The following is a 288358-nucleotide window of genomic DNA, read 5'->3' as shown; positions in this document are numbered from 1 at the left end:
ATATCAGGTCTGGTGGAGAACGTTCTGTGTGTGAGACAGAATACAGACATATCAGGTCTGGTGAAGAACGTTCTGTGTGTGAGACAGAATACAGACATATCAAGTCTGGTGAAGAACATTCTGTGTATGAGACAGGATACAGACATATCAGGTCTGGTGCAGAACGTTCTGTGTGTGAGACAGGGTACAGTCGTATCAGGTCTGGTGGAGAACGTTCTGTGTGTGAGACAGCATACAGACATATCAGGTCTGGTGAAGAACGTTCTGTGTGTGAGACAGGATATACAATCATATCAGGTCTGGTTGAGAACGTTCTGTGTGTGAGACAGGATACAGACATATCAGGTATGGTGCAGAACGTTCTGTGTGTGAGACAGGATACAGACATATCAGGTCTGGTGAAGAACGTTCTGTGTGTGAGACGGCATACAGTCATATCAGGTCTGGTGGAGAACGTTCTGTGTGTGAGACAGGATACAGACATATCAAGACTGGTGCAGAACATTCTGTGTGTGAGACAGGGTACAATCATATCAGGTCTGGTGGAGAACGTTCTGCGTGTGAGAAAGGATACAGACATATCAAGACTGGTGCAGAACGTTCTGTGTGTGAGACAGGATACAGACATATCAAGACTGGTGGAGAACGTTCTGTGTGTGAGACAGGATACAGACATATCAAGACTGGTGCAGAACGTTCTGTGTGTGAGACAGCATACAGTCATATCAGGTCTGGTGAAGAACGTTCTGTGTGTGAGACAGGATACAGACATATCAAGAATGGTGCAGAACATTCTGTGTGTGAGACAGCATACAGTCATGTCAGGTATGGTACGGAACGTTCTGTGTGTGATACAGGATACAAACATATCAGGTCTGGTGCAGAACGTTCTGTTTCTGAGACAAGATACAGACATATCAGGTCTGGTGGAGAACGTTCTGTGTGTGAGACATTATTCTGGTCTGGTGAATGACCATTCTGTTCACGAAACATTAGTACCCACGACTGATTTAATCAGTAACTGTAGGCATATATAGTTGCAATTAGACAAATAATCCGACGTAGCGTAAATTCCCAGGACAAATTTTTATAACATCCACAAGTTTGAAACACATACATGTACTTTCCCACTTAACTGAAACCGAACCTTTAGACCAGGATTCATGCTTGTGTTTTCTTAATCACTAAAAGGGACGAATAGAAATGAATTAAAACAACTTGGAATTCCCGCTCCCTAACATATTTACAATAACCTATCACAATCACAATAAACGATGGACAACGGAATAGAGCACGATAAAAAAGAAGATATTTTCGGCTAAAGTTATCGCTACCTTTACATATGATTTTTGTAACAGAGCAAAAACACCATATATTATTAGCAAAGGGAAATTTTCAACGTTTCACGATAAATCGATTTCAAGCATGTCACTAACAATATCTGACAAGGTTGTGATCACCACCTGCCCTTACTTACGAACAAGAACTCGTGACAGAATATAATGTAACTCGTCATCTGAAAGAGCCTCCTCATTGAAATCCTAAATAAATGATTTGGCTACATGAATTTGTATCTTCGCCTTCTATTAGGTATATGGTCTGGGTCTGTAGAATGCGTTTCATTTATCTTTTATTCAAAATTAGCAGTCGATTTCTAATGATATTCCCCTTTGACCGATAGTACATCCCAAACTCAACAAGTTTATTCAAAGTGAGGTCTTATGAACATATTATAGACTCGATTAAATGTATTAGTTAGTCTAGTTGCATTCTATTATCTAGCAAATCCACACATGCATATTTGTTTAATTGTAAATTAACGTTATCCTTCACAATTAAATGTTTCGCATGTTTGTACGCATCCCAGAGTCATATGACTGAGGACGCCCCGGAGACAGGTTTCTGGCGGGTGGTCATCACTTCAACTTACACACAAGAGAACACAGGGTGAGTCAGTGCAGACTTAAGCCAGCCATTAATCATCTGTAAACACCCTGGTGTACTACACATGAGACACTTCACTGCATCCGTCCCCCCTGTACTACTAATGTAAGCCCGTAGCACTAGGAGGAGATTGAGTCCGAAGGAAAGCAACACCGTGTTAATTGTGCGACAGTTGCTCGTAATGATCTACTGAACAGAAGCAAGTCATGTTCGTCTATTGTAAGGTTATTATGCTGGAGAAGACACCAGGCAGTCCCTCCTTAGATCTGTTGGGCCACAACAGACAGTCCCTACTTGAATCTTTGGACTACACCAGGCAGTCCCTTCCTAGATCTGTTGGGCTACACCAGGCATGCAGTCCCTCCTTAGATCTGTTCGGCTAAACCCCACAGTACTCCTTAGATCTGTTGAGCAACACCAGACACTCCCTCCCTAGCTCTGTCTGGCCACACAGGGCATGCAGTCCCTCCTTAGATCTGTTGGGCCACACCAGGCAGTCCCTCTTAAGATCTGTTGGGCCACACCAGACAGTCCCTACTTGAACCTTTGGACTACACCAGGCAGTCCCTCCTTAGATCTGTTGGGCTACACCAGGCATACAGTCCCTCCCTAGCTCTGTTGGGCTACACCAGGCATGCAGTCCCTCCCTAGCTCTGTTGGGCTACACCAGGCATGCAGTCCCTCCTTAGATCTGTTGGGCCACACCAGGCATGCAGTCCCTCCTTAGATCTGTTGGGCCACACCAGGCATGCAGTACCTCCTTAGATCTGTTGTGCTACACCAGGCATGCAGTCCCTCCTTAGATATGTTCGGCTACACCAGGCATGCAGTCCATCCTTAGACCTGTTGGGCTACACCAGGCATGCAGTCTCTCTAAAGATCTGTTGGGCCACACCAGGCATGCAGTACCTCCTTAGATCTGTTGGGCTACACCAGGCATGCAGTCCCTCCTTAGATCTGTTGGGCCACAACAGGCATGCAGTCCCTCCTTAGATCTGTTGGGCCACACCAGGCATGCAGTCCCTCTTTAGACCTGTTGGGCTACACTAGGCATGCAGTCCCTCTTTAGACCTGTTGGGCTACACCAGGCATGCATGCCCTCCTTAGATCTGTTGGGCTACACCAGGCATGCAGTCCCTCCCTAGCTCTGTTGGGCTACACCAGGCATGCAGTCCCTCCTTAGATCTGTTGGGCTACACCAGGCATGCAGTCCCTCCTTAGACCTGTTGTGCTACACCAGGCATGCAGTCCCTCTTTAGACCTGTTGGGCTACACCAGGCATGCAGTCCCTCCTTAGATCTGTTTGGCCACACCAGGCATGCAGTCCCTCCTTAGATCTGTTGGGCCACACCAGGCATGCAGTCCCTCCTTAGATCTGTTTGGCTACACCAGGCATGCAGTCCCTCCTTAGATCTGTTTGGCTACACCAGGCATGCAGTCCCTCCTTAGACCTGTTGGGCTACACCAGGCATGCAGTCCCTCCTTAGATCTGTTGGGCCACACCAGGCATGCAGTCCCTCCTTAGATCTGTTGGGCTACACCAGGCATGCAGTCCCTCCTTCGACATGTTGGGCTACACCAGGCATGCAGTCCCTCCTTAGATCTGTTGGGCCACACCAGGCATGCAGTCTCTCCTTAGATCTGTTGGGCCACACCAGGCATGCAGTACCTCCTTAGACCTGTTGTGCTACACCAGGCATGCAGTCCCTCTTTAGACCTGTTGTGCTACACCAGGCATGCAGTCCCTCCTTAGATCTGTTGGGCCACACCAGGCATGCAGTCCCTCCTTAGATCTGTTGGGCTACACCAGGCATGCAGTCCCTCCTTAGATCTGTTTGGCCACACCAGGCATGCAGTCCCTCCTTAGATCTGTTGGGCCACACCAGGCATGCAGTCCCTCCTTAGATCTGTTGGGCTACACCAGGCATGCAGTCCCTCCTTAGATCTGTTGGGCTACACCAGGCATGCAGTCCCTCCTTAGACCTGTTGTGCTACACCAGGCATGCAGTCCCTCTTTAGACCTGTTGGGCTACACCAGGCATGCAGTCCCTCCTTAGATCTGTTTGGCCACACCAGGCATGCAGTCCCTCCTTAGACATGTTGGGCCACACCAGGCATGCAGTCCCTCCTTAGATCTGTTGGGCCACACCAGGCATGCAGTCCCTCCTTAGATCTGTTGGGCCACACCAGGCATGCAGTACCTCCTTAGACCTGTTGTGCTACACCAGGCATGCAGTCCCTCTTTAGACCTGTTGTGCTACACCAGGCATGCAGTCCCTCCTTAGATCTGTTGGGCCACACCAGGCATGCAGTCCCTCCTTAGATCTGTTGGGCCACACCAGGCATGCAGTCCCTCCTTAGATCTGTTTGGCCACACCAGGCATGCAGTCACTCCTTAGATCTGTTGGGCCACATCAGGCATGCAGTCCCTCCTAAGATCTGTTGGGCTACACCAGGCATGCAGTCCCTCCTTAGATCTGTTGTGCTACACCAGGCATGCAGTCCCTCCTAAGATCTGTTGGGATATGTACCGAACCGCTGATCAGGCATCCCTCCTTAGATCATCTGTTGGGCCACACCAGACATGCAGTCCCTCCTTAGATCTGTTGGGCCACACCAGGCATGCAGTCCCTCCTTAGATCTGTTGGGCCACACCAGGCATGCAGTCCCTCCTTAGATCTGTTGGGCCACACCAGGCAAGTAGTCCCTCTTTAGACCTGTTGGGCTACACCAGGCATGCATGCCCTCCTAATATCTGTTCGACTACACCAGGCATGCAGTCCCTCCTTAGATCTGTTGTGCTACACCAGGCATGCAGTCCCTCCTTAGATCTGTTGGGCCACACCAGGCATGCAGTCCCTCCTTAGATCTGTTTGGCCACACCAGGCATGCAGTCCCTCCTTAGATCTGTTGGGCTACACCAGGCATGCAGTCCCTCCTTAGATCTGTTGGGATATATACTGAACCACTGATCAGGCATCCCTCCTTAGATCTGTTGGGCCACACCAGGCATGCAGTCCCTCCTTAGATCTGTTGGGCTACACCAGGCATGCAGTCCCTCCTTAGATCTGTTGGGTTATGTACTGAACCACTGACCTGGAGCTGCTCCTCAAACACACACTTTTCTCTGTGTCATCGTGGCAAGACTTTTAACTGTAATTACGTAACAAGCTAACTTTAATTGAAATTCAATCACCCCGATTTCTTTTGTAATCCAGTAAAACATTGACCACGACCCCCTAGATAAATAACCTGAGGCTAAGCCCCTTGTGCTGCTGTGTTGTACAAACTCCTCAATGTGTATACTCTCATCAGGGCTCGTACACGACTAACCAAGACATAACTGACCACACAATTCTCCAGAAAACCCCATCCCAAGATCTAATGTTTCCATTCACTTAAAGCGTAATCGTTGGAATGGAGTGGGCCTCCCTTGATCTGTTGGGCTACTCCGGGAATCCCCCCTTAGATCTGTTGAGCTGCACCAGGCAGGACCTCCTTAGAAATGTTGTCCTGCACCAGGCATCCCTCCTTAGATCAATTGAGCTGCATCAGGCATCTCTCCTTAGATCTGTTGAGCTGCTTCAGGCATCCCTCCTTAGATCTGTTGAGTTGTATCAGGCATCCCTCCTTAGATCTGTTGAGCTGCACCAGGCAGGGCCTCCTTAGAAATGTTGTCCTGCACCAGGCATCCCTCCTTAGTTCAATTGGGTTAAACCAGGCAGTCCCTCCTTAGATCTGTTGGTCTGCACCAGGCATCCCTCCTTAGATCTATTGGGCTGCATCAGGCATCCCTTCTTAGATCTGTTGAGCTGCACCAGGCATCCCTCCTTAGAAATGTTGTCCTGCACCAGGCATCCCTCCTTAGATCAACTGAGCTGCATCAGGCATCTCTCCTTAGATCTGTTGAGCTGCATCAGGCATCCCTCCTTAGATCTGTTGAGTTGTATCAGGCATCCCTCCTTAGATCTGTTGAGCTGCACCAGGCAGGGCCTCCTTAGAAATGTTGTCCTGCACCAGGCATCCCTCCTTAGTTCAACTGGGTTAAACCAGGCAGTCCCTCCTTAGATCTGTTGGTCTGCACCAGGCATCCCTCCTTAGATCTGTTGAGCTGCACCAGACATCCCTCCTTAGATCTATTGAGCTACATCAGGAATCCCTCCTTCGATTCGTTGAGCTGCACCAGGCAGGGCTCCTTAGAAATGTTTAGCTGTATTAGGCATCCCTCCTTAGATCTGTTGATCTGCACCAGGCATCCCTCCTTAGAAATGTTGTCCAGCACCAGGCATCCCCCCTTAGATCAAATCGACTAAACCAGACAGTCCCTCCTTAGATCTGTTGAGCTGCACCAGGCATCCCTCCTTAGATCTGTTGAGCTGCACCAGGCAGGGCCTCCTTAGAAATGTTGTCCTGCACTAGGCATCCCTCCTTAGTTCAATTGGGTTAAACCAGGCAGTCCCTCCTTAGATCTGTTGGTCTGCACCAGGCATCCCTCCTTAGATCTGTTGAGCTGCACCAGACATCCCTCCTTAGATCTATTGAGCTACATCAGGAATCCCTCCTTCGATTCGTTGAGCTGCACCAGGCAGGGCTCCTTAGAAATGTTTAGCTGCAATAGGCATCCCTCCTTAGATCTGTTGATCTGCACCAGGCATCCCTCCTTAGAAATGTTGTCCAGCACCAGGCATCCCCCCTTAGATCAAATCGACTAAACCAGACAGTCCCTCCTTAGATCTGTTGAGCTGCACCAGGCATCCCTCCTTAGATCTGTTGAGCTGCACCAGGCAGGGCCTCCTTAGAAATGTTGTCCTGCACTAGGCATCCCTCCTTAGTTCAATTGGGTTAAACCAGGCAGTCCCTCCTTAGATCTGTTGGTCTGCACCAGGCATCCCTCCTTAGATCTGTTGAGCTGCACCAGACATCCCTCCTTAGATCTATTGAGCTACATCAGGAATCCCTCCTTCGATTCGTTGAGCTGCACCAGGCAGGGCTCCTTAGAAATGTTTAGCTGCAATAGGCATCCCTCCTTAGATCTGTTGATCTGCACCAGGCATCCCTCCTTAGAAATGTTGTCCAGCACCAGGCATCCCCCCTTAGATCAAATCGACTAAACCAGACAGTCCCTCCTTAGATCTGTTGAGCTGCACCAGGCATCCCTCCTTAGATCTGTTGAGCTGCATCAGGCATCCCTCCTTAGATCTGTTGAGCTGCACCAGGCAGGGCCGCCTTAGAAATATTGGCCTGCACCAGGCATCCCTCCTTAGATCAATTGGGCTAAACCAGGCAGTCCCTCCTTAGATCTGTTGGTCTGCACCAGGCAATCCCTCCTTAGATCTATTGGACTGCTCCGGGATGGGTTTTGAAATAAGGCGGTAGCACCACATAGCTATACATGTGTTCTTGCTCGTCATATTGTCGTATTTGGTTTAATCGAAGACTAATGGTTTTTAATGTTGAACCAGACACGTCTTACACTTTGATGAAATTGTCTGTCAAAAATGATTCATTGCATGCGTCTGGTGGTGTTCCCACAGCACCAGCCCCTCTGACTCCGAATACAATCACTCCCGGGCCACTGGCTGGTTACTGAACCACTGACCTGGCGCTGCTCCTCAAACACACACTTTTCTCTGTGTCATCCTGGCAAGACTATTAACTGTAATTTCGTAACAAGCTAACTTTAATTGAAATTCAATCACCCCGATTTCTTTTGTAATCCAGTAAAACATTGACCACGACCCCCTAGATAATTAACCTGAGGCTAAGCCCCTTGTGCTGCTGTGTTGTACAAACTCCTCAATGTGTATACCCTCATCAGGACTCGTACACGACTAACCAAGACATAACTGACCACACAATTCTCCAGAAGACCCCATTCCAAGATCTAATATTCCCATTCACTTAAAGCGTAATCGATGGAATGGAGTGGGCATTAGAGTCCCGATTTCTCTTTCAGCGATTGCCACAGAAAGGAAATTTCATTGATAAGGATAATTCTGGTATTGTCTGGGCTAACAGAAGGTTTCGCCTTGGTGTCAGCACTCATCTCCTTCAATTTATCAACTTCAGCCCTCTCCAGCACGCGCTTTCTCATCGCAATGCGCGTCCACAGGAGTCGGTTCAGATCTCGCAGAGGCAAGTCCCGTGTCAGTGTTGCAGCCAGTGCCATCATCACGTTACGCAGCGACTGTGTTCACAGAAAGTTTTGTATGATTACCAGCCAAAATAAACCATGGCTGCGGTACCAAGAGTGCATTCAGTGAAGTTTGAAAATATATGGTTTCATCGTATAATGGATAGTGTTGTCGATGCAATAAACCAATCCGAAAACCTTGGTATCACGATCCGAAAAATATGCAAATGAGCCAAGCAGGAACTTTTAATCTCCATACATCGATTCAATGTCTGCTTGTTCAATACACCATTGACTAACGTTCCCAGTAGTTTAGATCGGGGTTCTCCGAGGATGATTATGCACACAAACATTGCTGCTAATCATTTGGCACTATGATAAATAGATCCGTTCACTCAAACACGATATTCATACGCGGTTTCTAAAGTTATTTTTTCTTCCTATTAAAGTATTATATTTATGATATGGAAGCATACTTACCTAATAATCTCTGGTTTAGGAATCTAACTGGGCCCGGTTGGTAAATAGTTTCACTAGTCATTTGTTGGATTGAGTTGGCTTTACCTTTATATTTTAACTGAACAGAAGGACATGCATGTACTATTGCCCTATCCTTTATTTCACTGAAAAGGTAAATGAAATGTGACCTTGAAATTATTAGCGGAAGGTAAACCGAACTGAGTTTGACCTAAACCTTGCACGCCTTGCTGACATCACGTGAGTGTGTTTTGCTGCTGTTATCATGGTGTCCACTAACAAAAGTCCATCCTAACCAACGTCAGAACGTCCAAAACATATATACCTCGCCTGTCTATAACACAAATGCTTAAATCAACAGGGTAGACATAAATTATTTTATGGGCTTCAATGCCATTATTCTGCGCTTTGAGTGACGAATATGTCCTTACACCACTGTCAAACTTTAGCCATCGTCGACAAGTTTATTCATGGCAAACATCAGTTTCAGTTCTTTGCCGAGAAATGGCTGAGCGTGACGATCACCTCTTTAAGTTGAAAACAGATAGTAATAATGTTCAACAAATGTATTGTATTGTCATGAAACATATTTGTACATTTGCACGCAACTCAGTTAAGAGTTTCCATTAATGTCATACTTTATTTGGACGAATATGCAAGGAACAGCTACGATAATATTTCCGTTTTAAATTGATTTCTTATATTACTAAATGCCTCTATTCATAAAGTTTAATTTGTGTGAGCGTTTGGCTAAGCAGATCATCGTGTGACCACGCGAGGCTTCAACGGTAATATTTACACAGGTATCTTTAACTTGATATTATTATAGAGACTTATAATACATAAATCGAATTATTAAACACCCAAGGACAACACGGTTTTCATAGTGCATTCTCTTCTGCATTCTAAAGTGAAACTGCGACTGAAGTAGATACCCTTGCAGCTACACCTGACGTGTGTCTGATCTATATGAAGCGGTCGGTCCATACGCAAACAGACAACCCTCAACGGTACCCCTCTTCCACTTCTTAGCCACTGTAGGTGTGGAAACGTTTCCACAAGCAGTTGTATGTGTTTGTCTTGCCAAGCAAAAGAGAGTTCTGAAAGTCAAGTGTTTGTACAATACGATAAAGATAACACGACTCCTGCACCACTGGCCATTTAGACAGAGTCTCATCTTCTCAAATTGCAGAGTTCAAAGTAATAACCATTGCTTATCCATCGATCGGCGTGCATTAGTACAGTACATACGTGCAAACCCCTCAATATCTGTACCTCTAACATTTCAATATCATTTAATTGGCCATATGGGATGTGGTCGCAAAAAGGAGCACAAACGAAATGTCTGTAAGCGACTGGCAGGAAATATCTCATGCCTAGAGACACTTACATAAGGCCTAATACCATTAGCTTTACAGTTGGATATGCTTGCCTATTGCGTGAGATACTTGAAGAAAGTAGCCTTTGTGACTTCTGTAACAACCAGTTTGAAGAGCGCAGTTAACCTGGCGGAACCGACACTTAAAACGTTTTTCGCTGGTCGCATAGGGCTTCACCTTTGCGTGACTTACAGCGAAACATTGCTGATTGTGCGCAGAAGTTCTAGAATTTTGCATCTGTATCCAGAAATAGATAGGAATAAATGTACTGCTTCGATCTACTCACGGTCGAAAATGGGTTTCAAGAGCTTTGAAGAAGTAATTGGTAAGTTACCGTGGTATGACAAGCCCAACGATCGATTTAATGTCGGGGAGGAAGGTGTCATCCCCTTTCCGAACGTGCCCAACTCGCTGGGGCTTCATTACCTCGCTGTCCCGTCACGCTAATGGCGGTAGCAACAACGGCTTAGCTGAATTTCAATTGCCCACAAACGGACACAAGGTGACGCCCCACCAGCATCTTCCGACTCTCCTTAAATACCTGTCCAGTGATCATAGTAATTGGATTATCTTATTACCCACTAAGCTGGAATGTTGCCCCCTGGTGGTGAATGGAGGCGTGCATGTGGACCGTCAACCTGATATATTGTTTGGAATTGCTCGGATACTTCATGCTTTAGTAGTGTTCCACGCCATTCCCATATGACTGACTTACCGTCAAAATATCATCTGGTTAAGAAATGGACATGGGACAGCGTGTCACTGAGCTTTAGAAGAAGATTCAGTTCCTCGAACGTCACATGGTTATCTCCATCAATTTCCTTTTGGTTTTTGTGGCTTATTTTTTGTTTTCTTGAGAGACACTTGACACAACTTCGTGACTTTGTATTTGTTGAATATTCAATGTACTTCACTAAGATGGTGTTATCTAACATCTGCCTAGGGTCATGTGAAACAAGTCACTAGTGTCATGAAACAGGTTGAATCTTATTAAGAAAGATCAATATAGGAACTGATGAATCGTAAACATATAAACACCCAAGATACGATTACTGTGTTTTAGAGAGGTAAATGTCAAATACAATGTATGTGTCGCGACAACAGAGGGTTGATGGTTGACTAGGTAGAAGGAAATGATTGACGACTCAAATGTCGTTATTTACAAAGTATCAAAAGGATTTGACGAACACGCATTCACATACGAACACACAAAACTGGCATATTATTATAAGAAACTGAATACTCGCAGCAAAGTTACATATGGACACACGAGTTGGGCGTGCCCCTCACCCCGCCCGTCTGTCCAGGCGGCAGGGAGAATCGCCACGGCAGAATATATGTGGTCCGACATCGCACATATGCACAGCGTCTACAACGCTGTCTCCGGAAGCTCGGGGCGGATATTTCTGTCTGGGTTAAATTAAATACGCAATTTGTGCAGCAGAGAAAATTGCTTGCTATTTTCAAACATTTAGTTGTGTTGTGTTGTTCTGAATCGTCTACGTGTTACATGTGAATGCGTTTTTGTGTTCGGCAACACGTACACTTTACACACAATTTAAGTTCTAAACATGTTTCGACATGTTGAAATTCTTAATATGTTTAAACGTTTTTTTAAAATTCTAACCATGTTTAGATTGTGGGGAAGTTGTGTTTAGGTGGTGTTTAGGCCGTGAGACGATAGTTGATTTCATGTGTTCAAACCCTATACCCTACACCAAATGAGTATTCCGTTTTGGATTTAGACACATTCCGAAACATGGTTAGATCTAAACATGTCCTGTATGTGTTTACATTTTTAAACCCATATTTTACAGTGTACACTAGATCATGCGGAGAAATAACGCGAGACCTGAACCTTATATACTGATCAATGTTCAAGTTTTCTGAAGTGGTAAATCTCACTTGTTATGACTAACTAATACTGTGTCTCTTTATGGTATCACAATATCTACATCAACATACAACAGGTTGCAGTGATGAAAGCAGAAGACTGGGTATTGAGTGTCTCGTGACATCATCTGGGAAAACCATCACTTTCATCACAAAGTGATGAGATCTATAACTCAAGTTCAATGCCTGTACACACCAAGTACTTTGCTTGTGTTTGTTTGGTTCTTTGTTTAACGCCACACTCAACAATATTCAAGCTATACGATGACGGTCTGTAAATAATCGAGTCTGGACCAGGCAATCCAGTGACTGACATCATGAGCACGATCTATGCAATTGGGATGCGGTGACATCAACCAAATCAGCTAGTCTGACCACCCGATCCCGTTAGTTGCCTCTAACGACAAGCATAGTCACCTTTTTCGGCAAGCATGGGTTGCTGAAGACCTGTTCTACCCCGGATCTACGCGGGTAAGTACATTTCTTCTGCCAGGACTGATCAAACAGTTATATTACTCACAGCGGTCCTCACAGCCACCCATCTACACTGTAAGACATGTTTAGGAATGTGTTTTAAATCCTAAACGGAAGCACTAAACCAGCATTGTGAGACTATATTAAGACACATATTTATAATAATGAAAACACATACAAGACATGTTAATATGTTTCGGAATGTGACTAAATCCAAAACGGGATACACATTTGGTGATCTCTGTCTAAACACGTTTAGAGTCTTAACACATGAAATGAGCTATCGTGTCACAACCTAAACACCACCTCAACCCAATCTCCATAATCTAAACATGTTTAGAATTTGAACACGTTTAAACATGTTAAGATTTTACAGGTTTAGTGTTTGAACATGTTTACGACAAAATGCATATCATTATATATCGTCCAAATAATCTAAACATGCTTAGAATTTAAAGATGCTGAATTAAATGCATATCATTTGGCTTTATGTAAAATATGTATAATACACGAAAGTATAATTATATATATTTAAATTAGATGTGCAATCTGATTCACAGGCAGTCGCATACTTCATATACCATCAGAATTTACAACCAACGTCGTATAATCAATATAAGAATGTAAAAATAAACCAAGCTACGTTAATGGTAACAAGGAAAATTGACATTTGTCAACAGTCTCCATAGCACAGCTGGTAGGAAGAAGGTTCGTATCGTGTGTTGTGTTCATAAATGTGTTGTTGCTATATGACTAATAAGCATTTCTCTCATAGAAGAGACGGAAGCTGAAAGTATATATCTCATACGATGAAAGTCCCTTAACGTTTTTCAGTTATCCGCACCCTACTTCTGTGTCCCTATTAAACGTTAAAAACACTCACAGAAAGCGCCCAGTTGTACCTACAATGAATTTCAATTGGGATACACGGGTCTTTCCCATCCATATTTAGACCCCACACGCGTTTAGTTGTCAAACACATTCCTACACATGTTTTGACCAAAACATGTCAAATTATAGGACAAGGGACGTGTTCAAGTGTTTTAGGGTCTGAACACATATTTGCAGTGTACATTTCAACCTGGTGCATAAGTCCGAGCATCAGTATATTGTTTTGTTAAATTCCCTGTCAAGTGAGAGATCACGATGGCGTCGGTAGCCCTTCACTGACCCATGCCAACCAAGCACTCCCCAAAAAGAGGTATCAGACGAAGGTTGTTTTAGTACCGTCATCCTATTGTTGACGGTGGACATTTTGGCCGGCTGGAGGTTGTGAGTGTCACCACTGGTCATCTGACCTTTTGTTCCTCACTGGGTCAAGATCCCACTTACCATATATATTAATTACTGCCCAGCGTACTTAGGGATGAGACAGGCCAGGCAGTCGGTCATCAGAATCCTCCTAATCACAATTCTCAGTGCTAAGTGGTTTGGCTATGTGTCTTGAGGCTTGTGTCTGCAACTAGAACAATTTATTCCAGAGTTCTGTCTCCTCTAGCAGCATACAGTAGGGTGTGTCGGTGGCGTGATTGCTGCTTATGTACGTGGAAGTCAGAACTTACCCGATGAATGTTTTTAAAGAAAATTAGGTCTCGCGTCAGAAGGACACCAACTGTTGCACGTTTGTGTTTTAATAGACCACTTTCTCTCTGAATGCACAAGTATTCTGTATTGAAGAATATGTTTGAATGACAAGTATTGCCGCTCACCTCGTCACAATGATCCTGTATTCGGTCCTGTACATAATTGAGTTTGGCCCAGATAATCCGGAGGTTGAAATCATGGGCATCGATCTACGCAGATGGTATACGATGGCAGCATGGGGTGCTGAATCTATACTTTTAATTTATCTACTATTATATGAGCATCAGGGCTGAACATTTTTGCAAAGGTCTTCATGATGTAGTTTGTTTGTTTGTCATTTAACCCCACAATCAGCAATATTCCAGCTATATGACAGCGGTCTGTAAATAATCGTGTCTGGACCAGACAATCCAGTGACTAACACCATGAGCATCGAACCATGCACTTGGGATACGATGGCATGCATCAACCACCCGATCCCGATGACATGCACCAACCAAGTCAGGGTGCCTGACCACCAGATCCCGATGACATGCACCAACCAAGTCAGGGAGCCTGACCACCCGATCCCGATGACATGCACCAACCAAGTCAGGGAGCCTGACCACCCGATCCCGATGACATGCACCAACCAAGTCAGGGAGCCTGACCACCCGATCCCGAGGACATGCACCAACCAAGTCAGGGAGCCTGACCACCCGATCCCGATGACATGCACCAACCAAGTCAGGGAGCCTGACCACCCGATCCCGAGGACATGCACCAACCAAGTCAGGGAGCCTGACCTCCAGATCCCGAGGACATGCACCAACCAAGTCAGGGAGCCTGACCACCCGATCCCGATGACATGCACCAACCAAGTCAGGGAGCCTGACCATGATGTAAAAGGTGAGGGTGATCAAACAGGAATCTCAGCCTTCAGATTATTTTCATAGGGCTGTAGACCAGGTCTCATCGCTGTGTTGCAGCAGCTTTGCCAGATGTAACATTACAGTCACAATCACGCTTCTCTATCAGATGGTGCAGCGACTCGGGGCATCAGATAATGAGTATACCTGACCGAGAGCCTTGAGGAGTGTTAGCGGTAATCACAAGGACAGCAAGCCCCCCGCCACACACCCTACACACATGTTGTAATCTCGAATATTTGGATTCCATTTGATTGTTCAAAGCAGTTAAAATAGGTTGTGTTTTCCATCGATAACAGCAGGCCCACACATGCCCCATGGAGTGATATGTGTGTTTGCAAACTAGATGTGTTTGCAAGGGGAACTATATCCAAATTACTGTTTTGCTGTGATTGAATTTAGCCCACAACAGAACATTTACTGTTGGGATTACAAAACATCAGAAGCTGGAAGTATTATTTTTTATTTGATTGGGTTAAAGTGAAAATCTTTATTTGTATTTAATCAGATTATGGGGAAGCACCAGGGCGGGCTTCTCAATCACATTGTTCGAAAGTGAATGATCTCCCTTGAAGGCCGCCGTCTTGTCTTAAAAACGTTTCCCTTGCAGAAAGACCCCATGAGACCGGGCGATGGATCACGTCACACACACTTTACTGTTCAGATAGTTGATTATCATTGTCACGATGTGCACTTCCACACACTTCTTCTTCCAATAACAAATATTGATGGCCATTATCATTGATATTAAACAGTGTAAAGTAAAGCCTAGGTTTCGATAGTTTTCTCAAAATCCTTATGCTTTTGAAATAAAGTGTAGTTTTAATACCCTCTGTGTGCAAATTGCAGACGTCTATGGTCGACGTCGACACACCATTTCGGATGTGTAGGATACATATAGCAGAAGTAGCACCTGGACCGAGTAGGTATGACAGATGTAGTTGCAGTATCAACTGTTCCGGGTATATATGATAACTGTAAAAGCAGTAGCACCTGGTCCGTGTATGGGATTAATAGCGGATCAGCAGCATTAGAGTATACAGTATATATAAGTGTGTGGGTATAAGATGAGTGTAGATGCATTAACACATGGACCGAGTGTATAGGATAAGTAAAGGTGCAGCAGCACCTGGATCGGGTGCATAGGATAAATATAGGTGCAGCACCTCCTGGACCAGCTGCATAGGATAAGTGTAGATGCAGCAGCACCTACTCCGGGTGTATAGGATAAGTGTAGATGCAGCAGCGCCTACTCCGGGTGTATAGGATAAGTGTAGATGCAGCAGCACCTACTGCGGGTGTATAGGATAAGCATGGGTGTAGCAGCACCTGGACCGAGTGTATAGGATACGTATAGGTGTAATACCTCCTGGACTGGCTGTATAGGATAAGTGTAGATGCAGCACCTACTCCGGGTGTATAGGATAAGTATGGGTGTAGCAGCACCTGGACCGGGTGTATAGGATAAATATAGGTGAAACACGTCCTTGGCCGGGTGTTGAGGATAAGTGTAGATGCATTAACACCTGGACCGAGTGTATAGGATAAGTATGGGTGTAGCAGCACCTGAACCGGGTGTTTAGGATAAGTGTAGGTATAGCAGCACCTGGACCGGGTGTTATGGATAAATATAGGTGCAGCAGTGCCTGGACCGGGGTTTTAGAATAAATATAGGTGCAGCAGCACCTGGATCGGGTGTTATGGATACATATAGGTGCAGCAGCACCTGGACCGGGTGTTTAGGATAAGTGTAGGTGTAGCAGCACCTGGACCGGCTGTATAGGATAAATATAGTTGCAGCACCTCCTGGACCGGGGTTTTAGAATAAATATAGGTGCAGCAGCACCTGGATCGGGTGTTATGGATACATATAGGTGCAGCAGCACCTGGACCGGGTGTTTAGGATAAGTGTAGGTGTAGCAGCACCTGGACCGGCTGTATAGGATAAATATAGTTGCAGCACCTCCTGGACCGGGGTTTTAGAATAAATATAGGTGCATAGGATAAATATAGGTGCAGCACCTCCTGGACCGGGTGCATTGGATAAGTACAGGTTTAGCACCTCCTGGGCTGGGTGTATAGGATAAGTGTAGGTGCAGCAGCACCTCGACCGGGTGCATAGGATAAATATAGGTGCAGCACCTCCTGGACCGGGTGCATAGGATAAGTATGAGTGTAGCAGCACCTGGACCAAGTGTATAGGATAAAGATAGGTGTAGCACCTCCTGGACCGGGTGTATAGGATAGGTGTAGATGCAGCAGCACCTAGACCGGATGTATAGGGTAAGTGTAGGTGCAGCAGCACCTGGACCGGGTGTTAGGATAGGTGTAGGTGTAGGTGCAGCAGCACCTAGTCCGGGTGTTTAGGATAAGTGTAGGTGCAGCAGCACCTGGACCGGGTGTATAGGAAGCACCTGGACCGGGTGTTTAGAATAAATATAGGTGCAGCAGCACCTGGACCGGGTGCATAGGATAAATATAGGTGTAGCACCTCCTGGACCGGGTGTATAGGATAGGTGTAGATGTAGCAGCACCTGGACCGGGTGTTTAGAATAAATATAGGTGCAGCAGCACCTGGACCGGGTGCATAGGATAAATATAGATGCAGCACCTCCTGGACAGGGGGAATAGGATAAGTATAGGTGTAATACCTCCTGGACTGGGTGTATAGGATAAGTGAAGATGCAGCAGCACCTAGTCCGGGTGTATAGGATAAGTATGGGTGTTGCAGCAACTGGACCGGGTGTTTAGGATAGGTGTCGGTGCAGCAGTACCTAGTCCGGGTGTATAGGCTCAGTGTAGTTGTAGCAGCACCTGGACCGGGTGTATAGGATAGGTGTAGTTGTAGCAGCACTTACACCGGGTGTTTAGGATCAGTGTAGTTGTGGCAGCACCTGGACCGGGTGTATAGGATCAGTGTAGTTGTAGCAGCACCTGGACCGGGTGTATAGGATCAGTGTAGTTGTAGCAGCACCTGGACCGGGTGTATAGGATCAGTGTAGTTGTAGCAGCACCTGGACCGGGTGTATAGGATCAGTGTAGTTGTAGCAGCACCTGGACCGGGTGTATAGGATCAGTGTAGTTGTAGCAGCCCCTGGACCGGGTGTATAGGATCAGTGTAGTTGTTGCAGCACCTGGACCGGGTGTATAGGAACAGTGTAGTTGTAGCAGCACCTGGACCGGGTGTATAGGATCAGTGTAGTTGTAGCAGCACCTGGACCGGGTGTATAGGATCAGTGTAGTTGTAGCAGCACCTGAACCGTGTGTATAGGATCAGTGTAGTTGTAGCAGCACCTGGACCGGGTGTATAGGATCAGTGTAGTTGTAGCGCACCTCATGGACGGGGTGTATAGGATCAGTGTAGTTGTAGCGCACCTCCTGGACGGGTTGTATAGGATCAGTGTAGGTGCAGCACCTGGGCCGGGTGTTTAGGATAGGTGTCGGTGCAGCAGTACCTAGTCCGGGTGTATAGGATCAGTGTAGTTGTAGCGCACCTCATGGACGGGGTGTATAGGATCAGTGTAGTTGTAGCGCACCTCCTGGACGGGGTGTATAGGATCAGTGTAGGTGCAGCACCTGGGCCGGGTGTTTAGGATAGGTGTCGGTGCAGCAGTACCTAGTCCGGGTGTATAGGATCAGTGTAGTTGTAGCAGCACCTGGACCGGGTGTATAGGATCAGTGTAGTTGTAGCAGCACCTGGACCGGGTGTATAGGATCAGTGTAGTTGTGGCAGCACCTGGACCGGGTGTATAGGATACGTGTAGGTGTAGCGCACCTCCTGGACCGGGTGTATAGGATACGTGTAGGTGTAGCGCACCTCCTGGACGGGGTGTTTAGGATAAGTGTAGGTGTAGCAGCACCTGGGCCCGGTGTTTAGGATAGGTGTCGGTGCAGCAGTACCTAGTCCGGGTGTATAGGATCAGTGTATATCTTTCATCTGGAGACTACGCGTTCGTTTTTCCTGGCGTGGGAAATTAACCAGCGTCTTGTTAGGATTCGGCCTTTCCTTGTGAACGACTAATATGGTCTGTGGCGAATAAAAGGATTTATGGTGACAATCCATCACATGCTATATGATACACGTCCGTGTTGCTGTACCTAGCCGGTTGTACATTGGCTGTCATGGTAGAATTAATTACACCAATGGTTGTGATTAATGTGCTGGTTAACCACGTCAAATGTCGCCCGTGTTTGCTGCTGGTATTTACACGAATCGGTACATAAGTGGTGTTAAAAAAATCAAAACCTTTCCCTGTAAAACCTCAGTTAACTGTGGTTCCCCCATTCACACAGACCGAAGCCTAACCGACAGTTTCAGTCTCAGGCAATGTCTTCTTGATGGTAGTGTTATTGCTGAATTCTTCGCCGTCCTTTTGTTGGTAGTGTTATTGTTTCAGTTTGAGGAAATGTCTTCTTAATGTTAGTGTCATTGTTCAATTCTTGCCTGTCTTTTTGTTTGTAGTTTTATTCATTCAGTCTGAGGCAATGTCTTCTTGGTGGTAGTGTCATTGTTCAATTCTTACCTGTCTTTTTGTTGGTAGTGTTACTGTTTCAGTTTGACGCAATGTCTTCTTGATGGTAGTGTTATTGTTCAATTCTTCCTCGTCTTTTTGTTGGTTGTTGTATTGTTTCAGTCTGAGGCAATGTCTTCTTGATGGTAGTGTCATTGTTCAATTCTTGCCTGTCCTTTTGTTGGTTGTTGTTTTGTTTCAGTCTGAGGCAATGTCTTCTTGATGGTAGTGTTATTGTTCAATTCTTGCTTGCCTTTTTGTTTGTAGTGTTATTGTTTCAGTTTGAGGCAATGTCTTCTTAATGGTAGTGTCATTGTTCAATTCTTGTTCGTCTTTTTGTTGGTAGTGTTATTGTTTCAGTCTTGGACAATGTCTTCTTGATGGTAGCGTTATTGTTCAATTCTTGTCCGTCTTGTTATTACTTGTTTCATTGTTTCAGTCTGAGGCAATGTCTTCTTGATGGTAGTGTCATTGTTCAATCCTTGCCTGTCCTTTTGATGGTTGTTGTTTTGTTTCAGTCTGAGGCAATGTCTTCTTGATGGTAGTGTTATTGTTCAATTCTTGCTTGCCTTATTGTTGGTAGTGTTATTGTTTCAGTCTTGGACAATGTCTTCTTGATGGTAGCGTTATTGTTCAATTCTTGCCCGCCTTTATATTACTTGTTTCATTGTTTCAGTCTCAGGCAATGTCTTCTTGATTGTAGCGTCATTGTTCAATTCTTGCCAGTCTTTTTGTTAGTTGTTGTATTGTTTCAGTTTGATGCAATGTCTTCTGGATGGTAGTGTTTGTTGTTCAATTCTTGCCTGTCCTGTTGTTGGTTGTTGTTTTGTTTCACTCTCAGGCAACATCTCTTTGATGGTAGTATAATTGTTCAATTCTTGCCCGTCTTTTGTTAGTAGTGTTATTGTTTCAGTCTGAGGCAATATCTTCTTGATGATAGTGTTATTGTTCAATTCTTGCCTGTCCTTTTGTTTGTTGTTGTATTATTTCAGTCTCAGGCAATGTCTTCTTGATAGTAGTGATATTGTTCAATTCTTGCCCTTCCTTTTGTTGGTAGTGTTATTGTTTTAGTTTGAAGCAATGTCTTTTGATGGTAGTGCGATTGTTCAATTCTTGTCCGTCTTTTTGTTGGTAGTGTTATTGTTTCAGTGTCTGAGGCAATGTCTTCTTGATGGTAGTGTCATTGTTCAATTCTTGTCCGTCTTTTTGTTAGTTGTTGTATTGTTTCAGTTTGATGCAATGTCTTCTTGATGGTAGTGTTTGTTGTTCAATTCTTGCCTGTCCTGTTGTTGGTACTTGTTTTGTTTCAGTCTCAGGCAACGTCTCTTTGATGGTAGTTTAATTGTTCACTTCTTGCCCGTCTTTTGTTAGACATGTTATTGTTTCAGTCTGAGGCAATATCTTCTTGATGATAGTGTTATTGTTAAATTCTTGCCTGCCTTTTGTTGGTAGTGTTATTGTTTCAGTTTGAGGCAATGTCTTCTTGATGGTAGTGCGATTGCTCAATTCTTGCCCGTCTTTTTGTTGGTAGTGTTATTGTTTCAGTCTGAGGCAATGTCTTCTTGATGGTAGTGCGATTGTTCAATTCCTGTCCGTCTTTTTGTTGGTAGTGTTATTGTTTCAGTCTCAGGCAATGTCTTTTGATGGTAGTGCGATTGTTCAGTTCTTCCCCGTCTTTTGTTTTGGTTGTGTTTTTGTTTCAGTCTGAGGCAAAGTCTTCTTTGTAGTAGTGTTTTTGTTCAGTTCTTGTCCGTCTTTTTGTTGGTAGTGTTATTGTTTCAGTTTGAGGCAATGTATTTTGATGGTAGTGCGATTGCTCAATTCTTCCCCATCCTTTTGTTGGTAGTTTTATTCATTCAGTCTGAGGCAATGTATTTTGATGGTAGTGTTATTGTTCAATTCTTGCCCGTCTGTTTGTTGGTAGTGTTATTGTTTCAGTTTGAGGCAATGTATTTTGATGGTAGTGCGATTGCTCAATTCTTCCCCATCCTTTTGTTGGTAGTGTTATTGTTTCAGTCTGAGGCAATGTCTTCTCGATGGTAGTGTTATTGTATCAGTCTGAGGCAATGTCTTCTTGATGGTAGTGTTATTGTTTCAGTTTGAGGCAATGTCTTCTTGATGCCTGCCTTTTTGTTGGTAGTGTTATTGTTTCAATCTCAGGCAATGTCTTCTTGATAGTAGTGATATTGTTCAATTCTTGCCTGTCCTTTTGTTGGTAGCGTTATTGTTTCAGTCTGGGGCAATGTCTTCTTGATGGTAGAGCGATTGTTCAGTTCTTGCCTGTCTTTTTGTTGGTAGTGTTATTGTTTCGGTTTGAGGCAATGTCTTCTTGATGGTAGTGTTATTGTTCAATTCTTGTCCGTCTTTTTGTTAGTTTTTGCATTGTTTCAGTTTGAGGTAATGTCTTCTTGATGGCAGTGTTATTGTTCAATTCGTGCATGTCGTTTTGTTGGTAGTGTTATTGTTTTAGTTTGAGGCAATGTCTTATTGATAGTAGTGTCATTCTTCAATTCTTGTCCGTCTTTTTGTTGGTAGTGTTATTGTTTCAGTCTCAGGCAATGTCTTCTTGATAGTAGTGATATTGTTCAATTCTTGCCTGTCCTTTTGTTGGTAGCGTTATTGTTTCAGTCTCAGGCAATGTCTTATTGATAGTAGTGTCATTCTTCAATTCTTGTCCGTCTTTTTGTTGGTAGCGTTAGTGTTTCAGTCTCAGGCAATGTCTTCTTGATAGTAGTGTCATTGTTTAATTCCTGCCCGTCATTTTTCTTGGTAGTGTTCTTGTTTCAGTTTGAGGCAATGTCTTCTGATGGTAGTGTGATTGTTCATATCTTACCCGACTTTTTTTGGTTGTTTTTTTGTTTCAATTTGAGGCAATGGCTTCTTGATGGTAGTGTCAATTTTCAATTCTTGCCGGTCTTTTTTTAATAGTGTTATGGTTTTAGTCTGAGGCAATGTCTTCTTGGTGGTAGCGTCATTGATCAATTCTTCCCCGTCTTTTCGTTGGTAGTTTAATTGTTCCAGTCTCAGGCAATTTCTTCTTGATGGTAGTGTCATTGTTCAATTCTTCCCCGTGTTTTTGTTGGTAGTGTTATTGTTTCAGTTTGAGGCAATGTCTTCTTGATGGTGGTGTTATTGTTCAATTCTTGCCCGTCTTTTTGTTAGTTTTTGCATTGTTTCAGTTTGATGCAATGTCTTCTTGATGGCAGTGTTATTGTTCAATTCGTGCATGTCGTTTTGTTGGTAGTGTTATTGTTTCAGTCTCAGGCAATGTCTTCTTGATGGTAGTGTCATTGATCAATTCTTCCCCGTCTTTTCGTTGGTAGTTTAATTGTTTCAGTCTCAGGCAATTTCTTCTTGATGGTAGTGTCATTGTTCAATTCTTCCCCGTGTTTTGGTTGGTAGTGTTATTGTTCAATTCTTGCCCGTCTTTTTGTTAGTTTTTGCATTGTTTCAGTTTGATGCAATGTCTTCTTGATGGCAGTGTTATTGTTCAATTCGTGCATGTCGTTTTGTTGGTTGTGTTATTGTTTCAGTCTCAGGCAATGTCTTCTTGATAGTAGTGAAATTGTTCAATTCTTGCCCGTCCTTTTGTTGGTAGCGTTATTGTTTCAGTCTCAGGCAATGTCTTATTGATAGTAGTGTCATTCTTCAATTCTTGTCCGTCTTTTTGTTGGTAGCGTTAGTGTTTCAGTCTCAGGCAATGTCTTCTTGATAGTAGTGTCATTGTTCAATTCTTGTCCGTCTTTTTGTTGGTAGTGTTATTGTTCAATTCTTGTCCGTCTTTTTGTTGGTAGTGTTATTGTTTCAGTCTCAGGTAATGTATTCTTGATGGAAGTGTTATTGTTCAATTCTTGCCTGTTCTTTTGATGGTTGTTGTTTTGTTTCAGTCTGAGGCAATGTCTTCTTGATGGCAGTGTTATTGTTCAATTCTTGTCCGTCTTTTTGTTGGTAGTGTTATTGTTTCAGTCTCAGGTAATGTCTTCTTGATAGTAGTGTCATTGTTTAATTCTTGTCCGTGTTTTTGTTGGTAGCGTTATTGTTTCAATTTGAGGCAATGTCTTCTTGATGGTAGTGTGATTGTTCAGTTTTTACCCGTCTTTTTTTGGTTGTTTTTATGTTTCAATTTGAGGCAATGGCTTCTTGATGGTAGTGTTATTGTTCAAGTCTGTGACGATATCTTCTAATTTGTTACTGTTTCAGTTCTTGTCTATGTCTTGATCGTATTGTTAGTGTTCCGGGTTTTGCCGCTGTCTTCTTGTAGGTAATGTGACTTCATGTTAGTCGTGTTATTCTTCGGTTTTCGGCTGGTTGTTCAATATTTGTTTTGTTCCAGTTCATGATAATTTCGCCACTGCACGTCTCGATCGAGTTTGCTTAAAGTGCTTTGCGTAATGTGCGTAATCGTTGCTTGAACCAATGATAATTAATATACGACCAAACGAGATATAGACTGGGAACCAAACGAAACTGTGCATATGATTTTGTTATATGCACAGTTTCCTTTGGTGCTTATATGATGCCAGTTGCATTACACCAGCTTTAACAAATGTCAGAGCGGCTCATTGGGGGCTGTTATAATTTGATTGATCTGATTAATAGCTTCATCTGGGACTGCAGCAGTACGAGTACTGGTGTGTTGCTGGCCCTTCTCGGCGGTCTCCAGGAAACCTTTTCATAAACGTAGCTCAACAACACTTCGTATTAATATTCAATTGAGCGCAAGAATACATCCCCCAACAAGATGACTGTTCTTCATGCCAGTTATGGATGTCATCAATCACTCAAATTAAACCTGACACCCATGTACAAATACACTCATTGCATATCAATAATTGTGTCGTGCTATGTTCTTAGGACATTGGATATTAATAACGAAAAGTCAAACTGTCGTTGTGCATTTGGTGTCGATTGATCACGGATTGATGTTTTTGTACACAGATTTTGGTAAAAGATACTGTAAAGTGTCTCACTCAGACATGATGGATTGGCCGACCGATATCATCTATCACCATCGCAGGTGAAGAAACACAGCTAGAACTACAGCGTAAAAACGTTAATGATTGTCACCACATGATTTCATTTTATTAAGTAAGTCCCACATTCTGCTAAAACTACCGTAATCGCCTTTCCATTCACTCATCAGTGAATTTGATAAGACTTAGAGTTAACGCCTCCTAACAGATACGTGATGGAATAACACTCGCTTTACGTTTCAGAGCATCTAACGGGGTAGGATCACCTCAGATCACCACACGTCCATAACCTTAACTCGTTGTGACCATCTCAGTTGATAACATGCCTACACACTTTAAACGTCTAGACAACCTCAATTGATAACACGTCCATACACTTAACTGGTAGACACCACATCAGTTGATAACTCGTTCATATACTTAACTGGTCGAGACAACCTCAGTTGATAACACGTCCATACACTGAACTGGTCGAGACAACCTCAGTTGATAACACGTCCATATACTTAACTGGTCGACACCACATCAGTTGATAACACCGTGTAAGACCACGTAAGCATACTTGTACATGTACTTGACTTGAACACTTAAGATTTTGACACGTACGAGAAGGGACCACTTCAGCCGATAACACGTACCTGCAATTGACTAGAAGGGGCCATTTCGGCTTATAACACGTACTTGCAATTGACTGATCGGGACTATTTAAACCCATAATACGTACTTGGAATTGACTGGTGGGTACCACTTCGGCTTTTTACACGTACTTGTAATTGATTGGTCGGGACCACTTTAACCTATAACACGTACTTGTAATTGATTGGTCGGGACCACTTCAACCGATAACACGTACTTGTAATTGATTGGTCGGGACCACTTCAACCGATAACACGCACTTGTAATTGGTTGGTCGGGACCACTTCAACCGATAACACGCACTTATAATTGATTGGTCGGGACCACTTCAACCGATAACAAGTACTTGTAATTGATTGGTCGGGACCACTTTAACCGATAAACACGTACTTGTAATTATTTGGTCGGGACCACTTCAACATTTAACACGTACTTGTAATTGATTGGTCGGGACCACCTTAACTTATAACACATACTTGTAATTGATTGGTCAGGAGAACTTCAACCGATAACACATTCTTGTAATTGATTGGTCGGGACCACTTCAAACGATAACACGTACTTGTAATTGATTGGTCGGGACCACCTTAACTGATAACACATACTTGTAATTGATTGGTCAGGAGAACTTCAACCGATAACACGTACTTGTAATTTATTGGTCGGGGCCACTTCAACCGATAACACGTACTTGTAATTGATTGGTCGGGACCACTTCAACCGATAACACGCACTCGTAATTGACTATTAAGGACCGCTACAGCTGACAACACGTCCAAACACTTGACATATGAGCTAAACTTATTTTCAGTTGCCCTTGTAGCAATCAACCCAACATTGCTAAGTCGCCGAATTTGCCGGTATATTCAGTGCGGAGAACAATGGATGGACTTGTATCCGCCATCGATGTCGGGGATGTAGTGCCCGTTCTTGCCAGGGTTTGTTTCCCTATGGGCCCTCAGATTATGACACGTACGATAATGAGTACTGATAACAAGGTCAACGGTTAATTAGCAACATCAAATTATCGTAGTTTTCTCCTTATCAAATTGTTAGATATGAAACAAGTGTATCTAAACAAATACAGTGTTTACACAATGTGTGTTACCATAGGACGTTTTGACAAGGTAGATGATTCCGACTAGCAACATTGCGCGTGATGTATGGTGAAGCTACTTGCAGTGTGTTATTTTCCAGATACGGCTTCTGGTATCCGAATCTTGTTGTTCCTTAAGAGCCCTCCTAACAAAAAGTTTAATGTGTTTTATTTTACGAAAGCAAACGTGACGTCAGATAGATATCTGGATAAGCACTTTTCAATAATAAATCAAGTGAATGTCATCAGTAGGTATACTGTCATTTGAAATCACATTCTAGAATATTGTTAAGATAATTCAATAACACGAATCACCTCCGTGATATCATGACAAGTATATCATTCGATAACATTGACAAGCGGGTATCAATAAATTAATCAACACATTACGTCTGCACGTACAGTTTCTTTCATGTAGGCTTGTCTGTGTCCTGTCTCCTCAAACAAATGTTGTTTTACTGCATGTAATCAAATTCACCGCTGTTGAAGTATACTTGTGTAGCCTACGTGGCGTCTATGCTGAAGTGTGGGTCGTGTTTATTACCTCAAACACTGACCATACTCCGTCTGCAGCTGAGGGGCATGTCATGCTTGCAGCCTGGAAGTAATCAAGTTGGCTGTCTGACAGGCCAGTGTTGTTTGTGTATTGACACATCGACACAGTTGACACTGTCCATGGCATGCGATATACATGCTTAAAACTCAGTAGTTATGTCAGCGTGTAGCTTTCCTCTAGTGATGTGTACGTTGTTATGTGTATGTGAATATACTCAGTAGTTATGTCAGCGTGTAGCTTTTCTCTAGTGATGTGTACGTTATTATGTGTATGTGAATATACTCAGTAGTTATGTCAGCGTGTAGCTTTTCTCTAGTGATGTGTACGTTATTATGTGTATGTGAATATACTCAGTAGTTATGTCAGCGTGTAGCTTTCCTCTAGTGCTGCGTACGTTATTATGTGTATGTGAACATACTCAGTAGTTATGTCAGCGTGTAGCTTTTCTCTAGTGCTGTGTACGTTATTCAGTGTATGTGAATATACTCAGTAGTTATGTCAGCGTGTAGCTTTCCTCTAGTGCTGCGTACGTTATTATGTGTATGTGAATATACTCAGTAGTTATGTCAGCGTGTAGCTTTCCTCTGGTGCTGTGTACGTTATTCAGTGTATGCGAATATACTCAGTAGTTATGTCAGCGTGTAGCTTTCCTCTAGTGATGTGTACGTTATTATGTGTATGTGAATATACTCAGTAGTTATGTCAGCGTGTAGCTTTCCTCTGGTGTTGTGTACGTTATTCAGTGTATGCGAATATACTCAGTAGTTATGTCAGCGTGTAGCTTTCCTCTGGTGATGTGTACGTTATTCAGTGTATGTGAATATACTCAGTAGTTATGTCAGCGTGTAGCTTTCCTCTAGTGATGTGTACGTTATTCAGTGTATGTGAATATACTCAGTAGTTATGTCAGCGTGTTGCTTTCCTCTGGTGCTGTGTACTTTATTCAGTGTATGCGAATATACTCAGTAGTTATGTCAGCGTGTAGCTTTCCTCTGGTGTTGTGTATGTTATTAAGTGTATGTGAATATACTCAGTAGTTATGTCGGCGTGTTGCTTTCCTCTGGTGCTGTGTACGCTATTAAGTGTATGCGAATATACTCAGTAGTTATGTCAGCGTGTTGCTTTCCCCTAGTGATGTGTACGTTATTCAGTGTACAGTAAAGTACGGTTATAACGAACTCAAAGGGACCACTAATTTTAGTTTGTTATCAGCACATGTACAGCATGTATATAACAAATGGTCGGGACCAAACAATACGTTCGTTATGCCCGTCAGTTCTTTACAGGGTTTTTTCCTCCAGTGCTGTGTATGCTGTTCAGTGTATGGGAATATATTCAAAGCGTTGCTAAACATCCGACAACCATAACGAAGTTATGTCCAATATGGTACAATATAAATTATGTCTACCAGAATGGACATCTTGATTACCTTAGTGCTTGTGTCACAATAGCCAGATCCCTGTCACCACTACACCTTCAGTGTACTTAAATAATCCTCTCCTGTTAATATCATTGGCTTCATCACAATGTTATCTTAATCCTATCCCATCGGCGTCGTCATTATATTGTTACCCTTGTACATTCATCCTATCTCATCGGTTCGTCATTATATTGTTAATATCTTTGTACATTAATCAAAATGTCACTGCCTTTGTCATTATGTTGTTATCTCTGTACATGAATCCCACCTTATGTAAATATCATGATTTATATATACTGAGCATTCACCTGATGAAGGAGCAAGAAGTAGCTCTGAAACGTCGTACAAAGAATTTAACAAACTTGCTATTATGTATTCATGTTCTCCCAACTTCTAAATCAATGTCTGAATTATGCTATGTCCAACTAAGTAATGTTCTACACTTACAATATAAATTCATGTTCTTTCAGCTTGATTACTGTAGTTGGTTTTCGTGCCATTTACTTAACAGTATCTATTTGATCTCCGTGTAATTCTCTCACAGGTAGTCCAAGGTGTGATGAAAGGTCGCTGTTATGAATAGTGCCTTCTCCGAGGTCCGCGCGACATCAGCCAATCGATGGTGACATCTACTGCAGTGACTACGTGTGACTGTTAAACCGTCAGTGCAAGTTGAAAAAGTAGATAGAGGGCATGAATCCTTATAGATTTTCCCCCGATCTTGTTTCAAGCATTCTGTAATTGTGATTGAAAACCTCAAATTGCAGTGTCTAACAGAAACCGTATCTTGATTACGCCAAATAAATCTCTTGACACATTGAACTGAATCAAGTGCTTGATTAAATCGAAGACGGGCGTGAATAAAACCGTCCTTTGGTCAATGCATAAGTCACGTCTCATTGCGTCAGTTTAAATCAGTTCATCCCGTTGTAGTTACCCCCGGGAAACGTTCATCGTCTCGCTAAATGTTGCTAACCATAACCTTTGTGTTGCTGGGCTGAAATGTCCGTGAAGGAAATAGACACTATAGAAGATAGCGACGTCGTAATTAACTCAAATATTGATATAAAACTGCCAAGTAGAAGTAAGAGGGTAATAGTAAACGTCAGTAACACAATGGCTACTAGTGGATTAGTAATAATGATAATAGCTTTAGTGGTAGAGGTAGTTGTTGTAAGGAGTTAGTAATTTGGGATGTAGTAGACGTCGTGGTCTTGTCTCTTGTGGATGTATGGACACTCATTGAGTATTTGGATACATTTAAGATGATTATAGGAGTCTAGCGAGATTAGCTTTCTGAGATTGTATTACTGGTGAGAAAAGCGAAATGTATTCGGTTATACGAGGAATGTGGGGTGATTATACTACCGCTTCCCCTTCTTCGGTACACACCATGCCCCGGCGGAGGAGGAGCCTGACACTGATACTGCTGTAATCAACTTGTATCATACATAGATCACTTGGAACACTACTCATCCTGTTTCATTTACTGTCATGATCAAAGAACAAATTACGCTGCGCACTGTATATTTGTACGCCTTCTGTTGGCGTCTTCTGTTATCAATCAGCCATTTTCTTCTTTCTGTTGTTACTATGTCAATCAAGTATTATCCTTTGCTGTTGTTGGTAATCCAAGTCATGTATTTCCTCATTTTGTTAATCCATATTAGATGCATATAATCTGTTCTGTGCTGACTTACTTCACTCTTGCTTGACAACGGAAAAAGGATCTGAACTGAAACGTCGCATCATAACAGTATGAAGAAGTTGTAATCATAAAACATCTTGCCTTTAAAGTAATGTTAAGTGCTGATTCACAGCATATGTTCCCTCCCCTCTCTGACTGGTGAACTTGCTGTCTGGCCACTACCCACACATGTCCCGGTTTCAGTACCTGGGGTGGCGTAGTGACACCAGGTAACCAGTCGTAATACCTGATCCACGTCAAGCGCCAGGAGCACCAGCAGCAGGACACAGAGCACACCCACGCTGATACTCCCCACGGCTGTCACAGACTTCCGGTGGTCAGGGGCAGACATCATCCGGCGCCTGGTGGTCGAGAGGTTGGCTCTATCCACAGCTAGGTGTTGCTTGATTGACCGTAGGCGCTCCTCTGTTATGTTAGACGGCCGACAGTGGCATGTACACAACATGGTGCCTGGAAAATGTCAACACAAAATTTTGGGAAATCGGCATTTGAGTCAGTCAGCTCGATATGGAAAGGAAGCCAGAAGAGACACATGTCAAAGACATTTACCACTTTGGTAAACCGAAGCATGGTACTAACAAACCAATAATCATATTCAGAGTAAATCTAAGATTTGGATTCACGTTCAGCTGATGTTGGCTGAGCTGAGAGACCCAACTCTGCAAATAGAATTGCTGCGCAACCGTGCCTCTATCAGCATTTAAAGTCAAATATGTATTCGTTAATATTCAACTTCCATATAACAGTTGGTATTTTTCATGAATGCAACAGTAAAGCTTACCTGATGGATTGTTTGGGACATCGCTGAACGCCCCGGATGTAGTAGTCGTTGCCACTAGGCCGTGTGTGATAACATCTTGTTGAGAGTAAGCTGAACTGATCAGTTTGGGGTCCCCCTGCGACAAGGGAGGTAATTTAGTGGTTCCCTGTGTCATTTTTTCTGATAGGGAAAGCGTGCCAGTTACGTGTTCAGTTGCGGTATTGGGAGGCGGGAACGACAGCGGTGGGGATCTGCTGCTCGTCATCCATATGTGCGATGTGCTTGAGTAGAGTGTGCTTGCATAGTTGTCACTTGGAAACACAAGGTTGAAGCTCGGGGAAATGTCTGAAGATTCTGATACGTGTGACCTTACATTACTATTATCTACATTAAGTACAGTGATCAATCCTTGGAGGGTGGTTCCGACCACAGAGACAGCAGTGGGAATGTGGTCACTCACTCCAACCGTCGCCATGGCGCTGAAGTCGAAACTAGGCGTGTCCAACATACTACTATGGGCATTGGTCGTTGACGACTGTACCGCAGTGCTGTGCGTCAATGGCGTGACGTTGCTGAAGATGGTGGTAGAGGTGGCAGAGAAGAACACCTGGTCACTAGTGCATGGATTTTCTGGCTTCAATCGAGAATCGGGCCGACCAGCGGATGATGAGGAAATGTTCACTGTTAAAAGTGAGATAGCACAACTTTAGGTGACTTCATCACGTGATTACAATAAAACAAGGATCCACAGCAATCAGTGAAAGAGGTCGTTGTAAGGACCGGTAGTACGGAAACCCGAGTACAGGGGGCACCCAGCTGACACAAGAAGGCACCCACGTTCCCAGCAGAGTTGCCAAATTTAGCGAAAGGTACCCAGCAGAGTGAAATCTCGCTTTGCATTCCAGATTACCTAAACAGTTTTATGCCGCCGTCATGGTCAGTCATGTTTCTTAAAGATTAAACTTTGCTGGCTACGTTTCGCTACACGCCGATCTTGTACGGGAAACGAGGGTATCTTCTTGTGGTGGGTGGGTACCCACCTGTATACGGGACCCAGTAACCTTGGTGATCCCCTGCAGTACCCGTCCACACACCATTTCCTCTAAAATAGTAGACTGAATTGTCTTGGAATGTAGAATAATGTAACTCCTGCTTCTGGAGAGTGAAAAGACACACACACACACACACACACATACACACACACACACACACACACACACACACACACACACACACACACACACACACACACACACACACACACACCACACACACACACACACACACACACACACACACACACACACACACACACACACACACACACACACACACACCTTCCATACAAGTGTTATTATATTACTGGCGCTGGTTACATTTTCACACGGAAATGATATTCTTACCAGGATTTGAAATTAAAGTTCAGTTTCTAATAACAAATGACGTTTACGCAATATCTACAGAAACGCAATTCATAACACAAGCATAATTCTCTGCACAAAGAAAAAATGACCTGAAGACTGAGTTAGTTCAATGCCAATAGATCTTGTCAATAAAGTTAGAAAATGAGATGAAATCATGAACTACCGCCCGTGTTTTACAATGTTCTATGACGACACCCGCAGGGTTCAAGAAGTGGGCATCTACTTACAACTGAAGCATCGTTTGACGTTCACCTCCATGTCCGTGTTGGCTGCGAAGGAAGGAGACTTGTCAGGTTCGTACAGGCTCGGCTTCATGTTAACGAAGCACTCGCGTGTCACGTTGTTAAAGCTGTAGGCTGCACAGATGAGGTCAAAGTGCGCAGTGTGCAATTCATACGTCATACAGTAGCTGCCACATACGGCACTGCTGACCCTCGTCCCGGAGTGACCTTTGCCGGACGCCAGGTCATGACCACTGGTTTTCTCATACCGACATTGATCTGGGACAACAATAGCATCCCGATGAGGAACACACATATATAGAACATTTATACCGACACTGACTTGGGAGAACAATAGCATCTCTTTGAGGAACACACATATATAGAACATTTATACCGACATTGACTTGGGAGAACAATAGCATATCCTTGAGGAACACACATATATAGAACATTTATACCGACATTGACTTGGGAGAACAATAGCATATCCTTGAGGAACACACATATATAGAACATTTATACCGACACTGACTTGGGAGAACAATAGCATCTCTTTGAGGAACACACATATTTAGAACATTTATACCGACATTGACTTGGGAGAACAATAGCATATCCTTGAGGAACACACATATATAGAACATTTATACCGACATTGACTTGGGAGAACAATAGCATCCCGATGAGGAACACACATATAAAGGACATTTATACAGACATTGACTTGGGAGAACAATAGCATCCCGATGAGGAACACACATATAAAGGACCATACCGACATCAACCTGGGACAACAATAGCATCCTGATGAGGAACACAAATATAAAGGACATTTATACAGACATTGACTTGGGAGAACAATAGCATCCCGATGAGGAACACACATATAAAGGACATTTATACAGACATTGACTTGGGAGAACAATAGCATCCCGATGAGGAACACACATATAAAGGACCATACCGACATCAACCTGGGAGAACAATAGCATCCCGATGAGGAACACACATATAAAGGACATTTATACAGACATTGACTTGGGAGAACAATAGCATCCCGATGAGGAACACACATATAAAGGACATTTATACAGACATTGACTTGGGAGAACAATAGCATCCCGATGAGGAACACACATATAAAGGACATTTATACAGACATTGACCTGGGAGAACAATAACATCCCGATGAGGAACACACATATAAAGGACCATACCGACATCAACCTGGGACAACAATAGCATCCCGATGAGGAACACACATATAAAGGACATTTATACAGACATTGACTTGGGAGAACAATAGCATCCCGATGAGGAACACACATATAAAGGACATTTATACAGACATTGACCTGGGAGAACAATAACATCCCGATGAGGAACACACATATAAAGGACCATACCGACATCAACCTGGGAGAACAATAGCATCCCGATGAGGAACACACATATAAAGGACATTTATACAGACATTGACCTGGGAGAACAATAGCATCCCGATGAGGAACACAAATATAAAGGACCATACCGACATCAACCTGGGACAACAATAGCATCCCGATGAGGAACACACATATATAGAACATTTATACAGACATTGACTTGGGAGAACAATAGCATCCCGATGAGGAACACACATATAAAGGACATTTATACAGACATTGACTTGGGAGAACAATAGCATCCCGATGAGGAACACACATATAAAGGACATTTATACAGACATTGACTTGGGAGAACAATAGCATCCCGATGAGGAACACACATATAAAGGACCATACCGACATTAACCTGGGACAACAATAGCATCCTGATGAGGAACACACATATAAAGGACATTTATACAGACATTGACTTGGGAGAACAATAGCATCCCGATGAGGAACACACATATAAAGGACCATACCGACATCAACCTGGGACAACAATAGCATCCTGATGAGGAACACACATATAAAGGACATTTATACAGACATTGACTTGGGAGAACAATAGCATCCCGATGAGGAACACACATATAAAGGACCATACCGACATCAACCTGGGACAACAATAGCATCCTGATGAGGAACACACATATAAAGGACAAAGATGTTTTGCGACATTGACCTGGAACAACAATACCACCCAAATGAGGAACACACAGAATAAGACACTGTGATTCCCTCGTACGTCGCGTAGTGTTTTGGTCAGTACCTAACTTACCAATATGCCCTTCACAGATGAACTGATGAAGCACGTTACACTTTTGCCATGCGAAGGTATCACCATGCACCTCTGCACACAACTTGTCTGCGCTATAAGTCGCATTTTGCCAGGGCGTGAGTTGAGCGAGGCTACAGTCTGTCCACATGGTGGTCGGAGTGGATCCTGATGTTCTATAGGCACCTAACCACAGGGGACCCGTCCTGAAAGAGACAAGGGTGAAACAACACACATACAATAGTTGCTGCATAGAAATGAAAAAGGGTGTAATCGCATGGAGAAAACGTAGATAAGTGAGTCATGGATGAACGTATTTCGAACAGTATTTCAGTTATGTCAAGACGTGTCAGCTTAATGAGGTTTTGTTGTTGTTGTTTGTTTTGTTTGTTTGTTGTTGTTTTTTGTTGTTTTGTTGTTTTTTGTTGTTGTTGTTGTTTGTTTTGTTGTTGTTGTTTGTTTTGTTGTGTGTGTTGTTTTTTTTTGGGGGGGGGGGTTCAAAGCCATGCCAGTCTCAGGCGTTTACCACTCTGGGTATAACCACGGCCCATGATCAAATTGAATCTTGGATTTGAACCAGCGATCACCGACTCCTGGCATAACTACCAGATGTGACCTACATGGCGGTAAGGATAACATGTATTACACATATAGTTGATGTGAATGAATAGCTCCACACTGTTACAGCTAATTAAATCACACAGGTAAAACTAGTCCTTGATAGAATAAGCAAGGATATATGAGATTTAAGACTCTCTGACGATTCCAGTGGGATTGTAATAATTTGTTTATAATCTGTCAAGTAAAATACAACATAATACAGAACACGTCCCATTTTAATTCTGGAAACCCATTTCCAAAGATAAAATAACAAAATTCAAGTTTTTTCATGGGTATATGCTAAGCAAGAAAAAATGAAACAGACATGTTTCAAAAACTCACAAGTTAAACTACGTCGCCCATGGACAAATACTATACTTACAAATAACCTTGATCAGTGAGCTCGTTTATCATGTCCGTCACATCGCTGTATTTATCAGCATTGTTGATGTGGAGTAGACGTTCCCCTCGGTCTGAACACACGGTGAAGGCTTCGTTCCACGACATGGGTTCCGAGAAGAAGGTGAACCAGCCGCGAGCTGAGCTGTGTACTGAGACGCAACATAACCCATATTGTTACTAGATGGTGAGCTGTGTACTGAGACGCAACATAAACCCATATGGTTACTAGATGGTGAGCAGTGTACTTGGACGCAACATAAACCCATATTGATACTAGATGGTGAGCAGTGTACTTGGACGCAACATAAACCCATATTGATACTAGATGGTGAGCAGCGTACTTCGACGCAACATAAACCCATATTGATACTAGATTGTGAGCAGCGAACTTCGACGCAACATAACCCATATTGTTACTAGATGGTGAGCTGTGTACTTGAACAAAACATACACCCATATTGTTACTAGATGGTGAGCTGTGTAGTGAGACGCAACATAAACCCATATTGATACTAGATTGTGATCTGTGTACTGAGACGCAACATAAACCCATATTGATACTAGATGGTGCGCTGTCTCTTGAGACGCAACATAAACCCATATTGATACTAGATGGTGAGCTGTGTACTGAGACACAACATAAACCCATATTGATACTAAATCGTGAGCAGTGTACTTCGACGCAACATAAACCCATATTGATACTAGATTGTGAGCAGCGAACTTCGACGCAACAAAACCCATATTGATACTTAATGATGAGATGTGTACTTGGACAAAACATACACCCATATTGTAACTAGATGGTGAGCTGTGTACTGAGACGCAACATAAACCCATATTGATACTAAATGGTGAGCTGTGTACTTGGACAAAACATACACCCATATTGATACTAGATGGTGAGCTGTGTTCTTGGACAAAACATACACCTATATTGATACAAGATGGTGAGCAGTGTACTGAGACGCAACATAAACCCATATTGATACTAGATGGTGAGCTGTGTTCTTGGACAAAACATAAACACCATATTGATACTAGATGGTGAGCTGTGTACTAAGACGCAACATAAACCCATATTGATACTAGATGGTGAGCTGTGTGCTGAGACACAACATAAAGCCATATTGATACTAAATGGTGAGCTGTGTACTTGAACAAAACATACACCCATATTGATACTAGATGGTGAGCTGTGTACTTGGACAAAACAAACACCCATATTGATACTAGATGGTGAACTGTGTACTGAGACGCAACATAAACCAATATTGATACTAGATAGTGAGCTGTGTACTTGGACAAAACATACACCCATATTGATACAAGATGGTGCGCTGTGTCTTGAGACGCAACATAAACCCATATTGATACTAGATGGTGCGCTGTGTACTGAGACGCAACATAAACCCATATTGTTACAAGATGGTGAGCTGTGTCTTGAGACGCAACATCAACCCATATTGATACAAGATGGTGAGCTGTGTACTGAGACACAACATAAACCCATATTGATACTAGATGGTGCGCTGTGTACTGAGACGCAACATAAACCCATATTGATACAAGATGGTGCGCTGTGTCTTGAGACGCAACATAAACCCATATTGATGCTAGATGGTGCGCTGTGTACTGAGACACAACATAAACCCATATTGTTACTAGATGGTGCGATGCGTCTTGAGACACAACATAAAGCCATATTGATACTAAATGGTGAGCTGTGTACTTGAACAAAACATACACCCATATTGATACTAGATGGTGAGCTGTGTACTTGGACAAAACAAACACCCATATTGATACTAGATGGTGAGCTGTGTACTGAGACGCAACATAAACCCATATTGATACTAGATAGTGAGCTGTGTACTTGGACAAAACATACACCCATATTGATACTAGATGGTGCGCTGTGTCTTGAGACGCAACATAAACCCATATTGATACTAGATGGTGCGCTGTGTACTGAGACGCAACATAAACCCATATTGATACAAGATGGTGAGCTGTGTCTTGAGACGCAACATAAACCCATATTGATGCTAGATGGTGCGCTGTGTACTGAGACACAACATAAACCCATATTGTTACTAGATGGTGCGATGCGTCTTGAGACGCAACATAAACCCATATGGATACAAGATGGTGAGCAGTGTACTGAGACACAACATAAACCCATATTGATACTAGATGGTGCGCTGTGTCTTGAGACGCAACATCAACCCATATTGATACTAGATGGTGAGCTGTGTACTGAGACGCAACATAAACCCATATTGATACTAGATGGTGAGCTGTGTACTGAGACGCAACATAAACCCATATTGATACTAGATGGTGCGCTGTGTCTTGAGACGCAACATAAACCCATATTGATACTAGATGGTGCGCTGTGTCTTGAGACGCAACATAAACCCATGTTGATACAAGATGGTGCGCTGTGTACTTGGACAAAACATACACCCATATTGATACAAGATGGTGCGCTGTGTCTTGAGACGCAACATAAACCCATATTGATGCTAGATGGTGCGCTGTGTACTGAGACACAACATAAACCCATATTGTTACTAGATGGTGCGCTGTGTCTTGAGACGCAACATAAACCCATATTGATACAAGATGGTGAGCAGTGTACTGAGACACAACATAAACCCATATTGATACTAGACGGTGCGCTGTGTCTTGAGACGCAACATAAACCCATATTGATACTAGATGGTGCGCTGTGTACTGAGACGCAACATAAACCCATATTGTTACTAGATGGTGAGCTGTGTCTTGAGACGCAACATAAACCCATATTGATACAAGATGGTGAGCAGTGTACTGAGACACAACATAAACCCATATTGATACTAGATGGTGCGCTGTGTCTTGAGACGCAACATAAACCCATATTGATACTAGATGGTGAGCTGTGTACTTGGACAAAACATACACCCATATTGATACTAGATGGTGCGCTGTGTACTGAGACGCAACATACTCCCATATTGATACTAGATGGTGCGCTGTGTCTTGAGACGCAACATAAACCCATATTGATACTAGATGGTGAGCTGTGTCTTGAGACGCAACATAAACCCATGTTGATACTAGACGGTGAGCTGTGTCTTGAGACGCAACATAAACCCATAACATAAACGTACCATTGATTGATGAATACATCCTTGACACGGGCATGTTAGGTGTAAAATACTTACCACTTGCTAGAGACATCAGGATGTAGAGAGTCCACTGCATCACCTAGCACAAGGAACGGTTCGTTGAAAATATACAAATTGTTTGGAGGTTTTCTTAGATCTGTGTTGCAACGTTAATTCGCGTTTACTAAAACTACACATTACCATCCTGAAAATAATGGAACGTCAATATGTCGGAATTGCAATCGTGGTAGATTCATAAAATCGGCTATATTTAGTGATGGTTTTACGCAACTTTTAACAAACCACCAACAATGTGGCGGCTTCACCAATTGCTGTGATGTTTCTGTCGTTTGTTTGCAATACCACATCGTCAAAACAGAGATTACTACACGAGTGTCTATTAGATACCATTTATCTTACAACGAGTTGCTTCAAAACGTATCTAACGGGGGAAAGGGGGAGTGGTATATCTGACAGGCACGAGTGTAGTCATCTGTTTCTTACACATCCTAAAACCGCATCATTTTAGCATCGAATCCATGCATATTTGGTCTATACCAATGGGCGCAGTGGCGCATTCACACATAACACAACGGTCATGAATGATCCGGCTTATTGCTTACTACTCATACCCAGCGTGACCCTCCACAAACAGGGTCAGCCATACGTGGATCATCAAGGCGGCGACGAAAATGCAAACTGGATAAAATAAGGTCCAAGAACAATGTTATTCTAATATGATTTCTTTGCACATGGGGTACCTGCACTTATGTAAACATTTAGGTTAAATATCCTGTTTTCTTGAATTTCCTGTTTTCGAAAGCAGCATTTTGAGCCATTCTTCTTATGATAGAGTTTATTAGGCTGCGCTGGCGTTTGAACCAGATGAATTTGCTGGATGGTTCACTTGTGTTTGTGGCTATATAGATGGGTTTATCTGTCTGAATACAGCTAGCAGACACGCAGTGGACACATTCGGCACTAAAGTGACAAATTTTGTGTCTGTGACCACTTTCCGTGTTTGAATGAGTTGCAGTGAAAATCTGGACAACAGAATTTTCAACTCCCACGGTTGTTGTTTGACTGGTGTAAATATCTAACAACAAAAAGTCCAGATTGAGTTGTTCAGCACTTTGTGGACTTGCTGGTTTTTTAATAAACTTTACCTCAAACTTTTGTTATTTTTAGTTTATTAATTACAATCACTTGAATCTGGTGCAAGGTTTCTTTTGCCGTTCAGTTTAGAAACGACGCAACACTTATTTGGGGATTGAAGCAAAGTAAAATGATCTGGACATCACTGGAACGTTGACCAGACACAGGTGCTCAAGCTAAAGTAAATATCACCAGCAGAAATGTTCTACTTGGATATCAACTAACATATAATGATCCATGAAATTATTTTTGTTCACATAAAGATACAAGGCATACTCCATCGGTCCATATATTCCAGCAGTAATTAAGCAGTATTATTTCACCTCCTTGCTTGACAACGGTACAAGGATCTATACCGAAACGTCGCCTATACAGTATCAAAGAAGTTGTTATCCATATATTGTGTTTACTTTGCCATCCGTCAGCTTCTAAATAATGCCTATCAAACAATACAATATGAAGTCCATTACTATGATTATCTATAACAAACGTTAATTCGGCAATCATTCTCATATTTTATGTATATCTTAAGTATAGTTCTGTCAAAATTATGTATGTGTGTGTGTTTGTGTGTGTGTCTGACTCATTGTCTGAGTATATATGTGGTAGATAACTACAACACACATCAGAACGCACAATTGTTAACTATATATACAGTTTAACACAGAGAGAATTGTTGCATAAATATGTATATTACTGCTTGAGCCTATACTATAATTGGATATCTAGTCTCCCCTGGCGGGAAAGTTAAACTCTATTTTACAAGCACTTCAGCATTAAATTTAATTCCCGGGGACAGATTAATCGAAAGGAATTATAAGAAACGAGTTGTTTTTAAATAATATTTACAACGCATTTCATTTCTATTTTCCAAGGAATAAGGTTAAGTGTTAATGACGCTCTCAAATGTCGTATGTGTGACTTAGGGTGGAAACATATATCTAATCAATCTGTATTTTGTAATTGTCATCCCGCAATCGGACGAGCACATATTCGGCTTAAACTCCAAATCTGTTGACTGACAAAATAATTCTTTGGTCATTGCAAACAATACAAACAGTGGCTGATAATACTGACAATTATTTGTCAATATATGATCTATATGTAAATCATTAATTATTTCAGTTCAATTTAGCCTTTAAAGTTTCAGTTTTAAGATTGATGGAAGCATGGGGTGGTTTTATGAACAAAATAAAAATATGAATTGCGACTATTCTGTAGTAGTCTGTGAATCTTGCTTATTTACTACACTACAAGAAAATAAACGCAGGCGTATATACAAACTACAAGTGATGATTTCATAGGTAATGCCTTAGATCATAGAAAGGAAATATGGCAATATTCTGTGACATTAGTAACGCTTTCGATCGTGTTTGGCACAAAGGTTTGTTACATAAATTAAGCAAGTGCGGGATAAAAGGGACTCTCTTGAAGATTGTTCTAAGGTAACTTAACTGGTAGAAAGCAACATACAGTTATTAATTGACACAAATCGAATGTTAAACCTGTACTTGCCGGTGATCCTCAAGGTTCAGTGTTTGGGCACTTATTATTTTTAGTTTTAGTATTCATTAATGATATCGTCTGTGACATCCAATGTAATGTAAAATTGTTTGCTGATGATAATTCGCTATATGTCATTATTGATGATCCATTATCAACAAGTATTTCAGTTAATCATGATTTGGAACGTATTTCTCAATGGGCTAAAACTTGAAAAGTAAAATTTAATCCCGATAAAACAGAAGCAATTCAATTTTCAAGAAAACGTAACGTCACTGTCCTGCCTGATCTGTTCATGAATGATGTAAAAATAAGAATGTTAATAGCCACAATCATTTCGGGCTAACTTTACAGAGTCATGGACATTGGCATAGCCATATTGAAAATCTAACTTCCAAGGTTAGCCCATTGGTAAATTTCTTTCGTAGTCTGAAATATCGTTTGAACAGACACAGTCTACATACGCTCTATTGTTCATTCATATTACCCTTGTTTGATTACTGTGACCATATAAGCAATAATTGCACCAAGGGTCACAGCAATAATTGTAGCAATAATTGCACCAAGGGTCACAAGCCATACAAAATTATATAACGAAACCGGTCTATCCTCCTTGGCTGAGAGACGACATTTTCACAAATTATGCATTTTTTTATAAAATGAAAAGTGGGACAGCGCAAAATTATTTATGTGATAAAACCTTGGATCGCCCACATTATGAAACACGTAACATAAACGAACTGAATTATTTTTAAAAAGTCATTTTTACCTTCCACAGTCTCCGCCTGGAATGTACTAGATTCTATTTTGAGAGAAGTCGCTTCATTATCTCAGTTTTTAAAAAAATGTATAAGTGTATTAAATCAGAAGTGCCTGGCATATTTAAAAATATTGGTTCACGCGCAAATCAGATAATCCACTTTAAGTTAAGACTAGGATGTAGTGATCTGAACGGTCACAACTTTGAAAGATATGTTAGCGATAATGCTGAATGTTCATGTGTTTTTTCAACGAAAGTGCTTTACACTACCTATTTACTTGCCCAAATTATACTGAGATTAGATCTGAAAGCTATTGTTATGTTAATGGATATGACCTACGAACCGTCCTGTTTGGTAACGTCAGCCTAGACAAAGAAATCCTGCTGAATACTGACTCTGTACATCATTTCTTCTCTATGAGCAAAAGATGTGTCTAAACATGCACTCTTATATAAATCTCCCTAACAACTGTTAACCCTTGATGTACCACATATGACTTCATACCAGGTCTATGGTACTGTATAATCATACTACTGCTGCTTGTTTGCATTGTGTTGGGGAGAGATATTTATATAGGCTCTGCCTGTTTATCAATCCCCTTTCACTGTACCAAGTGGAAATAAATATTGTTTAAAAAAAACTAAATGATATAGAAATATGAATGTATATGTAACATATTTATTTACAAGATGTTGAAAAAATCTAATTATAAGGGCAAAATAGCGGTGAGAATTATAAGAATGGATCACTGAAAATCAGCAAAAACCTTCTAATGTTTGGAAATATCGCTTTCTCGCCCTATCGCTTTCTCTCATGCCTTACCATAGTCATATGAAAGAATCGGGTGTTCCTTAACTTCTTTTAAATAGTATATACTGTAAATCTTAAATTAATGTTATAGTTAATTATAAATGCAAAGAAATGAGAGTGGACTTAATTAATTAAACTTTGCATTTATGTCTCAGAAATGACTGTGGATAAGACGGCCTAACTGCACACTTAGAATAGCGGAAACACCAACTTGAGTATAGAACGAAACAACTATTGAGAACAGTTCAACCACTAGACATTACATAATGGACATCCGGAAGTGATACCATTGCTGGGGTGAGGACTTCCAGTTTGATGACATCTACTCCGCAAACAGAATAAACATTGATATAACCTAAGTGTTGTTTTTAGGAAAACACTATTATTTTTGAGGAAGTACACTACTCAGCGCTAATAAGCAGTGTTATTTGCTGTTTGTTTTGATAACTGGACCTGGGGGCGGGCGATGCCATAAAACTCCTAAATAGGGCCATAAGTCAATCAATTACTTTTTACGCAACAATCCGTGGATTGTTATAAAATCACCTACGTCTGAACTGTTAAATTATGTTTATGCAGACAGTGAGAAAAATTAAAAATTCCCTCCAAATATATAATTTGAAATGTGACTGGAAAATTCTCAGCTCTCTTTTATGATTAAAACCCACCTCAGCCTCCGCCCACTGAGGTCAGGTTTAACAATTCATTAATTTTGTTTTACGAATATACTTTTTATTGTAAAGAAACACATAACACATGCAAATCGTCGGCTTTCGTCCTAACAAAACCTCAACATCGCCACATTTATGGAACTGCAACATCTGGAGGTACAGGTAAGTTGTGAAACTGGTTGTAAAATTTGGATGATTATTTGATAATCAGAAAGTAAATATAATTAGCAATTGTTGTGCAAACAATGTGTGTATGATAAGAAGGCACTGACCTGTGTCTGCCGCATGACGCACAGATGGTGGACGGAGAGAATAAAGACTCGCCACGTACCACACCTGAACAACTTGTGAGGGAAATGTCAAACTAGTGTAAACAACAAAGTGACGCTAGACCACATGGGGATGTTTTTTAAGATAAACATCAAACAACTAACAAACGTATGCACGCGTAGTCTGCCATACAGCACTTTATATTGCATAGTGGAAAGCATGCAGTTAAAATCAATGAATATCAATCTGGGAGTACCGTGCGAGGCAGCTATCAACTGGCATCACTCGAAAAAAACAACCACCAGTTGGCGAAGGAATATCATCAATCTTTTTAACCTATTATTGTATCGAACTACATTATACATCTAGGCCAGGCTGTAGAGGATGTTCCCAGTGAGTTGAACTAGGTAGGATATGTAGATAGTGGTGTGGAGGATGCGCGTTTGGAGTTTTGGGAGTCTGGACTACTTTTTGAAACGGGTATGGTCTATTTATATTTGCAGTGACATCTGACACTGGGAGGAAGGTGACAGTATTGAACATGGAAAGGTGTATCTATTTCATGGCCTGGCATTCCAGTTGCCCCCCACTTATCCTGTTGCTTCGTTTGTTTCTTTTCTTTACGGATGTTAAACTACGTATCGTATACATGGACATTCTATGCATATCTTCAAAATGAAGACCTCCCCACACATTTCCTTAGCGACTGCGTTTTTTGCCTGATCAGTTTTTCAAATATTCAAATGGCAACTGAACACTCGCGTGTGCTTAATCTGCGCAGACGATCACAACAGTACAGGTGGGAGAGTTTCCCTGTCTAGGGTCTCACACTTCTATTACTTCCAAAGACGATTTCTATGAAAAATCCATCACACATACGCACGCATGCACGCGCACATACACACATTATATAAGTGCAATAATCTTGAACGCCACGTTACGTTAATACCCATATCACGTGCACCTCACCGCACCAGACGAAACATACACGTAGTGGATGAACACTACGTTCACCACGCCACCTCAACCCCCGAACTCTTCCTTTGCACGTGAAACGCGTCCTGTCCCAAGTTTTTGCTTTTGGGCCTTCGTTTACTGAACATACATCCTTGTGTTAATCACAGCATCACAGCATGTTAATCACAGACTTCAAAAAGCCATGCGAGCTATCTAGGAAAGTTCAAGTTATAAAGCCCATGTGTTCCTTGTTCGCTTTATGGTCCGCGAACACGATTCAACTGTGTCGTTGAAAGAACATGTACTAAAATGTATTTCATCTAATCAAGCGAAATACATTCGCCTTGGCAATAACATTCCACCTCAAAGCTGTGTAAGCACACGTCTGGCAAATGTAATCTCAAAGAGTATTTACGGAATTGGTTCGTTAGATGACTAGTTTGTGTTTGGTGTTTGATGGTGACTGACACGTGCTGGCCTCCCAGTCACTGACTGGGAAGATCGAAGTTTGTACACTTAATTAACTAGACTTCTGATCAATACAACCTGATGACGTTCAGTTATAGTTCATTGGACCGACCGTTTGATCAACAAACAGAAAACCCGACATGACTGTTGTCCTTCGTTACCATGGGGATGATTACACAAGCATCCATTTAAGTTATTAAATATAGCGATGAACAAACCGACACCGACGACACCCTCCAGTTGTAGCCCCCTATATAACGGACGGGACACACGTGGGAATACAAATACAGCCTGCCGCCACAAGTTGCACTTTTGTTTATCCAAATCGTACGACATGTTTGGGTATGTAATAACCTTTACAACATGCCCTGGTCAGATGGTTGATAAAACGATTATAGTTCTCAGATTGTTGGGAGTCCAATGCAGGTCCAGTTAAATCGTTCAGATTACACATTCATATTTGAGGAAGTAAATCCAATTATAACTCTTGGTAAAACAATGACGAATATGCGGCTTACTGTGTTAGATATACTTTAATGTACTCCTGGATGTATAGTACAGCAGTCATGTTCAACATTTGATTTCAGCATTGGATACGTATAGCTATGTACGAATACTTAAAATAGCGCGTAAAGCATTGCTTTTATCATATAATGGGCAGGTTTCTCGGCAGGATAAAGCCAACGGATAAAAACGATATCCGTTGGGGTCATATGCGGATAGAGATGCAAATATCAAAGGTCAAGTAGGACTACTTTCACTGTTTATAAACAAACATGGCGTCGCCCTCGTCATTCGGCGATCGAGTCAGAATTAACCATCGGGAATCTGGATAAACTACAGGGACTGTCAACAACGTCTGACCGTGGCCGTGACGTCTCATAGACTAGGGTTGAGTAGCTTCCCTTTGACAAAGGGCAGTTACTCTAGCGGACAGACCGATGGACTGCCGCGAAAGGCAATTAAAAACAACGGTTGTTTTGTGTATATGTTGCTTCGCCACTGTATAAGAAACAGATTTCAGTTGGAACTATATTTGCTACTGTCACTGTCCGACTGACACATCACTTACCCTCTGACGTAATAAATATTAATGCGCGCATTCCAGGAAAACTCGCAATGTTCGGTAATGTTTGTGAGAGAGCGAAAGCGATTTTAAACCACAGAATTAAAGAATGACATTATATGATAAAGAGGTTATTACGCTTGTGTGTTTGGGGATATATATCCTGGTAAATATCCTGTATTAGGAATTAACACTATGTATTTAGCTCGCCAAGGCTCGCTAAATACAATGTTTATTTCTAATGCAGGATATTTACCATCCCAAAACACACTCGCGTGATAACCTCTATATATCTTATCGTAATTGATTGGGATAATAATAAATATGAGAAAAACACAGCTTATATTATAATAAACTATGATTTATATGTTAACCAAGCATCGGTATCCATGGATGAATGGTTTTCTCATTTACTGCATTATTTAAAGGCGAGCGTAATGATGATGAATCATGTTGGCAGTTAGATTATAACTGTGACTTTGCCTTTGATGAAATGAAATTAGCATTGTTATTAAAAACTTCCAAGTCATCTGGTGAAGATAATTTACTACCTGAATTCTTCAAGCGCTCAATGGATGTAGTGTTGCCATACTATTAAACTGTTGTTTAACATATTGTTTGACTCATCTATTTTTCCAGACAGCTGGAATACGGCAGTGAATGTACCCGTGTATAAGTAAGGTGATTCTAAAGAGCCTAACTATAGAGGAATATCTCTTCTCAGCACATTTAGCAAATTGTATGCATCTATATTCAATAACATATTAACATTCTGGGTTGATTCTTATGACACAATTATGGCGTCACAAGCAGGTTTTAGGCAAGGGTATAGCACTGTTGATAACATGTTCATCCTCCGAGCTATTATTCAGCGTTATTTTCAAGAAAGAAAGGTGAGCTTTATGGCATATTCGTTGATTTCAAAAAGGCTTTTGATCTTGTTGACAGAGCTATGGTTTGTACTGAAATGTAAGAGGCATTTCGCCGAAAATACTTAATGCTGTCACATCCATCTACATGTGTGTAAAGGGCCGAGTACGCGAATACAAGATTTTGATTGTCCATTTGGTGAAAGACAAGGGTGTGTGTTTATTAATGAGTCAGCTTTAGAAATCGGATCAAACTTTGAACATGGGATACAGATGCATCTGGATATTATACAACTATTTCTATTATTATTTGCAGATGACGAAGTGCTACTTGCAGATTCTGTATATGGTTTACAAAAACATTTTGGAATGTTTCTATGAAAGTCACCAGAAATCTGTGAACTTAGAAAAAAACGAAAATTGTTGTTTTTAAAAATGGTGGTATACTATCCAAACATAAAAAATGGTATTTGTATGGCACTATTTCATTCTAGAAATATTTGGGTGTTTTTTTCGCAAGATTTTTATCACGGTCTCAACGTGTTGGTAATGCTGCTATACAAGCGAAGAAGATTATTTGTCGTGTATTCAAATCCTTGTATATGATTAAGCCACTGCCAAATGATCTATGTTTTAAAATTGTTGATACCAGGATTAGTCCTATCTTACTTTATGGTTCAGCAATATGGGGACTGGATACTCACAAAGAAATCGAAACAATTTACATCCTTGCTTGTAAACGCTTTTATGCGTAAAAAAATCGTCCTGTAGTTAGCGGTGGACGTTGACGATATCCTATGTATATATTCACATATAAAAGGGTTGTCAAATACGGGTGTTATGAATATGCCTGACACCAGATATGTGTAGAAATATTTCTACTAGTTTTAGATTGTGTGAATGGAAAGACTACCCGGGCTTCAAAAAATAAAGATATTTTATACATGTTTGGTTTCGGATATGTCTGGTAACAAGAACGTGTATATAATGTTTCTAGTTTTATATCTGAGTTTTTATATAGACTGAAATCATCCTACGAGCAAGATTGGCATGCAGCACTTTTTCCTTTTCTAAATTGGTAATCTACGCTTCTTTCAAAATATCCTTTGGCCTTGAATTCTATATTAAAGAAATTTCCATTTCAAAATTCCGTGCTGCATTAGTTCAACTTAGATGTTCTTCACACCAGCTCGGAATTGAAACTGGTAGATATGTTAAAGAAGTAAAATCAGATAGACTATGTCATGTATGCAAACACAGATACATAAAGGATGAATACCATCTTGTACTCCTGTTCTATGGCAATCTCAGGAGTGTTTACTCGTATATATCCCAAAATACTACTTATATCTAACATTACATAAATTTAACTTACTAAAGTCTTTAGACAATCCAGAAACTGTTACAAATCTTGCAATCTCGTATATAAATCAATGCAACTGAGACAATCAATTGGGTGAACAGTGTATAATAATGTATCTTTGTATGTATGCTGTCACTCTCTCAAGCAATGATGTAACTGTAGACTGGGCCTATGGCCTCCACTACTTTATGAATAAAGATTGAGTTGATGTTACCAAGCTTACATTGGTTATTTGTTGAGACTCTAGGGTCTGTGTTTTCCTGCAGTCGAGGTATGTCCGTATCACCGCCCACAAACACTGCATTCAAACCCTCGTAACAACATTTGTCCCTGTACAGTTCTGTGTGTCTGACCAAAGTTACAAAATAATGGCTACACCAACAGGAGGTGTTGTGACTGACAAGCTCCCAGCGTACCTGCTATGACTGGGTGGGTGGAGTGCCTGGATCCTACTGTACGGTGTAGAAGACTTCCTTCTGGTGGCGTAAAAAGTACCCCGCGGTAGGAATGCCCTCATCATCGGTTGCATAGTGCTTGCCAGGAAGTTCTTTCTTTCAGTTTGGGAAGAGGTGGAAATCTGACCGTGTCAAATATGGTGAATGGAGCGGATGTTCAATGAGTTCAAGGCCAGCGTCATGCATTGCAGCCATGGTGACTACAGACTTGTGCACAAGTGAATTGTCAGTGAAACACCACACCTTTAGTCAGTTATCCACGACGTTTAGCCTTGATATTACCATGCAGTTGCCTGAGGAGATAAGCATTATGCTTGCCATTAATGGTGTGACATTTCGTGGGGTAGTCCACCAGTAGCTAGGATTCTTTTGGAATATCAGAAAACCGGAGGCATCACCTCGCTAGCTGAACAGTGTTTGCCTTCTTTTTCGAAGATGACTTTAGATGTTTCTAGATGCGTCTTTGACCATCCATATTATCAGGTTTTGTTGTAACATTTTCAGGTGTCGGGTGTTGGGTAGGGTCATGGTTTTTTTCTTTATTTTTAGATTTGTTATTCATTCCAAATTCAACCTATGGAAAATATGTTAAAATGTTCTCACTGTTAACTAAAACATTATAACTGTAAAGATGAAAAATAAAACAATGAAAATTGCACTATAATGATGCATTTTTATATAATAAAAGATCATTTGTTAGGACCCGCGATGTAAGGAGGTATTACCTGACATTTATAGATAAACAAGGGTATTGAGGGTCGTGCCCAGAGGGGCGTTATGATTGGAAAGGATACGCTGAATGTTTGCTGTATACATTAAACAGAAAAAAAGATAGAATTTCAGTGCACTTTAGAAACACATTGAAACAATTAGGTATTTTGAATAAATGAAGTTTTAAAGAAATCTATTGAAGTAGATTGCACTATAACAAAACCCCTGAACGTCGTGGAGCTTTTGTCCTCAAAAACGTTTTAAAAATAGTGACCATATATAGGCGACAGCCATGCCAACAATTGAGTGTCCTTGATTGTGCTAGTGGCTTTTGGCAAATACCACTCCATCCAGATACGAAACACAAGTCGTTTTATTACAGCCGATGGTGGTTTTTTAATGGAATCGCCTCCGTCTCGCCCCCCAAAAATGTTCCTATGACATTACAGCAAACAATTTCAGGCGCTAAAAGAAATGAATTGGCTTTACATATTGTCTAAGGGCGTACGTTTCGGTAGCTCATGGTGGGGACGGAAGACGAAACTCAGGGGTGAAGTTTAAGACGACAGCAGCCATGTTTATTGTTGCATGTCGAAATGGTACAGGTTGATAATAATGTGACATAACGCAGGGACTAAGTGGCCAATGTTCCCGGGTGTGGAGACCCGCCCTGTCACTTACACAAATCGATCTCTGCCGCGTCTCTCTGATTGACTTACTAACTTAAATTAGGAATTTAACGTGCGCTTTCCGACATGTGCGTACAGTCAAGTCTCGTTAATCCGACATCGTTGGTTGCACATGCTTGTGTCGGATTAACGAGTATGTCGGATTAACGAAATTAAGTGATTTGTGATCGAAAATCGGACATCTTCACGATAGATAATAACCGTGTGTACCTTGTAATAAAATCATTAAAAACGAAATATTTATATCGTAATAAAATCATTAAAAACTAAATATTTATATTGTTATGTTGTTTATTCATTCATTCCTTAATTTATAATTAATGACATTGCAATAATAATAATAATTTTCCCATTTATACGTAACAATAGAGACATTACTCACTGAAAATATCACATCAACCACACACGTTTCCTCGTGTAAATGCAAGTGCTACTGTCTTAACAACTTGCTTCATCTACTTAAAATAGTCTGTCAGTGTTTTCTGTTTCTCACATTTTGAAGGCACATTTCTCAAAGTCCCCTGTTCGCTTGACGTCTAGGGCTTGTGGTTCTTCAGCATCAACATTGTCCAGGTGTAATTTCATTTGCTGTTTCTTATAATAAAGCTTGAAATTCTTTATGATTCGTGCATCTAGTGGCTGAAAGTGCGATGTGGTGTTTGGTGGCAAAAAGTGACCTTTACATTAGTTGTGTCGACAGTAGCATGGGATGGGGCGTTTTCCAACAGCAATACCACGTGGCGTCGCTCCAATCGCATTTGCCGATCCAAGATCAGTAGCCAGGCTTTGAATATTAATGAAGTCATCCATGCTTTCTTCTTTACATACCAGTCGACCATGTTTTATATACCTGTTCGTATTTTAAACTGGCTTCATGCACATTTATCTCGCTTCAATTTGTTAACTACATTTGTATAGCTTTGTACATTTAAGAATTGACCTTCACTTTGTGTGAGTTCATTGGAGTATGAAGCTTCATAGAATGAGGGCCAATTAACGGCGGAGCTTGCGACAACGTTCCTACAATGTTTGGCCCTCACTCTATGAAGGTTCATACTCCAATGAACTCACACAAAGTGAAAGTAAATTTTATAATGTTTTTATCACAATGTCTTACCCCAAAGGATGTAGGCCAAGATCTAAACACAATTTAATTTTTTTGTTTAGTACGCGTGACTTCATGTTTACACTGACAGCCATACAACAACCAGCTACATCGCGGTGTAAAATAGTTCCTCAAAAAGAGAGGTGACATGGGCGTATGGATGCACAACTTGCTCTTCAGAAACATCCTACGCAGCACATGTATTCAAATCATATCCTCATTAGATGAGAAAGGTCTGTAAAGAACTACCTCAGTAAGTCAGTCACAATGACAGCGCGTCATAATACATATGCATCAAGTACAAGACGTCAAAATGGCCGACACGATAAACGCGTGACGGGAGAGATTTCCGAAGTTGTTAATGAACCTGTGGCGGTTAGATGTGTTAGTCATCATTGATCAACTGGCCGATCATTGAAAGGTGAATAAAGATGCGCCAAACAGACACTAAGGTAAATTCATAGATTGCTGGAGACGGTCAATGTCAACCTAATCACGGATCGAGTCGATACTACGATAGTTTAGATGTGCATTTCTTCGTTTGTTCATTAGGATAGGCCGCAGCGAGGATATTCGTGAACAATCATGCAGTCACGCTCTCTGACATTTCTCAACGTATACTGACACGCTGAGACCAAGAGTTAAGGTTCTAAATGATCAGAAAGAACGTTTATGTATGTTTTCGTGGTAGGGAATTCCCAGGGGTTTCCCCAGGAATGTTGAAGTAGTCCGTCAGTGTTTACGTCATTTCAAGAACACGGTCTCGTGAAAAACGTATGAACATCAAATTGTTCGTTCGTTCGTTCGTTCGGGGATTTAACGTGAGCTTTCCGCGTGTAATAAATTACATTTAGCGTATCTCGCACACGGGGAAGCACTTATACTAAATAGGAAAAAAAGCGTAATGAATAAATAAGAAGTGCGACCCCAAAAAATGTAAATGAAGTAAACCTAAAAAAGTTAAACTAGGGGGGTGGGTTTGGCTTGGTGGGGGAGGGGTCTGTAAAAAAGTAATAATAAAGTGGAAAAGTTGGGCTTGGGGGGGTGGGGGAGGGTTTTGCGTGGGAAGGCACGGCGTCGGCTGGCGAGCTGAGGTGGCAAGGAAGTTACTGTTTCTGCCCAGCCAGGAGCCTCCTGGCTAGGTCGAACTTCCGTTCTCATGCTGGTAGCAGGGGTTAGGGTGTACCTTGTGCTGCTCCAGTATGAGATCTGCCTGTTCTGCAAGGTGGACACGGTCGTCTACCTCAACCTCTTGATCCGGGACTGGGTCAGTCTGGACTTGGCTGGAGTTGAGGGACGGGCCTGGTGGTGTGGCGGTCTGGGTTTCCGTGGTCTTGCTGGGTGGTGGTGATGGGAGGGGTGGAGAGTCGGGGGAGAAGATACTTCTCCTCTTCCTCTTCTTCCTTCCGTGGCCAGTCCCTTCCGGCGTGCGAAAGGGCTCCTCCCCTCTGGATTCGAGGGGAGCGAGTTCCAGTGCAGCTGTCGTGGGCGGATGGGTGGTGGGAAGGCTCTCCTGGATCTCCATGGGGGCGACTGGTGGAGCCTTCTTCACTTTGGGCAGCCTGGCCTTCTGTACCGGGCGTGGTGCAGCAGGGGTAGGGGCCGGGGTCTTCTTCACCTTAGGCTTGGTTTTGGCCGGAGCTTTGACCAGAGATGGAGAGGGTAGAGGAGTTGGACTTGTTGGAAGTCCGGAGGGAGTCGTTCCCAACCCTGAAAGCCAGCAAGGATGGCAACTAACTCCCTCGGAAGAGATAGAGCGATATCTCTCATGGTAAGGGCTTGGGTTGCGAGCAAGGAAGGACACGTCTGCGCGGGGCGAGTGTCCAAGCCGAGATGAGTCAAATTGTTACTTACTTACTTTGGAGATTTAACGTGCGCTTTCCGACTGATGCGTATTTCGCACACGGGCCCGGCCAGGCCATTTAATGTGTTTCCGAAAGGGGCGAAAGTGGTCTGTGCAACCCAAGAGGGGGGTTAAGGGGATGCTTATATAGAATTTGGGAATTTTGAGATTTGGAATAGATGCCGATGGGGTAGGGGAGGAGAACTAAGGGAGCTGGGTATGGTGGATGTTTGTGTGTTTATGTAATTTTGATTTGGTAGGTTATTGTGTTTTTAGATGCGTTTTATTAGTTCCGTTTTGATTAAGAATACGCCTAAGGCCTTGAAGTTTTCTAGTTTATTTTGTGGGTTTAGTATTGCTTCTAGAGTGAGAGCCTTGTTTAGATTGAGGGTGGTTTTGTAATGCGGTTCTATGTGTAAGGTAGTGTGTGCAGTGGATGAGTGCGTGTTCTGGGGTTTCTAGTTGTTTACAGTGTGGGCAGTTACCTGTAGTGTGTTTTTTAAATTTTTTAGGTGGTTATTTAGGTTGGTGTGTCCTGTTTGGAGTTTAGTGATTACTCTGTCGATTTGTTTTGATGGATGGAGAATTTTTGGTCTGGTTAGTGGTTTGCTGAGCACTTTTTTGATTTGGCTATTTGAGTTTAGATATAGATTATGCCATTTTTTGTGATTTTTTGCTTGTTAACGCTTTTAATTTCTGATTTTGAGATGGGTAAGTTTAAGCTTATTTCTGGGATTTTGAGGGATAGTTTAGCTGCCTTATCGGCGTTTTCATTACCGTATATTCCTACGTGGGCGGGTATCCACAAGAAGGTTATTTGTTTGCCTGCGTTAGTTAGGTCGTTGGAGCTTTTAAGTATTTGATTTATTAATTTAGGCCGGTTTTTGGTATTTTTGTTTTGGAGGGCTTGCAGTCCACTTAGGTAGTCGGTAAGTATTAGGTTTTTTTTGTGGTTTTTGGATTCTTGATTATGGAGGGCTGAGGCCATGCCCATTAGTTCAGGCGTTTCTTTTAAGTTGCAATGGGGGCATTTACTGGTTTAGTGTTAGTAGTTGTGTACATTACCCGAGAACCGCTCCTGGCTTCTGATTGGTCGAGAGGATCACGTGACCTCTGTGACGTCACATCCGGTCACGTGACCTGCGCATGCGCGCGGGGCATGATGGGACTTGCGTGCGCATCCAAGATGGCGTCCCATCCGTTTCCGGTGGCGCGCGCATCCAAGATGGCGTCGCATCCGTGTCCGGTGGCGCGCGCCTTCAAGATGGCGTCGCCTCCGTGTCCGGTGGCGTGCGCCTTCAAGATGGCGTCGCCTCCGTGTCCGGTGGCGTGCGCCTCCAAGAGGGCGTCGCCTCCGTTTCCGGGGAGGAGATGAATGGGGAAAAACCCGGAGAAGCGCACGTACAAGGTGAACAAGATCGACAGGGTTGTTGTTGTGGTGTGGTTCTAAAAATAGAAATAGAAAAGGCGGTGGGGGTGAAGGGAGGGAGGGAGGGGGGAGGGAGGGAGGGGAGGGAGGAGGAGGAGGAGGGGTGGGTTCACGGTGTGGTGGAGGGTGGATTGGAGCGTCGTCAAAGCAAAGGAGGAAAAGCTGTCTTTCGGGAGAGATGAAAAGGGCCGTTGGAAAACAAACTGGAAACTGGAAACGACAGGAAACGGCAGGAACACTGGAACACTGGAACACTGGAAAAACTGCAAACGATGGGAAACGGGTAAAAACAGTGGGGCAGCATGGCCCATGCGTTAGTCACTTTGTTCAGATGATCTAACTTCTCCATCCTCTACTTCCATCTCATCCTCGGACGGAAGGTGTCGTCGACGCTTTGAAACGTGTTTTCGTGAGGGGCTTCTGTTCCGTTTTCTTTTCTCTACACGAGGTGTGATGCCTACACGGAGTTGTGTGAGGCATTCTTTTAGGTCGAGGACATCGACATGCATGTCTTCGATGAGATGAAGGACATGTGTCACGGGTGCCACGGGGGTCACGGGGGTCACGGGGGTCACGGTTGCCACGGATGCCACGGGTGTCGACGTGGACGGTGTTGCTAACGTTTTCTTTCGACTGGGTTCTGGGCAATCTGCAGCGAAATGGCCCAGGGCTCGACAGTTGTAACAGCGGTCCAGGCGATGGGGAGTCTTCTTTCGACGGGGTTCTGGGCAATCTGCAGCGAAATGACCCAGGGCTTCACAGTTGTAACAGGGGGCCAGGTTCTGCTTCTCCTGCATCTCTAGACTGCTCAGCTTCGGACAGACATAGTGACGGTGACCTTGATCGTGACACTGGAGGCATGTCACTTCAGGGCAGTACAGGTAACTGTGACTGTCGGTCTGGCACTTCATACAACTGTATCGAGCTGACATGATGGGTTTCATAGAATGCAGTGTGTGTGAGTGGCTTCGCTCTTGTTTTGTTTTTATAGGAGAGGCACTGACACCCTGCTTCCTGATTGGTTCCCCAGGCAGCTCCCCCGATTGGTTCGTTCCGGGGCCCGGCCTGCACCTCGGTTTTCCAAAACGGACCGACCCCTGTGTTTCTTTTCCATAGGAAATGGATTTTACCATGGGAGAGAAAGCACAACCCCGGTTCGGCCAATCAGAGCCCCGCCTGGTCCGAGCGCGGTCTCTGATTGGTCGACTACCCAGGCTTCCGATTGGTCCGATTTCGATCCGGTTTTTATCGGGGTGTGCATTTCGATCCTGTTTTGTTTTTTCTTCATCCTACAGACAACATAACACGACTATGAGTTTTTAAAACAAATTTAATCCCCCTGATCACATGAACCAACACAACAAAACAAAAGTCACAGGATGAGGGGGGTCATCCCTGTGATTTTTGTGAACACGAGGGGTGACCACGAGGGGTGACCACGAGGGTAGGAACGTCTGACCACTTTGAAAAAAAACAAAAAAACGTTGTCACTTGGGGTGTACAAGACACTCGACTCTTCTCTTCCGTGCTTCTTGGGACACCAAACGTCTGTATTTTTCGTTCACTTCTCCATCAGGACAAAACACGCACAAGTATTCGCAGGGGACTTTGTCGTGCTTCAGATGTTCTTTCCAGGGTTGGTCTGTGGCTTCCAATTGGCGGAGTGCCACACCGCAGCAATAACAGGTCACACAGTCCCCTCGTCCTGGATAGAAATAGCCAGCCATGGCCATGTCATAAGGGGTCTGGGTCATCTGTTTAGGCCACGTTTGAAAAGACCTCAGACGTTCTTGAAATGAATCATAGTGGGGATGAGAAGGATGACACAAGGTGTAAGAAGGAAAAGGTCTCTCCAGAACGTCACCGAGTCGACACCTGTCGTCCATCAAGAGTGTGTCGTCCATCAAGAGTGGACGTTTTCTCGCTTCTGGTTCTCTCGCCTTTTCACACACCCACTCGGAATCGGTGACGACATCTCGGGAGGATGACATGGCATTCATAGAACGTCTTTGCTCCATGATGACTGTGACTTCACTGAAAGAAGGTCTGAGGGTTCGCCTGCTTTTATGAAACTCTCCACCCTACTCCCTTCAACGGAAGGTCATGACCTTAGCTTCCACCTCCTCCACCTCATGACGTGACGTCATCCTGTGTTTGGGTTGACGGACACACGGCATGAGGCATGACATGATCCATGACATGACATGGCACACGGTGGGTGTGGGGATGATCGATGCGTACTGGAATGACTGACACCAGGCAGCTGATCTTTCAAGCATAGCCTTTCTCTTTTATCTATTTTTATTTTAATTTTACACTTTGGTGTGCACGGACATGACAGACGCACATACAGACAGACAGACAGACGGACAGACGACGTAAACGACATCTCAACTCAACTTCTACCCTCGGTTCGGCACTCTATTGGAGTTGAGGTCAATCAAGACACAAAGAGTCAGTTCAATCAATCACTGTTTAATCATGAAAAAACCAATCACAACCAGATACAATGGAAATACGAAAAGTCAATGGAGGAGGGAGTGCTTTGCATGTCCCTACAACAACAACAACAACAACAACATCAATAACGCGACAACGTTTTCCTCTTCCATCTTCAAGCTCTTCTGTCTTCAATCCCATAAGAGGTGGTCCTCCCTCAACCATGTGAGAGGTCCATCCGTTCAACACGTACAGTCTATGGCCTCCCTGAAACAGACATGACACATCACTTGATCACGGTTGCAGCTTACGTGTTGTAAAGTTCTTCGGGTGAAGAGGAGGATCACCATAAGATGTGATCCTCAGATGCGATAGGCATGTCATCATGTGTCACTATGCTGTCATAGGTCAACATACTACAAGTATAGTCTATGAGCTCCAGACCACAGGCATGGCACATCACTTGCCCGCTGTTGCAACTGATGTACCTTAACATGTTGTTGTGTCGGCGAACACGACATTCGCGTTGTAGGGGAGTGAGTTGAGCTTCTCCATAAGGATCCAGGTCAACATTGTCATCATCATCATCATCGTCGCAAACCATGGGCGTACCTGAGGAGTAGACATGAACCTCTTCCGGTGATGCTGGTGACCATGAAGCCTCAAGCAGGGGGAGCGTGTCCAGATCCATGGATGGGAGAGTGGCCAGCTTGAGCGCTTCATGATCATCGAGGTCACCCGTCGCCATCGTCACAGGGGCATTCGGTGAATAGGTGGGCTCCCGAGGGGTTTGTTCCCACCACTGTTCTAGCACGGTCTGGGCTGAACTGACATCAGGGGTCCTGTCAATCAAAGGACAGAGTCCATTCATCATAGGCATAGGTATAGTCATCATCAACATCGCTATCATCATCATCATCATCATCAACATCAACATCACATCAAGAACGACTGAGACAAAGAAGAGCAGGGTACTTACAGTTGTTCTTGAGGAGAGATCTTCAGAGATAATTTCTTCCGTGATCGTCTTTTTGCAGACGCTGCAGGTGTTGCAGGTTTCAAAAAGGATGTCCCCATTGTTTCGGTGTCTGTTGTCGCTGTTGCAGTGGTTGCTGTGGCTGCTGTGGTGGTGGTGGTGGGGACTGGCGCTGTGGTGGTGATGGTGGTGGTGGTGGGTGTTGCTGCTGCTGTTGGGGTCACCATGGCTGTGGGTTTGCTCGTCTTTTTCTTCTGGATCTTCTTAATCGTCCTCTTCGATGTGCCTTTCTCGGGTTCAGTCAGCTTCCTCATCTTTGAACGTATCTGTTCGCACATCAGGTTGTCGCCCTTCGCACGTAACTTGGCGTACGCGTCGTCGGTCTTCATCTTTAAACACAGCAAGTCGTACACTTCACCCCACAGTTCAGCAGTCATGTCACCGTTCCCATCTCCACTGCTTCCTTGGCCACTCATGTCGCTTCGTGTCTTGTCATTCAACCGTTTCGACATGATGTTGTTCGGATGTTCTGTTCGTTGTTTTTTCTTTCCAAGTCTTCACGGATGTGTGTCAACACTTGATGGTACTCTCTCCAAACACGTGTTTCTTCCAGATAAAACGCCAACAGCCAACACAACGTGAGGAACATCAATCAGAGGGACGATGTTGTTGCTTGGTCCGTTCAGTGAAAAGTGAGGACCGGAGAGCGTCGGTCGTATTAAAAGCCACGGAGGTCCTGCTTTCTGATTGGTCCGTTCCGGTGTCGGACTTTCACCTTGGTTTTCCAAAATGGACCGACCCTTGTGTTTCTTTTCCATAGGGTTAGTCTTGTAGCGTGAGAGAGAAAGCACAACCTCGGTTCGACCAATCAGAGCCCACCCTGGTCCGAGTGCGGCCTCTGATTGGTCGACAACCCAGGCTTCGGATTGGTCAGATTTCGATCCGTTTTTTTCTGTAGGGGTCCATGTCGATTCGGTTTCGATCCGCTGTTATGAAATTGTTTTTAGTGAAAGTCGTCTCTGTACCCAAAGGGGAGCGTATCTACAGGCAGCCCTGTGGTTTCGTCGCTTGTCGTACACGGTACGATAGTCTTTTCGGGAGGGTCGGGTCACAATTGCGTTTTCGTGACGAGGTCCTTTTCGAATGATCTGATGAGGGTAATGCAAACTGATTTTCTCCTCGTCTTTCCCAGGCCGTTGTCCCAGTATCAGTCCTTTCATGGTGTCAAAGTTGAGATGGTGTTGGTTTCGGTAATTCAAAGTGAACCCTCGCACTTTGCAGGTCGTGCGCGTTCCATCGGGTCTGGGGTTCATTAACTCGTAGCCATAGTTTTTGGGACCTCCCGACACAAACGTCTTGATGGTGTTTCCGTCCAGTTCATCCGTAAACTCACCCAACGAATGGCCCAGCTCTGGATTTTCATCGTGGGGTCGATGAATGTAAATGACGGTGTCCGTGTCAAAATACAAGACCCTGCGGCCCACCAGGGCAAGGGTCTCGTACAGCTTGAGACGTGCTTGGGCTACCCAAGCGGCGATGGCGACGTTGAAATGAGAATGAGGGGTTTGGTATTCTTTCCGATGGGTATAGGTCACTTCCACCATGTGTTCGTTGACAACGGTCACATCCTCGATGGTATTGCGGTCATCCCTCCACAAGGCAAAGTACTGTACAGGATCGCTGATATAGACGTTCTGACTGTAGTCTACCCGTTGTCCAAACTTGCCCCAGAGCGAATTCAGTTGCATCTTGGCAATCGTGCGACGTCCTGGATTTTTTTCGATGCGATCCTTGTCCAACCCAATGCCTTCTTTGTCATAGATTTCCTGGATGTAAGCATCGTGATCCGTACATCCCTCGGGGTATCCGCTGGCTTCGAGCTTCTCCTTGAAATGCCGATCGATGTAAGTGTCAAAGAGTCCCACTTGCTGGGTGTCGGGGTCATGCTGTGCAAAAGTGTCAAAATGCCAAACGTCGTAGATCTGAAGCACCCGGTAGTCATACTTCTTCACGGCTTCCTGAAGTTCTACGGTGGCGTACGTCCCGACCCATGACCTCTCTTCGTCCGTGTGCTGGCAGGGGGAGTCTGACCGGGCATCGGCACACGTACGGCACAAAGGACAGAGCAGTTTGCCACCCGATCTGTAAGGCAGTAGCGGGTGGTAGAGGCGTTTCGGGGGTAGGACACGGCATTGGATCAGGCCTTTCAGTTCAAACAACGTGTCCACAGGGGGTTGATGGAGAAGGGTCGGGTGTCCCGTGGGAAACGCTCCGGTCTTACAAATGTAGGGGTAAAGGGAACAAATATCGATGTACTTGATGGTTTCACCATCTTGGGCTTCGTAGCATAATCGCGTCGCATTGGTGCGTCCTCCATAGAAAGCGTCGCGAGGGTTGAGCGGCCCGGGGACGTGGATACAGCGGGGTCCCTGCAAGAAAGCACGCAGAGCGGAGTCCTCCCGTTGCATTTTCGTAAACTCGTGCTCCCACAGGGTGAAGATCCGTTTCACCTCAGGGTGTTGACTCAGCAGACTCAAGCGGTAGCGGGTGTCGGTGTAACGGGCTCCCAACGACGTGCCAAGGACGGGATGTGGTTCTCCACGTTGGGTCTTGTGACAGGTCTGGCACCCATGCCAGAAACAGCCCAGGAACTCGTAGATGGTGCCTGTCGCTGGATCGTAGCCATCCACGCTGTACCGATGGTGGCCCTCTCCACACGTGAACTCTTGTTCACCTCCATTCCTGGCGTGCTGGAGGTGCAGATGGGGGTCCGTTTCCATCAGATAGTGGAGCCAGTGCATACAGGCCTGGGAATAGTTTCTCTTGGGTTGGTAGCCTTGAGGTGGAAGAATGGCGATGGTTTTGGGTTTCAGGTCGTGTTTTCGAAAGGATTTCATGGTGAAGGCAGCAGCTGTCATCACTTCCACAAAGGGATCCATGCCCACCGAGTGGATGGCGTTCTGTCGGAAGTCGGCGCATCCCCGTCTCAAAATGTCCACATCACTCTGACAGTAAGCTAAAAGTTCTCCTTGTAAGTCGAACAAAGCTCCTTCTTGCACTTTTTGAGTATGCCACTGGAGGAAGGCGGTGCGTTCCGCGGGAGACATGCCATCGGGATCGTACGTGACGGCTGGTGGATAGGGACCTCTGTAGGTCTGGTTGACTCCCGTATTGAAAAAGTGCGGAAAGTACCCTTTCTTCATTTCTTTCAGCCCAAAGCTCTTGGGAAAGGCTTTCAGGGGGTAAGGGATGAAATTTAAGCTGTCTTCGAAACACAACCGTCCCAGGGTCATCTGCAAAATGTGTTGGCCATGTCGGATCTTGGTGGGGAGTGTCACCAGGAGGGGGGACAGACCCTTCAGGATTAAGTGTAAATCATACGATCGTGCATTGTGGGCCATCACATAAATGCGATCCTCCTTCGGGACTGTATGGCAAGTGGTGTTCTTGTTCTTTGGCTTCTTTGTTTTCTCCACTTCCATGGCCTCTTCCTCATCCCCCTCTTCCCCCTCCTCCGCCTCCTGCTGGGGTGATGCATGTCGATGACGTTTGGAAGCGTACTTTCTTGAGGGGGTGTCATCCCGTTTTCTTTTTTTCCCCAGACGGTCTGTTGTCCCCTTGCGTGTGCTGCCCTCTTCTTCCTCTGGGTGGGGCTTCTTCCTGGGTTTTTCAGCCAACGTGGTCAACCACACACACACATCATGTCGCGTGGTGGGGCCTCGAAACACGATCTCACGGCTGGGACCATATCCTTCTTCTCTCCATGGACAGTGTTCGCACAAGTCCTTGCTGACTTCACTGATGCACCGTCCACATCCCAGTTGCACCACGCACAAATTTGGAATGTGTTCCCCCGTGTCTTGCATGCATTCAAAATCATAGAAGGCGTATCGTACATTGTCTCGTACGTGATGTTGTTCCTCTTCCCCCTCCTTCTCCGCTTCCTCTTCCCCCTCCCCCTCCTCCCCTTCCCCCTCCTCCTCGTTTTCTTCACGGAGAGGCGTCATGTAACAGCGATGGTCTGGGGTCATGGGTTCTCGGCACACCAAGCAGGGATGGTCTTCGTCGAAGCACTCGTGGTGAACCATGGGGGTCTCCAAGATGCGGACCAGATGAAAACAGGTCGGGCACCTGTGAATCGATTGGCAGGCGCTGGGTTTTCCCTCTGACGGTGACTGGAGATGTCAAGTGTAACACGATGGATTGGGGAACCAACGTTGACATGTCAAGCAAGGGATCCCGTGCTCTTCCAGGGACTTGCAATAGGTACAGTGGAGGCAGCGGTGACAGCGGTATTCCTTGGTGCAGGGATGTTTTTCGGGATGATCGTAACGTTTGTCGCAGCGTTCGCAGTAATGGTTAGAGCCATAAAAAGCGGGCATGGACGTGATGACATCGTAGTGCTGATCATGATGGTATAGATGCAGCACCGTGGCGTGGGGTGGAGCCTCATCACACTTGTACAACAGTCTCTGGTCCACCTCTTGACTGTAGACTTTCAGTTGATAATTCAGGGGGACCAAGGCGCGTCCCACGCGTGCGAGGTCGTCCAGGCCCTGACAGGGGCCTTCAGACAGGCCAAGGCGTCGAAACAAGTCCCGTGCCCGTATGCCTTGAACGTCGACGCGATTCGTTCTCGTCAGTCTCACTCGCTCGGCGGTCCATTCTGGGGTCAAAGGGAGGGGTTTCTGGGCATAATGTTGTGCCACCACCAGGGCCCGTGCCAAACAGGATTGATCTTGGTTGTTGATCCGTACAATGCACTGTTTGCGTGTTAAAAAGGCTTCGAGTCCAATCACGTGTTTCAGTTGATGACCGCCACTGCCCGATCCTAGCCTGTCGGGATCTGAGACGTGTACTAAAGTCACCACCATGGTGGCATCGATGTTCAGGTCTTTGTTGGACTGTTGGACTTTTTCCACGGCATGCAAAATATCGAGCCCATGGAGATCTTCAAAGCGACGAAAGGGAATCCGTATGGAGGTGTTCAAAGCGGGATGATCGATACCTAGACCAATACGATCTCCCTTCTGGCCTGACATCTGTTCATAAAAGTCATCGATGACCCTGTCAAATAAAACTGGCAGTTCCATGGGAACGCGTTCCGGTGGTACGGTGTCCAAGTAGTCTGGGTTGAAAGTCAAACGATAGGTATGGTTAGCGGGTCTTAATCGTCTGGAGCGGGTGATGTCTTGCCTCTCCAAACGATAGGGCGTACTTGGGTTGCTCGTCATGATAGCGATGCGTATCTGATGAACGTCTGTACTCTAAGAGGGACTGAACGTCTGATGGATGGATAACCCTTCCCCAAAACAGGATCGAAATCGGACCAATCCGAAGCCTGGGTTGTCGACCAATCATAAGACAGCACCGACCAATCAGAAGACAGCACCCGAGCCGAGTTGTGCTTTCTCTCCCATGGTAAAATCCATTTCCTATGGAAAAGAAACACAGGGGTCGGGTCGTTTAAGAAAACCGAGGTGGGAACCAGGCCCCGGAACGAACCAATCCGTGCGTTGCGTTTTGGACCAACCAGGAAGCAGCCATTTTCGATCCGGTTCTGCTCCTATAAAACAAGTGTGGATTCGAGTGGGTCAGTGTATTTGACATAAAATGATCAAGAATGGCTGAAACAAAGAAGAGTGGTACGGCGACGCGTGGCGAAGATGGGGTGATGGATAGTACAGATACTCGTGGATGTTGGGGTAAGAGTCATGCCGAGGATGCGGTGTCACTGCTCAGTCAAACGCCATCGCACTATTATCTACGCTTTGAAAGAAGGCTCGCTTCGTTTGAGGCGTGGCCAACGCAAATGTATCAGACTGCTGAAGAGATGGCCCATGCGGGGTTTGTCTACACTCAGATGGCCGATGGTGTGTGCTGTTTCAAATGTGGGTTGCGGCTGAGACAATGGGCACCCCACGACGATCCTTGGGGGGCACATCACAAGTGGTCCCCAGACTGCGATTACCTCAAGCTCACCGGCCTGTTGAAACACCAGAAACAGAGGTACACGAATGACGTAGCGCAGCCGGCTGCCTAGGAGGACGTTTCCCGTGTCCTGCGTTCCTGTTCAAGTTCCCATTCAAGTTCCCGTTCAAGTTCCCGTTTGTCTACTGCTGTTGTTGTTGTGGTTGGTTCAGTCTGTTTCCGCTTCCTGTTTCCAACAAGCTTTTCTTTGTTGGACCCACAAGTGGTGCCACGGTGGGCACCCCGATGACATACCCAGATGGTTACAAGTACCGCTTCGACGATCCTTGTCTTGTCATGAAGCTTGGACATGATCGTTCTTCTTGGACAGCAGCAGCAGAAAAGTTTTTCTTCCCCAAAACGGCCCTTTTCAGGGCCACCCATCTCACCCAAAAGACAACTTTCCTCCTTTGCTTTGCTAAACCCCACCCCTCAAAAAAAAACAAAGAACCCACACCCTCCCCCCTAGACCTCTTGGAGGCACACGTCTAAAAATACAATACATAGATATATATCAATAGATCAATAGAGACACGTAGTACACCACGTCAAACATCACGTGTGCATGAAAACACGTGTCACAGTACGTCTGTCGACTTACACGGATGTCAACACCTCGGTATCCTTCAATAATAATAATAATAATAAAAATAATAATTTGAAAACACACACACACATGACACAACGTTTGCATGGCAACACACAAAGTACATGACGTTCACATCGCGACACGAAGTCCATGACGTGTGCAAACGTCACGCAGGTGTATCGATCTTTCTCTATTCATCTCCATACGACACCCATGGTTGTAGTCACACACACACACACACACACAGGACACCACGTTTTGCTTGACAACACGCTATTCTATGCATCAACGTCAACGTCTGTTTGAAGACATCCACACTCACACATACACACATGACACTCCGATTGGCATGGGAGTGACACAACGTACATCGCGTAGGCATTCCCACGTTCATGTCTACCTATGAAGGTCCACCTTTCCTTTAGCATTCAGACGACCGTCTACCTAAAACAATACCAAGGCTACCCAAGGAAAAAAACGGATCGAAATCGGACCAATCGGAAGCCTGGGTTGCCGACCAATCAGAGGCGGCGCTCGGACCAGGCGGGACCCTGATTGGCCGAACCGGGGTTGTGCTTTCTCTCCCATGTTAAAATCCATTTCCTATGGAAAAGAAACACAGGGGTCGGGTCGTTTTGGAAAACCGAGGTGCGGGCGAGGCCCCGGAACGAACCAATCGGAGCTGCGGCCTGGCGAACCAACCAGGAAGCAGGGTGTCAGTGCCTCCCCTATAAAACAAGAGTGGATTCGAGTGGGTCAGTGTCACTTGTAAAATTTATTCGAAAAATCAAGAATGGCTGAAAACTGGGATCTGGAGCTCGCCTCAGTGGTGCACCCTTTGCCACTGTGCAAAGGGTGTCGCTCGGAGTTGGAGAAGAAAGAAGAAGAAGTACCGCCATTGCCATCGCTACCTCCATGGCAATGCGGTAAATGCCAAGGGTGCTTACCTGTGTACGCCCTTGGCACAAGGGCACGGGATGGTACTTTCGAATGTGTGTACTGTAAGACCATCCTCAAGGACACCTACGTGCGGCGGTTAACGCACACCAGTAGGTGTCCTGTCAGACGGGAAATGAAAATCCACCCGTGCCTTTGCACCATGGGATGCACATGCATGTGAACATCTCCCGAAAGACAGCTTTTCCTCCTTTGCTTTGACGACCCTCCAACCCACCCTCCACCACACCGTGAACCCACCCCGCCTCCTCCTCCTCCTCTCCTCCCCCCCACCCTTCCCTCCCTCCCTCCCTTCACCCCCACCGCCTTTTCTATTTCTATTTTTAGAACCACACCACAACAACAACCCTGTCGTGAACTCTTGTTCACCTCCATTCCTGGCGTGCTGGAGGTGCAGATGGGGGTCCGTTTCCATCAGATAGTGGAGCCAGTGCATACAGGCCTGGGAATAGTTTCTCTTGGGTTGGTAGCCTTGAGGTGGAAGAATGGCGATGGTTTTGGGTTTCAGGTCGTGTTTTCGAAAGGATTTCATGGTGAAGGCAGCAGCTGTCATCACTTCCACAAAGGGATCCATGCCCACCGAGTGGATGGCGTTCTGTCGGAAGTCGGCGCATCCCCGTCTCAAAATGTCCACATCGCTCTGACAGTAAGCTAAAAGTTCTCCTTGTAAGTCGAACAAAGCTCCTTCTTGCACTTATTGAGTATGCCACTGGAGGAAGGCGGTGCGTTCCGCGGGAGACATGCCATCGGGATCGTACGTGACGGCTGGTGGATAGGGACCTCTGTAGGTCTGGTTGACTCCCGTATTGAAAAAGTGCGGAAAGTACCCTTTCTTCATTTCTTTCAGCCCAAAGCTCTTGGGAAAGGCTTTCAGGGGGTAAGGGATGAAATTTAAGCTGTCTTCGAAACACAACCGTCCCAGGGTCATCTGCAAAATGTGTTGGCCATGTCGGATCTTGGTGGGGAGTGTCACCAGGAGGGGGGACAGACCCTTCAGGATTAAGTGTAAATCATACGATCGTGCATTGTGGGCCATCACATAAATGCGATCCTCCTTCGGGACTGTATGGCAAGTGGTGTTCTTGTTCTTTGGCTTCTTTGTTTTCTCCACTTCCATGGCCTCTTCCTCATCCCCCTCTTCCCCCTCCTCCGCCTCCTGCTGGGGTGATGCATGTCGTTGACGTTTGGAAGCGTACTTTCTTGAGGGGGTGTCATCCCGTTTTCTTTTTTTCCCCAGACGGTCTGTTGTCCCCTTGCGTGTGCTGCCCTCTTCTTCCTCTGGGTGGGGCTTCTTCCTGGGTTTTTCAGCCAACGTGGTCAACCACACACACACATCATGTCGCGTGGTGGGGCCTCGAAACACGATCTCACGGCTGGGACCATATCCTTCTTCTCTCCATGGACAGTGTTCGCACAAGTCCTTGCTGACTTCACTGATGCACCGTCCACATCCCAGTTGCACCACGCACAAATTTGAAATGTGTTCCCCCGTGTCTTGCATGCATTCAAAATCATAGAAGGCGTATCGTACATTGTCTCGTACGTGATGTTGTTCCTCTTCCCCCTCCTTCTCCGCTTCCTCTTCCCCCTCCCCCTCCTCCCCCTCCCCCTCCTCCTCGTTTTCTTCACGGAGAGGCGTCATGTAACAGCGATGGTCTGGGGTCATGGGTTCTCGGCACACCAAGCAGGGATGGTCTTCGTCGAAGCACTCGTGGTGAACCATGGGGGTCTCCAAGATGCGGACCAGATGAAAACAGGTCGGGCACCTGTGAATCGATTGGCAGGCGCTGGGTTTTCCCTCTGACGGTGACTGGAGATGTCGAGTGTAACACGATGGATTGGGGAACCAACGTTGACATGTCAAGCAAGGGATCCCGTGCTCTTCCAGGGACTTGCAATAGGTACAGTGGAGGCAGCGGTGACAGCGGTATTCCTTGGTGCAGGGATGTTTTTCGGGATGATCGTAACGTTTGTCGCAGCGTTCGCAGTAATGGTTAGAGCCATAAAAAGCGGGCATGGACGTGATGACATCGTAGTGCTGATCATGATGGTATAGATGCAGCACCGTGGCGTGGGGTGGAGCCTCATCACACTTGTACAACAGTCTCTGGTCCACCTCTTGACTGTAGACTTTCAGTTGATAATTCAGGGGGACCAAGGCGCGTCCCACGCGTGTGAGGTCGTCCAGGCCCTGACAGGGGCCTTCAGACAGGCCAAGGCGTCGAAACAAGTCCCGTGCCCGTATGCCTTGAACGTCGACGCGATTCGTTCTCGTCAGTCTCACTCGCTCGGCGGTCCATTCTGGGGTCAAAGGGAGGGGTTTCTGGGCATAATGTTGTGCCACCACCAGGGCCCGTGCCAAACAGGATTGATCTTGGTTGTTGATCCGTACAATGCACTGTTTGCGTGTTAAAAAGGCTTCGAGTCCAATCACGTGTTTCAGTTGATGACCGCCACTGCCCGATCCTAGCCTGTCGGGATCTGAGACGTGTACTAAAGTCACCACCATGGTGGCATCGATGTTCAGGTCTTTGTTGGACTGTTGGACTTTTTCCACGGCATGCAAAATATCGAGCCCATGGAGATCTTCAAAGCGACGAAAGGGAATCCGTATGGAGGTGTTCAAAGCGGGATGATCGATACCTAGACCAATACGATCTCCCTTCTGGCCTGACATCTGTTCATAAAAGTCATCGATGACCCTGTCAAATAAAACTGGCAGTTCCATGGGAACGCGTTCCGGTGGTACGGTGTCCAAGTAGTCTGGGTTGAAAGTCAAACGATAGGTATGGTTAGCGGGTCTTAATCGTCTGGAGCGGGTGATGTCTTGCCTCTCCAAACGATAGGGCGTACTTGGGTTGCTCGTCATGATAGCGATGCGTATCTGATGAACGTCTGTACTCTAAGAGGGACTGAACGTCTGATGGATGGATAACCCTTCCCCAAAACAGGATCGAAATCGGACCAATCCGAAGCCTGGGTTGTCGACCAATCATAAGACAGCACCGACCAATCAGAAGACAGCACCCGAGCCGAGTTGTGCTTTCTCTCCCATGGTAAAATCCATTTCCTATGGAAAAGAAACACAGGGGTCGGGTCGTTTAAGAAAACCGAGGTGGGAACCAGGCCCCGGAACGAACCAATCCGTGCGTTGCGTTTTGGACCAACCAGGAAGCAGCCATTTTCGATCCGGTTCTGCTCCTATAAAACAAGTGTGGATTCGAGTGGGTCAGTGTATTTGACATAAAATGATCAAGAATGGCTGAAACAAAGAAGAGTGGTACGGCGACGCGTGGCGAAGATGGGGTGATGGATAGTACAGATACTCGTGGATGTTGGGGTAAGAGTCATGCCGAGGATGCGGTGTCACTGCTCAGTCAAACGCCATCGCACTATTATCTACGCTTTGAAAGAAGGCTCGCTTCGTTTGAGGCGTGGCCAACGCAAATGTATCAGACTGCTGAAGAGATGGCCCATGCGGGGTTTGTCTACACTCAGATGGCCGATGGTGTGTGCTGTTTCAAATGTGGGTTGCGGCTGAGACAATGGGCACCCCACGACGATCCTTGGGGGGCACATCACAAGTGGTCCCCAGACTGCGATTACCTCAAGCTCACCGGCCTGTTGAAACACCAGAAACAGAGGTACACGAATGACGTAGCGCAGCCGGCTGCCTAGGAGGACGTTTCCCGTGTCCTGCGTTCCTGTTCAAGTTCCCATTCAAGTTCCCGTTCAAGTTCCCGTTTGTCTACTGCTGTTGTTGTTGTGGTTGGTTCAGTCTGTTTCCGCTTCCTGTTTCCAACAAGCTTTTCTTTGTTGGACCCACAAGTGGTGCCACGGTGGGCACCCCGATGACATACCCAGATGGTTACAAGTACCGCTTCGACGATCCTTGTCTTGTCATGAAGCTTGGACATGATCGTTCTTCTTGGACAGCAGCAGCAGAAAAGTTTTTCTTCCCCAAAACGGCCCTTTTCAGGGCCACCCATCTCACCCAAAAGACAACTTTCCTCCTTTGCTTTGCTAAACCCCACCCCTCAAAAAAAAACAAAGAACCCACACCCTCCCCCCTAGACCTCTTGGAGGCACACGTCTAAAAATACAATACATAGATATATATCAATAGATCAATAGAGACACGTAGTACACCACGTCAAACATCACGTGTGCATGAAAACACGTGTCACAGTACGTCTGTCGACTTACACGGATGTCAACACCTCGGTATCCTTCAATAATAATAATAATAATAATAATTTGAAAACACACACACACATGACACAACGTTTGCATGGCAACACACAAAGTACATGACGTTCACATCGCGACACGAAGTCCATGACGTGTGCAAACGTCACGCAGGTGTATCGATCTTTCTCTATTCATCTCCATACGACACCCATGGTTGTAGTCACACACACACACACAGGACACCACGTTTTGCTTGACAACACGCTATTCTATGCATCAACGTCAACGTCTGTTTGAAGACATCCACACTCACACATACACACATGACACTCCGATTGGCATGGGAGTGACACAACGTACATCGCGTAGGCATTCCCACGTTCATGTCTACCTATGAAGGTCCACCTTTCCTTTAGCATTCAGACGACCGTCTACCTAAAACAATACCAAGGCTACCCAAGGAAAAAAACGGATCGAAATCGGACCAATCGGAAGCCTGGGTTGCCGACCAATCAGAGGCGGCGCTCGGACCAGGCGGGACCCTGATTGGCCGAACCGGGGTTGTGCTTTCTCTCCCATGTTAAAATCCATTTCCTATGGAAAAGAAACACAGGGGTCGGGTCGTTTTGGAAAACCGAGGTGCGGGCGAGGCCCCGGAACGAACCAATCGGAGCTGCGGCCTGGCGAACCAACCAGGAAGCAGGGTGTCAGTGCCTCCCCTATAAAACAAGAGTGGATTCGAGTGGGTCAGTGTCACTTGTAAAATTTATTCGAAAAATCAAGAATGGCTGAAAACTGGGATCTGGAGCTCGCCTCAGTGGTGCACCCTTTGCCACTGTGCAAAGGGTGTCGCTCGGAGTTGGAGAAGAAAGAAGAAGAAGTACCGCCATTGCCATCGCTACCTCCATGGCAATGCGGTAAATGCCAAGGGTGCTTACCTGTGTACGCCCTTGGCACAAGGGCACGGGATGGTACTTTCGAATGTGTGTACTGTAAGACCATCCTCAAGGACACCTACGTGCGGCGGTTAACGCACACCAGTAGGTGTCCTGTCAGACGGGAAATGAAAATCCACCCGTGCCTTTGCACCATGGGATGCACATGCATGTGAACATCAAAAAGGCCCTTTTCAGGGCCACCCATCTCTCCCGAAAGACAGCTTTTCCTCCTTTGCTTTGACGACCCTCCAACCCACCCTCCACCACACCGTGAACCCACCCCGCCTCCTCCTCCTCCTCTCCTCCCCCCCCCCCCCCCCCCCCTTCCCTCCCTCCCTCCCTTCACCCCCACCGCCTTTTCTATTTCTATTTTTAGAACCACACCACAACAACAACCCTGTCGATCTTGTTCACCTTGTACGTGCGCTTCTCCGGGTTTTTCCCCATCCCTCCTCCTCCCCGGAAACGGAGGCGACGCCCTCTTGGAGGCGCACGCCAACGGACACGGAGGCGACGCCATCTTGAAGGCGCACGCCACCGGACACGGAGGCGACGCCATCTTGAAGGCGCGCGCCACCGGACACGGATGCGACGACATCTTGGATGCGCGCGCCACCGGAAACGGATGGGACGCCATCTTGGATGCGCACGCAAGTCCCATCATGCCCCGCGCGCATGCGCAGGTCACGTGACCGGATGTGACGTCACAGAGGTCACGTGATCCTCTCGACCAATCAGAAGCCAGGAGCGGTTCTCGGGTAATGTACACAACTACTAGTGTTTTTTTAATTTGGTGTAGGTGGGAGTTTAACTTAGTGTGGCCTGTTTGTAGTTTATTTATTTCATTTTTATTTTTTTTATGATGTCAGTCAGGTTTTATAGATAGAGGTAAAACATTCATTATATTATTTAGGGTCACTGTCCCACGTGAATGTATATACGTAAGGTCCCCGACATAAGGAGGTGTTAATTGACATTTGTAGATAGTGCTGGAGATTAAGGGTCTGCCCGGAGGGGGCTTATGATAGGAGGGGATACGCCGAATAGTTGCTGAATATACTAAACAGACAAAGGGCATAGAATGTCGGTGCACTTGGAAACAAGTTGAACCAATTAGGTATTTAGATCAATGAAATTTTAAATAAGGTATTTAGATCAATTAAATTTTAACTAAAAGTATTGAAATGTTTTGCACTATTTTAAATGAAAGTATTGAAATGATTTGCACTATAATTATATTAATATATGTAGATGACATCATAATTCTTGTAACGTTTCCAGAACAATTGAAACCCCAAGACAGTATTCCAAAAGATCAAAGAAGCAGGACTCACTCTAAAACCAAGCAAATGTAAATTCGCGACAAAACTAGACACCTAATTAAGACATATCTTCAGCAAAGATGACATCCCTTTGGATCCTTCAAAAATATATTAAGTCCCAGGGATCCTATCCCCTAAAAATGTCCACGACATACGTCATTTCTTAGGTTTGACCTGTATTATCGCAATCATGTGGCAAACTTCTCTGATATCGCCTCCACTCGATACAATTGCAACCTTCTGAAAAAACACGCATTTTTGCGAATGGTCCAACAATTGCCAACAGGCAATCGAAACGACAAGGCAAGCCCTTACAACAACCCCATCTTTGCCATCCGACCACAACAAACCCTCCATCTTCATAACTGTTGCATGTCCAACTGCAATAGGGTACATTTAGGCCAACTTTATTCCCATTGAATAACTTGTAATGATGTTATTAATTCGTGTCTTTTGACAATACAAGTATCTTCCTTGACATTGGTCCAGTTCAAGGATACCTTGTCCAAGGATACAATACAGTGACTTGTATATGTCCTCTTGAAATAGAAGATTTGAAATGATTTTTAATAAATAAGAGTTACAGACATAATGCCTCTCATGGGCATGTCTCTCTGTCACAGATTATGGCTTTGTAAACGAAATACTCTACATTGATGAAGATGGCCATGTTCAGGTGGCCGAGACTTTTTTATTGAGCCTGAGTTATTTTTTTACAGGCCGATGGAGGCAGATTTTTTTATGTTCACAAAATTATGAGCTGGTAAGAGCTCTCTGAGATGAGTGCAGCCGAGTGCCCTCGCGCGTGAGCCACGGTAGTGCTATAGCGCGTGAATTGAGCTGTTGGTAGAGGGCGAGCCGCGCCCATTAAACTGCTTTGTTGCAAGGCCAAATGGACTTTTTTCAGTTTTGAGTCCATTCTGATACTAGGCCGATTTGACTACAATTCAATAAAATGGGCCGTTATCACCAAAACGGCTGGTGCATTTTGATTGGAATCCAACCCCATTACCATGCCTATCCACAGGAACTCGATGATAGCAGAGACCATATAGTCTATGGTCTCTGATGATAGCGTGTATAACATAATATATTCGTATAGAAAAAAACCACACCCTTTTATACAGACTATATAGAGGGGTGTGATTTGTTTTCTCTATATACACGCTATCATCGAGTTCCGTGTGCCTATCCACGTGAATTCGAAAGTGTGTTCCGATTGCTATGCGATAGAATACGATGATATCCGAATGCACCAGGAAGTCATAACGTAAACAAACATGAGAGACACGGATATAGAACAACGAGTCACGACGTTTGCTTTGTATCACGATTTCTGAATGTATCTAATTCTGGTAACTGATGTCTACTGCTAGTATTGGAATACATTAACTCTCGGCATTGTCAGACTCAGACCAGGTCGAAGTTATTCACGAAGCTGCCAAAGGGAAAGGTAACAGCCCTGAGCACAGACGAAGTGACGATGTCGTTATTATGTTTGTACGTGTTATATGGGACTGTGTGATTCGCCAGGCTGTTGTGTGTGCTGTCTGTGTGTATTTTGCAGGTCGTGTATAAACAGTAATTTCTGGGCAAGAACCGAACGAAACACGACAAACATTACTATTTCTACCAAGAGTCTAAAACAAGATGAAGTTCAAGACCGTGAAAGAAGGGGAGCAAGCTGTTGTCTACAATCACCTTGGAGAGGGGGCCCTTGTGATTGGACCACAGAGAGTAAGTCGGCAAAATGCTTTCTTCCTCCTGTCCTTGCTATACAGCCCTGTCATCAAAGTCTGCACGCCACCAAAGTCTATGCATATGTTAACATGGCGGAATTTCTTAAATTAGCCTCCACAGATATTCACAAAACAAAATGAAATAAGTAATTGCTCATTGAAAACAATTTCCAGATTACCGCCCCAAAACACACAAACATGATAACTTCTTTATCATTTACTGTAAACTACGTTTATAACAAACATGCTTATAACAAACTGACGGATATAATGAACTTATATTTTTGTCCCGGCCATTTGTTGTACATATGCTGTACATATGCTTATAACAAACTACTGTTATAACAAACTACCATTATAACAAACTGAAATTTGTGGTCCCTTTGAGTTTGTTATAACCATAGTTTACTACAATGTCATTCTTAAATTCTGTGCGTGTCTGTACAGTACCTATCGGGTATAACCGTCACGTGCCTGGATGACACATTCCACCCTACATCTCACGCCTCCAGTCAGACATTGGATCTGTTGATGGGTCAACAACAACCACTCCTGATGCAATGCTGCTTCCAATTGGCGTAAATCTTGTACAGGAGGATCTCGTGCCTGTATGTGCTACCCCAGAATATCCCAAACATGTTCAAGGGGGTTCAAATCTGGGCTCATTGCTGGCCAGGGTAGAGTCGTTATTGCATTGGCCCTCATGTAATCCACGACTGCATGCGAACGATGAGGCCTGGCATTGTCATCCATGTACTGAGGTCAAGTAGCAAGAGTGTGGTTGTCAAAATGAGGAATGGCGACTGGGCTCAAAAACGTCCCAGATGCTCTGAGCCCCTGTTAAGTTGTCCCTTATGGTGACCAAATCCAACCTGCAATCATGAGAGATACACACCCAAACCATTACCGAGCCCCCACAGTATACAACAGTCGGTTTAATGTTCCTGGGGGAGTAGGCCGTGTTCCGGTGCCTCCAAACTCTCATTCTTCCATCAGTGACGTGGAGCAGAAAGCGACTTTCGTCTGACCAATGGATCTGTCTCCAAATTCTCAGATTCAAGTTATGTCGCACAGTACACCATGCTAAATGAGGAGCTTTGTGGTGATCTCTCAACAAGGGACGCTTTATGACTCGTCTAGCCCTCAGTCCTGCTGCTTTCAGCCGGCTCCTGACAGTTCTGGTGCTGAAACAATGATCGGGCAACCACAGCTGTTTCAGACAAGCACCGGTACTTGTTAAAAAGGGTTCTCGGTGTATTAGACGAAGAAGGTCCCTGTCTTTGTGATGTGTCGTCACAGGAGGTCTTCCGGATCAAGGATGGTCCTGTACATCACAGGTCTGAGCATGTTTCTCAACTAAACTGCTTATGCCAGTGTGATGATATTGCATATTCCGACCAGTGGCATTCCAAGACATTTGTGCATTATGCTTCCGATTATTTGCCATCTTGTGGCGTTTGATAATCGCCTTCGTGCCATGGTCACACAATGTCATGGAAAAGCTGTTTAAGACCGAGCTTAAGAAAGCAATTTTAACGTTTGGATATACTACTTTTAGAGAAACTCGAGGGTAGCATGCTGCACGGGCATACCAGGCATGGCACGTGAGCTTAACTTTTTTCTTTGTGTATATTTGCATCTTTATCTTTGTATGAACCCAAACATTTTTGTCCATTGGCTTTATCTTCCCGAAAAACCTACCCATTATCATTATATGATCATAACTGTTATATCCACTTGAGTACTGATAAAATGCTCAACCAGTGTTACATCATGAAGTTAAGCCTCTGTGCCGGGGATAATCAGTCACTGTTGGTCCTGCAGATTTATCTGTTCCGGAAGCGCCTGCACCTTCTGGACCGCTACACAGCTGATGCCAACCAGTATCTTGTGATGAAAGACAAGGATGGTGTGGTGAAACACAAGCAGGGGTATGTGTCCACGGTATAGGTTTTCAGCATGCATGTTGCAATAACACCACACCTCCCCATCAGATGTCCATCTAGACATAAACTTGTGCCTTTTGCTATTTAGGAATTTTAGAAATTTTTATCATGTTCCATGACCACAGCTCAGGTTCAAATGAGGGTTTGTTTCTGGGGCATAACTCAAAAGCTGTATACATGAAATAGGATGGGGATATAGGAATGGCATCTTCCCGAGGCAAGAGAGTTAACTGACTTTAAAAGTCCAGTTTCCATCCTTGACGAACTAGGCTGGAATTACTGGGCTCGATCGTAGCGCCACCAGTGGCTATTACCGGTAATGTCCCTCAACTCACGTGAGCACCTTGATTAAAATCATGTAAAGATTTGGAAAATATCTGTTGACGAGTTAGCGGTGGACATGCTTTGCAAATCCTGCAATCGACCAAAATCTGCACGACAGTTTATGAACCGGATTTCGATTTCGGTGCGCGATTTTGATTGGACTATGCATAGACTCGTTAGTCCAGCCAAAATGTAACTCCATAATACCAGCCTAGTTTGGCAAGGGTGGAAAGTGGACTTTTATAGTCAGTTAACTCTCTTGCCCCGAGAAGATGTGCTGTTTGATTTCCAGAGATTTCCCGGTTTTCCCAATGTCCCTGACAAAAACATTCCAGTGGATGAAGGGTTCTTTTCCAGAGTGTTACTCGTGAAGCATTTATCAATTAAGTGGTCAAGGGCTGCCTTTTGTATTTTTGGAATTTCTTATCTATATACATGTATTTACTTTAACTCCAGTGAAGGTTCCAGATGATAACAGCTGTTTCCAATGATCTTCTCATAGTAACACTACTCCAGTTAGATGGCTAGGATGTTCCATCTTTTTAATAAAATTATTGATTATTTTTCAAGCTTTTTCATCATGAATATCCTCTTTTTCAGTTGTGGCAGAATTAGCCACAACTTGTTTTTTCTTCTAATCATATTTTCATTTGAAAACCTATCACCATGAAATGTAGTTTAAGGTTTTGTTGAAATTTGACCATTGTCACTGCAGGTGATTTCTCTACTGCCCAATACACAAACTTTATTGACAATGTTGACGTCAAAGGTATTTATTTCTCCCTTGGCGACTACCCAATGAGAAAGTTGGAGGCCCACATGGTCAAGGTTATGGATCAAATAAACTCACAAAAATGTTTTGGTAACAATTTCTCCAAACGAGTTAATTTATGTATCGTTAAGTACATGCCTTCTTGAATATGGTGCCCTTCTTTAAAAAAAGTATGGGTCAAGATTAGCCACAGGTTGATACTATTGTCAGTTTCTGAGTCATGGGTATGTTTACAGGTATGGAGGTTTATGTTTGCATGTGTCTTATCAAATCACATGCAATGTGTTTGCACATCAATAGTCAAGATCATCTCTGAGGTTATTGTGAAATGTTGTGTCTTTCATTGCCAGTTGGGGTGACTATGCTTGTCATAAGAAGCGACTAACGGGATCGGGTGGCCAGGCTGTCTGACTTGGTTGATGCATGTCATGGATCCCAATTGTGTGGATCCATGCTCATGATGTCAATCACTGGATTGTCTGGTCCAGACTCAATTATTTACAGACCGCCATCATATAGCTGGAATATTGTGGAGTGCAGTGTTAAGGCCAGGCTTTTTTTATTTTTAATATTACAGATTTTTCAGCCCAAAGTCCAGGGTTGGAGGAGGGGGGGGAAAGCCAGACAGCAACATACAAAAAGTTGTTGTACTTAGTTCAGTCAACATGTCATCTTTCAAAGTTTCTTGAGTTGATGCATGTGCCGACATTACTTACTCCTGTTCACCTACTAAGGTTAAAAATAACATCCCCAACACAGTTGTTCGTATCCTGAATGTTAATTAGATGTTTTCTAATGTTTGCAAGGGAATGCAGGCAAATGCAGAATTCCTCTGGCATACTTTATGAACATATTCTGTGCCACTTAAAACACAGACAATTGTCAAGGGAGACTATTCATGTTCGGCTTCAAGATCAACAAAGATCGATTATGTTTCTCTTTACTCGTTTACAATGGTAAATTCATTTTTTTTTATTAAAAGGTGATGATAACAAATAAAATAACTGACTATGCAACTATTGGCGGGGGGAAAAATGGAAATCATATATTTTTTACATTTTCTCAAAAATTAGAGTTGGCGGGTCTGTAATCCAAAAAATATAAAACGCCTGGCCTAAACAACAAACCAACAACACCAACATTGCCACTTACTGGTGTTTTCTTTTTGCTTTGATATAGAATAAAGTGAAGGGGCTACATATAAACACCAATGGCTTGAAGTGTACTTTGGGAAAAAGATCTTCAAATGATCAAGTAGAAAATCTTCATCAAATATCTATTAATACTATTAATTTCATGAACCATGTTGTGCATGGTTAGTATAGAGTATGATTTATCATATGTTCAAAATGTTTGTAAAACTGTTGGCCAGTCGATATTTTTGTATTGATCATGTTGATATTGCCAGACCGTGCGAGGTTTTCTTCAACCCTCTGATTCTCGACTCCATCAAGACAGAAAACGCATGGAAGCTGGATGCCAACCACATGGTAGTGGTCTACAAGAGACTGAAGGACAGCAATGTTCAGCGTCGGGTCATACAGGGCCCGGTAGTGTTTGTTCCCCAGGCAGAAGAGTGGTAAGAAGTTCCGTAGCTGGATCCATTGGATTGACGTACCAAATTTGTATTCATCACAAAAGCATTAGCTGAACCACTAACCCAGCAATACTAAAAGACTGTTGTAGTATTCTCCTCTGCTGTTTGCAGGATGCACACAATCAAGTGGCCCGCTAAGACTATAAGACTGTTGTAGTATTCTCCTCTGCTGTTTGCTGGATGAACACAATCAGTTGGCCCGCTAAGACTGTAAGACTGTTGTAGTATTCTCCTCTGCTGTTTGCAGGATGCACACAATCAAGTGGCCCGCTAAGACTATAAGACCGTTGTAGTATTCTCCTCTGCTGTTTGCAGGATGCACACAATCAAGTGGCCCGCTAAGACTGTAAGACTGTTGTAGTATTCTCCTCTGCTGTTTGCAGGATGCACACAATCAAGTGGCCCCGCTAAGACTATAAGACTGTTGTAGTATTCTCCTCTGCTGTTTGCAGGATGCACACAATCAAGTGGCCCGCTAAGACTATAAGACTGTTGTAGTATTCTCCTCTGCTGTTTGCAGGATGAACACAATCAGTTGGCCCGCTAAGACTATAAGACTGTTGTAGTATTCTCCTCTGCTGTTTGCAGGATGCACACAATCATGTGGCCCGCTAAGACTGTAAGACTGTTGTAGTATTCTCCTCTGCTGTTTGCAGGATGCACACAATCAAGTGGCCCGCTAAGACTATAAGACTGTTGTAGTATTCTCCTCTGCTGTTTGCAGGATGCACACAATCATGTGGCCCGCTAAGACTATAAGACCGTTGTAGTATTCTCCTCTGCTGTTTGCAGGATGCACACAATCATGTGGCCCGCTAAGACTATAAGACTGTTGTAGTATTCTCCTCTGCTGTTTGCAGGATGCACACAATCAAGTGGCCCGCTAAGACTGTAAGACTGTTGTAGTATTCTCCTCTGCTGTTTGCAGGATGCACACAATCAAGTGGCCCGCTAAGACTATAAGACTGTTGTAGTATTCTCCTCTGCTGTTTGCAGGATGCACACATTCAGTTGGCCCGCTAAGACTATAAGACTGTTGTAGTATTCTCCTCTGCTGTTTGCAGGATGCACACATTCAGTTGGCCCGCTAAGCCTATAAGACTGTTGTAGTATTCTCCTCTGCTGTTTGCAGGATGCACACAATCAAGTGCCCGCTAAGACTATAAGACTGTTGTAGTATTCTCCTCTGCTGTTTGCAGGATGCACACATTCAGTTGGCCCGCTAAGCCTATAAGACCGTTGTAGTATTCTCCTCTGCTGTTTGCAGGATGCACACAATCAAGTGGCCCGCTAAGACTATAAGACTGTTGTAGTATTCTCCTCTGCTGTTTGCAGGATGCACACAATCATGTGGCCCGCTAAGACTATAAGACTGTTGTAGTATTCTCCTCTGCTGTTTGCAGGATGCACACAATCAAGTGGCCCGCTAAGACTGTAAGACTGTTGTAGTATTCTCCTCTGCTGTTTGCAGGATGCACACAATCAAGTGGCCCGCTAAGACTGTAAGACTGTTGTAGTATTCTCCTCTGCTGTTTGCAGGATGCACACAATCAAGTGTCCGGCTAAGACTATAAGACTGTTGTAGTATTCTCCTCTGCTGTTTCCAGGATGCATACGTTTAGCTGGCATGGCAGTGACCTGGACAACCAGGGCCGGATGATCCCCGCATACAACAAGTTCACCCAGCTTACAGTCATCCCAGATCAGTTCTATTATAATGTGAGTAGGAGTAGATCCCTCCTAGCAAATCTGTTTTTGCTCTAATGTGACAGTGACGTCAGACGCTGTGCCCCCTGATGTGACAGTGATGTCAGACCCTGTGCCCCCTGATGTGACAGTGATGTCAGACCCTTTGCCCTCTGATGTGACAGTGACATGAGACCCTGTGCCCCCTGTTTTGACAGTGACTTGAGACCCTCAGCCCCCTGATGTGATAGTGACGTGAGACCCTGTGCCCCCTGATGTGACAGTGACGTCAGACCCTGTGCCCCCTGATGTGACAGTGACATGAGACCCTGTGCCCCTTGATGTGACAGTGACATGAGACCCTTTGCCCCCTGATGTTACAGTGACTTGAGACCCTGTCCCTCCTGATGTGACAGTGACGTCAGACCCTGTGCCCCCTGATGTGACAGTGACGTCAGACCCTGTGCCCCCTGATGTGACAGTGACGTCAGACCCTGTGCCCCCTGATGTGACAGTGACATGAGACCCTGTGCCCATTAAAATGACAGTGACGTCAGAACCTGTGCCCCCTGATGTGACAGTGACGTCAGACTCTGTGCCCCCTGATGTGACAGTGACGTCAGACCCTGTGCCCCCTGATGTGACAGTGACATGATATCCTGTGCCCCTTGATGTGACAGTGACATGAGACCCTGTGCCCCCTGATGTGACAGTGACATGAGACCCTGTCCCCCCTGATGTTACAGTGACGTGAGACCCTGTCCCTCCTGATGTGACAGTGACGTGAGACCCTGTGCTCCCCAATGGGACAGTGACGTCAGACCCTGTGCCCCCCAATGTGACAGTGATGTCAGACCCTGTGGCCCCCGATGTGACAGTAACGTCAGACACTGTGCCCCCTGATGTGACAGTGATGTCAAGCCCTGTGCCCCATGATGTGACAGTGATGTCAGACCATGTGCCCCCTAATGTGACAGTGACGTCAGACCCTGTGCCCCCTGATGTGACAGTGACGTGAGACTCTCTGCCCCCTGATGTGACATTGACGTCAGGCCCTGTGCCCCCTAATGTGACAGTGACGTGAAACCCTGTGCCCCCCAATGTGACAGTGACGTCAGACCCTGTGCCCCCTGATGTGACAGTGATGTCAGAAACTGTGCCCCCTGATGTGACAGTGACATGAGACCCTGTGCCCCCCAATGTGACAGTGACGTCAGACCCTGTGCCCCCTGATGTGACAGTGACGTGGGACCCTGTGCCCCCTGATGTGACAGTGACGTCAGACCCTGTGCCCCCTGATGTGACAGTGATGTCAGACCCAGTGCCCCCCAATGTGACAGTGACGTCAGACCCTGTGCCCCCCATGATGTGACAGTGATGTCAGACCCTGTGCCCCCTGATGTGACAGTGACATCAGACCCTTTGCCCCCTGATGTGACATTGATGTGTGACCCTGTGCCCCCTGATGTGACAGTGACGTCAGACCCTTCGCCCCCTGATGTTACAGTGATGTCAGACCCTGTGCCCCCCAATGTGACATTGACGTCAGAAACTGTGCCCCCCAATGTGACAGTGATGTCAGACCCTGTGCCCCCTGATGTGACAGTGACGTCAGACCCTGTGCCCCCCAATGTGACAGTGATGTCAGACCCTGTGCCCCCTGATGTGACAGTGATGTCAGACCCTGTGCCCCCAGATGTGACAGTGACGTCAGACCCTGTGCCCCCTGATGTGACAGTGATGTCAGACCCTGTGGCCCCCGATGTGACAGTGCGTCAGACACTGTGCCCCCTGATGTGACAGTGATGTCAAGCCCTTTGCCTCCTGATGTGACAGTGATGACAACATCCGCTACATTAGAGTGTGTGTTGCAGGTTCGAGATGTGCGGACAAATGATGACACCATGATCACAGTAAAGCTGATGTTGTTCTACTCCATCGTAGATGTTGTGAAGATGGTAGGTGACAACACAACTCTAACAGAGTATGGGGAACGCCTCCAAGGCCTCAATTATCACTTGTCATGAGTTTATGTTTTAATATCTAACATTGAACAAATCTTATAATAAATATTTGATTGATGTCATGGGAATTTCTCATTGCAATATTACCATATATTGCTGTGTATAAGACAAGTGTTTCGACCTAGAAATGAGGGGCTTTCAAGGGGGCATCTTATACACAGGGTTGAAGAGTTTTGATGTTTTTTCCCCCAACACAAAGACATTACTGTGAGCACCTGAAATACCAGAAATACCATGGATACAATAAATACATACTGAAGTACACAAACTAATCATGTAATTACACTGTCTGGTTATAAGAGTGTTCATTGTATATCTGGACTTATGTTTGTAATCTATTTTATTAATTTTATTCAAAATTTCATTCAATATTGTTTACATTCATTTCGGTGAAATTGTATGTGAAGTGATCGGAAGATCGCACAACTCATCGTTATTTACAGCAACCATGGTCAGATTACTGCAGCCTTGAAACAAACTTTAGTGGATAGAGAATGGACACATTTATCATAAATGTCATACATTGACTCGCTGAAAGTCATATTTTTTAAGTTGTTTTTATTGCAAATGTAGGGATTGTGTATGCGCTGGTGATGTGCTTCATTCCGATTCACTTTGTAGATGGGGTATTGAAATTAGCATCGGTCGCCTTATACGTGGGGTCGCTTTATAGACGGCGATATACTGTATACATAATGTATGAAGATTATGTCCTTATCCAATATATTTAAGGCTTAATTGTGTATGATATCTGTAGTACTACAAACTTGTTACCTTTCTAAAATAGTATCATGTCTTTCTGTGTGTGATTGTAATGAAAGCTATTGTATTTGTCTGTGTAATTGAAAGGAATGAAGTTGAACTATAGCCTCATGTACTTGCAGCTTGACACCACCCACGACCCCATTGCTGACCTCATCAAGTAAGTTGTCGTGTCAGCCACGTTTCAATGATGACAGACAACTCTGGACGTAACACACTCAAACAGAGTTGGGGTCATTCTATAGAGGATATTTGATGTGTCTACTGAAATGAGCTCTCATTGAGTGCAGTGGAAAAGAAGATACAGCATATTTTACGAGACACATGAAATGTCTTATTTATTATATATATACTTCATTTGTTGTTGATAGTGTTTACAAAAATTACCAAAAACAATTAAAACATATAATCTAAATTCTCCCTACTGTACACATAGACCTTTTTCACACATTGCTTCCTGCAAACAAATAAGATACATGTATAGTGCCAGTTTTCAAAAATGATTAAAACAATTAATAAACTCCGTAAAATGCTTAAATTAATTTGATTTAATTTACGTACTGCTGAGAGTTTATTTCACACCTTCTGATTTAATGAATACACCTTTTCTGTTTGAGGTCTTTTATCTAACTTACAAGCACATTAAAACGTCAAATTTAGACAACATATATGGCGCCAAACAAAACTGGGAGGTGCAATTGCTAAGCAATGTTTTTTAAGCATGGCTGTTAAAATAGGAAGAGTTTCAAACAAATAAAGTAGAGAAGAGCTTTTATCAATTAGATATTTTACTGGATAACTGTTAACACGGAAATGGAAATGTTCCAAAGCCTGGCAATGCTCTTCACGCACTGGCAGGCAACTTCGTTACCGGTAGTACTGGCAAAGTGTTATTTTCACTGCAGTGAAGATATCCCAGTCCTGTCACTGCTGTGAAAATATCACTTTTCTAAACTTTAGATATCTGTCTCTCACACTAAGAATATTACAAAGTTTGCATGTCCCTTTATGTGACGAGTTCTTGTCCAAGTTGAAGTTCTAGTTTCATATATTTCAGTTAGAAAAATATATATTATGTGTACTATGACTTTAAGTATATACTAGCCAGATGAACTGTTCCTCAAAGATGTGGGACTGCTGTGTTTATTGGATCCTTTTCTTCTTTCAGCGCAGTATGTGCAGATGTCATTGCCTTTGTTGGAAAGCTCAGGTACTTGCTCAACTTCTAATGTTACTGCAGTCATGTGTTGATCTCCCTGAGGGGACAGGTCAGAATTGGTCCCCAGCAACCTATAGATGGATTACGAGTAAGAGGTCAGACTCGGTTGATTGCATTTTATCACACTAGGATGGCATGGCTTATTCATCATAATATCAATCACTGAGTTGTCTGGTCCTGATTTGATTATTTACAAACTAATGGCTGGAGTAAGCCTGAGCATGATGTTAAACAACAATCAAAGAAACTAATCGTGTTGCTCTTCTCAAGTTTGTTTCACATGTTATGATTGTCTGTTACTTGTTACTCTGTTACACTTAATGAAAATAGTTCATTTATCTTGACTTGATAGTGTCCTATGTTGTGGAATTGCTTTGAATATGTTATGGTTTTAAGTTTTAACCTCCATACGTAATCCTATTTGTTTGTGTTGCAGCTATGGGGCTTTTCTTGAGAAATCTTGCATATTGAATGACCTTGGAACATACACTCAACTGATCCACCGCTCAGAAAGGGTTGGTTTTAACATTGGCAAGGTGGTGTACAGGGGCTACCATTCCAGCGACCAGTTACAGGTATGTGTACATTATACTAGACAGTAACTACTTAACATGGTCTGCATAAGACTTGAACCAGAGTCACCAGGTCTCAACTAGACTCGAACCTGTCTCACATGGTCTGCATAAGACTTGAACCAGAGTCACCAGGTCTCCACTAGACTCGAACCTGTCTCACATGGTCCCCATAAGACGTGAACCAGAGTCACCAGGTCGCCACTAGGCTCGAACCTGTCTCACATGGTCTGCATAAGACGTGAACCAGAGTCACCAGAGTCACCAGGTCTCCACTAGGCTCGAACCTGTCTCACATGGTCTGCATAAGACTTGAACCAGAGTCACCAGAGTCACCAGGTCTCCACTAGGCTCGAACCTGTCTCACATGGTCCCTAAAGACTTGAACCAGTCTCACATGGTCGGTATGAGACTTGAACCTGTCTCACATAGTCAGCATGAGACTTGAACCAGTCTCACAGGTCTCCACTAGACTTGAACCAGTCTCACATATTCAGCACTTTTCTTGAACCAGTCTCACATTGTCAGCACTAGACTTGAATCTGTCTCACATAGTCAGCACTAGACTTGAACCAGTCTCACATACTCAGAACTAGATTTCAATCAGTATCACATGGTCAGAACTAGACTTGAACCAGTCTCACATACCCAGAACTAGACTTGAATCTGTCTCACATGGTAAGAACTAGACTTAGATCAGTCTCACATGGCCAGCACGAGACTTGAACCAGTTTCACATGGGCAGACTTGAACCAGAAAAAAACATTGCTTCATTTATGTCAACACAATAATGTTTCTTGTGATTACACTGCTTCATCAGTATGTGAACCATGCTTGAACCATTTGGCACAGACTATGTCTTAGCTACATAAAATCCAATTGCAGGCAATGCAGAACAATGCCATAGAGTCCCGAACACAGATGAGGCTAGAGGCCGAGGTGGAAGACCAAGAGCAGAAACTGTCCCACTTCAAGCTGTCCAAGGAGCAGGCCAGACTGAAACACAGTAGGTAACTCCGTCCCACTTCAAGCTGTCCAAGGGGTAGGCCAGACTGAAACACAGTAGGTAACTCTGTCCCACTTCAAGCTGTCCAAGGGGTAGGCCAGACTGAAACACAGTAGGTAACTCTGTCCCACTTCAAGCTGTCAAAGGAGCAAGCCAGACTGAAACACAGTAGGTAACTCTGTCCCACTTCAAGCTGTCCAAGGGGTAGGCCAGACTGAAACACAGTAGGTAACTCCGTCCCTTCTCAAGCTGTTCAAGGGGCAGGCCAGACTGAAACACAGTAGGTAACTCCATCCCACTTCAAGCTGTCCAAGGGGCAGGCCAGACTGAAACACAGTAGGTAACTCCGTCCCACTTCAAGCTGTCAAAGGAGCAGGCTAGACTGAAACACAGTAGGTAACGCTGTCCCACTTCAAGCTGTCCAAGGGGTAGGCCAAACTGAAACACAGTAGGTAACTCTGTCCCACTTCAAGCTGTCCAAGGGGTAGGCCAGACTGAAACACAGTAGGTTACTCCGTCCCACTTCAAGCTGTCAAAGGAGCAGGCCAGACTGAAACACAGTAGGTAACTCCATCCCACTTCAAGCTGTCCAAGGAGTAGGCTAGACTGAAACACAGTAGGTAACTCTGTCCCACTTCAAGCTGTCCAAGGGGTAGGCCAGACTGAAACACAGTAGGTTACTCCGTCCCACTTCAAGCTGTCCAAGGAGTAGGCCAGACTGAAACACAGTAGGTAACTCTGTCCCACTTCAAGCTGTCCAAGGGGCAGACCAGACTGAAACACAGTAGGTAACTCCATCCCACTTCAAGCTGTCAAAGGAGCAGGCCAGACTGAAACACAGTAGGTAACTCCATCCCACTTCAAGCTGTCCAAGGGGTAGGCCAGACTGAAACACAGTAGGTAACTCCGTCCCACTTCAAGCTGTCCAAGGGGCAGACCAGACTGAAACACAGTAGGTAACTCCATCCCACTTCAAGCTGTCCAAGGGGTAGGCCAGACTGAAACACAGTAGGTAACTCTGTCCCACTTCAAGCTGTCCAAGGGGCAGACCAGACTGAAACACAGTAGGTAACTCCGTCCCACTTCAAGCTGTCCAAGGGGCAGACCAGACTGAAACACAGTAGGTAACTCTGTCCCACTTCAAGCTGTCCAAGGAGTAGGCTAGTCTGAAACACAGTAGGTAACTCTGTCCCACTTCAAGCTGTCCAAGGAGTAGGCCAGACTGAAACACAGTAGGTAACTCCGTCCCACTTCAAGCTGTCAAAGGAGTAGGCTAGACTGAAACACAGTAGGTAACTCCATCCCACTTCAAGCTGTCCAAGGAGTAGGCCAGACTGAAACACAGTAAGTAACTCCATCCCACTTCAAGCTGTCCAAGGGGCAGACCAGACTGAAACACAGTAGGTAACTCCGTCCTACTTCAAGCTGTCCAAGGGGTAGGCCAGACTGAAACACAGTAGGTAACTCCGTCCCACTTCAAGTTGTCCAAGGAGTAGGCCAGACTGAAACACAGTATGTAACTCCGTCCCACTTCAAGCTGTCCAAGGGGTAGGCCAGACTGAAACACAGTAGGTAATTCCGTCCCTGCTCAAGCTGTTCAAGGGGCAGGCCAGACTGAAACAAAGTAGGTAACTCCATCCCACTTCAAGCTGTCCAAGGGGTAGGCCAGACTGAAACACAGTAGGTAACTCCATCCCACTTCAAGCTGTCCAAGGGGTAGGCCAGACTGAAACACAGTATGTAACTCTGTACCACTTCAAGCTGTCCAAGGGGCAGACCAGACTGAAACACAGTAGGTAACTCTGTCCCACTTCAAGCTGTCCAAGGGGTAGGCCAGACTGAAACACAGTAGGTAACTCCGTCCCTTCTCAAGCTGTTCAAGGGGCAGGCCAGACTGAAACACAGTAGGTAACTCCATCCCACTTCAAGCTGTCCAAGGGGTAGGCCAGACTGAAACACAGTAGGTAACTCCGTCCCACTTCAAGCTGTCCAAGGGGCAGACCAGACTGAAACACAGTATGTAACTCTGTCCCACTTCAAGCTGTCCAAGGGGTAGGCCAGACTGAAACACAGTAGGTAACTCCGTCCCACTTCAAGCTGTCAAAGGAGCAGGCCAGACTGAAACACAGTAGGTAACTCTGTCCCACTTCAAGCTGTCAAAGGAGCAGGCCAGACTGAAACACAGTAGGTAACTCTGTCCCACTTCAAGCTGTCCAAGGAGTAGGCTAGACTGAAACACAGTAGGTAACTCTGTCCCACTTCAAGCTGTCCAAGGGGTAGGCCAGACTGAAACACAGTAGGTAACTCCGTCCCACTTCAAGCTGTCCAAGGAGTAGGCCAGACTGAAACACAGTAGGTAACTCCGTCCCACTTCAAGCTGTCCAAGGGGTAGGCCAGACTGAAACACAGTAGGTAATTCCGTCCCTGCTCAAGCTGTTCAAGGGGCAGGCCAGACTGAAACAAAGTAGGTAACTCCATCCCACTTCAAGCTGTCCAAGGGGTAGGCCAGACTGAAACACAGTAGGTAACTCCATCCCACTTCAAGCTGTCCAAGGGGTAGGCCAGACTGAAACACAGTATGTAACTCTGTACCACTTCAAGCTGTCCAAGGGGCAGACCAGACTGAAACACAGTAGGTAACTCTGTCCCACTTCAAGCTGTCCAAGGGGTAGGCCAGACTGAAACACAGTAGGTAACTCCGTCCCTTCTCAAGCTGTTCAAGGGGCAGGCCAGACTGAAACACAGTAGGTAACTCCATCCCACTTCAAGCTGTCCAAGGGGTAGGCCAGACTGAAACACAGTAGGTAACTCCGTCCCACTTCAAGCTGTCCAAGGGGCAGACCAGACTGAAACACAGTAGGTAACTCTGTCCCACTTCAAGCTGTCCAAGGGGTAGGCCAGACTGAAACACAGTATGTAACTCTGTCCCACTTCAAGCTGTCCAAGGGGTAGGCCAGACTGAAACACAGTAGGTAACTCCGTCCCACTTCAAGCTGTCAAAGGAGCAGGCTAGACTGAAACACAGTAGGTAACTCTGTCCCACTTCAAGCTGTCCAAGGGGTAGGCCAGACTGAAACACAGTAGGTAACTCCGTCCCACTTCAAGCTGTCCAAGGAGTAGGCCAGACTGAAACACAGTAGGTAACTCCGTCCCAATTCAAGCTGTCCAAGGGGTAGGCCAGACTTAAACACAGTAGGTAACTCCGTCCCACTTCAAGCTGTCCAAGGAGTAGGCCAGACTGAAACACAGTAGGTAACTCCGTCCCACTTCAAGCTGTCCAAGGGGTAGGCCAGACTGAAACACAGTAGGTAATTCCGTCCCTGCTCAAGCTGTTCAAGGGGCAGGCCAGACTGAAACAAAGTAGGTAACTCCATCCCACTTCAAGCTGTCCAAGGGGTAGGCCAGACTGAAACACAGTAGGTAACTCCATCCCACTTCAAGCTGTCCAAGGGGTAGGCCAGACTGAAACACAGTATGTAACTCTGTACCACTTCAAGCTGTCCAAGGGGCAGACCAGACTGAAACACAGTAGGTAACTCTGTCCCACTTCAAGCTGTCCAAGGGGTAGGCCAGACTGAAACACAGTAGGTAACTCCGTCCCTTCTCAAGCTGTTCAAGGGGCAGGCCAGACTGAAACACAGTAGGTAACTCCATCCCACTTCAAGCTGTCCAAGGGGTAGGCCAGACTGAAACACAGTAGGTAACTCCGTCCCACTTCAAGCTGTCCAAGGGGCAGACCAGACTGAAACACAGTAGGTAACTCTGTCCCACTTCAAGCTGTCCAAGGGGTAGGCCAGACTGAAACACAGTATGTAACTCTGTCCCACTTCAAGCTGTCCAAGGGGTAGGCCAGACTGAAACACAGTAGGTAACTCCGTCCCACTTCAAGCTGTCAAAGGAGCAGGCTAGACTGAAACACAGTAGGTAACTCTGTCCCACTTCAAGCTGTCCAAGGGGTAGGCCAGACTGAAACACAGTAGGTAACTCCGTCCCACTTCAAGCTGTCCAAGGAGTAGGCCAGACTGAAACACAGTAGGTAACTCCGTCCCAATTCAAGCTGTCCAAGGGGTAGGCCAGACTGAAACACAGTAGGTAACTCCGTCCCTTCTCAAGCTGTTCAAGGGGCAGGCCAGACTGAAACACAGTAGGTAACTCCATCCTACTTCAAGCTGTCCAAGGGGTAGGCCAGACTGAAACACAGTAGGTAACTCTGTACCACTTCAAGCTGTCCAAGGGGCAGACCAGACTGAAACACAGTAGGTAACTCCGTCCCAATTCAAGCTGTCCAAGGGGTAGGCCAGACTGAAACACAGTAGGTAACTCCGTCCCTTCTCAAGCTGTTCAAGGGGCAGGCCAGACTGAAACACAGTAGGTAACTCCATCCCACTTCAAGCTGTCCAAGGGGTAGGCCAGACTGAAACACAGTAGGTAACTCTGCCCCACTTCAAGCTGTCCAAGGGGTAGGCCAGACTGAAACACAGTAGGTAACTCCATCCCACTTCAAGCTGTCCAAGGGGTAGGCTAGACTGAAACACAGTAGGTAACTCCGTCCCACTTCAAGCTGTCCAAGGGGTAGGCCAGACTGAAACACAGTAGGTAACTCCGTCCCACTTCAAGCTGTCCAAGGAGTAGGCCAGACTGAAACACAGTAGGTAACTCCGTCCCACTTCAAGCTGTCCAAGGGGCAGACCAGACTGAAACACAGTAGGTAACTCCGTCCCACTTCAAGCTGTCAAAGGAGCAGGCCAGACTGAAACACAGTAGGTAACTCCATCCCACTTCAAGCTGTCCAAGGAGTAGGCTAGACTGAAACACAGTAGGTAACTCTGTCCCACTTCAAGCTGTCCAAGGGGTAGGCCAAACTGAAACACAGTAGGTAACTCTGTCCCACTTCAAGCTGTCCAAGGGGTAGGCCAGACTGAAACACAGTAGGTAACTCCGTCCCACTTCAAGCTGTCAAAGGAGCAGGCCAGACTGAAACACAGTAGGTAACTCCATCCCACTTCAAGCTGTCCAAGGAGTAGGCTAGACTGAAACACAGTAGGTAACTCTGTCCCACTTCAAGCTGTCCAAGGGGTAGGCCAGACTGAAACACAGTAGGTTACTCCGTCCCACTTCAAGCTGTCCAAGGAGTAGGCCAGACTGAAACACAGTAGGTAACTCTGTCCCACTTCAAGCTGTCCAGGGGCAGACCAGACTGAAACACAGTAGGTAACTCCATCCCACTTCAAGCTGTCAAAGGAGCAGGCCAGACTGAAACACAGTAGGTAACTCCATCCCACTTCAAGCTGTCCAAGGGGTAGGCCAGACTGAAACACAGTAGGTAACTCCGTCCCACTTCAAGCTGTCCAAGGGGCAGACCAGACTGAAACACAGTAGGTAACTCTGTCCCACTTCAAGCTGTCCAAGGGGTAGGCCAGACTGAAACACAGTAGGTAACTCCGTCCCACTTCAAGCTGTCAAAGGAGCAGGCCAGACTGAAACACAGTAGGTAACTCTGTCCCACTTCAAGCTGTCCAAGGAGTAGGCTAGACTGAAACACAGTAGGTAACTCTGTCCCACTTCAAGCTGTCCAAGGGGTAGGCCAGACTGAAACACAGTAGGTAACTCCGTCCCACTTCAAGCTGTCCAAGGAGTAGGCCAGACTGAAACACAGTAGGTAACTCCGTCCCACTTCAAGCTGTCCAAGGGGTAGGCCAGACTGAAACACAGTAGGTAATTCCGTCCCTGCTCAAGCTGTTCAAGGGGCAGGCCAGACTGAAACAAAGTAGGTAACTCCATCCCACTTCAAGCTGTCCAAGGGGTAGGCCAGACTGAAACACAGTAGGTAACTCCATCCCACTTCAAGCTGTCCAAGGGGTAGGCCAGACTGAAACACAGTATGTAACTCTGTACCACTTCAAGCTGTCCAAGGGGCAGACCAGACTGAAACACAGTAGGTAACTCTGTCCCACTTCAAGCTGTCCAAGGGGTAGGCCAGACTGAAACACAGTAGGTAACTCCGTCCCTTCTCAAGCTGTTCAAGGGGCAGGCCAGACTGAAACACAGTAGGTAACTCCATCCCACTTCAAGCTGTCCAAGGGGTAGGCCAGACTGAAACACAGTAGGTAACTCCGTCCCACTTCAAGCTGTCCAAGGGGCAGACCAGACTGAAACACAGTATGTAACTCTGTCCCACTTCAAGCTGTCCAAGGGGTAGGCCAGACTGAAACACAGTAGGTAACTCCGTCCCACTTCAAGCTGTCAAAGGAGCAGGCTAGACTGAAACACAGTAGGTAACTCTGTCCCACTTCAAGCTGTCCAAGGGGTAGGCCAGACTGAAACACAGTAGGTAACTCCGTCCCACTTCAAGCTGTCCAAGGAGTAGGCCAGACTGAAACACAGTAGGTAACTCCGTCCCAATTCAAGCTGTCCAAGGGGTAGGCCAGACTGAAACACAGTAGGTAACTCCGTCCCTTCTCAAGCTGTTCAAGGGGCAGGCCAGACTGAAACACAGTAGGTAACTCCATCCCACTTCAAGCTGTCCAAGGGGTAGGCCAGACTGAAACACAGTAGGTAACTCTGTACCACTTCAAGCTGTCCAAGGGGCAGACCAGACTGAAACACAGTAGGTAACTCCGTCCCAATTCAAGCTGTCCAAGGGGTAGGCCAGACTGAAACACAGTAGGTAACTCCGTCCCTTCTCAAGCTGTTCAAGGGGCAGGCCAGACTGAAACACAGTAGGTAACTCCATCCCACTTCAAGCTGTCCAAGGGGTAGGCCAGACTGAAACACAGTAGGTAACTCTGCCCCACTTCAAGCTGTCCAAGGGGTAGGCCAGACTGAAACACAGTAGGTAACTCCATCCCACTTCAAGCTGTCCAAGGGGTAGGCTAGACTGAAACACAGTAGGTAACTCCGTCCCACTTCAAGCTGTCCAAGGGGTAGGCCAGACTGAAACACAGTAGGTAACTCCGTCCCACTTCAAGCTGTCCAAGGAGTAGGCCAGACTGAAACACAGTAGGTAACTCCGTCCCACTTCAAGCTGTCCAAGGGGCAGACCAGACTGAAACACAGTAGGTAACTCCGTCCCACTTCAAGCTGTCAAAGGAGCAGGCCAGACTGAAACACAGTAGGTAACTCCATCCCACTTCAAGCTGTCCAAGGAGTAGGCTAGACTGAAACACAGTAGGTAACTCTGTCCCACTTCAAGCTGTCCAAGGAGTAGGCTAGACTGAAACACAGTAGGTAACTCCATCCCACTTCAAGCTGTCCAAGGAGTAGGCCAGACTGAAACACAGTAGGTAACTCTGTCCCACTTCAAGCTGTCCAAGGAGTAGGCTAGACTGAAACACAGTAGGTTACTCCATCCCACTTCAAGCTGTCCAAGGAGTAGGCTAGACTGAAACACAGTAGGTAACTCTGTCCCACTTCAAGCTGTCCAAGGAGTAGGCTAGACTGAGACACAGTAGGTAACTCCGTCCCTTCTCAAGCTGTTCAAGGGGCAGGCCAGACTGAAACACAGTAGGTAACTCCATCCCACTTCAAGCTGTCCAAGGGGTAGGCCAGACTGAAACACAGTAGGTAACTCCATCCCACTTCAAGCTGTCAAAGGAGCAGGCCAGACTGAAACACAGTAGGTAACTCCATCCCACTTCAAGCTGTCCAAGGAGTAGGCCAGACTGAAACACAGTAGGTAACTCCATCCCACTTCAAGCTGTCCAAGGGGCAGACCAGACTGAAACACAGTAGGTAACTCCGTCCTACTTCAAGCTGTCAAAGGAGCAGGCCAGACTGAAACACAGTAGGTAACTCCATCCCACTTCAAGCTGTCCAAGGAGTAGGCTAGACTGAAACACAGTAGGTAACTCTGTCCCACTTCAAGCTGTTCAAGGGGTAGGCCAGACTGAAACACAGTAGGTAACTCTGTCCCACTTCAAGCTGTCCAAGGAGCAGACCAGACTGAAACACAGTAGGTAACTCTGTCCCACTTCAAGCTGTCCAAGGAGTAGGCTAGACTGAAACACAGTAGGTAACTCTGTCCCACTTCAAGCTGTCCAAGGAGCAGGCCAGACTGAAACACAGTAGGTAACTCTGTCCCACTTCAAGCTGTCCAAGGGGTAGGCCAGACTGAAACACAGTAGGTAACTCCATCCCACTTCAAGCTGTCCAAGGAGTAGGCCAGACTGAAACACAGTAGGTAACTCCGTCCCACTTCAAGCTGTCCAAGGGGTAGGCCAGACTGAAACACAGTAGGTAACTCCGTCCCTTCTCAAGCTGTTCAAGGGGCAGGCCAGACTGAAACACAGTAGGTAACTCCATCCCACTTCAAGCTGTCCAAGGGGTAGGCCAGACTGAAACACAGTAGGTAACTCTGTCCCACTTCAAGCTGTCCAAGGGGCAGACCAGACTGAAACACAGTAGGTAACTCTGTCCCACTTCAAGCTGTCCAAGGGGTAGGCTAGACTGAAACACAGTAGGTAACTCTGTCCCACTTCAAGCTGTCCAAGGGGTAGGCCAGACTGAAACACAGTAGGTAACTCCATCCCACTTCAGGCTGTCCAAGGGGTAGGCTAGACTGAAACACAGTAGGTAACTCCGTCCCACTTCAAGCTGTCCAAGGGGTAGGCCAGACTGAAACACAGTAGGTAACTCCGTCCCACTTCAAGCTGTCCAAGGAGTAGGCCAGACTGAAACACAGTAGGTAACTCCGTCCCACTTCAAGCTGTCCAAGGGGCAGACCAGACTGAAACACAGTAGGTAACTCCGTCCCACTTCAAGCTGTCAAAGGAGCAGGCCAGACTGAAACACAGTAGGTAACTCCATCCCACTTCAAGCTGTCCAAGGAGTAGGCTAGACTGAAACACAGTAGGTAACTCTGTCCCACTTCAAGCTGTCCAAGGAGTAGGCTAGACTGAAACACAGTAGGTAACTCCATCCCACTTCAAGCTGTCCAAGGAGTAGGCTAGACTGAAACACAGTAGGTAACTCTGTCCCACTTCAAGCTGTCCAAGGAGTAGGCTAGACTGAAACACAGTAGGTTACTCCATCCCACTTCAAGCTGTCCAAGGAGTAGGCTAGACTGAAACACAGTAGGTAACTCTGTCCCACTTCAAGCTGTCCAAGGAGTAGGCTAGACTGAGACACAGTAGGTAACTCCGTCCCTTCTCAAGCTGTTCAAGGGGCAGGCCAGACTGAAACACAGTAGGTAACTCCATCCCACTTCAAGCTGTCCAAGGGGTAGGCCAGACTGAAACACAGTAGGTAACTCCATCCCACTTCAAGCTGTCCAAGGAGTAGGCTAGACTGAAACACAGTAGGTAACTCCGTCCCACTTCAAGCTGTCCAAGGGGCAGACCAGACTGAAACACAGTAGGTAACTCCGTCCCACTTCAAGCTGTCAAAGGAGCAGGCCAGACTGAAACACAGTAGGTAACTCCATCCCACTTCAAGCTGTCCAAGGAGTAGGCCAGACTGAAACACAGTAGGTAACTCCATCCCACTTCAAGCTGTCCAAGGGGCAGACCAGACTGAAACACAGTAGGTAACTCCGTCCTACTACAAGCTGTCAAAGGAGCAGGCCAGACTGAAACACAGTAGGTAACTCCATCCCACTTCAAGCTGTCCAAGGAGTAGGCTAGACTGAAACACAGTAGGTAACTCTGTCCCACTTCAAGCTGTTCAAGGGGTAGGCCAGACTGAAACACAGTAGATAACTCCATCCCACTTCAAGCTGTCCAAGGAGCAGACCAGACTGAAACACAGTAGGTAACTCTGTCCCACTTCAAGCTGTCCAAGGGGTAGGCCAGACTGAAACACAGTAGGTAACTCTGTACCACTTCAAGCTGTCCAAGGGGCAGACCAGACTGAAACACAGTAGGTAACTCTGTCCCACTTCAAGCTGTCCAAGGGGTAGGCCAGACTGAAACACAGTAGGTAACTCTGTCCCACTTCAAGCTGTCCAAGGGGTAGGCCAGACTGAAACACAGTAGGTAACTCCATCCCACTTCAGGCTCTCCAAGGGGTAGGCTAGACTGAAACACAGTAGGTAACTCCGTCCCACTTCAAGCTGTCCAAGGGGTAGGCCAGACTGAAACACAGTAGGTAACTCCGTCCCACTTCAAGCTGTCCAAGGAGTAGGCCAGACTGAAACACAGTAGGTAACTCTGTCCCACTTCAAGCTGTCCAAGGAACAGGCCAGACTGAAACACAGTAGGTAACTCCGTCCCACTTCAAGCTGTCCAAGGGGTAGGCCAGACTGAAACACAGTAGGTAACTCCATCCCACTTCAGGCTGTCCAAGGGGTAGGCCAGACTGAAACACAGTAGGTAACTCCGTCCCACTTCAAGCTGTCAAAGGAGCAGGCCAGACTGAAACACAGTAGGTAACTCCATCCCACTTCAAGCTGTCCAAGGGGCAGACCAGACTGAAACACAGTAGCTAACTCTGTCCCACTTCAAGCTGTCCAAGGGGTAGGCCAGACTGAAACACAGTAGGTAACTCCGTCCCACTTCAAGCTGTCAAAGGAGCAGGCTAGACTGAAACACAGTAGGTAACTCTGTCCCACTTCAAGCTGTCCAAGGGGTAGGCCAGACTGAAACACAGTAGGTAACTCCGTCCCACTTCAAGCTGTCCAAGGAGTAGGCCAGACTGAAACACAGTAGGTAACTCCGTCCCACTTCAAGCTGTCCAAGGGGTAGGCCAGACTGAAACACAGTAGGTAACTCCGTCCCTTCTCAAGCTGTTCAAGGGGCAGGCCAGACTGAAACACAGTAGGTAACTCCGTCCCACTTCAAGCTGTCCAAGGGGTAGGCCAGACTGAAACACAGTAGGTAACTCTGTACCACTTCAAGCTGTCCAAGGGGCAGACCAGACTGAAACACAGTAGGTAACTCTGTCCCACTTCAAGCTGTCCAAGGGGTAGGCCAGACTGAAACACAGTAGGTAACTCTGTCCCACTTCAAGCTGTCCAAGGGGTAGGCCAGACTGAAACACAGTAGGTAACTCCATCCCACTTCAGGCTGTCCAAGGGGTAGGCTAGACTGAAACACAGTAGGTAACTCCGTCCCACTTCAAGCTGTCCAAGGGGTAGGCCAGACTGAAACACAGTAGGTAACTCCGTCCCCCTCCAAGCTGTCCAAGGAGCAGGCCAGACTGAAACACAGTAGGTAACTCTGTCCCACTTCAAGCTGTCCAAGGAACAGGCCAGACTGAAACACAGTAGGTAACTCCGTCCCACTTCAAGCTGTCCAAGGGGTAGGCCAGACTGAAACACAGTAGGTAACTCTGTCCCACTTCAAGCTGTCCAAGGAGTAGGCTAGACTGAAACACAGTAGGTAACTCTGTCCCACTTCAAGCTGTCCAAGGGGTAGGCCAGACTGAAACACAGTAGGTAACTCCGTCCTACTTCAAGCTGTCCAAGGAGTAGGCCAGACTGAAACACAGTAGGTAACTCTGTCCCACTTCAAGCTGTCCAAGGGGCAGACCAGACTGAAACACAGTAGGTAACTCCGTCCCACTTCAAGCTGTCAAAGGAGCAGGCCAGACTGAAACACAGTAGGTAACTCCATCCCACTTCAAGCTGTCCAAGGGGTAGGCCAGACTGAAACACAGTAGGTAACTCCGTCCCACTTCAAGCTGTCCAAGGGATAGGCCAGACTGAAACACAGTAGGTAACTCCGTCCCTTCTCAAGCTGTTCAAGAGGCAGGCCAGACTGAAACACAGTAGGTAACTCCATCCCACTTCAAGCTGTCCAAGGGGTAGGCCAGACTGAAACACAGTAGGTAACTCCATCCCACTTCAAGCTGTCCAAGGGGTAGGCCAGACTGAAACACAGTATGTAACTCTGTACCACTTCAAGCTGTCCAAGGGGCAGACCAGACTGAAACACAGTAGGTAACTCTGTCCCACTTCAAGCTGTCTAAGGGGTAGGCCAGACTTAAACACAGTAGGTAACTCCGTCCCTTCTCAAGCTGTTCAAGGGGCAGGCCAGACTGAAACACAGTAGGTAACTCCATCCCACTTCAAGCTGTCCAAGGGGTAGGCCAGACTGAAACACAGAAGGTAACTCCATCCCACTTCAAGCTGCCGAAGGGGTAGGCCAGACTGAAACACAGTAGGTAACTCTGTACCACTTCAAGCTGTCCAAGGGGCAGACCAGACTGAAACACAGTAGGTAACTCCATCCCACTTCAGGCTGTCCAAGGGGTAGGCTAGACTGAAACACAGTAGGTAACTCCGTCCCACTTCAAGCTGTCCAAGGGGTAGGCCAGACTGAAAGACAGTAGGTAACTCCGTCCCACTTCAAGCTGTCCAAGGAGTAGGCCAGACTGAAACACAGTAGATAACTCTGTCCCACTTCAAGCTGTCCAAGGAACAGGCCAGACTGAAACACAGTAGGTAACTCCGTCCCACTTCAAGCTGTCCAAGGGGTAGGCCAGACTGAAACACAGTAGGTAACTCCGTCCCACTTCAAGCTGTCCAAGGAGAAGGCCAGACTGAAACACAGTAGGTAACCCCATCCCACTTCAAGCTGTCCAAGGAGTAGGCCAGACTGAAACACAGTAGGTAACTCCGTCCCACTTCAAGCTGTTCAAGGGGTAGGCCAGACTGAAACATAGTAGGTAACTCTGTCCCACTTCAAGCTGTCCAAGGAGTAGGCCAGACTGAAACACAGTAGGTAACTCTGTCCCACTTCAAGCTGTCCAAGGGGTAGGCCAGACTGAAACACAGTAGGTAACTCCGTCCCTTCTCAAGCTGTTCAAGGGGCAGGCCAGACTGAAACACAGTAGGTAACTCTGTCCCACTTCAAGCTGTCCAAGGAGTAGGCCAGACTGAAACACAGTAGGTAACTCCGTCCCACTTCAAGCTGTCCAAGGGGTAGGCCAGACTGAAACACAGTAGGTAACTCCGTCCCACTTCAAGCTGTCAAAGGAGCAGGCCAGACTGAAACACAGTAGGTAACTCCATCCCACTTCAAGCTGTCCAAGGGGTAGGCCAGACTGAAACACAGTAGGTAACTCCGCCCCTTCTCAAGCTGTCCAAGGGGTAGGCCAGACTGAAACACAGTAGGTAACTCCGTCCCCCTCCAAGCTGTCCAAGGAGCAGGCCAGACTGAAACACAGTAGGTAACTCTGTCCCACTTCAAGCTGTCCAAGGAACAGGCCAGACTGAAACACAGTAGGTAACTCCGTCCCACTTCAAGCTGTCCAAGGGGTAGGCCAGACTGAAACACAGTAGGTAACTCTGTCCCACTTCAAGCTGTCCAAGGAGTAGGCTAGACTGAAACACAGTAGGTAACTCTGTCCCACTTCAAGCTGTCCAAGGGGTAGGCCAGACTGAAACACAGTAGGTAACTCCGTCCTACTTCAAGCTGTCCAAGGAGTAGGCCAGACTGAAACACAGTAGGTAACTCTGTCCCACTTCAAGCTGTCCAAGGGGCAGACCAGACTGAAACACAGTAGGTAACTCCGTCCCACTTCAAGCTGTCAAAGGAGCAGGCCAGACTGAAACACAGTAGGTAACTCCATCCCACTTCAAGCTGTCCAAGGGGTAGGCCAGACTGAAACACAGTAGGTAACTCCGTCCCACTTCAAGCTGTCCAAGGGATAGGCCAGACTGAAACACAGTAGGTAACTCCGTCCCTTCTCAAGCTGTTCAAGAGGCAGGCCAGACTGAAACACAGTAGGTAACTCCATCCCACTTCAAGCTGTCCAAGGGGTAGGCCAGACTGAAACACAGTAGGTAACTCCATCCCACTTCAAGCTGTCCAAGGGGTAGGCCAGACTGAAACACAGTATGTAACTCTGTACCACTTCAAGCTGTCCAAGGGGCAGACCAGACTGAAACACAGTAGGTAACTCTGTCCCACTTCAAGCTGTCTAAGGGGTAGGCCAGACTTAAACACAGTAGGTAACTCCGTCCCTTCTCAAGCTGTTCAAGGGGCAGGCCAGACTGAAACACAGTAGGTAACTCCATCCCACTTCAAGCTGTCCAAGGGGTAGGCCAGACTGAAACACAGAAGGTAACTCCATCCCACTTCAAGCTGCCGAAGGGGTAGGCCAGACTGAAACACAGTAGGTAACTCTGTACCACTTCAAGCTGTCCAAGGGGCAGACCAGACTGAAACACAGTAGGTAACTCCATCCCACTTCAGGCTGTCCAAGGGGTAGGCTAGACTGAAACACAGTAGGTAACTCCGTCCCACTTCAAGCTGTCCAAGGGGTAGGCCAGACTGAAAGACAGTAGGTAACTCCGTCCCACTTCAAGCTGTCCAAGGAGTAGGCCAGACTGAAACACAGTAGATAACTCTGTCCCACTTCAAGCTGTCCAAGGAACAGGCCAGACTGAAACACAGTAGGTAACTCCGTCCCACTTCAAGCTGTCCAAGGGGTAGGCCAGACTGAAACACAGTAGGTAACTCCGTCCCACTTCAAGCTGTCCAAGGAGAAGGCCAGACTGAAACACAGTAGGTAACCCCATCCCACTTCAAGCTGTCCAAGGAGTAGGCCAGACTGAAACACAGTAGGTAACTCCGTCCCACTTCAAGCTGTTCAAGGGGTAGGCCAGACTGAAACATAGTAGGTAACTCTGTCCCACTTCAAGCTGTCCAAGGAGTAGGCCAGACTGAAACACAGTAGGTAACTCTGTCCCACTTCAAGCTGTCCAAGGGGTAGGCCAGACTGAAACACAGTAGGTAACTCCGTCCCTTCTCAAGCTGTTCAAGGGGCAGGCCAGACTGAAACACAGTAGGTAACTCTGTCCCACTTCAAGCTGTCCAAGGAGTAGGCCAGACTGAAACACAGTAGGTAACTCCGTCCCACTTCAAGCTGTCCAAGGGGTAGGCCAGACTGAAACACAGTAGGTAACTCCGTCCCACTTCAAGCTGTCAAAGGAGCAGGCCAGACTGAAACACAGTAGGTAACTCCATCCCACTTCAAGCTGTCCAAGGGGTAGGCCAGACTGAAACACAGTAGGTAACTCCGCCCCTTCTCAAGCTGTCCAAGGGGTAGGCCAGACTGAAACACAGTAGGTAACTCCGTCCCACTTCAAGCTGTCCAAGGAGCAGGCCAGACTGAAACACAGTAGGTAACTCCATCCCACTTCAAGCTGTCCAAGGGGTAGGCCAGACTGAAACACAGTAGGTATCTCCGTCCCACTTCAAGCTGTCCAAGGGGTAGGCCAGACTGAAACACAGTAGGTAACTCTGTCCCACTTCAAGCTGTCCAAGGAGCAGGCCAGACTGAAACACAGTAGGTAACTCTGTCCCACTTCAAGCTGTCCAAGGGGTAGGCCAGACTGAAACACAGTAGGTAACTCCGTCCCTTCTCAAGCTGTTCAAGGGGCAGGCCAGACTGAAACACAGTAGGTAACTCTGTCCCACTTCAAGCTGTCCAAGGAGTAGGCCAGACTGAAACACAGTAGGTAACTCCGTCCCACTTCAAGCTGTCCAAGGGGTAGGCCAGACTGAAACACAGTAGGTAACTCCGTCCCACTTCAAGCTGTCAAAGGAGCAGGCCAGACTGAAACACAGTAGGTAACTCCATCCCACTTCAAGCTGTCCAAGGGGTAGGCCAGACTGAAACACAGTAGGTAACTCCGCCCCTTCTCAAGCTGTCCAAGGGGTAGGCCAGACTGAAACACAGTAGGTAACTCCGTCCCACTTCAAGCTGTCCAAGGAGCAGGCCAGACTGAAACACAGTAGGTAACTCCATCCCACTTCAAGCTGTCCAAGGGGTAGGCCAGACTGAAACACAGTAGGTAACTCCGTCCCACTTCAAGCTGTCCAAGGGGTAGGCCAGACTGAAACACAGTAGGTAACTCTGTCCCACTTCAAGCTGTCCAAGGAGCAGGCCAGACTGAAACACAGTAGGTAATTCTGTCCCACTTCAAGCTGTCCAAGGGGCAGGCCAGACTGAAACACAGTAGGTAATTCTGTCCCACTTCAAGCTGTTCAAGGAACAGGCCAGGCTGAAACACAGTAGGTAACTCCATCCCACTTCAAGCTGTCCAAGGGGTAGGCCAGACTGAAACACAGTAGGTAACTCTGTACCACTTCAAGCTGTCAAAGGAGCAGGCCAGACTGAAACACAGTAGGTAACTCCATCCCACTTCAAGCTGTCCAAGGGGTAGGCCAGACTGAAACACAGTAGGTAACTCTGTCCCACTTCAAGCTGTCTAAGGGGTAGGCCAGACTTAAACACAGTAGGTAACTCCGTCCCTTCTCAAGCTGTTCAAGGGGCAGGCCAGACTGAAACACAGTAGGTAACTCCATCCCACTTCAAGCTGTCCAAGGGGTAGGCCAGACTGAAACACAGTAGGTAACTCCATCCCACTTCAAGCTGCCGAAGGGGTAGGCCAGACTGAAACACAGTAGGTAACTCTGTACCACTTCAAGCTGTCCAAGGGGTAGGCCAGACTGAAACACAGTAGGTAACTCTGTCCCACTTCAAGCTGTCCAAGGAGCAGGCCAGACTGAAACACAGTAGGTAATTCTGTCCCACTTCAAGCTGTCCAAGGGGCAGGCCAGACTGAAACACAGTAGGTAATTCTGTCCCACTTCAAGCTGTTCAAGGAACAGGCCTGGCTGAAACACAGTAGGTAACTCCATCCCACTTCAAGCTGTCCAAGGGGTAGGCCAGACTGAAACACAGTAGGTAACTCTGTCCCACTTCAAGCTGTCAAAGGAGCAGGCCAGACTGAAACACAGTAGGTAACTCCATCCCACTTCAAGCTGTCCAAGGGGTAGGCCAGACTGAAACACAGTAGGTAACTCCGCCCCTTCTCAAGCTGTCCAAGGGGTAGGCTAGACTGAAACACAGTAGGTAACTCCGTCCCACTTCAAGCTGTCCAAGGAGCAGGCCAGACTGAAACACAGTAGGTAACTCCGTCCCACTTCAAGCTGTCAAAGGAGCAGGCCAGACTGAAACACAGTAGGTAACTCCATCCCACTTCAAGCTGTCCAAGGGGTAGGCCAGACTGAAACACAGTAGGTAACTCCGCCCCTTCTCAAGCTGTCCAAGGGGTAGGCCAGACTGAAACACAGTAGGTAACTCCGTCCCACTTCAAGCTGTCCAAGGAGCAGGCCAGACTGAAACACAGTAGGTAACTCCATCCCACTTCAAGCTGTCCAAGGGGTAGGCCAGACTGAAACACAGTAGGTAACTCCGTCCCACTTCAAGCTGTCCAAGGGGTAGGCCAGACTGAAACACAGTAGGTAACTCTGTCCCACTTCAAGCTGTCCAAGGAGCAGGCCAGACTGAAACACAGTAGGTAATTCTGTCCCACTTCAAGCTGTCCAAGGGGCAGGCCAGACTGAAACACAGTAGGTAATTCTGTCCCACTTCAAGCTGTTCAAGGAACAGGCCAGGCTGAAACACAGTAGGTAACTCCATCCCACTTCAAGCTGTCCAAGGGGTAGGCCAGACTGAAACACAGTAGGTAACTCTGTACCACTTCAAGCTGTCAAAGGAGCAGGCCAGACTGAAACACAGTAGGTAACTCCATCCCACTTCAAGCTGTCCAAGGGGTAGGCCAGACTGAAACACAGTAGGTAACTCTGTCCCACTTCAAGCTGTCTAAGGGGTAGGCCAGACTTAAACACAGTAGGTAACTCCGTCCCTTCTCAAGCTGTTCAAGGGGCAGGCCAGACTGAAACACAGTAGGTAACTCCATCCCACTTCAAGCTGTCCAAGGGGTAGGCCAGACTGAAACACAGTAGGTAACTCCATCCCACTTCAAGCTGCCGAAGGGGTAGGCCAGACTGAAACACAGTAGGTAACTCTGTACCACTTCAAGCTGTCCAAGGGGTAGGCCAGACTGAAACACAGTAGGTAACTCTGTCCCACTTCAAGCTGTCCAAGGAGCAGGCCAGACTGAAACACAGTAGGTAATTCTGTCCCACTTCAAGCTGTCCAAGGGGCAGGCCAGACTGAAACACAGTAGGTAATTCTGTCCCACTTCAAGCTGTTCAAGGAACAGGCCTGGCTGAAACACAGTAGGTAACTCCATCCCACTTCAAGCTGTCCAAGGGGTAGGCCAGACTGAAACACAGTAGGTAACTCTGTCCCACTTCAAGCTGTCAAAGGAGCAGGCCAGACTGAAACACAGTAGGTAACTCCATCCCACTTCAAGCTGTCCAAGGGGTAGGCCAGACTGAAACACAGTAGGTAACTCCGCCCCTTCTCAAGCTGTCCAAGGGGTAGGCTAGACTGAAACACAGTAGGTAACTCCGTCCCACTTCAAGCTGTCCAAGGAGCAGGCCAGACTGAAACACAGTAGGTAACTCCATCCCACTTCAAGCTGTCCAAGGGGTAGGCCAGACTGAAACACAGTAGGTAACTCCGTCCCACTTCAAGCTGTCCAAGGGGTAGGCCAGACTGAAACACAGTAGGTAACTCTGTCCCACTTCAAGCTGTCCAAGGAGCAGGCCAGACTGAAACACAGTAGGTAATTCTGTCCCACTTCAAGCTGTCCAAGGGGCAGGCCAGACTGAAACACAGTAGGTAATTCTGTCCCACTTCAAGCTGTTCAAGGAACAGGCCAGGCTGAAACACGGAGTTAACACAGAAGGTAACTGTGTTTAATGGTCAAGTTTACTCTCACAGAACAGTGTTTAATGGTCAAGTTTACTGTTACAGAACAGTATTTAATGGTCAAGTTTACTGTCACAGAACAGTGTTTAATGGTCAAGTTTACTGTCACAGAACAGTGTTTAATGGTCAAGTTTACTGTCACAGAACAGTGTTTAATGGTCAAGTTTACTCTTACAGAACAGTGTTTAATGGTCAAGTTTACTGTCACAGAACAGTGTTTAATGGTCAAGTTTACTGTCACAGAACACAGTATGCATGAAATGAAGCAGAAGCATCAACAAGAGGTGCAGGAACTGAAACAAACCCATCACTTGGAGTTGGAGCAACTAAAACACACTCAGGATTTGCAAATAAACAGCCAGAAGACCCAAGCTGACCTGGGTAGGTCAGTCTTTAAGTACAACCTCGCCTGGTGCTTCATAATCATGCTTAGCACAAGGCAGGTTTGGGACTCTACTCTTGAAGTAGTACAAATCAAACAACATAAAACTGAAACAGTCAGTGTTTACGCTTCATTTTCTGACCTGTCCCTATTCCTGTGACTGTTGGTTTCAGCAACTCCCTCAACATCCTGCAGATCAGAGTTCCCCTTGTTGTACTGGCTCTGTCAAATGTGTCTGTATCGCAAGACAGGAATAGTTACGTTCATCATACACCGAAGTTAGTCATTTGTGTCTGTACTGGAATTTCAGGCAAGAAACCATGTAAGGATAATGTATTACATCTGACCCAATCATGCCCACATCTTAACTTTAGGAATCCACTGATTGCTTGTGTAGTACAGTTTAATGGTGAGGCTGTGTAATCTGCATGTGATTGTGATGTCTCTGTCTTCAGATCACAAGAGTGCAGCTAACCATCAGAAGCTGCAATACTTGACCCAACTGCAATCCCTGGGGGTCAACCTTGACCAGTATCTGGTCAGTCAGCAGCAGCCTCCCATCAGAGAGGAGATACAAGTCATCAAGATGTAGATGTCATGACATGGTAGATGGTGGTGTTACTCACATCATATTGCTATGTTCTTCATATGGTCATGAGATATGGCTCATATCACACAACACCCATCAATATCTGGCATTCAGTGCATGCATAGTATATCTTCACAAATATATCAAATGTATTATAAATATGTGGTACTTGTTGCTTTTTCCCATTAAATGTGCAACTTATCATGTTTCTGTTCACCTCTCAGTACATAAACATGACTGGACTGTACAGCTAATGGTGACAGCTGACCTGTATGGCCATGGTATAACAGCTGCACTGTAAACTTGGTACATAATAGCTGGATTATATAACCATGGTATAACTGCAGCACTGTCAACTTTGTATAGCAGCTGGATTATATAACCATGGTATAACAGCTGCACTGTAAACTTGGTACATAATAGCTGGATTACATAACCATGGTATAACAGCAGCACTGTTAACTTTGTATAGCAGCTGGATTATATAACCATGGTATAACAGCAGCGGTCAACATTGTATAGCAGCTAGATTACATAACCATTGTATAACAGCAGCACTGTCAACATTGTATAGCAGATGGATTATATAACCATGGTATAACAGCTGGATTGTGAAACGATGGTGTAACAGTTTTGTAAACATGGTATAACAGATGGAATATATAATGATGGTATAACAACAGCACTGTAAACATGGTATAATAGCTTGTATATATAATGATGGTATATCAACAGCACTGTAAACATGGTATAATAGCTTGTATATATAATGATGGTATACCAACAGCACTGTAAACATGGTATAATAGCTGGAAAATATAATGATGGTATAACAACAGCACTGTAAACATGGTATAACAGCTGGAATATATAATGATGGTACAACAACAGCACTGTCAACATGATATAATAGCTGGAATATATAATGATGGTATAACAACAGCACTGTCAACCTGTTATAACAGCTGGAATATATAATGATGGTATAACAACAGCACTGTCAACATGGTATAATAGCTGGAATATATAATGATGGTATAACAACAGCACTGTCAACATGGTATAATAGCTGGAATATAAAATGATGGTATAACAACAGCACTGTAAACATGGTATAACAGCTGGAATATATAATGATGGTATAACAACAGCATTGTCAACATGGTATAACAGCTGGAATATATAATGATGGTATGACAACAGCACTGTAAACATGGTATAACAGCTGGAATATATAATGATGGTATGACAACAGCACTGTAAACATGGTATAACAGCTGGAATATATAATGCTGGTATGATAACAGCACTGTAAACATGGTATAACAGCTGGAATATATAATGCTGGTATGACAACAGCGCTTTTAACATGATATAACAGCTGAAATATATAATGCTGGTATGACAACTGTGCTGTAAACATGGTGTAACATCGTCACTGTATAAATGTGTATAACAGATGCACCAAATGAACATGGTAGACATGAGGAATTGCATGTAGCTTGTGTAATATGTATTATAAATCTTTGATATGCACATGATACAATTGTATTATAAATGTTTCTGTGATGAATTACTTTCCAATATAATCTTTACATCATGAAATCAGTACATCACCAAGTGAATGTGAGTTCCGACCACTAGCCTAAACTGCATTATCCATTAACTGGGAGTAGCCCTGCCTGTGACATTTATGAACAGTTATCAGCAAATGGCAACACCAAGAATGAAGTGTATCAGATTATAACAGGGTTGCAAAGTGGTCAACAAATCTGTACTGTGCACTGGCACTTGCTACTGTCCGCCTCCAGAACCTCCAGTTAGAATGGTTCTTGTGGTCACGGCAATACAAGTCTCTAAAGTGTCATTGACTAGAAAAGTGTATGCAAAGACAGAGCAGCAGGCTCTTCACCAGCATTTCCTAAAGTAGACACAGTTTATGGATAACATTTCTTTAAATACTGTAAAGGCGACGTCTCAGTATAGATCCTTATCCCATTGCCAAGCAATATATGAAAGAAAAGAGAAGGAGATGATCTACATCTGCAGTACATCCTCAAGTAACGAAAGTACAATGCCTTCAGCTTCCCTAATCTGATGCAATGACCCCAGTGTCACAGGCCGAAACATCCCTTGGCCTGGTCTTTCCCTGGGAAGTAATAACCTGGGATTGAGGTGGGGAAGGTTCTGCCTGGGCCCTATCTTTCAGCTCTTGACTCCAACCTTGGCTAGTTCTCCTCATCATGGGCCAATTCTTCTTCAGTGTGGCCAAACCTTCCCCAGGTGTTCAAACATGTATTGACACAAGGAAAGAGGTTCTAATGGCCAAGTTTCTCCCCCCCTTCCCCCCCCCCCCTCCCCCCACTTCACAATTTCTTCAGGAAAACTATACTTTATATATTTCTCATATCTTTTGAAACTTCATCTTCATATATTCATCTTCAAATATTTTAGATATTGTTAAAAAAATGTGAGTTTTCAGTGAATGAATCAATGGTAAGGAAATGGAGGACAGCGAAGCCGTCTCTTGAGGAGCTGCCAAAGACGAAGAAGGCCAGACGAGGATCCGAGACGCCATACAAGCCACTGGAAGATATTCTTTTCCAGTGGATCGGAGAGTTGCGACAGTCAGCGTGCATCGTCACACGCATGATGATTCGACAGCGAGCACTCCATGTTTACCGTACTAGGAAAGAAATGGATCTCCCGAAATCATTCAAGGCTTCGGGAAACTGGTGTTCGCGCTTCTTAAGGCGACACAACCTAGCGCTGAGTCAGAAAACACACATTGCACAGAAACTTCCTGCTGAAGTGGAAACCAAAGTGGGTTTTTTCCATCAATTTGTGATCCGTGAGCGAAAGAAGGTAGACTACGATTTAAGCCAGCTCGGCAATATGGACGAGACTCCCCTCAATTTCGACATGCCAGGATCCAGAACCATCGACACCAAGGGGACTTCGACGGTGACAGTTCGCACATGTGGGGCCGAGAAGCAACACTTCACGGTGGTCTTAACCTGCATGGCCGATGGGACCAAGCTGGACCCAATGCTTATTTTCAAACGGAAAACTATGCCGAAGGACAAGGATGGATGGATGAGTCTCTTGTACTCAAGTGGCTCGAGAACGTATGGATGCAGAGACCAGGTGCTGCCAGAGGATGCAAGTCCCTGCTTGTGTGGGATATGTTTCGTGCCCATTTGTGCGAAGCAGTGAAAAAGAAGTTGGTCGACACCAAAACACGTCAGGCCGTGATCCCCGGTGGATGCACCTCCCTGTTACAGCCACTCGACGTCTGCCTCAACAAACTGTTCAAGGCCAACGTAAGGAGTGCGTGGAATACTTGGATGATTAATGGCGACCACACATATACAAAAACAAATAAACAAAGAAAAGCACCGCTAGGAGTTGTTGCAGAATGGGTGAAGACCGCGTGGACGGACATACCAACGGACATGGTGAAACGCAGTTTTCTTAAATGTGGGATCGCCAATGCTTTGGACGGATCGGAGGACGATTGTTTATATGAAGATCTCGTCAATACAGAATCCGGGAGATCCGACACAACAGAAATAGTTGCAGACATCCCTGATGATTTCGAGGATGAATTGAACGACTACTATGACGACAGAACCGATTCAACAGCATGGGACATTCTCTGTGCCGAAGAATCCGACTCTGAATTTGATGGGTACACCGAGGCAGATCTGTGATCTGTTCTGTTCTGATGAAAGTGTAAATAAGCCAGAAAATACCTTTAACATGTATGATTTTTTGATGTATGTATTTATATTCTGAATGATGTGTGTATGCTTCTGAATTATTCTGAATGATGAATCGGTATTAAACAAATATGTGAATTAATTAAATTAAGAAAAATGGGCGTACGTAAATAAATGGCTCATAACTTGAAATATGTTGTTATGTTATTACTTCATAAATGAATTTTATTTTACGGGCACCAATTTGGTGTTGCACCGTGTAAACACAAAATGGCGACATGTGCTGGAGTTACACACGCGACCAGTCATCGTAGAAAAAAACAACGCAAGATAAACATATTTTTTTTAATATTAAGGTTTGTGCGCGCACTTGTGATGTGTTTCATTCCAGGTCGCCTTATACACGGAGTATAGGATTTTGGGTTGATTTCGAAGGCCTGTACAGGGGGGTCGTCTTATACGTAGGGTCGCCTTATACACAGCGATATACGGTAAAATGTTTCTATTTATATAAGTATGGAATATGAGGATGTAAATGTTAATGTTAAATGATGAGCTTGTATGCTGCAAGTGATATTCATAATTGTTTCTGTTAGTCTTTTGTATTCATTTCACTTGCTATTCTATAATGGTTTAATTGAAATAAACATGGAAATATGATGTAACTCAAATAGAAGATGAGTTCAGTTAGTTTAAATGATTGTAGCACGTTGTGATGAAGGAATAAAACCCTGATTATAGGTTATGAAATATGAGATTCTCAACAAATCAAATGTGAATCAACTAGTCATGTTTTTGTACAAAATTTGTCAAAATAAATAAATGGAAACTGTTGTGATAAAAAGTGTTACCTTCAAACACATGTCATTTGCATTGATATATGATTTAACACTCAGGATATTCCAAGTATTAATTGTAATGTTTACTAAAAAATGGTCATGCAATATTGTTTTCATTGGCTATTGTTATATCACCAATGATGTTATATATGAAACTGTTTTATTCGTATCATCAGGGAGAATGAAGTTACACTGATGATGACGTCATGTAACAGCCATTGTGACATCATGTGACAGTTACATTGGTTATGACCTCATCCAAATGGCGGGGGATGGTGCACAGGTTTTGAGCAGTTACATGGCAACAAAATGTGCTTGTGATGTAATATTTATGTTGTATTTAATGCATGATTGAATTAATGAATAAACTGATCTATTTTAGTTGTTTTCCGTTTGTCTATTGTATATGGATATTGTATCAAAAGGCTAAATTGTAACATGTTTAGATGTGCACTGTCAGGTATGCAGGGTAATTATGGGATATTTTATTTGCTGCTTGTGCACTCGGATTTAAGTACGCAAATATTCCGTTTATCCAATATATTGTCCTTTGCGCCCCATGCAGGTAATTACATAAATGTTGATGTGATCTGAGTTGTTCTGCCAGAATGTCATTTATGTCATCACCAAGGTCTTTGGCCCAGCCTTCCCGGGGAAAGAATTGGCCAGGGTAAGGTTTAGCCTGGCACATAGTACTTCAATTATGACCATGGATAAACTGAAATGCTCATGCTTTCTGTCTTGTTAACGATGTTTAGTCATACTTTTTGTGTGTATGGCCACAAACTTGAATGTGAAGTTGCCCTTCAATTACAAGTAATAGATATTTCATGAACAGAAGCAGGGGCTTTACAGTAGATAAAACATATGTTATCCCCGTATTTAGTTTAAACAACAGGATTATGGCATTTGTTTCAAATTGGAACATCACAGAGCCCTAGCTACCAAGTACATAAGTCATATCTGCAGGAAAAGGCATATATCAAATTGATATGTTGATGGATGGGCTCTGAACCTCACACAAGGGGAATTGTGTAACACTGATATCTTTTGCTGTTGAAGTTACATGATGTCATAGAGGTATATGCACACAAAGATAAAATCAGTAACCCATCTATACTGTCATTCAGCTTGTATCTGTCTTAGGGTCAGTCTAGTCTGGAACAAATTATATATTGTCTTGACCCCCATTGTTCTAAGATTAATCTTGGTCCGTTAATGTATAGTTCCGAACAATACCTGCCAGCAAAGTGAGAACACCCCAGACCTTAGTCCAACCATCTTAGTGCCTGGCCGTCAACTGGCTTTGTACCCCACTCAGCGCCACTTTATGGTGACGTCACGGTTTCAAAAGCGTCTCATGATATGCTACTTCAGACAACGGAGACGGGGCGTCTCTTCACAACAACACCGCCCGAATGCAAGCCATACTTATACAGATAAGACAACACCAGCAGCACCCGTGTGCGAAATACGCTCCAGTCGGAAAGCGCACGTAAAATCTCCTAATATAAGTAAGTAAGTACTTACTAAGTAAGTAACCAGCAGCAATGAACGGATGGCAGTCACTGAGTGACTCATGTCTCCTGGACTAAACATTCATTCAGAATGGAGTGAGCTGTAAATAGGTGGACAGTCAGCTTATAACAATATTCCGAAATATTATTGCTGAATGTAATGTATTACTCAGCTGAAATCCTGTGTGGCACCTTTTCGTGTGTGTTTAATATACAGATCCTTACAGTTATTGATAGTTTGATGCCCAGGGCTTTCATGGCGAATTAATGGTTAATTTGCACACTTGTATTCAGTACGATGGACGTGAATGTTTCAGAGTCTCTGTAATCGATTATCGTAGCATATGGAGTGTATATAACCAGGATGTACATAAACCTTACTCGAATTCTCAGAAAAATAAAATATGATCTGTGATCTGATTGTTTTCAGTTGTTTAAAGACGTTTTCGAAACGAGTGAGTGTAACCATCCCGGTGATGACCATGTATATATCAGTATATTGTCACCCTCGGTAGTCCCTCGGTAGACCCGCGAAGATTCCAGGGTAGAATAGGTCTTCAACAACCCATGCTTGTCGTAAAAGGCGACTAACAGGATCGGGTGGTCAAGCTCGCTGACTTGGTTGATGCATGTTATCGATCCCAATTGCGTGGATTGATGCTCATGATATCAATCACTGGATTGTCTGGTCCAGACTCGATTATTTACAGACCGCCGTCATATAGCTAGAATATTGGCGTTAAACAACAAACCAAAAACCAAACTGTATTATCTATCCAGGCGAAAAAAACCCGAGAGAGGCACGACAAAACAATGAAGATCTGTGATCTGGATTTGATTTATGTTACTATGTCACATTTTCCGATACATTTCCGTCTCTCCATCCAGTGTTTCATATAAACTGAAAAACAATACAGGGATCATTCATTTTTTCTTGGAGATATTTTTATGAATTTGTCTGCTCAAGATTCACTACAAAAGAAATATCCCCAACTTTTTGTTAACGTTGTTATCCCCACACTGTTATAAACTAGGCTGAGGTAGCGTGTACCCACTGAATGCCTTTTTGAGCCATCTGAAAACATACACGAACCTTCTCATGGCTGAGGCATGTCACAATACAGAAGCATCGTACGTACAAAATTTCTTTTTTTTACGAACGAACACTACAATATATTCACTTTAAGTATTTATCGTATGAGATATACTATCTACTATACGAGGCCTAGACTGAAACCAAATATGTCCTATGTATTAATGTCGTAGAATATGTTCATACTGTTTGTCATTATGTTTATTCAGTAAGGTCACGTAGGCCATCGACCCATGTCACAGCAGTTGTACAGCAGCCATTATTGTAATTGAAATTTACATCAGCAGTTTTGTCCTTAATTGCATAGAGTTATAAATATACATAGCACAATATCTTATGATATTACATTTATCACTTGACATCAAGACATTGAATTTATGTAATGTGGGAAATACATAGTTTCTTGGAATGTACCGTTCACGCAATTCGGCATACACCGTGCATACAAACAAGAAATGATACTCATCCTCAACGAAACCTTTTTCACAAACATTGCAAAACCTTTTTATTTCTTCGAACATTTGCATATCTGCCAGTCTCAATATTTAGTTGGTGAGAACTACATCTAAAGTTTGCTAACGCTTCACGAAACTAATGGATAGAAATATACTTAATATAATACTCTTGACACACTATAGATTTATACAAAGAATAATTGAATGTTTTTTGCACCATGTGACAAGGATGCATGCCAGTCTTGCTGATAATACATTTTGCTCTTATCATAAATTCTGATAAAATGACTGAATACTACCAATGCTTTGATTATCCCAAACATAGCCAAATCCCATTTTAAATAATACATTTCTTAACTTTGAAGCCCAATTGCTTTTTCCATGACTCATATCTTACAATCTCATATTATAGCATTTCTTTGGTAGTCGCGAGTCTGGCATGGATAATAATTTATACCAATATTTTATACACCGCTTGTAGGCATAAACATATAGAGGGTATCTCCCACATTCACCACGTACAACATGATTTAGAGTTGACGACCACAACAAGAAAATATTTGCATGCATGGACATGAACGCCTTCAATAACTTTGCTAAGCTTGCAATCTTCGGCTTCGCCACCATACAATAAAATTGACTTCACTTTACTATCTAAAACTTTGAAGAAAACATCATACGGCAAAGGTCTAAGTTTCGACAGATATTTTAAGATACCAAATAATGCCTTTCTGGAATGCAACGAAGAATTCGTAAAAGTGCTTATTCCAGGTTAACTTACTAGAAAATATTATACCCAAATACTTGTTACAGATGAACGACGTTCAGTGCAATTGCCCTCAAAATACCATTTCTCAAGCCAAGAAAGGAAACACCGTTCTTACAAACCACAACTTAAGTTTTATCTAGATTTACGTTTAGGTCATATTGATGACAATATTGTTGTAACACGTTGATTCGTTTTTGAAAACAACAAGGGGTTTAAGACACATCCCTGACGAACTCCCATGCTTACAGTCAAACATATCTGAAACTAAAGTATTAAGTTTAACGCACGATTTTACACTTTCATTAATAGACTTGATGCAACCTATAATTTTTGGCGAAATTCCCCTGTGTTCTACGACTGACCATAATTTAGAACAATTAAATCGAAAGCCTTAGCAAAATACACAAATAAAACAAATAATCTGCCTTTCTTTTTCTCCCAAGAGACGACCAGCAACAGACTGTAATATGAAAACATTATCCATTGCTGAATAATCCTGCCGGAAACCGGCTTGCGATTCCGAAATTTTTCATACGCATCACACCAAAATCTTGATCTAAACTGAAATATTAATTTTACTGAAGACACTCAAAATTGTTATACCTCTATAGTTAGATGTAGAATGAATATCTTCCTTCTTATGTAGTGACACTATCAATCCTATCGACCACGATTCTGAGAAAACACAACCCTAAAAAGATCCATTTAATAAAACAGTAAGAAGCGGTAATAAAATATCACTTGAATGCCTAAAAGAATTAGCGATAATATTATCATACCCGGGAGATTTTGAAGTTTTGAGATTGTCTAAAGCAGCTGCCACCTCCTCTTGAGTAATTGGTGAATCCAAAATGTCGGCAATAAATGCATCAAAATCTCTTGTAGCATCCCCGAGGTCAACATTGACTTGTCCATATTAGCCTTACCCATATAATATACATATTTCGAAAATCAGAATACCATTCCTGCGATGGAATACACGGTCGAACCGAACGTGAAGAGCCTGAAAAACTCTTAAGTGTAAACCAGAAAGATTTACTACTATTGAGATTATCCATCAATCTATTTCTAATTTTATTCAAGTACGAACCCTTTTTGTCTCGAATAACAGCTGAAAATAAGTTTCTTGCTTTTAAATACTCTTTCAAATTACTATCACCTTTATTCAATCTAAACACTTTAAGTCACCTGTCTCTCTCACATCGATAATACTCACACTCCTGCATGATCATACCATGATTGTTGAGATGTATGTGAGAACAGGCCCGTTTACGTTTCATACACTCTGCAGCCTTACGTATTGCATCTGTAATTCTTTCTATGGCAACATTCATACTTTCAGACATAGATTGTTGACATTCTTCAAAAAAGGAAATAACATCATCTGCCAGCAGGTTATCCCAAAACAGGTCAGCTTTGTTTACATCCCACACATAACGGTAGTCACCCGCTGGTTCACGTGCCGCATCGTCCTGCATATGATATTAAAATCAACACAAACCGTAAACAGTATGGGTGAACATATCACATAGTCAACAACACTTTTACCAAACTGATTAATGAAAGTAAAGTAACCCGTACACGCATCAGCTCCACAGCGATCATACATTATAAACAGATCACACTCAAGTAGAACTTTTCCTGAATGATTGTTGTTTGTCATTTGTACTTTTGTTCGAAAAATAAAATATTATAAGAACGATATTTTTTTTTTTTAAATACTTAAATATTGAATATGCCATTCTTTTTTTTAAATATTTTATATAGATATGTGCGTGTTGTTGTAGTTGACGACTAGGGAAAGTCGGTGGTGTAGCAGAGTGGTTTAGGCGTTGGTCTGACCGGCTTCTGTCCACCAAGGGACGTGGGACGGCACCGTGGGCGTCCCTTGGAAGAATAGGTCTCCAGTATGTCTTACAAAAGAGAATAATAGAATCAGGCTCGGTGCCCTGATCTACATATCCAAACTCAATGTAGCCTATAGGATAACTATGGAATAGAGAAAGATGTGGGAAGCTTACAGTTGAAAAGGGTTCAGAAAGCTCTGACTACACAGTCAATAGAATATTTATTCCAAGGGAACGCGATGTGGCGCCCTGTAGATATCCCCATCTGTACAAAGTTATCCGCTCCGTTGTTTCGGTTTGTCTAAACTATTAGACATTAGCATCAGATATTTTGTTCACAGTTTCTTTTAGTTAATACTGCTGACTTGTTGTAACACTGAGGACATATTAAGCAACACTAAAGACATTTAGTGATTATAAAGGGACCTAAGTTTGGGTGTTTTCATAAATTTAAGTGTTGATATGAGTGAAGGGTTGTAATTACAATGGCACAAGACAATACAACTTCAAAGTTATTACTTGCTGACTTGTGGTAACACCAAGGACATATTAAGCAACACCAAAGATATTTAGCTTCATCAAACCCTAAGTTTGAGTGTTTTAATAACAATACAAATGTAAGTATTAATATGATTTAAGTATTGTAACACCTACTATGGTGCGTCATTTCCTAATGACTGATTATTGTGAAAAGTCGTTGTAATGTCCCTGGTGTTGGAGCCTCGTCTTTGGTGTGACTGTTTTGCCTTTGGTGTTACCGGAGGTACTTCTAAAAATGATTCAGGTAAACACACATTGCATAGCATGAATTTCGATAAGAACAAAGAACATGGTCAATTAATAAAGAATATTGAAATTATATCAATCATTTTGGTAGTGTAAGGGACAAAGAAGAGAAAATTATCATTGTTTTTGTTTCTGACAAAGAGTGATGAACCAGGCTTTAACGCATGGTGATATTAGAAGTGAGATTCTTTTTCTTTTCCAGGCAGAGGTAAGCTATTAGTTTTACAATAATATTGTATTTATTTTTCCCTGAAAAATATTGGTAATTATAATGGTTACACAAAGAACAATAAATTTCTACTGTTTCTCCTGTATATTAATATATGACAAAATTATGTTTCTCTGTGTTAGCACAATTTACCCAACTATTTGTTAAGTTTTGATGTTTCTTGTTATATCAGTAAAAGTTTTGTTCATTCAACAGGACCAAAAGGGTACTATTTTTGATAATGATTATACAAACGTTTGTGATGTGAATATAAGATCTACCCGCACGTCGTGTGTATCCATGGCAACAATGTGACTGTGAATGGATCAACTTAAACGTCTATTACTGCTGCCGTGCACGTGCCCATAGCAATAGTCTTCAGACGCTTCATTCACTATCAATGCAGAACGTGAGTGACATCTCTGTGAGTTGACCTTCCTATAGTTTATTCCAGAGTGACAATCAAGAGTAAAAAAATCCTGCAGGGGCTAAATCGATCCTTTCCTTGATTGAATGATTTGTACATCAATACATGCAATGAACTTTTTTCAACAACCAGAATTAGACTCAAAATCAATAAGTTATTTTTTTTAGTTGACAGAATATAATCATGTACAACTATTTTAAAACAAATTTGGAAATTTCGTGCAAATAGTAATATACGAGATCTAATGTTATTACCACATTCGAGGTATGAATGTTAACCACAATTTTAGATGATTTTCAATAAGATTTGCCATACATAAGTGGGCTTTAAAATGCATGACTGAGTCTTGTATGTTGAAATATTGGATTTCTTATTTCCTATCAGATGAAAACAAAGCACTGGGTTCTGGCGTAATTTGTTAAAATACGTTTAATGTACTTGCTCCTTTTGCTACTGATATAAGTTGATTCCACATATAGCTGCTATCATAAATGAAGGATTTGGTCTTGGCATTAGAAGGTTAAATTTGTTTCGTGGGTTATAATCAGAAAATGTTTCACTTGCTGAAGGAATTCAAGGAAATAAACATTTTGCATCAAGGGAAAAAAATAGTATAATAAGAATCAACACTTTCTCATTTATGTGTTGTATTGTTTTGTTTACTGTTCCATCAGGGCCACTTCAATCGTCCGTGACACGATGTCCCATATCGGATGTACATGTGATGTCCATATACAATTGTTCGTGATGTGAAGAGACGGTCTTCAGTATGTAACCATGGTTACTATGTGATTGTGTCTATTACGAAACTGCCGAGCACAAGCAAGAGAAAGTACACACTTGAAAATACTTGCTTCACTCTGAACAGAAACAATGTAATGCAATTACAACATTGTTTTACAATAAATTACACTGTCATATAATACCACCTATGGTCGCCCTGAAGCCCCCTGTTGTGACACACAGAAATGGTAGTAAACGTAATGAGGCCTACAGTATAAGGGACAATCGCATGCCTATATCATCGCACATTACATCTCACGTTACACCAAGACCAGCTTTTGTGTGAAGATTAATTTTTTTCCCTGGATATCCAGCCAAAGCCCATTTTTTCGTTTAAGCTTGACCACTGTTGCTGCTATGTGAATATTATTATCACTGACTTTTTCTATCTCCACTGCTTTAATATTTGCTACAGCTTTTGTAATTGTACTGCCATTGGATTTTGTACTGCCACTCTATTGTGTACTGCCTTGGACACAACCTGTGCTCTTATAATTTGCATTGCGTGTATTTTATGGAGATGCAGGCAACAGCATAGCACCAGCCCAGAACAATCGAGCTTAGGCAATCTAGACTTGTCAAATCATTCTGAACTTGAGTTGGACTCCTTTTTAAATGTTTTCTCTGGGTTCTGGGACATACTAGATATCCATGGACAAGTTACCCAGGGAATGTGGGTTTCAGAAGGGATGAGGGGTAGCTGGTAGGGTGGATGGTGGGTACACTGGATTCACTGTTGGTATGCGCAGCTATCTGTGACAGAAACCAGACAAGGAGACTGTAGAATAACTCGCTATCAGCAATATCACGAGGGTCTATAAATAACGGAATCTGAACGACAAACGTGTTATTGGTCGTTTCTTACAACAACCATAGGCACTGCGGTTAAGTTATTACCCGGAATCCCCACAAAGACTATATTCGATTACCCTCATGGGTACAATGTGTGAAGTCCATTTCTGGTGTCCCCCTCGGTGATATTGCTTGAATTGTGCTAATAACGGCGTTAAACTAAACTCTTTGAGTTAATCACTAAACATTTGGTATCAATAGGTCCCAGGGAGTTTAATAGATTGTTCATCTAATGCCAATCTCATTAAAATCAGATCTTAGTTCTGCTACCGCTAAACAAAGATCTGAGGACATCCCATTAAGGGTCACGTCAGAACGAGCTTTCGTTAATTTTGACCGACCAATGAAATGACTGACAAGAAATCGACATAAGCCAATCAGAAGGCAGCTTTCTCGAGCTTTACGACACTGGTTTCAAACTGGCGACGACTTTCGAAACATATGTTGACGCATTCTCGATTACAAATGTTAAAACTGATAAGAAGAACATTTTGGAATGGCTTATAGATGGCCTATATTGTATGGATATAATCATAAAACCCGTAACTGTCATTCGGAATACCCCGTGTTAAATATGTCGTGGTTGCATGATCAGAAAACACATTCCGACTGTCACTTTCACGATCTGGTAATTAAGCGACGTTCTGATTGGTTGGATGAAAGGTCCTTCTGACGTGACCCGTAATGGGATGTCCTCAGATATTTCAGCTATATGACGTAAATTATCGAGTCTGGACCAGACAATCCAGTCATTGACATTATGAGCATCGATCCACGCAATTGGGATACGATGACATGCATCAACAAAGTCAGCGAGCCTGACCACCCGATCCCGTTAGTGGCCTTTTACGGCAAGCATGGCTTGCTGAAAAAATGAATATCGACCGGTAATAACTGAATATGGTCCCCGTAGAATTGCGTTGCAGGTGTTTGTAATGATATTGGGAATAATTCTACGCATCCGGCTGTCGCATTCAACTCAGCATTAACTGTTTAGCAGTTACCACCCGATCCTCTTTCGTCGGTTTACGACAAACATGGGATACTGGAGATTTATTTATTTCCGAAATGCCCATGGCGTATAATAAAAACAAAACTGGCCCATCCGTGTAAGGCGCTGCAATTCGCTTTGAAATGTTGCGTCCTATATGCGCGCACGAAACCTATGATTGGCTTCGAATCCCAGTTCGCCCCAATTATGTTTCTAGGTTTATCAGCACCAGACCCGTGCTCGTGGGTTTCACCAAAGTAGTCAACGTCTGAGACTTGCAATGCATCGGGCTCCCCTCTTATATTCGCATGACACGCCGTGATATAACTGGAATACTGTTCAAAGCGGTCTTAAACCCAACTCACGTATGAGAATAAAGCTGATCTTTGCTCTTCACACACATAGTATCTCTGATGTATATAGCTACACCGCCTCCTCGAGTTGTATTGTACATAACCATTGTCTGAGTGTAACTTCCATTACTTCTTTATAAGATTTTACTGTACAAGATTCGTGAACATCGACTCAAAACCAGACGTCAATCATCAATGTGTCAAAGTCAGCTGTGTGACCGTTATGCATATTTAATATCCTATTTTATTAATTAAACTGTTGAAAAGGTCAGTTAATTTCATGTACATGTACTCAATATCTAACGTCAATATAAAAATAATATCTCTTCTTTTATATATGCTATACATACATTTCCTCTGTTCTGTTATCACATGAAATGTGATAAATTTAAATATCTTGACTTTTCATGCAATGAGGATTAAAAAAATAATTCCTCACATCAATGAATTTGCTGGTTCAATGGGTTGGTTATGCAAGGTTAACATAAACAATGTGGCCACTCTTCCTCTTCCGCTCTGTGCTGCACAATGAATTCTTGCTCATCATCATGATCATCATCTGGTGTTGTTGATATATGAGTAGCTGGTGATACAGCCACGACACTGGGCACCTCTATGATATCAGTAGCTGATGATACAGCCACGACACTGGGCACCTCTATGATATCAGTAGCTGATGATACAGCCACGACACTGGGCACCTCTATGATATCAGTAGCTGATGATACAGCCACGACACTGGGCACCTCTATGATATCAGTAGCTGGTGATACAGCCACGACACTGGGCACCTCTATGATATCAGTAGCTGATGATACAGCCACGACACTGGGCACCTCTATGATATCAGTAGCTGATGGTACAGCCACGACACTGGGCACCTCTATGATATCAGTAGATGATGGTACAGCCACGACACTGGGCACCTCCATGATATCCCAGTCATGGTGGTGAAACAGATGGTAAATAGTCTCTCTCTGTAAAGGGGTTACCATCAATGTCTGGGACTGGTGTTCGGATGCTTCTCCCATCGTCAATAGTTGTAGATCTATAAGGGCATTTTAAAACTGACAATTAATCTAATAGACAGCTGCCGTAATGATGGCAATAATTAAAAGTCTGACAATTAGAACAGATTTCCCACATAACGGCTCCAAATATTTCCTCGATAGTGATAGGTGACAGATTTATAATTTTTCTTGTGCCTGGTTCGAGATCTTGGTGCCCCAGAGTTTCTGGCATGCCATTGTGAGGTAAAGTCCCGGTCAACATTCTCATTCCAATGACACACGGCTAACTGAGAACGCATATTATAGATAGTGTCAGAAAATGTTAATCTTTTGTCTTGGAAGACATTCATCACATTATTAAAACTTTCAGCATAAAACGTATCCTTTGCCAAATTGAAATCATCCAGATATTTGTAGACAACCGAATTTTCAATAACTCTCTTCAATAAAGCCACAGCTTTTTCACTGGTCAAGACAATCCGTGATGGTTCATAATTTTGAACCAATTTACATCTTGAAGACGCATCACAATCAGAATGATTGTTCTTGTAATGTTCCACAATATTTGATAGTGAAGACCTCAGTTTGGCACTGTCACCATTTCAATTCCGAATTGCAAAATGAAAATGAGTGGTAATTGGTTTGACTTTGTCTGACAGCTGCTCATGCCAGGTGCTCCCATGTTTGTAGCGAGGCCCAGTGGAAACAGCAGTCAACCATTTGGTAACAGATTTCACACCATGCCATAAGTCATTCTGGTTTGTCGTTGATCCAGTGTCTCGAACAAATTTATTAATTGACAAGTTCCGGTCATGGGTGTGCACATTTATTGGGACATCCTTTTCTTTAAAAAAGTTGTAAATTCCTTCAGTCCCAATGCGTTCATGTCTTTGAGATACTGGATCATGTTGTTTGGTGACATGCTCACACACTAATACTTTGTGACTAGCATCTCCAGTAGCAACAACGTTGCTGTCCTTGGCATTCTTCCGCCAACCATGTCGGGCATCAAACATAATGTTAATACCATCTAAATGTTCATATCCAGCTACTTCTTCCAATAAGGCTGTGTCATAGGAATCTTCAAACTCAGATTGAACAATGTTCTTGTAAGAAGTCAGTTGATCCTTCCTATATCTTTGTGAGAGACTTAGAATACCGGCAGCTGAACAAAATCTTTTATACTGGACAGGTATGAGACCACTGCTGTAAAATGCATGCTTCTCATTAACTTGGAATTTGTTGTTGGGAAGATAAGGCGACGATGCTAAACGATACTGGTGTGACCTAGAACACCGCACTTTCATCGTTACAGCATGTCCTTTGGAGTTGGTCTGCTTCTGAGACAGTTTACTTGAAAATTTCCGCCCATGTTGCTCTGCTACATCTAGGCACATTTTCCTGGATGACTCGGATATGACGAAAAAGTTGTCATCAGTGTCCCCAGCTCCTGCACTGAGGTGTGTCACGGGTGGATCTTCTGGGACAGTCAGGCGATGGTTTTGGAGGTAGTACGTCAAGACACGATCGAGGACGGCAGCATTATTCGCAGGCATATATCAGTTTCTGATCGCAAATGTATCTTCACCCGTTAAATCTTTTGAAGAATGCCTCTCTTCACATCATCATTACCAGGTACTTCAATAGTGAAGCGCGCTGATCGCCCACTTTGATCCGCCATTGTAGAAGATCACTTTTATCAGTTAGATAATTCAGAAACAAGAGATTTGTTGTCAAAGTCCAGTAGTCAATTGAAAACAAATTGATAATGAAGTCAGTGACTAAGACAAGGGCTGGCCAGTCCACTGTTTTAGAGGTAGGGGAGGCGATACATGGCAAAACAACCATGGTACAGAAAATGGTAATTAAAGTGTGTCTAGAATGATCAGTGGTTGAACGTGGGGGTTAAAGGAAATATTTACATTAAATTTACTGAAAGATGACCCAATACCAATAACAAATATATCTTGCACAACTGTCTCCACCCCCACTGATAGAGAATGAAGGGTCCCCAAAAGTGTGCCATGCTATCATCACAGAGCGGGGGGTCAGTGCATGGGGGGTCAGTTTCACTCCCAGCTGATGGGAGAATGTAATGTGAGATTCTCCCATCCATCCAGACAAGTAGCTATGGATACTCCCCGCCCTCTGGCTGTCTGACTGACACGAGGGAAATTCAAATTTGAATCACAATGTTTATATTTCTTTTCTAAATGCAGACTTATTTGACTATCCTGTACCGATGTTTTTCACAGTATGTATTCCTATCACCCTTGTGCATGGTCCTAACAATTATCATCTTGAAATATTAGATAGGGAAGACCAGGGCAGAGCGCGCCTTCGGGGCAAAGCAAGAAAGCGTTACCGCCTCTTACCTGCCGTCAGATGACGTGATTTTAAGTGATCATCCAGTGGGAGCAGACGTGAAGAAGCGCCAAAAACCACGTTGACGCCATATGTACGAGTAGTGAAGGTACGTTCCTAAAAATATGAAAAAAATGTGATTTTGCTGTAAGTGATGTACATATTTTAATGCGTTTATTGTGAGAAAACGTAACATGATATCCAAAACATTTGTGCATTTGCAAAACATGTTGGCATCAAGTATCTTTTGGGAGCTAACATGCGACAGTTCGAGACCCAGTAATTACGTGTTATTTAATTATCCAGTGATACTGTCATTGGGGAAAAGGAGCCCGGGGGGTGCGTTTTGCCCCATATGATCTGATTGATCTTGTTTGTTTTCAGGATGTTGGTAGATGGTCTAGACAAATGTGTCAGCGGGGGAAACATTATATATCAACTTACAAGGAGAGAAGTTAGACAAACATCATCTCGGGGAATTTCAAACAATTATCCTTGTATATTGTTAACCAAACTCTTTTTTTCCGAACCCGACGATGACACTCAGATGAACATTGTTTTTCTGCTGATTAATCTGATTAGAAGCCATACTTACTTTGGTGAGAAGTCAACTGATGCACTGAGAGAGATTTTTACATCACAGAGCTTCGGGCCTGATCAGGATCCCTTGTCAGTTATTGAATGAGCACGGAAGTACCTTAGAAATGTTTCTCCACTCATAGTTTGCCAGTACATCTATATTTGCCAAGACTACTACCTTATCGAGGCCTATGTTGATGACTTGCGAATGTAGACTTTACAGAAGAAAATGGAAAGAAACTATATCAGAAATACTAAACAAGGCAGCTATGGTTGTGAAGCCTTAAAGCGTGCACCAGATGATTACAAATCAGGAAAATCTATTCGTCAAGCATAAAGAGACTATGAAATTCCCAGGAAGACACTCCAGCGGCACGCTAAAGAACAGGTTAAGGGAGAGGGCATTCAGGTTTAGGGAGAGGGCATTCTAAGTTGGAAGAACTTGTCCCCCAATCCCGTTCACTCCTTGTGAATAAATATGTTTAAATCAAATCAACAGGTTAAAACCCCGGGTTATTAGGCAGATTTAGGAAGGTATTCAATGACACATTCGAGTCTAAACTAGTTTCTCACATTCTGCGTATGCAACGGATGTTTTACGGATTGACCTCCACTGACATTCGTTCATTGGCCTTTACATTTGCAGAACAAAATGGCCTTGACCATCCTTTTAACAAAGCAACACGGAAGGCTGGGGAAGATTGGTTGAAGGGCTTTGTGCAGTGACATCCAGATTTATCCATGCGGAAGCCGGAAGCTATCATTATATCCATAGCTGTTGCTTTTAATAAACCATCTGTGAACATTTTTTCAACCTCCTAAAGGCCGAGATGGAGAAGCATTTTTTTCAGCCAGATTCAATCTGGAATATGGACGAAAGTGGCATTACCAATGTCCATCGTCCACGGAACATTTTGTCAAAACGGGGCGAAAAACAAGTGGGAACGGTCACGAGTGGTGAAAGGGGAAGAACTGTGACTGCGATCTGTTGCATGAATTCATCTGGCACCTACATACCTCCTATGCTTATATTCCCCCGAAAGAGAATGTCGCCTGCTTTGATGAAGGGAGCACCATCAGGGTCTCTTGGAAAGGCAAGTGATAATGGATGGATTAACCATGATCTGTTCCTCTGTTGGCTTGAGCATTTTGTTCAGTATGCAAAGCCTTCTCAAGACCGAAAATGCTTGCTCATTCTGGATGGACACAGTAGCCACAAAACTCTAGAGGCTGTCAACTATGCACGGGATTATGGAATTGTCATTACTGTGTTACCTCCACATACCACTCACAAGCTGCAACCCCTAGACAGGACATTCTTTGGGGCTCTCAAGGCTAACTACAACAAAGAAGCTGACAAGTGGATGCTAATGAACCCAGGCAGTAGAGTTGCATTCTTTGACAAGGCACAATTGTTCGGCGCTGCCTACACGGTGACGGCAACCATGCTGAAAGCAACCAATGGCTTTACCTACACTGGGATATGGCCTTTCAAACCGGATGTTTTCACTGATGACGATTTTGCAGGCTCCGCTGTTACGGATGAACCCGAGCCTGAAACACAACTTGCCCAAACAGCCTTGCCTCAAGACAATCCTGGGTCAGGACCTAGGGCAACATCAGATGCCATATTGCCACCAGACAAGACAGATTCAGAGCCTGGAACATCCAATGCCGTATTGCCACCAGACAAGCCAGATTGAGCCTGGAACATCCGATGCAGTATTGCCACCAAACAAGCCAGATTCAAAGCCTGGAACATCCGATGCCGTATTGCCACCAGACAAGCCAGATTCAGAGCCTGGAACATCCGATGCCGTATTGCCACCAGACAAGCCAGATTGAGCCTGGAACATCCGATGCAGTATTGCCACCAGACAAGCCAGATTCAAAGCCTGGAACATCCGATGCCGTATTGCCACCAGACAAGCCAGATTCAGAGCCTGGAACATCCGATGCAGTATTGCCACCAGACAAGCCAGATTCAGAGCCTGGAACATCCGATGCCGTATTGCCACCAGACAAACCAGATTCAGAGCCTGGAACATCCGATGCCGCTAATGAAGAAAAGAGCAGTAAACTGTTTGATAGTGAATTTTATCAAAATATAATAGAAGAATTAGCTCAATTGAAGAAAACATAAGAAGACAGAGATAACTCAATTTTAAATGAACCTTTTTCATTCAGTGAGGTTGAGATAGCTGTTAATCATCTCAAGAAAGGTAAAGCTGTTGGTTTGGATAATATTCCTGCTGGAGTCCTACAAAAAAATCACTGTATTAAGCTACTCCACAAATTAATACACTTTTGTTTTGAGAATTCAGTTGCACCTAATGAATGGAATAAAGGAATCATAAATCCTATTCCAAAGTCAAATAGTGATCCACTTGACCCACTTAGCTATAGGGGAATAACTCTGTTATCTATTCCATGTAAGGTATACACAGACATCCTAAATAGAAGGATTCAATCCTGGTTAGAAGATAATAATACATTAGTAGAAGAGCAGAATGGATTCAGACAGAATCGCAGTTGCGTAGATCATGTTCATACACTTTACAACATCATCAATGTGAGAAAGTCTACTAAAAAGTCAACATTTGTGTGTTTTGTTGACATAAAGAAGGCATTTGACTCTGTTGACAGGCAATGCTTATGGTTCAAGCTTATGAAGTGTGGTATAAAAGGAAAACTTCTTCAATGCATACAGTCACTCTACAACAATGTGCCATGCACAGTTAAATTAAATGACTTGTATACAGATCCATTTGATGTGAATTATGGTGTTAAACAAGGCTGTAAATTATCCCCAACTTTATTTTCTATTTACATCAATGATCTTGCTGAGGAATTGAAAGGTTTACAATGTGGAATTGAAATAGAGAACTATATGCGGATGACCTAGCATTAATCGCCCCGGATGAAGATTCTCTACAGAAAATGCTATGTGTACTCAGTGAATGGTGCAGAAAGTGGAGGTTAGAAATAAACTGTGAGAAAACACAAGTTGTGCATTTCAGACCCAAGTCTACAATCATTTCAGATTACCAGTTTAAATGTGGCTTAAATGTTGTACCATATACAGAGAGCTATAGATACCTGGGCATCTGGTTGAATCAACATATGGACATGCATAAGACTGTAAAAGAACTGTGTAAATCTGCCAGTAGAGCACTATCTGCATTGTACTATCATGGGATAACATTTATACTAAGTTATCTTATAATAATTAGATCTACATCAAGTGCTTTTATGAGTTATCATGGCGTAATATTTATACATCATTTCATATAATTATAGTTTAGCAAGTAATAATTATCATTAGGTAAAATGCATATATAAAATATCAGTAGTTTCAGTTAAAGCTTTTTAGATGGTTGCTAGCCTAAGGTAATAGGAGCGCGTCTTCTAGACATACTATTCAATAAGACAAGAGTTACGTCTACATAGTTTAATTGATTTGAAGCTTTTAGATAAATGCTAGCCTAAGGTATCAAGATTCCCATCTCCCAGACAAAGGATATTTATTTAAGTATATCTGTCATCACCTACCGGGGTATATTAGAATAACATTACTTCAATTAAGACTCATTAAGGATTAGCCCCCATACAAGCTCGTCTATAGTGCATTAAGGATTAGCCCCCATACAAGCTCGTCTATAGGGCATTAAGGATTAGCCCCAACACAAGCTCATCTATAGTGACACCCTAATCTCTTTCAAAGCATCCAGTAAATATGTCAACAAGATTAGTGCCTGTCCAACAGGATAAACAGGATTTAGTATTCCCCTCTGTCTAGCCATGCTCACATCCAAAACCTAACAACTAAATGCAGTAAAGACCTAAACACCCTAAGATGCCTAACTGGCTCTAACTGGGGAGCATCCAAAGATACCCTCCTCTCTCTCTACATATCACTAATTAGATCAAAACTAGACTACGGCTGCGCCATATACAACACCCTAAACAACACTCTATCTGAAGAACTTGACTCAATACAATATCAGGCTCTCAAACTAATTACACGCACCCAACATGGCACCTCCTACACCTCACTTCAGGCCTTAACAGGAGAAATGCCACTAAGTCTACGCAGGGAACAGCTAAGCTTAAATTTCTGGGCCGCGTCCCAATCAAACCCTCTCATCCAAAACTTAATAAACCAAAACATCAGCCCCAAAAACCAAGCTCTAGCTCGTAAACACCCCTTACTTATCCCAAAGAATAACAAACTACCTAAATGAACACCAAATTAAAAATCTTAAACAAAACTGCAAACAATCAAATATCTTCACCCCTAAACTTAAAATACCCAAAATAGACACAACACTAGCTAGCCAAATAAATAAACAAACCGACCCAAACATAGCTAAAACTACCACACTAGCATACATACACGAAAATTGGCCAAATTGGTGTCACATTTACACGGACGGATCCTCAAATCCGACCTCCAAACACACAGGTTTCGGAATCCATACCACACAACCAACTAAAACCACACAATCCTTCCGACTCCCAAACAACCAATCAATATTCACGGCAGAACTAATGGGCATGGCCTCAGCCCTCCATAATCAAGAATCCAAAAAACACAAAAAAAATCCTGCAAGCCCTCCAAAACAAAAATACCAAAAACCGACCTAAATTAATAAATCAAATACTTAAATGCTCCAACGACCTAACTAAGGCAGGCAAACAAATAACCTTCTTGTGGATACCCGTCCACGTAGGAATATACGGTAACGAAAACGCCGATAAAGCAGCTAAACTATCCCTCAAAATCCCAGAAATAAGCTTAAACTTACCCATCTCAAAATCAGAAATTAAAAGTGTAAACAAGCAAAAACTCACACAAAAAATGGCATAACATATATCTAAACTCAAATAGCCAAATCAAAAAAGTGCTCAGCAAACCACTAACCAAACCCAAAATTCTCCATCCATCGAAAAAAATCGACAGAGTAATCACTAAACTCCAAACAGGACACACCAACCTAAATAACCACCTAAAAAATTTAAAAAAACACACTACAGGTAACTGCCCACACTGCAAACAACCAGAAACCCCAGAACACGCACTCATCCACTGCACACACTACCTAACACATCGAACCGCATTACAAACCACCCTCAATCTAAACAAGGCTCTAACTCTAGAAGCAATACTAAACCCACAAAATAAACTAGAAAACTTCAAGGCCTTAGGCGTATTCTTAATCAAAACGGAACTAATAAAACGCATCTAAAAACACAATAACCTACCAAATCAAAATCACATAAACAAACAAACATGCACAATACCCAGCTCCCTTAGTTCTCCTCCCCAATCCCATCGGCATCTATTCCAAATCTCAAAATTCCCAAATTCTATATAAGCAACCCCTAAAACCCCCCTCTTGGGTTGCACAGACCACCTTCGCCCCTTTCGGAAACACATTAAATGGCCTGGCCGGGCCCGTGTGCGAAATACGCATCAGTCGGAAAGCGCACGTTAAATCTCCAAAGTAAGTAAGTAAGTAAGTTGACTCTCTTACCAAGCAGACCTCTCTCCCACAGCCCAGAGTGTGTACCGACTCTCTGTGGCACCCTCAGTTATTATCTAAGTATAAATTGTAAATTGTTAATTGTTCTTGTAAATAAAATTGTGACTAGTCTCCTGTGACTCCGGCTCTTTGCTGACTAATTCCCCAAGAAAACCAGCACGTCATTTGGAAGGTATTGTTCACCCAGAACAGTTCTATGATAATTTGGCGGAGAATCATCGTTTTCGGAACCACGGAGTCTAGGAACTAACCACAACCAGCTACAAGAACCCATTGGAGGACATGTCCAACCAAGATCATCTGATGGAATAACAAGCAAGCTGCATCTACCTCTGACCTCAACACTGGATTAAAGACAACCAACTCCTCCAAAGACACCAACAAAGGAAGAAAAAGTCTTCAAATATTGTAAGTACTACATTGTTGATTACTTGTCTTTCTTTCATTTAGTACGGTACATACTAATAGGTGTCATGGCAAATATGGAGTCTGGTATGGAAAGTAACTTTGAAAGTGATATTCCAACAATGTCTTTAGTTACGCCCCTTGCCAAAAGTGTAATTCAGGCAAAATTTGGTACAAAAACAACAAATTGTTTAGTAGATACAGGGGCATCCATTTGTTGTATTTCGTCTGCTTTTCTGAGCACAGCTTTTGAAAACCTTACTCTTGGAAACTCACCCTTTCCACAGGTTAAAGGTGTTGGTGGCGAATTGCATAAAGTGTTAGGTTCAGTTGTGTTAGATTTTGTCATTGAGGATCAGGAATTTTCTCAAAGATTCTATGTTCTGCCTACACTACCAGAAGCAGTGATACTAGGTGAGAACTTCCTTGATGACAATGATGTAGTCGTAGATTATAGCTGTCATTCCTTGATACTTAACAACAGCACCTCAGACAGGCAATATATCAATTTCATAGCCAATTCAGTACAAGAGATTAGTGGATTAGCAAAAACAATAGATCAGATTTACATCCCCCCTCAGAGTGAAATTCATTTCAAGGTTAGACTATCAGAGACCAAAGAGGACTCCCTCATCCTCATTGAACCCATTGCTTCCCTCACTGCTCATTCTGAAGTAGCAGGTGGTAGAACTCTTTCCAAAGTGAAAAGCAAAACTGCTACATTTAGGCTTATGAATCCCTCCCAAGAAGAAAAGGTTCTTGACAAGGGTACAGTTGTAGGCAAATTTAGTTACACTGACAAAGACTCTGTTTTTGAAATCGACTCTGACCAACCATTCATCAGTACCGTTAACACAAACAATGAGAAGAGAGACAATGACACCAGGGATTATGTTAAAATTGCACAAGAGTTAGGATTTGATTTGACCAATACACAACTGACTCTAGACCAACGACACAGACTACTTAGATTTTTGGGACAAAATAGAAACATGTTTTCAACGAGTCTTGCAGATTTAGGTAAGACTGACATGCACAAACATATCATTGATACTGGCAACCACCAACCCGTTAAGAGTAGACCATCTCGTCAAATTCTCCACTTTGTTTTCAACAGCTCATGAGCAAAGTGCTACGAAAATCGTTTTTAAGGTCTACATTGAAGATTTGATAATTTACAGCAAAAACTTTGAAGAGCATCTCCAACATTTGGAGCAAGTATTTTACTATCTGAAACAGGCAAAATCAACACTAAAGCCATCCAAATGCAATTTTGCAACGGACAAAGTTTCTTTTCTGGGTCATGTTTTATCATGTGGAGGTGTTCAAGTTGATGACAAAAAAATTGAAGCAATTAGAACCTTTCCAGTGCCCAAATCACAAAAGCAGATTCGCTCCTTCTTAGGTCTCACAAACTTCTACAGGAAATATGTGAAAAATTACGCTCACATAGCAGTTCCACTGAATGCTTTGCTAAAGAAGCATTCAGAGTCAGAAGTAGGAAAGAAACCAAAGTTCCAATGGTCACTTGAGTGTGATCAGGCATTCAACACACTCAAACATGCTATGAGTAATACACCTGTTCTGGCTTATCCAAATTTTGACAAAGAATTTCTTCTCGCAACTGATGCCAGTGATATGAGCATAGGTTTTGTTTATCATTAGGTAAAATGCATATATAAAATATCAGTAGTTTCAGTTAAAGCTCTTTAGATGGTTGCTAGCCTAAGGTAATGGGAGCGCGTCTTCTAGACATACTATTCAATAAGACAAGAGTTACGTCTACATAGTTTAAATGATTGAAGCTTTTAGATCCTTTCGTCTATACCTTGCAAATTCCAAATTCACAGTCTACACTGATCATATAGCATTGAAATGGCTGAAATCCATCAAGGACGCCACAGGTAGGTTAGGACGATGGTCTTTTTTGAACTTTCTACCTACACTTTTGACATTGTTCACCGCAGCGGCAAAGCCAATGGGAATGCCGATGCTCTCTCACATAGGGAATATGAGGAAAATATTAACTGTAATGATCAGACAGAAGAAGATGCTGAGAAAACAGTCTTCTCAGTAACTTCAACTCAGCAAAGCAAATCAACTAGCAGTACCACAATCTTGCCAAACACCCATTCATCCACACAGGTCACACAGACAACTCAGACTGAGGATATTTGCACACCTATTGTCAATCACTTAGAATCAGACACACAGACAACACATTGGTCAGTCACCTTTGAATATGAAGAGGATTATCAGTCAGTACCAGTTAATGTTGTCGCAGCATTACATGCTACAAATGCTGATGTTACCCAAGACACATTGGTTGAAGTAAGTATAAAAGAACATCCAAATTTACGTCACCTACAAAGGATTTGTCCAGATTTCATCCAAATCTTTGACTACAAAGAGGATGATGTCCTTCCACGAAATGAAAAGGATCGTCAAAAGATTCTTATCGAAGCCAATACTTTTGAAATTGATGAAGGCATCCTATACAGATTCGTTCCACAAAGACAGAAAGGCCATGCAGACAAGTTCATTAAACAGCTGGCAGTCCCAAGAACCCTCAGAAATCAAGTCCTGCAATCCTATCATGACTCAGAGTTTGGTGGTTGCCACCATGGGAAAGAAGGGATGCACAACACCGTGAGACCTAAGTACTACTGGCCCAAAATGTACAGCAATATTGCTACTTATGTCCAGTCGTGTGAAGTATGTCAACAGACCAAGAGGCACTACCATGGCAAGAAGGCACCACTCCGTCCACTACCTGTAGAAGAGGTCTTCACCCGATGGCACGTTGACATTCTCGGTCCCCTGCCAACAACACCAGATAAGTACAAGTACATTTTGGTCATCACAAATGCATCATCTAGATGGTGTGAAGCCTTTCCACTTCGGACCCAAGAAGCCAAAGAAGTAGCAGATGTTCTCGTCAGAGAAATATTTTGTCGGTATGGCGCTCTAAGGACCTTAATTTCAGACAGAGGTCAGAACTTCATGTCCAAACTTATCAAAGCAATTTGTGAACTTTTGGCAATTAAAGGGATGTAGCATTAATTCCAAAAGAAAATTTAGGCCACAATAACAAAAGTTATCTTTCAAATTTACTTGAGGAGCTGAAAATCACTAGAACAATTGCAGCTGAAAACACTGCGCGGGCTAAGGAGATGTATTCAGAACAATATAATAGAAAGGCTAAAGAACCAGAATTCGCCCCAGGTCAAAGAGTTTGGCTTTATTGTCAAAAAGTTGAAAAGGCCTTTCCAACAAATTAACCAAAAAGTGGTATGGTAGCTATTATATCATCCATACAGGTCCAAATTATACCTACAAACTACGCCGAAGTTCTGACGACAAAATACACAAACCACTGGTCCATGCCAACCGTCTGAAGCCATATTTTGATCCTGCTGATCTTCCACAGTATCCTCCAGAACCATACCTCAATGACACCAGTAACATAGATTCAGGAGTCATGTATGACAACGAGGAACCAGTCAATGATACTCAGCTTGACAGCAACAATTCCCCATCAACAAGTTCAACTTACCAGGCTACTGATCAATCACCTCCACAACAGAAAGGTAAGAAGGTCAATTCCAAAACAAAGGCAGGTACTTCCAGCAACAAGAGTCCGAAGCAAAAGACCCCAACAAAGAAGAAAAAACCCTGCTCCAAGTACAACAGAAAAACCTGCCAGTCCCAATACAACAATGACGAAGGAAAATCATGCTCCAACCAACCTAAATGAAAAAGTAAACAAAGGGAAAAGAGGAGTGAATAGTAAGTATCACCAGCCAAAATCCAGAAAACAACTTGATGACGGCCAGGCACAACCTCCAAGTCAGAGTCCAACATCAGGTAATCAAACCAAGGATATCCCTCCTATTTTCAATCCAAAGGACATCCACTCAATTGTAAGTTCTAAGAGAGCAAATGGCAAAATCTACTACAGAGTGAAATGGAAGGATCCAGAAAGGGGAAACACATGGGAGTATGGCAGCAGCATTCCAGACTCCATTCGGAGAGAATTTCACCTCAAAAGAAGTATGTCAGGAAAACGACGAAAACGTCCACTGAAGAATCATAAGTTTTTCGACCAAAAGGAATCAGCACAAGACAATAAATCAGTCAATGTTCTGTCAGGGAATACAATGTCAGGAAATGTCAAGCAAGACAACACCAAACCATGCATAGAATTAGATGTCAAACCACATCCGTTTTTTTCCCAAACACCTACGAAGAGTAGAACATAAAATAGAAAGAGTTCTGGGCATTGAAATTATTCAAGGAGACTGCTATGTCAAGGTCTCATATAAAGAATATCCTGATACTGTCCACACATGCTATTTTGAAAATGTTCCTCCCCACCTCATACAGCGCTACCTTGATGATAGCTGGAAGGATCTCCGTAATTGGTCCCGTCTAGAAGATAATCCTCCATATGATCCAGAGGAAGCACCAATTTATAAATCCAAAAGGGTTATTTTTCCACATAAAGACTTTGGAAACATCAACACCTTTTTCTACCGTATTTTAGACAGTAGTCCCCATGGACCATACCAGGATCAACCTGTCATATATACCGACAGCTGCCAATTAAACATATTCTTGATCAAAATACAAAATCTCCTGAATAAACGGTGCAAATCACGAAACAGCTATTAGCTGTATCTTGTTTTTTCTTGTGTCCAGTCTTTTCACTATGGGTCGCCAGTTGAGAACAAATGGCATCAGCCTGATCATCTGAGTTATTTGTATCACAACAAATTTTGAGCATTGACCTGATCAACCAATCTCAAAAGCGAAGTGAAATACAAAATCTCCTGAATAAACGGTGCAAATCACGAAACAGCTATTAGCTGTATCTTGTTATGTTTTCTTGTGTCCAGTCTTTTCACTATGGGTCGCCAGTTGAGAACAAATGGCATCAGCCTGATCATCTGAGTTATTTGTATCACAACAAATTTTCAGCATTGACCTGATCAACCAATCTCAAAAGCGAAGTGAAATGACACAAAGCAAACCATACTGCGAATCCAACCCAAACCGTACCGAATCGAAGCAAACCATACTGCGAATCCAACCCAAACCGTACCGAAGCGAAGCAAACCCTACTGCGAATCCAACCCAAACCGTACCGAAGCAAAGCAAACCATACTGCGAATCGAACCCAAACCGTACCGAAGCGAAGCAAACCATACTGCGAATCAAACCCAAACCGTACCGAAGCGAAGCAAACCATACTGCGAATCGAACCCAAACCGTACCGAAGCGAAGCAAACCATACTGCGAATCGAACCCAAACCGTACCGAAGCGAAGCAAACCATACTGCGAATCCAACCCAAACCGTACCGAAGCTAAGCAAACCATACTGCGAATCGAACCCAAACCATACCGAAGCGAAGCAAACCCTACTGCGAATCGAACCCAAACCGTACCGAAGCGAAGCGAAGCGAAGCAAACCGTACCGAAGCGAAGCGAAGCAAACCGTACCGAAGCAAAATAAACCAAACCCTATCGCATTGAACCGAACGAAAATCAAAGCGAAACAAACCAAATTCAAATAAAGCAAACTTAACAACCGAAATGAACCAAAACAAAGAAAAGGCAAACCAAATAGTTACGAAAACTAACAATGAATTCTAAAAAGGATATACAACTTTCTAACACCTTTTGTATACCGAATTAATGTAACAAATCAATGCACTTGTTATATGCACATGCACATATATGTATATATAATGCGTCTAATGATTGTATCCAAAAGTAGAAGGATATTACTATTTTTTTCATGATATACTTTTGTAATTTGCCGCCAATGCATTCTTCCTGGTCATGACACCGTTTAGTAATAATTATGTACTGATCTTTTACATCATAATTATCATATTTGTTTTATTTTCTAGTTATTACAGACAAACTGAGGAAGTATTTATATATGACATATTATTTGAACATGCCAACTCTCTTTTCTTTGTTTCCATGTAAAACCTCCATGGTCACAGCCTACTATCTTACAACCCCAATCCAGGATGTGGAACTCAAGGCCTCCTACATCACCCATAAAACCACCAGTACAGAGTGCCAAGACAAGCCAGCTCCACATCCAGAATCCCTGATGACAGCATTTTTATATTATGTTTCCTTATATCAAAGAGACTCTATAATAATTATTATTCACTACTACCAGTTTAACTTTATACATTGTCCATCTAAGCCTTAATTATTTTTATTTTACACGTTTGGGGTCCAAACTTTTTCAGACGGAGGGGAAGTTATCATGGGATAACATTTATACTAAGTTATCTTATAATAATTAGATCTACATCAAGTGCTTTTATGAGTTATCATGGCGTAATATTTATACATCATTTCATATAATCATAGTTTAGCAAGTAATAATTATCATTAGGTAAAATGCATATATAAAATATCAGTAGTTTCAGTTAAAGCTTTTCAGATGGTTGCCAGCCTAAGGTAATGGGAGCGTGTCTTCTAGACATACTATTCAATAAGACAAGAGTTACGTCTACATAGTTTAATTGATTTGAAGCTTTAAGATAAATGCTAGCCTAAGGTATCAAGATTCCCATCTCCCAGACAAAGGATATTTATTTAAGTATATCTGTCATCACCTACCGGGGTATATTAGAATAACATTACTTCAATTAAGACTCATTAAGGATTAGCCCCCATACAAGCTCGTCTATAGGGCATTAAGGATTAGCCCCCACACAAGCTCATCTATAGTGACACCCTAATCTCTTTCAAAGCATCCAGTAAATATGTCAACAAGATTAGTGCCAGTCCAACAGGATAAACAGGATTTAGTATTCCCCTCTGTCTAGCCATCCATTTAGCTTAGGACAAAACCAATCGTGTATCAACCAATCACATTCCTTTTTATTGTTTAATTTTTGTTAAATACATACTGTAGGCAGGTTTTAAGCAGAGAAGGGGTTTGACTCTCTTACCAAGCAGACCTCTCTCCCACAGCCCAGAGTGTGTACCGACTCTCTGTGGCACCCTCAGTTATTATCTAAGTATAAATTGTAAATTGTTAATTGTTCTTGTAAATAAAATTGTGACTAGTCTCCTGTGACTCCGGCTCTTTGCTGACTAATTCCCCAAGAAAACCAGCACGTCATTTGGAAGGTATTGTTCACCCAGAACAGTTCCATGATAGTACACTAAATTTAGAAGTTGTGGTGGGATGTCCTATGAAGTGTGTACCAAGTTGTACAATACCCTTATCAAGCCTGTTTTGTTCTATGGAGCTGGTATATGGGGAAATTAACAAATACAGGGAGGTGCAAGTCATCTAAAACAAAGCTTGTAGATTTTTTCTAGGAACCGGTCAAAATGCATCCAACTTGGCGATTCGCAGCGATATGGGATGGTCATCAAGTGATGTGGATCAAAAGATAGAATTATTTAGACAATTCTTCAGATGTGAATCAATGCCAAATAGCAGAATTCCAAATATTATTCATAGGTGGGCAATGTATCAAAGTAAATCTCTTGATAAAAGAAATGAAATGCTGATACGAGACTTAAATGTGGATGGGATTATCAGTGACAGTGACAATAACAAGAAAAAAGTGAACTTACTGAAGGATATCTTAAAGAGAAAGATAGTGAATCATGGTGTAAACAAGTGTGGGATGATGAGAACAAACCAAATGGTAACAAGCTAAGGACTTTCAGACTTTTCAAATTTGATGTGAATGTGAGCCACTATGTGAAATGTGTGAAGCGAAGGGATTATCGAAGTGTTTTATCTAAGTTTAGGTGTGGTAACCTCCCTCTATTTGTCTGAACAGGCCGCTATTCCAAGCCACCTATTCCTTTAAATGATAGAATATGTAAATTTAGTGCAGAAAAAAATAATTATGTTATTGAGGAAGAATCACACTTTTTAATAGATTGTTTTGTATACAGTGACCTGAGATATCAACTACTACACAAGGCACCTGAATTAAATCAGGACTTTTATTATTTTAATAGCATTCAGCAATTATCTTATTTGATGCAAGAAGTGATTTTACAGCCGCTTTTAGCAATCACATTATACAGCATGAATAGAAGGAGAGTGCATCTCTTCTAGTCTTAGCATTGTATATAATATTTTTATTTTGAGTTTTATATTTAATAATGTTATATGTTTTAAATGCTTTTAGAGTGTCTCATAAGCCCTAGAGGCTGGATATTGTACTTTTAATGGCAACTTGCTTTTGTTTAAAATGTGTTTTATGTACAATATGTGACACTTAAATAAACATTTCTTCTTCTTCTTCTTCGAATGCTGTATTGCCACCAGACAAGCCAGATTCAGAGCCTGGAACATCCGATGCCGTATTGCCACCAGACAAGCCAGATTCAGAGCCTGGAACATCCGATGCCGTATTGCCACCAGACAAGCCAGATTCAGAGCCTGGAACATCCGATGTAGTATTGCCACCAGACAAGCCAGATTCAGAGCCTGGAACATCCGATGCAGTATTGCCACCAGACAAGCCAGATTCAGAGCCTGGAACATCCGATGCCGTATTGCCACCAGACAAGCCAGATTCAGAGCCTTGAACGCCCGATGCCGTATTGCCACCAGACAAGCCAGATTCAGAGCCTGGAACGCCCGATGCAGTATTGCTGCCCAGACAAGCCAGATTCAGAGCCTGGAACATCACATGTCGTATTGCCACCAGACAAGCCAGATTCAGAGCCTGGAACATCCGAATTCAGTATTGCCACCAGACAAGCCAGATTCAGAGCCTGGAACATCCGATTCAGTATTGCCACCAGACAAGCTAGATTCAGAGCCTGGAACATCCGATGCAGTATTGCCACCAGACAAGCCAGATTCAGAGCCTATTGTATTGTAGAGCGAGGTTACCTGTACATTGAATTTGGAACCGAACGCGAATGTTAAATTTAGCACGGTTAAATCTCCATTCTACGCGAATTCTTTGGTGCGAGCAAATATTTTGAGAAGCGGCATAGGTTGAGTCAAGTGTTTTGAGTGGGTTGTCGATGAGGATTACGGATTCACCGACAACAGTCTTTAAAACTATGGCGCTGTATATGCTCAGACAGTTTGTTTACACCGTAATACTTCACTCGAACATGTGAAAGGCATTGGCAGCATATAAGCACGGCAACTTTGAAAGCTAACATGAGGTGGGCACCCCTAAAGAAAACTAAGCAAGCTTTGCAAAGCTTTCGTTCTACACAGAATGTAACCATTATGACGTCATATCGCTCATTGTGACGCCACAGTCGTATATAGAAAAGCGCCATATTCCAAGCTCTCTCGTCCCTGAAAATACATCTCTTTGTTGATTTCTATCGTTTTTTGCTGCACGAAATGTATTGCCACACATCCTTTGAATTTTGTAGTAACAGTAACTTTGCAATTTGTAAGGTATAATTGTAGGTATAATTATTTAAATACGCCTACCGACAATGATTGAAAAAAAAATCTATTCTATGAATATCAGCTTCTGCGGTGATGCGGCCGTCAAACCAGCTGTTTTAATCAGAGGGGGTTTATTGTGATTTAATAGCCTCAGATTGACCAATCAGAATGAAGTAATTTTCCAAATTCGTGGAAGAATGCTTATTACTGTCTACAAACTGAAAAGGTTGGAACAATGATGTTGGATGATAAATAAAATCTCACCCTCGTGTCTTTTGATATCAAATATATCAAGCCTGAGAGTTTTTCCATTTTTATCAACTCGTGTTGATATATTTGATGTCAAAACATATGAGGGTGAGATTCTTTATATATATCATTAAAAGGATTGAGCGGCAATGTATACACATATATAACTTTTGGAGGGTAGAGGGTGGAGTGTCTGACGGTGACATGGAAGCAAAATTGGCCACATTGCTAGACATAGTGGAGGGGTGTTCTGCTACCTAAACTCGTGTGTATGGTTCTGCCACTAATTGGTCTCCATCAAAGAAGTTCCCGAGTTGTTAATGTGGCAGTTTGGTATCGATTCTGTAGATGCACCAACCGATTATGCTTGTCTTGTTAACGTGATGTCATATGTGGACGACCAACGGAATATGCTTGTCACGTGACGTCATATGTGGACGACCAACGGAATATGCTTGTCTTGTAACGTGACGTCATATGTGGACGACCAACCGAATATGCTTGTCTTGTTAACGTGACGTCACCCATGGACGAGTCATTAGTGTTGCCCTGCTGCGGATGTCTCCAAAGAGATGTGTTTCAATGAACATTAAAATGCCTGGCAACTTGGTCTTGTGCCATTCATGTGTGCCACATACCCACCCTGCAGAGACATTGATTTTCAGCAACTTTTTGCATTGCGTTATTTATGGTTAAACAAGTATTTATTTATATTCACCTGATAGCTTAACAATCATTGTGTGCTGTTCACATTAAAAAGACACGTGTGTGATACACTCAAACATCCACATTAATATATACTTGCACATTGTGAATCACAACCTTAGAGTCGAGATGTCTTCATGATTATGTATTGAAAGATGGAGTATTTAATTTCAGAATAAATATATTTTTATTGAACATTATATGAAGCAGTTACCTTTTTCTGTTAGTATATTTGAAATCTAAAAGACATGCTAAAGGAAATGATGCTGCAAGCTAGTAATAAAACTATCTACTGAAACTGTGCTATCACCAAACCACAAAAGGGGTAATATCTATCAGCAATTCATAAGTATAATGCTAATTACTTTCAGAATTGACTTCAATATTTTTTGTATTTATGGAGGTATGAATGAAAAAGCCGGCGTTCAAACTGTGTAAATCCGCGTAACTGAGGGAGACAATTATAGATCTTGTGAACTGTTTTTATAATCCTAGTTAATGTCAGGTTTCCGAGTAGATCCGGGGATGTTAAATATGTAGGACCAGTAGAAAGTAGTACTGATGATTAGTTTTGTGTTAGTCAGGGTTTATTTCAGTATACTAAATACATGAAACTTCTGTCTGGCATTGCATCTGAGTTTAGGAAATTACATTCAGAAGTTGACATCTGATCATGTTGATACATACATTACACTACATGTACAAAACACGCTTTGGCTCCAAAATGTAAAGGTGATCAAATCAACCAAATGTTAAAGAAGTTGGCTCAACAAATGTTGTCAATGTTGAACTGCATACTTGGATGTACTTTAAGGCTGATACTAACAGGACTAGATGTGTGTTGACCTGATCAACATCACCTGGAGAACGAACAATATGTACACATTTTCTGCAGTAAAAATATTTTATTGGAAATGTGTGATCTACAATATACCATAATAAAAGCAGAAAACAAGACAATAATAGAATGAAGATCAACAAACAGCTTAACTCACTACCACTAACAATGACTTATATGCAAACACAAAATAACAGAAGAGAGGTGTTCATCTCCTCACAACAAGTATCAGGCATCTTGAACACAGAACATGGTATCACAACATGCTGTATCACAGACGCACACTTCCTGAGCTGGATTACACTGAGCTACTCAACATATACTCAATGTAATATGTCTTTGTAAACATGAAATGTTAATTCAAGATGCTAAGCATTTCAGAGATGTTCAACAGGTCAACAGATAAAAACTGGGAAAAATGTTTTTATTAATGAAGCAGCAACTGCTGAAGCTCAAACCGCGGCCTATTCTCGAGTAGGCCACAGTTAGGAGTCACCAACATATAGAAACATAGTCTTGTTACTACCAACATGACTTCCAACTGACCAGGGTATCTCTTGTACCCATGACATGTCTACAACATGATGACTTTTATCACAAATATAATAAAGTACATCAAAAGCATTTCTCCTATGATAAAGGACTTCCCAGAGATGGGAGGCTGACCCGTAGTTTGTGTACCAAGTACCTACCAAGTAGGTGCTTTTTGAGTTCATGTCAACAAGTTTATTTGACCCAAGTAAGACCTTGAATTTGACTTTTTCTGTAAGTATCATAAATCACAAGGGCTATAAGATATCCATATAATCACAATGGTGGCCGTTGACAAAACTGATTATGATGATGTTCTTGCAGTTGATTCTGAGCCAGGAATTCACTGGCCATTCTGAACCTAAATTGTAACAAGTAAAAATCATGCCCCTCAGGTCATTATGCAAAGTTATAGATAATTAACATATCAACCATAAGATGATTGAGTTAGAGAAATCACAACACTGATTTGCCCACTACGGATATTTGTGAAGGGACTAAAAAGTAGTAAAGGTATAATACTTCTTGTGCGTGCTTTATGTTATGTGGTGTCAATGCCCTTCAATGTTTGCAAACATAGAATACTATAAACAGGATTGAAAACAATAACAAACCTGAAACCTTTCTGTACAAGTTTAATATCATTGTAATTTGAGTAGTATATCAAACAGAACAAATTATGCTCTGACATTCCAACTCATTGTTGTGAACAAGCTCCTAATATGTGATTGATTTTAAAAGACAGACACTTGCGTTTTTTATATAAAGTATTCCATTAAAAACATTACAGAATACATTACTTAATTTTATAAAATACTACAACAAATCATCATAACCATCCTCCTTTTTTGCTAACTTTTTCAACAGTTTCTTCTTTTTCTTCCCCTTTCCTTGTGTCTGTAATGGGGGTAGTCTCCCCTGTGCAGCTGGTGCTGCAACCCCATTGCCAATGCTGTGACCTGTGCCCATTCCTATGAAGTCATCACCATATGCATCTTGCCTCGGATACTCGTAGTCTTCCTCATCTATGGGTGTGTTATGCTGGTAGCCACCCAACGACCCCCGAGTCCTGTTCAACATGGCGGCATCTTCCCGTGAGTCATACTCATAGCCTCCTGATGACTGTCGCCTTGAGTAGTCATCATAGGGTGGCACTGCACCCCGCATTGCCGAGCCTGGCCGTGATGGATGGTCATCTGACTCAAAGCCTCCATTCACATTCACTCCCTGTGCTCCCAGTGAACCTCGCTTCAACCTGGACTTCTTCTTGGTGCCATCATTCAGCAGGCTCTCTTCGTTCAGTGAGGACACAAGGCTCAGTTGGGAGGATCGCTTCTTTGTTCCTCCAAGACGTTTCTTAGGACTTCTGTAGAAAAGAAAGTGATTATTCAGTATGTCCAAACACATATCACATACAATACACTACTGTCAAAGTATTCACTGGTAGTGTATTGGGAAATTGGATTGAAATGGGACGAGTTTCTCCAAAACTGTGCCTGTAGAGCTGTGGTCACATTTGTATGGGACAAAGAGCATGTTCATTAATATTTCAGCCTGCTTTATTAACTTTGATTAATAACCCTTGACTGTTACTTTCCTTACTAGTTTATGAGATATAGCTTGAATTAATTATAAGACAATACAGGCAAAGGTGAAATCAAAACACAGTATGTCCAGGGATAGATGATGATTAGGCCCCAAATTGAAATAATGTCATATCACTCAGGTACCTGCTGATACAGATGATATCCAGATACTTAATATGTATTGAACACAGTATGTGATTAAGGCACCTACCCACGGTTGCTGCGGAGGGAGCTCTGTCTGCTAGACAGCCCGGATGCCAGCTGAGATGCTCGAACACGCTCCACCAGAGCGTTGCTGTACAAGTATAAACAACTCAATATATAACACAAATCTCAAGCTTTAACACCATATCATTATGTGCTTCATGTATTAATGTACATAGTTTTGGAGTGTAGGTATCATTACATCATCAGAACACCTGCCAAGAGATAGATTTCTCTTCTCAACAAGGTATATTTGATTATGGTAAAAATAGAAACAGTTGGTTCCAGTAGGTCTTACTCTGTCTGTACTCCTGGTTGTGCTTGTGAGTCCTTGTCTGCAATCTTGTCCAGCATTCCCTGCAGCTGCGTCTGTGATTTCCCTGGGTGCAGCATCTGCAGCACCGGCACCAGCTCCTCCTGCTGCACTCTGCCCACCTTCACCAGCCCTGCTATAAACTGCAGCTCCTGCACACACACACAAGTCACACTCACAACACATCTCTTGGGATTTAGCATTGCTTATAAAGTAACATATTTCTGAATTAGATATCATTAATGGTTAAGTTTACTCTGAAGTAAACACATAGCCAATTAGTTAGCATGTACCACAAGAACACAACAGGAGACAACACTGGCCACCAGACATTGATTATCAGTGATCGTTGTCAAGTAAACTTTCAGCTGAAGTCTAAAATGACATGTGAATGTAAGTTTGGAGTGCTGTAACCACAATATTGCAGCAGTTTCAAAGTTGTTCTTCCAGTTTGTTGTCATCCTATCAACAAGCCTTTCATACAGCTTGAAACTACCCAAAGAGGAACATATCAGGTGTAATGTATCAGGGTGTTAATGTGGTTGCAGCAGTGACCTGATGTTCATCAACAATGATTGTACCTGTTCTTGCATAGCTTTCTGTTTGTTCACTTCAAACTGACGCCGGATATCTTCCAGGACCTGAGTAGTCTCTCTTTCCATCTGGTTTCTAAAATACAAAAGACATACTTATCAGTCAAAGAGTAAGATGTGTATCTGCTTATTTGCTCATCAAGTAACAAGCATTCGTAACAAAGACACAGTCATATTGCCAAAATGTCAGTTTTACCAGACCTGAACTGTTCAAGTTGCAGCATCTGTTGATGCATCAGGAGTGCTCGACGGATCTTTGAAGCAGTCTTAGATCCGGAAGCCTGCATGACCTCCACCATCTCCAGCTCCTGTTTCTGCAGCAGTGACTGCTCCCTCTGCATCAGACGCTCCTGCAGCTTCTCCTGCATGGCCTACAACACATGGACACACCACATACCTCTCTTGTATGGCCAACAATAATGTATGCAGATATCCTGCAGGGCCTAAACCAACACATATAGACACATCACACACCTGTCCTGTAGGGCCTCCACTAACACATGTCGACACATCACACACCTGTCCTGCAGGGCCTCCACTAACTCATGTAGACACATCACACACCTGTCCTGCAGGGCCTCCACTAACACATGTAGACACATCACACACCTGTCCTGCAGGGCCTCCACTTACACATGTAGACACATCACACACCTGTCATACAAGGCCTACACTAACACATATAGACACATCACACACCTGTCCTGCAGGGCCTACACTAACACATGTAGTCACATCACACACCTGTCCTGCAGGGCCTCCACTAACTCATGTAGACAAATCACACACCTGTCCTGCAGGGCCTCCACTAACACATGTAGACACATCACACACCTGTCCTGCAGGGCCTCCACTTACACATGTAGACACATCACACACCTGTCATACAAGGCCTACACTAACACATATAGACACATCACACACCTGTCCTGCAGGGCCTACACTAACACATGTAGTCACATCACACACCTGTCCTGCAGGGCCTCCACTAACACATGTAGTCACATCACACACCTGTCATACAGGGCCTCCACTAACACATGTCGACACATCACACACCTGTCCTGCAGGGCCTACACTTACACATATAGACACATCACACACCTGTCATACAGGGCCTACACTAACACATGTAGACACATCACACACCTGTCCTGCAGGGCCTGTAGCACATGTCGACACATCACACACCTGTCATACAGGGCCTACACTAACACATGTCGACACATCACACACCTGTCATACAGGGCCTACACTAACACATGTAGACACATCACACACCTGTCCTGCAGGGCCTCCACTAACACATGTAGACACATCACACACCTGTCATACAGGGCCTACACTAACACATATAGACACATCACACACCTGTCATACAGGGCCTACACTAACACATGTAGACACATCAGAGACCTGTCCTGCAGGGCCTCCACTAACACATGTAGACACATCAGAGACCTGTCCTGCAGGGCCTCCACTAACACATGTAGACACATCAGAGACCTGTCCTGCAGGGCCTCCACTAACACATATAGACACATCACACACCTGTCATACAGGGCCTACACTCACACATGTAGACACATCACACACCTGTCCTGCAGGGCCTCCACTAACACATGTAGACACATCACACACCTGTCCTGCAGGGCCTGTAGCACATGTCGACACATCACACACCTGTCATACAGGGCCTACACTAACACATGTAGACACATCACACACCTGTCCTGCAGGGCCTCCACTAACACATGTAGACACATCACACACCTGTCCTGTAGGGCCTACACTAACACATGTAGACACATCACACACCTGTCCTGCAGGGCCTCCACAAACACATGTAGACACATCACACACCTGTCATACAGGGCCTACACTAACACATGAAGACACATCACACACCTGTCATACAGGGCCTACACTAACACATGTAGACACATCACACACCTGTCCTTCAGGGCCTGTAGCACATGTCGACACATCACACACCTGTCCTGCAGGGCCTACACTAACACATGTAGACACATCACACACCTGTCCTTCAGGGCCTGTAGCACATGTAGACACATCACACACCTGTCCTGCAGGGCCTACACTAACACATGTAGACACATCACACACCTGTCATACAGGGCCTCCACAAACACATGTAGACACATCACACACCTGTCCTGCAGGGCCTCCACTAACACATGTAGACACATCACACACCTGTCCTGCAGGGCCTACACTAACACATGTAGACACATCACACACCTGTCCTGCAGGGCCTCCACAAACACATGTAGACACATCACACACCTGTCATACAGGGCCTACACTAACACATGTAGACACATCAGAGACCTGTCCTGCAGGGCCTCCACTAACACATGTCGACACATCACACACCTGTCATACAGGGCCTCCACTAACACATATAGACACATCACACACCTGTCCTGCAGGGCCTCCACTAACACATGTAGACACATCACACACCTGTCATACAGGGCCTACACTACCACATGTAGACACATCAGAGACCTGTCCTGCAGGGCCTCCACTTACACATGTAGACACATCAGAGACCTGTCCTGCAGGGCCTCCACTAACACATGTAGACACATCAGAGACCTGTCCTGCAGGGCCTCCACTAACACATATAGACACATCACACACCTGTCATACAGGGCCTACACTAACACATGTAGACACATCACACACCTGTCCTGCAGGGCCTCCACTAACACATGTAGACACATCACACACCTGTCCTGCAGGGCCTGTAGCACATGTCGACACATCACACACCTGTCATACAGGGCCTACACTACCACATGTAGACACATCAGAGACCTGTCCTGCAGGGCCTCCACTAACACATATAGACACATCACACACCTGTCATACAGGGCCTACACTAACACATGTAGACACATCACACACCTGTCCTGCAGGGCCTCCACTAACACATGTAGACACATCACACACCTGTCATACAGGGCCTACACTAACAAATGTCGACACATCAGAGACCTGTCCTGCAGGGCCTCCACTAACACATGTAGACACATCAGAGACCTGTCCTGCAGGGCCTCCACTAACACATGTAGACACATCAGAGACCTGTCCTGCAGGGCCTCCACTAACACATGTAGACACATCAGAGACCTGTCCTGCAGGGCCTCCACTAACACATGTAGACACATCAGAGACCTGTCCTGCAGGGCCTACACTAACACATGTCGACACATCACACACCTGTCATACAGGGCCTACACTAACACATGTAGTCACATCACACACATGTCCTGCAGGGCCTACACTAACACATGTAGTCACATCACACACCTGTCCTGAAGGGCCTACACTACCGCATGTCGACACATCACACACCTGTCATACAGGGCCTACACTAACACATGTAGACACATCACACACCTGTCCTGCAGAGCCTCCACAAACACATGTAGACACATCACACACCTGTCCTGCAGGGCCTTCAGCACATGTCGACACATCACACACCTGTCATACAGGGCCTACACTAACACATGTAGACACATCACACACCTGTCCTGCAGGGCCTACAATAAGACATACAGATATGTCCTATAAACATACATATAGTAGAAACATCAAACACAAGGTAGAGTAAAGTTTGTAGAATAAAGTATTATAACAATCCTGAAAGGTACTGATACCGGCAAAATATAAATCTCCAGACTAGTTCTTCAACCACCCTTCTGTTGAGGCTTTAAAACAGGTCATAATAAAGGTAGGCTTTTAAACGGGTCATCTTAAAGGTAGGCTTTCAAACGGGTCATCATAAAGGTAGGCTTTCAAACAGGTCATCATACAGGAAGGCTTTCAAACAGGTCATCATACAGGAAGGCTTTCAAACAGGTCATCATAAAGGTAGGCTTTCAAACAGGTCATCATAAAGGTAGGCTTTCACACAGGTCATCATAAAGGTAGGCTTTCAAACAGGTCATCATAAAGGTAGGCTTTCAAACAGGTCATCATAAAGGTAGGCTTTCACACAGGTCATCATAAAGGAAGGCTTTCAAAAAGGTCACCATAAATGTAGGCTTTCACACAGGTCATCATAAAGGTAGGCTTTCACACAGGTCATCATAAAGGTAGGCTTTCACACAGGTCATCATAAAGGAAGGCTTTCACACAGGTCATCATAAAGGTAGGCTTTCACACAGGTCATCATAAAGGTAGGCTTCCACACAGGTCATCATAAAGGTAGGCTTTCACACAGGTCATCATAAAGGTAGGCTTTCACACAGGTCATCATAAAGGAAGGCTTTCACACAGGTCATCATAAAGGTAGGGTTTAAAACAGGTCATCATACAGACACAGGTCATCATACAGGAAGGCTTTCACACAGGTCATCATAAAGGAAGGCTTTCAAACAGGTCATCATAAGGTAGGCTTTCAAACAGGTCATCATAAAGGTAGGCTTTCAAACAGGTCATCATAAAGGTAGGCTTTCAAACAGGTCATCATAAAGGTAGGCTTTCAAACAGGTCATGATACAGGAAGGCTTTCAAACAGGTCATCATAAAGGTAGGCTTTCACACAGGTCATCATAAAGGAAGGCTTTCACACAGGTCATCATACAGGAAGGCTTTCAAACAGGTCATCATAAAGGTAGGCTTTCACACAGGTCATCATACAGGAAGGCTTTCAAACAGGTCATCATAAAGGTAGGCTTTAAAACAGGTCATCATAAAGGTAGGCTTTCAAACAGGTCATCATAAAGGTAGGCTTTCAAACAGGTCATCATAAAGGTAGGCTTTCAAACAGGTCATCATAAAGGAAGGCTTTCAAACAGGTCATCATACAGGAAGGCTTTCAAACAGGTCATCATAAAGGTAGGCTTTCAAACAGGTCATCAAAAAGGTAGGCTTTCAAACAGGTCATCATAAAGGTAGGCTTTCAAACAGGTCATCATAAAGGTAGGCTTTCAAACAGGTCATCATATAGGTAGGCTTTCAAACAGGTCATCATACAGGAAGGCTTTCAAACAGGTCATCATAAAGGTAGACTTTCACACAGGTCATCATAAAGGAAGGCTTTCACACAGGTCATCATACAGGAAGGCTTTCACACAGGTCATCATAAAGGTAGGCTTTCACACAGGTCATCATAAAGGAAGGCTTTCACACAGGTCATCATACAGGAAGGCTTTCAAACAGGTCATCATAAAGGTAGGCTTTCACACAGGTCATCATACAGGAAGGCTTTCACACAGGTCATCATACAGGAAGGCTTTCAAACAGGTCATCATAAAGGTAGGCTTTCAAACAGGTCATCATAAAGGAAGGCTTTCACACAGGTCATCATAAAGGAAGGCTTTCACACAGGTCATCATACAGGAAGGCTTTCAAACAGGTCATCATAAAGGTAGGCTTTCAAACAGGTCATCATAAAGGAAGGCTTTCACACAGGTCATCATACAGGAAGGCTTTCAAACAGGTCATCATAAAGGTAGGCTTTCACACAGGTCATCATAAAGGAAGGCTTTCACACAGGTCATCATACAGGAAGGCTTTCAAACAGGTCATCACAAAGGTAGGCTTTCACACAGGTCATCATACAGGAAGGCTTTCAAACAGGTCATCATAAAGGTAGGCTTTAAAACAGGTCATCATAAAGGTAGGCTTTCAAACAGGTCATCATAAAGGTAGGCTTTCAAACAGGTCATCATAAAGGTAGGCTTTCAAACAGGTCATCATAAAGGAAGGCTTTCACACAGGTCATCATACAGGAAGGCTTTCAAACAGGTCATCATAAAGGTAGGCTTTCAAACAGGTCATCATAAAGGTAGGCTTTCAAACAGGTCATCATAAAGGTAGGCTTTCAAACAGGTCATCATAAAGGTAGGCTTTCAAACAGGTCATCATAAAGGTAGGCTTTCAAACAGGTCATCATAAAGGTAGGCTTTCACACAGGTCATCATAAAGGAAGGCTTTCACACAGGTCATCATAAAGGTAGGCTTTCTTACAGGTCATCATACAGGAAGGCTTTCAAACAGGTCATCATAAAGGTAGGCTTTCAAACAGGTCATCATAAAGGAAGGCTTTCACACAGGTCATCATACAGGAAGGCTTTCAAACAGGTCATCATAAAGGTAGGCTTTCACACAGGTCATCATAAAGGAAGGCTTTCACACAGGTCATCATACAGGAAGGCTTTCAAACAGGTCATCACAAAGGTAGGCTTTCACACAGGTCATCATACAGGAAGGCTTTCAAACAGGTCATCATAAAGGTAGGCTTTAAAACAGGTCATCATAAAGGTAGGCTTTCAAACAGGTCATCATAAAGGTAGGCTTTCAAACAGGTCATCATAAAGGTAGGCTTTCAAACAGGTCATCATAAAGGAAGGCTTTCACACAGGTCATCATACAGGAAGGCTTTCAAACAGGTCATCATAAAGGTAGGCTTTCAAACAGGTCATCATAAAGGTAGGCTTTCAAACAGGTCATCATAAAGGTAGGCTTTCAAACAGGTCATCATAAAGGTAGGCTTTCAAACAGGTCATCATAAAGGTAGGCTTTCAAACAGGTCATCATAAAGGTAGGCTTTCACACAGGTCATCATAAAGGAAGGCTTTCACACAGGTCATCATAAAGGTAGGCTTTCTTACAGGTCATCATAAAGGAAGGCTTTCACACAGGTCATCATACAGGAAGGCTTTCAAACAGGTCATCATAAAGGTAGGCTTTCACACAGGTCATCATACAGGAAGGCTTTCACACAGGTCATCATACAGGAAGGCTTTCACACAGGTCATCATAAAGGAAGGCTTTCACACAGGTCATCATACAGGAAGGCTTTCAAACAGGTCATCATAAAGGTAGGCTTTCAAACAGGTCATCATAAGGAAGGCTTTCACACAGGTCATCATACAGGAAGGCTTTCAAATCCCAAAACGGTAATCACTCTGTGCCATGCCGGGCAGGGTGGGCCGTTAAGTTGCTCAAAGCCAAAGTTGTGGATGGCAGATTGGAGCAGTCCTGGACTTGTTCACGGAGCACAGAACTCCAGCTGTCAACAGTCCTCACCTCTCTTTGAAGGATCAAGTTATCAAAGGAGAACAACTGGCACAGGGTCATTACAGTTTTATGGAGGCAAGTTGTCAACCATAAGAACTTGATCCTTTCGCATCCCAGGAAACAGATGGTCAAGTGTGCAGAAAGGCCTTTATGCAGTGGAAGCGCCATGCATCCCCATCGACTCCAGTTTGCATTCGCAATCCCCGTGGTGAATCTATGTCTCATTGCCTGTAACCAGGCGTGCATGAAAACTGGATGGGTCCTCATTCTACAATTCTAAGAGCTCACAACTTGACTCCACTGATGTTGATCACACTGAAATTCTGAGGTACCCTTCTGGCAGTAAGTTTAGATATACCAAACTTCTTGTTGAAACACTGCCATGAGACACTGTACACTCCTTGGCTATTTCATTTAACTTGATATGAAGATCCTTCATTATCAAGACCTCTACTCTAGCAATCATTTCATCAGTGATGACTACAGAACATTTCATCAGTGATGACTACAGAATGTCTTCCAGACCTTGGATCAATTCAAGGCTTTCTTGTCCTTGCTTGAATTCAGAAGACCACTTTGCAACTGTTGAATCACCGGGAGCTTCATCACCATAGACCATACACGGGTGAATGTTCATGAATGATGATGGAAGTGTTCTAATCTGGTCTAGTCATGGTTTCAGGTGGGTAGGTTTACTGTTACAGATATCATGTAAATATATCATGAAGAAGAAACTTGACATTTTTGGGACAGTGATGTGAAAGAGGAAGCTTTCCAGCAAACACAAGCTTATGTTTCAGTAGCAAGTTTTTGAATCTTGTTCTAGTTGTATTTACTTGCCCTCCTACTTCTCCTGCAGGACCTATTGCGTGAGCTGATAACCATTTTACACTACCTGCCTTCAGTGCCAGACACTATTTTTTATGAAAACCCTTTGTGTGGTGCAGATATATGTGAAGATGTAGTATTGGTGCAGGCATCAGGCCTATCTCAGCCTCTGCTGCATGCAGTAGTAAAACACCTATGAGGAGGTTATTGAGGGACTCACTCTTTCTTGCTTCTTCCTCTGTGAATCAAGCTTCTTGTTCAACTGCTCTTGTCTCTGAAACATGATACGGATATGATTAACATATTACAGTGACTCTGTACAATCTTCATTAAGTAAGCTTCTATCATGAATTGGCATACACAGCTGACGTACCTCCTTGTGTGTCTCTATGATGCGCTCACACTCTGGTGAGCTGAGAACACCACGATCAGTCAGTTCATCCATCAGGTTCACCTTCAGGTTATTGATGGCCCTCTGCTGCTCTTCAATCTGGGCCATCTGAAAGATCACGGATACTGAGGAATGTGCCACTCAAAAATAATGCACCTCCATGGTCTGGTTGCTAGCTTACCTGTGAACACTTGCCGTCTGTTGCTTCACTGCACAGTTTTGGGACGTGCCTATGCTTACCTCTCTGGCTTTCTGCATCTGCAGGGCAGCAATCATAGCTCCAAGTCTTTCCTCCTGGTTCTTCAAGGCATATGCTCGCTCCTTTGTCATCTCTTGTCGAATCTTCAACAGAGAAGAAAGAGAATCAAATCATTTTGTTCTCAGCAAATTGATACAGAAGAGCAATCCTAATTTGTGTAAAAGTGTGCTTCCAAAATGCCCAACAATTTTTAGTCTGTACTTTTAGCAAGCTGTTTTATTAGTTCGTGTAATGTATGGCGACATACCTTTGACCATGTGGGATGTGCTAACCTGTGACAATTCTTCCTCTAGATTCAGCTCATGACCTTGCAGCACTGCAATCCGTCTTTCTGCATATTTCTTCATCAAAGCAGCCTCCTGTCGATGTGTTTCAGCATCAGATTCTTCCCGATTGTTCTCAGCAGCTCTTCGTTGCTTCTGTTACAAAAATCAGAATCAGACAAGATTACATTCTACCCACTACTAATGTCTCATCAGGAGACCTCTACCCACTACTGTTGTCTCATTTGGAGATGTCTACTTCCTAATGTTGTCTCAACTCATCACAATGATGTATTCGCTGGTGACTGACCTTGATTTCAGTGTCTTGTCGTTGCTGTAATTTCTCCAGTTGCTGGGCCCTCCTCTGTGCCAGTTTGTCCTCCAACATTCTCTTCTGACGAAGCTTGTTCAGTGTTAAGCTACATGAAAATACAGCACACTCCATCAATAGTACAGCCTTTACTGTAACATCACATATATAGAGGACGTTTGGTGGTAACTGAACCTACCTATTTTCTAATTGCACCATCTGTTTTTCATGTTCCTTCAAGATGCGATCTTTTTCAGCTTCAGAAATTGACATCTGGCTGTTAATCAACTTGCTGGACAAAACAGAAAACAGGAATAAGTTTATATCTGCATGAATAGTTCATGTCAAGCTACACCGCTTGATGAGTTTTGTAGAATTTTCCTTTTCGGAATATTCTATAAGTAATATGTTACCACTGTTATACCGAGGCTGTTGTCTCCCACAACTACTGCTATAGCGAAATCTACCACAGAAATATCAATTACCTCATGCAGCACGTGCGTAGCCACCTAGCTGTCATGTGACACCCTTCACTCTTGTCCCCACTGGATAGGTATTTCATCGCCGCAGCGGATGAGAACACAGTATCCGTGTGAGCTAAATCTTAGATCAGGTTAAACAGTCAAAAAGAGGGAAATTAATTTCATTCAGACCGTATATCCCCAGTAATTCCAGTATTCGTAAGCATGTATCACAAGGTTGGAATACACGACAGACAATTAAATGCATAATTGTCAAAATACAAATAAGGACAAAACACACAAAAAGCCACCTCACCTGTGGTGTGAGTGCCCTGGTTTGCAGGACCCCCACTCCTGTACCCACGGTGTGGGAACATTGGAGACGACCCAGATTGACCACCGTGCAAGGACTGACGACTGCAGAGTTTGGAATTGCGCTGGACACACCCCCTAGATGACCGCTTGTGCCGCGATCAGCGGCCCAAGACGTTGCACCCCCTCGACGTCTTCATCAGAAACCTTTCTGAGGTAATGATTGGCAAAAACCGAGTCAGAACGCCAGTAACAACCTCGTAATATTCGAGTGTAGGACAAATGTTGCCGCTAGCGCCCTGATCTCGTGCAGGTTTGACCCCGCTACCGGTAACCCCCGAGACTGGTACGCCAGATTGATGACAGAACGAAGCCACAATGCAATCGAGTTGCGAGTTATGTCAACCGTGCGATTAGGGTTACACGATATGAACAGACGGTCACGCCTTTGTCTACGTTCATTCGAACCCTTAAGATAATACTTAAGGGCCCTAACCGGACACAGTGCTCTGTCCTCAGTATCAGCAGGATGTAAGATTTCTTTGAGTGATCTTACAGTGAATTCTCTCTCCATTTCCCCTAGATTCTTGGCGACAAAGCCCATGAGCAGGCCCAGGCGGACCGCTCCTTCGTCACCCTCATCGAATCGTACCTTGGCGACATCGAGTGCATGAATTTCGGATACATGTGCCACCTTGGCAAAGGAGAGGAGAAATGCTGTTTTCCAAGTCACATGCTGGAACGAAGCACTATGCAAGGGTTCATACGGAGCTTCCGTAAGTGATTGCAACACTAGGGAAAGATCCCAGGCCGGTGCCCGAAGGCAGCCCTTCTTAAGATCGTGCTGTTTGAAACCCTTGATAATACCCTGTATCACCAGCTCTTTGGAGAGACTGGTACCCATAGCAACGTCCCGTACCATAGCAATGGACGAGACATAGTTGGCAATGGAACACCCGGAGAGTTTCCAGGTCTCTCGCAAGTGAGACATGAAACGAGCAATATCCTGCACAGATACCTTATCTGGCGAATGAATGTGATGTTTACAACACCACTTCGTGAAAATAACCCAACGTGCATTATACACCTTCTGGGTAGAATCACGATGCATACTAATGTATGCCCGAGACGCCCGATGAGAAAAAACCTTTACTGCTCAGACGCTCAGTGACAACATCCACGCGTGCAGATTGAACTGCCCTGCGTTTGGATGAAGCTGACGGGTGTGAGGGTGGATCAAGAGATCCGGTCTCACAGGCAGTGGAAGTGGCGACTGCTAGACCTGGGTCAGCAAGTCGGGGTACCACGATCTGTTGGGCGCGATCAGTAACATTCGACAGCGAACTCCTCGGAGCCGGCTTAGAATGTGTGGTATCAACGCTGTCGGCGGGTAAGCATAAGCGCCCAAGCCCTTCCAGTCTAACGCGAGAGCATCGTGATCAATGGCCCTCGGGTCCGGGACTGGTGATACAAACAACAGGAGTTGATTGTTGAACCGTGTTGCGCACAGGTCGACCATCGGATGACCCAAACATTCGCACAGCCACTGAAACACTACTCTGTGGGGCTCGGATCCCGAGGCCTCGATAGAGCGTCGGCCAGTACGTTGCGCACACCTGGGAATTCGAACGTGAGATCGAGTAGCGAGTGACTGTGGGTTCCCCCCAGTTTGTTCACATAGGACACAACCGTCCTGTTGTCGGTCGCCAGCATGAGCCGGGCGTCGACGAGACGATGCTGCCCAGTGATTGACTGCGTTGATCACTGCCTTGAACTTGAGACAATTGATGTGAAGACCTAGTTCGTCTACGCACCACAGCCCCGCGAGCTCACCTCCCCCTCTAGATGGGCGCCCCAGCCCACTAGAGAGGCGTCTGTATACAGGTTCAACGAGGCCCGGTAGGGCCCCATAGAGACTCCTGATAAGACATTGTAAGGGACCGTCCACCACTCCAGATGCGGTCGGAGCCGTTTCGGGAGGGCGACGGTCGCACTGTTCACCTCCTGTGCTAACAACTGGATTAAAAACCGTTGCAGCCTGGGCTGACACAAGTAACCCTAACGGCTGTTCCCAAAAGTGAACAGTCTGTTGCACTGCAAAGACTTTGGCAATCATCGCCTGAATCTTGTGCCACCGGTCTGGGGGGACAAAGAGGCGATGGGTCACCGTGTTGAACCGACCTCCGATGAACTGTAAGTTCTGAGAGGGGGTTAACTCGATCTTAGGGAGATTGACAATCCACCCCAATTGCTCCAAGAGCCGACGTGCAAAATCAAGCTGCCGAGACAGCGTGTCCGTCATTCGATTTGCTACTAGCGAGTCGTCCAGGTACGCGAAGTACCGGACACCTCTCCGGTGGAGGAACCCCACTATGGGGGTGGTTAACCGGGTGAACAGCCAGGGAGTGGATGAAAGACCGAATGGGAGTACAACCCACTCATAGTGCCTGCCTTGAAAGACAAACCTGAGATACTTGTGATGATGCGAGTGAATCGGAACATGCAGATAAGCATCCTTCAGGTCGATCGAAGCGAGCTAGTTGGCCGGCATGATCAGAGCTTTCAGGTCCGCCAAGCTCAACATTCTGAACTTGGCAGCTTGTGCAGGTAGAACTCGCTGAACGATTTCAAGTTGTGAATCATTCTGAGTTTGGCACTGTCCTTCTTGGGAAAGAGAAATATCCTGGAGTAAAACCCCGGTGTTATTTCTGGTAGAGCTAACTCCCGAACTGCCCTCTTCTCCACCAACCTGCCGATGGCATCTGCGAGGATGGGAAGATCGGTTTCTGAATAGAAACCTGCCGACGGGGCAACGGTGAGCGGCGGATTCGCTTTGAGATCGAGCCGATAGCTGTACCGAATCGTGTTGACCACCCACGGGTCGTCGAACACTTGTTCCCAATTCTCCCAGTAAGTCTGGAGTCTGGCTCCCACTGGGGAAGGAGAGGGGGGCCTGACAGGCTGCCAAGTGACTCGGGTTCGCCTACGGGCCAACCGAAGTTGGCGCTGTCGGCATGAGAGTCACTTGGAGGGGCCCTTGCCGTCCTTAGATGACTTGGGCTTCCCCCAGTTCCCCTTCTTCCCGTGAAAGGGCTGCTGATGGCCCTTACCAGAGCCCTCAGGGCGGGGCTTCTTCCCGGAGGAAGAAGAACCCGACCCCTTAGGCCTGCCGGCTGCAGCATCCTGGGGCGCGCTCCGCTTAGGAGCGGCACCCAGGTGCCTATGCAAGGACCCCACAAGATCCAGTGTCTGCGGAGAGGCCTCGGCAGACACAGCGGCCTGTTGTTCTTTCAGAACCCCAGGGATCTTGTTATTAAACAGGGTCCGAGCAGACCAAGGCCGCGAAAGGAGCACCTCCTGATTAGAAGCATCCAACCCTGAGGCAACCAGATACGACTAGCGCCGGAGAAAATGGCACGTGCAGGAAATAAAGGCCGAAGCCCCGTCAACGTACTCCAGGGAAGCATTTAAACCGAGCAGGCAGTTATAAATGCGCTGGTCTCAGTCCGTGGGAGAACCTTCGACCAGACTGGCCGCTGCAGCCAGGTATGTGTCTCAGTGAGACATAGTCAGCATGGAGTGTCGAGCGAGGGTGTCCAGCTGCTGCAAGGTACCTTGTGGTACCGTGGCAGCCGGTGGGGCACGGACATCCAAACGCTCAACATGGGCTTCCGCGGTAGGACCAGCCTTGGGAAAGTCAAGGTCATGCACCGGGAAGGACCCTTTTCTCCATGACGGTGGAGGTAACGGGAGACCCCGACCGGAGGCAGCCGCGAAGGCCTTCTCCAGGGAAGGCTTAATCCAGCGCAGCAAGGTTGATGCCGGGAAAGCCTTGTCGGATGATTCGTCGTACACCTCGGAGGAACCCACGGAGCCGTGGATTCCCCGTGGTATCGGCAGGGGCTTGGGCATGTCCTCGAAGAGGTCATAAACCATGGCCACGCGGTCCTTAACCGGCAACGGAGCAATGGTTCGGGGGAAGGACCGGTGACTACGGCAGCCGCCGCCGTTCCGGTGGACCCCGCATCCAAACCCGCAGCCACCGAAGAGGCCGGGGACGGAACAGCCAGCGGCCTATCCTGAGATAAGGCCGCCAGCTTGGAGTCCACAAGTTTAGATAACAATGCGGTGACGGAATCCCCGGACAGCCCGAGGGCCGCCAAGGGATCCGCCGCAGCCGAGGAGGTCGTACCTGCACGGGGACCTGCACGGACGGACTGGACGTACAGTCGGTAACGCTCAAACTCCGCAGGCCCCAGACCTTCGCACAGGGTGCACCAGGTGTCCCCGCAAGGAACCCTGCACCGAGGGCAGCGATCGTGGGGATCCTGGGACAACAAGAATTTGCGGCACACCCCGCAACTCCGAGGAGCAGGGGTAGAGGAGGTTGAAACCGGGGACATTTCCATGTCAGACATTGTTTGATTCTATGAACAAAGAGCAAAACATGGTTACAACGCACGCACCACAATGATTCACAAACGAGCATTTTCACAAGAAAATAAACGAGCAATGTGAACATATAACATACACATATAACATATAGACAAATAAATGATGTTAACCCCCAAAACATACAAGAACAGGGCAAACGTAAAAGACAACGTGCATACGCGAACCCCGCAAGTATAGAGAAAAAAGGGCGGGAAAATTCTCCGTTTGGCAGGAAAATTATATCCAAGCGTAGCTACCGCAACACCCCATAAAAGCACAGTTTATTAGAGAATAAACTATAATAAATATCACCGAATATTCGAGGAACACTTCAGCAGTAGAATACACGTCTTGCTAACGCAAGCGAAGGAGACAAGAGTGAAGGGTGTCACATGGCAGCTAGGTGGCTACGCACGTGCTGCATGAGGTAATTGAGATCTCTGTGGTAGATTTCGCTATAGCAGCAGTTGTGGGAGACAACAGCCTGTAACAGTGGTAACATATTACTTAATGTAATTTAATTATTGTTCTCACTTTGATGTATAATGTCAGTATGAGATATTCTTGTGAGTTTGCTGCTAGCTTGCTGCACTCACTTGACGACCTTGGCCTCGTGCTCCCTCAGCTCCTCCTGCTCCTGCTTCTCCTGTGCCCTGCGCTGCTCCCACTCCTGCTGCCTCCGCAACAGCGTCTCCCGCAACCTCTCCTTCTGCTTCTCCCTCTCCCCCTCCTGCCGCCGCAGCAGATCATTCAGTTCTCGGTCATGATCCTTCAGGAACTTATTCATCTGATTTTCACTCATTCCTTCAATTAAGAAACAAGTGAAGCAACTGAACACATGGTGTGGTATAAGAAAGCAGAAGACTCACTTGTGATAAGCTTCGAAACACGTCCACCTTGAGACTTATTCACACATAAACATTACACACTACATGGAAGGGTGTTCACCCTCGAGTGAATTAATCTATCAATTACACACAAGCCAATTTACAACTTTAATATGATGCAAGATACCCACTATTTAACATCCAAATGCCGTGAAAACACCTAGATGGTGCGCAAGACACTTAACTTCCAAAATGTGTTGGTTTGGTGTTTAATGCTGCACTCAGCATTATTCCACCTTCATGATGGCACTCTGTAAATAATCTAGCAGCCTGTAACACATTTAGTAGCGTCCCATGAAGTCGCAGTAGCAACAGAGTCTCTGATCCTGACCAAACAAATGCATTAAGTCGCCTCATACAACAAGTACAGACTGCGAGGTACCTATTCTAATTCAGATTCTCCACAGAAACAGGTAACATCCAATATGTTGTGAAAGCCTTCCTGTAAATCCTATATGACACCTACCCTATAACATCCAGTATATCCTATATGACACCTACCCTATAACATCCAGTATATCCTATATGACACCTACCCTATAACATCCAGTATATCCTATATGACACCTACCCTATAACATCCAGTATATCCTATATGACACCTACCCTATAACATCCAGTATATCCTATATGACACCTACCATATAACATCATATGTACTCCATAAGACACCTACCAAATAATATCCTATGTACTCCATAAGACACCTACCACATAACATCCTATATTCTCCATAAGACACCTACCATATAACATCCTATATACTCCATAAGACACCTACCATATAACATCCTATATACTCCATAAGACACCTACCATAGAACATCCTATGTACTCCATAAGACACCTACCATATAGCATCCTATGTACTCCATAAGACACCTACCATTTAACACCCAATATACCCCATAAGACACCTACCATATAACATCCTATGTACTCATTAAGACACCTACCATATCACATCCTATATACTCCATAAGACACCTACCATATAACATCCTATATACTCCATAAGACACCTACCATATAATATCCTATGTACTCCATAAGCCACCTACAACATAACATCCTATATTTTCCATAAGACACCTACCATATAACATCCTATGTACTCCATAAGACACCTACCATATAACATCCTATGTACTCCATAAGACACCTATCCACATAACACCCTATGTACTCCATAAGACACCTACCATATAACACCCTATGTACACAATAAGACACCTACCATATAACACACTAGGTACCCCATAAGACACCTACCATATAACATCCTATGTACTCCATAAGACACCTACCATTTTACACCCTATGTTCTCCATAAGACACCTACCATATAACACACTATGTACTCCATAAGACACCTACCATATAACACCCTATGTACACCATAAGACACCTACCATATAACACACTAGGTACTCCATAAGACACCTTCCATATAACACCCTATGTACTTCATAAGACACCTACCATATAACACCCTATGTACTCCATAAGACACCTACTATATAACATCCTATGTACTCCATAAGACACCTTCCATATAACACCCTATGTACTTCATAAGACACCTACCATATAACACCCTATGTTCTTCATAAGACACCTACCATATAACACCCTATGTACACAATAAGACACCTACCATATAACACCCTATGTACTCCATAAGACACCTACCATATAACACCCTATGTACTCCATAAGACACCTACCATATAACATCATATGTACTCCATAAGACACCTACCATATAACACCCTATGTACTCCATAAGACACCTCCCATATAACACCCTATGTACTCCATAAGACACCTACCATATAACACCCTATGTACTCCATAAGACACCTACCATATAACACCCTATGTACTCCATAAGACACCTACCCTCTCCTTGCAGGTCAGCAAGAAGCTTCTTCTCCATCTCCTTCAGTTCAGCCCGGGCAGAGAATGCTATTTGGTTCCTTGACTCCTCCAACTCATGAAAATGTTCACTGTCAATATCATTCTCAAGGTCACTTAACTCTGTACGATGATGTGATCTGAGTTTCAGCAAACCTTCAGCAAATGCTATTGGATCTGAAGTTAGATAAATACAACAGTTAACTCAGCCTCAGATGTTGCTTGAGTGTTCTGTAATATCAATCGCTAACTGAAAAGGTGTTTTAATTATATGCAAAATCATAGCAGCCCCATGCTCACCATTTTCTGAATGCCCCAGAAGTTTCCCATCAGGATCATGTATCATGAACTATTTTGACTTCACCACATCAGGTGACAGTCATCCTCACACATGCCCAATGCAGTGCTACTTTGACATAGAAAAAGCCTATGCCTCCACCCACCTTCATTACAAAGTTATGAGCTCTTCCTGGTCAATAACATCCCTTATGGTTTGGGACAATACATGGCCAATGCAGTGAATCTTTGCGACAGAAAGTGTCATGCTTCTAGCTATTTTAGGAACAATGTTATAAGAACTTCCAAGAAAGTAACATCACTTTCGGTTAAAGAAAACACATGGTACAACTTTGAAACATTAAGTCCAATGCTTCTAGCTACTTCATTTTTGAAAACATTCTTATGTGCACTCCTGATTTAATAACTTCCCTTCCCGTTTGAGAAAACACATGGGCAATGAGGTACAATTGTGAAACAGAAATTTTATTCCGAAGTTTCGAGTAACTTTATTTTTAACAACGTTTTTATGTGCACTTCCAGTTTAACAGAGTCCCTTCCTGTTTGGTGAAGACATGGCAAATGCATTACAACTTTGAAACAGAAAAGATAATGGCTTTAACTACCTTTGATTACAAGGTCACAAGCACTTCCAGTTGAATGACCTTGACCTTTATTATCAGCCATGAACGGCCTAGACATCATGCTTAGAAAGTTTCATCAACATCCAATTCTAAAACACAAGCTATTGTGTTTACACACTCTTTTTGAGGGTGTTGACTTCTCATCTAGAGGCAAGGACCTTTAATGTCATCAAATCACATCCGAGAACATTGTTTCTCACAAGCAATGGTTGTTCCAAATAAGAAGTTTCCATTCCATTCTAACAATCCTTCCTGAATGAAACTATTTCAAGTCATTTCAAGACTGAATTACTTTCTAAGCAGGTGGCTGCATAATCAAAATAACACATCTACAGAAGAGGACATACCAATGCTGCCATCTGTTTGCTGTGCTGTACTCTTGCTGGCGAAATCCTGAAATTCTTGTTCTTGGTGCTTCTTCTTCTCCATCAGTCTCTGCTGTTTGCGTTGACTCAGCTTTTTGTGTAGCTCCTCTTCCTGTCTCCCCTTTTCCTTCTCCATCTTTTCCTTAACAGCCAGCATCTCCTCTTTCACATTCTTGAGGTACTCATCTACCTGAGCCTCACTCAGGACCTCTCTCCTGGGTAACCATGGCAACAAAGGAAAAGTATTAGCTACACTTCTACAGGCACTCTTCTACCTAAACGTAACCCAGGACCTTTTTCCTGCGAACCATGGTACAAAATGACAACCTAGCTACCTTGCTGTGATTCTCTCACCTACTTTTGCCTCCCTATCACAAGATTCCGGGGTAGAATAGGTCTTCAGCAACCCATGCTTGCCGTAAAGGTTGACTATGCTTGTTGTAAAAGGCGACTAACGGGATCGGGTGGTCAGGCTCGCTGACTTGGTTGATGCATGTCATCAATCCCAATTGCGTGGATCGATGCTCATGATATTAATCACTGGATTGACTGGTCCAGACTCGATTATCTACAGACCGCCGTCATAAAGCTGGAATATTGCTGAGTGCGGCGTTAAACAACAAACCAACCAACCAACCAACCCTATCACAAGCCATACCTTGATTAGATGATCTTTTAAACTTTTACTAGATGGAAGGCAGATAAAGCACACAGTTGACTGAAGTCCTATCCACTCACTTGCCCATCCTCTGTATGGCTGTGACCTGGTGTCCCACCATGGTGTTCAGCATTTCCACATGGTCATCCTCCTGGCCCTCCTGCAGAAACACATGTCACAGTGTCAGTCAATCACAGATACAACAGTACCAACCAGTGCCTCACAATCTGCAGGATCATGGCAGTCACAGTCTCTGTTCACTGAAGTTCAAGTTACTGACCAGACAATTAGAATTTGTCTGCATACAGTGAATCTGCATGCTTGGTGGCCTCATGTTGTACCACCATTAATTGTCATATTCTAGCCAGAACAAGTGCTTTGTAGAGTGTCGCAACTGGGGCAATCTCCGAAGGTCTTGTTTAACGTTTTCAGATGAGTCCAGATGCACACTAAACTTTCAAGCTAGGTGTCGGTATGTCTGGGAGCAAATGTCATGCAATGTCTATGTAAGGTAACATAAGGCTAAAAAAGATATTTATTCTTGGTTCTCAGGCACCGCCTCATCATCACAAAGTCCGCCGCACGTTTTGTTTTTATTTCCATTTTCACAAAAATGTTATGTGTCTCGAACACATGACCTCAACAGTGAAATGCTACAATACTTAAAAACAATGCGATCCAATATAGCATGCAGTTACTTCCCTTTTCATGCGCACTGCTTTACTGCACATCTCGTGTGTTATGGCGGTAAAAGGAGTGTGCTTGTTTTGGTGTTTGCAAATTTGGTCAATGAAAACATGAACTTTGCGATAAAACATCACTAGACATGATGATTTACAAATTCAATGGTATCTGTGTACTGTATGCAGGACAATCTTTCATATGCAGAGGTTAAGATTTACATATATTTATTTGTCTCGTATAATAAGCGGGAAATCGATGCTAATTTATATACCCCGTCTTTAGAGCAAATCGGAATGAAGCATGTCACCAGCACATACACAATAACTACATTTGCAATAGTAATTTTTCCCTTCAGCAAACTCAGTAATACGAACAGATTATATTAAATTTGGCCAATTTTGATACAATGAGCGGAAGAATTGTATCTGAAACTATTATTTTATCAGGAATAATTTATTCCAATATCATATTAGTTGCAGCTTTACTTTATACATGTGAAATAAATTAATAACCATATGCATAGAACTTTGGTTCAGCTGATCGCTATTGCCGGATATTTTTTCATATGAAAAAGAATTTGACCATTCACCGTCAATGCTCCCGCGGCCGCGATTGCGACTGAAATATGACTTTCAGCGGTTCAGTGTATGGCATTTATGATATATATATCCTTTCTCTATCCACTAAAGTTGTTTCAAGGCGTCAATAGCGGTAAAATGAGTTGTGCATTCTTCCGATCACTTCACATACAATCTCGCCAAAATGAATTGAAACACTATTGAATGAAATGTTGAATAAAATTAATAAAATAGATTACCAACATTAGTCCAGATATATTATGAACTCTTTTTACAACCAGACAGTGTAATTACATGATTAATTTGCGTACTTCAGCACGGATTTGCTGACATGGTATTTCCGGTGTTACCTGCACACAGTAATGTGTTTGTGTTGGGGAAAAAAAACAAAGAAACCTCTTCAACCCTGTGTATAAGCATGATAAGACGTCACCCCCACCCACCCCTTCAAAGCCTCCTAATCTTAGTTATGAAAAATTTGCCTTATACACAGCAATATACGGAATTGGATTCTAACTAGTTTGTACATAAATGAAAAAGAAAAGAAAAAAAAATCCGCCCGCCCGCACAATATTTTTAAAAGCTATTGCTAAGAGCCAATTCTTATTTTTTGTCAGCCTAACAGATTTGGGTGTGGGTCTGCAATGATATGGAGTGGGGATCACTATGACTGCCAGAATGCCCCTGCATACTGTCCTGTGGAAGGGTCACTGGAGAGTACTACTGACACAAAATACTGGCGCCAATAGTTGTGACGTTTCAGTGTCATGATAGTCCATGTTTTGATGGGAACTTTCACATGCCAGAGCCTAAACGTTGACATATTCTTCCACTTCATGTGGAGGTGTACTTACACTTTCATGGCCAGTAAAAAGATGTACTTACACTTTCATGGCCAGTAAAAAGGTGTACTTACACTTTCATGGCCAGTAAAAAGGTGTACTTACACTTGCATGTCCAGTAACAAGGTGTACTTACACTTGCATGTCCAGTGTCTGAGTGTCAAGGTGTACTTACACTTGCATGTCCAGTAACAAGGTGTACTTACACTTGCATGTCCAGTGTCTGAGTGTCAAGGTGTACTTACACTTGCATGTCCAGTAACAAGGTGTACTTACACTTGCATGTCCAGTAACAAGGTGTACTTACACTTGCATGTCCAGTAACAAGGTGTACTTACACTTGCATGTCCAGTAACAAGGTGTACTTACACTTGCATGTCCAGTAACAAGGTGTACTTACACTTGCATGTCTAGTAACAAGGTGTACTTACACTTGCATGTCCAGTAACAAGGTGTACTTACACTTGCATGTCCAGTAACAAGGTGTACTTACACTTGCATGTCCAGTAACAAGGTGTACTTACACTTGCATGTCCAGTAACAAGGTGTACTTACACTTGCATGTCCAGTAACAAGGTGTACTTACACTTTCATGGCCAGTAAAAAGGTGTACTTACACTTTCATGGCCAGTAAAAAGGTGTACTTACACTTGCATGTCCAGTAACAAGGTGTACTTACACTTGCATGTCCAGTAACAAGGTGTACTTACACTTGCATGTCTAGTAACAAGGTGTACTTACACTTGCATGTCCAGTGTCTGAGTGTCGAGGTGTACTTACACTTGCATGTCCAGTAACAAGGTGTTCTTACACTTGCATGTCCAGTAACAAGGTGTACTTACACTTGCATGTCCAGTGTCTGAGTGTCTGAGTGTCAAGGTGTACTTACACTTGCATTTCCAGTAACAAGGTGTACTTACACTTGCATGTCCAGTAACAAGGTGTACTTACACTTGCACGTCCAGTAACAAGGTGTACTTACACTTGCATGTCTAGTAACAAGGTGTACTTACACTTGCATGTCCAGTGTCTGAGTGTCAAGGTGTACTTACACTTGCATGTCCAGTAACAAGGTGTACTTACACTTGCATGTCCAGTAACAAGGTGTACTTACACTTGCATGTCCAGTAACAAGGTGTATTTACACTTGCATGTCTAGTAACAAGGTGTACTTACACTTGCATGTCCAGTAACAAGGTGTACTTACACTTGCATGTCCAGTGTCTGAGTGTCAAGGTGTACTTACACTTGCATGTCCAGTAACAAGGTGTACTTACACTTGCATGTCCAGTGTCTGAGTGTCAAGGTGTACTTACACTTGCATGTCCAGTAACAAGGTGTACTTACACTTGCATGTCCAGTGTCTGAGTGTCAAGGTGTACTTACACTTGCATGTCCAGTAACAAGGTGTACTTACACTTGCATGCCCAGTAACAAGGTGTACTTACACTTGCATGTCCAGTAACAAGGTGTACTTACACTTGCATGTCCAGTAACAAGGTGTACTTACACTTGCATGTCCAGTAACAAGTTGTACTTACACTTGCATGGCCAGTGTCTGAGTGTCAAGGTGTACTTACACTTGCATGTCCAGTAACAAGGTGTACTTACACTTGCATGTCCAGTAACAAGGTGTACTTACACTTGCATGTCCAGTGTCTGAGTGTCAAGGTGTACTTACACTTGCATGTCCAGTAACAAGGTGTACTTACACTTGCATGTCCAGTAACAAGGTGTACTTACACTTGCATGTCCAGTAACAAGGTGTACTTACACTTGCATGTCTAGTAACAAGGTGTACTTACACTTGCATGTCCAGTAAAAAGGTGTACTTACACTTGCATGTCCAGTAACAAGGTGTACTTACACTTGCATGTCCAGTAACAAGGTGTACTTACACTTGCATGTCCAGTGTCTGAGTGTCAAGGTGTACTTACACTTTCATGGCCAGTAAAAAGGTGGATTTACACTTGCATGTCCAGTAAAAAGGTGTACTTACACTTGCATGTCCAGTAACAAGGTGTACTTACACTTGCATGTCCAGTGTCTGAGTGTCAAGGTGTACTTACACTTGCATGTCCAGTAACAAGGTGTACTTACACTTGCATGTCCAGTAACAAGGTGTACATACACTTGCATGTCCAGTAACAAGGTGTACTTACACTTGCATGTCCAGTAACAAGGTGTACTTACACTTGCATGTCCAGTAACAAGGTGTATTTACACTTGCATGTCCAGTAACAAGGTGTACTTACACTTGCATGTCCAGTGTCTGAGTGTCAAGGTGTACTTACACTTGCATGTCCAGTAACAAGGTGTACTTACACTTGCATGTCCAGTAACAAGGTGTACATACACTTGCATGTCCAGTAACAAGGTGTACTTACACTTGCATGTCCAGTAACAAGGTGTACTTACACTTGCATGTCCAGTAACAAGGTGTATTTACACTTGCATGTCCAGTAACAAGGTGTACTTACACTTGCATGTCCAGTAACAAGGTGTACTTACACTTGCATGTCCAGTAACAAGGTGTACATACACTTGCATGTCCAGTAACAAGGTGTACTTACACTTGCATGTCCAGTAACAAGGTGTACTTACACTTGCATGTCCAGTAACAAGGTGTACTTACACTTGCATGTCTAGTAACAAGGTGTACTTACACTTGCATGTCCAGTAACAAGGTGTACTTACACTTGCATGTCCAGTAACAAGGTGTACTTACACTTGCATGTCCAGTAACAAGGTGTACTTACACTTGCATGTCCAGTAACAAGGTGTACTTACACTTGCATGTCCAGTAACAAGGTGTACTTACACTTTCATGGCCAGTAAAAAGGTGTACTTACACTTTCATGGCCAGTAAAAAGGTGTACTTACACTTGCATGTCCAGTAACAAGGTGTACTTACACTTGCATGTCCAGTAACAAGGTGTACTTACACTTGCATGTCCAGTAACAAGGTGTACTTACACTTGCATGTCCAGTAACAAGGTGTACTTACACTTGCATGTCTAGTAACAAGGTGTACTTACACTTGCATATCCAGTGTCTGAGTGTCAAGGTGTACTTACACTTGCATGTCCAGTAACAAGGTGTTCTTACACTTGCATGTCCAGTAACAAGGTGTACTTACACTTGCATGTCCAGTGTCTGAGTGTCTGAGTGTCAAGGTGTACTTACACTTGCATTTCCAGTAACAAGGTGTACTTACACTTGCATGTCCAGTAACAAGGTGTACTTACACTTGCATGTCCAGTAACAAGGTGTACTTACACTTGCATGTCTAGTAACAAGGTGTACTTACACTTGCATGTCCAGTGTCTGAGTGTCAAGGTGTACTTACACTTGCATGTCCAGTAACAAGGTGTACTTACACTTGCATGTCCAGTAACAAGGTGTACTTACACTTGCATGTCCAGTAACAAGGTGTATTTACACTTGCATGTCTAGTAACAAGGTGTACTTACACTTGCATGTCCAGTAACAAGGTGTACTTACACTTGCATGTCCAGTGTCTGAGTGTCAAGGTGTACTTACACTTGCATGTCCAGTAACAAGGTGTACTTACACTTGCATGTCCAGTGTCTGAGTGTCAAGGTGTACTTACACTTGCATGTCCAGTAACAAGGTGTACTTACACTTGCATGTCCAGTGTCTGAGTGTCAAGGTGTACTTACACTTGCATGTCCAGTAACAAGGTGTACTTACACTTGCATGTCCAGTAACAAGGTGTACTTACACTTGTATGTCCAGTAACAAGGTGTACTTACACTTGCATGTCCAGTAACAAGGTGTACTTACACTTGCATGTCCAGTAACAAGGTGTACTTACACTTGCATGTCCAGTAACAAGGTGTACTTACACTTGCATGTCCAGTAACAAGGTGTACTTACACTTGCATGTCCAGTGTCTGAGTGTCAAGGTGTACTTACACTTGCATGTCCAGTAAAAAGGTGTACTTACACTTGCATGTCCAGTAACAAGATGTACTTACACTTGCATGTCCAGTAAGAAGGTGTACTTACACTTGCATGTCTAGTAACAAGGTGTACTTACACTTGCATGTCCAGTGTCTGAGTGTCAAGGTGTACTTACACTTGCATGTCCAGTAACAAGGTGTACTTACACTTGCATGTCCAGTAACAAGGTGTACTTACACTTGCATGTCCAGTAACAAGGTGTATTTACACTTGCATGTCCAGTAACAAGGTGTACTTACACTTGCATGTCCAGTGTCTGAGTGTCAAGGTGTACTTACACTTGCATGTCCAGTAACAAGGTGTACTTACACTTGCATGTCCAGTGTCTGAGTGTCAAGGTGTACTTACACTTGCATGTCCAGTAACAAGGTGTACTTACACTTGCATGTCCAGTGTCTGAGTGTCAAGGTGTACTTACACTTGCATGTCCAGTAACAAGGTGTACTTACACTTGCATGTCCAGTAACAAGGTGTACTTACACTTGTATGTCCAGTAACAAGGTGTATTTACACTTGCATGTCCAGTAACAAGGTGTACTTACACTTGCATGTCCAGTAACAAGGTGTACTTACACTTGCATGTCCAGTGTCTGAGTGTCAAGGTGTACTTACACTTGCATGTCCAGTAACAAGGTGTACTTACACTTGCATGTCCAGTAAAAAGGTGTACTTACACTTGCATGTCCAGTGTCTGAGTGTCAAGGTGTACTTACACTTGCATGTCCAGTAACAAGGTGTACTTACACTTGCATGTCCAGTAACAAGGTGTACTTACACTTGCATGTCCAGTAACAAGGTGTATTTACACTTGCATGTCCAGTAACAAGGTGTACTTACACTTGCATGTCCAGTGTCTGAGTGTCAAGGTGTACTTACACTTGCATGTCCAGTAACAAGGTGTACTTACACTTGCATGTCCAGTAAAAAGGTGTACTTACACTTGCATGTCTAGTAACAAGGTGTACTTACACTTGCATGTCCAGTGTCTGAGTGTCAAGGTGTACTTACACTTGCATGTCCAGTAACAAGGTGTACTTACACCTGCATGTCCAGTAACAAGGTGTACTTACACTTGCATGTCCAGTAACAAGGTGTACTTACACTTGCATGTCTAGTAACAAGGTGTACTTACACTTGCATGTCCAGTAACAAGGTGTACTTACACTTGCATGTCCAGTAACAAGGTGTACTTACACTTGCATGGCCAGTAAAAAGGTGTACTTACACTTTCATGGCCAGTAAAAAGGTGTATTTACACTTGCATGTCCAGTAAAAAGGTGTACTTACACTTGCATGTCCAGTAACAAGGTGTACTTACACTTGCATGTCCAGTAACAAGGTGTACTTACACTTGCATGTCCAGTGTCTGAGTGTCAAGGTGTACTTACACTTGCATGTCCAGTAACAAGGGGTACTTACACTTGCATGTCCAGTGTCTGAGTGTCAAGGTGTACTTACACTTGCATGTCCAGTAACAAGGTGTACTTACACTTGCATGTCCAGTAACAAGGTGTACTTACACTTGCATGTCCAGTAACAAGGTGTACTTACACTTGCATGTCCAGTAACAAGGTGTACTTACACTTGCATGTCCAGTAACAAGGTGTACTTACACTTGCATGTCCAGTAACAAGGTGTACTTAAACTTGCATGTCCAATAACAAGGTCTACTTGCATGTCCAGTGTCTGAGTGTCAAGGCGTACTTACACTTGCATGTGCCAGTGCCCTTCGACGTGCTAGTTTCTCCTCCAGTAGCATCCTCTGGCGTGAGATCTCCTCATCGTACATGCGATGGAGTCTCTCTTGTTGTTTTGCATGCTCCTTCAGCAGCCAGTCTGCTTGTTGTAGATCCAACTGACCCATGGCACATGTGTTGTTCAGAAAGTACTGCTGTTCTTCTTTGATACCCATCCGTTTCCGAATAGCAAATTCCTGCACAATAAACACAGTGCTATTTATGTATATGATGCCCAATCACATACAGTTCTGTATCTGTTTCATTGTATCTTCACATCTAGTTTCAGAAACATTTGCTACAGGAATCAATGGTTCACTATCACATGTGCAGAAGTTCTCAAACCTTTCTGAGTTTTTCTCCCTCCTCGTTCTGCTCGAGTGCCAGGATGTAGGTGAGCTCATTCTCCTCCGTCTGGTGCTGCTGGTCCAGCAGAGACAGCAAAACCTCCTTCTCCTGGAGACACAATCACATACTGCATCACATGTACATCAAACAACGGGAGGTATGGCTAGATCAGTCTGCTGGCCTTCTCCTGGAGACACAATCACATACTGCATCACATGTACATCAAACAACGGGAGGTATGGCTAGATCAGTCTGCTGGCCTTCTCCTTGAGACACAACCACATACTGCATCACATGTACATCAAACAACGGGAGGTATGGCTAGATCAGTCTGCTGGCCTTCTCCTGGAGACACAACCACATACTGCATCCCATGTACATCAAACAACGGGAGGTATGGCTAGATCAGTCTGCTGGCCTTCTCCTTGAGACACAACCACATACTGCATCACATGTACATCAAACAACGGGAGGTATGGCTAGATCAGTCTGCTGGCCTTCTCCTTGAGACACAACCACATACTGCATCCCATGTACATCAAACAACGGGAGGTATGGCTAGATCAGTCTGCTGGCCTTCTCCTGGAGACACAATCACATACTGCATCCCATGTACATCAAACAACGGGAGGTATGGCTAGATCAGTCTGCTGACCTTCTCCTGGAGACACAATCACATACTGCATCACATGTACATCAAACAACGGGAGGTATGGCTAGATCAGTCTGCTGGCCTTCTCCTGGAGACACAATCACATACTGCATCCCATGTACATCAAACAACGGGAGGTATGGCTAGATCAGTCTGCTGACCTTCTCCTGGAGACACAATCACATACTGCATCACATGTACATCAAACAACGGGAGGTATGGCTAGATCAGTCTGCTGACCTTCTCCTGGAGACACAACCACATACTGCATACACAAATCCTTTGTTTCCATTATGTTTGGGTGTCTTACCTCATCAGTGGAGTCCCTGGTCATATTCATAGCATCTGCTTTCTCCTGCTTGTGTCGTGCCATCATTTTGCTGAACCTCTCCTGCAATACACACTTAAAATGTCACACACATCTGTCCAGTTTGTTTGCTGTTTAACGGCACACTCAGAACTAGACCAGCTATAAGACAGTGGCCTGTAATTAATTGTGTCTTGACCAGACAATGCAAAAACCAATATTGAAAGCAAAGATCCAGTACAACATGTGTCCAGTACATCTGTTCAGGACAACATCCATCCAGTACCACATGTGTCCAGTACATCTGTCCAGTACAACAACCATCCATCCGGTACCACATGTGTCCAGTACATCTGTCCAGTACAACATCCATCCAGTACCACATGTGACCAGTACATCTGTCCAGTACCACATCCATCCAGTACCACACGTGTCCAGTACATCTGTCCAGTACAACATCCATCGAGTACCACATGTGTCCAGTACATCTGTCCAGTACAACATCCATCAATCCAGTACCACATGTGTCCAGTACATCTGTCCAGTACAACATCCATCCAGTACCACATGTGTCCAGTACATCTGTCCAGTACAACATCCATCCAGTACCACATGTGTCCAGTACATCTGTCCAGTACAACATCCATCCAGTACCACATGTGTCCAGTACATCTGTCCAGCACAACATCCATCCATCCAGTACCACATGTGTCCAGTACATCTGTCCAGTACAACATCCATCCAGTACCACATGTGTCCAGTACATCTGTCCAGTACAACATCCATCCAGTACCACATGTGTCCAGTACATCTGTCCAGCACAACATCCATCCATCCAGTACCACATGTGTCCAGTACATCTGTCCAGTACAACATCCATCCAGTACCACATGTGTCCAGTACATCTGTCCAGTACAACATCCATCCAGTACCACATGTGTCCAGTACATCTGTCCAGCCCAACATCAATCCAGTACCACATGTGACCAGTACATCTGTCCAGTACAACATCCATCCATCCAGTACCACATGTGTCCAGTACATCTGTCCAGTACAACATCCATCCAGTACCACATGTGTCCAGTACATCTGTCCAGCACAATATCCATCCATCCAGTACCACATGTGTCCAGTACATCTGTCCAGCCAAACATCCATCCAGTACCACATGTTTCCAGTACATCTGTCCAGTATAACATCCATCCAGTACCAGATGTGACCAGTACATCTGTCCAGTACATCTGTCCACATGGTCCAGTACAACATCCATCCATCCAGTACCACATGTGTCCAGTACATCTGTCCAGCACAATATCCATCCATCCAGTACCACATGTGACCATTACATCTGTACAGCACAATATCCATCCATCCAGTACCACATGTGTCCAGTACATCTGTCCAGTACAACATCCATCCAGTACCACATGTGTCCAGTACATCTGTCCAGCACAATATCCATCCATCCAGTACCACATGTGTCCAGTACATCTGTCCAGCACAATATCCATCCATCCAGTACCACATGTGTCCAGTACATCTGTCCAGCACAATATCCATCCATCCAGTACCACATGTGTCCAGTACATCTGTCCAGCCCAACATCCATCCAGTACCATATGTGACCAGTACATCTGTCCAGTACAACATCCATCCATCCAGTACCACATGTGTCCAGTACATCAGTCCAGCCCAACATCCATCCAGGACCACATGTGTCCAGTACATCTGTCCAGTACAACACCCATCCAGTACCACATGTGTCCAGTACATCTGTCCAGCACAATATCCATCCATCCAGTACCACATGTGTCTAGTACATCTGTCCAGCCCAACATCCATCCAGTACCACATGTGTCCAGTACATCTGTCCAGGACAACATCCATCCAGTACCACATGTGTCCAGTACATCTGTCCAGTACAACATCCATCCATCCAGTACCACATGTGTCGAGTACATCAGTCCAGTACAACATCCATCCAGTACCACATGTGAGTGAGTGAGTGAGTGAGTGAGTATGGTTTTACGCCGCTTTTAGCAATATTCCAGCAATATCACGGCGGGGGACACCAGAAATGGGCTTCACACATTGTACCCATGTCGGGAAACGAACCCAGGTCTTCGGCGTGACTAGCAAACGCTTTAACCACTAGGCTACCCGACCGCCCCCAGTACCACATGTGACCAGTACATCTGTCCAGCACAATATCCATCCATCCAGTACCACATGTGTCCAATACATCTGTCCAGTACAACATCCATCCAGTACCACATGTGTCCAGTACATCTGTCCAGCACAATATCCATCCATCCAGTACCACATGTGTCCAGTACATCTGTCCAGCCCAAATCCATCCAGTACCACATGTGTCCAGTACATCTGTCCAGTACAACATCCATCCATCCAGTACCACATGTGTCCAGTACATCGGTCCAAGACAAACTCCATCCAGTACCACATGTGACCAGTACATCTGTCCAGTACAACATCCATCCATCCGGTACCACATGTGTCCAGTACATCAGTCCAGTACAACATCCATCCAGTACCACATGTGACCAGTACATCTGTCCAGCACAATATCCATCCATCCAGTACCACATGTGTCCAGTACATCTGTCCAGCCCAACATCCATCCAGTACCACGTGTGACCAGTACATCTGTCCAGTACAACATCCATCCATCCAGTACCACATATGTCCAGTACATCTGTCCAGCCCAACATCCATCCAGTACCACATGTGACCAGTACATCTGTCCAGTACAACATCCATCCATCCGGTACCACATGTGTCCAGTACATCTGTCCAGTACAGCATCCATCCAGTACCACATGTGTCCAGTACATCTGTCCAGCACAATATCCATCCATCCAGTACCACATGTGTCCAGTACATCTGTCCAGCCCAACATCCATCCAGTACCACGTGTGACCAGTACATCTGTCCAGTACAACATCCATCCATCCAGTACCACATATGTCCAGTACATCTGTCCAGCCCAACATCCATCCAGTACCACATGTGACCAGTACATCTGTCCAGTACAACATCCATCCATCCAGTACCACATGTGTCCAGTACATCTGTCCAGTACAACATCCATCCAGTACCACATGTGTCCAGTACATCTGTCCAGCACAATATCCATCCATCCAGTACCACATGTGTCCAGTACATCTGTCCAGTACAACATCCATCCAGTACCACATGTGTCCAGTACATCTGTCCAGCACAATATCCATCCATCCAGTACCACATGTGTCCAGTACATCTGTCCAGCCCAACATCCATCCAGTACCACATGTGACCAGTACATCTGTCCAGTACAACATCCATCCATCCAGTACCACATGTGTCCAGTACATCTGTCCAGGACAACATCCATCCAGTACCACATGTGTCCAGTACATCTGTCCAGTACAACATCCATCCAGCACAATATCCATCCATCAAGTACCACATGTGTCCAGTACGTCTGTCCAGTACAACATCCATCCAGTACCACATGTGTCCAGTACATCTGTCCAGTACAACATCCATCCAGTACCACATGTGTCCAGTACATCTCTCTAGCACAATATCCATCCATCCAGTACCACATGTGTCCAGTACATCTGTCCAGCCCACCATCCATCCAGTACCACATGTGACCAGTACATCTGTCCAGTACAACATCCATCCATCCAGTACCACATGTGTCCAGTACATCTGTCCAGTACAACATCCATCCAGTACCACATGTGTCCAGTACATCTGTCCAGTACAACATCCATCCAGTACCACATGTGTCCAGTACATCTGTTCAGTACAACATCTGAACTCCATCTCAGTAAAAAGTTGTCTACTTTTCCTTTTATTTTGATGTTTACTCTCATAGACGACAACCCGTGAATGTCCGGGGTAGAATAGGTCTTCAGCAACCCATTCTTGCTGTAAAAGGTGACCGTGCTTGTCATAAGAGGCAACTAACGGGATTGATGGTCAGGCTTGCTGACTTGGTTGATGCGTGTCATCGTATCCCAATTGCGTGGATCATGATGTCAATCACTAGATTGTCTGGTCCAGACTTGATTATTTACAGACTGCCATCATATAGCTGGAAAATTGCTGAGTGCAGCATTAAACAACAAACAAACAAACAACAACAAAAGTCCAAGACGCAAAAAAAATTCACACAAGACAATTTCTTTGTGCTTTTTCTTTCTCTCAGCCATGGCAGCAGATTGGTTATGTCGTAGAGTAAAAGTTGGGAGGTTGTACCCCAGGAATCTCTTGACTGATTTTATTGTATGTTTGGTCTTGTAAGGATTCATTTAAGTGAAGAATATTACCATGATAAGAGGAAGTAAACTTTACTTTTGCAAGAGGGTGCAAGTGAAAAGGAGAATTGTATCAGCCAATACACTTGTGGTTTTACCGTTTAAGCAATAATTAAACACCATGGCCACAGGACCAGGAATAGGGTAGAAATACTACACATACATGGTACTATGAAGCAGTGTCTACTGCTCCTGCACACTAAAGCAAGCTGTCACCTTGTTTTTAGCACTGAGGTCCTTGTACACCTCCTCCATTGCCTTCTTAAATTCAGCCTCCAAATGCCGATCCAGTTCTTGCAGACGAGCTTTGAAGTCAGTGACCACCTTGTTTTCTGTCTGTGGACTGATATCGCCGTTGTGTCTGAGACTCTGGATCAACAGTTGTGATGTCTGAATAGCTGCATCATTCTGCTCCTTCTCAATGTCAGTGTCCACGTAGATGGTGGACAAGATGTCAAGGCTGCAGCAGCAAGACATGACACAAGTTGGCACTGTAGCCCAATCAGATGCACCACACACATCACAAACCCATAGCTGCTGTATATATTATACTACACCATCAATAACCAGTGGATAAAATACTGGCAGATCAAATAGTCCATGACAAAACTGAAGAATTATGATTAATGTTTATCATTTCATTCCAATCAAGGCATGAAAAACAAAACTTGTTGTATGAAGTGATTCCCCCAAGTAATAGCTCTTTAAAAAGAAGAAGTAACAGTTGGGTGGGTTTCTCTGTAAATAATTTGGTTTCCTGATGTACACAAACCCAAACATTCAATGAAGTGTAATAAAACTAAAATGTTGAACACAGTATCTCTTTCTTCCTGGCAAGTCGGCTAATTTCCTCAGAATGTTTTAGTAATATTCAGTATGGTATGTGTTAATGGGTTTTGTGCATTAAAAGCATTTCTAAAAAACTTGGAACTTTTTATTCTTATTTTCACACTAAAATTTACCATTTAAACTGATGTGATCATGATAACATCATTTTTCATACAGGACATGGGGTGTTATACAGGACATTGGGTGTTATACAGGACATGGGGTGTTATACAGGACATGGGGTGTTATACAGGACATTGGGTGTTATACAGGACATGGGGTGTTATGGAAGACATGGGGTGTTATACAGGACATGGGGTGTTATACAGGACACGGGGTGTTAAACAGGAGATGGGGTGTTGTACAGGACATGGAGTGTTATACAGGACATGGGGTGTTATACAGGACATGGGGTGTTATACAGGACATGGGGTGTTATACAGGACATTGGGTGTTATACAGGACATGGGGTGTTATGGAAGACATGGGGTGTTATACAGGACATGGGGTGTTATACAGGACACGGGGTGTTAAACAGGAGATGGGGTGTTGTACAGGACATGGAGTGTTATACAGGACATGGGGTGTTATACAGGACATGGGGTGTTATACAGGACATGGAGTGTTATACAGGACATGGGGTGTTATACAGGACATGGGGTGTTATACAGGACATGGGGTGTTACACAGATAATGGGGTGTTATACAGGACATGGGGTGTTATACAGGACATGGGGTGTTATACAGGACATGGGGTGTTGTACATGACATTGGGTGTTATACAGGACATGCGGTGATGTACAAGACACGTGGTGTTATACAGGATATGGGGTGTTATACAGGACATGGGGTGTTACACAGATTATGGGGTGTTATACAGGACATGGGGTGTTATACAGGACATGTGGTGTTATACAGGACATGTGCTGTTATACAGGACATTGGGTGTTATACAGGACATGCAGTGTTATACAGGACATGGGGTGTTGTACAAGACATGTGGTGTTATACAGGATATGGGGTGTTATACAGGACATGTGGTGTTATACAGGACATGGGGTGTTATACATGACATGTGGTGTTGTACAGGACATGTGGTGTTATACAGGATATGGGGTGTTATACAGGACATGTGGTGTTATACAGGACATGGGGTGTTGTACATGACATGGGGTGTTATACAGGACACGGGGTGTTATACAGGACATGGGGTGTTATACAGGACATGGGGTGTTGTACATGACATGTGGTGTTGTACAAGACATGTGGTGTTATACAGGACATGTGGTGTTATACAGGATATGGGATGTTATACAGGACATGTGGTGTTATACAGGACATGGGGTGTTGTACATGACATGGGGTGTTATACAGGACACGGGGTGTTATACAGGACATGGGGTGTTATACAGGACATGGGGTGTTGTAAATGACATGTGGTGTTGTACAAGACATGTGGTGTTATACAGGACATGTGGTGTTATACAGGATATGGGATGTTATACAGGACATGTGGTGTTATACAGGACATGGGGTGTTGTACAAGACATGTGGTGTTATACAGGACATGTGGTGTTATACATGACATGTGGTGTTGTACAAGACATGTGGTGTTATACAGGACATGTGGTGTTATACAGGATATGGGATGTTATACAGGACATGTGGTGTTATACAGGACATGGGGTGTTATACAGGACACGGGTTGTTATACAGGACACGGGTTGTTATACAGGACATGGGGTGTTATACAGGACAATGGGTGTTATACAGGATATGGGGTGTTATACAGGACATGGGGTGTTAAACAGGACGTGGGGTGTTATACAGGACATGGGGTATTATACAGGACATGGGGTGATGTACAGGACATGGGTGTTATGCAACACGTTGAGTGTTATGCAGGACATGGGGTGTTATACAGGACATTGGGTGTTATAAAGGACATGGGGTGTTATACAGGACATGGGGTGTTATGCAAGACACTGGGTGTTATACGAACATGGGGTTTTATGCAAGACAATGGGTGTTATACAGGACATGGGGTGTTATACAGAATATGGGGTGTTATACAAGAGATGGGGTGTTATACAAGACATGGGGTGTTATACAGGACATTGGGTGTTATACAGGACATGGGGTGTTATACAGGACATGGGGTGTTATACAAGACATGGGGTGTTATGCAAGACATGGGGTGTTATACAGGATATGGGGTGTTATACAGGAGATGGGGTGTTGTACAGGACATCGGGTGTTATACAGGACATGGAGTGTTATACAGGACATAGGATGTTATACAGGATATGGGGTGTTATACAGGATATGGGGTGTTATACAGGACATGGGGTGTTATACAGGACATGGGGTGTTATACAGGACACGGGTTGTTATACAGGATATGGGGTGTTATACAGGACATGGGGTGTTATACAGGACACGGGGTGTTAAACAGGACATGGGGTGTTATACAGGACATGGGGTATTATACAGGACATGGGGTGTTGTACAGCAAAATAAATGATGTTGACTTTTTAACTTACATCAGTAAATTTGATATTGTGTGCCTTGTTGAGACATTTGTTGTAAATATTCCAGGAAAACATTGGCTACATGGATATGATACTTTTTACTGTCCTGCAGTTAAGTTATCCAACTATGGACGTTTATCAGGTGGTATTTGTCTGTGTGTACGTCAATCACTGAGTAGTTTCTGTAATGTTATACAAGCAGATAGAGACAACATAATTGGTCTCTCGTTATCTAAAGATTTATTTAGAATAGACAAAAATGTGAATTTGTTATGTACCTATATCCCTCCAATGGGGTCTCCTTATTATAATCATGTAAACACCAATAGTAACATTGTAAAAGTAGAAGAATTCTTAATAGATAATGATGAAATGTTTTCAAATTCATACAATTTAATCTGTGGAGATATGAACGCTAGAACAGGTGAGAGAAATAACCCTGATATTAGCAATAATGATGATAGCTTCAATCATATCGCCCCTTTCCCTGAGGAGGAGGATGACCCTGTTGAGGATCGTACTTCACAGGATACAGTTGTAAATAGATTTGGTCAAATGTTGTTGGATTTATGCTATGTTTTTAAACTTTACATCGTAAATGGACGTGTATATGGTGATACTAATGGGGAATTTACTTATTGTAGCCAACATGGATCTAGTGTGAACGATTATTTTATAAGTTCACCAGATTTTTTTCAGTTTATCAATATGTTCACTGTCGGGGATCGATCTGATTCTGATCACTTTCCATTAGAATTGATGTGTAGATTTCCAAATATGGGTAAGAGGTGCAATAATGATTCATGTATGGATCCACAAGCATCAGAGAAAATTGTATGGAATGATCATTACTCCAGTTTGTTTCTTGATAACCTGAGATATAATTTTACTGAAAACAAAGAAATGGTCCTTAAAGAAATTGATAATGCTATTGAAAACGCAATTAGCCACTTTGTCGACATTGTATTAGACTCTGCTAACTGCATGAAAAAGACAATACGACATAATCCACAATTTGCCAATCACAAACCACTAAGTCTAGAATGTAGACAAGCGAAACGAGAAACACGTAGGGCACTTAGGAGATTTAGAACACAAAGAACAGTCGCTAACAGAATTGTGTACTGTAGACAAAGAAATCATTATAAATTTTGTTGCAGAAAATTTAAATCCATTTCACGTAAGAAATCAGTTGAAAGATTGCATAGAAGCATAAATAGTCAATCTAGCTTTTGGAAACAGATAAGATCATTACAAAACAAACCCAGACAGAAGAATCATATAACGAAAGCAGAATGGCTGTGCCATTTTAGAGAGGTTTTTGCAAATGACAATGTTTTTTCTCCTCACTTAGATGATGAAAATGAACTCAGTTCAAATCAGTTTACAGATATTGATGCATTCATACTAAATTCTACGATAACTGAACATGAAATTACATCATCAATAAATAAGTTAAAAAAAGGAAAATCCGCCGGACCCGATCAAGTGCTGATAGAAATGCTTAAATGTTCCCAATTAGATATTATGCCATTTCTTCATAAATGTTTCAACAAACTCTTTGATAATCAAATATTTCCAAACAGTTGGTCTTGTTCAGAAATAGTCCCTCTACATAAAAAAGGCGATCCGAGAAACCCTGACAACTACAGGGGGATCTCATTAATGAGTGTTCTGGGGAAAATTTTTACCTCTGTTTTGAATAACAGGCTTACTAACTGGGCAAATATGAGAGATAAGATACCGGAAGTTCAAGCTGGTTTTAGAAAAAATTATTCAACCGTAGATCATATTTTTACATTATATGCTGCAATTCAAAAATGTCTAACACGTCGTAAACACAAGGTTTACGTTGCTTTTATTGATTTTAAAAAGGCATTTGATACAGTTGATCGTTATAAATTATGGTGTTGTTTAAGAAAAGCTGGACTACAAGGGAAGATGTTTAATATAATACAATCAATGTATTCAAATATCAAGTCATGTGTACGTAGTGATTATGGTGTTACTGATTTTATCGATTGCCCATCTGGTTTACGTCAGGGATGTATACTGAGTCCTCTGTTATTTTCGTTTTTCATAAGCGAATTATATTATGAAATCTCAAGTAACGGCAAGCATGGTATACAGATGTATCCTGACATCCTTGAACTTCTTATGCTCCTTTTTGCCGATGATGTTATTTTACTATCTGACACTGTTATTGGTCTACAGAATCAGTTGAATGTATTAGATAAATATACTAAGGAATGGAATTTATCTGTAAATTTAGATAAGACAGAAATTATAGTATTCAGAAAAGGGGGTCCTTTAAATTTTAGGGAAAGATGGTACTTAAATGGACAACAAATTAATGTAGTTAATGGTTATAAGTATCTCGGCATAATGTTTAATTCAACACTAAATATGAACAAATGTGTATCTGACTTATCACTGCGAGGGAAACGAGCTTTACTTAATATAATGTCTGTTTCACATAAACTTGGAGTTATTACTCCAAAAGTATTTTTCAAATTATTTGATACTCAAATACAGCCAATTTTATTGTATGGATCTGAAGTGTGGGGTTACCGAAGATATGAATGTTTAGAAAGAATTCACCTACTGGCATGTAAAAAGTTTCTTCGCGTTGGAATAGCAACACCAAATAATATGATATATGGAGAATGTGGAAGATACCCACTTTACATTAATTCACAAATAAAGTGTTTAAAATATTGGTTTAATATCATCCGTATGCCAGAACATCGGCTTCCGAAAAAAGCTTATAACATGCTCTTTCATTTAGATAGTATCGGTAAGGTTACATGGGTATCGCATATTAGGACACTATTATTCTCACATGGATATGGGTATATATGGCTTAACCAATCTGTTGGTGATCAACATTTATTTCTAAATGATTTTCGTAAAATAGCAATAAATATGTTCTATCAAGGGTGGCAATGCAACTTGGAAAATAGTTCACGTTATGATTTGTACAGAACATTTAAGACTCTATTAGAGCCAGAAAAATATCTATCAGTTTTAACAAATAGTCACCTAAGAAATGGATATATTAAATACAGACTTGGCTTGTCAAAACTTATGATTAACTATGGACGGAATATATCACTTGAAAGAATACAAAGAATTTGTCCATTCTGTAACTCTGCAATAGAAGACGAAATACATTTTACCTTTGAATGTCCTTATTATGCAGAATTACGTACTAAATATATACCAGAATGTTTCTTATCTAAGACAAGTAGAATAGCTTTTGTTTCTATTTTGTCATCGAATGATGCCGATGTAATGTTTAAACTGTCTTTATTTGTAAAACATGGGATGGAACTACGAAATAACATGTTGAGTGGAAATTCATAATTTTAATTACCTCACCCTAGAAAGTCCTCATGATTATCACCGATTGTTAAATGAATGTTATATTTATATAATTTTTGTTGTATCTCCCAATCTGTAAATTCTCACCCACTGTATTTATCTGAACTTGTATATGGGCCGATGGCCTTTGATACAATAAACATCTTTGATCTTTGATCTACAGGACATGGGTGTGATACAGGACATGGGTCGTTATACAGGACATGGGGTGTTATACAGGACATGGGGTGTTATACAGGACATGGGGTGTTATACAGGACATTGGGGGTTATAAAGGACTTGGGGTGTTATACAGGACATGGGGTGTTATGCAAGACACTGGGTGTTATACAGGACATGGGGTTTTATGCAAGACATTGGGTGTTATACATGACATGGGGCATCATACAATATACAGGACATGGGGTGTTATACAGGACATGGGGTGTTATACAGGACATGGGGTGTTATACAAGACATGGGGTGTTATACAAGACATGGGATGTTATACAGGACATGGGGTGTTATACAGGACATGGGGTGTTATACAGGACATGGGGTGTTATACAGGCCTTTGGGTGTTATACAGGACATGGGGTGTTATACAGGACATGGGGTGTTATACAAGACACGGTGTGTAAAACAGGACATGGGGTGTCATACAGGATATTAGGGCTGGGCCAGGTTACTAGGGTACCCGCGTCGGATGGGTCCTGAGTAGGACCCGGGTACCCACAGGACTACCCGGACCTGTGGTTTGTCAAGTGATATATATTGTTTGATGACAAAAAATATCTAAAACTCTATGGTTACACTATAAGTTACTAATAAATATCCCAATTCTTTCTGACAATGCACCCATTCCTTCTGACTTTTATATGTTTGAATAACGATAAAACTTCATACATTAAACTTCAGTGTATGCATGAGTATACACGTGTATCTGAAAACATTTTGACAGGGCTAAGGTCAAACTTTTTCCAAATCGGACAATTTGTACCTATCTCCTGGTAGGGTCAGGTAATAGGGAGGTGGGTACCCTGGTAGTAAATTTGGACCCGTCCCAACCCTACAGGATATGATGTAAGTTATACAGGATATGGGGTGTTATACAGGATATGAGTGAGTGAGTATGGTTTTACGCTGCTTTTAGCAATATTCCAGCAATATCACGGCGGGGGACACCAGAAATGGGCTTCACACATTGTACCCATGTCGGGAATTGAACCCGGGTCTTCGGCGTGACGAGCGAACGCTTTAACCACTAGGCTACCTGACTGCCCCATACAGGATATGATGTAAGTCATACAGGTCATGGGGTGTCATACAGGATATGATGTAAGTTATACAGGATATGGGGTGTTATACAGGATATGGGGTGTTATACAGGATATGGGGTGTTATACAGGACATGGGGTGTTATACAGGACATGGGGAGTCACACAGGACATATGGAAGTTATATTGGAGTATAGTTCAGGAATCTTATGTACAGACATAGGAACAAGAGGACTCACTTGTCTATCTCTCTGTACATCTGCAGCTTCTCCTTGAGGGACAGGATCAGTATGATGCTCTCATCCACTGCCAGCATGCTGCAATACACACATCTCCACACAATCACTACAAAGCTTTTGTTGCGTTAACACCAGTAAAATACAACATTCCACAACCATGACAACTGCATGCTTATGCACCAGTCACAACCATTATGAAAGGTTTGCTGGATTATGAAAATATAAGAAATTATTTATCTAAAAGTAAAATAAAAAAAACTAAATATATTTTTACCATGTTTACCAGAATGTCTTATTCAATGCTTGGGATGTGCTTCAGTTACATACACAATTGGGAAGTAACCTAACCTAAAATCCTTTATTGCATTTAATCCTTTCTTCATAGCAGCCTTGGCATCCATCACAATTTTTCGCCCTTTCTCTTTGAGTTTCTTCTTCTGTAAACATACATGCAGCATCAATGACATGGTGTACAATACCCACAAGGACCACCACATGTACACACAATATACCTGAGATGTGGCAGTGGTCAACTTCAGACAACACCTTAAAGTAACCCCATTTACATGGGGCTGCTTCATAATGCGTGAAAGAATTAGGTTTGTAGTTCTTGTCAGCCTTATTTCAGGCCACAATGAATCCTATGCAATATGGTACATGACACAAGGTGGCAGCAATTACTCACTGGATGAGCCTGCTGAATTACCTCTGTTCCCAATACAAGCAAGAGAGTGTTATCTGTAGTAGCTGCAAGAGACAGGGTATGTGTACTCACGTCACTGGCAGGCCCTGGTGCAACAGCTGCCAGACAACCTTTGTTCCTGCAGAACTTGAGCAGTATGAAGACAATGAGGATGATCAGGAGGAGCCCAATAATGAGCCCCAGGACAAAGCCCAGGCCTGTGAGACCATGCTGGTACAGGAGCTACAACACAACAACAAACTACAATACAGCTGAAAAATACAAAGGAATAATATGGAAACATTTGGTTATCAGTCTTGAATAAGAAGTCATACATATCCCCACCATTCTTGTCTGTGTATGTAACATGTGGCAATTTGCAGGATTTTGTTTCAAAGGGGAGAGCCCAAAATATATTATTATAAGGTTGCCTGGTGGTAGCACTTACAAGGGCAAGCATTTCTGCTTACATAACCTTATTTGGTATCATGGGGTTCTAAGAAGGTTTAAGTACAAGACTTATTCAGAACTTCTGAATCAGAAGTGTCTGCTAGTAATCTATTGTGTTAGGTGGCACACCAATTCAAGATGGACGTGCCAATGATGTACAAGGGGTGACTGAAAAGTGCTGAGCCTAACTCTAAAGGACTGCATTGATGGAGTAAGTTGCTAATCTTTTTCAACATAATCCACATCGAGCTCAACACACTTCTACAGCAATGCTGGAGTGCCTGGATCCTCCTGGTGGTGTCCTCCACAGCAGAAATGACATCAACATCATCTGCATAACGATTGCAAGACACGTCATTCTTCAAGGCTGGGAAGAGGTTGAAATCTGACGTGCTAAATCTGATGAATACGGAGGATGTTCAATACAATGAGTTCAAAGCCATAGTCATGCATTGCAGCCATGGCGAAAACTGCCTTGGTGCAGGCGATTGTCTTGAAAGAACAACACACATTTGGTGAGTCTTTTACAATGTTTAGCCTTGAAGGTATTCAGATCTTGGATCATCCTTCAGGTCTCTCAGTGGCAATTGGTAAATACTGATTGTGTCATGGAGGACACCAGGCTCACCACCTTGTGTTATACACTGTAACAGTTCCTTCATTTGGAATATGAAGTTTTACTCATATAGCTGACAAACAGTTAACTGTATAACATCGGTGGACATGTATCATGGTCTCCACCTTCTCATCAGAGCAATGCACCGCGGTAAGGCTGCTGAGTGCTGAAATTTTGTTATTCTTCCCCAACAAGTGGAAGCAATGACTGAATGGTAACTAAGGATCACACACCTGAATCCTGGCATATGCAAAATTAACAGTTGTGAATAGTTAGTCATAAATTTCAGTGAAGACGACAGGCACCAGTCCTAACAAGCCTGAGTAATTTGCCAATTTTCATGGAGATATGGCGAAAGGTTTATGAATTTGGCACAGGAAAAGCTTTAACGACATTTGAACTTGTTGCCATGGAAAAGCAAAAGGTGAAAATTTCAAAGATTTCTCAACAGCAAGTTTGAGCAGTAACTGCCTCATGCATATAAATACATATATAAACAGTTTACAGATATGAGTGTTGCCCTCATTGGAACCCAAATCCAACTTGTTGCCTTGGAAACATAAAAAATATTAAATAGTGTCTTGGGACTGTGGCTCACCTTGATATGCAGTCAACGGTTTAAAACGTAAACAAAGATTGCTGCTTAACAAAAGTTGCTGTAAGCACTAATATTCACATATTTTCTGCATTCTAAAACGTAATTCTAATGAACAAAACATGATGTAATCACAAGGAGGAACATATACATGCCAAAGTTCAGCTACTTCAGTCTGGCAATTGCAGAGCTGTGACGTTAACAGAACCAAAGGAGGATTTTGGGAAAATACAAAAGCACGGTCAAATAAAGGCCAAAATGTAAACTACTGCAAAAAACGGAATATACATGTTGAGCACCACTACTAGCAACCTATGTAGCACATTTCATTACATTTGAACAAAACTGACTGAGTAATGGTGTTTCATCATTGGTTGGAACAAGCTAGTGAAATTAAGCTTCCCTGGTCTTGAGGTTTCTGAGGAGATGATGTTTACAGTGAGAGGAAATGTAGTTTGAGAGAATTTAGAAGCAAGGTCCTGTGTGAAAATACTGTGAAAACAGAAACATGTGTTGAGCCCCACTCCTAACATTACTAACCACACAAAATCTCCTTACATTCTGAACAATAATGGCTCAGTATGCGTACATGACACTTATTATCATAAACTTCTTTTATTCTTTGTCATGACATTCTAAGCTACTTATTGCCCCTTCAACAGGTGACTACTGAGTAAGAGCATCAAGATAATATACATGATATACATTTTATATATTTATAGGATACAAAACAACTTCCCTTTTCATATAAAGTTTATGTTGTTTTTTTGTTTGTTTGTTGTTTAACGCCACACTCAGCTATATTCCAGCTATATGACGGCGGTCTGTAAACAATTGAGTCTGGACCAGACAATCCAGTGACTGACATGAGCATTGATCCACGCAATCGGGATACGATGACATGCATCAACCAAGTCAGAGAGTGTGACCACCCGATCCCGTTAGTCGCCTCCTACAACAATCATAGTCGCCTTTCACAGGTAGCATGTGTTGCTGAAGACCTATGAGATGAGAACTACATGAACTAGAGTTAACGGGAACATTCAAAACACAGTTTTTGAACGGCATTGCTGTTTATTCCTCAGCTAATTTTCGTCTGAAGACAAGTTGCTGTTTGATTGGGGACAAACACGTTGTCGGGTCATTGCGATCATATGTGTGACCCGAATCAACGCTGATATGGAAAACACCACCATATACAGGACCTGAAAACACAGTGCCATCAACTTCAAAATTGGAAGATTCCCATTGTGCTTTGACTTAGAGTGTTGTTTACATGTGAGATAGGTCCACAACTGGTCGTAGAGGGAATCTGGGCGAAGGCCGGAAGCACACATGTACTGGCCAAAGATACCACAGGTATTGAGCGTGACACGAGGATCTTGCTCATTTCTTGATGATGTTTGTCAGACACAGTGGCCAAAGAGTTGACAGAAGCAATGTTTTTGTGTCCAGACACTTGCATGACATGTAGGTGTGATGTTGTCATTATCATTGAGTGTCTGAAGCATGGTCTTACACGCACTATGGTTAGTCAGGCGTCGGTCGGTGGAAAAGTTTGCATGCTGGGCCATGTTTTTTAAGATTACTCCATGTTTATTTTTTCGCTTAAATGCTTTAACCAAGCCTCACCATCCCCTGGGGAACCCCCTTAGTGTGCGAAGCCAAATAGAAAGGGTGTTCAGAACAGGAGAAATAGTAGGGCGCAGGATTTTGTTCTTCTTGTTGAGTACAATGGGACATCGGTCGGGGTCGTTGGGTATGTATCATAACATTTTGTTATGTTACCCATTTACAAAGTACCATATGGGTAATAAACCTGATAACGATATGTTTACACAAGGTAGGATGAATGTACAAAGATGTACGATTAAGTAATGGCCGCAAGAAGTGTTTGAAGTGCAAAGGTCAGATCAAGGTCAAAATTTAAAAGTTTGCCAAAACAAAGGGCCCCACTACTAACTACATGTATCAATTTTCATTCCATTTTGAGTAATAGCCCTACATTGGTAGCTGTGGCGACCATCTTCAAATCAGATTTGAGCCTCTTGAACAAACTGGGGTGACATCATTGGTGGATACAAGCTTATGCAGTTTCACTTTCATGAGTTCAGTGGTTTCTGACTGAAGGAAGAGTCATCAGGAGATGACACATCCCCCTGGTCTGGTGCAATTCACAAATGGAGTTTGGCTACACTGTCATTGGATACCTTCAGTTGAGTGAAGAAAAAAAAAAGTTCAGTATTTTTCAATATCCCAAATCATCAAAAGGCACAAGTTCACCACTAGACTGATCTGTGTAGCAAGTTTCAACAAGAAATATTCAACAGTTTAGGAGTCAGGCTCGAGAAACGGAAAACAGATAATTGAGTAGTCAGTCCCCACACTTACATTTTCATCCATTTGATCAACCCTCAGTATGCATGCCTTTGTCTCAATAACCCTCACTAAGTTGCTGGTCTGAAAACACAAAAGAAAAGGCACTTACTACTGCAGATATAAAAGCACAGATTCGTGGAACATAGACAACAGACAATAGTTAAGGACACTCCAGCCAGTGTTACACCAGTTTAGTTTTGTAACAGGTACGCACTGATGATGCAGGTACAAAGAGATGAGGCCATTATAATGCCATCCTACAAAAAGCTGTTTATAACAAATCACTTTTTATAGTACTTGACTGCTTTATTATGTAATAATGTTATCAACAATTAATTCAACAATCTGATATAATATTTTGATACAAAAAAAATAGGAAACAGTAGCCTGTTAATGATGCCTATCCACTGATTTAGCAAGCAGGGATGCCATTCCTATGAATTTATTTGCATAATATGCCTGATATCAATGCAAATATGAACAACTTACATCAGAGAATGTGACAGTACTGGGATAGAAGCTGAAACTTTTTGGGAGCAATTCACCGTGATCTCCTGTTGGCTCCGCAAAGTACTCAAGGAGCAGGCTGCTGTTGGCTGCAACACATTTGATGAGCTGTTCAATGTATAATGCAAACAGAAGACCAGACAGCGGATCCACTCAGAGCAGTGATTGTCTTGTTAACATAGGCCTGGCTGTGACTGACATCTAGGATATCATTGTACAATACAATTAAAACTTGAAATTGGTGAGGACCGACATAAGTAGCTACAGAGGAGTCTGTCTAAATCGGACTTGTGTGGGTCCTCCAAGTAAGTCTTGAATTAGATAGAAATCTGCTTCCACCAAGCATTATGTCTCTAGGTGTCCTGCAACATGACCACTCAAGATCGAAGATGTGCACGTATACAACAGTTACAGTAAAACATAGAGTATTGAACATATCTTGTAGTCAAGAAGCTCTTGCAGTGGGGGCTGACAGTCTAAGACCGATAATGGAAGGTAAACAAGTTTTGAAGTCCTCCAAAATGTCAGCGTCCAACACCGGCACTTCCACCACTCACTTCACACAGTTGGATGTGAAGCTGGGTTTCCTCACATGTCAACAATCCATAGGGTGCTGTAAACTTTGCCAGTCCCAACAGGGTTAAAATTCCTTGTATGTTCCAATGGCACAGTTAAAATCCTAATGGCACATGTATAAGATAAAAGTGCATGAGCAGCACACTTACAAATCATACAAATAAATGTGACAAACACATAGAAAATGATGAACATATGAACTCGCTGAATGCGCAGCATGATTCACAAAATAACACTGTGTATAATGAACCTAATGAACAGGAAGGGGTCAAACTTTCTAAATTACAACTGCTCATTATCTAACTAATGACATTCACCAACGTTCAAGATGGATCAAAAATATTCTTCTAGTTGGCACACTTTTATTCCAAAGGGCAAATCTAACATGCCCTGTGACAAACTTGAAAAAAAAAAGCAGCTTCTATTTCTGCCCTAATTTCTGCGGAATCCAGAAAAGGTACTTTTAATGTGATGATAAATTAAAGCAGCATTGACAGAAATTTGGATTAGTCCCAGTCTGGATACACAGATTTTGCTGTATGATCACTGTCCATGAATAGTCCTTGAAAAATCTGTAACATATACATTATTATCACTGTTGACAACTTTAAAAATAAATGAATAGTTTGTTGAGATGTTGCTGATGGTTTGTTACGTTGTATCCAGCCATCATGTGATGCATCCAGACTTCTGCAGGTTGCCATGCCGACCTACCTGGGACACGGGCGTGCTTCCAGGTGATAGAGTTGCGAGCAACGTGAGTGATGTTTGGGTGAAAAACCCCTGGGACAAAACCATTGCCTAGTATGGCCTGCATCCCTGGCCCAACCTTCTCCAACAGAGTCACATCAAACAGATCTGTCCAGGGTGAGGTGTCATGATGGGCCAACTCCGTCCTGATAAACACCAGCCTCGGTCCCCTGATCTGTAACAGTACAATAGATCATATGGTAGGTTGCGCTATTTGAAAAAGGTCCTGATGGGTTTCATTGACGATGGAAAACACTATCACATGGTACCACAAATGTAAAAACCCATTCGCATTAGTAAAATCTAAATATTTTTTATATTTGTATACTTATCCTGCATTTCTCCTTAATGCATTCACTGCTTACCTTACGACAATAGAAGGGACAGCATAATTTTGCTGACCACCGCCGCTGTCCTGTGACCTTGATGACCTGGGCGGACTGTAACTGATGTGAAATGGCCAGAATTTAACGCTTCCAACTCCAAGTTGTTTATGTTCCACTTTCAATGAGCGCTTTACCATAGCCCTGAGGTTGTCTGGCTTTGCAGGTGAGCACCCCACCCCTGAAGGGAGGTGTAGATTCGGGGATAACCCGGATAAAGAGACTCCTCCTATGACATTCGACTCCACCATCCACCAATTGAGGTAAGGCCTTAGTTGAACCGGTAGAGTGATGGCCTTGAGTGGATCCTGACGCCTGATGTAAGGGTTCAGGAATTGTTGAATTGGGCGTTGTTGTAATCGGCCTCTGCTGGTTAGATCCTGGGCTGAGTTGAGTAACCCTAGCAACACTTGCCAGTGGTGAAGTGTTCGTGGTTGATGAAGAGCAGGTGACGGGAGGCGTAAAAGCTTGTGCCATCTGTCCCTGATAGGAGATCACGGTCTGTTTGGAACAGGCCTCCTATGAACTGGAGTCAATAGGATGGAGTTAACTCCGACTTTGCCTTGTTGATTATCCATCCCAGTTGATACAGTAGCCGTCTGGTGAAAACCTGGTGGTGTACAAATGTCTGCGTGTGTTGATGACATGGGAGACAGTCGTCTATGTATGACTCGAACCAAATGTGTAGATGCACAACGATGGGCTTCATTACTCGTGTAAATGGCCACGGGGCCACTGAAATGCCGAATGGGAGTACTGCCCATTGGTAGTGAACCCAGTTGAACTGGAATCTGAGGAACCTGCGGTCGGAGGGATGGATAGGTATATGCAGATAGGCATCCTGCAGGTTGAGACTGATCAAGGAATCAAAACGCCTTTATGCTGGTTCTGAGTAGTCTCAACGTGGTGAGGCGGAAGAGGGGTGGATGCTTCAGGTAACGCTTGTTGAACACAGAGATATTGTGTATAATTCTCATCTTGTCCGAGTCCTCCTTGGGTACCAGGAAGATGTGGGAATAAAAAGCCTGTGTGTACAATCTCTACGGGTCTCTTTCCCAACAGAATGTCTTTGTTGCTCTTTAATAGCAGATGTTGCTTTCTTGGATAAATCCAAGGAAGTTATGTTGGCCTTTAATAGCAGACGTTGCTTTCTTAGATAATTCCAAGGAAGTGGAGCCGTGGTCGACAGTGGAAGTACCTCTTTGTCTAGTTGGTAACCGTGACGTAGTATGTTGAGAATGTAATTGTCCTTGAGGATGCTCCAGTTCTTCCCAAACCGTTTCTGTCTCCCGCCTAAGGGGGTATCCACAAGTGGGACGACTGTCCAACATCTCAGTGTTTACCCCTCTTATCACCTCCCCTATCGTGGTATTTACCATGCCGGGGCTGATAAGTACCTTGAGGTTTCCCTCTGCCACGCTCTTTCCTACAAAAGGAATCCTGTGCCTGGCCTTCCTTGAGAGACTCGCGTCTAGGCCTATAATTGCCTGACTTGCCCGAATGCTGGGATAAACTTTGAGAAACATGCTTCAAAGCCTTGAGCGCCGTCTCATTCCGAGCATAACTGGAAACTTTGGCCTGCGTGTCTGTAATCTGTTCATTGAACTTGAGTCCCAAGTACATAGGGCTAGATAGCCAAGCCTACGTGTAACAGTTATTTCTGCCCAACGCAGCTTTATGGTGAATTCTCATATGGTCAATTTGACGCTGTTGAAAATCGACTATAGTTTGGAGATGATCATGTCGGTTAAGGCTATCCCCTGACAGATCCTGCTCTACTACACGTGTTGACGATGCTAGTGCTGATAAAGATTTTAATACCCATTGAATTCCTGTTTCTATAAACGCAACTCTGGTATGCTGAACCTTAAGTGTATGTTTTGCATCCAATCAGAGTTCTGGAACTGTGTTGACGCCTGAGTGTGCATCTGCTGCGCTGGATATGTTGGCACAGCGCTAAGCTGATCATGCGTTGCCTGCGTAGCATTGTATGCTGAAAGCCCTTGGGCTGATGTCATTGTAGATGCACTTGGGTAGTAGGCAGGGGCTGCGCTCGGGTCAGGTATGAGAGGAAATGCTCATTGGTGTTGGTTGGATCGTGGCTTGGGTTTGCGCTCCCCCCATCATCGAGACACTGGCCCAGGCGTCGCAGATCTAGATGGCTCAGGCGGCTGGATATTAGGGTCAGTAATGGTTTTGAACAAATCCTTTGGATTTGATGTTTTCGACCAAGAGTGCACTTCTGCAGTGACAGTTACGGCCATCATATTACCTACACAAGATAACGGTTGTGTGTTAATGACCGAACCATGTCCCTCGCTGTTCAGTGATTGTGACATATTTATCGCCTCACGACGGGATTGCTGCACAATATGTTTGTGAGCGTCCTGCCTATAAGTTATAAAACTCGTTGGAAAGAGATTTACGCAAAAAAAACACATTTAGAGTTTGGCGCACAAATTTCTGTGCATGCCAGACAACATGGATGAGGATCCTTGTAAGATTTTTTTCCCCACAACAATTAGTTCAATGCGAAGCATAAGTTAAGCAAATAAAGACTTTTTGATGAAGAGGGACTGGAAGACTGCCGTAGAATTGAAATAATCCATCGGCAAAAATATTGTACCGAGTTGAATGATTTGTATATACGCAACTCAATGTAACGCCAAAGCTACTAGTATTTAAGAACACATAAATATGTTATACATATGTAGCTGAGAATTGTAAACAATAAGACAACCTTGGCAGGCAAACAATTGTGACACAAATTGAATATGGCGGACAATAAGTAATGTATAAGGAATACATCACCAATCGCAGATCAATTTTAGAATTATAGCCAAAAACTGAAGGTCTAAATTAATCCAATTTGACAAGCTCTGCTTGGACACGTACTTGCTGTAGCGCGACAGGCAGTGATGTTATGAAGGTGACTTGTCATCAAGGTCACATGACAGAGGCAATGGTCCATATAAAAGTGGGATTTGAATCAACAACATCTTTAATTCTTCTCCCAAGACCATTCTTGTTGTCGTTAGGTAAGCAGTGAATGCATTGAGGAGTGATGCAGGATAAGTAAACAATTTGACATTTGGGTATTTTCTACAAAATAAACTATTCATTTTTTTCACCACTCACCAAAAAACAAACTATTCATTTTGTGTATATTTCTGAAAAAAACATTGATTTAAAAAAGAAATCAAATGGTGCTCCCCACATGCACTAACCCTTCTTCCAACTGACTAAATGCCCTAAACTTTCTTTATAGTGACTATATAATTATAACCATCCCAATCAGGACCCTCTTTCAGTTCAAGTGCAAGCTGGTAACAACGTGGTCCAAGCTTCAAAGATCAAGTTGAATAAATTGAAACAGCATTCAATACAAGTAGATGTTAGAAAACAAGCTGAGATGTTGTACTCACTTCAAGTGTGTGTCGGACAGTAATATTGGGCACAGAGATTGTATCATTCTGAGAATTGAAGTGTATATCATACTGTATCCCGTTAGCTTGTGGCACACCAACAAGTTGTCCTGCAGCACTGATGGATGAGGCTGACACCAGCAGGGCTCTCTGGAAACAGTACAATACACACGGATCTGTTACCATGGTTACAGGACAACACCATTGTCAGGTCTGTCACCATGGTCAGGGGGAACAAGACAACTCTGTGTCCAGGGTTCATTGAAACTTCCTACACTATTAGCTGGACAAACGTCCATGACTTTTCTATGTCAGGGTAGGCTATTATGCCAGCTTTCCATGATAATATAGCAATGAAAATCAAATTGAAATATCAACATTGGGATGTGTGAAATCACGATAACATGGAGGTGAGGTGAAATGGGGTTTAACGTCGCGTCCAAGATTATTGCACTTATATAGCGACGTGCATGTACGTGTATGTGTTTGTGTGGCTGCTTGTACTAGTCCGGACTGATGCCGATTTATAGTGCTAGCTCACTGAGATACCAGAAAGGCTCCAGAAACATTGGTATCAAGTACAATGTATCATATTTCCATGACTTCTCCATAACATTGTAACGATAACATATTTTCCACAACTATTCTAGGCCTCGGAAACTCAAACTAAAATTCCAATACTTTTCCAGGATTCTGACAGTCAACAGAACTCGCCACTTCAAGTAAACATAATTTTTTATTCAGGGGCATCCATTAATATAACTTATACACATCATTCTAATCACCTGCACAAATTACCATAACACCACATAGGTACCACACATAACAATACTATACTTATAACTGACAATAACATTTATCTGATCCCCGTGTAAGTATAGGTTAGCACCCTGCTCAAGGCTGGAATCCTGCGGAGAGGGGTGTTGCCAACCCACTTATATCACGTCAGCTATGAACAAGATGCACTTTATGTGATCATGCAAAACCAAGGCCAACACCCTTCTCGTCAGAACCAAATCATCCAACCTCAGCACATCTCATGTGCAGTATCATTACAAAGAATAACAACCCACTGAAACAATGGACTCATATGCAGACCTTTATAGTGCTAGTGTATGGTGGTATGGTAAAGTTTTAGTATGACGGTAAATGTAATGAAGGGGAATAAGAGCACTGTTGATGAAAATAGGGAGCAGTATGGATGGCGCCGATGGGACAGGATGCACGCAATTAGTGTCATTGCAGCCCTCCACCATGGCAAGGCAGACAGGGATAACCATGGGAACTTTGTACTCCTTCCCCCTGAAAACAGCAGGCAGGAAGATTTGGACTGCCGCTGTAGAGGCAGCAGCCAAGAACCCAGCCTTAGTTGTTATTGATGTGCTGTCCAGCCGGCGCCATGCCCACCGCACCAAGTTTATTGGATGAACAGTGATTTTTACAGCAGGTATGCTTTGCTGTGCAAAATGCAATATTTGTGAATGTGGCAGGTTACCTGACAAGTGATCAGTGAATTATGCTCAATATATCCTTGCCATTTATCAAATCCTTGCGAAACCTTGCGATTTCACAAAAATAGTGGCACTGCACTATAGCTCACCTGGACATGTAGTCAACAGCGATAAAGACAGACACTTTATCCTCTATGACCGATACTCAAGAACTGGGTGTATGTGTTATACTAAAGTGTGTGTTATGCATTTTCCTCAGGCAAAGGACTAAACTGACTGTAAAAGTCGAGTTTCCACCCTTGCTGAACTAGGTCGCAATTATGGAGTTCTATTTTGGCTGGACTAACAGGTCTATGCATAGTCCAATCAATATCGCATATTTACAAACCTTGCTGCCAGCATTGATATTTAAATATTTTCTGCATAAATACTCAGAACTAAAAGCTAACAAAAAATTCTATTGATCTGAACGTATGAAGTCATCAAAAGAAGGAACATTACATGCCCAAGTTCAGTTGCCTCAGTCTGCCATTTTCAAAGAAGATGTTTACAGAGCCCAAAATGAATTTTGAGAGACTTTAAAAGCAGAGGTCAAAGGCTTTTCAATGCCATGCAGAGCGTGAACAGTTGAGACTCTTTGGATTGGCAATGCTTCACATGTATATACAAGGATGTTATACTAAATTATAAAAAAAATATTTTTTTGCTTCCTTCAAACACAGAACGCTGGTTGTACTTGTAAGAATCTGAAAGCTGACGTAATGCTGTCTAATGGGTCTTGGTGTATGATACTACTGACTATAGCCACATCATGCAGGGTATTCAGTTCTACTTCAAACTGTTTCTGGGATATCATAGTTGTATTGATGATATTGAACTTTCATCAATATTTCAACTGTTAAATTTGGACTGAAATTATATATTTGTTTGACAATGACTTTACAGTTGATTGAAGGCTCCTGCTTAGTTTACACAAATGATCCTCCCAATAATCTATTTGCAGCATCCCCTGGAGGCTATAAGAGACAACCATCTGATGATTACCTCATGGATTGTGTGTTGCTCATGCATAAGATGAATGGAAGCTTGTATTGTTACAAGTATTGTTACATTGTAACTTTAAAGACAGTGGGATCCAGGCATGCTTACATTTCCTCCTAGGTCTGTAGCAGTGGGGACAGTGACATTGATGAATGTACACAGGTCAGAGAGTGGCGTCCCCTGGCCGTGGCAACCCTGTAGCAGCCAGCCAGCCACCAGCACTGCACACCAGTATATCATTGTGTCCATCTCACTGCAGAGGCTCTCACCATGTCACTGCAAATATATACAAACATATCACATGGCTGCAAGCTTCACACACATGATGTAGTGTCTCAGTCTTTTACCTGGACATCTGTATTAAGAAGCAGTTGATTGGAATTTACTGCTGGTTCTTATAAACCACAAATAAAAAAATACCCTGTGCAATGTCAGGAGGGTTGTTCTTTCCCCTCTAAGCTCCAGACTGGAGATAGCTGTTCATGTAAATATAAGTGTGCAAGAGCTGTGCTTAATATATATCTTGTTTCTATATGAAAGACGTCCAAACTTTATTATTGATGGTTAACCTGTACAGCCTTCACCTATCTGTATAAACGTTGGTGGCTGGATGTTTTCACCTTAAAAATAATACATCTATTGTCAAGCCTTGAAATATATGTTCCATGTACATTTGGCATGACCACAACTATATATTTTGTGATAGTAAACCACTTGTTGGCCACCGGTGGGATTAGCAGATCTGTCCTTCCATGTTGCTTTGTTACAGTATTTACAGTGTTATTGTTGACAGGGATCCAGAGCATTTTTCAGCATCTGGAGTGTGTACTCCTTATTACCGTATTCGACGTAATAAGCGCCCCGCTCTAATAAGCGCCCACGGCGATATTTGCTAATATATTGGCTAGTGAACAATCCCAATTAGCATCCCTTCCGATTGATCAATGTACACAAGGCCTATTTATTCGTGTATAATACGCACTCGTGTGTAATATGCACCCTCAATTATGGGCAATTAAATTCTGGAAAAATATATCTGTCGTATATAAACATTTCAGGCTGTCAGCACAAACCACAAAATTTATCTTTCAACTCTGTTTTTTTCCCCCAAATAATATTCTAATAAGAGCCCCCTATTTCTAATTTTGAGAGCGCCCTGGGCGCTTATTGCGTCGAATACGGTATTTTAACATATGAGTACTGGCAAAACTAAAGAGTATGGTTAGATTACTGAATGGAATTTTATGGATTAACATGATTAAATTTGTATTTTATTTTAGAAGAGTTCATGGTCTCAGTCTTGTGTAAACAGGTCAAGTATTATGAGCAAATTTGAGATAAAATATCACTTGACATGATGATTTACCGTTTAAATTGTATTTCCAGTTCTACTTGGCAATGTTTCATGTGAAGAGATTATGATTATTGGGTGTATTTTCTCGTAAACTAAGCTTGAAACAGCACTCAGCAACACACACATTTTCTCTCAATTTACCGGTGACACCGTTAAAATATTACCCAATAGCATAACTTTACAGAATTTTCAGAAGAATTGTACCTGAAACTATTATTTTATCAGGATAATATATTCCAATATCATGTTATTTTAGTTGCAGCTTTACTATATAATTAAATAATTCAAATAATAATAATCATAAGCATAGCATTAACTTTGGTGCAGCTGATCGCTATTGCCAGATATTTTTTAAATATGAACAATATAACAAGTCACTGTCGAGGCTCCCTAGCTCGCCCGAAAAACTCTATATTGACGACTCAAAGTATGGCATGATATAATTATGTATCCATTCTCTGTCAACTAAAGTTTGTTTCAAGACGTCAATAACTGTAATCTGGACGTGGTTGCTGTAAATCACATTGAGTTATGTGATCACTCCTCACACGATTTCGCAAAATTAATGTAAACAATACTTAATTAAATTTTGAATTAATAGGTTACCAACGTTAGTCAAGATATACAGTGAATACTTTGTGTAACCAGACAGTGTTATTACATGATTAATTTGTGTACTTCTGTACAGATTTGTTGACATGGTATTTCCAGTGTTACGTGCACACAGTAATATCTTTGCGTTGGGGAAAAAAACCCATCAAAACTCATTATGGCGTGTATAATTGGCACTCCCTTTATACAGCTGTGTTTTAGAAAAATAAAGTGTGCACTATACTCAAGAAAATGGGCTGCTTGAAATCAGAGTATAACTTTTGCGAAATATGTATAGAAATGAATGTTAGACCGTACATGTATGCTGTGATGCGTACCTGATACATTATCCCCCACCTTATTGTACATATTTTCATCCGTACATACGTTGATACGGCCTTTTTTTGGAGTCCTGATTGATGTCTGAATTCCACACTTTTAAACATGAAATATATTTTAATTACATATCTATCAATGTGTAAGTCATATTATCACTGATTAGGCTATATATATATATGCATTTAGGTAGCTATAGGTGATAGTACTTGAAATGTGAAAGTCTTTTGCAGTGTGTGAAGTTCCACATCCTGAAACCGGTCTGTGCGCCCGACTTGGCTAATTGTGACTGCAAAATGTCCAATTTGAAATAGCGCAAACCGGACATTTCAAAATTTGCCAACAGGACATTTGCAAAAAAGTATTAGCAGGACATTACAACCCGAGACTGGATATCATAACAAAGGATATAAAATAAAGAGGTGCAGCCAGACTGACATGTGTTTTTGTTGTTGGCTAGTGTATTTATGTACACACGACTTTCAAGGGTGAGACGCTGTCAGTCGACATCAATCTCCACAGGTAATGAGAAAATATAATATCACACACACACACATATATATACAGTATTACACACAAATACATATACCTACATACACTCACATATACATATACACATGTATGCATATGATAAATTTATTGTTTTTATATATTTTTGGTAAACAATGGTACAAATGGGAAGGAGATTTGATATATTTATATAATAACACAGTAGTTAATACACTAGTAGACATCTTAAATTTATGTGAAGGGCGTGTAATAAAGAATATACCTAAGCTGTTATAATAACATTGAATTCTATTGTTTTACATCAAAAACAAAGTTATAACCAATACCAAAACTACATGTAATAGAAAAAAAACACAAAAAAAACAAAATAAAAAATAAAAATAAAAATATGACTTTTTGTATTGAAACAACCATGTATTAAACGTGCAAAATCAAGATAGTTTGGAAGTAGCTATGAAATAAATCTTTTGCTACATTAGATACAATTTAAAATCTGTTTGTTTCTACAATGAATTGATGGACATATTTAAAAATTAGTTATTTTGTTCTTCGGATAGATTTTTGTTACCACTAAGAATTGTTTCTAAATTTGTCTGAGTCCCTATATTCCTAATGTTGATAAACATGATAAACAAATATTGACTTATTAAAGAATATTTTTTACATTCAAGAAAATAGTGAAAAGCATTTTCACATGGGGAACCGCAAAGGCAAGAAATAGTGTCTGACAAATTAACCCTAAATAAATCATTATTTAGATTGCTACATCTATGTCTAAGTCTTGTGTGGATAATATTAATTTGACGTTTTCCATAACTGAAATAATATGGAGATTTAATAACATTTTTGTGAATTCCATTTTTTTAAAGAGTCTATTATAAATGATTTCTGAAATGTACTTGTTCTGGCAAAAAGTACATAATTGAAACATGTGCCGTCCATTTGGTATCTTGAGATAACATGACCCCAGATGTTTGTGAGTTTCTACATGTTCAATGGCACTGTAGGCATGACAAATACATGTAGTTGGATAATCCTGAACCTGTTTGTGACTAAAAAGCATGTATTTTGTCTTAGTTGGATTAAAGTTTACAAGCCATGTGCTTGCCCACTGATGGAGAGAGAGAAGGTCTTGATATAGTCTGTCTTCAATTACGACCATATCAATAGATGAAGTTCCTATACATGTATCGTCGGCGAATAAGCTAGTAATATTTTGAAGCTGATCAGTAATATCATTTATGTAAACTAGAAATAGGAACGGCCCCAGTACAGACCCTGTGGGACCCCAGCTTTAGTGTATCACTTACTTGATAAACTACCATTAATAAATACTCTCTGGCAACGAGCTGACAGATAACTACGACACCAAGCTAATAATTTACCAGTTATACCACATTGTTGAAGTTTATGCAATATACCTTTGTGCCATACCCTGTCAAATGCCTAAGAAATATCAGAGAATATCATACAAAAATATTTATGATCATCAAGCGAATTACAAATATGATGGTAAATTTCAATTACATTGTAGTTGATATGTAGTACAATTGTTTGGCATGAATCCCGATTGATATTTGGAAAGTAGTTTATTCTCCAGAAAGTAATTATACATTCTTTTAAAAATAAGTCTTTCAAATAATTTCCCAAGACAAGATAACAGTGAAGTAGGCCTGTAGTTGGAAGGGTGGGATTTATCTCCCTTTTCGTACAAAGGCATTACATTAGCAAGTTTCCACTGTGATGGGAATGTGCTTTGTTCAAGAGATGAATTAAATAACAAGCGTAAAGGATTGGCTTTGAATAGGGATATATTTTTTAGTAATCTATGATTCAGACTGTCTGGACCGCTTGCTTTATTTACTGGTAGGGATCTGTTATTTCTTGATCTTCTATAATGGGGTAATCCTATTCGTGATCACATAGTTTAACCTTCATCAGCAACATTGGAAACTGATGTAAAATAATCATTGAGCTTTATCAAAATCAGAAAATGCTTCAGGTACTGTGTTATAAGTGACCGGAGGTGGGATCACGGTGCTGGCGTCTGACTCTTTGATCAAGTGACATAGAAGTTTTCAATAATTAGAACTATTTTCTTTGATTTGTGTAGATAATAATTCATCTAAGTTAAGAAAGGTTTTCCTGTGCAGCTTTCTTCAAACTATTTACTATATTTCTTTGTTTTCTATATTTAGATAAATTGCGTTCATTGCATGTTCATCGGGATATTTTCCCATCTCTTATTCTTATTTCTCTCTGTAGTTCACTATCAAACCATGGTTTATCTGTTGTATCTGTATTTATTGTGACAGCACGGCTTGGTACGCATAAGCTTATATAGTTTTTAAATGTGGACAGAAAAATATCACATATTACATTAATAGACTCGCAGCTATTAAACATGTGCCTCCAAATAGTTGATTCAATCAATTCATTTAACTTAGCATAGTCACCATTTTTATAAATCAGACCTTCTCTTATATAGGTATTTTTTTTGTCTATGCAGTTCGTTAGCGAAACAACAACCCCCTTGTGATCACTGATATGCATGCTGAAGTCGACAACACTCGACACTATACAATTACAATCGGCACTGATAACAATAGGGTCAAGCAGAGTTTGTGAATACTGAGTGACGCGTGTCGGCTCCTTAATTACATTACGTTAACCCTTCCTAACTAAAATATCGTGCAGATGGTGAAGGTTGCAGTTGAGTAAATCTTTGTTAATATCACCGAGTAGAACAACGTAAGGCGTATAATCTAGAGCAGTTTCAAGTGAGTGTTCTAGTTGATCCCAATACAACACAGGGTGGTTAGGCGGTCTTTACCACGCACATAATATTATTCTCCTCTGAGGCAAGAAAACCTTGAAAAACATATTTTCATTATTATATGATTCTAAATCTTTCCTACGTTTTAATGTACAACAATGCCGAGAAATATACAATAATACCACCACCAAAACAATTCCTATCCCTCCTTATAAGGAGAATGATAAAGGTCTATTTTCAGGTCATTTGTGTTTACAGAATCATCAAGGTGTGTCTCTGTAAAACATACAATGTCATATTCAGAGATTTGCTCAGAGATACAAGGTAGTTTACATCGGAGACTTCTTACATTTAAGTGAAATATGGATATTTCCTTTTTGTGCGAGTTTACTGAAACACAGCCAGGATTTTGCTCGACATCTCCAGCAATATTGAGAAGTAAGATGAAGATTGGTATGATATTACTTTTTTATTAGAGTTAGTGAAAGACTGTGCCGAACATAGGTATATTTGAACAAGACTACAGCTGATGGATTAATAAAAGTGTTCAGAACATCCATGGAATAACCAACTAAAGTAGGCAGTAGATGATGGATTGATAATGTGGAATTTTCCCTTTTTAGGTGAGTTGAATAACATTTGTTGTAATGCAAACCTATCGATGCTGTGTACGCACTCAAATCAGTCATTGGCTAAAACAGGAAATGGTATTATCCAAGCAAGGGCACCGACAGGTTTGCTATTGATTATGTTTTGTGAATTGAAGTTAATTTGTCTTTTCCAAGTATGAATCGTACACCAGAACTAATAGGCAATAAAAATCACAGGCAAATTCATTCCCCAAACAATTTTTTAACCAAACGGCTAAAACGGGCTTATGTCTACTTATACCTGACTAGTAATACCATTGAAGATGCCTGACATATTCATTGATTGGAATAGAACCAAGGGCAGCAACTGGTGTATGGTACCCAAACAGAATGTTAGTCACAAAAAGCTAATACCGGTACAGACATTATTTGTTATTTAGATTACCGTATTCGACGTAATAAGCGCCCGGGGCGCTCTCAAAATTAGAAATAGGGCGCTCTTATTAGAATATAATTTTGGTGAGAAAAAAAACAGAGTTGAAAGATTGTACATTTCGTAGTTTATGCTGACAGCCTGAAATGATACAAAAGAAAAGTATGTGCGTATCCTACACGACAGATATATATATTCCAGAATTTAATTGCCCATAATTAAGGGTGCATATAACACACGAGTGCGTATTATACACGAACAAATAGGTCTTGTGTACATTGATCAATCGGAAGGGTGCTAATTGGGATTGTTCACTAGCCAATATATTAGCAAATATCGCCGTGGGCGCTTATTAGAGCGGGGCGCTTATTACGTCGAATAAGGTATTCACGTTGTCATGATCAAAGTTTGTTTCAAACACCTCAGCAGTGTATGCAATGTTATTTTTGTAGGATTAACAGAAATAGCAACACTTCGAGATTTTCCAGATATATATCCATTTAGCATGACGAGATAGATTATATCATGTATAGAAACAAGGGCTGGGATGAGTCTAAATTTACTACCCGGGTACACGACCACCTATTACCAGAGTGGACCCTACCTTGGTACCTGTGTTAAGTCTCAAGTTGGGTACAAAATGTTCAAATGGTAATTGTTTTACCGGAACCCTGGCAAAAAGATTTAGTATAAAATGATCCCATCATGGATACACTGAAGTTGATTGAAGTTACACCTTAACTCAAACATATAAAAGTCAGAAAAAAATGTGAACATAAGCAACCTGTGTAACCATTATTGTGATTGTGATCACACAATGTATCAAATGGCTCACCAGAGGGTTCAGGTAGTCCTGTGGGTACCCGGGTCCTACTCAGGACCCATCCTACCCGAGTTACCTGTCTCAGCCCCATCTTCCCGAGACAAGAGCGTCCACTAGCCTTCTTATCAAAGTCTTGCCATATCAAGCCCACTTTCCTGTGCGAAATAATTATATGATTGGACTATTGCACATATCGATAGTCCAATCAGGTAACGTTTCCACAATCAACATCCACGACTGGTACACTTTTGTATGAAAGTGATTTACCGCAGCTTTGTTGATTCAGACAATAACAATCAACATTGAAATTTAAACTTGCCAAAACATGTTATTTAAGAGATAAATATTAATATTCGATGGTGATATTGGATTTATACAAATGACTGAGTATTCTTTGTGCAGCCTTGGGTACATTTACCCCAATTTAGAAGTTTAAATCACTCAACTATGTCATCAGAGACCAACAGTAAATTGATATTCTATGTCTAGCCATCAATCTCTTGGCAGCGTCTTGGCATTTTGGGCCACCAGAGGGCTCTGGTGATGGTGTTTCTATCTAAAACTATACTACAGTGAGTTAGTGTGCCAAGTTATATGCATATAAGTCCTAGGACACTGTTTTAAACTTAAAACATTTAACAGTGTAAACACACATTTAGGAAACTTGTCGGCCATCTAGAAGTTGGTGGCCATCTTGAATTTTTACAGATTTGTCAATAGCTGAAAACATTCAGTAGTTGTGAATATCTTTTTAGAAACATAATGTGACTATTTCGCAATACAACACATGCTTTATTTCATCTAAACATTGAACCTCATCTGAAATATGGAAGATATATTAATAATTGGTGGCCATATTGGATTATGCTAATTATACAAATTTCCCAAACTGGGATTGCTTGGGACTTTTAATATGTTGTTCTTGGGACCTTGTAGAAATGCATTGTGGTGAAATAAATTCTGTTGCAATTTGTTCCAAGTGAAACCTTATTTTGCCTGGACAATTATTATGGACTATAATTCTGACTGGTTTGACTTGTGTTAGACACTATTCTCTTTGCGCTGGCGCAGCGACACCTATCGGAGTATCGAAGAATGAGAAGCCATATACCATAACAAAGGTATACAAAAAAGAGCTGCAGACAAACTGACATATTTTTGTTGTTGATTAATGCATACTATATATGACTTGAAAGGGTGAACCTATCGGCCGGTCTACATCATGTTATGTACAATAAAATATATATAGTATCCCTTCGGAGAATTCAGGTAAACGAACAGGTGATAACAAACTTGATAAAAAAAATTTGAAATAAATTATCACAAAACATGATGATTTACCATTGAAATTGTATTTTCTGTTCTGCTAGGCATTGTTTTATATGCAGAAATAAAGATTACTGTGTCTATTTTCTCGTGAACTAAGCCAGAAATGGCAATCAGCTGTATATATGCACATTTTCTACCAATCTACTGGTGATTCAGTTAAATAATACACAATAAATATAACTTCAAAGAATTTTGATGCAATGATCAGATGAATAGTATCTGAAACTACTATTTTATCAGATATAAAATAGTCCAACATCAAGTTATTCTAGTTGCAGCTTTTACTATATGTATGTAAAATAATAACAAGAGTGCTCTGAGAGCACAACATCCCCCGCATCAATTTTTTTAACGAGTCAAATGAAGCTCCGTAAAACAGGGGCAGTAACTCTGTCAAAATTAGTCGAAATGAAACGGGACTGCGATATGCGTATCATCAACATGTCAACATCTTGTGTGTAGAGTGTCAGGGATATTCTCTGGAAACTGTAGGAGGAGTTGATTTCACAAGCTTAGTACCCTCTCTCACAATAAGGCAAATGAAGCTCCGTAAAACAGGGGCAGTAACTCTGTCAAAATTAGTCGAAACGAAACGGGACTGCGATATGCGTATCATCAACATGTCGACATCTTGTGTGTAGAGTGTCAGGGATATTCTCTGGAAACTGTAGGAGGAGTTGATTTCACAAACTTAGTACCCTCTGTGGGACGGACAGACGGACGGACGGACTGCGCCACGACATAATCCCCCTTCGGCCATTCTGGCCCGGCGGGGGATAATAACCATAAGCATGGCACTTTGGAACAACTGATTGCTATTGCTGGATAAATTTTGAGAATGGAACAATTTCACTGTTAAGGCCTCCCAGGTTCTTGCTACAGCAAATGAATGAAAATAAAATGAAAATATTGTAATTACAACCAACAAAAGTTATATGTATAATATCAGGCAGTTACCTTGTTCAAAGAATGTATCTACAGATATCCACATAAAGGAACAATACTCATATATCTGAAGCTGTTATTAATTATTTACAGATATGCTAGAATTTGAAAATGACTCTTGGGTTATATGTGGTGATTGGAATTTGGTAATAGTTCCAAACATAGATCTTGAAAATTATAAACATATCAAAAACCCTAAAGCACGAAATTTTATTATAGAAAATATGGAGAGATATAATCTTCATGATATTTGGAGAGAACTGAACCCTACTTTTAATAAATATACCTGGTGGAAAAAGAACCCGCGACAACAAGGTAGACTAGACTTCTTTTTAATATCAGAAAATGTAAGTAATATTACACTAGATGCAAATATATCAGAAGGCTACAAATCGGATCATTCAGCCATCTCTTTATCCACATCTGTAAACAAAGAAAAAGGGAAGGGTTACTGGAAATTCAATTCCTCTTTGTTATATAATAAGGAATTTTGTGATATGTTTAAAAAAACACTTGAAGAAGTTAAACTTGAATATGCCTGTAATGATCAGGATAATGTTCCAGTGGAGCTTTTAAAATTAAAATACCCAGCAACAATTGTATTCCAAACCTTTTTGATGAAAGTTAGAGGGAATTCAATTTCAATATCAACTTATTTGAAGAGAAAAAAAAAGAATAAAATACAATGACTTGAAAAAGATATAAACCAGGTAGAAGATCAAATAAGAAATGATTTTCAACATGTAAATGAAAATAAATTCGCCCAACTTTCCAAGCTTAAATTAGAAATATAAAAATTAAAAGAGGAAGAAGTAAGAGCTCAAGAAATTAGAAGCAGACTAAGATGGTATGATGAAGGAGAGAAACCAACCAGTTATTTTTGCCATTTAGAGAAAAGAAATTTTACAAATAAGCTGATACATAAACTAGTAGATGATTCAGGTAATACGATTACAGATGGAAACCAGATACTAGAGCAACAAAAACATTTCTATCAAAATTATATACTAATCCAAATTTTGAAAACGATAACCTTGATAGTTTTTTAAAAGATATCAAAACTCCTAAACTTGATTTGAATTTAAGAGATAGTATAGAACAAGAAATCACTCAAGAAGAAATTAATAGAGTTGTCATGGATATGAAAAATAACAAGAGTCCAGGTCTTGATGGTTTTAGCATAGAATTTTTTTAATTTTTGGGTAAGGAATTAGGCCCTTGGATCTTCAGAAACATTAATGAATCTTTTAGTAATAGGAAATTAACAATAACAGTAAACAGAGGTATCATCACCTGTATTCCCAAAGGTAAAAAGGATAGAACTTTACTTAAAAACTGGCGACCTATAACTCTCCTTAATGTATTATACAAAATAAAGAGTGCATGTATTGCAAATAGAATAAAGAAAACTCTCCCTTCCCTAATTGATGAAAATCAAACTGGCTTTATACCAGGAAGATGCATAGCAGAAAATATAAGATTATTATATGATATCATATTTCATCTAAAAGAACAAAATAAAACAGGGCTTCTTCTTATAGATTTTGAGAAAGCCTTTGATACAATTTCCAAATCATTCATAATAGACGTACTTAAAAAATTTGGTTTTGGATCCTATATTGTTGATTGGGTAAATATGCTTATAAACAATAGTTCATCCTGTGTCATACAAAATGGCCATCTTTCTTCTTTCTTTGAAAATGAAAGAGGATGTAGACAAGGTGATCCCATTTCCCCATATCTTTTTATTCTAGTAGCTGAAATCCTAAGCATACTTATTAGAGAGAATACAAACATTAGAGGTATAGAGATGCATGGAAAAGAACATAAACTTGGTCAATATGCAGATAACACTGAATTATTCTTAGAGGGTACTCCGGAATGTCTTAATGCTGTAATTAAAACACTTAACGATTTTTACCAAATGTCAGGGTTGAAAATTAATATGGATAAAACAAAGGCTTTACGGATAGGCGCCCTCACTGGGAGTAGATTAAAAATATGTGATCAGCTCAACTTGGAGTGGCACACTGGAGACTTTGAAGTTCTAGGTATTATTCTTAACCCGGAATTAAAGGATTTATGGGTAATCAATACCTGTAAAAGATTAGAAAATATCACTAAACTTTTAGCAAACTGGAGAAAAAGGCATTTAACATTAATTGGGAAAATTACAGTTATCAAAACACTTGCTTTATCACAGCTAGTTCACATATTCACGGCATTCCCAAATCCGCCCGATGCTTTTATTAAGAAATTAGATCAAATATTTTTTGATTTTCTTTGGAACGGAAAAACAGAGAAAATAAAAAGAGAAAATATTAAGAGAGAATATAAAAATGGGGGACTAAGAATGCCTGATATTAAAACTTTTGTGAAATTTCTAAAAATCTCCTTTTTAAGTAAATGTATTAAACATCAGAAATGTCAGCAATATGACATTCCAGTAAAAGATTTACTAAGATTAGGTTCAAATGCTTTTATTTACACAAAAGTTTCTAACCCTTATTGGAACGATGTTATTAAAGCTTGGTGTGAATATTTTGGAAAATATGAATTAGACCTTTCTCTTATTGGAAACATTATGAATCAACCATTATGGTTAAACCACTACTTAAATTCCCCAAAGTTTTTCATAAAAGATTGGTATATTAAGGGTATTTGGTCCCTAAAACATATTTGTCAGGGAAATAGATTTTTTCCATTTGAAATTCTAAAAGAAAGATACAATATTAAAGGGACCTTTTTGCATTATGTTCAGCTTATTTCAATTATTCCCCAAGCATGGAAAACAGCAATTAAAAAACATTTTGATGTAGATTTATACTTTGACGTGTATATTCTTCCTTGTTATCAGGACTTATTGATTTGTAAAAAAGGTTCAAGACCCTTTTATGATAAACTTATTTTTTCTGACTCACAACCTAAAATATGTAAGAAATGGAAAATTAAATTTGGTGAATGTTTAGATTGGGCTAATATTTTTGTCTCTTTTAGAAAAGACATTAGAGACGTAAAATCGATAGATTTTCAATTTAGATTTCTGCATAGAATGATATATACAAAAAAAGAACTTTATAAAATGAAACATGTCGATGATGATTTATGTGAATTTTGTAAGATAGAGAAAGAAAACTTGATGCATGTATTTTATGACTGTGAATATGTGTTCGAATTCTGGCAAAACTTGGAGGCTTTCCTGAATTCTGTGGGAAATAATCATATGCTTTTTACAAGATTTAATTTATGTTTTGGTGAAATAAGTGCAAAACCTGCAAATAATCATATTATTATGTTAGCTAAGAGACACATTTTTATTTCTAGTTTAACGAAAAGGAAACCCTCATTGGACGTTTTTAAACAAGTATTAAAAGATGCTATCTATTTGGAATATCTGTCAGCAAAAACTAATAATAAGCTTAGCACTTATAACAAAAAGTGGATATTGTATTGAGGTTTACATGATGCCTTGAATCTTACATAGATTGCTGACTGTGTGTGATCATTGATTGTTTACAATCACTTTGACTCTATTGCCAAAGAAAGACTGTAATGTTTTTCCAAGATAAGGATTACAGTACTATAATTCGGTACTGTTTATTCCTTTATTATTAGCTTATCTTTCTACGATTGCTCATAAATATGGTGTTAACTACTTTCATGCCAGAACATCTTGCTCGATCCTTCATGATCAAGGCCTATCCTCCACGGCGTCAAAATGTTAATTGCTATATATGTATATATCACTGTGTATGTAACCACTGAAACTGGAATAAAAATGATTTGAAAATAAAAAATATATCTGAAGCTGTACAAAAAAACCTGTCCGATGTCACGTGTCTTTGTAACAATCTAATATTTTAAAATATATATAGCATTTCAGGATATAATGACCGGTGTTCATTTCTCAACTGATCATGTAAGTTTGTTTCAGGTGTTTCACAAAGGTGTCAAGTCTCATTGGTCAGCTGAGAGGGCTCACGTGACAACTATGTTCATGATGTCCTCAGTTCTTAGCAAATCCAGAGAGTTAGAAAACAATAAGCAATCAATCAATATATTTTCAGCTAATCCTTGGAACAAAGTACGTTGTTTTTATATCGGCACGTCACTCCCAGATATGGGAGTATTCTGTCTGCTTTAGTAAACCTACATAGATGAACACTTACTTTTTAACAGCAAACTAATCATTCCATGTATTATCAGATAATCCTTCAATCAATGATTTTTGCAACTCTACTGATCAGTCCTGTCTCACTGTGCTTCCATGTGCATATTACATAACATGTAGTTCATTCACCACATCAGTCCTGTCTCACTGTGCTTCCATGTGCATATTACATAACATGTAGTTCATTCACCACATCAGTCCTGTCTCACTGTGCTTCCATGTGCATATTACATAACATGTAGTACATTCACCACATCAGACCTGGATTTATACCCAAATCGTAGATAAAATAATCACCCCTGACACAATGCGAACCACTGAGTGCTTTATTACCCTGGCACCCTCATAGGCAGCGGTGAACATTATTGACATATTTTGTAGCCCTTGTCAGGTAATGGAGTAGTATGGGCGGCTATTCGGTACAAAAATACAAAGTTGAAATAAAGGACAAAAGTACGCAATAATAGTCCAGGGGTCCGGAAACCGTCATATTAAATAGTCAAATGTTACGAAAAGACGTCAAATGAAAAGAAAGAACAATGTGTACTAAAGAACGTCAGTGCGCACGAAAGGACACTAAACTGCTAAAGGACTTTGACAATAAAGAACACCAGATGGCGCAGCGATTTGTAAACCATTCCGAGTTTAATTGGCTTGTTCCGCTGTGTATATAACTGCATGCCGAGGTGCACAATATAATCCGTCATTCCTCGTGCACCCACCATCAGACGACACGTACATATGTATTATGTACACATTGTGAATATACATGTTGCGTTTATGCATCATCCCCGGGAAAGGGCCTTTTTTTCTTGATGCAACACAAGGGTGTTATATGATGCCAATTAAGTTATGTTTCAGATCCACATTTATATTGCGTACTTTTGACCTTTATTTCAACTTTGTATTTTTACCTTAATCAGTAACATTTAATACTTTCTTCGTAACATTTGACTATTATTTCATACTTTTGTCCTTTATTTCAACTTTATATTTTTTTACCAAATGGCCGCCCATAGAGTAGTTCTACCACTAATTATACCTGAAATAAAGTCATTAACTGAGCATTAAGTGAATGACAACAAATACACAGGTGGCGGGTTATACCATGAAACATGGATGACAACTAGGGTGTTGTAATTGTTGTCATATGCAATTATTCTGAAAAATAAGGGTCAATGCTGTTGAGTATATGAACTAAATTGTATTATTACAAAAATAATATGTACACATATTTTCTGTATGCCAAACTACATAATGGTACACGTGTACACATTTATACATGCAGATGAATTTGCTTGGTAAAATGTTTTTAGGTATATATCATGTCCACTCAAATGTGAGGATTCAATTACCTCTTGCTGTCAACGAGATTTTCCAGTTGGCCCCTCGCAGGTCAGAAGCCCAGTTTGTTAGTCGATGGCTCTAATTGGCTTCTGGTGATTATGTGGGCTAATTAAATTGGCGCCGGATAGACGACTGAAAGTTGGAATGTTGTTTCCCGATAAAATTCGCTTCTGTGACGATGCTGCCATCAAATCAGCGTTTCAAACAGAGGTGTTTATTGTGATTTGAAACCTTTGATTGACTCATCAGATCTGATTTCTATTATGATTTTTTTAACAGGTGTCGATTCTATTTCTAAACGTCTACATTGGAAACATAGTATGTTATCTCCTGACTGATATCTGTGGCAGACCAATCAGAATGCAGGGTTCTATATGTCATGGTAGAATATTGTTTACAATTTCAAACTATTGAACGTGTTGAATATACATTATTATATATGCATCCATCTCTGTCTCTATCATGTTTACATTAATTAAAGTCGCATTGCCGTATTTATATCAACATTGTAAGAATTCACGAGTTTCCCCATAAGGTCCAAAACAAACATTTTTATTTTATTTTTGTAAGAGTAGACAGGCACACAGGTAGATTTGTACGAAATATCGTGGACCCATCGATCGTGATCTTAAAAACACATCAGGTAAACTCTGTGTTAACTTTACACCTGCATTAATATACCACGTACAAATCTTGTTTCATATTAGAATTAAGTTTCCATAACCGACAGATAGAAAACCATCCACTCACCTGCAAATTTTACCTGCATTTTCCCTGTTCGACAATTCCTTGCAGTTTCAAGTCACTCCACTCCTCCATAAACGTATGGCCAATCGCGGGGAACTTGAAACAGTCGCCACGGAGCAACCACGAGCTGTTTACCACAACAACAGAGATGGTGGTGTACATGTGCTCGTTTCAAATCAGGATATGACAACTATGGATTACAGTTCTTTTGTTTTTTCCCTATAATCTGCTACTCAGATACGTTAGTGATAACTACATTATCATTTCATAGAAAGAAAAGTACTACAAATCGCAGGTATGGTGATAGTTGATTGCACTCGGAGTAGATCGAGTAGCCAAGTGCTGGACTCATTGTAGGAGACGAGATGCTGTGCATTTTCCGTGTTCTTGGATAAAACTACACTGAACTGTACAGAAAATTATTTTCACTATCCGTTGACGGATTATCGCACATCTACCAATTAGTGCCTATGTGTGTCAGCGATGTCATCGTGCAGTCATACTCTTGAAGATGTGTGTGTGCCCATCACAATCGGAGTCGAGCAGACGACGTTTGTCAGTGACGGTGGATGGATAGCCGGTGCTTTCTTTATTGGCCTCTTCATTGGGGCTATAGTCGCAGCGGCCCTAGTAAGACCTTGCCTGCGAGAATGGCAGAAAAAGAAGGTTAGTAATTTGTCTTTACTCGACCTAACCCATAAATAGGAATACTTCCAACGCAACTATTAGGCCGAAGTAAAAACATTAATTAAGTCCATAATTAGGGTGTCGGTGATCAAGGCTTGGAGCCATTGCTCATATGGTAACAGGTCATTTTGTATCTCAGTAGATTCGTATCTTACCAATTTCATCGCCTCTAGTTCTTTTCTTATCTCTCAGTTTCGTAACCCTTCATCAGTTACTCTACTCAAAGCGAAACAATGTCAACGATCAACAACAACGACCTGTTAAGTCAGTTACTTCAATGACATAATGTATTATTACTTTTACTTAATACTTTATTAAATATATTTAAGTGTAAAGTATATGGAAAAGTTTGAAGTAACTGTTAAAGTTGTGTGCGTGATGACTAGGGCTGCAACGAATACACTATGAGGCGAATACGATTCGTATCACGAATATAGGGTAGAGAATACGAATATTAATTCATGAATACAATAACAAGTCAGCAGTTGATGTATTATTTGTCATATTCAGTGAGGCAACAACAACATACATTATTTGACATGGTTTGTTAATTATTAATATATAACTAATATATTATTCATTTATATACTGCACTTATCCAGGTACAATTACTGTATTCGATGTAATAAGCGCCCAGGGCGCTCTCAAAATTAGAAATAGGGGGCTCTTATTAGATTATTATTTTGGTGAAAAAAACAGAGTTGAAAGAAAAATTTCGTGGTTTATGCTGACAGCCTGAAGTGTTTATGTACGACAGATATATTTTTCCAGAATTTAATTGCCCATAATTAAGGGTGCATATAACACACGAGTGTGTATTATACGAGAATAAATAAGTCTTGTGTACATTGATCAATCGGAAGGGGTGCTAATTGGGATTGTTCACTAGCCAATATATTAGCAAATGTCGCCGTGGGGGCTTATTACGTCGAATACGGTAAGTATCTGCTCAAATGCGACAATGACCAGTGACCACAATACTGTCAAATTAAATAGTATAAGAGTGTTGTCTTTTGAAGAAATCCATGCATAAAATATGTTCTTATGGGTATTTTTTATGTAAATGCACATGCTTGCATATTCATAAATATTCGATTCTAGTGGCCACGAATAACGAATTCAATTCATGAATGGATACGGTTCGATTCACCGAATAGGCAAATGAATCCTAACAGCCCTAGTGATGACATATTGAAATAAAAATAATTACCGAAGCAAAATACTGCAACTTTGTCAACTGTCATCATGTGCAACTAAATTGTTCGTGTCACAATAATTATGAGAAATGGCCGTAGTGACAAACAGATTGGTGTTTGTATAACAATAACTCAAGTTACAATGTATGAAACATATAACGGGGTACGAAATTGGTGAAGGGATATGAAACTTGTTGTATCTTCGCATGTAATTCATCATTGTAAATTAATGGTCCCTTGCAAACTCACGTAATAAGACCTCAGCAATGCATGTCAGGCAACTTTGTCTGCGGCTTGTTATGGTGAACGGTTGTATCAATGCTCTGAAGTAAACAACTATGTGGAACTATTAGATAAGTCTGTGTTATTTCTTATGAAACATATAGGATTCCGATCCCAGGTTACCAAAAACTGATGCGATGCAAAAAGAACTAGAGGTGACGAAAGTGCACGAGATACGAATCTACCAGGATACGAAATGACACAAAATCCCACATATGAGATCTGAAGCATGTTCAGGAGGGCGGGCCATTGCAATACTATGAGGGCATGCAATGAACAGTTTACCATGCTGATCACATGAGTTTACTCACGATACAGGAGGTAGGATGCTGTGTAATACATGATGCTGTTCACATAGTTCTGTGATAGTCATCATACCAAACTGTAGTCTCTAAACTAAAAATGTTTTTTTCCAACTTGCAGCAGATCAAGATGTTATTACATCCAATCTCATTAAAATCAGACCTTAGTTCTCGCTACCGCTAAGCGAGAACTAAGGTCTGATTTTAATGAGATTGTTATTACATCAGGTATGATCTACAAGGAGAAATGGCCAGCAATTGTTTCTGGACATTTTTTCTCTTTGAATAAAACGAGAAAGGAACATCTAAAAGAAATATTTCATCCTTTGTCGTATCAAAATATAACGAGTAACAACAAGGATTAATATTCAAAATTCATTCATTAAACAAAATCAAAATCTGTTGTACCGGTTTACAATTTTGCACTGTCGGAGTCGTATGGAAGATCAACTGCTCTTGTGTTATGGACAGAGTTCCTCAGGGATCCCTGTAAAAATAACATAGACAACACTGTTGTTATGAACTATATAAAAAAGGATGTTAACTAATCTCCTCTACATAAAATGACTAATCCTTTTTTTGTTATGCTTTCTGAATTTTAAAACTGATTTTAAGCCATTACACTGCAACCATCAGGACAAATTTTAAAAAAGTATAATTTTCATCCTTCTCACAATGTTACAAAAGTGGTGTATGAATAAATTACCTTAAATCTTGCCCAGCCTTATTTGGTTTGAGCATGTTTTCGACTTCACTTACAGCAATCATTGGATACTTTTCCCCCAACAGGATTCTGTGAACATAAATAAACAATTATTTGTGCGAATTGTAATTGTGCTCTATCATGAATACGAACATTGAATAAAGTTGTGTTACCACAAGCACAGTCACATATAACTTTATTTGTTGAAAACCAAAGAAAATTTACGAAACTAAAAATAAACTTATTTCCTCAAATTTACTATTGCATTTGTAGGGGAAATAATGAAAATTATGGGAGGCATTCATTACCACGTGAAACAGTAGCATCATGAAGGACCTTTATAAGCCAGGTGGACGACTGTATAAAAACATTCCTTTGTTACATTGTGGTGCAAAACTTCATTGATAGAGAAGAGATTGGTTACACATGTTTGTCTGATGACATCATGATCATGATCTGGTTAGTTATCCCTTCTTTACCAATATCTAATGTGCAAAACTATAACAATGCTGATATCTATACTGGAAAACATCAAAATGTAAATTCTGGTGCTGAAACTTGTCGCAGGAAGCATGTGGATAGCTGCACCTAGCGGCAGAAGAATCGTATTGCAAGGGCAGATAAGCAGAGTTCCGTTCCTTGCACTTGTAGTAAAACCCAATCTCATTAAAAGCAGATCTTAGGTATCGCTACCGCCAAACAAAGATCTGACGATATCCCATGACTGGTCCTGCAGAACGACCTTTCATCCGACCAATCAGAGCATCGCTTACCAGATCAGGAAAGTGACAGTCGGAATTTGTCTTCCAGTCATGCAACCTCGAATCGGTATTCTAAAGGACAGTCTTTGGGACTGAATCCATACAATCAAGGCCATCTATTAGCATGATTAGCCATTCAGAACTAAGATCTGATTTTGGTGACATTGAGTAAAACTGCATGTATGCAAGTATGCCACAGTTAACAAAAATATATTTTACTTCCTCAAATTGATAAATATATTTTATAGTTTTAATGGTCAGTGAAAAGTCAAAAGAAAAGCAATAAATGAAAATTGCAACCTGCATGATTAATAATGTTAGTACTGTTTAAGTAAATTATGGTCAGGGTCCATGCATTTATTGCAGGCATTGTGATCATATTTACTATAAAGTTGTTTTTAAGTTTATTTTGTTTCCACCAAGATATAATTGTGTACGTATGTCACAATCGCACGCAATAGAGCATTAAAAATATGAGGTACCAGGCTGATTCATTGTAATAAAACACCATGCTATTTTACTGTTCTTCAGATAATTGTAGCAAGTAGATATGTACTATCATAAAAAATTTATTTTTCCGGTGATTTCTGTTATATTTCTTTCCCGTCCCGTGTTCCTATGTGTATCCTGTGTACATGGAATTATAAACAGCAAACTTTCTAATGAAACAGTTTTTACTCGCTGGTAACATACATTAAACAAACACAAATGTTTCATTTTACACAACAGATGTAAACAGTTCACTTTATAAATTCACAGTGTTATGAAACCATACAGTTAAACAAAAAAAATTTAAAAATTTATACGCGCATGGCAGTACGTTTGGCTTTAGCAGGGATAGAAATTAACCATGAAAGTAAGGAGCCCGAATAGTGATAACATATAGTAATTCCCCCCAAAATGTTTGAAGTTCTACTAACCCTTAGGATACCTTTAACTGGTCTTGGCATATAATATAAGCGGGCTGGTACTAATTTCTATCCCTGTTTAGTTAATTCGATAATGCAACTTCATAATACAAATCTATACTGAACCTCAAAAGAAACATCACCCCAAGTAACATTGCATGAAAAGTTGTCATTTAAATATCTGGGTCATTTTTGTCAAAGTTTCTAAAATTTATCATTACCGTAATAATGACAACATTGGTGTATAATAATAACTTTATTGATAATTTATAACAATAATGATTCTAGTCGTGGCAACTTCCAAACTTTCGGGAAGTTGTAATCTATCGGACCGTCATTCAGGCGATGTTTCTGACAGATCACGATCTGAAAAATACTATCATGAAAGTGTATCCCGTGGATAAGCCGACCCCTTTCTACAGAATCTTTTTTCTGGTCCTCAAAATTCGGCTTATACGCGGTCATATACGGTACTTTGTCCGGAAAAATGAAATTTGATAAAAAAACAAAGCAGATGACAATAAAACGGATCGCCCCAAACGCATCACGGCAATGGCCATGGTAACCTGATGCATGCGAGTTCCATGCAAATTGAAATGTACATGCGTTCCCTAATTTCTTGCCCTATAAAAATCCACCCAGATCAGATAACATTCATTATCCCCCTGGCATATAATGCGGGGGGATATAGCTATGGGCATGTTCGTCCGTCCGTCTGTCCTTCCGTCTGTCTCAATCGTTTCTGGAGCAGAACTCGAAAACTGTTCAATATTTCTTCATCAAACTTTGCATTTATATCACTTAAGTAGTGAAGTTGTGCCTTTTGCTATTTTGGAATTTGTCCAATTTTTTTATTTTCCAATTTTCATGAAAGCATGCTGGACATAGGCTCACTATGTGAGTTTTCGAAGCAGAACTAAAAAACTGTTGAATATTTCTCCATGTTACTTTTCATAGGTTTAAACTACATACTGAACTGGTGCCTTTTGCTATTTAGGAATTTTAGAAGGTTTTATTTTTTACGTTTACATGGCAACAAGTTGGACTTAGGTTCTATAGTGTAGAGTTCTCAAAACCCATTCAAAACTTTCTAACAAAACTTTGCATGTCTATCAGACTCATGCTGAACTGGTGCCTTTTGCTATTTAGGAATTTTATAAATTTTTATTTTTTACGTTTCCATGGCAACAAGTTGGATTTAAGTTTTAATATAGGGTGGGTTCACTTATGCAGTATAACAAATAAACTGCTAAATATTTCCTTGCCAAACATTGCATGTCTATATATAAAGCACATACTGAACTGGTGCCATTTGATATTAAGGAGTTTTAGAAATGTTTATTTTAGAATTTCCATTGCAGCTATTTTGACAGGGCTAAGAGAAATGTTGGGTCAGTTTCCTGGTTTGGGACCATAACGTGTTAAAATGGGCGGGGGATATAGATGACTTCGTTGACTATACGCTTGTTTAGTTATTTTTTCTTGTAATTTGTCATTTGTTTGCATAAAAAAACAACACAGAAACACACTTGTTTTACTTTTCATTTCATATGGATGCGACCGTGGTGTATCTTTTGTGGGTAAACAATGTATGCTTCTTTAAGAACATTCAACTCTTGACTCATTACATACAGAATTGCACATTTACTTGTGGTTACTTTACAGACAGCTGCTGGGGGGATATGTCATCTTTCCCATGACTGTTGTTCATTATTGAATTGCTACCACATGCCAAGATTGATAAGAAATCAGCGACACCAAGCCCTTGGACGATTGCAAGCTGGACAAATCGTCCAGCAAGTAGCCAATGCATTTCAAGTCCACGTAAGGACCATATACAGGCTGCAGCAACGGTACCCGACCACAAACACTACAGATGACCGACCATGTAGTGGAAGACCAAGAGTCACCACCCGACGTCAGGATCGTCAGATTGTGTGACAGCATCTTAAAGATCGCTTTGTTACTGCTGCGGAAACTGTTCAACAGACCATGGGGACACACCAGCTACACATTAGTGCGGACACTGTGCGTCGACGACTGACGAGCAGACACCTCCACTGTCATATTCTGACACCACGAGCATCATGATGTGGGGTGGAATTGGTCTTGCACAGAGGATCGGCCCTGTAGTCTTCCAGAACATCGGTCCAGAGAGAGGCAATGGTGTCACAGCAGCTCGGTACATTGATTAAGTGACCACACGCCATACCTCATTTGGCACGTCGCTGCAATCACAAGTTTCAGCATGATAACGCCCATGCCCACACTGCAACAAGAGACTTCCTCCAGCAGAAAGGCATCAGAACCATGCTGTGGCCTGCCCTTAGTCCTGATTTAAATCCCATTAGGCACCTGTGGGACGTCTGAATGACGTCCGACCAAGGCCGACAACTGCAGCTGACCTGCGTCAGGCGTTCCTCAGAGTGTGGGCTCAAGTGCCTATGGCCTTCATCAACCGCCTCATCCTTTCCATGTATTGACTTTGCACGGCAGTCATCAATGCACATGATGGACACACGAGATACTGACTTGTGATACCATTTTCAGAGACTAGTATTGTGTTTTACTTTAAGAACATTTGACACGTTAATTTTAACCATGATGATCAGTTTTGCCAAGTTTCATCTTTTCAATATGTCTCAAAGTATATTGACAGTGTTTGGACAAATAAGGTTTTAAATATATCTATCCATGGTGATGTTTCTTTTGTGGTTCAGTATCCCTGCATCAATATGGTGTACCAAACATGCCCCGTTCACATGCACAACATTTACTCACGTAAGTAATTTTGGACATACATACGTTTGTACATACGTGTGTATATGTAAATTTACCATGCGTTCACATGAAAATTAGCTATGGTGTGTACATGAGATATGTAAATCGTGTAAGGCACACATATTCATCATTCTATTCATGTCTTTCAATATGAAAATGTTGTTTTCCAATCAAAGTTGAATGAGAAGAGAGTTATCTTACAGAAATCTTCACATGAAGCAACATGTGTTTGACTTAATCTGTACACAAATTTTTGACTCCTTGAAACCCAAAGAAAACACTGTCTACCCAGCTCTCCATGTCCCCATTAAAGTTGTTATTGCTGTATACTGAATAGAATACAGAATTCAGAATTTGTATGGTGTTGGCAAATCAACATATATAAATTAGATCATCCTCTGACGTTACCACATTACAACCTATATACATACAGTTTAAATTTACATTTACTTTTGCACCTGCTCCAGACATGATGTAAATGTGCTCCTGGTGTAAATATACACACAAGAAAACGTGTTCATATGACAAGTATACTCATGTATGTATATTTACACATTAATGCAAATATACACACATTTGCATAGAGGTGCATGTGAACGGGGTATTAGTTTCTATTAAATGTACTAACCATTAAGAACTCAATAAGGTGACTATTTTTTTTGTCATGAGTTATTTCACATTTATGCCGTTTACCGTAATTTGTATGGTACAATTAGAACCAAATATTGTTACATAAATATTGATATATAGACATACATTATATGTACATGCTGACAAAACCCTTTCTATATTCATTATAATTAAATATGAAATCTGTTTATTCAAACAGTTGCGTGTACATCCTTGCTAGGGGTCAAGATAAATCGAAATATCAAATCCAATACTAATATCTATTGGTAAGCACTTAAGTCAATAAATTGATTGTTAAATCAGTTTTCGATCAAAAGTATTGATTTCACTTAGGAATATCGATAGTTTCGATTGTATTTACCATATCAATAAAATAGATGCAATGCTGTTCAAATTTGTTTTTCTTTTGATCATGCGTGGTAGTAATTTACACATGCATGGTAATGTGGAAGATTCGTTTTCTTAAATTATTAGGGTAAAGAAAAAACAAATCATATCTCAAACTTCACTTTTTATTTGTTGTTATGGTTATCACATTCAAAGGAAACTTCAGTTCCAAGGTTTAATTCAACTCTAAAATCCATCTGAAATGATACACTGAAAATTATCGATATTTATCGCAATAGCTGCTTGCAATATCAATAGTTATCGCAATAGTTTCTTTCAATATCAATAGTTATCGCAATAGTGATTTCCAGACCAGTAGTCACTCCTTGCAACGTTGTAGCAATGTTGCATCACAACATTCAATATATGCATTCGTATTTACTTTTTTTAGCTATTTTCGATGTATAAACATAAAGCAATATGTGTCTTGATATGTGAAAAATAATTCATAATGTAATACGCCATCAATGTTTTGTGCTCATGTCATGAAAATATGTTTACCCAATCTTGTGACGTTGTTTGCGAACATTACATTCACACAACTTTCCAGCAATGTTGTGTGTTTGCTGGGATAATGCCAACAAGCAGAACTGTCAAGTTATCATAATGTGGCTGTAATGTCACACGTTAATAGGCATGAATACTGTGTCACATTTCCTGAGAACTGTAATCTGTTCAGAATGTCTCAGAATTAGAGATTTGTTCTTTTGATTTGGTCTGCAATAGAGCTTGAAAAATTAAAGTTATATCCATACATGTGTGTCTCCCAACATGATCCATACTGAAAATAGTAAACTACATTCTTCAGCGTCAAGATGAAGAGGAGAGGATGTGGAATAGTGCAGCGGTAGCCCCAGTTGTCACAGCTCAAGCAGTTGATACCCACAAGGTAAGGGTGTGACAGTTCTATACACTTGATTGACAGGGACATCGTTTATGGGGTATTTATGTGGAGGTCAGACTGATGTGGTTGGGTCACATGTCCACAGTCTTCGACAATAACCATGAGTCTGAAGCCTGGGTCAAGTAAAATGTATTTTGTTCTAGTAAGCTTATCTAATGAAAGTCCACCAATGAAAGTCGAAATTTACACCAAAGTCTAGGAATAGAGTATTGTGACTGACATTACGGTTGTGGAGGTCAGAGTGGTGGTGGTAGGTCACATCACAGGACCTATAGTTGGAATATTGCTGAGTGCGGCGTAAAACAACAAACCAACCAACCATGTAACTAACAAACAAACTCTCTGTGCTGTTTAACAGGTTGTTCAGGAGAAGACGGGAAAGAAGAAAAAAGGATCTCTATTCAAGCGCAGAAAAAAACCCACTGTGGATGAGGATGATAAGGAAGATGCTGATATAGAGCCGGGCAAATACAGGGGGATGGTGGATGTCATTGTCCAGACCAGTAGGTAAGGGATTTAGATCCATGGTTTCAAAATAATGGTGCATAGCCATGGAAATTAATATGACTTGGAACAGGAATGGTAATGAGCAACAAAATGAGGAGAGGTTGTCAGGCTTGTCCCGGCAAAGTTTCACCATCCTACACCATATGGTAGTCTGTCACACAGACCCTTAAAAGAATATATCCAATACAGCCCATGCAAGTCTATAATTTAACATATTTATTCTGTAAAACATTTTCATTTCAGAGACTAGATATTGGTCTTACCTTATTGTATCAGGGGAAAACATAAAAACTGTTTGAGCAGGCCAAAATGTTTCAATATATACATCTTTGTGAAACTTTGTGTACACATCAGGTAAAAGATTTGATTAGGCTTTCAGGCCGCTGTAATATAGCTGGAATATAGCTGAGTGCTGTGTTAATTAATGAACAAACATATTTAAAACAGTTGGTGATATTGATGACTTCTTCTTCTTGTTTTATTGTTAATTATCTTCTTAAAGGTGGTTAAATAATCAAAGTATTTAATCAATCAATTTTTCACAAAAGCCTATACTCAAGAACCATAACACTTAGAAAGCTGAAATTTTGCGTAAATGATAAAAGCTGAAAGTAGGTTCAAGTTTGTTCCACATGTCACAAAAAAACTTCTTTTTCTTTGCATGTAATGTTCTAAAACAATGTTGCACATTATTTCATATTCTCTACAACATTACACCAATTGTTCTGAAACTGAACATTGATGTCTGTCACCACAAAAAGGTCATGAAATCAACAATATGAATAATTTATTATTTTCACAGGTACAAATAATAGTGTCCCAGTTGACACAATGTTAATAATTACAAAGGTAACAATGGTCATGTGAGCATAGAGCTTTCTAATTAGTATTATAAAACAAAATCCAAATTGTAGCAAACAAAGGTGACATTTTTACTATCACTTGGTTTACGGATGCGCCACTCTTTCAAAGTCCAAATGTTGAAAAAAAATAAAAATACATATCACTCCTATTACTGCCAATCTTTACTTTAAAAAATGCAAAAACTGTTCAAACATAAAAAAAGATTTCATTTGCAACATGTAAACCAAAGGGAAGTCACTCTGTTATTTCTCGCTAGGATCCATCAAAGCTTGTCAATGCAAAGTGCGGTGGTGACCAGTTTAACTCTATCAACACTGTTGGCCAGTACATGGGCCAAGAAGCCACGAGTAACCAGACACTGCAGGCAGATAAGACCGGCCAAGTCACGTCAAAATAGTATATAATTTTATTAACCTACCTATCATATCATTCATTTATTCAATCTATCACATTTCGCAATTTCTGAAGTAAGTATTCCATTTCAATTTAACATTTTTTATCAAAAGATTAAAAGGTTATTCACTATTACCCGCAGTGTTATTATCCCCCACCCCAACGAAGTTGGGTTCCGTCCATCCGTCTGTGCATGCGTGTGTGCGTGCGTGAGTGGTATGTGTGTGCGTCCCGAAATCATTTCCGGAACATAGCTCAGAAACCGTTAAATATTTTTCTACGAAACTTTGCATGTCTATCAGACTCATGCTGATGGTTGGTTTGTTGTTTAACGCCGCACTCAGCAATATTCCAGCTATATGACGGCAGTCTGTAAATAATCGAGTCTGGACCAGACAATCCAGTGATTGATATCATGAGCATCGATCCACGCAATTGGGATCGATGACATGTACGAGGGGTGTTCATTAAAGATTTCCCCTAAACCACTTAGGGTTATCATATTTGGTTGAAATTTCACATGTGTAATGATACATGTATCTATGGGTTATGTCTGAATTTGCAGCACCGAACTATTAATCTTACCACTTTTACAGGTGTTATGATCAAGTAGGGTGTGACAATGGAGCCAGTAGAATACCGAGCAGTGATTAGGTTTTTATATTTGAAAGGTCGCACCAAAAGAAACTTTCGATGAAATGAAAGCAACTTATGGGGAAGATGCCCCACCATATGACGTTGTTAAACACTGGCATCGCCAGTTCAAGTGTGGTCAGACATCTGTGGAAACAACTGTTATTCCTGGTCGCCCCCATTCAGCCATTGATGAGGACACTATCCATCAAGTGGAGACCGCCATTTTGGCAGACCGTCGTATAACTGTTCGCCAGTTAGCACAAGATGTCAAGATCAGTGTAAGGTCTGTGGTAAAAATCATCCATGACAATTTGAACATGCATAAGGTGTCTGCACGATGGATTACCATGTTGCACCTTTCCAAAAGCAGGCTAATCACACAGGATGAAACATGGGTCCATCACAATGATCCTAAGACTAAAGTTCAGTCGATGCAATGGAAGCATGTGGAGTCACCACCCCCAAAGAAGGCACGGCGTCCAACCCTCTGCAGGCAAGGTCATGCTCACAGTGTTTTGGGACCAGCACGGAGTAGTTATGATGGATTTCTTGGCAAAGGGTACAACAATTACAGGAGCTTATTATGCTTCACTGCTGCGGAAATTGTGGGACGCTATCAAGTTTAAGAGGCGTGGCATGCTGACCAAGGGTGTCCGTCTCCTGCAAGACAATGCTCCAGTACACTACTCTCATGTTGCCCAGACAGAAGCGGTCCTGTGGCTATGAAATCCTTCCACATACTTCTTACTCTCCTGACCTTGCACCATCTGACTTCCACCTCTTTACAACCATGAAGTCATTTATGAAGGGAAAACGTTTCACAGATGATGAAACACTGATTTCTGAAGTCAAGTCCTGGTTTGAGACGCAAAATGAGGGCTTTTACAAGCGAGGTCTCCATAGTTGCATAAAACGAAGGGAGACGTGTGTAACTCTTGGTGGTTCCTATCTGGAGAAAGACTAATACCTATGCCAAGTTTCATTCCACCAGGTCCATCGGAAGTTGGTCAGGGGAAATCTTTAATGAACACCCCTCGTATCAACCAAGTCAGCGAGCCTGACCACCCGATCCTGTTAGTCGCCGTTTAAGGCAAGCATGGGTTGCTGAAGACCTATTCTTCCCCGGAATCTTCACGGGTAGGACTCATGCTGAACTGGTGCCTTTTTATATTTAGCACTTTTAGAAATGTTTATTTTTTACGTTTCCATGGCAACAAGTTTGACTTAGAAAACAATAAAGGTAGGGTTTGATTCCGGGTGAAATTTTGTACATCTATCAGACACATGCTGAATTGTTGCCTTTTGCTATTTATGAATTTTAGAAATTTGTATCACAGGGTATTATTCACAGAAATATTTCCTTGCCAAATATTGCATGTCTATATATAAAGCACATACTGAACAGAAATGGTGCCATTTGATATTAAGGAGTTTTAGAAATGTTTATTTTAGAATTTCCATTGCAATGTTGGGTCAGTTACCTGGTTTGGGACGGGGGATATAGATGACTTCATCAACGATACGCTTGTTGAAAATTGAATTCTCGGACACACACTTCAACAACGGGTCCTCATGAACATGTCAAACAGCAAAATAAAGATGTTTCAAGCAAATCTTTAAATATATTATACAAAGTAATAAATGAAATAAAAAAAAATGTATCTAAAAGTTGCCAAACTGACATCTAAGTTATTATTTCCATCTTTTTGTGCAATCGCATGTAATGTAAGTCAAATGATGTCTCGGCTTTCGTTGCCTCTATTTCTCAGCTCGTACATGATGTTTAATGCCAAAATATATGCATAAGAAATCTTTGTCACAGCTTGTAACCTAGCACTATATGTCTATGAAGTTCCATATTTTAATAAAGATCGCGATCTCCTGAGTAACATTGTTAAAACGTTCAGAATAACATGATTTACCCAAAACCTTGCGTCAAAATCTTATAAAGGTCATACTTGACTCCAGTGGATGTTACTTCCGTATTATCATTATGTCGGTTGAACAATATAAGGTTTTTTATAGGTACTGACACGAATGCCTTCAGCATACATATTATTCATACGAAGCTTCGAAAACGGAGGTATTTCCTCATGTTAGTGAGCGTAAAGCCACTATTATCGGGAAATGGGTGATGACAGACATTATTTATAATTCTTTTTAAAATAATTTTCTGATTATGTAAACAATGAAACTAAAAAAGAAATAGGCAAGTGGATTTTATGAAATCTTATATTTGCCGAATATTGTTAAATTTTCACTTTCTTGGTTCTTAACCTAGAAGTTATAAATGTGTTAGCTTACATTCTTTTATCTTAAAATGAACTTAATTAAGTTGTAAATTAATTATTTAAATAATGTGATACACATAACTTTCATATTTATAAACAATAGGATTAATAAGACGCTTCAAGTGGTGTATAGCCACACATAAAGAAGCAAAGATGTTTTACAACTAGTTAATTCCTTGATAAAAATTGGCATCATCTATCACACAAGAGTCTCTGGGAACTTAATTTGGTGTCACTGCAGTAATCTTTTGGTTGGCTCGTGTTGAAAGAGTTATTGACCACCCATATTGTTATATTGCCGTTTGTGCACAAGATGAGTGCCAGGGATATAAAAAAAAATTCTTGAAAAATTGAATTATTTTACTTTTCTTACTCCATATGTTTTAGGATAAAATTCAAGTAAAAAAATCTGAGAGGCTTTTTTTTTTCAATTAGCCTACCTCACTTTTGAAATGAGTTTGAAATCTGTAAACCAAGAAATAAAAAAAAATCGCCTCAGTGAAAAAATATGTGTCCATTGGCTGGAATTGCACTATATCATGTTTAAAGCACAAAATCGAGGATGGCGACTGGAGGGTCGAGTAACTTTTGAAAATCATGTTCAGCTTTGCTTATTTGTGTGGAGTTCCCTTTTCTTTGTTAATCAAATCCTGGAATGAACTACTCCAATATAACTAACTTATTATGAATGATCTTTCTAACCAGGCAAGTGTTTCACAATGCTTCAGAAGCATGGTGATCTGAATCATATAAATATTCAAAGAGGTTTGATGTGTAACCAACAGCTTAATCAATCACATGCCAATAACTGTGAAAATGTCTTGTTAGGGTTAGAAATTATTTTATTGTTTCACTAGTCCGCAAAAATGATTTGCTACAGAGTTGCCATCTACCTAATAGTAATAGTAAAGGTGGTAGCCCACAAGGAAATGTCACTTGTCCTTACTGAATGTTGCTTGTCTCAGACTAGATGGCTTATGTTCATTTCGAACCCTGCTCACACTATCACGTGTTTGCACAGCCACCTTATTATGATGATGACATTTCTACCAGCAAACCATGGCTTAAAAATTCTCATGTTTAGAGGCTAGGAGTTTGTTGCAGAACCTTTCACTGACTTAAGTGTCCCCAAAAAAGGTTTGGAAAGTGTCTGACTGAAACAGTTATGTTAAATGCCACTCTCAAGGAAATTAATTAATCAACATAATAATATTAGGAAATGGAGTCAATACAACATGAACTGGGTTTCAATCAGAAAGTTTGTTTAAGCAGTAATTCAGTTTTGCCAATATTGTAAGGTAGTGATTAGATTGTTTGGAGGCTAATCAATAGTTTTGTTATTGGTGAATGTTTTACTTTGTCTTCAAGGAAAACAAACCTGTGGGTTGTTATTGTCTGAAGTACTATGGCCTTTGCAAGTGAGTGTCAATCAATACTGAGAGGAGCAGTGTGCTGTGGTACACTAGGTGCACTGCCTGACCACACAAGTTGTATCACTATATTTACCTACAGTTCATCCCTACTGTTTGCATTAGATATGTTAATGTGTAGTGAGATAAATACAGTCTGTTTGTGTTGCATGTGTCATGCTTAGTGCATATTTACTTACGCCTATCATTCATCATTTTCTGTATATGTTGTTTTAAGTTTAGTTTTTCTTTTTTTTTAGGGTATATATTATATCTAGTGAGTAGTCAAATAAAAGAACAGGAGTTCTAATGATTAATCTTGTCTTTTAGAAAGTTTGTCCGATAGTCCTTTTACATTGGTATTTGACTCAAAATCATACGAGGACTTAAAACTATGACCATTTGTTACCATGCTGAGTGGATCATTTATCACTGCCTCAAAAAGATGATCGATCATGTTTTGTTGTAAATAATGCCCCATACTAATTACCTATGTTCTATGAAAAACTATTCAAGATATTGAGCATTGTTGAACTACATGACATTATGTTAATGTTACACATGTTAAAGGGCGATAATCAGTGAAAAGTACGGAAATTTGTGTATTTTCATGTCGGCCTGGCTTCAATGCCATGTGAATGAGTGGAGGCTAATCGCTAGACTGTAGGATTAATGAGGATTATCAGGTTAGTTAACTTGATTTAAAATCATCAGGTATAGATAACGTACAGTATGTCTAGTACACTTGGTACTTGAGCAAGTAGAATAACATGGTACCCAGGGTTGTTCAAATACCAAAACTTCCTACTTGCCCAAAGGGGAGTTAACGTAACAAATCTACTTGCCCAACCTGATTTTTAACTTTCCCTGCTAACCATAGAGAAGAAGAAAACTCTGATTTGACGACAAAACTTTGTTTACTGAAGCAACAGGTTATGGGAGATGTGCAAAACAGAAAATTATGTGTGAGGTACTTCATGTGTAGTTGACAAACACACGATGCATCTTCTAAGTTTCAAAGTCAACACAAATGATTTTTTTTACTTGCCCAAGGGCAACTAATTTATTTTTTCCCATATGCCCGACACTTTATATCTTATGGGTCAGGCAAGTTGGGCATCCTCATTGAATACCCCTAATGGTATTCCAACAAAGGCTTGGCAGGTGAGATGGGCAGGGATTAGGATACCTAATGTTTGGAAGAGGGTAGCAGTGGTATTTTCTTCTGCTGTTCTTTACACAGATCCTTTCGCTGAATGAAATGTAGTCATAGCAGCAAACATTCTTCTTGTTTTCGCCAGTCTATTCACAGTCTTGGAATTTGTTGACTTCCTTCTGCTGCAGGGAGGGCAGTGGTGCTCAGGTTTGAGCCCCCAACAGACGAGCTGTTCACATGCAAAACATATACCATCATTATTAACTTGTAAAAAGATTTCTTGTTTTTTTTTCCTGATATTTCAAACAAATATGATGTTATGGATTAATTCAAAATTATAGTAGAACATGGATGTCGTGAACTACAATCAGTTTGTTGTATGCATTTTTTGTTATAACATTTCTCTAAGAAACTTCTGCCGTATTGGATAAAACAAGTGAACACTCTCTCGTGAAATTTACATGTTTAATGGGTACTTTACAGACAAAATTAGTCCAATTACTGGTAGGATTACCATAAAACAAGTTTAACAAGGTTGAATTGTCAGCGCTGATTGTGTTGATTTGCCACTGATTGAGTATATATAGCCAACTGACACTGAGATTTTTAAGTTCACTCTACCTTTCACTAATCTGTGGTATTTGGACTTATACAGGGGTCAAATATCAGGTCACTGTAGATTGTTGCTATATATATGTACACTGTTTCCGGTTGGCTTTTGAAACTGTCGGTTCCTGTGAACTGACAACTCTAAAAATTACCAGTCCCACCCAATTTTTGTCAGTCCCAAGTTTGAACTAATAAAAATCATAAGAAATTTACCTGATTTTAAACTTTCAATTTCAATGTACTTTCATGGCTGACAAATTCAGTGATGTTTTTTCTGAAGTAATTTATTTAGATCTACATGAAATTCACACAAAGTTCAATCCCTATTTTTCTTTTTTTTTCTGAATATTTCAATTTGATTCACGACTAAGTCATTACAAATAGATATTTAACCTCACAGCAAAGCGAAATATTATTTTCATGCACTAAAATTAGATCAGGAGAAACCCTGATGATAACAGACAAGCTGACTTCATTTGAAAAGTATACTTTTTTAACTATCGATGATATTTTGTTCAACAACAAAGATTTACAAGATACCGCAACTAATTTGCCTGTCCACAGGGACAAGCAGTCACAAGAATTACTGTCCAAGCCTAATTTTACCAGTAACAAACTGGTAATTACTGGTAAACTGGAACACTGATGTAGATTTTATAAGATATTATATATAGTGGACAACTCAGGGATTTTGTAACAGTTCATTCTATCCTTTCATTCGCACTACCCATGGTTGTTCTATCCATGTTTTACTGTAATATTTTACCTTTATCATTATACATTTAGCAAGTAAAATTCAAATTAACATAAGTAAAGGATATGAAACTGATGGGGTCGTGATTATGTGGTGTACAAATCTTGATGACCGCATCGTTAATGGTAGATACACAGGTCTTGACCTTACACTACCCATATCGTCTTATTGAGCATATGCCCTAAAGACAGACAATGCACCCCAACATTTACAATACTGAGTGAACATTTATCAGTGTATCAGTAGTTATATTTCTAAGTGAATACATCTCAGTGAACTGAATTAACTGTACACTGACCAACAGCTAGATTAGCAGATTAACATTGCATTACAACACATACAGTAACTATGGATGTTGACCTTACGTGAAGTCACTGTTGAAGGCAAGATCACAGGCTTATACATGGGATGGTGTCTCATGTTGCATCTTTTCCTCCTTTGTTTCAACATTATGGAGATTTAGAGATTATAGCTTTTCTATTCAAAGGAAATAAACAATTTGGCAATATTTTAACTCAAAAGTTATACTAAGATAAATTGCCCTTGTAATGTTAAAAATTGGTGAAATTGGGAATTTTGTTCTAGCCCACAGGAGTTTGTGCTTACCTCGGGCTTGGGGGCTAGTGTTAATTTCTAACACTGTTAGGTCAGAATTACCTATATGGACATGTATGGGCCTCTAGGCGTCAGCAACCCATGCATGTCGTAAGAGGTGACTTTGCTTGTCGTGGGGGGAGACTAACAGGATTAGGTGGTCAGGCTCGCTGACTTGTGTCCCAATTGCTTAGATTGATGGTCAAGATGTCAATCTCTGGGCTGTCTGGTCCCGACTCGATTATTTACAGACTGCTGTTATATATACCTGGAATATTGCAGAGTGTGGCATCAAACAACAAACAAACAAACAAACAAACTCTTGGAAACTTCGTGAATATTATGAAATTAGCAAATGTTCATATTTATCATTTATTTATTTCTTTGAATGGCATTTAGAAGGGATACACATAACAAAGAGACTTTTCGGGTGTCAACATCTTTAGTATGATGAACAAAACATTTCAGAGTATATACTTACTCCTTCATCAGGTGAATGTGATGATGAAGGAGTAAGTATATACTCTGAAACATTGTGTTCCTCATAATAAAGGCGTTGACATCCATAATTCTCTTCCTTATTTATTTCTTTGTCACCATGTATGTAGAGATTTTTTTGTACACTGCAGTGCTTGAGTACTACAACTGATACTATTGATTGAGGTAAAACATACCCCCATAAACATGTCACACAACCTGTGTGTGAGGAGCTTGTTTCACAGTGTGCATCTGTAGACAGTCACTCACACATACTGATACTGTTTCAATGGCAGAGCCTTTGTTGTCTTCTGTTAAGAGGGATTTACTTACAATCAACGTTTCTCAGAAGATGTATGTCAATTCTCAGGAACTCTGGATTTGAGTAAATAACGTTGAAGCTTCATTATTTTAAAGAATGAACTTAGATTGTAATATTAAAACAAAGTTTCAACAGGTGCTTGTCTTGTATTACATTGTTTGGGGTCAGTTTTTTTAATGAAAATCAAACATTTGTTTCCCTGATGAGAGACATGAAAAACTATTTGTTTATCTTACATACAGTCCAAATGGAACAGGGGAGGATATACCTCTAGCATTCCAATCAGATAGGTTGAATGTGTAGCGGTTTGGAGGAATCCAAGTAGGGAGGTCAGGCACGGCAGCCATCTTGTTTTTTAAAAGAAATTAATCAAGTTTCATCACATTTCAGCTTCATTGACAGAAATAAGAAGAAGATACATGCTTATGAAGAATGTCTTAATAAAACATTATGCCTATTCTTGTGTTGTTCTCTTTGTTATTTCACCATGAATAGAATGTTTATTCAAGTATGCAGCTTCTTTTGATTACCGGGTATGTCAGCTTTTTGCCAAAATGGCACCATCCAATCTTCGTACCCTTGACGTTCAGGGTAAAAGTAGGAGGTGTGCCTGGATTCACATGACAACAATATTTATATCACATGACAGATGGAAGAGTCTATTTTACGACTATGACCTCGTTCTGGAGATCGTGGCGGGAAATTTAAACAACAAAATCACTCAAAGGTAAGTTTACTCAAATTTTCTGAGAAAGTCTTAAAATGGCGGGAAAACGAATAACTACTACACATTTCAAAACTATCTAGTTTCAAAATTTCATAAATAAAAAAAATAAAAATGCTAAGCACACCTACTATTTTTCAAACAAAGTTCCATCGTTTTTCACATCTAGCAGCCGACATGACAGCCGACTCGCAATCGGACAAGTTTATTGTGGAAGGGGACAAAGCTTATGATGGCAGTGTCCCCACGGACAATGTAACAGGTAATCCCCTTTAAAAACTTATATTAAGTAGAATGTTGTTAATTCTTACTAATACGCTTCCATTTTAATATATGAATGAATGTTCTTTGATGGGGGAACAAATATTAAGATTATAGAATTTCTTGCTCTCCCCCATCTGTAATATTGAATTCGCCCAAGTGTTTACCTTGCTGTCGCCTTCTGTCGTAAATCATGACAATCAACACATTCCAGACTTCCTGTGTTCATTCACATTCCTAAAATTTCCTTCACAACACCACTGCCATCGAAATGTTATATTAGGAACATTTTCTGTTTACATTTTATCCTAATTAGACCCAATTTCCATCACAGCGGTGCAGACAGTTCAGTCGCTGACCGAGTGGGCTTGGTCCGCTGTGGGGGTGTCAAGGGAGAAAGTGCAGGACTTGCTGACACGCCCTGACTTAACGGGTAGGACTATCTCGCTTGTAGACATTTTAATTTCTAAAGAAAATCAACATACATTTATCGTTGTGATAACAACATGTAAAATTTTATTTTTATGTACAATGAGATTTTCATAGCAGCACATATACCCGTATCAGAATGGACTAATCCACGTTTCATACTACGGCTGTTTACAACTTTATTAAAGAAGGCATTTTGTGTGGCTTTTCATGTCTGCTTACCATCTTCAAATATTTAAACGATAGCTCTTTTAAATGAGATCATGTCAACAAGATTCTGCAATTTGCCAGTGAACTGTCGACTGAACTGCTGTCATAGAAACATGAAAACTATTCACAATTTCACTTCCGGTTTGCTTCGTGTCCGGCCGTCGTAGTCTTACTACATTAGTCTTAGATGAGATTTTTTCGAAGATTTGCTTTGATCTGACAACTTAAATGATAAGTGGCTGAAAACTTGTTAGTTCATAGTATTTACTGTGCAATTGGAAGAAAATGTTGTCAATGTATTTTTATATCTACAAATAAAAGAAATGACCCCGCGAAAGGGGTGATGGTCAAAATATACTGATCAACAAAAGCTCCTGTGACATTGAATAAGATTTAATGCAAAGTTACGTTTTTATCAAATCTGAAACAATTTTTTAAATTAAATTTAATTGAACTTAATTAAAAAATATATGAAGAGTCATTACCAAAATTCCCATTAGATTCTAGATGATTTAATTATGTACATCCATATTCACCAAACATTTATAAATCTTATCAGAGGCCATACAACAGATAGTCTCTTATTTATTACAAGTATTTGATTATCATCACTTTGATCTGTGCAGATTTAACATTACATTTATTAAACTGTTTGAAAAATGTTGAATGGTCCTAGTGTGTGACAGTGTGTGATAATATTTTGACTTTGTGTATAAAAACTTATCCTATCTCACTAGTAATTATGTATCCAACAGTTGGATGGAGTGGCGCAGAAACCCAAGCCTGTAAAAGACCTATGAAATATTAATGTGATTAGGTCAGGCAAATATACTTTTCCCAAGAATATAATATTTTATCATTACTAATTCTTGAATAGCTTCTTTTTATCTGCCTTGATGCTGAAATGGATATAAGTTCAAATGGTTCCAAATATGTGTTTCAGATGACTGGTCACTGGAGGAGATCAGCCAACCTGTCTTCCGCTCCTTGGGATTCTGGATGCTGGTTTGCCAGGTGATAGAAGACAGCCAGCACTTCACATTTAATACCAATTTGACATGTGTATTTGAAAATCTTTTGCAGTCATGCAAGTGTGTACGGACTTTCCTCAGGAAACTCCGTAACAAGTGTTGCTATTTTTCCAAACGTGATTGGAACTTTGAATCTTTAATGTATCCAATTGTTTCTTTACCTGCTGATGAGTTCCCTCAAATTTTGAGAGAAATTGGTATATCTGAACAATGGCTTGAAAACCCTTTGCCTATTGATGTTAATCAAAACTCTGTAAACAAAGCTATTGTTTGTGCTCTTCGCACATACAAGATTCGGAAAAATGTTTGTTATCATAAATGCTCTTTGTGGATAAAATACATTTACAAGTTGGACAGAAAACCTAATCCTCATACACTGAGGTCTCAATGGGATTTTATTCACAAAAAGAAACAAAACTTAAGTTGCCATATAGAGCAACAAGAAATATTTCTGGGATCTAAATATGATCCTGTTGTAGCTTGTCCTGTGTCTTCTGCCTCTGAATCCATGCTTGGTTCCAAAACAAATTCTAATGTGAGGCAATCAGAATCAATGAGAACTCAAAATGATAAGCTTTTAGTTGAAAATGAAACTCTCAAGAATCATATTCAGTCTATTACCTACAAAAAGAAGAATGTATCATTACAGCTTTATGAGTGTGAAAAGAAAGTAAAATATCTTGAATCACAGCATCAGAACACTATTGAGAAGATCAAATCTTTTTCAGTCAGAAATGTTAATAAACGAATAAAGAGGAAACAAAAGAAAATTACAAGTTTATTATCTGAAAATAGTCAACAAAAACTGAAGCTAGCATCTATGATGTTAAAATGCAGAAAAATCCAAAACCGTTATCAACGACTTCGTTCATTAAAGACCTACTATCAAAACAAATCCATTGCTCAGAATTCACAGGTTGACAAATGTAACAATAAAAGTGAAATACTAGAAAGTAAAGTGAAGGAATTGGAGTTGCAAAATGCTGAGTTAAATATGTTGATTGGAAGTCTACAACCAGAAATTGAAACATTTAAAAATGGCAGTTATACAGATGAGGTGAGAATTGTGTGCTATGAACTGTTGAATCATGGTGTTGGTTCCAAACACATCCCAAGAATAATACAGACAGTCTTAAAAAAACTTGCAAATATATCTGTTGAGTTAGAAGATTTGCCTAAAGCTACATTGCTGAAGTATATGTCAACTGAGGCTGGAATCATAGCTAAGACTATAGCTGCAGTTAATATTAAAAATGCTAATGTTTGCACATTACAGACTGATGGTACCACAAAAAAACACAATAAATATGTAAACTTTATTTCTACAACTAACACAGGGCAAACGTTTGGCCTAGCGTTACAGGATCATCACAGTGGAGACGCTAAATCTCAGGTGGAAGGATTAGAGCTTATGTTAGAGGAACTAGCTTCATGCATAGACGATAATGAAGAAAAGGATCCCTTTGAAGGAAAAGAAAATATCATTCATGACTTTTTGGTGAAGTTTAAGAACACAATGACAGACAGACATGTAGTCAATAAAAAATTTGTCAAAATCATTGAACAATGGCGTTCCAGAATATTACCTAAATATGTTTCAAACTGGAAATCACTGTCGACAGAAAAACAGAAGGAATTGATTCAAATTAATGATTTTTATTGTGGATTTCATTTCATATTGGGTCTCCAAGATAACTTTGAGACTAACATTAAAGAATGGGAAAAGGTAGAATCTAATGGAAATAAAATTGGAAGGGAAGAAGGACTGAACTGGCACAGAAAAGGTAGTGCTACCCTTGAATTTATTAGATCAACTTGTACTGCATTTGGTAAGGATGCCTGTGAAAAAAGTGGGAAACCAAAAGAATTCTTTGAATTCATTGAAAAGCCAGTTCTGTTAGATTCTTTCAGACACAATAGATTTAATGTACCATTTGTAAATGCTTCATATGCATATTACCACTTACAGGATATGCTTAATTTCATTAGCACCTTAGGCCCTGATAAAAACAAACTAATGAAAGCCATTGAAATAGATGCTAAAGATAAACTAATTATTGCTGGTGTCCGGGCTATGGGAATTCTGGAAAGACAAATTACGACGCCACTGATGAAGCTAATGGTTAAAAAAAATATTACTGCAATAGATGTCTCATACTATTATACTATCCTTCACAGTTTAATAAAAACATGGTCAAGTGATCCCTCCGAATTACTGGATGGAAGTTCATGTTTATTTAACAATATTCCACCTGTTAAAGATTATGTTTATGACAGTTTGTACATGAATGTTGAGGAAGATATTCAATCTCTAACTTATCAAGCTCTCTCTGTGGGCTGCACAAGTTTTCTTGTCGTAACTGAGCGTATGCTCAAAGACCATTTACCTGGTGGCAGATTTCATTGTCCTTCAGCAATTATCATTCAGGAAACTTCAGGTGTTCCAAAACATAACATTGCAACTGAAAGATTATTTTCAGGCCTTGATCGTTTAATACATAAAATGCCAAATGCAAACACAATTGGAATTGAGGGAATTTTACTTTGGTCACTGAATAAAAGTGTGGACTATCTTGACTCATTGTCACCTGCAGAGAGAGAAAGATTAATTGGAAAAGCCAGGTCAGCTGCACCAGAAATGCTTGTTAAATACAGAGAAAGAAAAAGACTTATTAAACAAAAAATAAAAGAAAAAGTAAAAGAGAGAGCAGAGAAACAAGCTGCTAAGGAAAATCAAGCAATACAAAATAGACTGTCTATCATCCATAAAGTAAACAATTTGTATGGTGGACCAATCAGTTTAGTCTCTTCTTTGGATAGACTTTTAAATGGATTAACAGAATTAAGACAGTTGTCAATTCTGAAAGATTTAATTAAATATGAAAAACTTATAAACTATCAAAAATGTTTCATTAAGCTTTATCAATTTCAGAAAGACAATAAGAAGTTTTCTAGTATAGAGCTACGTACAAATTTAGAAATTATTCTGAAAGCTAGAATTGGACTTTCAGTTAATGTGTCTAATGTAAGTACTAGTACTTGTACTACTGGTCCACCTGTTTTACAGGGGGAAAAAAGAAAACAACCGCCATCAAATGAAACTTCAACTGAAACCTCAACAAAGAAAACAAAATTACAAACTTATTCATACTGTTATTCATTTAAAGAAGGGGATTATGTTTGTGTTGCATACAATGAAGGGTGGTTTGTTGGTGTTGTCCTCAATATTTGTTCTCAAAATAATTCTGAAAAAGCAAATGTCAAATTTATGAGATGGAAAGGAAGCAGTCTTGTTTGGCCACAACCAGAAAATGTTGAAATTGTTGAAAATAAATATGTTTTTTATTCTGGACTTGATATCTGCACTTTGAACGGAAGGTTATACTTCATTAGTGGGGAAAATAACCACCAAAAACTTGATACATTGTATGAAAATTATAGTGATGAATTTTTCACATGATATGTTTCTTGTTTCAGTGACCCAATCCTGACCCAATGTCTTTCGTTGTTGGAGCCCTCCCTGCATTCATACCGGTAACTCAAGGGATGAGTCTACTGTGTGTTCAGTTTAGATATCAGCTAAAATTATCTAAATTGGAAACATGGTATGCTCTTCTCTTACAACAAGTAACTGTTGTCGAATAACATTTCCCTCATCCTTTTTACGGACCCAAGCTTGAATATTTATTTGGCAAGATTAATCATATATCCTCCATGCTAGATTTATAAAGATTGATAAAGACAATGCCTCATGTGAACTAATTCCATGATGTGCGAAGCACTCAAGCTCATGTGAGGCACTGCCTTCATCAGCTGACTAACGTCAACAAAAACAACTTATTTTCTGATATAATGTTTTTTGGTTGTGGGGTATATGCCTCAAAACTTAAGGAATTAAGTTCCTTATCAGACATCAAACTTGTGAACTGGTTCCCCATGTCCTGAATGAAATATAAGCAAGGGTTGATTTTAGCTTGTTGACTACTATTTGTATTAATAAGCACTCTTGGACATCACTTTGCACATGTGATTATTTATGTTACAATCATGAATACATTCTATGTGTTGGTGTAAACTGTTTAGTCATTGCTCTGCTTTTGTAGCTATATCAATGAATTATATATCTCTAGTGATTCAATACTGAACAACAGCGTTAAAAATGTGAAAACTGTGATGAGAGAGTATGGCGGTGAACATATGACAATGAAAATGTGAATAAAACCAATCAAAACTGCATATCAGCATTGTGTTTTTTGTACTTCAAGAAGAGAGAAAATCTCATTACTTGCAGTAAGTAATATCTTGCTGTATCCACACATGGAGCATTGAAAGATGTACATGCCTTCCAAATTTCATAAAGATATCTTCGTTTTTAAAAAAGTTATGTTCATTTTTGTGCATGTCATTGAAGGAACTCCGATCATCGCTTGGTGCCACATCTATATTCAGATGAAAAATGATAAAGTCACATTTTTGTGATGATTTTTTTCAATGATAAAGAAGGATTTAATTGTTTTTAACTTTATATTTTGTTAATATATATTATTCTTGAATCACATTAAGAATCTTAAAATGATAGTTAATTGTCAATGCATTTCTAAGACCATACAAAGTGTGGTCATTTTGGCTATTTTTGCCCTTATAAATGGCTATTTTGCATTTTTTTAATTGTAATTATTAAATGTTATGATACAATCATGGAGCTGATGATATATGGTTTGGTTGAGATTTTTATTTTCAGATGAATGATATATTAAAAACAGGAAAATGCCTTTTCAATTTGTTTTCCCGGCCCCTTTTAATCCTGAAATATATGCATACTCAATGGCGGCCATTTTGGAAAACAAAATGGCCGCTTTTTACACCCCTTAAAACAGCCATATCTCAAAAAGTTTTTGACATAAATTAAAATGGTAAAGTGTTTTTTATTCATTTTAACATGAACTAAAAGTTGATGTATAAACCTGAATTAAATTATGTATGAACAAAATTAGCCTGACCTCCCTAATCCAAGTCAAATGGAGTTTCTTAACAACAGAACATGTTGATGTGTGTTTATAATGGCAATTGTAAGGGAAGATATTAATGGGTACAGCATTATTGATCTAATGGTGGACAGTTAGCTTTGACTAAGCTCTGCTGGCTTGTTTGTGTGGGTGTGTCATGGAGACAGGCAGACATGTGTAGGTGGGTACAAAGCTCTGTCAACCATGTCACCATTTCTGTATAGATCACCTTACATCAGAACTGAGCTGAATATCCAAGCAAACAAGTCAGTAAATACCATTGACTGAGTACCTTGAACCTTGCTGATGACTATATCATCATCACCTGTACAAGTCCGACAAACTTAGTTCCCAATGTAAAAATATAACTTTGATTTCATATCTAAAAATAACGTAAATTATACATATATATATTTAAATAGATATTAATTGTTAACAAGTAAATTTTATCGATATACATCAAAGGAATACTATTTGTGCCAGTTGTATTTAACATGCTCTGAATTGATACATAATGTGATAAGTGGCCTGGTACGTGGGAAGAATAGGATCATCAGACAATATTAATATTGGCCTGCATCCAAGAACCAGTTTATACTTACAAAATAAGTCATCAATACGTGTTAGGACAACAACTACTCAGCATAGTCAGAGAGACTATCCTGGTGCTTACAATGGGACGGAGCCCAACTGACATTCTTCAGCTGCGTGTATTGGCATAGAATATCGTAGGCTTTGTCTGGCTAATGTTTCACCAACCTTGCTATATGTCTTAAAATTTGTCCTTTGGAGATGAGACCCATATTTTTAAGGAAAGGAGAGTTATGAGCATATTCCCCTAATTAACACATCCCTACTTTTTCATTTTGACAAAACATTCTCTTGTGGAAAATATTTGAAAAGTAAACTAGGACATTTTGTAGCCTGTATTTATACTGTGTGAGTTGCCCTAATGTGATGCACGTAGAATACGTTCTCTAGATTTGCTACTGTTGCACATGCAGCAAGTTCCATCGCGAACTGATATTTACAATGCATGGAACATGGCTCTTATTATTTCCTTGGGTTGAAAATTAGTATTTTGTCAATTACTTGCACGTTGGGAATATGTGCTGACCGGGTTATAGGAAATATAGAGCCCTGAACAAGGATATACATGTTGACCTGATGGTTATTTTTTGTCAAAGGTACATCTAATTACTTTGAATATGAACATTGTTAAAGGTTACCTGCTGAAACAACATTATAGACATATTATTTTTTGAGCTTGTAAGGATTATGGAAATTTCTGTTCATTCGTGAAAAATAATGGCACATTTGCATAACAGAATGACATCACAGATGTATTTGAATATAGAGCATTGATTTGTCTGATCCAAGTTACTTCACAGCCTGCTTTGTATTGCCATTATTTATACAGAACTGCTTCATAATGCATTAAAATTATTCCCTATTCTTTAAGTATGAGACATGTATACTTCAACATCTGAGAGGGAGAGGGAGAGGTGCCTTTTTGCCTGAAGTGGTGCCTTTTGCTATTTGCTGATTTTTGGCATTTTTATTTTTCTCGATTTCCATGGACACAAATTGGACTTGGTCTCAAGAGGTGGTTTTGGATTTCGTTTCTGGAGCACAACTCAAAAAACGTGAAAGACTTTTCATCCAAACCTGGTACATGTATTAACGAAGGACTGAAGTGGTGCCTTTTGCTATTGAGGAATTTTTCAAAATTTGATTTTTCTCTTTTTCCTTGGAAACATGTTTGACTAGCTGAAACAGAGGTAGGTGTTGATTCTGGAGCAGGACGAAAAAAACTATTCGACATTTTTATCCACACTTGGTACATGTATTAATCTTGGGCTGAAGTGGTGCCTTTTGCTATTTAGGAATTATTTTTTTTAAATATTTTTTTCTTGTTTCCATCCCAATTCCATGGCATTGTTTTGATAGCTTCATAACTACTCTTGTATACGGATAGACAGATTAGATAGAAATTCTCTCACCAAGTTGGATTTAAAGTAACAGTCAGATGTTTGTTCTTTCAAATTTGTGGAGGCCGGACGGATTTGTCATCTTCTGATGACTCTTCTTTTATTTATTCATCATCATCTTTGGACATTGTTAATAAATTTCTGAAAATGAGATACTGTACATCTCAAAAACTTCTGTGCCAAATACTTTACATGTATGTTTCCATTCATATGGTTTTACAAAATATTATGTTGATGTACACTACCCCTTCAAATCACACAGTCAATTTGATGTGAAAATTCTCTTTAACTTGCAGCCTCACTTTCTCTACTTGATGGCTGAAACTTTCAGCTGGACATTTACCTGGTGAGCAGCACTACCTTGGCACTATGATTCCATGTTTCAATGACATTATGTTGTGACGTGCATCTGTTTCAGCGTTGGAGCTGATGGTGAGATGGCCCAGCAAGACTTGAACAGCATCACATCTATGGAGACGGATCTTGATGATGAAAGGGAACTTGTACGTCAGTTTGCTATTCACACTTTTCATCAGCTGCACAAAGACCACCTACATGACACACACATAAAGTAAACAAAGGGGATCATTAGTCAGTATCTATATCCCATTATTTCCTGTAGTAAAGTCATACATAATACACAATACTTTTGAAAGAAACTACAGTCAAACACGGTAGTAGTGAAGTTGACGGGACCTACATAAATACTTCGAGTTATCCGAGGTTTGACACAACTGGTTTGGTTTGGTTCTTTTTTAACTCTACACTCAGCATTATTCCAGCTATATGACGGAGCATTATTCCAGCTATATGACGGAGTTCTGTAAATAATCGAGTCTGGACCAGACAATCCAGTGATTAACATCATGTACATCTATACACGCAGTAGGGATACAATGACATGCATCAACCAAGTCAGTGAGCCTGACCACCCTATTCCGTAAGTCGCCTCTTACGACAAGCATAGTCTTTTACGGCAAGCATGGGTTGCTGAAGACCCATTCTACCCCGGATCTTCATGGGTCTCGACACAACTAAAATAATATATAGTATAAAGAAGAAATGCAAAGGTTTTTACTTTGAGACAACCGTAAGTTTGACACATCAAAGTTCGACACAACAGTGTTTGACTATAATAGACTTTTAGGGAGATGTTTTGGGTTGTGATGGTATATCCTAAATAAGTGCATGTTCTGTAGTTTGTCATGTCATATTTAACATTTCCCTGTTATCATGTTGTATAAGAAACTTGAGCAATGACATTTGATCTAACTCTGTGAACCAAGGCTGGGCAAATATTAGAGTTGACCAGTGATGCAGCCCAGAAATGCTTCACAAAAGTTCAACTTACACAAGGCATAAATCTTCCGTGGCTGTCTTGATAATTTTTCCATTTGAGGGTCTCACTACAAATGACGTGGCTGACATGGCTTGAATATAATCACACAATATGACAGTTACTTTCTAACTCTTATCATTTACCTATTTACAGTTTAGAACCTTTATTTAAGAAGGTGTGTTTAGTCTAATGATTGATGAATAGATGTACTATTCACATTCAAGACAACTATTTGTGATATGGACAAACTGACAACCAGTGTTACACACATCTCATTGAAAATACTATTCTGTGTGGAAGTGCTCTAACTGTCAGCAATTGAATCATTATGATTATTGATTGCAATCCTCCTGATGAGTGATATATTTACTATGACTTGCAGCTGCTGCTTCGCTGCCTGGACGGCCTGATGAAGACGTTGGTGGTGAAGAAGGACATCACAGAGGACTACTACAGGACGTTCATGAAGAGGACAGGTGAAGACATCACAGACATCAGGAAAATTGTGCACACAGAGCGGCAAGAGGCGGAGGAGGTAACTCGGTTGGCTTCAGTGCTGAACTATAGATATCCCCACTTAGTAAGTTGCTCAACAAGTTTCATTTCCATGACTCCTGCTCACATCTTTAATTGTAGCAGCTAATGCCATGCACATGCCTCAAATTAAGAAACTGAAGTTGAACATTGCTGAGCTCTTAAATGTCACCATGTTCTGTAATGTGACTGAGCTCTTGTATGGCATTATCTTCTGTATAACTGCTGAGCTCTTTCATACCTATGGTTATACTGCTGAGCTCTTGCATGGCACTATTTACTGTAGTGTTGCTGAACTCTTAGATGACACTTCCCAGGTATTGCTGTAGTGTTGCTGAGCTCTTACATGTCACTTCCCAGGTATCTGCTGTAGTGTTGCTGAGCTCTTACATGACCCTTCCCAGGTATCTGCTGTAGTGTTGCTGAGCTCCCAGGTATCTGCTGTAGTGTTGCTGAGCTCTTACATGACACTTCCCAGGTATCTGCTGTAGTGTTGCTGAGCTCTTACATGACACTTCTCAGGTATCTGCTGTAGTGTTGCTGAGCTCTTACATCACACTTCCCAGGTATCTGCTGTAGTGTTGCTGAACACTTACATGACACTTCCCAGGTATCTGCTGTAGTGTTGCTGAACTCTTACATGACACTTCCCAGGTATCTGCTGTAGTGTTGCTGAGCTCTTACATGACACTTCCCAGGTATCTGCTGTAGTGTTGTTGAATTCTTACATGTCACTTCCCAGGTATCTGCTGTAGTGTTGTTGAACTCTTACATGACACTTCCCAGGTATCTGCTGTAGTGTTGTTGAATTCTTACATGACACTTCCCAGGTATCTGCTGTAGTGTTGTTGAACTCTTACATGACACTTCCCAGGTATCTGCTGTAGTGTTGTTGAATTCTTACATGTCACTATCATGTGCAATGTTGCAGGAGGCCAAGAACAACAGCAAGCTCAGCACGGACCCCCAAGCACTCGACTCTCACCTTGAGAACCTTCAGACACAAGCCAGTAGCAAACAGGTATACAGACAGTTTAGATGGGCATGGATGTGTACAAGTGGACATGTACATGTGTTACTTGTAGAATGCAACGTGTGATGATCACCTGACCTTTCTGAACAAGTAGTTAAAGGCTTTTTTAAAACAATCACATACATGTATCAAATGTTTACCAGTTGTCTTACTGACAGATTAATTCTGTCTATTTCGACATGGAGTATTAATGGTTACATATAACACAAGTACACACTGATAACCGTCTTTGTTCAGAACCGACTGCAGAGAGAACAGAGAGAGAAGATGAGACAAGATCTCATACGGTCATCTGGAATGTCGGAAGCTGAGGTAATTTAGATGTCCGCTACTTTGTTTGAAGACCACCCAGTACAGATAATATTTTGAGCAATGGAGTATTTACTAGTTTGGGGAATTTGTTAAAATTTCATGATCAATCACTGGTTTCACAAAACCAATCGATTATCCATCATCAATCGATGATGAGTTCAGTGTTCAGAATTCAGATACTTCCCTGACTTATTAAAGCAAATGACATATTCAGCAACTGTTGTTTGATTTGTTAATGTCTTATGTGATGACCAGTTAACATAAACATGTCCATGACAAGTAGTCAGTTTGTCCATTATTCACTTCATTTGTGTACATGTATCATGTGCTGCCTGCATTCCATAAGTAAATACAGATCAGTAAAGAAATACCTTAACACAAGCTCACAAGGCTGCATTATTATATTGTTGTTGTTCTTTGAAGCATTGGTGATTTATTTTGTGTAGACTGTATTCGACTGTCAATGTAACTGTCCCAAATATGTTTGTGCAAGTGTTTTGATCTATGGCTTTTTCTATGAATGCTACATGTACATCAGATGTTCATTACCTAATTGTGGCCAGGTATTAGATAAGGCCTCCTTTGTTTGTTTCCCTTGAGGGGTAAGGTTAAAAGAAATGTCATACTGGTACTTTTTTTCAGTGCTATATATATATGACATTGATGTTGTCCAGGTGGAAGCCCTGATGGAGAAGCTGATGGGGCAGATGGGAGCACTGGAAGAGAAGATTGGTGCAGAGCAAGCCAGGCAGAGAAGGGTAAGCATACGTCTCTCTCAACATATTTTGGCAATGCTGTAGCAGATATACAGCATATATGGAAGGTCAGGTCATTTAAATAATCACTTATATATCTGGGAAATTTGTACCCTTGTGACATGATGAGTTTGCTGACTCTCCCAACAAGACATATACAGCCCAGATGTCCTGTGTGTGTTGTAGGCCCTGCAGGAGCGGCTGGCCAAGCGGCAACAAGTGCTGGAGTACAACAACATGCAGGCTGACAACCAGAACCAGGATATCAACACCCAGGTCACAGTGCTGGCCGACATCCTCACAGGCCTTGTAACTGACAAGAAACTGGCTGACAAGCAGCAAGAGGAATTACTGCAACAGTACCGAGAGGATGTAGACAATGTTAGGGCACACTACAATAAAGGTAACACCCTTCAGTCATCAGGGCACACTAACTTTCAAATCTCTGTTCATAATTTACCGTTTACCGGTATGTCTTTCTCTCAGCTGCATTCTGTGCAAGGCACTTTGTACACTTGACTGCTGCAACAGTAGGACAACACCTCAAGCATGGCGGTATTTGACTATTGACTGGGAATTGTGTTTTGTGGTCACTGCGGGCATACTTACAAACCTAAATAAGGTCATACAAGAATCGATTTCTACAATCATGAATGGGATTCCGAATTAATATTGACGCTTGATATGTCATTTAAATTGAGAACTTTTAAAGCTTTTGTTATTCTTAAAATTAAAAAGAAAATGCTTAAACATTAACATGTGTTTTGAACTGATATATAACAGATGGATAACAAACTGTGCTCAACTTGGACCTTTATTGGCTATGCTGAAAATATAAGATTTCTTGCATCTCAGAAACTGCTTTGCCAAATGTAGTTAATTCTGTAGTGAACTAGTTTGATTGTGTTGTAGAGGCAGTACGTCAGCAAGAAAGTCTGGCTGAGAAGCTACAACAACGACGACAAAGACGCATGCACAAGCTGGCCGAGAAACAAGCAAAGGAGAGGGCAACCTTTGTCCACACATCTGACAAGGGGGTGTCAGCTACAGAGTTTATACAGGTAACCAGTCCAGCTGATGCCATATTCACAAGTATGTCTGTCCATAATGTAATTCTCCACAGGAATAGGAGGCTCTGAGTGATAGATGGAAGAGTATGTATACCCTTCTGCATGTACAGCAAGTATAAAGACAAGGAAGAAAATGTACATATTTTATATTTATCCTGCATTACTCCTTAATGCATCTACTGCTTACTTTATGACAGAAACAGAGCTGTGAGATGGTCTAGGCTGAAGGAAAAAGTTGTTCCATACAAGTGTGAAGTCTGAAGCCCGACCCAGCACAGCTACCACGTGACCCATGGAAATGGTGACATCACATATCTTCATATTCCTTCTTGTCACCGGACAGACATGTGTCTACTTTTAGTCCTCAACATTAGGCTTTAATTTTGTGGATTGCACTTTGCTTCCATGTAAAATTTCGTCTCTGACTGGTGGAGTATATTTTTGTATAATTATTATGCTTTTATTTGTGTAATGATATATATGAAATTCATGTTAAGAGACTGTTGTATTTTTCCTTATTGTGGTTCCATCCACCATCTTGGATTTGAATACTTGTCTCTCTTCTATAGAATTCGAGGCAGTAGTTTCATTTTCTTTTGCTGGCTAGGTATTTATATTATAATTACCTATAGCAGCTAGTTGGCTTTTCAAGTGTTTTATGTTTGTCTTTTGATACAATAACCTATAATTTTTAAACTTATCATATCTCACTCTGTGCATCTCATACTCCTTCTGCCCCTTGTGTGGAAATGTCCCAAAACAAAGTTTCCAGCTTCTAAGCTCATTTTGCCCATACACCCATTGTATCACCATGACGACCACCTCCAGCAATCAGAGCACACACACGAATCTCATGCAGCCTGCTGGACATGACACCTGACACCCTCTGCCTCATCAATCTCATTCTCCTCCCCTTCCTGTGGAGACGTGTTATATTTTTGAGAGAATATTTCGGTCTTTACTTGCATCAAAATGGGCAAAGATCAACCAAAATGTCCGCGATAATTCTTCATCGGTGGATCTGCACAAATTATGTTGTGACTGTCAGGGGGTCTGCAAACCAGGTTTCCGTTGTACAGAATGTTCCCATCTTTCCAAAGAGGTGTTTGCAGAATATCTTAGGAAATGTCAGAAAAGGAACATTGATCGCAGATCTAAATCTAAAGGGACAGAACACGGACCTTCCTCGTCAAAGGAACCCAAACATACGGCTTAGGCTAGCGTCTATCCTCTTGAGTTGCATCCTAAGGGTCGACATTCACAGGATAGATCGACATCGAGCCTTCAGGGTCGACATTCTAAGGAATGCGCTTACCTCAATTCGTCGTTCGCGGGATCGATCGTCCAAGAGTCGACATTCTAAAGATCGATACTCCAAGGGTCGACATTCAGATCATTCTCCTCAACAACGATCATCACGAGAACAGACTTTGACATTGAAGCAATCCTCCAATGGCATGACGAGAACCTCACCGAACGTCATCTTCACCTCAATCGATTGTGCTCCTCGGACTTTGACTCTCAATGTCATCCCTATTGACGCTCATCTCGACATTATCGATACGAGATGGACTTTGACCTGGGATCGACATCTATCTACATCCCAGCGATACCAGCCTATGTGACACTATCCTTACCCCACACCAGATCGATATGGGGATCATCGATATTGGCCCTCCCCCGAATACCCTTCGACCCCTGATTACTATCCCTCTGTTGCTCCTTCCCATTGACATTGAGATCGACATAGACATGAGGATCGACAGGAAGATTGATGTGGACCTTCCTCTCATTCACATTCAGAGTCGCCTGCTCATATGCTTCCAGACCAGCAATCACCCGACAAGTTGCACTCAACGGTCATGATGCTTCCCTCTCAACCTCCTGTGACGGACCCTTCCACCAGTACGGTTCCTCCAGTGACTTATCCCTTACCGCCTTCATAGAATCATAGAGATCAGACCACACTTTCGGTTTCACAGATTGGATCTCAATTACAGTCCTTATTGGCGACTTTCTCAGCAACGCACAGAACAGTCAGGGATAACACCTAGGGAACCTACAACAAGCCAACACTGGACAAAATATCATCCATTCCAAACAATCCAAAACTTGGAAATACCACCAATCCAAATGGAAATATGACCAATCCAAAATTTGTCAAGGTCATATTTCCAAGCTTGGATTTGTTTGGATTTTTTTTTATTTGTTTGGATTTGTTTGGATACAACATGTCATAATCATATCTGTTAAACGTTGTACAACTTTTGACCTTATGTGAGATTAGTAATGACATGAAAGTAAATAATTAAGAGTATTTTGGCACTATTTACCACGAAAAGACCAAATTATGAGCAAATTTAACTAAAAGAATTTCTGTCATTTAAAGTGGCTACTCTTTATATTAAATTTCTTCTCTTCCTTGTCTATATTCACTATGAACTTTGAACAATTAAACAAATATTTTGTTTTCCCATACAGACTTACGGTTGTCGTAGAACAAAGACCGTTTCGAGAATAGAGGGCCTCATTATTATAATTTGAACTAATATACATATGTACATAATAGTACTAGGTATAAATGAATTTTGATAAGTGTTCGTACAAGAATATGAACCTTGAATTATCTCGGAATTATGCGCAACACATAGGGCTGGAAATTTTATAATTGGTCTGGAACTATCTGATGGTAATTCAAAACAGGGAACAAGATTTCGTCAAATGAATCATTCAGCCAGGAATGCAACGATTTAAATGCTGACAAAATGAATAAACTTATCTGGAACAGAGTAGACTGTTCATGCGGACAATTATATGCTACGTCTATTGCCAATGAAGTTTATCACCCCATGTTATAGCATTTGTTTCATATAAAAGATAGAAGCCAAATAAATGGGACAATTAGTTGTTATGAATTAGCTTTACCTCTGTGACATATTACGCAACTAAAGGTGAATATGTTTATCAAATAATCAATTACATTAATTAACCTAGTGTCCTTATTTATACATAATTTTATTACGTATTGGGGTACAATATACAATACACATATACACGGAATGATTTCTTATTTTGTCAATTTAATCATAACCCAAATCATACAACATGTGAACATGTGAAAATAAAAGTAGTGACTAACTTTATGATCAAGAGTATAATACTCAATTGTATCTATTAATCCTAATAGTATAACAATAATCCTGTGTATTTACTGAGCATATTTAGATACATCCGGATCTACGACCGCAGTCATATAATAAATCAAGGAAAGTATATTAGATTGAATTAAAAATGTGCTATCACTAAAACAAAATTTTCCGTTTTCCACGTAAGCCTAAACCTGGAAGAAATAAAGTTCTGTTCTGTTCTGAAGACGCCGTCATGATTAGTTGGCGCCAGTCTAGACTGTCCAATCAACGTGAATATACAAACCGTGATGTTACTTGACCAGTTGATGACACCTGTCAAACTCAAAGTGCCCCTGGTCCTCCACCCACCATGTGTAATACTTTAGCGCACTTGATTGTTTTATTTGCAGTTATATCACTGTTAGGCTAAGTGATGAGAGAATACATTTTGTTGTTTTTGTTAACGATCGTTTCCATTTTCAACGTGGTAACCTTATAAGTGACTTACTTTTTTATCATGATGAAATGAAACATATTAAAATAATCAGAGGGACTGACGATCGCATTTTTCGCATAAATGTCATGCTCGCATTAATTTCATGATTTACTAAAGATAGATTTGAACATTTCTGAGCAACGATCATGTTTGGGTAAGGGAAGTTATCTTGTCTCCGCTTGCAATTGGATTCAATCAGGCGAGCAGTTCCGAGATCGCAGCTTGACTGTTCGGAACGGCCGAAAGGCGGCATCCATGTTGTTCACGCTCCGCTGATCACGGGGCCTCATTTGTCTGTATTCTGCTTATGAGCCGGGATGCGCATGAAACACGGGTGTCAAAACGAATATATTTACCAATTATATGTACGGTCAATTAGCCAGTTCAAGAGACAATACCATGGTTCTAACACCTTTAGATGTAATTACGTCGCATGCCCCTGGTTCACGGTTCGTCTGATCTCCCGTCATAAAACCACGATGTTTATTTACCTGGAGCCTCAGACAGCGCCGACTTCCTGTGTACATGTACGTACATGGCAATAAATGGTTTAACAGTTGTTTGACGGAATCAGTCAATAATTATTGACACAGTGATGTAATTAAAATATGTCACTATTCACAACTCCTTTTTTGATTTTTCTATTGTTCAGCTGTATTTTCGATCAGTTTTATATGTATAAAAAATCTTCTCTAGTATTTATAAACCAAACCTAAAAACAATATATAAGAACAATTGTGTTTTTAAAACGTAAGTTTTCTATTAAAACAACCATGCAAGTAAGATTTCAGCCGTAATATTACTTTAGTTACTCCACAGATTACACATCTTATATGCTGCAAACGCAGCAAAAGTAATGCTACTACGTCACAGCTGCCTCGGTAATTAAGGGCTGGAATGTTTTTGTTAAGGCAGTCAGAGCAGACGAATTTTCCCCCTCACTGTATAATGACGGTCGCTCACCATATATATGTATTTTTCATGTTTTTGGCTTAATTTGATTGTCCTTTGGTGAAAACAAATGTTCAATTGTGAAGCAAACCCTTTTCCCCTGAACGTTAAAAGACAGGAGACTTTGTTTTTGTCTGAAATATCAATGTTGAAGTCGTTTATATAATCGGAAATCCATATTATGGTAAATATTTATTAAATGCATGTCCTGTTTTGTATATATGTATGTATTATTATGTTAATATGGACAATGGTAAAATTCATTATCACAGTTTAAGTGCTATTCACAAATGTATGTAAATCTGCTTCGTGATGAATGAAGCATGGCAATAAATGTATGCATCTGATTCTTCATTTGTTCTGTATTCTTTGATGAGAATGAGTTTCGTTAATGATGATCACTCTCACAGATTATTTGATAAGAAGATAGGACTTTAACTGGAGAATAGTTATGAAAAATATATATATATATAAGTATAGGCGGTCTGTGCACATGTGGTGAAACTGATACCTCATTGATTTGATAATCGGGACTTGGAAATCATAGTCTGTCATTAAATTGATTTTAAAATATATGGTTTTGACTGCAGTACGTCCTAGCTGACATGATAATATTATGTTGTAAACAACTTATCTTATCTTATGTTAAGTAAAACAATTATTGATAACTTCCTGAATTCCAATTGTTCAATGAACAGAATTATTCAAAGCTCTGGCGTGAGACAACAATAAATTAGATGTTACCAAAGATTGTCCATTTTATGATCTTAGGCACATGTCGGCGCACTTACATGTGAGCCGTCTAGACGACTGTCTGTTTTATAATTAAATGGCAGCTGCCATCCAGCCGAATACTTAATCTTGAGACCTATTATTGTCTTGTCGAGTCAAGTGCAGGTCTCTCTCTCACCTTAGGGAGAATGCGACTGTAAAAGCCCCTCGCTACACAGACACGTAATGAATGTTTGAGATAAGTTTATTATTTATTATATATAGTTTAAACTCAATAGATAATTCATAGTCTTTTTATTGTTCAAATTACTAATAAAACATATTTTAACTTGTTCCTTCTAAACATACTTCCAAACAATTCCAAAACATTCCAAACCATTCCAAAACATTCCAAACCATTCCAAAACATTCCAAACCATTCCAAGTCATTCCAAACATTTCCTGTGTTGGAAATATGTTTGGAAATATGGCCAATCCAATTTTGGATTTTCTGTAAAGATCCATCCTTCCAAGCTTTGGAAAGGTTGGAATGAGCGATCTTTCCAAAGCAATCCAACGTTCATTCCAAATTGGAATGGACGCTCCTTGGTCTTGTGCAACTTCTCCCGATGCTAACCCTGAAAGCCAGGCTTCACCTCCATCATCTCGCAGTTAGGCCCAGGTTGACCCTTCTCTGATTCTTCCCTGGACCGCAGACTCACTCAACCTGCCTCATAGTACATCTGAGGATTACCTCCTTGCAGGGTTTGCGATGTCAACTAACACAGCTTCTCCCATCATGTTACCACCAGCAGCCATCATGACACACCTTGGAGCTGGATGGTAACATTGCCACCATTGCCCCGAAGTGATCCTCTTCTACATCAGTTATTGATGACAAGGAACTGGTCACCATCAGAAGGACCCTACCTTTATTGTCCACCATATTATCGGCGACATGCAAGAAGTATTTCCGTGGCCCAGGCTAAGACATTAGAGGAGGACTACAGAGAGACCATGAATTTAATCCAAAGCAAATTTCAGGACGTCATGGATCTTATCACACATCATTTGGGATCACTTACTGCGCTAAGGCGTAGAGTTCTAGTCAACTACTGCCTTTGGGAAGAACATAGTAAAGTCGGACTCTTCCAGGTGCCTTGGTCATCTCCCTACTTATCTGATAGCAGAATCCAAGATGTTTGTACAGGTAGTCACTGAGGATACCCATCTCCAAGTGTCAGTAGACCTTCTTTGATAGGCATTTGCAGTGTTAGAACTACACCGAAACATCGCTCTTAATTGTATTAAAGAAGTTGTTCATCCATAAATTTTATCCTTAATCAGTCTGATGTCTTATTCTTAAGACATCAGAGGCAACAACTGCAGGACCAGTAGAGACAGGACTGTTTTATGTCCCCAATTCAAACCATCCCAACAAGATCTCTGCAACGTCATTAGTGGGAAGACAGGCTCTTTTTGTGGCAGAGGACGAGCCTAAAACGGCTCTTCTCTGAGATCTGTCACCTTCTCCTCCACCAAGGACTCTGGAGAGTCCCCCAAGAGGGGCAATGTCTCCTCCAAGTGGCTCCGCCTGTCTCTGGGACTTCCGCCTCCAGTTGTACCCATTACTTTCACTCCAGTAGGCGGAACACTAGGTTGATTCGTAGCCAACTGGACCATCCTGGACGTCCACTTCATGTCCCAGATCCTTCGAGACCGACTGCCACTCAGAGGAGTCTCTCCAACAATGTCCACTCCACTCCAGACGGTGTATCCGGCCAAGCAGTTGACAACACAACAGGTCACAATAGGTACGTTGATATCCAAACATGCCCCAGAGTGTTTAGGCCCCAGTTCCAGAACCCCAGGGTTCTACTTGCCAATATTTTTGGTTGCAAAAAATGTTGGCAAGAAATTTCGTATGATTTTCAACATGAAGCTTTTCAATGTGTGGTACCTAGAGATAACGGCTCATTTTGCATGATGTCTGTCGTGCTCCTTTGCACCATCATTCGACAAGGGGACTACATAGTCAGGCTGTATCTACAAGACGCTTACCTTCACATACCCTTCCATCGAGAGCACCGCCATTACCCCCGATTTATTTTCCAAGGTCGTCACTACCAATGAAAGGTGCTCCCATCAGGAATTTCTTTGGCCCAGTAGCTTTTTACCCCCCTTACAAAGCCCATCATAAAGTTTCTTCACGTCAGCGGGATTGTCTTTGAGTCATTCATCGACGATTGCATCCTGGCCAGAATGTCTTAGTCAAACATCTCGCCTTCGCGCAGAGATTACTTCATCATCTCGGTTGGCTAGTCAACACAGAAAAGTAGAAAAACACACCCTCTCAGCAACTGCAGTTCTTCAGAGCTCTTTTCGACACCGATCTCGGGAAGCTGTTTGTTCTTCCGGACAGGTAGAAGAAGATACAACGACTTGTGTCGTTAGCACTCAGACAGTCTCTACATCTTCAACAATGACAATTCCGGACAGGATTTGAGCAAGTAATGCCGATTGGCGCAGATGACATGCCATACGGTTCCTTTGACATTTTTTGTCTTATGAGGGTTTATCTATATTGAGGATTACATCTGAAGTTATGCCCACCGCCGTACCATCTGATACAGATGCATTAAGGAGTAATGTTTGTTACTTTTGTATAACTGCATTACTACGTCTAAGGGACTACACATTGCAGACCTGCCTCCCCACTATATCTTCAGACAAAACTATGTGTGACAAGCAGTAATATGAAGATATGTGACATCACCATTTCCGTTGGACATGTGGTAGCTGTGTTAGGTCAGGCTTCAGACTTCACAATTGTATGAAACAACCTTTTTCTTCACACAGGTCTATTTCTGTCATTAGGTTAGCAATAGGTGCATTAAGGTGTAATGCAGGATAAGTATACAAATAAAAAAAATACTTAGATTTTACTAATGCTCAAACTAGTCATTTATCCCCTTCATATTCTGCACTGCAAACTAGGTGGCATGTTAGTATTTTTGCCCAGACCATAAAATGAAACAATTCTTTGTGTGTTGAGTATTAAAATCAACATTAGAGACCGTTTCCTGTGTCCGGAGGCACAGGTTCCCGTCATCTAAGGCCCTGCAGTTTGCTGTGTCCCTTGGGCATGCCAAAAACCTGGTTCGCCCTGATTATGTTTCTAGGTTTTTCAGCACCTAACCGGTGCTTGTCAGTTTCACCAAATTGATAAACGCCTGAGACATGCATCACTTCAGGCTTTCCTCCCTCATCAAGCTGACACACTGTGATATGACTGGAATAACTGTTCAAAGCGGTGTCAAAAACAACTCATTCTTTTTGTGTCTTATTTCTGTATTTAACAAACTTGGTAAAGTGATAGCAACATAAGATTATGGCTAAGATTGAGATATGTAACAAATGAATGTAAGAACCTCATTCAACCATTGCATATTTCAGTATGCAGTATGCAGTAAACTTTATAACCAAATAATCAGATGTGACTTCTTCTTGACAATTGTTATTCAGTTTCATTGTGTAATGAGTACAAATTCAATCCATGTCAATAATTTGTATTTTTCATCAGATATATGTTTATTAGATCATGGATTTAAGTAGGTTTCCACTGCATGTACCTTGTAGACATGAAACATTTCTATATAGCAGCTTCTGTTTTCATGTTTGTCCAGCTTCTAATGCCTATCAAAGACTAACCACCATTCCATCAGTTAGGTTCTGAATCAAGATTGTACTGGTCATTGGTTCAGTCACTGACATTCACCTAGGAGAGAAACTAACATAAAGCAATTAATTAACAAAATCAACTAGCTATGCAGTGTTTCTAGTTATATAGAAAACTGTGTGTCTTCTTGACTTAATTTTGTCTGTTGGTTATATATATGTAAGTAGCATACTCAGTGTTGTTAAGATCAAGATCAATATTTAAGTTTCTATGACCAGTTATTTAGACGACATTGTGCATGAATTCTGATAGTCTTTTAGGTATAAATTGAAGTCCGAGGAGCCAACCTGTAAACTGAGATACGATGTGCACACAACAGCAGAGACAGCTAATGTTTATACTGATGCAAGTGTGTCTGTACATACAGGGTTACCATAAACTGATGTGTCACCAGCACACGGAGAGGGAAGAAGTTTGTGTTGAGCTGGACCAGTCAGACATTCAGGAGATGGACAAGGTGACCAAGGTGAGGTGAAGGAGCACTGTGGCATTGTGGCAAGACTTGTGACAATACAGCAAGTGACACCTGGCATTTCCTTGGAGATGTTATGATTAGCCGATGATGTTGGGAGTGTGTCAGAAAAAAAGAATCTGGCAATGCTGACTCAGGCCCTCCTATCTATTGGAATAAGAAGCATTGAATGGGTTTAGATTGAAGGCGTATTGGTAGCATAGCTTTCGTATTGGAACCGAATGCATTTATTATGGGAACAAAAAGAAAAACTGTTGGATTTGACAGCGGCCATTAGCGGAATATGTGTACAACCGCTGTGGGAAACTCGGTCAAATGTAGCAGAATTACTTCAGCTGCATCCGTCAAAAGCCAGTGGTATTGTATTGACAATGCCTTTTCAGGAAAAACAGTGTGCAAGAAATGGCGGCGATAAACAAATCACCGACAAACAAAGTAATTTCTTTTGGTTAGTCTGACTCAAAGTTTTGACAATAAAACATAACATCCATGGTATTGAGCAACTAGTATTCATATGCACCAGAATTTGTTATCAAAAGTGGGAGGCTTGAATTCTGGTATCAGCAATCTTGCTTATTGTGTGGTAGCCAAAATACACACATCGGGACCTGTTAATGGTATATGTCAATAAAATACATATAAATTAAGATTATTGTTTAAGTGCCAGTCAGCCACAGACGAATCCCTTGTTGTTGATGTTGACTGACAGAATTTTTTATTAGCACTGTTATATCAACAATTATTGGGCAAATACTACATCTTGCTCTAAGACGTTAACAGTGAATGAAATTATGGGTGAAGCAATTTATCTAGCTCTATGACGGATAAACTTTCCATTCGACTCCCATCAAAATACATTGCTAATGCATACAAAACATTTTTTTTATGAAAATGAATAATCTGTATCAAACAGGAATTATAATTTACATTCCATGTGCATTATCTACTTACTAAGAATTACATTCTTTGGAAACAACCGTTGACACTTCCAATTTTCTCTTCTCAGCTACTGTTAGCCATGTTTGGCTGTGTGGTGATTCCAATGAGAACCGCTGTTTTGACGATAGGTACTGCATTGGAAACTATTCCTTCGCATTTGGTAGCTATACACACGATTTTTCTTACATTAATTCCGATAATGTTTCTTTTCAATCAAAAAGATAGGAGGGCCTGTGACTGAATCAAGAAATTAGGGGAATGGAAAATGAGTTACTTGTGATGATGAGGGTTATGACTCATTTCATATGAGTTTTAACATTATTTTAGTGTTGAGAAGCTAAAGTTATGGATAGTATTCTCTTAGTTGTCCCAGAGTGGTGCGGGGATCCCGGGACTCACTGCTGACCAGAAAGGTTCTCTCTGTAGTTGGGAAGTTAGGAGACACTGAAAGTTACAGAATTAAGAGTTAACCTAAAAATTGTATGAGACTCTTCAACATGCCATCTAGTTATGTGTTGTGTGTATATATATAGGTAAGGCCACAGATACACATCTGAGGACATGTTGTAACTCAGAAAACTCTCTTTCTTCCCCAAATGGACTTGATCAATAAATCTAGCTTATGATTTGATGAGCTTCATGAAAGTTAAGAGTTGATAACCAGATACTACCAGATTTTTGGTATTTTGAGTTTATAATTAACTATTCATGCACCAATGGCATCATTTATTGGGAACATTCATTTTTATGGGTTTTTTTCTGCCCATAATATTTCCTGTTATTGCATATTACATGTAGTGACCTTTTATGATTTTCATTTGATTTATTATTTTATTGTATTGATACCAATAGCTTTGGCCCTTTTTTTGTTTTGTTTAGGAATTAAACAAATAATGTACGAGAAATACATGGTAAAGTATAGTGTTTGTGTTGCAGGGACTGAGAGAGCAAGAGCTGTCTGACGTGGAGGAGAAGTTAGGCACACAGATGGCAGAGGTGGGTCGGCAGGGGAACTTGGGCAGCACCGACGTCAACCGCCTTCTCAGGCAACACCGTCAGCAGATGGACAACTACAACGGTCAGTGCATCATACAATCATTCACTGCAAACAGACAGTCATTATGATTTTTACCATTTTGAGGTGTCAGTTATTTATATCTGACTGTTTATACTAAGCCATGTGATGTTGATTGATCAGCTAACTGTTGACTGTTTCAGGTCGTAAACAGAAGGAGCGGCAGGCAATGCTGGCCCGCCTCCAGGAGCGCTTGGCATATAGACTGCAGGTTAGTTCAGTACAACACTGTGTTAAATGACACTGGTGTGTTGCAGGTGGTGTGTCTGGGTTATATAACACTGGTGTGTTGCTCATTGTGTGTCTAGGTGATATAACACTGGTGTGTTGCTCATTGTGTGTCTAGGTGATATGACACTGGTGTGTTGCAGGTTGTGTGTCTAGGTTATATGACACTGGTGTGTTGCAGGTTGTGTGTCTATGTTATATAACACTGGTGTGTTGCAAGTTGTGTGTCTATGTTATATAACACTGGTGTGTTGCAGGTTATTAGTCTAGGTGATATGACACTGGTGTGTTGCAGGTTGTGTGTCTAGGTAATATTACACTGGTGTGTTGCAGGTTGTGTGTCTATGTTATATGACACTGGTGTGTTGCAGGTTGTGTGTCTAGGTTATATGACACTGGTGTGTTGCAGGTTATGTGTCTAGGTTATATGACACTGGTGTGTTGCAGGTTGTGTGTCTAGGTTATATAACACTGGTGCATTGCAGGTTGTGTGTCTAGGTTATATAACACTGGTGTGTTGCAGGTTGTGTGTCTAGGTGATATGACACTGGTGTGTTGCAGGTCGTGTGTCTAGGTGATATAACACTGGTGTGTTGCAGGTTGTGTGTCTAGGTGATATGACACTAATGTGTTGCAGGTTGTGTGTCTAGGTTATATGACACTGGTGTGTTGCAGGTTGTGTGTCTAGGTTATATGACACTGGTGTGTTGCAGGTTGTGTGTCTAGGTTATATGACACTGGTGTGTTGCAGGTTGTGTGTCTAGGTTATATAACACTGGTGCATTGCAGGTTGTGTGTCTAGGTTATATAACACTGGTGTGTTGCAGGTTGTGTGTCTAGGTGATATGACACTGGTGTGTTGCAGGTCGTGTGTCTAGGTGATATAACACTGGTGTGTTGCAGGTTGTGTGTCTAGGTGATATGACACTGATGTGTTGCAGGTTGTGTGTCTAGGTTATATGACACTGGTGTGTTGCAGGTTGTGTGTCTAGGTTATATGACACTGGTGTGTTGCAGGTTGTGTGTCTAGGTTATATGACACTGGTGTGTTGCAGGTTGTGTGTCTAGGTTATACGACACTGGTGTGTTGCAGGTTGTGTGTCTAGGTTATATGACACTGGTGTGTTGCAGGTTGTTTGTCTAGGTTATACGACACTGGTGTGTTGCAGGTTGTTTGTCTAGGTTATATGACACTGGTGTGTTGCAGGTTGTTTGTCTAGGTTATACGACACTGGTGTGTTGCAGGTTGTGTGTCTAGGTTATACGACACTGGTGTGTTGCAGGTGGTGTCAGACCAGGAGCAGGAGGAAGAGATTGAGATGGACACATTGAGGCAGCAGCAGACGGACACCCTCAACAAAGTCCTATCCTCCAACATTGAGCTCTCACAAGAGTGAGTCATTGCCTAAATGTCACATCTACAAGTTGAATTCATTTGGTTTGTTATTGATGAGATACATATGAACATGCTCTGACATAGCTTTGCAAATGATGAACAGGGCCCGAGAACGGATTCTGAAGGAACACAACCAGAACATGCAGTCCCTCTCAAATCAGCTGCAGCGCAGTAAGATGAGGCAGCAAAAAAGGTGAGTGTACACCATCTACAAGATGGTTAGCTATTTAGTTCCCATATAGGATTAGATATAACCAAGTTCTTAAAACATTGTTTGTGCACTTATGCAAATATCACTTCACAAGCACCAATGTATTGTTAACATCATCAGGATGGCATTGTTTACATCATTCAAATCTTAGTGTGACATAAGGTCGGTAGGACGTCACACTATAAACATCATAGCTGAAGATTGTTGACGTCATTTGACAATTGTGGTTTTCTAAGATGGCGGTAATGATCAGGGTCTTTTTATGAAGGGGAACTCAAAAGGATTAGGAAATAATGGGTTATATAGAAACTAATACTCACATGTGTGTCATACTCATTTTACGAAACTCAAGTAAGAATGTAATACCCTCGTTCTCACTTGGGAAATATAAGAATTCTGACACTCATTTTGTAAAATCAGAGTCGTGAAATAATCTCTTTTGATTGACCATCTGGTTTGCAATAAGACACAGCTCATATCTGAAGAAGACTTTATGCATCAGTGTTGACATAATGGCAATGCTTTTCACAATAACAATGACACCACAATGGTAATGTCATCACAGCATATTGTTGACCCTGTTAGCTTCTCAGCACAGTCTTCAATTCTGCCCAAGTTACATTGCTTCTTAACTTCATAAGATAATGTGTCAGAATTTATTAACATTGTATTTCCCTTTAATATTCCGTTTTGGAGACACATAATATGGACACTTGTTTCATAAAACATGTATAACAGACTCGCATAATAAATGGGGGTGGGACTTTTTCATCAGTCAGCATTTAAAATGAAAGATATTACACTTCCGGTACTCATTCCAGCCTTGAAGTCAAACTGAATCAACGCCGGGCCAAACTAGAAGATATGCAAGCCAGACATGCAGAAATGAGAAGAGCTAAGCAAAATGCAAAACAGAAAGAAAAAGATAAACTGGAACAACAGCTGGTGGGTTTTTTCTGTTGGAAGGTGGTGGGTCTGATACAAGACTGGGATTTGGAGATATTTTAAGAGAAATTCTGGAGAGTTGTGTTTTGCACACACCTACACACACACAAAGTTTGTAATGATGCACTAACTATATGAACTAATATTCTTAAAACTATATCAAATATGTCGTAACAGTTTGAGGATTAACAAGTTGACATTGTTGTAGGCTGCTGAAATGAGTGCGGAGGAGGGGAGGCTGGAGGCTGGCAGACAGGCAGCATTGCTGGCCCTGCAGCAGCAGCTGGCCCGGGAGATGGAGGAGGCCCTGCTGCAACAGGACCAGGAGATCAGCTTACTGATTGGCCGGCTCCAGGTAACCAGCAGGGAACGTAGGACTTAGGCACATGGGAATCCAACATCAATTGGAACCACCCCAGGGGAGGGGAGGTAACTCTGTCATAACAACACATCATAAATAGGACAACAAACAACCATAGGAGGAGGATTAAAAAAGATTTTATAAAGGCAGCATTTGGATATGCACTTCTGAATGTCACTTTTGATGAGTACAAAAGCCAAAGTTTTGTTTAATCTGAAGTTTACATTTAATAATTCTTAATGTAATGAATTATTGAAATAGTCGGGACAGTTTTACTATGTATCATGAATAAGATCCATGAGAGTACCATCTGGCTAACACATTCAGTATCATGAATAACAGGCTATAGCAAACTGAATCTTTACCCCAAACAGATCTAAAAATCAATGTCTTCTTTTCAAATGAAGAATGGTCAAACTCCTATAGTATCACTTGTCATCAGCTGTAAATCAAACAAACATGCACTGTAATTGTCCAATTGATCCCTCATTAGTGTCACTTACAATCAGCAATCAAAACTATCAGTGTCAGCAGTGCATGAACTTTGTCACCTTATTGTTGCAAGCATGGCATAGTCATGCAGTTTGTGTGGTGTTAAAATTATTTAAACTAGTCTCCTGTTAAGTCTCCTTATCTCTTAGACTATTTCCAAATTACCAACTGCCATCACCTGCACATGTTTGTTACAAGCAGGCTGTAACCATCTCACTCAGCAGGTCAGCTGTCATATTTCAACAAGGATGAGAAGGACTGAAAGTGATGTCACCAATTTCCGCAGTTTCTGTCAGAAGACATGCTCTTTCTGTGGATTCCCAATGCTGCAATATTTTTTCTTTGAATGCCAAATAATTCTGTTACTACTGATGAATGTACCAAGAAGTTGATGATCAATTGGGTACCAAATCCATCCTCGGTTTTTAACATTCAATAATACATGGCATAAAGTTTGATCTACAATAACTTCTTGGGTTGTTTCTGATTTGTGTTTGTGTTGGTTTTCTTTTGTTAAAATCCAAATTTCAGAATCGAAGTACTAAAGAAATCAAGCCGAATTGTTTTAGAAAGCTGTTTGGCTCTAGAGTCCATTATCTTTCATTTAGGTATTCACTTAATGCAACCATCTATGGAGGCCTTCACACAGGTCTTCACTTACATAGGGACCTTATCAGATTAAAAAATCAGATGTTTCATTTGAGCACTTACACCTCAATAGTTGAGAGTATATAAATATGAGTCATGCCCATGATGTCGTAGTACAATTGTAAAAGAAGTGAAAAATGTGACGTCAATCTTGATGGATATTTTAAATTTGGATGTTTGTGTACATGTGCGGTTAAGTTTGATATGTATACCCTCCTTGTACAGGTGGGACAGGCGCGGAGGCAAGCTATATTGAGGAAGCAGGACAAGACAATGAAGGAGCTGCAGGTAAACCAACAGTCCAGGGCTAAGCAAAGTATCCATCTATCATGGCAGTGATCCATGTTATGAATGTTGCGATGGATCAGGGAAGGTGTTCATTGTCTGTTTTATCCAGGGGTCATTTCACTGAGTAGCTGTATGTATTCACTTATACCGAGAACAAGTTCCCAGTGAATCAGTCACCATGTCAATAAATACTGTAACTGTTAAAATAAGCATATGTGGTGTTGGAAGGTGTGTGATGTTATTCCTGTGGCCCCTACAGGACCAGTTGGAGCGGCGGATGATGCAGGGTGGGGACCTTCCTCGGAGCTACACAGATCAGCTCATACAGCAGCACCACAACCAGGTGGAGAACCTCAATGACCACATCCAACGTAACAGACAGAAGCAGGAGAGGATTATCTTGGAGAAACTACAGACCAAACGCCATATGAAGGAAAAGTCAGTCAGCATGCTTGTCAGTGTTGTTGTAAATTGTGATTATTCCTATTTTGTAAAAACTCTCAATCTGAGGAATATGTTTAAGCATTGACATCAATTTGTGGATTTACGCAAAATGTGCACAATAGATTTTACGTTTATACCCCCATAAATGCAAATACATGTTGAAGTCAAATCTTATCAGTTGATATGTCACCAATAATAACTTCACACTCTGCTTATTTAACACAATAAAACTGTAAATAACAATAAGAAATCAATGAGATCATTCAGCGCAATAATACAACACAAGCCCCACCCATTTTGTTACCAAACAATCAGGAAACAGTACATTTGGCTTTGCCAAATTTAAAATAATCCTTTGTGTACTGAAGCAACCCTCTGTGTTTATGTGAGATATTTGTATGATTTTTAACTAGAAATAGTGTGGTGTCGTTTTTACCGAACAAGAAGCTACAGAATATGTATTGCCAAACAAAAATTCATTTCTTTGTTTTTTCTCTCATATGTCTTGAAAGAGAAACTTCTGCCAGAATGGTTGTCTGCTTTGAATATGTAAATTAAGACATGCAGAAAAGAAAACAGATTAAAAGAAAAACAACGGGCATCACATCCATCCTAATATGTATAATGGGCGATAAAAGAGCTGAGCCAGCAAGTCTGGCCAAAACTGTGACAGCCCTATCTAAAAATAACAACATGTCTATTTTAGTACAGTTACACAATTTTGGACCATGCATCTTTGTTGGCCATATATGGACAGTACGGCTTGATCAAGGCTAAGCCTTCACTTGTTCACCCTGTCATCATTTACCAAACAAGTCTCATGGGCCTCAACATCATGATGATAGTTGTGTGGTTAATGAGATTGGACATATTGATAGTGCAACAAACGCTATTGTATGTGGTTTATATACTGTTAAAAGAAACACAAAACAAGATGTGTGTCTCTATTCAATATTCTTCGGTGTCAGATCCTAATTAGTCTCACAGAATTGCCCTGGTATCAGTACATATGGCAGAACAAAGTCCTACATGTACATCCTGATGTCCAGACTACTTTAATTAATGTAGAGGGAGCACAGCATATGTGCAGTCAGACAATAAATGTATCTGACAAAGAACAAGGATCGTCAGCTCTGGAAATGTGTCCTGTTTCACAAACACAATCATTATTTCAACAAGGAGTGAGTCACATTGTCCCAGCTACCTCGTTCTCCCCAACTAATTATTTTTTTTCACATGGAACAATTTGACCAGTCACCGTCGAGACCCCCGCGAGAACTACCATTTGACATAGAATCGTCTAATTACAACAAATATGACTTTTAACGAGACAAAGTATGGCATTTTTGATATATGTATCCATTCTTTGTCAACTAATGTTCTTTTCAAGGCGCCAGTAGTGGTAATCTGACTGCTGATTGCTATTTATAACGGTGAGTTGTGCAATCTTCCGATTGCTTCACACTTGATTTCGCCGCAATTAATTAAAACAATATGAAAAGGAATTTTGAATAAAAATTATGAAATAAGTTACAAACATAAGTCCAGATATACAATGAAACCATTTTATAACTAGACAGTGTAGTTACAAGAATACATTGTGTACTCCAGTATGGATTTGTTGACATGGTATTCAGGTGTTACGTGCTCACGGTAATGTCTTTGCTTTGGGGGGAAAAACATCGAAACACATTATGGTGTGTATAATGCGCACCCCCTTCTACACAGCTGTGTTTTTGGGGGAAAAGGTGCGCACTATACTCAAGAAAATATGGTAGTTAATAAAAGAGAACAACTTTAAACATTAGGTTGCTAAGTAACTTAATTACTTTTTTATTAGGAACATGTTAGTTTGAGCATGTCGATAAACTTTTGACATATGCAACCGTGACCTCATGTACATGTCAAGGGCAGTTAATCTCACGGCTTTGATGAGAGTGCTTTCCCTTTCACAGTGCACACTGCTGACTAAGGGGCACCTTGCCTTTTCATGCATCAGACTCTACAGTGTTATTTAATTTTTCACAATTCCAGTCACATAAATCAATGTCGGCTGTAGACTGAAAGGTAGACGACAGCAGTGTTTCGTTAATACCACTAGTGTCTATATTGAAATAAGTAATTCCATGAGTAGTTACTTGCTCTCCTAAATTTGTCTTCAATGAAATAACTCATCAAAACTAAAACGTTGTTATTGTATTTCTTCGTAATAAATTTGCACAGGGGAACACAGTTGTAGCGTGAATGAATAGGGACACTGTTCATGAATACCTCATTGTGTCGTGGCAGTTATTATACCCCCGTTTACGAAGTAAATCGGGGGTAAATAGCGTTCCGTCCGTCCGTCCTTCCGTCCGAGCTTTTGTACGGCCCATAACTTTTTAACCATGCACCCTAGCTTCACCAAACTTGCTACACACATTTACCACAATGAGTACTTGTGCCTTTTGCTAGTTTGAAGATTCTGAACTTTTTAACTTTTGCCGTTTCCATGGAAACATTAAGAAACTTAAACTTTTAGGGTGGGTGTTTTGTATGGCCTATATCTTTTTAACTATGCACCCTAGCTTCACCAAACTTTCTACACACATTAACCACAATGAGTACTTGTGCCTTTTGCTAGTTTGAAGATTCTGAATTTTTTAATTTTTGCCGTTTCCATGGACACATTAAGAAACATCAAGAATGTATGTTGTGCTAAGCATTGATTATCCCACACTAGATTGAAATATATTTGCAAAAACATGTGTTCATTTCAAACATGATGCATCCTCATGGGGTTACAAAGGAAAGTGCAGTTCCTCTGACTTAAAGCAACAGGTATATTTCATTAATTTACAAACTATTTACTATTTGTTGTTGACCAGCGGGGATAACGGGGGGTATGTAAGCTTTGCTCACTTCTTTCTTGTTTGATAGACCCATGTACATAAGAACTGCAGACCAGTAATATGTGCAGAACATATATTAGTAAAGTATTGCCAGTAAACCAAAACAAAATAACATACAAATCATGAAAAGCTTGCATTACCTTCTATCAGTAAATATTACTGTGAATGTCAATAAAATATCATCCATTTTTGTTTGTATCTGTTTGATTTCCGGTCTTGTTTCAAGCAAGGAGCACTGTAACACGTTGCCTGGCTTTCTTGAAACCTGTCTTCTGCCTGGGGTCATTTTTCTCGGCAAGAGTCTTGTAAGGGAGCATCCGATAGTACAGGCCGGTCTCATCAGTGTTGTATATCTGCTCATCATGCAGGCCTTCCGCGTCAATGATGTCTCGGAGTATCGTTGGATATGCTGCAGCAGATTCAACATCGGCAGATTTAGACTCACTGCTGACGGTGATGGACTTGATCCCGTGACGTTGCTAGAACCTCCACAACCAGCCATCACTTGCCTTGAAGGTGTCGTTGTCCCCGTTTATCTTCCTCGACATCTTCTGAGCCTGGACCTTAAGTATTTCACCCGAAAGGGAATGCGTGAACCACTTGAACAAGGCCTTGTCCAGAGTAGTGTCGTCGACTCCACGGATCCTCTCCTGTTGTGGCATTCGGGGGCGGCTGACTGAAGTTTTTCCTCATCTTAATCTAACACCTGATGGTCCCCGCTGGAACGCCGGACTGGCGGCTCACACTGGCCTGTGAAGCGCCATCTCTAACTTTCTTCACGACGTCTAGCTTTTCTTGCACTGTGTACGCTTTCCTCATGTTGAAATTGGAATGCCCTTGATCTGATAAATTCACTTTACATACAGTAACGTATGTCAAGCCAGATTAATTGGTTTGATACGGTTACTTGATCCAAATCAAAAGGAATGACCGTCGTGTTGTGACAGCAACTACATGTGAGTTGACAGTGTTGCCTCAAATTGGATTGCCCACTAATTAAGAATATGAACTTCGCTTGTGGTTCTCTTTTATTGCATGCATGCGCTTCTAAGATCAAAGGATGTACAGTGTGAAAAGTTAACTAGTAGAACAATCGTATTTCCGTGACTTGCCGCGGATGTTTTCAAACAATATTAGAACTCCATTCAGCAATAAACGGTTGATTATGCAGTGAGAAGCGTTATGTGCAAATGAACAACAATACAATCATGTCTGTGTAAAACTCTCAGTATTAAAAGTGTACATAAATTTTGGGAGCCATGCGTTATCGCGCGTAGTAACCGAAGTAGCGCTTTATCGAAGAGCGCAATAGCGAGCAATCACTGTATCATATGTTTTAAATATTTACATGAATAACTAATTGCTTGTTTTTAAAATTTGGTGTGATGCTATATTTTTATGAACAGTGATTATTGAAGGCTCGGACTCAGATGTTAAAGTATCATAAAATGATTATTGTCCCCCTGTATGACACGTAATCCCTATCATAATCAATGGAACTATCATCAACCAGTGTTTTAAAACAACTGACTGCTGAGCATTTTTTTTAATATTGTCAAGTATTGTGCACAGCCACCAGCTAAAGTGATGACGTAAATCCTGCTGGGGTATCATGCAGGAAGTCCTTATAAGATTATAAATGACACATCCCGATATGAGTAAATTTGCAGAAACGAAAAACTATATCTGCATGGATTATTTCATTTGATGCGCTCGTGGCAGTATTTGCACAGCCTATATATGTATCCTTTTCCTGGCTACATGTGGATGATCATTTCATCATCTGAATTCAGGAATAACTGGATATTAAGATAACTTGTCAAACAATAATTTATCTGACACTGTTAGCTGAAAAAAATATGCTTAAATACTCTTGTTTATGCTTACACCACGCACGTTTGTAGAAGGAAAGTTGTTTCCCTTCTGATGTTGTAATACAACACCGTTAAAACAACGTGGAACCTGGAATAGGTGTGAAATCATTACAAAACCATTATTTGTTGAGTGAAAACATCAATAATGTTGATATACCACTATATACAGCATGTTGTGTTAGTTAGTTTTTATTCCAGTTATAATTTCATTATTTCAACATCCATTCGTGTTATGGAACAAATACTCCCTGAAATTGAAAGCATAGGTGCATGTATTCCTTTTATTTAAGACCCCTTGTGAAATACTTGCACTGTACCACCTTGAATGTTGCAAATACTGGAATGGACTGTAAATTGCAAATTTCAGTAGCTGACAAGAGTAAAAAATTGACAAGAGTTGTTATTATGGTAGCTGTTAGCACGGGTCATTGTTTCAAAGTTGTACCCAACAGGCATATGTTTTTCTAAAACAAGAAGTGATGTCACTAAACCGAATGTGCTCTCAACTTTGTTATTAAGGTAGCTTCAGGAATTAAACATTCTGTTCCAAAGTTGTACTGCATTGGGCATGCATGTTTTCCTAAACAGAAAGTGTTCATGATTGTTTTTATTAAGGTATCTAGAAGGGCGCCACAATTCGCTGTGCAGAGTTTCATCCCTTGGACAGAAACCTATGATCATGGGTTCGCATCCCGGTTATCCCGATTATGTTGTCAGCACCATACCTGTGCTCATGGATTTCACCAAAATGGTGAATGTCTGTACCCTGTATCACTTCAGGCTGTCCTCCCACACCTAGCTAACACGCCGCGATATAACTGGAGTACTGTTCAAACTGGCGTCAAACCCAACACACTCACGGATGTATCTAGGGAAATGGTACTTTCCGTTTTAAGTCACAATTCATATTGCATTTATTTTCTCCAAGCAGAAATGCAGATAACTTTCTTATTAAGGTTGTTAGAGGCATCTGACTTTCTATTTTAGAGATGTCTTTCCTTTTAGAGATGTGACCTGTGAAGACTGGGGTAGAATAGGTCTTCAGTAACCCATGCTTGCAGTAAAAGGCGACTATGCTTGTTGTTAGAGTCAAAAAACGGGATTGGGTGGTCAGGCTCGCTGAGTTGGTTAATGCATGTCATCATGTCCCAATTATAAAGATCGATGCACATGATGTCAATCACTGGACTGTCTGGTCCAGACTCAATTATTTACAGGCCGCCGTCCTATAGCAGGAATATTGCTGAGTGTGGCATTAAACAACAAACAAAGAAACAAAATTTTAGAGATATCATTAAGTCCAATGTTAATGTTAATATAACTTTGTTATTAAGGTAGCAGAGGCATAGCTCTTTTTGTTTTAAGATTAGACATGTTTTTACCTAAACCACCGCATGTTCTCATAACTTAAATTAAACATACATTTTTCCCAAATGGAAGTGCATATAACTTACCAGGGTTGTGATGGGAAACACTGGCTACAGGTATGGTTCTTTATTGCTGGTAGAAGAGATGGTGATAATGTACAAAACAATAATATTGGTACACAGGTTTCATACTCATTCACACAATGAGAGTGGAGAGAGAGAACATGTAAATTAACTGTACCCTGTAGGTGACACAGGGATGTCAAAGGACTCAAGGCAGCTGCCTTATGTGCTAGCTCGTCTATTCAAACAGTCGATAAATTGTATATATATAATCATCTATGAAGCATATATCAATGAATCCTCACTTAACATACCAGATTTGCATATTTAGTACTATTTACACAATTATGAAAATCTATACATTTACAAAAAAAACAAGGCTTGTGTCAGAACAACTTAAGAAACAATAACATAAACATGGACTAACCCAACCACCCTTTACTTAGTAAACTAATCCAGCCGCCCACAATAGATATTGAACTAAAAATCTACTATACTATCAACTTAAAACAAATACTGAAGAATAAAAGAACCTGAACTAGATGAAAAAAATGAATTGTTTGATAGGCATTACTCAGAAGTTGACGGATGACAAAGTAGACACTATTTATGGATAAAAACTTCTTTATTTACTGTAAAGGCGATGGTTCGGTATAGATCCTTATCCTTGCTTGACAATGGTATAAGGATCTATACCGAAATATTGCCTTTATGGTAAATAAAGAAGTTGTTATCCATAAATTGTCTACTTTGTAGATTAAAAATATTTACAATGAAACTGTATACTAAAACTTGTGTGTGCCACATAATAGTTGTTGTTGAGGTGGCTAAAGGCATGGGACTTTCTGTTGTATCGTCGCACTGCAAATGTGGCATATTTTCCCCAACAGAAGTGATATCATTCAACCAGTAATGTGTATCACTTTCTTATTATAGTAGAGAAATATGCCATTCTAGTTTAAAGTGGTACATCATTGGGCATGTGTTTCCCAAAAGGGAACTTATGTCAGCAGACTTGAAGTGATGTCATTACAGCGGAAATGCATTTAGTTTTCTCAGTATGTTTGCAAGAGGCAAGGTACTTTAACCTGGTGTGAGGTTGTAGTAGGCGAGGTCCCTTTTTATGGAATTAGTTGCAAACACTCTAGATTCTAGATGTTAAATGGTTCCTCCTATTTTTTCTTCCAGTCAGTTGGAGACACAGATAGAGGAGGAGACGCAAGTGGAATACTATCATCAACAGCAGCACGGGGCAGGGTGAGCTGTGCACAACAGTGTATAGTGTTGTTACAGACATGCTAGTGGTGTACTGATTACATGGGACATGTGTTGTTACAGACATGCTAGTGGTGTACTGATTACATGGGACATGTGTTGTTACAGACATGCTAGTGGTGTACTGATTACATGGGACATGTGTTGTTACAGACATGCTAGTGGTGTACTGATTACATGGGACATGTGTTGTTACAGACATGCTAGTGGTGTACTGATTACATGAACCATGTGTTGTTACAGACATGCTAGTGGTGTACTGATTACATGGGACATGTGTTGTTACGGACATGCTAGTGGTGTACTGATTACATGGGACATGTGTTGTTACAGACATGCTAGTGGTGTACTGATTACATAAACCATGTGTTGTTACAGACATGCTAGTTGTGCACTGATTACATAAACCATGTGTTGTTACAGACATGCTAGTGGTGTACTGATTACATAAACCATGTGTTGTTACAGACGTGCTAGTGGTATACTGATTACATAGGCCTTGTATTGTTAACGACGTGCTAGTGGTGTACTGATTACATGGGCCATGTGTTGTAACAGACATGCTAGTTGTGCACTGATTACATAAACCATGTATTGTTACAGACATGCTAGTGGTGTACTGATTACATAAACCATGTGTTGTTACAGACGTGCTAGTGGTATTCTGATTACATAGGCCTTGTATTGTTAAGGACGTGCTAGTGGTGTACTGATTACATGGGCCATGTGTTGTTACAGACGTGCTAGTTGTGCACTGATTACATGGGCCTTGAGTTGTTACAGACGTGCTAGTGGTGTACTGATTACAAGAGCCATGTGTTGTTACAGATGTGCTAGTGGTGTACTGATTACATGGGCCTTGTGTTGTTACAGACATGCTAGTGGTGTACTGATTACTTAGGCCATGTGTTACAGACGTGCTCATGGTGTACTGATAACATGGGTCTTGTGTTTGTTACAGACGTGCTAGTTGTGCACTGATTACATAAACCATGTGTTGTTACAGACGTGCTAGTCGTGCACTGATTACATGGACCTTGAGTTGTTACAGACATGCTTTTGGTATACTGATTACATAGGCCTTGTATTGTTAACGACGTGCTAGTGGTGTACTGATTACATGGGCCATGTGGTGTTACAGACGTGCTAGTTGTGCACTGATTACATAGGCCTTGAGTTGTTACAGACGTGCTAGTGGTGTACTGATTACAAGAGCCATGTGTTGTTACAGATGTGCTAGTGGTGTACTGATTACATGGGCCTTGTATTGTTAACAACGTTCTAGTTGTGGACTGATTACATGGGCCTTGAGTTGTTACAGACATGCTAGTGGTATACTGATTACATAGGCCTTGTATTGTTAACGACGTGCTACTGGTGTACTGATTACATGGGCCTTGTGTTGTTACAGACATGCTAGTGGCGTACTGATTACTTAGGCCATGTGTTACAGACGTGCTCATGGTGTACTGATAACATGGGTCTTGTGTTGTTACAGACGTGCTAGTTGTGCACTGATTACATGGGCAATGTGTTGTTACAGACGTGCTAGTCGTGCACTGATTACATGGGCCTTGAGTTGTTACAGACATGCTAGTGGTATACTGATTACATAGGCCTTCTATCGTTAACGACGTGCTAGTGGTGTACTGATTACATGGGCCTTGTGTTGTTACAGACATGCTAGTGGCGTACTGATTACTTAGGCCATGTGTTACAGACGTGCTCATGGTGTACTGATAACATGGGTCTTGTGTTGTTACGGATGTGCTTGTCGTGCACTGATTACATGGGCCTTGAGTTGTTACAGACATGCTAGTGGTATACTGATTACATAGGCCTTGTATTGTTAACGACGTGCTAGTGGTGTACTGATTACATGGGCTATGTGTTGTTACAGACGTGCTAGTTGTGCACTGATTACATGGGCCTTGAGTTGTTACAGACAGGCTAGTTGTGTACTGATTACATAGACCATGTGTTACAGACGTGCTCATGGTGTACTGATTACATAGACCATGTTGTTACAGACGTGCTAGTGGTGTACTGATTACATACACCATGTGTTACAGACGTGCTAGTGGTGTACTGATTACATAGACCATGTGTTACAGACGTGCTAGTGGTGTACTGATTACATAGACCATGTGTTACAGACGTGCTAGTGGTGTACTGATTACATAGACCATGTGTAACAGATGTGCTCATGGTGTACTGATTACATAGACTATGTGTTACAGACGTGCTAGTGGTGTACTGATTACATAGACCATGTGTTACATACATGCTAGTGGTGTACTGATTACATACACCATGTGTTACAGACGTGCTAGTGGTGTACTGATTACATAGACCATGTGTTACAGACGTGCTAGTGGTGTACTGATTACATAGACCATGTGTTACAGACATGCTAGTGGTGTACTGATTACATAGACCATGTGTTACAGACGTGCTAGTGGTGTACTGATTACATAGACCATGTGTAACAGACGTGCTCATGGTGTACTGATTACATAGACTATGTGTTACAGACGTGCTAGTGGTGTACTGATTACATAGACCATGTGTTACAGACGTGCTAGTGGTGTACTGATTACATAGACCATGTGTTACAGACGTGCTAGTGGTGTACTGATGCACATTCTGATGGAGCAGCGCCACCAGAAGGCAATGGTTGAGCTTGAAACTGAGATGAAGACAGAACTTGAGAAGTCCAAGGAGGAACTGAACACAGCCTTGGAACTGGAACTGCAGAAAGAGCTTGAGGTGAGATGAGTGAGGGTCTCAGTAGACAGCCAACTCAGGATAACGTCAGTCATATGAATAGGAGAGTCACAAACTTTGTACGATTATATATGTCATCACACAGTTAAATATATTCTCTCATACTGTGTTTTCGAGCCCCTAAGAAGTAGTTGTCATTACGTGTTATTTCTAATAACACTAAAATTAAGTCATTCCTTTGAGAACATTTGGTTCTGTTTACAATTGGTTAGTCAGATGACCACATCTTGTCAATTGAATCATGATAATGCCTCCCCAAGCAAGCAGCATTAGAAACTGGCACTAGTCCTGCAGTCCTTGCCAAACTGCCCAATAGTTAAGGTATCATAAGGACTAGTAGAAATTTGCCATTTTCAAGGGGTTTGCTATATGATAAGGACTTGTGAACTAAAACCCTTTTTCTACCGCTGGCGAGACCAGTCAATCAGGTGCCATCTTGTTACCGTCACATGATTTTGAGCCCCTCCATGACAGTCAAGTTAAAAACAGAGGCACAACATGATGAATCACATGACATTGCTGACAGGAAGTTTACAAACAACATGACAAAAGCCTGCAACACATTGAGAGATTTATTTAAGTTGTACAATATTTACCCTTTATCTGTAAAGTTAAGCCTCATATAAGCCTCAAATACTGTTTCTTTCACTGCTTTCACTTCTTCCATATACAATGTACTCCAGTATTTATTGTCATGACTCTTCAATTACCGGTATGTACAACTCCAAAAAAAAACAATTTAAACCACCTAAACTCATTTGAAGCTATTCAGTTCCATAATACAATTGATGAGAGTAATCATAGGTATTTCTTAATTTTATACCAGTAATTGTTAAGGGGAGAGAGAACTACTGATTTCCTATCACTATGGTTTTTTTCCTAGATCCATACTGATGAGTGATAAGATTGTCACTACCATGATAGATGGTGAGGGATTGGGAGAGTTTCATAGCAAATGACAGCTCAGTGTATTTGGTGTGTAGAGGATAAGTCAATAGTTGTTGTCAATAGTGTGAAGTGCTTTGGTACAATGTCTGTGAATTATGCTGCTGCTTGTTCCTACATTTCAGAGCCACAAACAGCAGTTGCTGACACAATTGGCCGCTGTCAGTGGAATGTCCAATGATGACCTGAATGATGCAGTCAGTGCGGCAGCTACAGGTGAGAGATCTTGGAGTGTCTTTTATACACCTGAGCAAGGTAGCCCCAAGCTTCAAATGGCACTAGTCTTGTTTTGTTGCTGTGTGGACTAGTGTGATTCAGAGTTATTGGATGCAGTAAGAGCGGTGTTACATGGCAGGTGATCTAGGAGTTCATCATGATTATCCCTTGATACTGTAGGTGCAGCCTTTTATGGATAGATAGCTTGGATCAAAATGGCCTGAACTGTTGGATATCTTCTTAGTTCAGATAGAAAGTGATACACTGCTTATCATTACTAAGAATATTAGTGTAAACTTTAACTTTGATAAGAATACATAAGACATATCCACCATCATATGATATATCTTTGTATGGTACAAAGAGGGTAAACAAAATATATATCGGAAGCACACGGCCAAGGCCAGTTACTCATCACTCTCTTTTTCGCACCAGCCGAGTGGTTGGGGATAATTTCCTGAGCTTTGTAGTCTGAGCCACCCTATCAAAAGTAACCCTTTTTCATCAAAAATTTTGCTAGGATTACATTCTTCAGACCCTTTAGCATCATATCTAGATATTATATTTTTTACTTATCCTGCATTACTCCTTGATGCATCTACTTCTTACCTTATGACAAAAAAGACAGTTCGTAAAGATGGTCCAAGATGAAGAAAAAAGGTTGTTTTAACTACTTTTGCAAGGACCCATCACTGCTGTCATGTCACCGTCCATTGTGACGTCACATCTGGTCACATTCCTGCTTGTCACCAAACAGACTTGTTGTGCCCTGTTTTGTTCCTCAACTTTTGGCTATAGTTTTGTGGTTTGCGCTTTGCTTTCACTTTAAAGTTGGTCTGCGACTGGTGAAGTATACCTTATCTTATTATTTTTGCATTTGTTTTAATAATATGTATGTTTTCCACTTGAAAACACTTTGTCTTTTTCTTCCATGTGGCTTGGTGTTTTCCCTCCATTTAGTAATTTGTTGCATGTTTGTCTCCTTAATTTGAGGCAGTCATTATAGTTTGCAATTCTTTGGCTGGGTATTATATTTTGTATGTATAAATACCTTAAGCCATTAGTGGCATTGTCTAGAGTTTCACGTTTGTATTTTATACACATTAATATTCTAAATTTTCCAGACTTAAACTTTGGTTTATTTATTGCTATGTACAAGTACTACTTTCACTGCAACTTCAAGTTTTGCGTAAATTGTTTGCGTGGTTCTTTAATTGTTGTGGCAAAAAATCCGCTCAAGATCTTCATCCACGTTGTTTGTATTGCACTCAGGTGTGCACTCCGAATTTAAAATTTAATTTTTGTTCACCTCTTTCCCTGTCAAGTTTCTCAACTTATAGACAGGTCAGGCATAAATGTTTACTACAGCAGTCCCGTCAGCAGAAAAGGAGGATGTCAGATTCGTTGGAGTCTAACAGCCACCCCAGTTATTACCTCTTAACCCTTGACGTCGAATGGGCATTACCCATGGTTCCAGCAACGCAAGTGCATGCGCCCTACGCCGCTTCTACCAGGCAAGCACTGGCACATACCTCAATCCTGTTGACCCCTGCGTGCGTCTAATCCCGAGAGTTTGTGCTGACCGCAGTATCTACCAACACCTTACCGATCTTATCGACTATAACTACATCTTCAGGTCTTCCAGCCACGCCTGCAATGTCATCAACTCTGGGTCATCTTGCCGCTATACCGCCTGTCTTCCCAGTAGTGCATCCCATGTCGACGCAGCCTTCGGCGCTGTTCATAGCTTCAACCTAGATGCAGAACTTCATGCATTCCATGTGGCAGCAGTCTATGTCACAGATGTGTCCGGCGCCTGCACCTGTGCCTGTGTTCGGGCCTCTGTCGTCAGCAGCTACTGCTACGCCTGGGACAACCCAAGCGCTTACATCAACGCCTGCAGCAAAATCAAAGCTACCAAGTCTTGCTCTGACTTTGGTCGCGGACTGGTGGCCGGCGAGAACTCGGAAGCCTTGCAGAAGACAATACAACTATCCCTCCCAAAGTGGCCGAACTTACTCATCCACCCTCACAGCAAACTACCTCACCAAACACCAGGCAGATTTCATCTGCACGCTTGGTTCGCCTTAAAAGAGCGCTAAGCACTAAAGGCTATTTGGCGTGGGCAGCTAAGGCCATTGTTCTGGCACACCAACCCTCCACCTGGGGGTTATACGACAACAAATGGCAATCGTTTGAAACCTTTTGTATGGCGAAAAATCAAGATTCCACTACAGCATCACCCCAATTCTTGGGTCCGACACTGTCTTCGCTGACCATTATCTAAGAGATGTGGCACTTAAAGACGTCGAAGGCATTCATAGCTCTGACCCTCTGGTTATAGCCAATCAAGTGACCAACCCCAAACGCAAATAATGAACTCTTCCTGTCCAGAGCCAGTTTTACCCAACTTGCGCAGTGTTTTTTCCACTTTCGGGGGATTATCAGGCTTTTAAGCCTTGGCTTGGTAACTCAGTTTTTAGATTTTATCTTTTGCTATTTTCTTCTTACTGTTGTTTACCTGGACTTATCTCGTGTCTCTCTGGTGGATAAGATTGAACAAGTAAAACCGATTGGCACTTGATACACCATACGGTTCCCTTGACACACATGTTGCATGAGGATTACATCTGAAGTTATGCACATCGCCATACCGTTTGATACAGATGCATTGAAGTGTATATGCAGGATAAGTAAAAACAATAGTAAAATCTAAATATTTTCTACATTTGTATGCTTATCCTGCATCACACCAAGTCACATGACAGCGGCGATGGGTCCTTGCAAAAGTAGACTGAAATTTTCTTCAATTAGGACCATTAGGTGCTGTTTTCTTTGTCATAAGCATTAGATGCATTAAGGAGTAATGCAGGATAAGTATACAAGTGCAAAAAATACTTAGATTTTCCTAATTTTTATATTTGGCTCAAATTTGTCTCTCAACTTCGGTCTGAAATGAAAATATGTAATGTCTGTAATGTTCGTGTTTCAGATCAAAATCCTCATCCAATCTGTTTTTTTTGCAATCAATACACTGTACTAAAGAGCTGAAATGTAGTTTTTGCTCTCTTTTAGTAGAAGAGAAATTTTCAGATTACTTAATTGCCATACAGAGGAAGAAGATGGTCTGTAGGGAGAGGAAATCATCTTGATCTGCGTCGTCACGATATGGCTGAAATATTACCGATGTGACGTAAAGCATTAACTCACTCACTCACTCTTGATCTGCGTCATCCTCAGAGCTGACTAAGAAACAAAAAATCAACACCATGCCTACATCCTCTTCAGGGGAAGATAAGGGAAGTTTTTACTAATATGCCTTCCCTATAGATTATACCCGCAGCCGCTTCCCGGGGCAGCATAAGTGTTGACACCCCTGTGAAGGGTATAACCAGACCAAAGAAAAAAATCGTGATTATGTCATGCTCGATCAACGAGGCAATACTGAATGATCTCTAGGACACACAAACGGAAAGAGAAATGCCCAAAAGAAAAGCAAGCAATTCATCTCAGACAACATTAGCACTGCGTTTGCTGGTCTAACAATGCTACGTCAACAGGGCCTCATAACAAACTCCCATTGGTCAGACCTATATATACGAAGCCTCCTCTTCACTGACCATGGAATGCTCAAACCACCTTTGATCGCCACATTAGAAGTGCCAATAAGGAAGTAGTTCAAGATTCTAAAGACCAGATGCTGGTTAAGTCAGTCCAGACGATCAATTCCATGTTCAAACAGTCCAGTCAAGCAGAACCACCCCTCTCACTCACCCCCTGGCTATAAAATATCCAGACAGATTAAAAGCCCAAGCTAGCAAAGGCAAACTCACCCTCCTATTGAAGGGAGCAGTGGAGAGAGTGCAGCCCAAGCTTGCAAAGGCAATCTCACCCTTCTATTTAAGGGAGCGTTGGAGAGAGTGCAGCCCAAGATTGCAAAGGCAATCTCACCCTTCTATTGAAGGGAGCGGTGGAGAGAGTGCAGCTGGATGCCCTGACTTCCGGATTTTATTCCCCAACCTTTCTGGACCCTAAAAGAACTCCAGTCAAGCAGAACCACCCCTCTCACTCACCCCCTGGCTATAAAATATCCAGACAGATTAAAAGCCCAAGCTAGCAAAGGCAAACTCACCCTCCTATTGAAGGGAGCAGTGGAGAGAGTGCAGCCCAAGCTTGCAAAGGCAATCTCACCCTTCTATTGAAGGGAGCGGTGGAGAGAGTGCAGCTGGATGCCCTGACTTCCGGATTTTATTCCCCAACCTTTCTGGACCCTAAAAGAACTCAACAGAATAGTTTTGTTTAAAATACAACATGAAAAAGATGTCAACAAGAAATATCTTCCAAAACCGGACAGGTTCAGAATGTTCCATCTACCGCAGCTTAGACAGCTAAGAAAACAGCATCTATAAAGCATCAATCTTCAAGATGCTTACCTACATATGACCATTCATCCTAGCAGGCAGACTGCAACTTCATCCCTTTCAGAGATTTCTGAGACCATTCCTAGACTATCCCAACCTCATTCATCAACTACCACAAAGACTGAAGAAATATCTACAGTGTTTGACAGTCAATAAAATGTCTGGAGTTCAAAGCCGTCATCAAAGCTATAACGCATTGGGCCTCTCAACTCAAACACAAGTTCTTAATGATAAGAACAGACAACTCATCCATGGCCTTTTACATCAATCTCCGAGGAATGATCAGATCAGCGACCCTTCTGTGATTAACCTTTCAACTAACAGTCTCAATTTACGCATAAGGGCAAGACACATCCTAGGAACACTTAACATACTAGCCGACATTCTATCCCGGACGTCCAAACCATTTCCAACAGAATGGATGCTCCATCCGGAGGCATTCCAGCTGATAACAAGGAAAAAAGGTTGCCCATCAATAGACTTATTTGCAACAAGGTTCAACAAGCAAATAATGACATTTGTTTCACCTCTCACGTACTCGATTTGACAACGGCGAGATTGCATCAGCTCACTTCGACCTGAGATGGGATTTTAATGCCAAGAATCAACTACCCAATCAGCCAGATGGACAGTTTCATATTCCACCACTATCGTTAATCCAGGGATCAGAGGACACCGAGGATTTATCCCCTTGTCCAGTTCGAGCCTTTCGCATCTATCTACACAGGTAAAGCTCCAGATGACATAACCTAAGAAGATTGTTTATCCCATTATCTAGGAATAATACCATAGAGGTATCCAGAACAACCATTTTCTTCTGGATGAGAGCAGTAATCCTCAGAGTCAGAGCGGCAGTGCCCAGGTTGAACCCATTACCAGCCGTAGGATTCAAGCAATAACTATGAGTCAGGATAAGATAAAATATGTAATTTTTGGGGTAAAATATTATTAATACTTATCCTGATTCATACGCTAAGGCGCCCACCCAGCTGTCCCCTCTTCCCCTCTTTCGGCTGAATTAACTACGTGAAATGAGAGAGTGACCGGGCTTCTGGTGTGTATGCGCAGTCTAGGGGTGCATTCGGGTGAGATATTTTCTCTGTTCTGGGAACAGAGTTCAGGAAGTTTCCACTACCTTTCTGAAATGAGTAGAGATAGGCAATAAGTATGAGTCAGGATAAGTATAAATAATATTTTTACCCTACAAAATACCTATTTCCCTTACTGTTCTCTGATTCATCATGTCATTGCTGCCTACAGAGACCGATGTTAATCACTGTTCTCTGATTCCTCATTTCATTGCAGCCCACATAGACTGGTGTTAGTCACTGTTCTCTGATTCCTCATGACATTGCTTCCAACAGAGACTGGTGTTAGTCACTGTTCTCTCATTCCTCATGTCATTGCTTCCCACAGAGACTGGTGTTGGTCACTGTTCTCTGATTCCTCATGTCATTGCTTCCCATTGAGACTGGTGTTGGGCACTGTTCTCTGATTCCTCATGTCATTGCTGCCCACAGAGACTGGTGTTGGGCACTGTTCTCTGATTCCTCATGTCATTGCTTCCCACAGAGACTGGTGTTGGGCACTGTTCTCTGATTCCTCATGTCATTGCTGCCCACAGAGACTGGTGTTGGTCACTGTTCTCTGATTCCTCATGTCATTGCTGCCCACAGAGACTGGTGTTGGTCACTGTTCTCTGATTCCTCATGTCATTGCTTCCCATTGAGACTGGTGTTGGTCACTGTTCTCTGATTCCTCATGTCATTGCTGCCTACAGAGACTGGTGTTAGTCACTGTTCTCTGATTCCTCATGTCATTGCTTCCCACAGAGACTGGTGTTGGTCACTGTTCTCTGATTCCTCATGTCATTGCTTCCCACAGAGACTGGTGTTGGTCACTGTTCTCTGATTCCTCATGTCATTGCTGCCCACAGAGACTGGTGTTGGGCACTGTTCTCTGATTCCTCATGTCATTGCTTCCCACAGAGACTGGTGTTGGGCACTGTTCTCTGATTCCTCATGTCATTGCTGCCCACAGAGACTGGTGTTGGTCACTGTTCTCTGATTCCTCATGTCATTGCTGCCTACAGAGACTGGTGTTGGTCACTGTTCTCTGATTCCTCATGTCATTGCTGCCCACAGAGACTGGTGTTGGTCACTGTTCTCTGATTCCTCATGTCATTGCTGCCCACAGAGACTGGTGTTGGGCACTGTTCTCTGATTCCTCATGTCATTGCTGCCTACAGAGACTGGTGTTAGTCACTGTTCTCTGATTCCTCATGTCATTGCTGCCTACAGAGACTGGTGTTGGTCACTGTTCTCTGATTCCTCATGTCATTGCTGCCCACAGAGACTGGTGTTGGTCACTGTTCTCTGATTCCTCATGTCATTGCTGCCCACAGAGACTGGTGTTGGGCACTGTTCTCTGATTCCTCATGTCATTGCTGCCTACAGAGACTGGTGTTAGTCACTGTTCTCTGATTCCTCATGTCATTGCTTCCAACAGAGACTGGTGTTGGTCACTGTTCTCTGATTCCTTATGTCATTGTTGCCCACAGAGACTGGTGTTGGTCACTGTTCTCTGATTCCTTATGTCATTGTTGCCCACAGAGACTGGTGTTGGTCACTGTTCTGATTCCTCATGTCATTGCTGCCCACAAAGGCTGGTGTTGGTCACTGTTCTCTGATTCCTCATGTCATTGCTGCCCACAGAGACTGGTGTTGGTGATGAGAAAGCGAAGAAGCTAGCCAAAGAGTTACGTGTTGGCATCAAACGAGCTAAATCTTCCCTGACTACGGCCCAAGATGACTCCGAGGAAGAATATGGTAAGTGAACATGTGCTTAAATCAGTGAAAAAGAAAATTGAATAAACAAACAAATGTGTTTACTGAATGAGAATTTCTGTCTTCAACATATCCTTAGATGTATAGCAATTCAACTGGGGGAAAGGTCAAGGTGGGAAAAGGACTCTTTTTGTCCACTAGAAATATTGCAGAAACTTGTAATGATAGTATAAAAATTATCAGCCATGTTCAATGTTTGGCAACCAGCCTTTTGTCTTTGTTATACCTGCAAGGTTACATTCTGAATTCTTTAAGTACTAAAGAATAGCTAAAACGAGCAAAAAATGGTATTTTTTCAAATTTCAAAATATAATCAAACTTTGAGCAAGTCTGTGACCCATGATGAATGTTTTACCATATGTTTGTAATGTTATTATTTACTTCTCCTGAGAAAGACAACTGATGTTCAAATATGTATAAAATGCAAACTGAAAACCTCTCAAATCAACCTTTTCAACACATTTTCACTTTAGTATACATTTGGTGTTGTTATAAGTACAAACAAACAAGTGTTGACATAAACAAAGTCTAGTTCTCATCAATATGAACACATGCAAACTTTCATATATATTTCTCAAAAGTTTGCACAAGTAATTTCTTAAGTTACGTAGAACCTGTTGGCCAAAATGGGCCTTGCTAATCCTTTCATGTGAAATAGTCTGTATTAAGAAACTCCATACTTACAGGGGAAATGCCTCCTACCGCTGCAGTTACTCACAATATATACTTTGTATCCAAGAGTTAAAAACTCATGAAATTGTAACAGCCTGTTCTGTTCATTTCTTTCTACAGTGGTTTTAACATACATGTACATATTAAGATGAAACACCTATCATGAATTAAACCAGCACATTCCGATGTGTAGTGTCTTGCTGTCACAGTGCAGTAGGTCATGGTAGTTCATGTACTTACTGCATGTGCATGTTGTGTAGCAACATGGCTGATGTTTGTGTATGTTTGGCCAGGTTTGCAAAGGCAGCGCACTGATCCAGATGGGTTAACTCTCGACTACAAGACCCAGGTGCCGCGTCCAGCCAGCAGCAAGAAGAAGAAAGGGTTGAAGGCCAGAGCTCAACCTGCCTTCGTTGAGAACTACGGCTACAGGAACGAAGATGATGATGATTTCTAGTGCCTTCACACCATACATACTACTCAACATTTCCTAAGGACCACACCTTTGACTAAAGATGACTTTTTTGGTTTTAGCTAATGTTGAGTAGTATCCAATAGGTTCCTGTTGATCAAGAGTGGCTGTGTACTGCTCTGTATGTCTGTGATAGTTTTGTTATACACTGACACTATTGTTGATTTAGTAGCTTTGTTTGCTGGAGAACACTTTGTTTGTACATAACCTACACACTGCATTGATTTCTACCATGTTGGGAAAACCAAATTTCACAAATTGTCAGAGATGTATAACTAACAAGTTGCCTGGTAGTCCTGACAGTCGGACACTGAATATTGCTCATGTTAACACTTCATTCTTTTCTTGAATACACTTGTTGAAAGAACCATGTGTGCTGTCAGCCATTTTACATTCATACATACTTGTGTACAACTAACTACCACAGGACGTTCTGGAAACCCTATTGCAAATGATGTATTTTAGTTATTTCTTACATTGCAGATGAGAGCGGATACATTGAGAATGATTGGTTCTATGTCAAGGACATTTGAATGTTTCACACAGTCAGGTATCTCCTGGTTCATGGACCTGCAAGGGATAGGAAGTTACAAGTTTTTATCTTAACCAGAAATAACTTCCTGTTGTACAGGGACATTAGAGACATTATAGATAAAAAAATATCTATTAACCAGTTGTTTTTCTGGATGAGTGTTTCCTATGATGCATTAAAATGAGAATGAATGCATATAACGTGCATTGCGAGTCAACATGGAAGCTTGTTCAGTTTTCATTTGACTGTCATTTCTATTATGATAGGAAATTAAATTCCCTTCAAATAAGTATAACTGAGGCTTAACAAATCATGATTTTTTTAAAAACAATTTGGTACAATTTTAGCCTGGGATGCCATGCCTTGGACCTCCCAAAATGATTACTGAAAAAACCCAGTACTCACAAATAGAGCAAGGAAAGTCCCTGTATATTCTAGTTACTACTGGACATGTGCAAGGGACTTGATGATTTCTGCAATAGCTGGACTCCATGATGGAGAGTGGGATAACCAAAACTGTCTGCGTCTTTATGTAGTAGGTGCAGTGGGGTAGCCTAGTGGTTAAATTGTACGCTCGTCACGCCCAAGGCCCAAAAACCTGCAGCTTACTGTGACAAATAGATCGACACTTAAAGGACCCACACTAATTTGAAACAGGCTCAACATGAGATCAGCCTGCCACAGGCCTTCAGACAGATGCTTATTTCGAACACTGCATCCTGTACAGATTTTTAATTGCACATTATCTGTCCATCTGCCTTTGTGTAAACATTTTGAGTTCCAAATATTGATAGTAAATCAATCCATCAAAATTAATTTGTGACAATGTTCATGAAAGCCACATCAATTCTACAGCTGGTCAAGTCACTCAGTAGGTTTGTATGTCACTTATGACTAGGTCGTGCTGGAAGGCACTGTTTTCTGGAACACTATTTAATAAAATATTGATAGTTTTTAGCCTAAATTCAATCTGAGGACAGTTCAGATGACAATGCAGGCCTACATCAATAGACATATTGGACATCCTCAGTCGACTATCAGATGTTTCTCTGAGGTTTAGGTGCAGTACTCACGTTAAATTAGGAATGGAGTGGAATGCTCCCTTATACTTTTATCGTTGTAAAGATTTGTTTCTTTGAAAAATATCTTGTCCAGTATAGCAATATTGCCATACATGCTTTACAAGACAGTATTAAGAACATAAATATGGTAAAGTCAGTGTCTGAAAATGTCTATACCAGTCATTTTTAGAATGAAGAGCTTTGAAATAAATGTCTTTAAATATATGTCGGTGACAATCGTGATGTAACCAAGATTTCCTACCTTTTGTATATCAAGACCTGCAAACCAGTTATGTGATGGTCCGACAAGATATATCTGGTTTGCTTGTCACAAACACGTCATGTCGCTACCCATGTATACATTGATTAATCGTTCCAGCACTCAGCATTCCTTGAGTACATTGTAGAACTATACCTCCAACTTCATATTGTAGACATTTCTATTTATTTCCGGTTTTGGAACTTTAGCAAATATGAGAAAAACAATTTCTATGTCATGCATATTTTTTCCATCATCACATCTACTTGGATACCTTCATTGAGAGGATATGCACAATTCTCTGTATTTCTATACTTACACTTTTCTTATTAGCTAAGATTTATATCTAAAGAAATGTGGCATCTATTTTTGCATACTGATATTGTTCTGCATATTTTGTACAACAGAATAGTTTTTAGCATTTTCTTCTATTGTCAGGATGATTTACATCATGTAGAAATAAACAGTTGAACAATACCAACATCTCATGACTTGTATTTATTATCCCCCCGACATATATAATGACGGGGGGATATAGCCATCAGTATGTCCGTCTGTAATCATTGTTTGTCCGGAGCATATTTCCTAAACCGTACAACCTAGCTTCACAAAACTTGGTACACTTACCAATCAGGCTCAGTAGTAGTGCCTTTTGCTATTTAGAGATTTTTAGAATTTTATATTTTTGTCGTTTCCATGGAAATATGATGAACTTAGGAAATTTGAGGGTAGTGCTCTTGTCCGGACCATATCTCCTGATATCTTTGGATTTTTCAACACACATAAATACAACTGCAGTATTTAATAGTGCTTACTCAAAAATATTATACTTTTACATCAAACAGGGTGCAAACATGTCAGTCACGAATTAAAGAAATGCATTTTGATATTTTCTTTCGAGGGTATGCGCCTTAATGATTTCCAAATGGTCTCAAAAGTTTATGTGGTCAACAAATTAATATATTGTTATTGTAATAGATGAATCACAATCATATTTGATATACAAAAATGTCACTCTCGTTTCTTTTGATATCAAATATATCAACACTAGGAGGAAACCCTCATTGGCAAGCCTGGGAATTTGGCTACTTTAAATTTTTAAACTAATCCTATCTCACACTATGCATTTCTCTTTCTTCTTTCGATTCTGAGTGGAAACATATCTGAAATAAAAGTTTCCAGCTTCTAAAGTTAATTAACCCTGTCATACCTCACATCGCCACGGTCACCTCCCAGATCTGGGTCATGCGCGCTATGCATGCTGGTTGACCTTGCACTGATCACGTGTCTATCCCAGTCAACTCATTCTCTTTCAAATCGCCACGCAGTGGTGACGTGTTGTTATTACAGGAATTCATTTTGGGTTTTTCTTTTTCGCTTGCAAGCGATCTTCATATTTTTGTCGTCTAATTGCCTGCAAATTTACTTATATCCCTGTTTGGGATAGTTATTCATCATAATGGACGAGCAGTCAACACGGAGACCCGTCTGCACTTTGTGCCGACGTGTTTTCTCTCCGTCTGACCCTCATGCCCAATGTTCGGAATTGTCGTGGATTATGCAGTTTCTTAGAGCGTTGCAAGCTCTCCTCCGATATACCAGATGAATCCTTCAAACTGTACCTGCATAAATGTCGGCGTCGGGTGTCAGATCCTCTCTCTAAGACTGCAGAAAAATCCATGAAAGCCAAGAAAACACCGGTCAAGAAAGCGAGATCGGCCCGATCACCCTCACAGGCGGGGCAGAATACTAGGGATCAAACTGGTCCCATTATCTCGTTAGACGATGAGGGGGTCTCTGACTCTTTTCTCACAGACGACATGTCTAAGGTATCCACAGATCCACCTTCAAAGCTGAACCTACCCTCCACATCCCGAGACTCGGACATTCGACGAGTCCTCTCATTAGACACGAGTGTGGATGACAGGCTTACGTCAGCCAACGTATCGAACCCGACCGACGTTCGTACTTTCGACTCGTCGTGTTCTACGACTAACATGGAGCTCGCTCCTGTTTTAACTTCAGAGGGTACACATGGTACTGGTACCTCGGTCGACCCTATAAGTTTGGTCCATCGTTCAAAATCTCCATACGACGATCTTCGCAGGATTGATCCTCTCAAGACCAGGAGTCGTATGACGACTCATCGGATCAAGGTTCACGAACCTCCCATTCCCGAGAGGA

The 288358-nt window shown here is 41.7% G+C and overlaps 8 protein-coding genes and 1 long non-coding RNA gene across 18 annotated transcripts; 4 read left to right on the top strand and 5 right to left on the bottom strand.

The window, feature by feature from the left end:
• Window positions 1–29456: 29456 nt before the first annotated feature.
• Window positions 29457–38558, bottom strand: LOC124118006. Its single transcript, XM_048393801.1, has 6 exons — window positions 38520–38558; window positions 35288–35456; window positions 34309–34511; window positions 32104–32376; window positions 30474–31133; window positions 29457–30142 (listed from the first exon to the last, which is right to left on the bottom strand). The coding sequence occupies exons 1-6, from the start codon at window positions 38533–38535 to the stop codon at window positions 29799–29801; spliced, it is 1665 nt and encodes a 554-aa protein (XP_048249758.1). The 5' UTR covers window positions 38536–38558; the 3' UTR covers window positions 29457–29798.
• A 13895-nt stretch (window positions 38559–52453) lies between these two features.
• Window positions 52454–55519, bottom strand: LOC125378275 (proteoglycan 4-like). The gene is made up of 2 exons (XM_048393732.1): window positions 54910–55519; window positions 52454–53025 (listed from the first exon to the last, which is right to left on the bottom strand). The coding sequence occupies exons 1-2, from the start codon at window positions 55517–55519 to the stop codon at window positions 52454–52456; spliced, it is 1182 nt and encodes a 393-aa protein (XP_048249689.1).
• A 1527-nt stretch (window positions 55520–57046) lies between these two features.
• Window positions 57047–58514, bottom strand: LOC124117996 (hepatitis A virus cellular receptor 1-like). Its single transcript, XM_048393464.1, has 3 exons — window positions 58006–58514; window positions 57515–57868; window positions 57047–57293 (listed from the first exon to the last, which is right to left on the bottom strand). The coding sequence occupies exons 1-3, from the start codon at window positions 58512–58514 to the stop codon at window positions 57269–57271; spliced, it is 888 nt and encodes a 295-aa protein (XP_048249421.1). The 3' UTR covers window positions 57047–57268.
• A 477-nt stretch (window positions 58515–58991) lies between these two features.
• On the bottom strand, window positions 58992–62090 carry LOC125378274. The gene has a single exon (XM_048393731.1). The coding sequence runs from the start codon at window positions 62088–62090 to the stop codon at window positions 58992–58994; it is 3099 nt and encodes a 1032-aa protein (XP_048249688.1).
• A 9347-nt stretch (window positions 62091–71437) lies between these two features.
• On the top strand, window positions 71438–109118 carry LOC124116020. 5 transcript variants are annotated; one of them, XM_048393460.1, is made up of 12 exons: window positions 71884–73706; window positions 75533–75639; window positions 78159–78329; window positions 79955–80066; window positions 81908–81991; window positions 82942–82979; window positions 83988–84029; window positions 84475–84613; window positions 85496–85594; window positions 98698–98719; window positions 104433–104570; window positions 105027–106629. In XM_048393460.1, exons 1-12 carry the CDS (start codon window positions 73620–73622, stop codon window positions 105161–105163), a joined length of 1176 nt encoding a protein of 391 aa, XP_048249417.1. In that variant the 5' UTR covers window positions 71884–73619; the 3' UTR covers window positions 105164–106629. The 5 variants fall into 5 exon arrangements, with proteins under 5 accessions (XP_048249420.1, XP_048249419.1, XP_048249417.1 ...); XM_048393461.1 differs by lacking the exon at window positions 98698–98719 and adding an exon at window positions 107643–109118 and having other exon boundaries at window positions 71888–73706; window positions 85496–85616; window positions 105027–105176; XM_048393463.1 differs by lacking the exon at window positions 104433–104570 and having other exon boundaries at window positions 71438–73706.
• A 24069-nt stretch (window positions 109119–133187) lies between these two features.
• LOC125378273 (serine-rich 25 kDa antigen protein-like) lies at window positions 133188–138299 on the top strand. Its single transcript, XM_048393730.1, has 2 exons — window positions 133188–133296; window positions 138037–138299. The coding sequence occupies exons 1-2, from the start codon at window positions 133188–133190 to the stop codon at window positions 138297–138299; spliced, it is 372 nt and encodes a 123-aa protein (XP_048249687.1).
• Window positions 138300–140873: 2574 nt separating this feature from the next.
• Window positions 140874–213837, bottom strand: LOC124115984 (limbin-like). 2 transcript variants are annotated; one of them, XM_046477184.2, is made up of 29 exons: window positions 213725–213837; window positions 212983–213106; window positions 197878–198045; window positions 195278–195427; window positions 191434–191644; window positions 190126–190232; window positions 189649–189717; window positions 185690–185839; window positions 185263–185351; window positions 184915–184992; window positions 176893–177136; window positions 172355–172435; window positions 171390–171500; window positions 171017–171241; window positions 163298–163377; window positions 162542–162774; window positions 161260–161451; window positions 159067–159274; window positions 153463–153555; window positions 153264–153372; window positions 152963–153109; window positions 152672–152773; window positions 152414–152539; window positions 152261–152314; window positions 144352–144521; window positions 144139–144226; window positions 143543–143709; window positions 143252–143335; window positions 140874–142820 (listed from the first exon to the last, which is right to left on the bottom strand). In XM_046477184.2, the coding sequence occupies exons 3-29, from the start codon at window positions 198016–198018 to the stop codon at window positions 142271–142273; spliced, it is 4059 nt and encodes a 1352-aa protein (XP_046333140.2). In that variant the 5' UTR covers window positions 198019–198045; window positions 212983–213106; window positions 213725–213837; the 3' UTR covers window positions 140874–142270. The 2 variants fall into 2 exon arrangements, with proteins under 2 accessions (XP_046333140.2, XP_046333132.2); XM_046477176.2 differs by lacking the exon at window positions 212983–213106.
• Window positions 213838–213861: 24 nt separating this feature from the next.
• LOC124116001 (trichohyalin-like) lies at window positions 213862–286651 on the top strand. Of its 5 annotated transcripts, none has more exons than XM_046477196.2 (24): window positions 213865–214387; window positions 223167–223247; window positions 223621–223769; window positions 243345–243429; window positions 244648–244845; window positions 245731–245820; window positions 246070–246144; window positions 246819–246902; window positions 247086–247302; window positions 247812–247960; window positions 257362–257460; window positions 259342–259483; window positions 259624–259691; window positions 260992–261101; window positions 261208–261297; window positions 262137–262260; window positions 262469–262615; window positions 263987–264049; window positions 264309–264487; window positions 271877–271945; window positions 274582–274732; window positions 275821–275911; window positions 283047–283160; window positions 284144–286651. In XM_046477196.2, exons 1-24 carry the CDS (start codon window positions 214205–214207, stop codon window positions 284305–284307), a joined length of 2922 nt encoding a protein of 973 aa, XP_046333152.2. In that variant the 5' UTR covers window positions 213865–214204; the 3' UTR covers window positions 284308–286651. The 5 variants fall into 5 exon arrangements, with proteins under 5 accessions (XP_048249414.1, XP_046333169.2, XP_048249415.1 ...); XM_046477204.2 differs by having other exon boundaries at window positions 213866–214387; window positions 244648–244800; XM_048393457.1 differs by lacking the exons at window positions 283047–283160; window positions 284144–286651 and adding an exon at window positions 282425–283016 and having other exon boundaries at window positions 213862–214387.
• Window positions 234076–240115, top strand: LOC124126952. Its single transcript, XR_006859854.2, has 3 exons — window positions 234076–234692; window positions 235842–235912; window positions 239407–240115. It is a non-coding gene; the product is annotated as an uncharacterized LOC124126952 (long non-coding RNA).
• Window positions 286652–288358: the final 1707 nt, after the last annotated feature.

The sequence above is a fragment of the Haliotis rufescens genome, unplaced genomic scaffold, assembly GCF_023055435.1.
Source record: "Haliotis rufescens isolate VD_foot unplaced genomic scaffold, xgHalRufe1.0.p SCAF_12, whole genome shotgun sequence".
Taxonomy (NCBI): domain Eukaryota; kingdom Metazoa; phylum Mollusca; class Gastropoda; order Lepetellida; family Haliotidae; genus Haliotis; species Haliotis rufescens.
This window is presented reverse-complemented; position numbering and strand designations above follow the sequence as displayed.

Coding starts and splice junctions, on each gene's coding strand:
- LOC124118006 (XM_048393801.1), bottom strand. Junction 31,134..32,103: donor CGTCAAACGATGCTTCAGTT/GTAAGTAGATGC, acceptor CACTTTTAACAG/TGAACATTTCCTCATCATCC. Junction 30,143..30,473: donor TGTCCCAAACAATCCATCAG/GTAAGCTTTACT, acceptor GACATTTTCCAG/GCACCATGTTGTGTACATGC.
- LOC125378275 (XM_048393732.1), bottom strand. CDS start 55,519: ATGTCAGCTCGATACAGTTGTATGAAGTGCCAGACCGACAGTCACAGT. Junction 53,026..54,909: donor AGTTAGATCATCTGAACAAA/GTGACTAACGCA, acceptor GCTGGCTTTCAG/GGTTGGGAACGACTCCCTCC.
- LOC124117996 (XM_048393464.1), bottom strand. CDS start 58,514: ATGTCGAAACGGTTGAATGACAAGACACGAAGCGACATGAGTGGCCAA. Junction 57,869..58,005: donor ATCTCTCCTCAAGAACAACT/GTAAGTACCCTG, acceptor TTTGATTGACAG/GACCCCTGATGTCAGTTCAG. Junction 57,294..57,514: donor CGACACAACAACATGTTAAG/GTACATCAGTTG, acceptor TGTCTGTTTCAG/GGAGGCCATAGACTGTACGT.
- LOC125378274 (XM_048393731.1), bottom strand. CDS start 62,090: ATGGTTCACCACGAGTGCTTCGACGAAGACCATCCCTGCTTGGTGTGC.
- LOC124116020 (XM_048393461.1), top strand. CDS start 73,620: ATGAAGTTCAAGACCGTGAAAGAAGGGGAGCAAGCTGTTGTCTACAAT. Junction 78,330..79,954: donor GTTCCCCAGGCAGAAGAGTG/GTAAGAAGTTCC, acceptor TGCTGTTTCCAG/GATGCATACGTTTAGCTGGC. Junction 104,571..105,026: donor GAAGACCCAAGCTGACCTGG/GTAGGTCAGTCT, acceptor CTCTGTCTTCAG/ATCACAAGAGTGCAGCTAAC.
- LOC125378273 (XM_048393730.1), top strand. CDS start 133,188: ATGTATGACAACGAGGAACCAGTCAATGATACTCAGCTTGACAGCAAC. Junction 133,297..138,036: donor ATCACCTCCACAACAGAAAG/GTAAGAAGGTCA, acceptor TATTGCCACCAG/ACAAGCCAGATTCAGAGCCT.
- LOC124115984 (XM_046477184.2), bottom strand. CDS start 198,018: ATGGACACAATGATATACTGGTGTGCAGTGCTGGTGGCTGGCTGGCTG. Junction 190,233..191,433: donor GAAGCACGCCCGTGTCCCAG/GTAGGTCGGCAT, acceptor AATGTGTTGCAG/CCAACAGCAGCCTGCTCCTT. Junction 185,352..185,689: donor CACCAGGGCCTGCCAGTGAC/GTGAGTACACAT, acceptor GTATGTTTACAG/AAGAAGAAACTCAAAGAGAA.
- LOC124116001 (XM_046477196.2), top strand. CDS start 214,205: ATGTCATCGTGCAGTCATACTCTTGAAGATGTGTGTGTGCCCATCACA. Junction 245,821..246,069: donor CACAAGCCAGTAGCAAACAG/GTATACAGACAG, acceptor GTCTTTGTTCAG/AACCGACTGCAGAGAGAACA. Junction 264,050..264,308: donor AGACAATGAAGGAGCTGCAG/GTAAACCAACAG, acceptor TGGCCCCTACAG/GACCAGTTGGAGCGGCGGAT.